Source organism: Carassius carassius, chromosome 7, assembly GCF_963082965.1.
Source record: "Carassius carassius chromosome 7, fCarCar2.1, whole genome shotgun sequence".
NCBI lineage: Eukaryota > Metazoa > Chordata > Actinopteri > Cypriniformes > Cyprinidae > Carassius > Carassius carassius.
Genome location: NC_081761.1, coordinates 2,701,904 through 2,953,547, shown reverse-complemented (window position 1 = coordinate 2,953,547; position 251,644 = coordinate 2,701,904). Strand labels below are relative to the sequence as shown.

Here is a 251,644-nt window from a genome sequence, read left to right as displayed (position 1 = left end):
TTAAACGCAGAGCACGAATTCTGAGTATGGGTCACCATACTTGGCTGACTGTCACGTCACTTTGTTAGGGCATTGCTAGGAGGTTAGTTTGTTGCTACAGTGTTCTAAGTTGGTGCTCCAAGAAGTTGTTCCAAGTTCTGATGTTGATAGGGAGTTAGTAGGCAATTTCTACAAAGTCCTGGATAGTTATGCAGGTTCCATTCAGTTGCTAGTACTGTGTAGTAAGTAAGACATTACTAGGAGGTTATTAGGGTAATCTGAATGTTGTAAATTGATCTTGACAATTGGGAGTTACTAGGCAGTTGTTAGGATGTTCTGATGTTGCTAGGGAGTTACTAGGCAATTGCTAGGATGTTCTGAATGGTTGCTATGTAATTTTCTATGCAGTTAGTAGTACTGTGTGGTAGTCCTGGCATTTTAAACATTTAATTTTAACATTTTCTACAAAATATTTGGGGTAGTAGTTATGTGTTGTTCTTAAGAGGTTAATAGGATGCTGTTGCTAGGTAGTTGCTCTAGGCAAAACTTTGAGCTACATATTTGCCTGAAAGTTTCTTAAAGTTACCATGAGGTACGAGGCCCTAATTTCAGGCTATACTCAAAGCAAACTTTGTTTCTAAGAGTTCTCTGTTGCCATATTACTCCAGTGACAACTGAATACCAAATCTACAATCACTTTATAGGGTACACTGCATGCTTTACGGCAGACATAAATGCAGCGTCTGTTATTCAGATCAGAATTGTATGGGTGAAAAGTAAACACGTCTTATCAACTCTAATATGACATCCAGCTAAACACCCAGGATCCCATATTTTGATAAACAAACTCAGGGTAGCCATATCACCCACTGTGCAATCCTTAGCATAAGCTCTTCCTGATGTGGCTGACAGTTCAAAGCACAAGATTCACTTTGGGACGAAGACTGATAGTATTCCTCAGAGGAATGTCAATCTTTCTTTGGGCTGCTGCATGTTTTTTTATGCGACCCAGTGCATGATAGCAAAGCCATGACACTATCTGGCTCCATATATGATTAAGGGATTGAGACACCTACAGGGAGAAGGTGTCATTCCTCCACTGTGACAAGACAAAGACTGACAGTTGGTTTTATGACAAATACATGGGCTGTTCTCTATGTATTTGCCCCATTCGATTATTTCTGCCCTGCGCTTTCTCTTTTTTCGGTATCTTATTCTCCATCCTCCTCCCTCAGCTTGCTATGCATGCATTCAGTCAGTCATGGCTGAAAATAATCGCTCTGCACTAAATTGATTGACACGGTGTGATGGTGAAACTCAACGAACCGACTTGAGGTGACAGAGACCACTAGGGAGCTACAAAGAACAAGACTCCAAATCAATTTGTCTTGGGATGTTTGGTTGAATTTATTAGGAGATGGAGATCTTCAATAATTATTACAACTGGGTGTTTTACAGCTTGTTATAGTACACTTAACTAGATTTTTGTAGAATATATAAGTAAATATAAAAAGCTTGCTAGGATGCAAGGTAATATTTGGGAATTTAGTAGTTCTCTGTGGTCTCTAGGAGGTTGGATGCTTCGAGAGGTTGCTATGGTTTTGCTAAGCAACTAGAGCAATCTGTAAGTTGGCTAATGTATTGCTAGGCAGTTATTACGATGTTACCTTCATTCTTACGCTGATGACACTGTTGTATTTGTCTTTTAAGCAGATTCTTCCAGTGCCTTGGGGCGTCTGTTGGCCTGTGTAGATGAGGTGAATTCTTGGATGTCTGCTAACTTTTTGAGTCTTAATGATTTGAAAACAGAGATCATTATATTTGGTCCCTCTGAAATGAGCTATACGGCTGGAGTTAACTTGGGAACACTAAGCCCTTTTAGGAAAAATCAAGTAAGAAACTTGGGTATGATCTGTGATAGTGCTTTAAAATGTAACTCTCAAATTAGTGAAGTTGTCAAATTTAGCTTCTATCAATTAAGAATGATTAGTAAGCCTTTCTTAGCACGTATAGACTTGGAGAAGCTTAAATCATGTTTTTATTGTTCTGGGCTTTTCTCTAGAGCATTTCTATGATGTTAGGAGAAAAGTCATGATTGTTGCTAGGGTGATTTTCCATTTCCATCATTTATGTCTACAGCATAATACTTATTAACTTAGTGTTAAGGTTTCTATAAATTACTGCTAATATTATCAGTAAGAATAATGATACTTTCCCTAGCACACACCATTAACAGTCTGATATTTGCGGAAATGCATTTCAAAGATGTTACCATCGAATATCCTTTCACACAAATGCTCTACAGGTGGCAGTTCTTCAAATAATCACTGTTGATCTATGTGTAATGGCTAGATTGTGCTAAGTGGATCCCTGTCCAGATCTCTCTGTGAGCTGATGGACTTCTGTGGATCTGCACGTTAAGGGTTATATTAAGGCTTTTGCAGGGAAGCCAAAATCGTTAGAGAGATTGGCAGCTGGTGAAGACAGCCTTTCCAAACATACCCTTAAACCTTTCTCAAGCCCTTCAGTAAACCAAATCAAGACTCTGATCGATTTACTCTGGTCAATTACAAGCAATTAGCAAGACTGCGCCGGTGTCTTTCATATCCACTTTGGTGGCGAAGTAGAAACAGAGGGCAATCCTGGTTTACTAATGCTGTACCTACAAATCAAACATTCAAAGCAGCGAACCTGTCAATCTTGTTGCCCTGAAAAGCTCATTATACACTGAATGGTTTTCAAGTATAGGCCAGATATCTGAGGAGGAAAAGGCACTGCTTGAATCCCCCATTTGCTGTGGTGCACTGATTTGACGGTTATCCTTTCTTCTGTTTAATGATCTTGACACTGAGCCGAAGCATTGTGACCCGTGCCTGGGGCAGAGCGTTACATTTACTGACACAAACCAGATGCACTCGGAGCAAATGCAGTCGTGCAATTGTCCAATCCTAATCGATCGCTGGCTGCACACCTGACGTATCTCTGTTGTCTATGGGGAAAATGCATGCACATTCCTCTGAAAGAGGACGACGAACAGAGAAAAAAAGCATTAGACAACAAAATAAAACCTGTCAGTTCCTGTGTGGCTTTCAAGTGCAATACAAAGTGTGGTGGTGAATACAGCTGGCATCTAATAACAGACCGTTTCCTTCACAACCAATGATTTCTAGCAGTGTGCTGTAACCTTTGATGTTCATCTAATAGTTTACATGCATAGTTAAAATTATGAGTGCAACTGACAATGCGAAAGGCTGTCTGTGTAATTAAACTCAATATTTCACAATTAACATGAAACTACTGAAGTTCATAAGATATTTAAAAATCAAAATCTTTCTTATCAATCTATATCTATACATTTTACATATTGGCTGGCCTTTGAAATGTATTGATATGACCATGAATAGCAATATTTCATTTTGTTTAGAACATTTTATTTATTTCAGTGATGTAAACCTCTAATGGCACTACATCTTGGCCTCAAAGTAAGGAAACATCTTGACAGTAAAAAAGAGTCAGGCCACCTCAAGCTGTACATTTGCTACCAGGAGACAGCTCACTGTAATGTACCACCACTGTCATTGTGCCCTTCAGTACCACAAATAGAGCACTTCCAAGTTTTTTATCCTGTAATACTTCACAATTCTCCACTCACAATTCACCTGCATTGCAATACATATTTAACAGATAGTTAGTTGCAATTACTCTGTGGGGATTTTTGTTCACTCGTTCTGCAGGTTACATCATTATGGCAGTAGGTGGCAACAAATGTGTGAGTTGTTTAACCGATTTACTCAAAAACACTTAGTCCATCATAAATGAATCATGTGATTGTCTTTGAATCATTCAATGAACCAAGTTACTCAATCCAAACAAGTGTCTTTATGTGCGAGTCAATTAATCATTAATTTAATATGTTCATTCAGACACTGCCCATTTCAGGAAAAAAACATGAAAGAGTTAAAAAAAAAAAAAAAAAAAAAAAACACCATTAATGTGTAGTGGTGCTATGCTTTATCTTTGGAATTATTCTTGTAGAGGGAACAAACACAGATAAATTATCTAGAAATATGTGACTAAAATATAACTTACTAAATATTACCTATGTGTTTATTGCTCTGTGCTTTCTTGTTGCTCTAATAACTTTAAATAAATGGCCCAATTTGCTAACATTTTCAAATTAGTAACTGGGACTTTAATGTTAGTTGATATTGTAATAAATATAGAATGAAAAAAAAATCATAAAATCAGTGTTTGCTTCTTAGCTTGCATTTTGTTTTCTTTAAATGATAATAAAAAGTATAAGAAAAAAGTTTTATATATATATATATATATAATGCAATTATTTTTTTTCTCTGCAAAACAATCAGTCAAGCATGAAAAAACAGAATGAAAATAAGGTGTAATCTCATCATTCAGTAAATCAATATTCTGGGTTAAAATAAATTAAGTGCTGCTTAGCACATATCTTGGAATGGGAAAAATGCATTAGAGGATATTTACTTTCACCAATATCATGTCATTCTGAATCTAATTTTCTGTTCTTCTTCTATCTTTGTTTGCTTGTTAGCTTGCTTTTTTCTTTGCATTTTAAACATTACTAGATCCAATAAGAACACTTGAAATGCAAACAGAAGTAAGATTCCGTTTAATAAAACACATCTGCCAGTTGGTGTTGAACATGTTTTATTTATATGCCTATTTATATTGTAATATGTGAACCCGGACCAAAAAAACAACTGAGATGCAACTATTTGAAAAACAGGAATCTAAGGGAGAAAAAAAAAAACTAAAATTGAGAAAGTCACCTTTGAAGTTGTCCAAATGAAGTTCTTAACAATGCATATTACTAATCAAAAATTAGGTATTGATTCATTCACGGTAGGAAATTTACTAAATCTTTGTGGAACATGATCTTTACTTAATATCTTAATGATTTTTGGCATAAAAGGAAAATTTATAATTTTGACCCATACAGCATATTTTTGGCCATTGCTACAAATATACCTGTTACGACTGGTTTTGTGCTCCAAGGTGTTTTTAAAAGCAGTAAAGCAGAACATTTATGGTCAGAACTTTGGATAGGAAGCCAGTTAAAAATGTAGGTCTGAATTTTATATGAAAATGGAATCAAAGTTTCTTGATCAGAAAGAAATATTTATGGCAGGTTTTTTTTTTTTTTTTTTCAAGATAAGGCTAAAAGTTCATTTTGGACCTTAAGCGTAAGCATCTCTTCATGTGAAACGACCACCGCAGAACATTAACACAGTTTGTTTATAACAAACAGTTAATGGAGACGGCACGTTATGGTGCCTGGAAAGAACTTGGCATTGACAAAGGCCAAAACCGTTTGCATCAGCAAGTAATCGGCGCTCACTCTTATAAGCAGGCTGGAGCAACAGTAATTGTTAGCTTAGTGGACAGCTTTTCCTCTCTCTCTTCTCTCAGTGGAGTCTGCCCAGACAAGATAAGTGGGAGTCTCGTAATTGTAAAAAGTCCTCATCTCTCCAAGTCTTTAATAATGGGCTTGTGAAAGCCTTTGCTCATTAAGCAACCCTTGTTTCTCTCTCTCACTCGCTCTCTTTCTCTTTATAGCAATGGGAGATGCTTACATTAAAAGTATTGTCAGAGCCAAAAGCCATTCCATAGACAAAAAAAAAAAAAGAAAAAAAGATTTATCTTTTGTCTTTAAAAAAAAGGGGGGGGAATTAAGAAGAATGACATATGCAAATTCATTGATTAGAGTTGCTTTTAATTTCATAATTGTTCTGGATAATCATAAAAGTCCAAAAATAACCATTAATAATAACCAAAAACCATTTAATTATTTATTATTGATATGTAAAGCCTGAAAATAAAACAATATAAAAGAAATATATTTTTTCTCTACTAATTTGTAGGTTGTCAAACTGGAGAAGCACAATCTGTCATACATGTAAAAAAAAAAAAATGTAATCTCTCATCATTCAAGTAAATAGCCTTCTAGGTTAAAATAAAATTTTGACTCAGAAATTGGTGGTATTTTTCTCAAATTGGCACAGTGAAATATTTTGAAGGAGAAAATCTGAAAAGGTATTTTATTGTTAAATGAATTCTAATAAATCAGTTTTATTTACAACTTAAAAAAAAATATTTTTACAGTGTAGTTGTTCTGAAGTCATATGATGTGTAAACGTGGCTCATTATTTACAGATTATCTTCGCGTGATTAAGACAAGAATAATATATAGGGAAACATTGCTGTATTTTGCATCGTGAATTGTGTTAGATCACAGCAAGATCTATTATAAACCTGCATACAAGAACCCCAAGTGTAGGATGAAGAAAACAAATGCAAGAACGCTAAGGGGAATGATTTATGTGGTGCCATAAGCCATTTGCAGTTTGGCCTAATCCTTCCTGGTTGGAATTTGAAGTTGTCACAAGTCAAAGAGGCTTTGAATACTAAACGCATGGATTACTGCAGGATGTATGAGAAAGGTTGGAATACATGTGCTACGTAATTCGTGTAATACGCCGAGCAAGGCTTTCATCAGCAGGATGACAGCTACAGCCCCGCAGAGTTCTTCCTTTTTCCCCCTAAGAATACATCCTTCATTTCTTACTTTTCTCTTCTCTACTTGATGCTCACTTCCTCCAATTATCTCGCTCTCTTCCCCTTCTCTTTATATAGCTCTCTTAACATCATTCTCAAACCATACAGGAATGTTGCTCTGAAGTAGGAAAGAGAGGTCAAAGCTGCTTCCGTCAGCCAAGATGCTCTTGCTGAGGCTCGAGCATCAATCCCTGGCAAACTAGATTAAAGGCATAACTCATCATTCCTGCTGGCAGGCATATGGACTGAAGAGGCCTAGCCTTCGGATGCACTGCCATCATTTCTCAATCCCGTAGAAGAGAATGACCCCCCTCTCATTTTTCCTCATCTCTGTTTCTTTGAGCCGAGGAAACGTCGCTCCAGTGGCATTTCTTCCTGTGCTCCACGGAAACCTTGTTATGGAGGATTGTGTAAATCCATGGTTATCATGGGAAGGCATAATTTACCAGATTTACCTTCATTATTCATGAGAAAACCTTGGGCTTTAGTGTAAATAGTAATGTTGCTGTCAATGTATGTGCCTGTAAACTTTTATTTATTTATTCATTGTTTTATGACAGTCGTCAGATTATATCACATGCTGCTTGCATACATGTTGAATTATGTATGTTTGCATGTTAAATTGGGTCTGTATGTTTGATTGAGTTTTACTCTATGCTCAAACAGAGTAAACCGCAGTCCAACATACAAGACCCAATTAATTATTCAAACACTTTAGGAATAGTTCACTCAAAATGTTTCTAAAAGTTGTATTCTTTGTGGGAACAGATTTGGAAAAATGTAGCATTCCATCACATGCTCAGCAATGGATGCTCTGTAGTGAATGGGTGCTGTCAGAATGAGAGTCCAAACAGCTGATAAAAACATCACAATAATCCACAAGTAATCAGTTAACATCTTGTGCAATGAAAAGCAGCGTTTGTATAAAATAATAATAATAATAATAATAATAGTAAATAAATAAATAAATGCATTAAAAAATTATTCTAATGCAGTAACATTAAGACATTTTTAAGTGTGACCTAACAGTTCAAATACTTGTGCATCCTGCATGTACGTTGAGTGAACAGCAACCAAAGAAACAAATGTAATTAATGTTGTCATTTCACATTTCTGACCAGTGTGCAGTTTTACCGATTATGTCCATCAAGCACTTGCTACCATCCAAAAGTCTGAGGATTTAATAAATCCTCTCAAATGCCTGGGAGATGAGAAGACTTCTCAGTGTTTCCATCCTGAGGCCTGGCATGAGTCTCTTTCTGTTTTTTTCTCCACAAACGGGTCACCAGTCGTGTAGTAGCCGTCACTCTCCGTGTTTGTGTGTTGAAAGGCATGTGGTAGGTGTTTTTGTTCAATAGGAGGAGATGATGTGAACAAGCTAAGAGCGATCTTTCAAATATGGTGGATGTTTTCCGGGTGAGTAGCAGAAAAATAGGAGGGAAGTGAGAAAAAATGTCAAAATGCATTTCGTGGCCTGTTGCCTGCAGTGAAACTGCACTGACAAGAAGTGACATGAGATGTTGGGGTTTTGGTTTCATAATATTTACTCTCGAAGTGCTGGGAAGTATTTATTTAGAAACTGTTAATTTTTCACATTTAGATCCTTTCTGTCAGGTTCCAAATTATGAGGTGGGAGGAAACACAGGGATGTCTAAAACGAAAGTTTTATTGAGTAAAAGTGGGAAGTGTATTTTCCTATTTAGGGCTTCCAAGTGATACAAAATTAACTGCATATCAGCATGAAGTAAGAGAATTGTATTCATTCATTCGTAAGTAAGCAAGCAAGCATTGAGATTGTTACTGGTCTTTTATTATATGATTTAATTTAATGATTATTTAAATTCATACAGGTGAAATAATAATTAGTAGTAGTAGTTTTAGTAGAATAGTATTAATAATAATAATAATAATAATAATAATAATAATAACAACTATAGCGATAGATAGATAGATAGATAGATAGATAGATAGATAGATAGATAGATAGATAGATAGATAGATAGATAGATAGATGCTTTTCTTCTTCTACTACAAAATGATGTAGAACAGTGAAGAAAAATGCCAAATAGGATGCACCTAGAGTATTATCTTTTATTATTAAAGGCATAATATTAATAATAAAATGCACTGGGCTTTTGAGGTTCAGCTTAAGAGCAAGGGAGTTGCTGAGTTTTGCATTAAAATATGCTTAATTATTCCGTTGTGTGCATCCACATCCTATTTTTACATCAAAACTCACTGCTGTTGCATTTTATGCTCTCCGTCCAGAGCCCCCCAAACACCCAAAGTGTCTTAAAGATGCCGAACCCGTTATGATCTGACAGTGGAGTGTGACGGATGACTTCCTGCGAGCGGCCGGATGGAGACCCACTCGGCGAGGTTAACTGAGCTCAGTTGCAGCCGGATGTTTTAACGGTTTCATCAGTCGTGTCAAAGCTTGGGCCGGGATCAGAGAGACGGATCAGATCTGAGCGCCGCCTGAGTCACATCTCTTCAAAAAGGCCTCAGTGTTCTTTCTTTCCCGCCGTACACACAGACACACACACTTTGTGCTCATACAAGAGGACTAGGACAGTTTGGGTCGGTGTGGGTGCGTTTAAGTCGAGCCGTGTGGGTGTTTAGAGCGGTTGGAGCACTAATGAGGGCACATAACGAAGACGTTTTGCTTGGTTGGAAGGGAGCGGAAGATTTTCAGATAAGAAGAGTGGGTTACTACACCTGCTTGTAGTCGCCCAGCTTCTCTTTTGCACTCTTGTTGGAGGTGAATGTGCCGTCATTCGGCTTTTGAAATCCTCTGTGTGGTCGTAGATCAAATATGGCGATGGCAATTACCATATAATGATAAATGATGTCCATGAGCATCTGAAAGCTCTAAAAGTAAAAAAAAGAATTAAGTGAGCAGAGCATAAAAGGCACTGTGTGATGATGGTGGTGGGTGACACACTTTTATCTCTGCAATGTTCCTGCTTTTTCCCTGATGGTTTGTTGCTTTGTTGTTTTAAGTGATTGAGTAATGTCTAGAAATTCTACAGAAAAAAAAATCATTTATGTGTTCCATGGTTGAAGCTTCAGTTCCATATGATAATACTGGTAACTAGTATTTTACCAATCAAAAGTTTGGGAGCGGTTATTATTATTATTTTTTATTGAATTTTCAGCAAGCGCATAAAGACATAATATCAAAAAGAATGCTGTTCGTTTGAAATTTCTGTTTATCATATGCGAATGATTTCTGAAGGATCGTGTGACACTGAAGACTGAAGTAATGATGCTGAAAATACAGCTTTGATCACAGAAATAAACTAGATGAGTAAAGTTTGTGAACAAACTTTGAAGTTGGCTTGAGAAATCCAAGCCTGAAATGATTAAGCAGCTGTAAAATCTTGAAGTTTAAAAGTTTAGATGATGATAGCGTCTTCCTATCATGATTTAACACATTTGGTGCATCCCTAATTGCATACTTATGCACTATTCTATGACATTTTGTAGCAGTTTGATCACACTAAAAATTCCAGAAAGAAAAGGTACATTTTTAATGCTCAAATGATGCACTTAACCAAGTCTGGAATGTTGAACACTTAACGCACTCAACTGTTGCAGCTTTAATTACATCACAAAGGACGAGGGGCTATCAGACTCCAGTTATTAATGAAAAACTAACTTCATAAAATTCATATACTACATGGTTGAGTACATGGTGCATAGTGTATAGTGCGTCATTTGGGGCGCAGTTATTGTATCATTGTTGATTTAACATGTTGATAGCATGTTTAAGCATGAATAACATGTTGCTACCATGTTGCTAGCATGTTTTAGCATAAGCAAGATTTTTACATCTTTCTAGCATGATTAGCACATTTTTAACATGTTGCTAACATGTTTCTAGAATGATTAGCATGTTGTTGGCAAGTTTCTAGCACGTTTTAGCATTATTAGCATGTTTTATCATAAACAATTTGTTGACATGTTTCTAGAATGATTAGTGTGTTGTTACCATGCTGCTAACATGTTTCTAGGATGATTATCATGTTGTTGGCATGATTCACATTTTCCTTGCATGATTAGAATGTTGGTAGCATTCTGTTAAAATGTTTCTAGTTAATTTTTATTTTTTAACTTAATTTAATTTTTTATTTTGCATGCTGTTAATAATGTTTCTAGCATGATTAGTATGTTTTGTGCATTTTTTAAATAATTAGCATGTTGCTTGCATTTGTTTAACATTATTAGCATGTTTTAGCATGATTAGCATATTGCTAACAGTTTTAGAATGTTGCAAGAATGTGAAAAGTTTTGACCCCTTCAGTGGAATGGAATAGTTGAAAATCGTAACTCCAGTCAGTTAGAAAAGATAAAACAACCTAAGTCAGACTAGTTTGTTGGATGAAGTTTGAAAACTGGAGGAGGAGGGGAGCCAGTCCCAATTTAGTCTAAAATATTTTTATTTCTAAAATATTTTAAAAGAGAATTTCACACTGCATGTTTCTAATTTTTTTATGGAAATAAGAATAAAATATTTTATTAATAATAATTAGATATTTCACACTTAATATTTGTCAATATATGATTATTATTTATACATTTTTATTTTTATTTTCAATATTTTTATATGTTTAAATATATATATATATATATATATATATATTGCGGAATTCTATTAGTATTGTTGCTTTTGTTGTTGTTGCAAATGTTATTATTTAGAAGTATAAAGCCAAATATATGTAATATACAGTTATAAAAGGAATTTTGATTTTAGGTTATCATAATTCTACAAACATTCAGATTTGAATTGGAATTCTGTATTCAGGAAAGTGTTTTTTTTTTTTTGTTGTTTTTTTTTGTATATAATAACAGCTTATTTATAGAACATAAATGCTTTTATGTGCATTGTCATTGCCCCACACAGAGACTCTTGGAGTGTCTGTCCTTCAGAGCAGTGCTGTCCATTATGGATGATGTCAGATAGTAGAGCTAAATGTGCTGGAAGTGTCGGTTCGCATTTGTACGACTGCCGCAGCGTGAACGCCATCATGAACAGTGACCGCAGCAAACTGACTGACTGGAGCAGCAGCTGATGGCTGGGAAATGTGTCCTCAGGGGCCGCTGATGGATCACTCAGCATCAGCGGCCTCTAGACATATAAAGACAAGCTGTCCTGCACTTCCATATAACTGTTTTAACATTCAAAGTTATGCACAGACCTACTCATTCTTTATGATGACCGTTTTCTAATCATAAATTCATAAATAAACATGGGAATGATATAATGATATATATTTAAAAATGTATTTAAAGGTTTGGGGTTGGTAAGTCTCTTCTGCTCAACAAGGCTGCAATTATTTGATTTTTAAAAAAGAAATTCATATTGTGAAATATTACTGCAATTTTAAATATCAAATGTAATTCATTCCTGTGATTAAACCTGAATTTTCAGCATCCTTACTTACAGTCTTGATTTACATGATTACATGATTCTTCAGAAATCATTCTCATATGCTGATTTGCTGTTCAAGGAATACTGATTGATTTTTATCAATGTTAAAAACTGTTTTTGCAAAAAAATAAAAATAAAAAACATTCTTAGAAAGGAGATTTCAAAAGAATGTTTATTTGGAAAGTAATTCATTTATAACAATTATCTTTACTGTCACAATTGCTGACACACACCTAAGATCAGTAAAAATAAACGGGGAACACATGGAGTTAAATTAACACAATGGGGACATAAACAGGAAGAACCAAATATGGGCATGGGAACACATGGGAGAAAAACACACAGAACATGGAACAGAGTCTAACAAATGTGAGAACTTATGAACAAATTATTCATTGTGATTATTTATTTCACATTGGTGTTTTTAATCATTTTGCAATTACCATCACTTTACAAAAACTATATATATATATATATATATATAGAGAGAGAGAGAGAGAGTGTGTGTGTGTGTGTGTGTGTGTGTGTGTGTGTGTGTGTGTGTGTGTGTGTGTGTTCCATTACTAAAGAAGTATCTCAACCTTCCTCTCCTGTCATTCATCTTTCAGTGTATTTCCAGTGCTCCCAAGCCTCTTTCTGATACTATTTCTGAGACTGTTTGAAGATGAGCTTTCAGAGGTTGAGGAACCTCATTTCATTCACATTTTCTTTAGTTTTTCTAAATCCATGTTCAAAAAACAAAATAGTGATTATTTCTTATTTTTATAGCATCAATGAGACAAGAAGAACATAAACACTTTAAGTGTTAAACTTCATTAAAATTAAAAGCATTTTCATTTGCATGCTCAAAAGAGACCCCCTCCGTACTAATGCTACTGATTCACTGCTCTCCTCCCTTCACACACACACACACACACACACACACAGTCTTTCTCTTCAGCAGCCGGTACATGCTCAACTGAGCTGAATTTGCATTTACAAATTGCGGCTGCTGTTTCCTGCCTTCGCTGCATCTCAAACTCCCCTTTTCACTCCCACAAGAGGATTTCCAAACACTCTATATCTTTCGTTCATTCTGGATGAATAAACCCATGTGTAAATATGTCGCTGCTTGAATCCTTAATGCTGAGAACTATTCTTTTTTAAGGTGCAAATCACCCAAAAACATTTATTAGTTTAATTTTATTCTTCCATTGGAGAAATTTAGCTTAATCTCCACAGATTATAAAAAAGCACCATACAATATGTCCATGTGACTGGTGCTATATTCTGTATATGTTTTCTGCACACAAAGATATCATATGGCTTCAGTAATATATCTGAAAAATAGTTGTTTGGATTATTTTTTATACTCTTTAATGGAGCTTTGCCATTTTTGGAGTCTTACAACCCCTTGTCATTGATTCTTTTCAGTGTATAGAAACAAGCATGAAAATTCTGCTAAACATTGCTTTTTGTGTCTGATAAAAAAGGTTTGGGTGATATGATGACTGTGCATTGCTTGTTTCATCATATCAGTTTGTGAAAAAAGTGAAAACAGAACCAGTGCAGAAGTGTCTGACAGAGAATGTTGTGTAAAGGGAGAGAAAAGTTAAGCTCTCCAAGGCTTATCATCAATTTCTGTCAACATAAATCAATTCTAAAGACTTATATCATTATATAATCAACATCAGACATGTGTCATATATAACAGATAACCAAAAGTCTATTTTAGGGTCAACAGCACCTTTGACTTACCAAAATAGTGGCAAAATCCAGCCTAAATTAATTTTATGATGCAAAAATTGACAATTATGAAATTACATGTGTGACCATGGATCACAAAACCGGTCATTAGTAGCACTGGTATTTGTAGCAATAGCCAACAATACATTGTATTGGTAATTTTTTTTCTTCTTTTATGTCAAAAATCTTTAGGATATTAAGTGAAATGACATTCAGCTAAGTATGGTGACCCATACTCAGAATTCGTGCTCTTCATTTAACCCATCCAAAGTGTGTACACACACACACCCGGAGCAGTGGGCAGCCATTTATGCCCGGGGAGCAGTTTTGGGGTTCAGTGCCTTGCTCAAGGGCACCTAAGTCATGGTATTGCCGACCCGAGACTCAAACCACCACCCTAGGATTAGGAGTCAAACTCTCTAACCACTAGGCCACGACTTAAGAAAAAAGCTCATCATCCAAATTATATTTTAAAATTATAAAATGTAATCTTTGATTAGTAATATGCATGCCAAGAACTTCATTAGGACAACTTCAAAGGCAATTTTTCTCAATATTTTGAATTATTATTACAATTTTTTATTTTTTATTTTTTTGCACCCTAAGATTCCTGATTTTCAAATAGTTGTATGTCGCCCAAATATTCTCTTATCCTAACAAACCATACATCAATTGAGGTCTTATTTATTCAGCTTTCAGATGTATAAAACCCTTGTGACTGGTTTTGTGGTCTAGGGTCACATATTGAAATGAGTGAAAAATACAAGGGGTCTAAACCACACTGAACCCCATTGACTTTCAAGATGAAGGCTTTAGGTTGAGCATGAGTGTGAGTAAAAGTTTCATTTTTGGTGAACTATTAATTTAATAACTTGATGAAACTTTAAGAAGATGGACATACTGGTTTCAAATATGACTTTTTTACACCGTTTATTTAAGCAGAACTGGATTCTAATAAACATGCCATCATTTTTTGTTTCATCATTGTCTTGCAGTATCTCTCATTTCCTTACAGCACATTCCATGTCTCTGATTCGCTCTGTCCTTGCTGTCAGTGCTGAAAGCATTTTAACTACTCAGCGGCTCTAATCACTGCAGGCGCGCACACAGACATGAAAGGTGAGCAATGTGAATGCGTCACACAGCGAGACCCATGCTGACGCCCCAAAGTGCACAGCGAAGGCGACTGCCTCCACTTCAAATGGGTCTGGGGGCTTTACTCTCCTGCACCCTCGCATTTCACAGCGAAAAGACATTTCCTATGAATCTAAATTGCTTCTGAACTACTTTAGCTTGAGGTGGAGTTGAATGCAGTGGGAGGTTTCACTGCATGAAGTACTTTAACTCAGAAGTCAGGCGTAGGGGTTTGGCTTCGGGGCGCAGCGGCTGTAAAGACAATACTGACTTTGCCGACACACAGCTAAAGTGGCTCTGACTAAACCACACTGGGTGTTCTCATCGCCTCCCGAAACATGCATGAATGGAAATTAAAGTAGGTGTTTTAACACAAAAGAAGATGTTTTGAAAAATGTCTAAGTGGTGGGTTTTTTCCGTACAATGAAGGTCAGTGGAGTCTGATGTTTTTTGGACTCCAGCATTCTTCAATAACAAAAGTCACACAGCTTTGAAATTGCATGAGGGTGAGTAAATGAAAACAGGATTTTCATTTTTGTTCAAACTATCACTTCAACGGCAGTTTGTATTTCACATTTCAAAAGAACACTTGCTCCTTTATATTAACTCTGATATTTTAGTATATTTAAATTTGTTAAATCACTCCGTAATTAGATGTTGTAGGCAACAGCTGGTGGCAGAGTGAAAACAAGCAATTAGTCTGATTTAGAAAATTCAGAATTTCTGAAAAAAATAAACCAGTGCTTGAAGTGTAGAAAGCAAGTGCTGTAATTTTATAGTGTCTGGTTAGTTAGTTTATGAAGTAGTTAATAAAGTGAATGGGTGGCTGCTAGTGTCTTCTACTCTGAAAAAAAAGGTAAGTGGTTGCAAGGTGGTTTAAAGGTAAGTGGTTGCAACTAATTGTTTAGGAGGTTGTTGAGGTGTTAATTGGTTTCTAGCATGTTCTGCGTAGTTCCTAAGATATTCTAAGTGGTTGTATGGTGCTCTGAGTAGTTTTTATAATCTTCTAAGTGGTTTCTAGGATGTTCTAAGTGGTTTTAGAGTGTTTTAAGTCTAAAAAGCTTGCTTACAGTCACAAGTAAAAGTGTGATATTATATGGTGGCCAAAATTATTAGAACACTAGTGCTGCATCCGAAAACTGAAAAATGCTGCCTTCGGAGGACGCATTCCAAGGTAGGAAGGCACATCCAAATTCAATGTTAGCTTCAGTTCCTGTCTTCTGAGATGCCTTCATCTGGCTGATTTTTGAAGGAAGCACAGATGTATCCATCGCTGCCTTTGATATCCCACAATCCTGTGCGTTCCTTTCTGTGACAGTTAAACTAAAAAATAAAGATGGCATCTGAAAGCTGCTCGATGGTCACACTGTAAAAAATGTATTGTCAAATTAACAGTAACTTACTGGCAACAATTATCCAGTAGATGCTGTATTTCATTCAACAGTACAATTAATGTAATACTAACTACAGTAGTGTTTAGCTTACTGTAATATTGAATACAGCATTTTACTGTATTTTTTACCATTTCAAAGTACAGTATTATACTGTTGATTTTTAATACTGTATAGTATTATACAGTTATGAAATGTTTTTTATTGTTTTTATAGTGCTACTGTATAACGTTTAGAATTTGTAGAAAACCTGTAAAACTGCTATTTAACTGCTGATGGGAAATAGGAAAAAGAACAATTGAAGCTTTAATTGCACAAAACAGTTTATTTAAACATTTTAAACAATACATTAGTAAAAAAAATAATGACAAAAATCTAACTAACAAATTAAGACTAACAATTTATGATAAATCATTAAAATCACAGAACAATACATCAGTAACAATAGTATATAATACAACAATATAATGTTTTTAAAAACAAGACTAACTAACAATTTACAATTTTAAAAAAAACAGAACAATACATTAGTAATAATAATAATAATAATAAAAGCATATAATACGACATTAAAATATGTTTTAAAAACAAGACTAAAGAACAATTTATAATTAAAAATGTAAATAACTGTGACATAATGCAACAATAAAAATCTTTTTTTTAAACATGACTAATTAATTTATAATTAGTAATTAAAATCAGTGAACAATTCATGCAAAAATTAATAGGTAAAATACAAAAAACCTCCATCAAAAACCTTACATTATCAAGACCTTTAAATGATGGGATAGAAGCGGTTTCATCAGCTTCATACTCGTTGGTATCACTCACTGCCATTATAAAATTTGGATTCGTCAGGATATTCATTAATATATCTCAGACCGTGTTTATTTTCAGTTGAAAGTGAACTAATCCGTTAAAAAGTAATTCACATTGTGATGTATCTGGTTGCCAAAACAGAAAGCAATAATGTCAAGCAATTTTACACTTACCTCAGGAAAGACATTTAATGAATATATAAACTGATATGATATGACTGATATGAAACATTTTATCAAGATAATTTTTGTCCATTTCAATCAGCCCTATGAAACACAAATGAGTGTAAACTCCATGAATGAAATGAGCACAGCACACCTGCAAATCAAATAACCCCACTGCTGTTTCGGTGTGTCTTTCAGAAATCAGGTATTGTTTTACTTGTTTAAAGAAATGTTACAATTAGAATTTAAAATAAATATATAAATTCTGTGAGTTATACAAAGCATATTTGTTAAATGAAAACTGTGAAGGGAACAGAATTACATTTTAAAACAGACTTCATTTTTTCACAAACATTTGGTTATTTCTGGCCTTTTGCACCATTTTTAAGATTTTTCTAAATACAAATTCAGACAAATAATTCTGATATTACTACAGATATTGGCTCCTTTCACACCCCTATTATTACTCTTACCTTAATGATTCTGCCAGTCATATTGTGCAAACTCCCTGATGAAAGATGAAACTTGTGGGTTTAAGGCTGTGATTTTCCTCCCAACAATCCCCCCGCTCTTTCTGCTCACCTGGAACTCAGAACTGCATTTCGGATTTTCAAGATTTATCCTGACAAGAAACCTGTAAATACAAAAAAATAAAAAGATTTGTGATCACAATATGTAGCATCATCTCTAATAAGTCATGTCACAATAAGGGATAAGCTCTAAACATTCATTTATGCAAAAGCCCGTTGGTGTTACTAGGGCAGATTAAGATATTTTGGATTAAATCCGATGGCTCAGTGAAGCCTCTATAGACAGCAACGTCATTGAACATTGAACTTGAATCTTTTGTTTCGAATCAGTGATTCGGAGCGCCAAGGTCACGTGATTTCAGCAGTTTGGCATTTTGACACGCGATTCAAATCACTGATTCGAAACAAAAGATTTGAAGCATTGTTTTGAAATCGCCCATCACTAAATATTGTTGAAAAGTCGTTATTGTATTTTTTAGGCGCACAAAAAGATTTATCGTCGCTCTATAATATTAAGATTAAACCACTGAACTCACATGAACTGTTTTAAATATGTTTTTAATACCTTTATGGATCTTGCGAAGTTCAATGACGTTGCCTATAGAGCCCTCACTGAGCCATCGGATTGAATCAAAAATAACGTAATATGTGTTCCGAAGATGATGATATAGAACGGGGTGGCGAGCAGAGTTCAGATCCAATCCTAATTAAAACTCGCCTGTCTGTAGCTTTCTAGAAAAACTCTTCAGGGCTGCGGCTCTCAGGACCGATGTTCGCATGTTCGCATGTCGCAGACTACATTGAAAGAGTACTGTACACATACACTAGTAAAATGTTGAGTATAAACCACTGGTATAAACCTTGAATATCGAAAGGTCAGCTATTCTAAACTAACATTAAATATATTAGCTAGAATTAGCTAGAATGTCTGTATGTATGAAAATATTAATATGTATTACTCACCAGATGAAGCACGTTTCCAGGTCGCAGAGAAGACACGATGTTTCCGACATTACAGGAAAAACTCTTTCAAATGCGTTCTCTTGCAACCCCCACTGACAGAAATTAAGAGTGTTAATGCATAGCACCCAGTCCTGAATGTTTTTTTTTATGTAGGAATAGCAGTTTTACCTGCGAAATTCTGTGTGGTGTTTTTCGCGGTCAGTTTGCACTGCTGTATTTTGATTTACAGTAATTGATAATTTCCTAGAATGCATTGCAATTCTACAGTAACATACTGTCAACCGTGTACACAGTACTCAACTGTTGAGAATACAATATAATACTGTGAAAACAACCAAATCTACAGTAACACACTGTCACAGCTTATACAGCAAGAAACTGTTGAGATCAACAGTATAATACTGTGTAAACAACAGAAATAATTTACAGTGCAGTTTATGTGTAAATGTGGGTCTTTGATTAACGTTTTCCACTTTTGATGTCATTTCTAGCGAGAAATTAATGTTGCAGTAATTACATATTCACTTAGTTATCACCAAAGCTCTCTATATTACACTGCCTCAGAAGTCTGTCCAAAATCTGTTTCATGAGGTGCCTTTGTGCAAAAACGCTGCCTGTAAAGTCATTGCCTCATACGGCAGTGAGGCCGCAAGTCAGCTGCATACGTTTTTGGATGCAGCCTAGTACTTTCAGCATTTAAAAATGGTTTTAAGTCAGTTATCTGTCTTTTGCTGTAGCATGTCAGTAGGAAAAAACTGTTTACATTTCCAAATGTTTGCCATTAATCGTAATAATCCAGTGAGATTTTTGTTTGCACAAGGAGTCTGACAGCAGCCAGTGCTCCAAACAGAGATCTGATCTGATCATCATCATCATCAGTCTGTCTAGAATAACATGAAGAAACAGAACAAACTGAGGCAGACTCAATCCAGAAGAACTGTGGCAATGACTCCAAAATGCTCCAAGAAAACTACCTGCAAAGCTACCTGAAGAACAATGCGCAAGTGCACCTAAGACAAAAGCTGCTTTAAACGCAAAGAATGCTCACACCAAATGTTGATTTCATTTAGTCAATTAGTCATTTAGTCGTCTGATAAAACCATAAGATCAGTCTTTTTAGAAGATGGGCTCTTTATTTTATCTTATTTATTTTAGTTTACTTCTTAAACATTATTTGCCAAAGCAATACATCGAAATATTTAGGTTTTCATCTAATATTTTTTTATATTTTATTTCAACCCCATTTCAGTTTACAGAATCATTTTTAATATTTTTAGTTAAATATTAAAATAACAACACTTCCCATAATAATAACAGCTAATTTTGCCAAACAACATTCATATTTTATTCAGAAGCTGTGATTTTCTTCAGAAAATGCAAATATATAGTTCATATAGTTTTTGTTTGTTTTATCCTGATGCATTCTAACATCTGAAGATAAACAAGGCTTTATGAAATCCTCCGAAGATGTGTGAAGCTTGATGTTCCCAGGGTCCAAATGTGGCTGGAGTATGAAAAGAGCAATGTGAGTTCAGATGTTTTGTTTTTAGCATGATGTATCCTGCGGCTCATTGTGAGCGATTCATTCCACAGCAGAGAGGGATTGTCTCACATTCCGGAATATCATTCTGAAACGTCATGAGGTTTTATCTCACTCTGGCACAGAGTCCAGTGAAACCAGCTGTCTGAAGTATTTGTGTTTTGACGGGTCCAGTTTTGCTGCAGGCAGTACAATCACTGACAAAACAAATTATTGACATCAAAAACAGAAAGTGAAAGAAAAATACCCATAATTCCTGATGCATCCATGGAAAAGAAGAATGATTCTGCTACAACAAACACTGATATGCTGTACAATGAAATATGTCATGGAAGCCATTTCCATCACTAATTGCATATTTTTATTTCACAATTCTAATGTTTTTTGCACAATTCTGATTTTGTTTTCAACAATTCTGGGGAAAAGGCATGATTATGAAATATAAACTGAGAATTCTGAGTTTACTTTTCTTCCCATGGAATGAAATTGTTTTAAAATTTAATTGTGACTTTTTATCTCTGAATTCTGACTCACATTTGAGAGTTTATATATTTTTTTATTTCACAATTCTGAGAAAGAATGCAGAATTCTGACTATCTTTCTTTGCGGTTCTGAGTTAATGTCTTGCAGGGATTTTATATATCACAATTCTGACTTTTTCTCTGAATTCTGAGATTTGTTTTTTTTTTATTATTATTTAAAAAAGGTAATTGCAACTTTCCATTTCAGAATTCATGCTTTTTTTTCCTATTGGAGGTTATATCTTTATCTATATATTTATTTTTTTCTCAAAATATTTAAGAAAAAGTCTCCATATCATACCTCATTTCTGAGAAATAATCGAGATATAAAGTTTCTCCTTCCTTTCAGGATGGCATTTGAAAGTTCTGCCAACTTTTCTCCACTTTTATTGACAGTCTAAGGCTCATGCTTTGGTTCTTCATTGTGCTTTAAAGTTAAAAGACTGTCATTTTGTCACAGTAATTATGAGGACAAACAATTACAGCATCCCGCTGACGAAACAGTGATGCCAATCAAGAGGTACGTGGGCAAAATACCTATTTTTGTGTTTTCCTCTGTTCTGTCTTTATTTGTTTTAGCACCTCCCCATCATCACGATTCTTTCTATGTTACTCAGCGGCGGCTCTTCCAGAAGCAAGTGGGAGCAGAATTCAAATGAGAGAGGAAAACTCATCAGTGAGCAAGAAGGGGAGATCAAATACGCCAATCAAGAGATGAGGGTATGTGCATGAGTTTGCATGTGTGTGCAGTTCTGCTGATAAACAAACTCGGCCATTAAAAACAGGACCTTGTTGTTGCATGTCTGAATTCAAGTACTGCTGCAGTAGAGATAGACATTTTATGTCTCACTCTAAAATCACCTACACTGTACTGAAACACCTACACTGAAAAAAAGAAGAAAAATCACAAAGAAATTCAAAGAAACAGAAATCAACACACCAAAATAAATGTGAAATGCTGAAGTAGAAAGACTAAAATAGTATTTCTTTCTAAATATATTCCAATATTAATTATTTGTTTTTAAGTATTTATTCATTTATTCATTCATTCATTCATTCATTTTCTTCCCTTTTTAGGGGAAAATCTTTTTTCACTGTATGATATCTACTGTCTGTATGGTATTAAAGGAGCCTTGATTGAAGAAAATGCTTTTTAGTGGATTTTTGCCCAAGTTATTCTTGGCATATTTTAAATACAGTATTGTTTAAAAATGTTTTGGAAAAAAATATTTTATGTTCACCAAGGCTGCATTTATTTGATTGGAAATACAGTAAAACATTCATGTTTTGAAAAAAAAAAATTATTTAAAATAATTGTTTCCTGTGTTTTATAATACAAATTATTCCTGTGGTGCAAAGCTGAATTTTCAGCATCATTACCAGTCTTCAGTGTCACATGATCCTCCAGAAATCATTCTAATATGATGAGTTAATGCTCAAGAAACATTTCTGATTATTATCAATGAAAAGATGAAAAGATCTGTGCTGCTTAATATTTTTCTGGAAACCGTGATTCATTTTATTTTTCAGGATTCTTTGATGAATTCAAAAGAACAGCATTTATTTGAAAAACTGTCCTTTTTGATTGATTTCATGCATCCTTGCTGAATGAATATAATAGCAGTGATAGTTATAGATAGATATATCACAGTATTGTCAGTCTGGTGTTTTATATTGTTCAAACAACATTTAAGTGATCTAAAGTCTTGCCAATTCACTTAGTGCCAAATATTTTGGGAGGCTTCCCATTGCTTGCAGATGTGACCCTTGAACTGTGTAAACGCTCTAAATCATGTTTGCTAAAAACTGGAACTATAGCCAAAGAAATTAGGTCAGTTTTTCTATACAGCCTTCTCTATAGTTTAACATCATTTTTTAGTGAACAGGATCTGTTCTTTAAATGCCGGCAAATCAAATCTGAAAATCTGAACCGGCATCAGAAGTTCTAATATTCCTGTTATTTGTCAACTAAGCCATTCGATTCATGGTTTGAGTGACACAGTTTTCCTTTTTTAAGTGATTTTTTTATTCTTTTAAGTGGTGTCATCTGAAGACATTCTCCATCTCTTTGTCTCTTTCAAGACTAAATAGAGCCTCTGGCTGTTTACAAACTCATTTCAAAACAACTGCTATCATGTTCACTTTATTGTTTCTCAGAGCAGGACCATCATCAAGCTTCAATAAAGCATCTGTCATAATATAATAAAAGCTTTGAACATTTATCCACACCACCCTGATCTCTTCATGTCTTGTTTCTTTTCTGCATATACCACTCTGAAGGAAATCTGCTGAGGAAAACACAGTCACCGTTTGAGTTTGTTTGTGTCTGAGAGAGCAGGAGCATCAAATGAAAAGACAATTGCATGATCACCGGCTCTGAATGCACTGGATTACAGGGTTAGAGAGCAAACTCTTGATGTCCATGAACACAAACAGCTTTGTGCAGCATCTTACAATAACATACTGTAGCCGTACCATAGTTCAATCATGGTATCAGATGATAAAGATGGTACTTACCTGTACAACATGGTACACGTCCCCTCAAAAAACATGGTAATATCATGGTATTATTTGATACTTAGTGTTGCATGCATTCAAACTTTTTTCAGTGCTTTGTTTTAGAGACTAAATCAGATATAAATGCACATATATATATATATATATATATATATATATATATATATATATATATATGGTATTGCATACTATATGTCAACATGCTAAAATTAAACCACATTAGCAACTCCACCGCTCACATTGTGCAGTTTGATCGCAGTGTCTCTGCTTGTAGAAATGGTTTTGCACTGCAGAATGTAGCATGGTAATATTATTAGGTGGCAATGGCTTGAAATTAAGGGCGGCATTTAATGTAATGTTTTGTTGTGGATGAAGCAAATAGTGTTTAAACATTATTACAGCAGTGCTGTAGAGAAGAGCTTCATTCCAGTCACATAAACTGTTGAAGGAGAATCTTAAGAGTATTACGTGCTGTAGGCGCTGAGAGCGTTCAGGGAATTGGTTTTAACACACTCGCTGCATATTATGTGTGTTGATAAAAGGTAAACACCACACGTAATGAGACCCCCTAATAAACTCAGCCTCAGCCCACTCAGTCTCACATTGCTCATTTTCCACACTTGTTTACCTCCAAACAACCTTTATCTGTGCTCTTCTCTCCTCCAGGATTAGTCAACGTCTTTTGTGTCTTATCTCAGATGCGATGTTATCAGGGCCCTGGGAAATGCCAAGGGGGTGTTTGGTATCTCTGCGGCGGCTGGCTTGATTTCAGTCTCAAATGGACAGAGTTTCCTCTTTCATTAGGAGTGAGAGCTGATACTGAACAACAACATCAGGGTCCATTGTCACCATATATCAGCCTCACTGAGGGGCCGCTCTCAGAGACCAGATCTTATCCAGCTACATGATTACAAAAATCATCTTCTTGTTATTGACTGTATCAAACAAACAAGATTTTCAGTATAACTGGCAATCTAGTAACTATTTTATTTAGATGAATTACATTACATATTGATTATGTAAGCACCAACATTTACTACAGGATACGTCCTTAAATTGTGTCTGTTTTTTTTATATTTATTTTTATTTTATTTTTTTACGTGGTGGTTGCTAGGGCACTGATAACTGGTTTCTAGGTGATCTAGTGGTTGTTAGGCAGTTGCTTGGATGTAGTAGGTGATGTCTAGGTGTTCCAGGTGGTTGCTAGGGTGATCTAAATGATTCTGGTGGCAAAGAGGTGGTTACAGTAATGTTCTAAGTGGTTTCTAGGGCATTGCTAGGTGGTTTCTAGGTGTCCTTGTTGATTACTAGTTGTTTACTTAGATGTGTTAGATGGTGTTTAGGTGTTCTGGGTGGTTACTATGGTGATATAAATGAATCAGGGTGGTAGCAAAGTGGTTGCAATAATGTTCTAGGAGGTTTGTAATGCCGTGCTACTGTAAGTGGTTGTTTGGTGTTCTGGATTGTTGCTAGGGTGATCTAAATGATTTGGCTGATGGTGAGGTGGCAACAACAATGTACTAGGTGGTTTCTAGGGCAGTGTTAGGTGGTTTCTATGTGCTCTGATTGGTTACTAGGTGGTTACTTAGATGTTATAGGTGGTTGCTATGTTTTCTTGGTGGCTGATTACATGTACTAGGTGGTTTCTAGGTGTTCCGGGTGGTTGCTAGGTTGATCTTAATGATTCTGGGTGACAATGATGTTGTTACAACAATGTTCTATGTGGTTGATATGTGTTCTGGGTGGTTAAAAAAATATTCTAGGTGGTTTCTACTGCGAATAAGGTGTTCTAGGTGGTCACTAGGTGGTCTCCTAGTGTTCTGGGTTGTTGCTATGGTGATCTAATTGATTTTGGTGACAGCAAGGTGGTTACAAACAGTGTTGTAGTTGGTTTCTAAGGCAGTGCTATTGTAAGTTGCAAGGTGTTATTCATGGTAACTAAGTGGTTACTTAGATGTTCTGGGTTGCTAGGTGGTCACTTAGATTTTTTATGTAGTGTTTAGTTGTTCTGAGTGGTTGCCAGGGTTATACAAATGATTTGGGGTGGCAGCAGGGTAGTTACAACAATGTTTTAAGTGGTTTCTAACACACTGTTTCTGTAGCTGGTTGCTAGGTTTTCTGGGTGGTAACTGGGTGGTTACTTGGAGGTTCTGATGGTATCTAGGTGTTCTGGGCTGTTGCTAGGGTAATCTTAATGATTGTGGGTGCAGTGTGTTCAAGGTTTTAACTAGGTTGTTCTGAGTGGTTAGGTTGTTGCTTGGATGATCTAAGTGGCTTCTAGGTGTTCTAGATGTATGCTAGAGTGTTCTGAATGGTTTGCATTATGGGTGGTAGTTACAGTGTTCCGAGCGGTTGCTTGGTGATTGCTTGGATGTTCTAGGAGGTTGCAAGGGTGTTCTAAATGGTTCCTAGAGCATTTGCTAGGTGGTTTCTGTGGTGCTCTGTGTGGTTACTTGAATGTCCTATGTGGTAGAATAGCAAATGTACTTCATGCAATAACAATTTTTTTGTCATAATCCTGTGATATTTTTAGAGCTTATGCAATACAGCTCTAAAGCACAGCATGCATTATGCGTCATAAAAAGAGTGTAACCATCAAAAATCAAGTAGATATTTAGTGTAGATATTACTAACCTGGAAGCCCTGCGATTTTGAGTCTATTTGAGAACTCTGGAAAGCTAGTTTCTCTTATCAGGACTTCTTCAGGAGATTCCCACTGTCAGATTTATTGTAGGGATGCAGTTAAGAAGGTTGAGTGGCTGAGAGCAAACCACTGAGATTAGGTATATGGAAGGCAGTTTGGACTGCTGTTATGGGGTTTGTTTCAAATACAGGTCAAGATACAGTATATGAAGCTTTGCTCTTGCTTTTCACAGATGCCACCACTGCAATATTTCAGTGTGAAGTCATATCCAGTATGCGACTAGTTCTGGACAAGATTTACTTGGACAGAAAGAGAGGTTTGTTTTGTTTTTATGTGTTGTTTATGAATGGGGAAAAATTCATTTAAATAGTTGCACAGTCATGTTGCTCTGAATATGTACTTTGATTCTTCTTATCTGGCAAACTGCATTGAAAAATGTAAAAAAAAAAAAATACCTCTTGCATCAACATGCATCAGACAGACTGGATTGTGGTCATAGCTTCTTGCATCATGTTTATGTTGATTTGATCAAGGAGTACAGATGCACAGGAATGTCTGGTGGATCTAGTGGATGGACTGCTGGAATGAATTTTTTCTGAAAATGTACTCACCCTCAGGCCATCCAAGATGTAGACTAGTTAGTTTCTTTATGGGAACAGATTTGGAAAAATGTTATATTGAATCACTTGCTCACCAATGGATTCACTGCAGTGAATGGGTGCCATCAGAGTCCAAACATCTGATAAAAACATCACTGTGGCGAGTGGGGCGGGGCCGAGGGACGTGGGAACACGAGTGAGGCCGGCAGTGATTGGGCAAATCAGTGGCACCTGCGGCCCACCGCCGGTCTCGAGTCCCACGTAGGAGATGGAAGGATATAAAACTGGAGCGACGACAGTGAAGGACGAGAGAGGACCAGGCCTGGGCTTTTAGTTGTGTTTTGGTTTTTATTTGCGAGCACCAGTCTGTTTTGTGTTTATTTTGCTTTATTAAAATGTTGTTTGATTGTCCGCCGGTTCCCGCCTCCTTCTTCCCGATGATTAGCAAGGTTTAAATTCATTACAATCACAATAACCCACTAGTAATTCACACCACTTTGGTCAGTCAGTTAATGTGTTATGAAGTAAAAGTCTATGTGTTTATGAGAAACAACCCCCCCCCCCCCCCAAAAAAAAAGTTTGTTAAAAAGGTGTTTTCAAATTTAAAGCATTGCTTCAGGCTAAAATACGAGTCCTCTATCCATAATATCACTTTCTCCATTGAAAAAGTAATCTGGTCTGATTCAGGAGAGAAATATGCACAGATCAAGCACCGTTTACAAGCCAAAACAGTCCCAAACAAATCTGGACAAATATGTGGGTTGATTTTTATGTCAGAGGACAACAGTAGATGGAATTTTTCATTGGACAATGTGTTATTATGATTTTTTTTTCTTACAAACTGAGGGTGAGTACATTTTCAGCAAATTTGTATTATACCTTTATAAACTATTCCTTTAAAAACTCTTTAACAGGGTCCTAGGCGGAGTTTCGTTGGGATAAGATAACTCACCGTAGTCATAAGCGAGCGCATTGCATTGCCCACACAATTACTGTAATTACTTTTCTTGGAATGAGAAAAAGGCTATTTGCAAGAGCGCAGTAATGGCTGCCAATTTGCTTGTGATTTGCAAACCATGCATTTCTCTCGAAAACGCCTGCAGTCAACAACGATCGGTCACCTTAATATGCTATACTCATTTAGCCACTTCTTTGCTGAATTGGAGCTTTAGACACCCACTTCAAACAACACAAGGATTTCTGGACAAATGGTTCTTGGTTTTGATGACGCGTTTGGCCATTCAGCATGCGTTTTAAAGACAAATAGGCTCTTTGGTCTTCCACTTGTACCATGCAGAGAGACAAACACCTCTTTGAACTACTTTGCGCTTTATTTGGGTCCTTGGGTCTGACCCCCAAAATGCTGATCACAATTTCAAAAGAGTCTCTTCATCTTGACATTTGCTGCCTCCTCCTTGTAAGGACACATTAATATTGAATTCACTCCCTAATGAGTAAAATCATGCATTAGCCAACAACACTAATTAAACTCCAAGGTTTCCCTCAAAAGAATCCATGAATAAAATCAATAAAGATACTCTGGTTGGTTGAGAACTGATATTTTTAAATACTGTTTGTTTATGCTATGAATTATGTATGACTTACTAGCTGAAGTTCACTTTATAACTTTCAAACATGACAAGTATCTGAAGAAGCACATGTTCATGCTTTTTAAAACACACGTCATAATAAGACAATGATTTCTGCCCACTATTATTGCACAATGCAAGGCCTAGTTAGAAACCGCACATACTATAGGCCTAAGACAGTGATTTTGACATGTTTGATCAGCAGTCATGGTAAACGAACAGGCCTGTTCTGATTTTACAGTGTATAGCATGTATACCGAGCGCAGTATGTGATTGCAGTATGTATGATGTGTGTGTGTGTGTGTGTGTGTGTGTGTTTGTGTGTGTGTGTGTGTGTGTGTGTGTGTGTGTGTGTGTGTGTGTGTGTGTGTGTGTGTGTGTGTGTTTTTGTGTTTTATGTTTAGATATTTATACTGAAAAGCAAGGCAAAAACATGTCCCCCTGAGCAAAGCATCGCTCGATCCAGCTCTCAGTAAATTCCTCCCGCATCTGGCAGATGATTTTAGCCAGAGCTGATGTGCTTTACCCACCATGCCACGCTCTGAAATGTCACCTGTGAAGACCAACCCAAGGTGACACGTCTATAACTCAGCAGGTGTGATTCCTGCACGAGAGCACCTCGCTCTGTGGTGTCGCTGACAGTAAAAAGACAAAATCCCTTGCCGAGGAGAGCTGGCACAAAGCAGGCTGCTCTTAACCTTTTCGCACGTAAGTTCTAAAATAGTCAGACCAGCAGTCTGGCGTGAGTTTTTTTCTGCGACCGTTATTTTGCAATCAGTCGCGTTCTAATTTCCATGGAGACGCATGAACCTTGTCATGTGACATTTCAGTCAAAATGGCGCGCACACAATGGATAACCGTCTGCAGGTGAGTAACGTTAGCTTGGATATTTCGCTTTATTTAATTTTTTTATTCAAAACCTCTCAAATAATTTGTTAGCGTGTACCGACTATGGTTGAAATGGTTCTGTTTGCTGCCCCCCCCCTCCCTCCACTGCTGTGAACTTCGCTTGCACATGGTACTTTGCATCTCCCCCAGAAACGCCGCGTGACAATTGTTGCATCTCCCCCAGAAACGCCGCGTGACAATCGGTGCATCTCCCCCAGAAACGCCGCGTGACAATCGGTGCATCTCCCCCAGAACAGCCGCGTGACAATCGGTGCATCTCCCCCAGAAATGCCGCGTGACAATCGGTGAGTATTAGTATTTAGTTGTTAATTTTATTCTGAAGCATCTAGAATTATTTACAAGCATGCAATAAATATGAATAAAGATTTTATGTCATAAAAATTATCTTGTAAAACGGACTGCTCAAAAATGTGGTCGTTCACGTCATTACGATTTGTTTGTCTATTTTGCATAAGTTATTGCAAAAATGTTCCATAATCCGTGCATTCAGGGGGTAAAGTCAGGGTTCAGTTGAATTGATACGTTATACATAACGTGAATATAACAAAGCACATATTTGACGTTAAATCAATTTTCTTGTTTGTTTTAGTATATTGCTCACCGAGTTTTATATCTCTCAATTGCAAAGCAAATCAAAAGATGCCATGTTAAAGCAGAGTAAAGCTACATGGCATGACATTGTTAAATGATATTTTCCTAGCCTACAAAACATTTGAGTAAGCTAATAAGTGAAGTGTGACCATATAGTCTATACAATTATTATATTAATATATGTTCACACACATTTTTTTTTTGTTGTTGTTTAAAGCGCTATATAAATAAAGGTGACACCTCACTTATCAGCTTGCTCAAATGTTTGTATAGGGAAATATAATTTGATGATGTCATACCATGTAGATTTCATACCATGTAGTGAGAGATATGTATAGCATATGCACAGCTGCACTACTTCCTGAACTTCAGCTAGCTCCTTTGTTTTCTGTCTGCCATTATTGGACAAACTGATTAATCCAGGTGTGCCTGACCTAAGGAATCACAGCAACAATAATCCGACAAACCTGGATTAATCAGTTTGTCCAATAATGACAGACCGGAAACAAAGGAGCTGGCTGAAGTTCAGGAAGTAGTGCAGCTGTGCATATAGCCCAAAAAGAATGTATGTTTTGGGCTTCATGTATGTTTTATTAAAATGTAAGGTAAATGTTTAATACAAACTATTATACAAAAACGTTTATTATTACTATTACAAAACAGAAAACAAATATATTTACAATGACTAACAATTAAAATAGTATCATAAACAAACACAAAATCTGTAAATATACTCTGACTTTTGGTAAATGTTTTTGTTTAAAACAAACTATATTATACATACTGGTACCTTTTATATTTAATAATATTAATTACAATAAATTATAAAGTATCATCATAAATTCATTAATATAGGCTACTCTGACTTTTTACAGGCTTAATAATGCTTCATGAAAACCAGTCATCATATCAGCTTTGTAAACAAATATAAAAACAAATATATGTACAATAAATATTAAACAAAAAACTATAAATATACTGACTTTTAATAAATGGTTTTGTTTAAAGCAAACTATTATACACAATAATATGATTACAATAAATAATAATTAACAATGTATCATCATGAATTAATATACTCGGACTTTTTACAGGCTTAATAATGCTTCAGTGTGTGGTACTCCTCAAAACACGGGACAGCACACAAGGGAGTGTTGCATGGCACACACATGTGCTTGGTGAGGCGCCTCTGCTTGCCCTTGCGTGTGCTGGAGAGGCAGACCTTGCAGTGCCGCCTGGTCTTGCTGCCCTGGGAAGTGGTCTGAGGGACTTCAGATGGGAAATGCCTGGCTGTAAGGCGCAGAGGAGTGTCCAAGGCAGGACGCCCGCCTTTGGTTGGACCTCGCAATGTGCTGTACTCCTCCAGCAGCCCTCTCATCAGGTTGGTCCTGAATTGTAAGGAGGTGATTTCCTTTCCTACTCATAGTAGAGCACATCAATAGGAAGTGAGGAGAAAATAATAGTATGTGACCGTGTGGTCTGTTTATTATTGTGAATTTGTTAACACTTTAAATTACATTAATTAAAAATGTTAGCACTTTTTATCTTGTTTATATTTATTTGTATCCATTTCTCACCAGTAATTTGCCGGTAGACGATGTGGCTGTTGAGTAAAACTGTGTCGAGTACATGAAAAAATACTTTCTTGTACCACTTGGTAGACTTTCTGGTGCATTCATGAAAACCAGTCATCATATCAGCTTTGTCCACTGCACCCATCTTTTTGTTGTACTCCAGCACACAGACTGGCTTCATCATTGGTTGCCCAGTGAGGTGATCCAGCTTGCCTGTGGCTGCCATACCAGTTGGATGGACTGTGGTAAGGACATGAACATCCCTCTTGTCATGCCATTTTACTGCCAACTGTGACCCATTCTCTTCGAATTCCACCTCACCTTTTTTCATCTTGCAGGTGAACTTTGGCATCCCTTTTCTGTTTCCGCGCACAGTCCCACAAGCTCCAGTGCCAAGTGACAAGAGGTGCTGGAAAAGTGTGGGACTACTGTACCAGTTGTCAACATATAGAACATGACATTTGCTTACGTAAGGTGCTAAGAGTGTCATCACAACGGACCCAGAAATCCCAAGTCCTGGGTAATGTTGGATGTCAGTGGAGGATCCGGTGTAAATGATCATGTCCTCCACATAACCAGTTAGCACATCACACAAAACAAAAAACTTGATCCCAAATCTGTGCCGTTTGGATGGAATGAACTGACGAAATGCCAGCCTGCCTTTCCACTTCATCAGAGACTCATCCACACACAGATCCCTGTATGGCACAAAAATGCGACGAAAAGAGGAGGTGAGCGCAGTGAATATGTGTCTAATTTTTTTCAGCGGGTCATTGGAAACTGCTGTCGCATTGTTTGCAAAGTGAAGACAGCGGAGGAGCAGAAGGAAGCGATCCTGTGAGAACAAAGACCCAAAAAATGGGGTCAAGAGCATGGGGTCTGTGCTCCAGTAATCACGAAGTGATGGTTTTTTGATCACACCCATTAAGAGAACTGACACTAAAAATGTGTACATTTCAGGGATATTTGTTGGAACCCATTTAACCAGCTTCCCTTTCATTTCCTTCTCTTGCAAGTCAGAGGCATAGCGGTTTGTTTCCTCCACAATTTCTCCCATGACATCTTCCGTTAGAAACAATTTAAAACAATTTACCTCACTGGGTGATTCTGGTGGATTTTGCACACCACAGTGCTGGTTGTTAAAATTGCCTGGGCCAGGAGGATAAAAAAGGTTGGTTGCCTTCCACAACGAGTTTAACGTTATCTCTTCTGCCTCATTAGGAACTGGTGTCATCTCTTCATCTTCAAAGTTGTCCAGAGCTTCAAGATTTGGGGGAAGATCCTCATCACTGTCACTCTCTGCCTCGCTGTCAAAAATCTCCTCATCAGAATTAAAAAAAATGTCCTCAATTTCCTCATTTGTCAGTTTTCTTCTTTTAAATGTATTATCTGTCATTTTCTCTTATGTTGGTGAGCTGGATTAAAGTTGTGTCTTTAAATTACAACAAAGGCGATTGTGAGGTAACGGTGACGTCAGCTTTACTTCAGTTATCAGCGGGAAAAAAAGACTGCAATCCATGACAGTTAAAATATTTTTATTTTTTATACAAAATATTTACAAACTTGTAGTTATTAACATCGTTAAATATATTTAAGTTAACTCCTAATGTGGTATTAATACTTGGTGAAAAAAAACATCATGTTTGTTGATCGGTAAGTTATCACGTGACGGGCTATTGGCGCCGCCATTATTTGTTTACAACGCTGATGGAGAGTTGGACTTAGAGCCTGCTGGATTTACAACATGCAAGATCATCCATGTTTCCCGGAATAAATGACTGTAACCCCCGCTTCACTGCATCTCACGCGACGCTCCTGCTTGACGCTCACACGCTGCTCCTGGAGTGAATGCACTCATTGATTAACATGCACGCACGTCTGAAAAAATACCCGCTGTTCACGCGTTGCTGACACTTGCGGTGTGAAACAGCTGTTATCTACAAGGTATGTGTTTGACTTGAATAAATATTAATATTACATGTTTAAAATGTTCTTTTACTGTTATAAATATGAGTGTGCAATAACAACCTGTATTTCTGTTATTGTGTAGTGTAATTTAAAGTGAATGAAACATAAAATAAACATTAAAATACACTGAACAGTTGTGATAATAATTGTAGCTGAGCACGTCTGTCTCTGGCTCAGTGCCAGTCAAAGCGGGAAAGCAGTGAAAGCTAAAGTTTGAAATTTTGAATTTAGCAGTTGATCACGTGATTTACTGAACGTTCTAATCACACCGGTGTGATCGTACGCTCCAGGGACCAGCCAAGACTGATCACACCGGTGTGATCGTACGTGTCAAAGGGTTAAATCCAGTCCTTTATGGCCATACTTAGTAATTACTGAACCATGACAAAGTACATTCTTCATTTCTGACCGCTTCTGAATGTCACCGTCTGAGAGAGGGGGATAGGAGATTGGAAACGCTATCAGATACACTTACTTGGCGCTCTCGGCGGGATTCCTGGGCGAAGAAAAGCGGAAGTCGCTAATAATTTTAAACCAGCAAATGTGGAATTGTAAGCCTTTCCCACTGCTATTTATAGGCCTCGCTGACAGAGGGCTGGAGATTTGACACGAAGGGAAATATCTGAAAGCAGCTCGGTGTAATCGCCTCAAATTGAGACTTTTGCACCATTATTTCCAATCAGAATCCCTTGACATGGAGCCAGCCCTCCGCATTAACCCTCGCTCGCTAACCTCCCTCTCCATCCCCTCTCATTTCTCCATGGGATCAATTGTACAATAAATTAAATGAATTCTCTGCCAACCCTTATATTTCCTTGGAGAGGAGTCTACCTACACTATCAGCCAAACATGGGAGCGAGATGGAGGGGATGAACAACAACAACAACAAATATATATATATATATATGATAACAAACAGTGAGTTTCTGCTAAACACTATTTAGTACTGAGCTGTATGTGGTCCTGGCAGAGACACTGGTTCCCAGTGAAACTAAATGAAAGATGGTAACAGGAAATGAAAAGGCCATGGAATAAGATCAGGAAATACAATAAGGGACTGATGTGTAAACAGGCCTCGATGGAAAAAATAGATAATCAAGTCTACAGGATGGCCGTGTATTGAGCTTGGAGGGGCTGTGTTTTTAATGTTGTCTGTTTTTATCATGAGTGAGAAGTATGGAAATTTGTTTCCACCTTAGAGATGAAAATAAGAAATAGTTGCATTTCGAGATACAAATTCAAATTATGATTATTAAGTCGCAAGATTAATCTGCAAATGTGGAATATAAAGGCACAATTAACTCACTTTGTTCTTGATATGTTTTGCTGATCCTTGAACAAAAAGTATATGTATATTTAGGTATGCAAGTATGTATTGATGAATACAAAAACAAATAAATAAATAAATAGATAAATAAAGAAATAAATATTTATGTTTACATATACATTGATTTTTTTGTTCTATATATTATAGCTTATACACACACACACACACACACACACATATATATATATATATATATATATATATATATATATATATATATATATATATATATATATATATATATATATATATATATATATATATATATATACTTGAGAGGCTAAAATGCAGAAGCGATTAAGTGACTGGGTTCGTTTCCATTGAAATCTAGCAGAATTAATTAAATTTAATGAGCTGTAACCTTAAAACAAGAAAAACTACTTGTCAGTGGGGTAAGGAAAATAAAACAAAATGCATAAATATAGTTATATAATTTGCTAAATTATATATTATATTAAAAATAATAAATTAGATATTTTTAAGCATAAACCTCACTTATTTTTGTATGACCATGATGTCATGAGGATTAAACTACTTTTTTCCATTCCACTGACACAACTAGAGTCTTCACTTAATGTTGTTAAATACTTTAAAAATGTTATTGAACTAAACTTTTTATGTGGCAAAAACACTGTGTTAATGTGTCAAGGACCTTGTACAGTGTGATTTGCTATAATTATGCAGTGGCCCTGAAAATTATGTGGACACTTAAAGAGACCGTTCACACACATGTTTTTACCCCCATTGACTTTCATTAAATATAAAAAATTAAAACAGCTCCTTAAAAACATCTTCTTTTATGTTCCACAGAAGAGAAAAGCCATACAGTTTTGGAAAAACATTCCTAAGTTTCATTTCTGCACAACCTTAGTATCTGAAGCCTTCGTAGGGTGTGAGGGTTTCTGTACAAACATGTTTGAGTTTCTAAGGTCCACGAGAAGAGTTTTGCTGACTGATTTTCACTCACTGATTTTAATCCCTGTGAATGATTGGAGGAGTCAGGCTTTGATTCCCCGCTGTGATTCTTTCTTTTCCCCCCATTTTCCTTCCTCAGGATTTCTTTATCGCTCTGTGCTTTGAAGTGCCCTCAAAAACCTCAGGCACATGTGGGTCAAATGAAGCAGATCTCATTTCGTGGAAGGCAGCTTCTCTTCTATCTACACACACACACACGCACGCCTGCGCTCATGATCACCCACGTCTCAATGATTACTCTTACTTTTGACGCCAAGTGTCGTCCCAAAAAAGCCCGAGTCCATCGGCAGGCTTCATCACTATTTCATGGACGGCCTTTCCTCGTTCTGCTGTCAGTCAAAATGCCAAATCCAGACAGAATTTCTGCCGTGACCGAAGTCTTCGGCGGTCAGACAGTCACCCTGCATCGGCATCAGATGCCATCAGCCTTCAAAACAACAGACTCCTGTCCATGATACAAGACACCTGATATCTCCGGTGCCCGTTATCCAAAAAAGCGATCAGAGGAAAAAACGAGAGGGGGATTTAGTGACTGGCTCACTTCATCATGGTTCCTCAGAGGCCTGGAGTTACAGACATATCTACAGACCGGCAGACAGAATACAAATCATACGTCGGCCTTCCGGGTAAAAGGGGTCATTATAAACTGTCGGATATGATGCAGAATTGTTTTCTGTGTATCGCTGGGAGAGGCAGATAATGCATGTAAAGATGCGCGGCTTAGAGAATAAATACAGGTTATCAAATGGGATTGCGGTGTAGCACCAAAGATGTTCGTTTTTCATCATCGCTCTGAGACTATTGGATGCATTTAGCTCTGTTCTAAAACCTGTTCTGAATAGACAGCATCCTAACAGTGAATGAACAGCATTGTGTGCACTTGATGATGAACTCAGACGAGCTCAGTGAAAAACAGCCATCTGAGATCAAGTATGAAGCAAGAGAAAGTAATTTATAAATGTATTTATATTAATACATAATATTTATGTTATGTTACTAAAATAGTATGATTTACTTAAATATATATATACAGGTGTTTTTTTTTTGTTTTTGTGTGTGTTTTTTTTTTACAATATACCTGCATGCTAGATAGGTTAGCAATGTGAACACAAAAACTTTACTGAAATTTGTTTAGTCTCATGTGTTGTTATTTTTATATAATTTATATGATATTACTTTGTATTAATGTTTTAAAATTGCTTTTATTTTTATATTTTCAGATGTACTTTAAGTTAATAATTATTTAATCATAATTTTGCTATGTGTCTATGTCATTTATTTTTAGGTTATAATAATAATTACTTATATTATGTAAATAATAATAATAATAATAAATGATTGTTATTATTTACATAAAACAATATTATTAAACATGAAATAATTTAATAAGTATACATATAATAATATTTTATTATTAATATTATTTATAGATAGATTTCACTTGCAATTCATTCTGGGGTTGCCTTCTTTACAAACTATAGATGCAATTCTGCCTTAGACTGTGACCTAAAGAAAGGATTGTAGCATTAATCTGTAAATAGTTCTTATTGGCTGCTCTGTGCATTATGGCTATGTGTTGTTTTCACTTTCTGGCAGGAGTGGAGCACTGATAAAAAGGGTGTTTTGTGAGCCGTGTGTGAAAAGTCGTCTTCACTGAGATGTTACAGTATGTTACAATGCTTTGACTCTAGGTAAGCAGCTCACTAAGTTTCAGATGTTGAACATGAAGTTAAAACTTTTAAAAAGAAACAGGAAGCATTGTGCTGCAGGGCATCTGATTATTTTAATCTTTAGAAACAGTGCAGTCCCTCTGGGGCAACCTGAGGTTATGTTCCTTACTCGGGCAAGCGATGGTGACAGCTAAACTCAGTAACTCATGCCTTCTGGGGTTTGATCGAAAGGCATTTAGCTTCTCAGCTCGAAAGTTTCAGAGATCCTTTCCTGACCCTTACACTGGCCCAGGAAAACATACACCCAGAGTCATGACTCGACCTTCAGTCCAGACCAAGATCACCACCTCTGGGTTACAGAAATAGCTGGTTACTTTTAACAAACTGAAATTTAAAGCAGCATTCATGTGGATTTGTTTTCAATTTTAGTTCAAATGGTTTTTTTTCTTTTCTTTTTTAATGAAAACAAAAATCATGTTTTTTTTTTTTTAAATGAATAAATTACTATTTTTATTTAACTAGATGAATTAATGTATGTGTATATATATATATATATATATATATATATATATATATATATATATATATATATATATATATATATATATATTTTTTTTTTTTTTTTTTTTTTTTTTAGTTATATGCAACATTATTCAAAAGAAAATCATGAGTTAAATAACTCAATTTTATTTAAATAATTTAATAATATAGCGAAATAATTTAGCTGATCTATTTTTACATTATTAAAAATTATTCAGAAGATAATCGTGAAATAAATCCAAAATCAAATTAATACCTGGAATTAATTTAATAACTCGTTTTTTTTTTTTCATTATTCAAAATAAAATTATAAAATAGATCTGAAATACTATTTTTAATTGGTTGATTTAATAGCTATTTTATTTTCTTTAAATTATTTACAAATGTTGAAAAGAAGATCTGAAATAGTATTTTAATAAACATTTTTTATTATATTATTATTATTATTTTTATTAAACATTATAAAAAAGAATATTAGGCTTAATCAGTCTGAAAGTCATTTTAGTTTATTTAAGAAATTTAAATTGGAATATGAAATGATTTTATTTGAAACAGGGACAATGCACAAATAAACATTAAACTTGTTAAACAAGAGAATATGTCTTGGGCCAGGTTATAGCAACAATTGCTAATTTCCAGCTGTAGTCCCTGGGCAGGTATGACAAATTTTAAAAAATAACAATTTTAAAATAGAAATTTCACAGAATTATGGATAAAATGAAGTCCATTGAGATTACAGATAAACAAGTTTGCAAAAAACAGAACCAGGGAGGCCATCAACCCATTTACTCTCTGTCTCCTCTCTCTCCAGCAAACACACTTAAACAGTTCAGTAGCATCTTAAGCACACACCCACATACCCACACACACAGGTATACTATCTCAAAGATGTGTGCAAGCTTGCATACTTAGCAACCAACTCTTTGTCAGGCATGAGAAAGTGTGAGAATCTGTGCACAAGATATGTTCCGTGGGAAGGGTATTCCACTGCCTCATGGCCACACATGAGAAGGAGGAGCTTCCAAATTGGGTTTTACGTTGTGGGAAGCTACACTCCCCCCTTGTGACACTTCTAGTTGTTCGCACTGTTTTTTCGGAGCAGAGTGTCACAAACTTTTTCAGAGGGGGAGCAGTAGCACTATATATGATTTTATGTAGCAAAGACACATTTGAGTGTTTTATTAGATTATCAAAGCTAAGTATATCATATTTGACAAGTATTTAACAGTGATGATAATAACGTGTTTTTTTATCATGGATCTTGAGACAGTTTTTATACAAAGATTCTAAAGGTTGTATGACTGTTTCACATGCCTGAGACTAGGATGTAATGCAGTACAAAAAGTGGGGGATGATCATTGCATTTAAATAAGTACTGGATGCTTCAGTGGTGAGAGAGTTTCTTATATATCTAAAATTTACTAAATTAAATTTCAATTTTATTACACAATTTCTTAACATGACCTTTAAAACTAAGCGTGGAATCTAGAATTACCCCCAAATATTTAAATTTATCTACATGTTTTATAAGTTGGCCGTTTACTAAAATTTCCGGATAAGTTTTAAGTATAAACCGGTTTGTAAAAAACATAGCTACAGTTTTTTCAACATTTAATGTGAGACATGAGTCATGTAAAAAGTGGCTAACCTTGCTCATGACACTTGATAATTTTTTGGCTACGTCTGTTGCACTTCTCCCATGGGCATATAATACTGTGTCATCAGCATACTTAACAATATTTATGCCCTTGCAGACCGAAGGCAGGTCATTAATATATAAGCAAAACAACAGTGGCCCTAGAATTGACCCCTGTGGTACTCCCATAGTAGAGACAAGAGACGTAGACAATGTGCCATTTATTTGCACACATTGTTTTCGATTTATCAAGTATGATTTTATCCAATTTTGGACATTTGTAGAAATGTCGTATTTGGCCAATTTGTGTATCAGTACCTCATGGTTAACTATATCAAAGTCTTTGTGTAAATCTAAGAAGACAGCTCCCACCACTCCTCCTTGATCTAAGCTAGTTTTAATCTCCTCAAGGAAGTAGCAACATGGAGTTTCAGTGGAATGTTTTTTTTTTTAAACCAAATTGCATAGGATGGAAAAAGGACTTAGAGTCTAGATGTGCTATAAGTTGTTCTGCCACAACCTTTTCGATTACCTTTGATGCAGCTGGGAGAATACTGATGGGTCGATAATTAGACACCACTTGAGTATCCCCAGATTTATGAACAGGGGTGACAATGGCAGGCTTAAATACACTGGGAAAAATATTTTCGTTAAAGAACTTGTTTATAATCATCACTAGAGGTATCATAATAGATGTCTTGTGTTGTTTTAGAAAAGCTGTATCACAACCATAAATATCTTTAGCTTTACTATTAGATAGAAGTGAAATTACATTTTCAACTTTCTCTGTGTTGATTAGGGAAAACTTAAAAGCAGAATCATTACAGGTTAAAGCTTGTGTGAGTTGAATTTTTGGTGAACTTAGACTCATTTCTTGTACCGAATTTATAAAATAATCATTAAAACATTCCGCAATAATCTTATCATCATCATCATCCTGGATACAGCCATCCACCATGAGTTTTAAATGTTTATTTGCTGATTTTTCCCTTCCAAGTAATTTGTCAATGCTCTTCCATAACTTTTTAGAGTTTCCTTTTGCTTCACTAATAACATTGAGGAAGAAATTTGCTCTAGCCTTTCTAAGTTGTTGTGTGACTTTATTTCTTAAACTTTTAAAAATTAGATGATCAGTATTTAATTTTGATTTTAAAAACTTTTTCAAAGAAGCATCCCGTTTTTTCATTAACTCCCCGAGATTTATGTTAAACCAGGGTAGATTTTATTTTTTATTTGTTTTCTTGCCCCTTTTCCTGGTGTACTTTAATATAATGCCATTAATGGTCGACATTAAATTAGCACAGGCTGGCTCACAGGGCAAACTACCAATGGTGTCATGCCAGTTTATTTGCTTTATTTCATTTTCAATGAGGGCCATGTCCTTTGAAGCGATAAAAGGCACGGATTTCCCCTTCATTGAGTTCTGAGTTTTTAAAACGTGTTTTTGATAATTTTCTGGAGACCAGAGTAAGATTATGATCTGATAACCCAGTGATGAGGTTATAAATCTTTCTAATTCTGTCTGGTTTATTTGTGAAAATGAAGTCTAAAAGCGTTTGAGAAGACTTAGTTATTCTTGTGGGCTTATGTATCATCTGTGTCATCTGAAAAGTTTTGGCAATATCTTTAAGCTTTTTCCTAAGTGTTTTATCTTGCCAGTTTAAGTTAAAATCACCCATAAGAATAACTTCCATCTTTCCAAATAAGAAATTTTAATTCTAAAATTCTAAAGAAAACCATGAAATGAATCTGAAACATGATGACAATTTTTAATTGACTACATTCCTTTTTATTTAAAATATTCAAAGAAAATTCTGAAGAAGAAAAAATGAATACATTACTATTTTTATTTAATTAAATTTAATAACTATTTTTATTTGATTTGTATTTAAGCTACTCTAAATGACTCCAGTGTTCCAAAACATTATGCATCTGCATTATGTATTTCAGAGCTTTTTGTATAAGCGAACAATACAGTCAGCATTCTGGTGATGCAGAACCTGTCACAAAAAAAAACATGTAATGCATTCTCTTACCGTGCCCACACACGGGACGCTCTGTTAAAGACACATAAATTGGGTGAACCTCACTTCAGCCCAGTCTGAGGGAGAAAGTCTTTGGTGTATAAAATAGGAAAGATGTCTTCACAGTGAAACATCTGTGACAGCCGGAAAGATAAAAAGAGTGAGCCTCGAAGCATCAAGTGTTTTCCACAGTCAAGCGTGCACATTGTTTTGCATGGCAGTTCCTCAGCCAGAGTCCTAAATAGAGCAGCTTTCATCCCAGACAGACAGACAGAGAGTCGTGTGTCTCCACTGCCCTCTGCTGATCGAGCTCTCCAACGACATCCAGCATCACATCCAGAGCAGAACCTTGCCAGAGCAGATCATTTTATCTCAGGGAGCAATCGGGTGTGTGTGGAAGAAGGGGAATTTATTATTATATCAAATCAATATGTAATTCCAGCCTAAGGGGGATTTTATTTGGGCTGGGGTGAATGTGAGATGGCTTTCTTTTGTCGGGAGATAAATGAGCTGTCTCTTGGTCACTCCTTCAAACCTGGGGACAGATCCCTGAAGACAGCGGAGGGAAGGAAGATCTGTGCATCGATGGCGTCCTGATTAAAGCTGCATGCAGGATCACAGTAAATGCTGTGAGGATTTGGTGCAACTGCAACAATTCATTTTTAAAGGAGGGTGTGTTTGAGAATCAGCACTGAATGCAGAGGATGTCGCAGCTCTTCATCCTGTTGATAATGTTTTGTTTGGTTTAGGAAAAGGAAATGGAAATCATGTCAGACGGGAAAACTTGTGTGCACAAGAGCACCAAAAAGTATGCAGATGGTTCAAATATCTTGCAAAAGTTGCATTTGCAAGAACAAACAAACAAACATTTTCATTCATTAATCTGTTTTTTATTCCATTCAAGAAATAAATATGAAATAAAAGTAATATTTTAATCAATTTGATAACTTTTTTATTTAAATAATTCAAAAGAAAAGCTAATTAAAAATTTTAAAATTATTAATTTTAATTATTTAAAAGACCATCAAGACATATTAAATAAAATTAAACATTTTACTGAATAACTTTTTTATTATTTTTTTTATTTTATTTAAATTATTCAAAGTATTTATTCATTTTAAACCATTCAAAAGAAAAACAAGAAATAAATCCAAATTAAATTACTATTTTAATGATCTATTTCTTTTTTTATAAATAACCCTAAAAAACAATTCCTATTTTTAATTAGTTAAAAGAAAATCAAGAAATATATCATAAAAATGCTATTTAATTAATTTTATGTAACAACTTTTTTTTTATTCTTTTATTCTAATTTTTTTATTCAGTACAATTAAATACTTTACTAATTTAATTTAGTATTTTTTTATTATTATTCAAAATAGTCATGAAATCACTTAAAAAAATCTAAAAACTGTTTACTTCAACAACTATTTTATTTAATTTCATTTTATTTTATTTTATTTCATTTTATTTTATTTTATATGACATCAGTACATCATGGATACACCATAAATACGTCAGTGCTATTCGCGCACACACACACACACACACACACACACACACACATCTAACCCAGCAATTTTGAGGGCCGTGTTGATTTGAGACTGCAAATAATATGTTCAAATTCTATTTCAGGTCTTATTTTGAAATTCATCATCTTGCAGTTGATTCACAAATCGACTGACTGACAGAGAAGATTACAGATTCATATTACTAGCAAAAATATACATTTTTCAATACCATAAACATAAATGTATGTTTATAAACTTGTTGAAAGTTGTCACATATACATACATATCCACACAATTATTTCCATAATAAGACTACATTTATTTTTAATACTATATATGTGTAGATATAAATATATAAGGGAAGGAGCATTGTTGAGTAACTCTTGGCAGCCATCATCATCTGTTAATTTGTTGCTTTATTATTTCACATAACACACACTTGCTGCTTTCCTCGAATGACTCTCAAGTACGAAGCCCTTCAACATGGCAGTGCAATGAATTATTTCATAACACTCGGATTCCTGTAATACAAATCCCATTCATTTCCTCCACAGAGAAACAATCTGTAACCCTTTCCAGCCAAACCTACCATGAGGCTGTTAGGTGATGAAATATGCTTCTGTAGAAGTCTTCTGTGTGATTGTAACATCATTTATTGTGTTTAATTACAAACTTCCCAATGATGAACACAGCTACAATCCTGAGGAGAGATCGCTGCTACCATGGAAACCAATGACGTAATGAGTCTCTACAGAATGACTATACATCCATGTTTGTTTATTTATTTATTTATTTATTTATTTGTTTGTTTGTTTGTTTGTTTGTTTGTGTATCAATATATATATATATATATATTTAACATTATAATTAATAAATCTCTTTTTATATTATTTTGTATTATTTTATGCTTTTATACACTCTCAGACTACACTCTCAATTTTTTTTATGTTATATTATATTATATAAAAATATATTATATTATATTATATTATATTATATTGTATTTTTATATTATATTTGTTTGTTGTTGTTATTATTATTATTATTATTATTATTATTATAAATTACATAATACTGTTTTAAGCAAAGTTTTAAAAAAATAGAAACATATAAATCCAAAAAAAAAAATTACTGCATAGTTTTTGATCATTTTTTGTGCATTAACTTTTTTTTATGCTGAAATACTACTTAAAATAAATATCAGTGTTTGGCATTACATTATCATTTCCAGTTATTCTTAAAACTGCCAATATAACTGATTCACTGAAAAGACGTGATTGATAAGAATTATTCGGTAGGTTGCATGGACTATTCACACGTAAGATGCTTTCTATTATTTTTAGATCTTTTTATTCATCAATCCATTGCAGTAGTTGCATGAAAAAGAGCGAGCAGTACATTTTTTGTCCCATTGTGTTCCACAGAAGAAAGAAAGTCATACAGGGTGAAATGAATCAGTTTATAATTTGCTAGGCTGAACTATTCCTTGAAGAACAAGAGTTGAATAAGTGAGTAAAATGAGCCTGCAGAAGTCAGAGAATCCCTTGTTCCTAGTTTCTGGGTTTTTTTCTTTCTCTCGCAGGGCTGTAAATTGCAAGCCCGGTGAAATAGGCTCTCGATTGGGAGACGCAAGTGCATCGTGGCTGCTTCTCAATTACATTCACCCAGTCAAGGGTAACAAAAAGTGTTTTGGATGCAGAGGAGATGGTGTAGCGCTGAGGGGAAGAAGCATCATTCGTCTTGCGTCTGCCAGTGTGGAAGACACATCCTGTCGCTCTGAAGGGGGTAGATGGGGAAGACAGATGTGATTATTGCACTGAGAGACAGAGCGTCTCACGCTCTCCAACAAATGAGCGCAAACCGAGGCTCTGCCAGAAATCTTAATGCTCTTTAAAAGTGAAGCCCGGCGCAGACAAACTTATTTGAAGCTATTAATGTGTGTTTGCATTGAGATGCTCAAACTGACTCAGTCTTCAGAGGAGCGAGTGATCTTTGTTGACAGTAGTTTCCTTTACATTGGCACACGGATTTAATGAAAACGTCATTCTAAAGAGATTTGAAAGGATAGTTCAGCCAGAAATCAAAATTCTGTTTGCGTTCGCTCAACCTCAATTTGTTTCAATTTGTGTGAGTTTCTTTCAGCTGTTGAACACAAGAGAAGATATATGGTAACCTAACAGTTGACGGTAGCCATTGAATTCCAAAACACACACACACACACACATATATATATATATATATATATATTTTTTTTTTTTTTTTTACCCAAACAGTCTTGTACATCCAACAAAATAACTTTTAATTCTGTATATAATTAAAATATTATTATAGAATATAAAATATCAAAAATAAAATATATGTTTATACAACCTTATTATAAAGTACTTAATCTTTACATTATTTGTAACCATTGCTAGGGTATTCTGTGTGGTTTCTAGGTCGCAATTCTCTCTATATGATGTTGTCTGACATGCAGATGCATTGTCAATACAGCAGATAGCACATGCATCTAAATAATAAATAATGCAATGTATTTTTCCAGCACAAAGCCTGTAAATTTTGGCAGATGGCATCACCGTAAGCGCCACTGACCTTCAGTTTTGCGCTCTTTTAAAGCGAACGGCTCCTGACTGTTGTCCATGCAGGTGATATAGCCAGGAAGGTTGCAGACTCTTGCATCATGCTCACAGTAGAAAGGCAGACTAAATTGCAAAGTTGCTCTTCCTCAGAAATTCCTGCAGAGAAATCCCAGTTTAAACGACAGAGTCAGTTTGAAGGGTAATTGATTACAATGACATGAGTGTTGCATTAATAGGAAAAGATTAATGTTCCAAAACTTAGCGAGTGTCCTACATAGGTAGCATTTTAAGGCATCATACAGTAGGTGTGTTCCCTATGACGCCCAAAGTCCTTCACAGGGATGGAAATCCCACAATACATCTGAAATGGAAACACATCACACAATTGTTGATTAGAAATAATCAATGACTTTTTATTGCAAGCTTGTACTTGAAGCTTGCCAAATCTGAACAGACTGGTGATGTTGAAACTCTACAAGAAAACTGTGAAATTACTGTAATAATAATAATAATATGATTATTATATATTATTATTATTATTATTATTATTATCATGCCCTTTTTGTCAGATAGATTCTCAGAGTCACTTCCTCCGACGGCACATTTCCAATCATGCCGTTTAACATTCACATTCTCCTTTAATTCACCAGTCGTCTGCCCCCATTAAGCACTTTAATTGGCTCCAGTATGCGACCAGATCAATCACAGACCCCATTTTGCATGCACTAAAATCAGAACGCACCTAATCACCTGTACGAATTATTAAGCAGGCGGCAAACACATTTGATTGAAAATTGAAGCGAAACTTCAAGGGACACAAAGACGCAGTACAGAGCAGATGAGTCGCCTGAAAAGAGACGGAAAAGCCATTTAACTTTTGCGGTGGAGACATTGTCAAGATGAAAGCACTTACATGAAGAGATTCATTTGGATGGACCTCATTATTCCCTCAGTCAAATGAATAAAACATCTAATGCAGAAATTAGTGGCAGACCTTTTGAGGTGATTTGTTCATGATCAAATCTAGCATGCAGCATCCAGTTCTCAACCTGGACATGAATCCGAAAGAGAGGCCCGGACTTCTGCTTATCAAAGCTTGCCATTTTATACTTGAATAAGTGCACTATATATCTTTGCAGCTGGATTGAACTGGATTTAAACGTGCTAGCAAACAGAATTTTGACTTCTGTTCAGTCTGACCTGTTTATTTCAGTATTTTATGTCCAAGAGAAGATGCATATTTAGATTTAGCTTATAGCTTTAAAAACTATGCTTAACAAATCCTTAATGAATAAATTATCATTAAACATCATAAAATCTCAACTCTAAGACTCTGCTCAAGGCTGAGGAGGATGTGTAATTTTCATTGTTCAGCACTAATGTACCTGAGTTCAGATATGAAAATGTCACATCTGATTTGATGTAAATGACGTTTCGCAATCAATAAAGAAGCAGCATGTTTCACAGCTATATTAAAAAAAGAATTTTTTTACCAAGAAACAATTTTTACTCATTAATTGCTAGTATCTGAAAGTATGAATCTGAAAAGTAACAGACATAATTAAACATGAGATATGAAAGTAGAAAGAGTATTGCAACATGCCCTTTTATTTATTTATTTTATTTTTATAAACCTTTATTTTGGATGCGATTAAATAACGATTAATCGATTTGACAGCACTATATATATATATATATATATATATATATATATATATATATATATATATATATATATATATATATATATATATATCAAGCATTTTGTAAAACAAAAGAAAAAGTCATGCATCTTAGAACATTACAAGGATGAATAAATGATGACAGAATTTACATTTTTTAATGTAATATTCATTTTAAACCTACATTATTTGCTCATAAATATATGCAAACAATTTAAAAGTTGATGCACTTTCAATTGCAATTCATTTTACCATTTTTAATATTAGTTATTATTGTTGTTGTTGTTGTTGTTTCCATATTGTCCCATTGCAACACATGCATTTGATGATATCATGTCATATTGGGACAAATGCATTAGACTGTGATAAGGATATCCATGCACTCAATATATATACCTATCATTATTGATTAATTCCACATGTAATGGTCGACTGTACACACTGTATTTTCTGTCTCCTTACCCTAACCCTAAACTTGCCCTTACAGAAACTTTCTGCTATTTCAGATTTTCAAAACATTTGTTCCGTATGATTTAGAAGCTTGTTTTGTTTCCTCATAGGGACCAAAAATGTCCCCACAAGGTCAAAATGTATACTTGTCAGGATATTCGGTGCTCATAGTGTTGGGAATACCAGGTACATATACATACATATGTTGGTATGAATCAGCACAGAAATCTAATAACACACAGCTGGACTGCTGAAAGAGTCTTCTGATGGACTTAAAAGAGGACACTTGAAGGCACTCGAAGATATCAGGATATCTGATGAGGAATATGTGATAATAATCAAATACCTATTGTTACACGTGTTACCAACCTGCTATCTGAATTGTCAAAGATACCCATTATCTTGAGTTTTTCATGTGCTCTTTAGAGAACAAATAATAATAATAATAATAATGTATGCAGTGGGCACTTTCAAAGTCAAAATCGACAAGAATCAGTTTTCTCTCTCAGAAAAAAAAAAGATATTTATTTCATATACATTAATGCATTTGGCAGTGCTTTTATCCAAAGTGATTTACAATGCATTCAAAGTACACATTTAAATAGTTAATGCATTCCTCAAGAATCAAACCCCATGACTTTGCTAATGTACCATTGCACTAAAAAAAAAAAAATAGTACTGTGTTTTTTGGAGAGGTACCATTTACCCCTACCTTGGGGTCACAGGTAAATGCTGCTCTTTTATTGTCTGAGGATACTTTACCATAGTACCAGTGACAAGTAAACCTGCAAGACTGATGATCATTGGAGAAATAGCTGAGTTGAGGTTTACAAGATGCAAAGTGTCTGTCACCCTACAGCTGCTACAGTCCTCCTGTGAGGAAAACCTCTAGTTTGTGAGATGATAGATATTGATTTAGATGCTGGTATAGCAGCATGCTATGGTAAATCTGTCTAAATGAAATAAATTGAGGCAAATAAGCCAAAGCTCCAGACAATTTGTCATTCTTTTTCCCTTATGCCAAGTCCTCCATCTCGCTTATTAAGGCTGCCGCTGCTGAAACAGGCGTCTAACATGAACAGTGCATAAGTTAAAAATCATTTACAAGCTAAGTTTAAAGTCATAGTCGAAGATAGTGTGTATAAACCCTCCACAGCACATGAAACATGGCAGAACAGCTATATACAGTAAATACTCTTTATATGCACTCAAATGTTTGGACTTTCCACAGTTTGCTATAGCCAGTCATATTTTCATGGTGAATGTTCATAAAAGATAAATAATTCAAGGTTGTGATTACTGGGACATGATAATAATTGGTAAATAATGCAATAACAAAGAAAGAAAAAAAGAAATGATGGGTGACAATCTTTAAGAAAGGCAACTGTAATTTTTTAGACTTCAGTAGCCAATAATGACCAGAAGAGGGAGCCATTCATTCCCACAGTGATCAGAGGGATTGCACATTATTTTCTCATATATCAGCAGCACCATTTTAGCCGAGCTTGATCATTTTGAGTCTTAAGTTCATAATTTATTGGGGTATTATATTGCTTGGAGATTGATTTCTTAGTTCATGCATTCAGAGAGGTTTTAGGAGCAGGTTTCTGATTGTTAACGAAGCATTATGACACACTACTAAGTCAATAGTTCTTTGATACAATTTCAAAGCTTGAAAATGTGTGCGAGCTGTATTTGCATGCACAGTAGTATGCACATGTTGTTGCTAAAGTGTGTTCGTGAGTGTAATTAAATTAAATTAAATTGATTAATCAGTGCTCAATTATTTGAAATCCAGCCAAAACATTTTCCAGCTGACGTTAGCACAGAGCTGCTTCATTTGTATGATTTTACAATCATTTATAAAGCAAAATAAAAGCGGTTTTATGGATTAACGGGAAGATATTAAACAGAATTTACTCAAATGTAGAGTCTAAAATGTGCAATAGCTGTTTTCTGTCTGTTGATTTGACACGCCTGGTTCAAGACAGTCTTGGATTTGGACATTTTTGTAAATGTTGTCCTCCAAACTAAATTGTCAGTACTATAATATAAGTTTTATTTTTTCAGATTTTAACTTAAATGTTTAATTCTCTTGTTAGGACAAGGATCTTTGGCAGGTATGGGTTTATTACAATTTATTAGCTGTTCTTTCTCTGTATAATTTAAGCTAAATATATGCAAGTTAAAAAATAATAATAATAATACTATTTTATTTAGTACAGATCTGTTATGTAATGCTTTGTTGTTTGTTTTTTATTCTGGATTGCATTTTAAAGGATAAAAACTATGACTATAAAAAAAATTATTTTTTTATCAATAATTTCTATGTTGTCTGTGAATATATGTGTGTGTGTATATATATATATATATATATATATATATATAAAGAAAAAGGTTTTTTAGTCAAGATTTTAAGCTTTGATATAGACAGTGAAGAAACATTCAGTGTGACAACTAACCCCAGTTTTCTGTATTGTAAATCTTACTGGAAGATTTAATTTAATATGACAGTCGCTTCCTAACTACTAATTTGGAATGGACTAATAAAGGTGATAATGAGAAAATGGGTTTTCTTTAGCTTTGAGTGTTATTCTCATGTTCTGTTGATGTCCTAAAGACTTACATGCCATGTAAAAAATTATGATGGTGATTTCATAATTTCTCTTTAAATTGTTTAATGTCCCTCTGACCAAAATCAAAATAGATATTGAAAGATATTGAAGCTTTAACCGTTTTATTGTCGATCAACTACAGTCTAGTCAAGAAGACTTAGCATGTGAAAGTCAATGCAATTTTTTAAGTAATGCTTCATACCTGTCGTTTGACGCACGAGATTCTCTTTGTTTGTTTATGATGCTCTGATAGATTGTTCATGAGTGGTTTTTGTGTTATGTGATAATTAGCCTCCTTCTTTGAGGTTAAGTTTGATCTTAAAAGTGGTTTGTGGGAGAATCATTGGATCAGTCCAGAGTTGCACTTCTGGAAAGTGCTCAGTTCCTTGAAACTTTAGAAGAAATATTTAAATCATGATAATAATTGAAATGATAATAATAAAAATAATCTTTTTTTAGTATAATATTTCAATATCAATGTCTTTCAAAAATTGTTTGTAATATGTGTGTGTGTGTGTGTGTGTGTGTGTTTGGAAAAAAGTTTTGAGAATTACATAAATATTAGTTTTCAAAAAGTTTGCTGCTAAACTGCTTTTAGATCTTTGTTTCAGTTGTTTCTGTGATGTACTGAAATATAATTACAAGCACTTCATACGTTTCAAAGTCTTTTATCGACAATTACATGACATTTATGCAAAGAGTCAGTATTTGCAGTGTTGGCCCTTCTTTTTCAGGACCTCTGCAATTCGACTGGGCATGCTCTCAATCAACTTCTGGGCCAAATCCTGACTGATAGCAACCCATTCTTTCATAATCACTTCTTGGAGTTTGTCAGAATTAGTGGGTTTTTGTTTGTCCACCCGCCTCTTGGGGATTGACCACAAGTTCTCAATGGATTAAGATCTGGGGAGGAGACGATCCTGGCGCTTGCTGGACTTTGAAGCCTTCTTTACAAGGATTGAACCTCTTTCCTTGAAGTTCTTGATGATCCTATAAATTGTTGATTTAGGTGCAATCTTAGTAGCCACAATATCCTTGCCTGTGAAGCCATTTTTATGCAACGCAATGATGGCTGCACGCGTTTCTTTGCAGGTCACCATGGTTAACAATGGAAGAACAATGATTTCAAGCATCACCCTCCTTTTAACATGTCAAGTCTGCCATTCTAACCCAATCAGCCTGACATAATGATCTCCAGCCTTGTGCTCGGCAACATTCTCACCTGAGTTAACAAAACGATTACTGAAATGATCTCAGCAGGTCCTTTAATGACAGCAATGAAATGCAGTGGAAAGGTTTTTTTGGGATTAAGTTAATTTTCATGGCAAAGAAGGACTATGCAATTCATCTGATCACTCTTCATAACATTCTGGAGTATATGCAAATTGCTATTATAAAAACTTAAGCAGCAACTTTTCCAATTTCCAATATTTATGTAATTCTCAAAACTTTTGGCCACGACTGTATATATATATATATATATATATATATATATATATATATATATAATCTTGGATTCTATCTGTGTCGTTTTCTTTCAATTAGCACAGTATTTTGTTTTGGAACTGGCTGATCATTTGTCTCGTTGATTTGTGCTTATAAACCTTTTTAAAAGAAAGAAAGAAAGAAAGAAAGAAAGAAAGGTAAGCTTTTATCAATAATTAATCAGTTTCAAAGGCAGGTTTAAGTTTAGGCAGGTTTTTTTTTTTTGACCAACAATGCCTCAAGTATAACAATGTAGGGGAAATCCCCAATAGTATAAAAATAATTAATTTGTTTTTGATAAGTTGTTGTGTGAGAAAAGAGATTTTGTTATAAAGATTTTATTTCCCGAACATGCTGAAGAAAAACAACAGAATTACAGTTTGACATCCCTGGAAACAAGTTCAAACTGGAAAACTTCTTTCACCCTCTTACAAAAACAACATCAGTGGTTAGAACACAACAATTCACTGCAGCCAGTAGAAAATACAATAGAAAAGATTGCACAGCGGCAGCTCAAAAGAACAAACATTTACAATTTCCCTTTAGTTGCTGTAACTCAATGTTGTCAGTATATGATTAATTATAAAACAATAGTTTTGATTCAAATAAAAACGGTTAATGCAGATGTTACAACATGACATACTTGTTTGGTTACCTGACAACAACGAATTAAGGTTTTGTTTCACATATAAATTAAACTTAATTGTATGACCTTACATATTTTACTGAGGAATATGAGGTAATATACATTATTCACAGTAAATGGTTAAATCAATAAATAATGGTGAGCAAATGAAATAAATACATTATGAAATCTCTGTTTATGGAAAACACATTGTAATAAAATAAGGGACCATCAAGAAATGTAGTGTTTAAAAAGCTGTGCATGTTTGTGCTTTAGGTAAAAAACTGTAAGATAATACAAAATGTAACAGAAACAATACAATTAGAAGACATAAAAAGTCTCTACAAAAATACATAAAAAGTAGCACCAGTAATTTAAACCAGATTCCATTCACAAAATGTTGTGAATTGACTCAATAAAATATAAACATAAAGAAAAGAATCATATTTTGTGAACACTGACAGCGGAAACATCACTGCCATGTATTTATAACTACTCACAAAATGTATTTGAAGTGGTTTGGCAGAGACGTTTAAGACCAATGAAATGCTCTATAATTTAGCTGTTTTTCCATGTTCATCTGGAAGAATCCAGTTTTTTTTTTAGTGTCAGTTCAGTGCTTCTCCAGCCAGCAGTACTTGAATAAGAAAATTATTATTTCAGTCTTGAATAGTTTAAGTTTTATAAAAGGAGCTTCACTTAATGCTAAGATGAATTAGTTCCTACACTTTTTTTCCTAATATATAAATAAACTATGCAATGCAATGCAAGATTAAAAATTGAGGTAAAACAGGTAAACCATTAAAAAATAAATACAGTACATTGTGCCCTATTTTTACAGATTTTTTTTGGAGTTTACTTCATTCTCTCTTCTCAAAAATGTCACATTTAATTCAACGTTACTTGCTGTTTCTTTGCCAAATTTACTAGCAATTTCTAAATTAAAACTATTTCAAAGTAAATCCTTCACCATTTTTTTCAGAGTAAATATTTAAAATGAAAATAGATATATGATGCAATAATACATTGTATTGTTACCAATATGCACTTCTATAAGTACAGAATCTATATCACTATTAAGCAAAATTGTAAATAAAACCACATGAAGAACATCTGCCAAAATAAATAAATAATATCGAAATAAACTTTTCAGCAGCCTTTTACAGTTCATATACCCATTGTAAATTATTTTAAAAATTGTTGATTTAATTTCTTGTAGAGAGAAGCGAGTCTGCTTGACCCTGGGGCACCAACAGTGACAATTCCTGGCCTTGCTTTTTCAAGACAAACAAAAAAGATTTGCCTGGCCCCCTAAAGTGGGAGGAGTCTGCTGCCATTTTAAGAGAGGAAGAGACACAGAGAGGGAGAGAGAGAGAGAGAGAGAGAGAGAGAGAGAGAGAGAGAGAGAGAGAGAGAGAGAGAGAGAGAGAGAGAGAGAGAGAGAGATAATGAAGAAGGTACAGTGAGAGAGAAAAAGCAAAGAAACAGGATGGTTCCTCTTCCTGCTTGTCCGCCATTCTTCATTCTTAAAGAATGAACTTCCTTCTTCTTCCTCCTCCTTTTTCTTTCTCTTAGATGCAAATTGTTTGAAATTATTTACAATTCTCCCTCTACTTGTATATTTTTTTCCCATCTCTGTATCAGTTCTCAGAACTATTTTTTTTCTCTTCTCTTTTCTCTAGGTCTCATCCTATCCTCCCTCCCTCCTTCCCTCCATCCTTTGTCCGGAGACACAGGGAACGGGGTGTTGACCAAGAGGCAGCCTTAAGCCTAATGTGACCCCTACGTCCATGTGAGGCCTGAAATCTGCCCCCATTGAGCAAAAGAGCCTGCTCTCAAAGTCCTGAATTGGAATGGGGGTTGGGAAGGTTACAGGCCAGCGATCAAGCACAAGACCTGGCAGTAGCTTGCTCCAACTCCAACTGAAGACTTTCTGAGGAACAAAGAGGAAAACATGCACATCTTCTCCTTTAGTAAAAGGAATTCCACCTAGTTAACAGCATGGACACATTATGTTTAAACAATACAGCGCTAGATGCACATCATGTAGTTTGCTTATTCTTTCTCTCTTTGCATGTGTCATTGCAAACCCTTCCATGTTTACAATTAAGACATGGTGGTACAAACCAACAACAACAACAATCATGTAGGATTGAAAATATATACCAAATATTATGCTTACATTTTGTGCCTATGCAAACTGTATATTTTATAACAATTTCCTCACGTCGAGCACAGATGCTTTCTACTTTTATGCTATGAATGCATTTTTTTTCATCAACTGAAAATAAAAGGGGTATAAAAGGAAGAGGAAGAATGTTTTATCTTTTTATGATTCACTTCTGGTGTTAATTGTAAAAAACATAAAATACACATAAAAACTTGTATTGTTTAACCAATTTCCTCACTGTTTGAAAATTATGCCATACTCGAATGCATTGCACACAGCAAAATTATTTTTATTTATAAAACAAAACAAAAATGTTGTACAAAATTATTGGAGTATTTTTTTACGACAAAATATCACATTTTATTCAATATATTTTTGCTTCTACAGCAATTTGTTATTTCTAATAAATAATATATTTCTAATAACACACAGTCTGTATGTTACACACAAAAAACTTTTTTAGATTTTTAAATTAAAGCGTTTCAGTTAAACTGCAACTGCAGCGTCACTTTTTCGCTTTTCAGGGTTGACATTATTATTATTATTATTATTATTTACTGCACGACTAATAAGGACGTCTAAGCATCCATGCCTTTTCGCTCCTTTTTCCCCTTCTTTTCGATTGGTTGGAGGGCTAAAGATCGGAAGTAGTTTATTTATGCTAATGAACGAGTTGGGGGTTGTAGATATTTACGTTCATCGGGAGCCGCCCTTCATTCACCCACATGGTTCAAGGCAGGTCGCGTTCGCGCCACTTTTGCAATTTTGCTCTGATTAAGAAAGTCGTTTTGGCAGAAGTTTCACTTCGCTTTGGACGCGCGGCGCGTTCATTTCATTCGCTCGTGGTCTACTTTTAAGTTTAGGCACCAGTTTGGTCCAGAGCAGTGGCAGTAAACGGCAAGTGAGTGAAGATGGTGGATTTCACTGGTGAGTGTCTTACTGTGCGTTATTGACCGGGAACCTGTTGTTAATATTTTTTTCTGGCTTCTAGTCTCACAAACTCGATTTTGCGCTTAAACACATAGGATATTATTTCCTCGCAGGATTTCTTAACTCCGCTATTGGAAGCACAACGACGGCGATCCAAACAATGTAGTAAGTGGCGCATGGTGTCCTCTCCTCCTCCATAGTTGTGGAGAATGTGGGAGATTTGAAAAGCGTGCTCGCTACAATGTAACCATCAACTGTTCTATTTCACCGCGCGCCCGTGAAGGGCGCCTTAATTCGCCTTGTACACGCGCGTTCGCGGAGTCGAATGCGAATTAAGTGGTTTTTAGACTTTGAGAGTGATGTTTTCTCGCTCTGTTGAGCGTGCGAGTTAAAGTGCCTCCAGAACAAAGCAGTAGCACATGGGAGACGCGTAGGCCGCGCGCGCTAGCTTAGCAACATCGCGCTAGATAAAAACATCCCCGTTTTTTCCAACCAATGGCTTTCAGTTTTAGGTTTTCGAGGATGTGTGTGGAATGTTGTTAAAATTATTAAAGTTGACTAGCCACACAACAGCTCGTTGGTTTTTATCAAAAGTTATTTTTAATGGGGGAATGGCTGGAGCTAACGTGAGCTCGCACTAACTTAGCCGTTGAAGTTCAACCATTAACCGGCTGGTTTCACTCAAGAAACGCTTCGTGTAGGTCCCACGAGCGCCTTATTTGTTGGCGTCAAGAAACTTCGTTTTTTTTTTATATTTTAAGGGCATGTTTAAGCCACACTCCTGGCCAGTTAGCTTAGCATTAGCGGCTAACACTGCCCTCAACATCGCCAGAACGCGAAAGCAACAACGCGCCACTTTATTTCCCAGACCTCTTTTATTGTTTCTACCGGTTTGACACATTGAAGTTATTAGTTGTTGTTTAATATAGTAGTTTTGAGCTAAGATTGATCCGGTTCGTGAATTCAACGGCGCCATGTTAGTGCGGATTGTTTCGGGTTTGGGGGAGGGGTGACGGGGGCGCGCCTCACTGCGCATGCGCCACACAGACGGACGGCGCGGTCCGCAGGCTGCGCAATTCACTCACTCACGCGCTCAACTCTAGTTTTCATAACTTGGAAATTGATAGTGAAATGCACCTTCAAAACGGAGGGAGTGAAGTAGGTAAAGATGGTTTGGTGGAGTTAGCTTTATTTTTTTTAAAGAGCGATAGTCTACACAAAGTGAAGTATGAATAGTACCGCATGTGCTTTGCCATGAGGCCCTCGCTTTTGTATTATACAAAGTCAATCACATTTGTCTTTTTCTCCTTTTGAGTTGTAATGTAGGCAATGAACTAACTCGAATATTTCTCCCCTTCCCCTCAGAAACCTCAAGAAAGATGGGAGTAGTTGTCCACAAGCTCTTTGGTGGCATCCATCCACTCTTGATGGTGTGGACGTCAGTGTATTGTCAAAGTGCTTACAGTGCAGGTAGTATTATGGAATATCTACTGCAGTGGAGGCACTTCTAGCAATACACTTGACCATTGCCTTTTCCCTCTGCCTAAAGCATCCTTCACCGAGACCCAGTACCCAACGGCTTTGTGCTAAGGTGCATCTAGTGCAGATAGTGAAGTAGACTAGCACCTACTGCCCTAAGTGCTCCTTCTGGCACGAGGGACTGTAACTTTCACCCATATATATGTGAATTAAATGTTTTTCCTTTTATTTATTTTTTGTTGCAGTTCTCTGCTAGTTTTGCATAGTTGCACTACAAGAAAACTGGAGTTGTGCAAATCTATGCAAAACTGATGGTGGCCTGCTGCTTCTCCACGTTTCCCAGATTTTGATTTGAAATCTGAAAAGCAGTGGCTCTGTTTATTTATCCTTACCTCTCTTTTATTTTAAATATACCTGGCAGTGTTGGAGTTTCAGCAGTGCTAAAGTGCTTATAGTGCAGGTAGTGTTTCTGTCATCTACTGCAGTGTGAGCACTTGAAGTACTTCTAGCTAAACGCATCTGGGATCTCTTGTGAACGCTCCTGAGGTCTCTCCACACCGTTCTGTGACCTTGCTGGACCCCGGTCAGTTTTGCTGGTTTGCATTCAGCTTTTAAGACTGCGCTGTGCAAATCCATGCAAAACTGACAGTGGCAGCTCGCACCTGAGAACCGCTTCTGGAGCCGTTTGGTCCCTTTCTGCACAGGTTGGGATTGGTAGCAATGCTGTGTGTTTTGGAAGGTATTGCACTTGTCCCGGCCTGTAGAGGATTGTGGAGATTGTACCCAAAAAGTAGGGCTTTTTTTGAAAGTTCCCAATTCTTGGTTTTCATTATTGCATTTGTGTATTTTCATTGAAATGCTGAATTTATGTAATAAAAAATGTTTGCTATCAAATGATGTAATTTTTAAATGCAAAGTCTTTCAATAAAAGATTAAAAGGTGCATTGTTTTTTGTGTTAATTCTGTAATGTTCTCTAACTTTTGTCACTCTTACAGCATGCAGACATCTGGGCTGGTAATTGTTAACCACAAAGAGATTGGGTAGTAGTAACGGTTCAGGAAATGTTACTTTTTCTAGGGTGACTCTGTCCATTTTGTACCATTCATGGCTTTATAACTAAACCAACTTGAACTGGTTTAAATTCAAAGCTGTATGTCAGCTGTCCAATTAAATCCAATTATAAAAATGCTGAGCGAGTCAAGTTATCTAGTATCCCTCTTAGTGAACGTGGTTAATGCAGAGGGGTGGTCTTAATCTTTTATATGTATACATATATGATAACTTGTCATGTCTTGTGGGGTGGGTAAAATACTCAATTCTAAATAGTGTATTTCCATCTAAAGTTCTTTCTAATGGAGCATTACCATGGTGTCCAGTTACTGTGCAGTGGACTTTAGTGAGGTTCTGTGTAGCCCACTGTAAATAGAAGCAGCTTGTTTATTTTCAAGAGAATACGTTTTCTCAATGTTTTGAGTTTAAACTGGTTTTATAGGTTTATCCATAGGGAAGCACAGCATATGATTATTCAGCGCCTTTCAACCTGTCTGATCAGTTTCTCACGAATGTTGTGTATGTTTTATACTCTTTGCACATAGCTACTTATCAAAATGGAATAAAGGGATTAATTATGGGTCCTATTCTTGTACGTGACGTGTGGATGACGACCTCTTCGTGTTAAAGTAATTTAGGAAATATGAACACCTGAGAATCTGTGCAAATGTGGGTTTTATGATTTTAAGATGCTAACGGGATGTCAAAATCAATTAATTTAGTCTCGGACATTCGAGTGTTGTGATGCACGTCGTTTCATTATTTTTCCAATAGATGGCTCCATTGCAACTTGTTTGAGGAACTCCATGTGCTCGCAATTCCCGGAAGAAAGTTTCCCTTTTTTCAGTTATGTTCTAATTCCAGTCTGTGGTTTGCATTACGCTTTTTGACTAAGCCTTTTCAACATTCACTAGCTTTACCCATGTTTAAAACTTTTTTTATTATTTTTTTTTTTTACAAATAAGCCAATATAGACAGACTTTTGGGGCATGGTGCAGGGGTGGATCAACTTAATAAATCGGTGTTTATTTATTTCGTACGCGCCTAGCGCAGTAACTGTTACGTTGTCTATTTAATATGTAACTATTACAGTAACTTCAATCGAACCGCTGTTGCTATGGTTACCATATCAAGCAACAGCGAATTCTGTTAGCGCGCGCATACATTTAGCTCCTGCTGACTAATCGCAATATTTAACGTAAAGGAATACGTGCCTGTATATGCATATATAAAGTTTTAAAGCTCCTAGACTTTTGTCTTAGCCTTTTATGGTTCAAAACGCTCCCTTAATTAGTAAAATGATGTAATTAAGCTGTCGATATGAGTCCGCTTCGTGTAGATGGTGTGTTAGAGGCTCTTCTTTTTGAGGATTCCGCCCATTCTCTCTTGACAGCTCCGTCTTTCTTAACATACTCACTGCGCTCTTTCTGAAGCTCCTGCGCGAAACCCTTCCTCAGGCGCGTGAGTGTGACACGCACAATCTCTTGAAAATATTTTTCTTCACCTAAAATCACTGCTGTTTGAGTTTTGAGACGTAGCCTATACGACACCACCGCTTTTCTAGTTTATTTACTCGGAAGGGTAAACGCCTCTGGAAATGGGGATGCGTGGAGTTTTGGTTTATGCGATTTTTGCGGTTTTCATCGATCCATGTCGGGGGACTTTAATGAACTGCAATGAAGTGCGTAAAGTTTTCCAGTCGAAGGAAATCGGACCTGTAAAATCAATACCTGAAACCCCGAGAACAGGTAAGATCTATTGAGTTTGACATGTCAGAGATGCACTGTCTCCAACACATTCTGATTTTGTGCCACAGTTAGTAACCTATTCATATTTTGTTCCTTTTCCCACAACAGATGTAAAGATGGTCATTTAATATATAAACTATCTAACAGATGCCAGGTTTTTTAAATAGTAAAGATTTAGTACACAGTTTGGAGTTTTAGTCATAAATCTTTCTCAATTCATTCTTGATGCGGAAACGCTTAGCTAATGTAAATAAGTAAGCTGAAATTCAGCTCGAAAGCTGTTAAACCTGTTGTCATTTCAGTTAGAAAACCTTTAACGTGTTCACTTCCCACGCTTCAAAGATGTACAAGATTTGAAAAGTTTTATTAACTGCGTGAAATTCACCCCAAATATTTAATCGCTTGATATGCTATATGACGCTTTCAAGACGCTTTGCTCATTTCCTCGCCGTGGGGCGCGTTTACCGGCTTTAGAAGTTTGAGGTAATAATCGTCGACTCAAAGACAGTCTGTTGGGACTGAAGGGCATTACTTTTCAAATAAACTCTGGTAATGAATGGTGTCTCATGCTGTTGTTTCGCTTCACTCGAAAGACTTAAGACCAAATATTTTCAGTTGACTTTCAAGAAAAGCACATTCAGGCTACTAAAAGTGGAAGTAGAACATCTGAAGTTGGCTGGAAGATTCTGCGTACTGCGTGCTTTGAAGTTTATAGGATTCGTACACGACTTATCTTCCACAGGGAATTGCTATAATATAAATAGGCTATGCTTGTGTTTGTATATGTGTATATATATGTATGTGTAATCTTTTCCTTTTTTGGTGTTCAGAAGGGTTCCAGCATCTAGCAAAAACAAATCGGTTTGCAAAAAAATATGAATTTGGGTCGATACTGAACATATCCCAGTTTTTCATCAAACCCTGCAGTTCAAAGTGGTTTACTTGTTATTCAGCCTCAAGCTGAGATTTAAAACCAGTTTGCTGTTTTCTCAAATCACTTTTCGAGATCAAGTACACAGGTTAAAAACTAACTAGTGTCACTTGACTGCAAAATACAGCTGTAATTAGTCAGGAGAAGATGCTCTGTTTGGTTTAAACAGCTGTCATGTACATTATCTCCGAGGACTGTTTGGTTTGTGATCTCTGAGCCTCTGAAACGCTCTTTGTCAGGTTGTTTAGATAATCTTTCCAGTTTGCTCTTGAGATCTGAAACTAGTTTTTTGGCCTCCCAAATAATGGTTATTGATAGTTTCTAGATGCTTCTATCAGAGGAGGAAGGCAACCTCTAACCAGTTTGACAAACTTTGCTGTGTTAATGGATGCTAAGTGTCTTGAGGAGAACAGCGTGTACACGGTTTCCCACCGAGGTCATCAAATGGAGCGCACTTCAAAGTGCTGCTTGGAAGAAGTTTGTTTTTGAGTTTTACAGGAATTTAGAGCTAGGGGTTGTGTGGTTTGCTGGTAAAGTTGTAATGCAAGGTGTTTGTATTCATTGCTCATCCTGAACTCCAGAGATTTTGGTCGGGATACTGGGAACTGTTAAAATTTACAGCTTTGTGATTTAGTTTTATGAAACATTTTTAAAATACAGACCAGGTAATTAACTTTAGTTATAGTAATTGACTTGGAATCAGATCATACGGTTATATTTTGTACTGCACATTTAACAGCCTCTCCTAAAGATGATGTCTTGACAAGGGCAACCAAGTGCCATTTTGATTAAAAATGTCTATTTCTGTAGTGATTGTTTGTTTGTTTTTTTGTCACATTTTCTGCTGTCCTCTTTTGGACGGGTCTAGAGAAAACATTATTAGGCTTATGTGTGTAAGTTATGTGCATCTGTAAAAACAAGTGCATGATGTCATGCTTTCTCTCTTAAGCTTATGATATATGTGCAGAGACTTATGTACTGTAAATAATTACAGATCAAGTTTGACCTTGTTGAAGATATTCATTAATACATTTTTATTCGACTCTATCAACAGCATCTTGAGAGATTTGCATTGAGAGCTTCTTCTGTTTTGCTCTCACTCCCACCCCATCTTTCAGGTTTTATTTTACAAAGAAATATTCAAAGCTTTCCTGACTCTTTGGTTTTATTAAAATGTTGAGGAGCAAACAAGGCATTGGGATGGAAGTTATCTTGAAGGACAGACTTTCATTGCTGTTTTCTCTATGCTGCTCTGATTTTCTTCTCTCTGCTTCCAATCTTGGATGTTAGGAGCAAAGCAAACTGTTTGATGTCCAGCGATTTTCAGGCCAATTATATCCCCCACCACATGACCCGTGTGAGAGCTTAGGTCCTAAAACATCAAATAATAAACTGACCACCATAGTTAGTGGGTGGGTAAATAAAATACTTAAAAATAGTCATGTTGACATTTAAACGGTTCCTCAAAGGTGTTTATTTCTGTAAGTTCCCATTAATGTAGCATTGACGTGTGTGCCAGACATTTTTCTTGTCCGAGAAGCTTGTAAAATGCACCGTCTTTTCCAAATCACACTTTTCATTGCTTCGTTCGTACAGACCCCTGAAACAGCATGTCGCTGCTAGCAAAATAAAAACCCTAGCCTCACATTACATTTGTTTTTATTTGATCAAACTTGGGCATTTGTGGTAATTTCTTCATAGTGCCTTCATGTAAAACACTTATCAAAGTGCATATTTGTAAACTAATGCATTTTGACATTTGAATCACATGACCAGCTTCATGTGTGTGGCTTTTCTGATGAAGTAAACTTGCTCGGTAGCTCACCTGGTGCAGTAAAACTGCTCCGGTCAGAGTCCTGTGAAACAGGAATAGCACTAAGAGTTTAAAGACTTGTTGAAGCCAGCTAAAATGCCATGGTTGCTTCAGCAAATTCATTTTTATTTCGCATTTGCTTTTTAACACTATAGGTTAGGTTTACTGTCGGTGGTAAATTATTAGACACTTGCTGTACAATTAATTTATGCACTGCCACAATATATAGCATATATAAACCAATGTAAAAAAATAAAATAAAAAAACCTTTCAGAATTAAGTCCAGCTGTTTTGGATAAATCTGAATGCTACTCATGGGCATTTTACTTTGAAAATAGCTATGTTTCCATCCAAAGATATGAATTAAACTTGTGTTCTAAACTGGAATATTGCATTAAACATTGTGAATGTAGCACGATTTCTATCCAGTGAGTACAAAACGTAAAAGCAGCAACGTGTCATCAAGGAGGTCTGTGGGATGACTGACGAGGAGTCCCTTCTTCAGTCGTCTTCAACAGTTCCCAAATCTCTCAGCCTGTTGAATCATGTGAAACCGGGGCAAAAAGGGAGGGTGGAAAGTTCACAGTTGGGTGGATTTATTCTCTCAGGTGATTACACTGAAAAGTCTAACGGGTTGTGAGTGAGAAATAAACACTTCCTGGGGTGATTTCATTTCGTTCTAGCGAGACCGAGATGAATTCCTTTCCTCAAGCCATCTCCTTTGCATCTTGCTCAGGAACTCGAAACATTGTGTGGTGGTGTGGTGATAGTATCTTTAGCAAAACTTGGCTTGTCCTGACGTGTCCCGTGCTGTTCTCCTAGAGCTAAAGCCCCCTTAGGTGCTGTCATTCGCACTGACCTTTTTTTGAGGGGGGTTTGTAGTGATGGAAAGTTTTTGTCGGATCTCAGTGGGATAAGAATTTTGATGGCTAGAGACATCAGCCCTTTTATCTCCTCCACCCTACCAGCCTGCTGCAGCTTGCACAAACGTGGAGTTTCATGACCAGCCGGTGGTGGTATGAGTCTGATAATGGTCCATAACAAAAGTGGATCTCTAAATGTAAAGATACTGTGAAAAAATAAATAAAATGAGCTGTGTCTGCCACAATGCTATTTTTACCGATTGCCATGCAGTTGCTAGGCTGCTCTGGGGTGGTTGTTAGGATGTTGATATGTTGTGTCTAGGTGATATAATATACATAATTAATAAAACAATAATAGACTAGTTAATGCATTTTTAATTTCATTTTATATAATTTTTTGATGAATAATAATAATAATAATAATTATAAGTATTTTTGTATTTAATATAAAAATGTAGAATTTTTTTCCTAGATAAACTTATGTTTTTTTTTTTTTTTTTTTTTTGTGATTTAGAAAAACATTTTCCTATACGCAGAAATTTGGTGAGAACATGATTAATTAATTATAATAATAAAAAATAATGTATAATGTATCTATTTATATGATTGTTTAGGTGAAGAAAAACTGTCACTGTTGACAGAAAACATACTTTCTCCTAGATGCAGAAGTACATATCCACCTTGGTTAACAATCCCAACCTTCATCTCAACAGGTTCAGATCTTCAGGTTTGTTTGTCAAAGAATCTAACGTGCTGCACCAAGAAGATGGAGGAGCGTTACCAGGTGGCAGCGCGACGGGACATCCAGAACCTCCTCCAAACAACCAGCTCTAGTCTGAAGTTCCTCATCTCACGCAACGTGGCTGCTTTTCAAGGTTAGTTAATTGGTTTTGGAGACTAGTACTGGTTAATTGTCTGCAATGCTTAGCAGATGATTCCTCAGTTCTCTTACCACAAAATGTGTTTTTACTCTGTTTTAAAGCTCATCAGAAGTTTGAAAAATCAACAGTTTATTTAAAACTTGAGCACTTTTTGGTTTTCTTGTTTGGTATGATGTCAGTTTGTTTCCAGACATTTTACATGGTGTACAGTAAAGTATTGTCAGTGTATACTTTTCCCCGAGACCCACAATATGTGATTTAGTTCCAAGGGCTGTCTTTTCAGTATTTCAGGTCGACCAGTGTTCGTTTAAGGTTTGTGAATTAATGGCTTCCTTGATGAGGTGTACACCAAGATGCTTGTTTTGAGGTCTTAATTGAACCCTTCACAGCTTCATAATATGAGGTCATAGGAGCCTACGCACCTTTGAGGAGGAGGGTATCCTTCATCTGAACCAAATGACAAACCTGGATAACCTGTAATCTCCCATAAGTGCTGATGCAAGAAGATGCACCGCTCCTGACAAAAACCTCTCTGTGCACTACCGCGGATTCTCAGAAGAGGCTCGGGTTCAGGTTCCACAAAGGTGGTTAGTCAGTGTGTAGTGGCTCATGATGGGCCGGTTCACTGTGAGTGCAGTGAGATTTTGGATTGCTGTAAATGTGCCAGAAGAGTGAAGATTAAGAGTCTCCATTACATCAAGAGCGAACTGTCACTTTTTATTCTGACTTTGAAAGTGAGTGAAGTGATGCTGCATTACATGTCTGTTTATACACTTTGCCAATACTGATAGTCAGACATTATTTTTGAAAATGGTCACTATTATAAATCTATACTGACTTACAAAAAGCAAATGCATTAAAAATGGCAACATTGGAGCAGAGAAAAAGCTTTTGACTGTATTTTGATTTATATGATAATTTTCACACTGTTTGAAAATAGCAATAAAGTTAATATATACTATGAATATATAGAAAATCAAAATGTATATATATATATATATATATATATATATGCATACAAAGCTGAAGATTGAGTATTTGCCGATATCAGCATGGTTACTGATTTACTGCGCATCTCTTTCTCTCATAGAGTGTGTACAGCTGTTGGCTTCATCTCTTGTTTTCACATCTGCTGTAAGACAGCAGTGTTCAGTTTCAGTAAACAGCACAGCTTCACAGTGGTAAAAATGATCCTGTTGTTTTCCTCTCTTTTGCATTGCACTTGCATTTCTGAGTTGTGACTGACTGACAGTCCCATGCAGGTGTAGACACGCTTCTGTTTACTGCCTACACTGGAAGACAACATTAGTGTGAGAGTTTCCCCACAGTCCAGACTGTGTCATTAAACCAAACCTCTTGGGTTATTTCTCTTGTGGTTTAGGGCCCTTTTTATCTCAGTTCAAGACCTGTTATATCACATCATTTGGAAAAGTGGTATTCAGGTGGCAGTTACCATAGTACTTAAAAACATTTTGCACATTTTGTTGGGCGTAGACTCAGGGAGAGCCCTGATGGTGTTTAATCACAAGACTCATTTTATGAGATTAACCCCATATTACAGAGCCCAATCTCAGCCTCCTGGTGTCTAACTAGCTATTACCTTTTTCTATATGATACCCAACGCTCTACTGAACAGATATGAAAACAATGAATGAAACCCTACATATCCTGTGAGAAACCTGGTTCATAATATATTGTGCATCCCTATTGATACTGATAAATATATATTTTTTTAGCATTGGTTGGATAGGGATAATAATGACATTATTTTCAACAAATTTTAAAATGGACATATTAACATTAAATTTTTTTATGTATATGTATTTTTCAATAAGAGTATTGTATTGCATTTTATTGTAAGTTTAAAAGTTTAAAAATGATTGGCTTTCAGCATCTGCCGATAAAATCAGTACATCTAAAACTCAAGCTTCCCAATCCTTCCCATCCTGTCACTTTTCCCATGTGTTTTACTGTCTTTAAACAATGCATGCAGTTTCTGTCATTTGGGGCGTTTGGAGAAATCACTGCAACATCTTGTTTTACTTGCTTTGATTTCGGTGGTCGAGTGAAATGTGGGTTTGCTACCATTTTTATGAGGTTAGATCGAACCCAAATTATAATGCGGTTTGTCTTTAAGAAACGTGAATAGTTTTGTCTTTGAAACAAATCTGCACCTTTTCCTAATTAAACTTCAGCTTCAGTTGGAGATGTGTACAGTGTAGATGCTGGGAAGATTAGATTGCTAGGAATTGCTTTTGAACCACTGCATACTGTGAGAATTCAACCACAAGGTGATGGTCTGCTTGCCTACAAGACTTGTTTGCATTTTAGACTGTTCTACTTCCCCACTGTAAATCATGCAGTCATGTGTGTATTGTGAGGACCGTATATTTGCGCAGTTGGACTGTAGCTGTGTAAAGTTTCCTGAAGGTGCACTGTTGGTCCCTGCTTGTGTGCTAGATATTAATATATCACCACCACTTAAATATACGTCTTCTGATAATTTATCTATTTTTTAATATTTGCATGTTGACGTGAAATGCAGTTTTTTAATATTAGCATGGTGATATTAAATGTTTATTTATTTATATATATATATATATATATATATATATATATATATATATATATATTACACACATTCAAAATTTTCAATATATAAATATGTAAAATCAAAATGTATTGTAAATAAATATAACAATTTTTTTTCAATGATCAGGTATTTAGATTCAATTAATTTTCATTTTATAACCTACGTAATTTATTTAATACATTTTTTAAAATGTATAAAAATTGTATATATCTAAAGTTCGATTTCATATATATATTCACATAACTTTTTAGTTATATTTTTTTAAACTTGCTTAAATTTCATAAAGTCACAATGCAAATTCGTTGACACTAAGGCTTATTTTCTAAATGCAAAACATTTTTTCTTTCTTTTTATATTGATGGTGATTTCTTGTACTTTATTCTTTGTTGCCTTTTGAATTTCTGGTTGCAGATTTTTGGTCGGTGGATTATTCCTAGCCAGTAAGATTAATAGTTGTGGTTGCCATGGCATGATGGCAAACCTCTCTTAGAGTGAAAGAAAGAGAGTTGACCGGCGTCTCTCTCAGTGGGCAGCAGCATATTTGCACATTTGACGCAAAGACTCTTTACGGCCCCAGGTTAAAGACAAACATGCTCCTGTGGAGCTGGAGTCGCGGCCTCTCAGTTGGCTGAAGGTTGCTTGTTGAAAAGGCCATCGGCTAAACTTATTACACCTTTTATTTTCTCCTTATTTATTTTTTTTTGCTTCCCCAACATTGCCAAATGACATCAAAGTGAGCTCTGCTTCAGTGGAGAGCTGATATCGTGAAATGCCCAAGCAGATGATGCAGAAAACGGCAATCTGTTCCGAGACGGAGGCTGGGATAAGAGGGCGAGATGTTTTCTTAAGAGCGCCTCACTGGTGAGAGCAAAATTGCACTGTTGAGTGAGCAAAATACCTGGAAGTCACTTGTTGAAAGTATTTGAGTAGGCATACTTTTTAAAGGAAAATGGAAGGAAAATTAGCAGAATCTGTGCAGAGGCCTCTGGCTTTTTGTTCGATTCACAGTGAATCACTTTGAAAGTGTGTGAATCATCATTTCAGGTGTTATGAACATTTTCTGCCAGCGTTACTGCAAATATCTTGATGTTTTGTGGTTTACTAGTCTAGCAACCTGCTGAATTGTGAAAAACGAGTGAAATGGTATTATAAATGAGAGCTTTTTATTACAGAATTTTCCCTCCTAGAAAGCAAAAGATTGTATGGAAACTTATTGGGGAGAAGTTCACCCAAAAACTATGACCCTTTACATCTCTTGCTCACCAATGCAGTGAATGGGTGCCGTCAGAATGGAAAGCTGATAAAAACATCACCATAATCCACAAGTAATCCATACCCCTACAGTCCATCAGTTAACATCTTGTAAAGAGAAAAGCTGTGTTTGTAAGAAAAAAAAAAACGTCAAACAATTGCTTCCAGCTAAAATACGAGTCCATAATAATGCTTCCTCCAGTGAAAAAGTCGTCTGGTCTGAATCAGGAGAGAAATGTGCACAAATCAAGCACCGTTTACCAGCCCAAAACCGTCCAAAATAGCTCTAAACAAATGCGTTTGTGTGATTTTGATGTAAGAGGACAACAGGAGATGGACTTTTTCCACTGAAGGAAGATGTTAAGATGTCAAGAAGATGTTAACTGATGGCCTGGAGTGGTGTGGACTACTTTTGGGATATTGTGATGTTTTTTTCAGCTGTTTGGACTCTCATTCTGACGGCACCAATTCACTGCAGATGATCAATTGGTGAACAAGTGATGTAATGCTACGTTTCTCCAGTGATTATGAAGTTCCACCAATCGTGGACTGATAACAAATTGTCATGCACCAATGCAAAGCTTAAAAAAACTCCCTCTGCATATTTCACAGCGATAGGCTAAGCTATCAGATGCAGAAGTCTGTGTACCGTAATGATGATGACAGGAACAATGAAAGACAAGACGGGTCCATTGCAAGTCCACTGACCCCAGATGATCTGCAGTCCTAATTTAATCACCAATAGCTCATGCAGACAGTGTTCACGTCACACCAGGGAGAGCAAGATGAAATTAAGGACTAATGTTCCCATTTGTTACACACAAGCCCATTAATTATGTATTTCTATTTGATACAGATGGAGACAAGGCAGTGATTCATCACCCTTGCCATGACAGTGAAGAAAATTAAACCTTTAACAGGCACAAAACAACAAAACAGACTCACTGTGTACAGATAATAGTCTATTGTGCAGAAAAGGGAGACTTAAAGAAACATCTACACCAATAAAAACTAACCACAGCACAATTGAATTGTTCATATGTTGCTTTTTTGGCTCAAGACTAAATAGAGCTTGCAGTTGTTTAATTAGTGGCGTAAGGCTTTTTTTTCATGCTTGGCAGTCGTACATTCATTTATCGATTTTATTATTAAACCACATGCATGTATGGTATCTCAAAATACATAATATTTTGTCTACATGCTGAAAATCATACAGGTATTTTATTTTTTTAAATATTAACTTGTGTTTAAAAAATGGTAATGGAAAAACAAATCACTACATTTATTTTGTTGAAAAAAAAAAACAAGAACACCCAAAAATTATGCCAGCAACTGTCTAATTAATTAATTATTTGTTGTTTGTTTACTTATTTTTTATATTTATTTGCCAATTTTTTCCCTTTCTTTCTTTCTTTCTTTCTTTCTTCCCTCCCTCCCTCCTTCCTTCCTTCCTTCCTTCCTTCCTTCCTTTCTTTCTTTCTTTCTTTCTTTCTTTCTTTCTTTCTTTCTTTCTCTCAATTTCTTTAATGTCACTTTAATTTAAATTCAGGTTTTAAGTAGATTTTAAACACAACTGCTTGAAAAGAACTTGATATTAAACCAAAAGCCTTTCCTTCTAAATTTCGCATCTGTGGTTCTTGGACAACAGGATGAAAGATGCAAAGCCTTGTCAATTTATTCAACTGTCACCGGCCACTTTGAGCCCATAAAACACGTTATATGCATGACTTGTATTTCCGAATGTCTCCCTGTTAACTTGCATTGCGGTCCCTTAATTCCTCTTTGTGATTCAGGAAGACGTCTTGGCAGGATCGAACGTCCCTCCGTGCTTTCCATGCTTATGTGGCCATAAGCATTTTCAGTGTGGAAAGTGGGACGTTTTGACTGATTGTTCTCAATAGCAGGAAGATACAATGCCATGTGGGTGGTAGCGTACGCTGTGATGGGCTGAATTTAGACCGTTTATGTCACAGATTGACATTCCCTGGAGACAGTGGAGGATGTGGTCGGAATCTCTTTATTCGACGTTTAGAGTAACAAATGATTTGGCGTGTGTGATTGGAAGACCTTACTATTGCTATCTTGCTTTACTGCCAGTCCCTTATGCTTAAATAGTCTGCAAAAAATTGTTAAGTAAAATTGTAAAGTAAAATTGTTAAATATTGTTACAATTCAAAATATCTATTTTCTATTTGAATATAACTCCATATATAATATATTTCTATAACGCAAAGCTGGATTTTCAGTAGCCATCTTGAGTCATAAGATACTTGAGAAATAAGTAGCAAACTTGCAATACTGATCATTTTTAGACTTTTAGACTTAATATTTTTGTTAAAACCATAATGCCAAATGTTCAAACTGTAGTGTAAGAAAATAAATTAATACTTCTATTCAGCAAGGACATATAAAACAGTTTTCAAAGTGACATTAAAGAATGAATAATTATTTTTATTTAATAAGAATTAACAATTATATATATATATATATATATATATATATATATATATATATATATATATATATATATATATATATATTCATCAAAGATTATTAAGCACAAAAAAAAAAAATATTTTTCAGCATTTATAAGAAGAACAATTATTGAGTACCATCATTACTAATTAATCGAGTACCAATAATTAATGCTGAAAGCTTGCGCTGTAGCCTGTATCCTTTTATATCAAAGCATGAAATGAACTATGTGCATGCAGTGTCGTGGTCAGTTAAGTCATGGAGTTACCAAAAAGGTGATTAAAGCTGCCTGAAAACTGCATGCATGTAATATATTATATATGTCTCTGAAATCAGCTCTGCACTAACACACCCGATTCAGCTTGTCAGCTCGTGTTTATTTAAGCACTTCTGTCAGTGAATATGCAGTAGGGCTGCACGATGTGTCGTTTAAGCATCGATATTGCGATGTACGAATCCACGATAGTCACATCGCAGGATGTGCGATGTAGGCTGTAGTAGTTGATCCGTTATTCATTAACCGTATGGGATAGCTGCTCCCCGTGTAAAAATAATTAGATTAGATTTCATATCGCAATATATATCGCAGAAAAATAAAATATCGCAATGTCATTTTTTCCCAATATCGTGCAGCCCTAATACGCAGACTGCAAAACACTCAAATGAATATGAAAGAAATAATAGTTAAACAAAGTAGCCTAAATAAGAAAGTTAAATACACCGTCTAACGGACGCGAGCGGCGTGGCGAGACAGAATACTCATTATAATCAGTGATGCTACACTGGATGCAGCACAACACGACATGACAAATCCAAGACAGTAAACTGCCTCGTCCTATTTATGATGTACTGACACAGAGTTTAAATGTCCTGTAGACACTAGACAGACAAAACCTGTTGCGCTGTGTTTGAGGTAATTTGTGAATTACCATAGACTTATAGTCTAAATAAAACTATTTGCAACTATTACTGTTATTACACTTGTATACAAAACTTCATATTATGCTTGCTATAGAGTGTGTCACGTCACGTGCACGTGTCACGGCAACCATCACAGCCCTACTCATTAGCATTAATTTTATATGCTTTTCCCATACATATGTTCTCGATTTCCTAACAGGACTCCAGTGGCATCTTTGCATTTAGAGCACAGTCCACACTGTTCCTCTCACATGAACCTGCCTGTGCTTTAATGTAGACTTCAGGCTAATGACCTAGACCAACCTCTCCGTCCCCAGCCGCTCACTAATCAGAACCTGTCGCTGGAGCGGGTAACAAAGGCAGCTTAATGAAAACAGAATGGCTCTGTTTGAGACAGCTTCCTGGTAAAAGACTCTGGTTGGAGGGCAAAGTCATGCTTTTGTCCCTTTTGCGCTGCTGTGTGGTCTTCTGTGCATTTTTTCCTGCTTTAACTCGTGAATCAGAGGTTGATGCTGCACCGGGCCGAGTGGCCCTCATGCCCTGCTGAAGTGCCATTCACCATCCATTCAGCTTACCATCTCTAGTGTGCTTTGCACAGAGCTAGCCGGGGTTTGGGTGGTTGAGACATTCTGTGTTCACTTAAGGATCTTAAACTGCTAATATTTGGCAAGTAAACAAACACTGGAGATGAGCAGATGCATGTGTATGGATGTCTTTCTGTTTGTCCACAACTTCTGAATTTGATTCACTCCAATCTGTTAGCTAGGAAATCTGCTCAAGAGCTCTTTTCATGAGATTAAAATCCTCAAGTTGTCATTAATATTCTGGATAAAGAGCATCCAGTCTGCTTCTGTTTTTTGATCTGGTTCTTTTCATCATACAATTGATGTTATTTTCTTTTGCAGTATTCATGCAAGTATTTATATCAGAGCATTGTGATTTAACTAATAAATATATTAGTATTTTGCAAAGGTCTGAAAGTTTAAGGAAATGCATAATGGGTTATAGTCATAAACACAGTGTATCATGACTTATTTGGAAATGGAAAGTGAACACACTGTAACTCAGGAAGTGATCCATCATGTAATTATCACTGCAGATTCTTTCAAAGATAAGCCTTATTATGATTACATTATTTTCTCATTTGCTCTATTTATATACACTACCGTTCTAAAGTTTGCAGCTGTTTTTCAGTCTCTTCTGCTCCTCAAGGCTGCATTTATTTGATTAAAAATACAGTAAAAACTGTGATATTGTGTAATATTATTATTATTCAAAATAAAGTTTTCTATGTTAATATATAGTAAAATAGAATTTATTCTGTTGGTGCAAAGCTGAGTTTTTAGTCTTTTGTGTCTTATGTGTCTTATGATTTGATAGAAACAGATGATTGATTCTTATAGGAAGTTGCACATTAACATTAGCATGTTCTTGGCAAATCTCAGAACAAGATATCTTTAATCATCTAACATTTAAATTAGTTTGTTTCTTAAGAATAGTTGACTGTGTTCAAATGTTTAAAAATATACATACTTCAGCTTCCCCTCAAGCGAGCGTAAGCAGCTTCTATTTGCAAAGCAAATCAGCATGTCTGAGGATATTAGCTAAGGATATTAATAGTACACTTCAAGGAAATAAATGCTTTTGTTTATTCAATTTATTTTGGCAGGTTTCCAATAACTCCTTATCAGCACTGATCCATCAACAAAGCATTAAATCAGCTGGCCACTAGAAAGCAGCACCGTTTTCACACAGTAACGTCAGTGTGTTCGTAGAGCCCCTAATAACACTCTTGTGTTTGTGTGTTTGACTCGCACCCCTTTCAGAGCCTCTTCTAATAGCCCTGTTTAAGTGTGGCTCACTCATTACTGCCACTGTTTGACCACAAACCAGACCTCTAGTGTGAGACGCAAACGAGAAAGCGCATGGCTTTTGACACACATTGACCTTTTGGGGGGAGGTGGGTGTTAGAAAACACGCAACGACAGTTTTTAGTGTTTTTTTTCTTTCAATCTCTATTCCGAAATGGCACACAAACTGCATTGCAATAATTTACGAGTAAAAGTGTGTTGAAATATTACGAAGTCTGCAAGCAGGATGTTAACAGAGACGCTGAAGACAGACGCAAAGAGGAGAAAATACTGGTAGAGAAATCCATGAAATATTGGAAGAAAATCCTAAATATTGATTTAGGGGTTTGTATGAATGGTATTATTTGATGGTATTTTCTTTTCATCTTGCCTCTGTATAATGTATGTTAAAGTAGGGTTTATAAGCGCAACACTGCTTTGTTTACATCAGTATCGGCCAATTTGCTTTTAAATGATATGGAGTCGGCCATGAACAATCCTGATTGGTGCATTGCTATGTGATTTCCTGTGTGCTCGGAGTCATTAAGGTGTTTCTAGTTGGTTGCTGTGGTGGTCTTGGTTAGATAGACATGTTCTAAGAGTCATGCTGAGATTTGTGTATTTTCCTGTCTGGGTATTTCACTGTCTTGAAATGAAAGCTTTTCCATAGATTTTGAGGCCGTAGACACAGATGGGGTGAAAGATCCCAAACAGTTTTCAGCAGCCGCGCAGTAAATGACAGGTTTCAGCAAAGACTGCATTCTTTTCCATTGAGAGAGAGAGAAACTGACACTGAGAGAGAAGTCATTCTTTGACATGTTCAGTTCAGTAACTTTATTGTCCACGTTGTGGAAATTTTGTCTCTCAATTATTTCTTATTTAATTTTTCCTCTTACAGAAGGCCCACTCCGAAATGTCACATTACAAATAAAAACTGTTGCAAAGTAGTGTTGCCACTCATGATAATGAACTTTCTAAAATTGATACTGATAAAAATACTGATATTCGATACCATTTTCGATACTGATTTTTACTGAAAGATAAATATTGAAATATAACTAGACTACAACATGACAATATATATATATATATATATATATATATATATATATGTTTTTTTTTACATTATTGAAAGCTTCGTTAAGAATAACTTTCATTTTTCGCAAACAAAATAAATGAATATTGCCATGACAAAAGAAAATAACCATCTCTTGCAGAAAAAATAAATAAATAAATAAATAAATACTGTCATGCGAAAAGAAGAAAATAACATTCATCCATTGTAAATTACTGTTATTTTAAATGATGAAATGTGGAAAGTAGAAAATTGTGTGAAAAATTTGAAAATTAGGTTAGTTTGGGTTTCTGAATTTTCAGGTTTGATTTCTTTTCGATTAATCATCCAGCTGTAACTCAACTGACGTTATAAGTTGAGTTTGGAGACCAAATATGTTGTTAAAAAAGTGTTTTGTTGAACAACAGGTTTATAAATGTTTGTGACGAGTGGGGCGGGGCCGAGGGACATGGGAGCGAGGCCGGTGGAGTGATTGGAGATGAACTACACCTGTTCGACCCGCCGGTCTCGAGGCCCACGGAGGAGATGGAAGGATATAAAAATGGAGCGACGACAGTGAAGGACGAGAGAGGACCAGGCCTGGGCTTTTAGTTGTGTTTTGGTTTTATTTTGTGCGCATCAGTCGTCCGTGAGGGGCTGGTGCGCTGTTTTGTGTTTATTTTGAATAATTGAATGTTATTTGATTGTCCGCCGGTTCCCACCTCCTTCTTGCCGACGATTACAAAGGGTTTAATTCATTACAGTGGTGCCGAAACCTGGGAGAAGGAGGGATGCGCTGCTGAAGATCCCTCGCCGCTGTGGTGAATCCGCGGTGCCAACGAGCTGACGAGGAGTGTGCCGCCATGGACGCTCGAGGTGGTGGACTGGAGCGAGTTGCCGGGGACGGGCGAGCTCGCTACCGGCCGCCCGCTATCTGGAGGGGCGGCTGCCGTCCGTGAGGGAGCGGAGGAGTCGGCGCCGTTCGCCAGGTGGCCGGAGCCTGCTGCCATCCGCCGGAACGGGGAGGAGCAGGGAACGGGGGACTCCTGCCGGCTGCCCAAAACCGGAGGAGCCGTCGCCGTCCACCGGGCGGCGGAGGAGTGTCGTGCCGTCCGCCGAGGGCCGTCCAGTGCCACCGCCAGGCACCGCGGAGGAGATCGCCCAGCTGGTGGAGGGCCGAGCAGCGGTGCGTCTGGGAACAGGATTTTTTTTTTTTTTTCTCCTCTCTCCCCTCTCTCGTCTCTGTCGCTCCTCCTTCCATCTCCTTTTCTCTCGCCTCGCCTGTCCTACCCCCAGGTTCCCGCAGGTCCCCGTGAGCGGCCCCCCCGGAGGGAGGGAGGGGGGGGGGGGGGTAGAGCGCAGTCTCAGGAGTACCCCCCGGCCTGCGAGGGGCGATGGGGGTATGTGACGAGTGGGGCGGGGCCGAGTGACGTGGGAGCGAGGTCGGTGGAGTGATTGGAGATGAACTACACCTGTTCGACCCGCCGGTCTCGAGGCCCACGGAGGAGATGGAAGGATATAAAACTGGAGCGACGACAGTGAAGGACGAGAGAGGACCAGGCCTGGGCTTTTAGTTGTGTTTTGGTTTTATTTTGTGCGCATCAGTCGTCCGTGAGGGGCTGGTGCGCTGTTTTGTGTTTATTTTGAATTATTAAATGTCGTTTGATTGTCCGCCGGTTCCCGCCTCCTTCTTGCCGACGATTACAAAGGGTTTAATTCATTACAATGTTCTTATTAGACCGCGGTCTAATGCTCTCTTAGATATTTCATTATTTAAGTATCGAAAAATCTTTGACCACACTATTGCGATTTCAGTTACCATCGCTGTCTCAGAAAACAATTGAGATGTTAATGAGATCTCATCCATGACTCCTTTGTTTCCTATGTGTCAGGAATTCCCTGTCTTGACTTCTTTCTTCTCTTCATGAATGGCTGCTTCAGGATTTTGCTCTCAAATAAATTCCCAACTGGGATGGCAGGCATAAATAGCAACACAGCGTTACTCCTGTGGTTTTATGTCTGAATGTGTCTGGCTTTAACATCTTCAAAAGCAGGATATGGTTTGTGCAACTATCCAACCTCTTAGTTCCTCAATGTCCCCAAAGGCATTTGGCATAATGACCCCATAATTATACCACAGGCAAACAAAAGAGACAAACTCGGTGGCTGATTGCTTGCAAACATGGGAAGTGTTAGTAATTTCTGAAATGTGAGCTGTAGTTTTCATGTGAATAAGAAAATAACAGCTTTCTTGGTTTGTCGTACTGCTCTGTATAAAATGTAAACTATTGAAGGACTAAGTTACAAACAATGAAGTTCAAAATCCTAAATCAGTTTTTTTTTTCTTTTTTGGGCCCAGAGAGAGGTGTTTTGAATCTGAGAGAGTTCATTGAGTCTTTTTACTGTATTTTTAAACAAAGAAATGCAGCTTTGGTGAGACTTTTTGGTTGAGTTTTTTCTTGCTACATGTTGGAAAACAGTTTGCTACTGAAGACACTTGAAGCTGCTGTTATGCTCCTGAGAAAATGTAGTTTGGTTTGCTACTTTTTAGTTAGTTTCTCCACTAATCTGACCTCATGTTGCTCCTGCATCTCTCCTTGGCCTGATTTTCTTATTTTTGCCACCGATGAACTATGTTTTGCTGTCTCTTTCCAAGCTCTGTTTTGCTGAATGTTTATTTTACAGTGAAGTCTGCCATGAGAATGAAGTTCTGTCCTGGCACACATCCATAAAACATCCATGATTTTTTTAGCTTTTTATATTTGCAGTGAAATAAAGTCTAGGAAAGTTGAAATCAAACATTGGAGTTTTGTTGATTTATGCATGAAGCACATTTCTATGCAGGCTGAGGTCAATGACGCACTGCATGCGCATGCTAGCATTGAATTGCATTGAACATAAAGCACTTCAAGAGGTTGATCATTGAAGAAGTGATCTGACCAGACACTCATGAACCTGCTGCTTCCAACTTCATTCTCCGCGTCTACTTTTGGCTAAGTGAATTCTCATTAATCAAGCCCTCTGTCATTTATCCTCTTCAGTTTCTGGGGTTTCCCAGACAGTATTGTAGTTAGCTATAAAATGTGTCAGTTTAAAGAGAGAGAAACCATCATTTTAGGTCTGTTATTGTTCCCTTACTAACAGGGAAGCGCCTTTATGGCTTGTCTGCCTGGCTATAGCATTTTATGTGGGTATTTTATTGTCATTATATAAGGTCATCCCTCGCTCAGAGTCATCGTTTACTCACGCTCATGTCATTTTAAACCCATATAGTTTGCTTTTGTTTGGATGAAACTTTCCTTTTTTTTGCAATGGTATGATAATCTATAAATAAACTCTCCTCTTGTTGACCTCTCTCTCCAAACATGGAGTGCCAAAAGAGGTCAAAGGCTGTAAAGACAAGGTGTGAGAATGGTTACTCGAAAGGGACAGCAAATTATAATTAAAGAAACCTTAAGGCAATCCTCGTGCTTCACTGCGTTCCTCCTCTTTCCCATTGTTGCTCCGGCTCCTGCCTCTGAAAGCTGTAAGAAGTTTGAGTCTTTTTAATCATTTATCAAGATTCTCTTTGAACCTATAAGCCTTTGCTTTGGCTCATGAACAAGACTTGGGTTTTATCAGACTAAATCAGCCTTGCTCTGCCTTTTTCTGACTTTAGGGTAGATCTGTTTACAAATACAGCACACATGGTTCACGCTTTATCACGCCGCACATGACCCTCTCCGGGAACAATACAGTGCATCAGCTTAATGCACAGAACAAGCATCCTGCATCTCGCCACGAAGCTTTGAAGTTCACATGCCGAACAGATTGTGCTGTAGACAGTGCTGGGCTATTGTCCCACACGGTGAAATATGAGGTTGTAAGGGGTTTAGAAAGGAAAGATAACATCTTCTGTTCACGTGTTTTTCATCAGAGCATTATTCAGGAGAGCAGGAGCACTGCTGGCCTGCTGCTGTTTGTTTCTTTATTTAAAGCCATGCAATAGTGACGTTTCCCTGCGCACGTAATACCGAAATAGGTTTTGTAGAAACTTGTTTCAGAGGATTCTGTGATGCAGTGTCTGTCTGGATGTCATGACCAATCAGACGTATTTTTTTATTTATTTAATTTTATCGTTTTCAATGTATTTTATTGAATAAAACAATACAATAAAATATTAAGTATTTATTTTTTATTTTGTTTTTATGTATATTTTTTATTGTTTTATTCAATTTATTTTATTTCATTTTCTATTATTCTATTATTATTATTATCTATTATTTGTATTTTTTTTTAAACTTCTGTTTATGTGTTTGGATTTATCGTGCTTGAATTTATGCTAACATAATGCAACAAGTCAACATAATATATGCAATTAAAGGCCTTGATGTAAAACAATTAAACCGTTAAATATTAACTATTAACCATTTTGTTAGTGTTGTGGTTAACACAATGCTCTGAAATTGAGTGTTAGCTTATACTTTTTTTGGGAAACACACAATTGAATCCAGTTTGATATTACATGGTGGGTTTTAGCAAAGAATACAGCAAAGACTAGTTAACAAGCTTATTCTAGAGCCACACCAGCATTATAAAACCATCTTGGATTTGAAGTTAGTCCAAGCGATGTAAGATTATTCTTGTATTTAGTTCTTTGGTAAACTCACTAGCTAATCCAGAGCCAAAGTATTAACATTAGCACTTTTTGATGTTGTTTATTTTCTGCTTTTCTTTGGTATTAAAAAATACAAGCTGTTCACAATCATTGGTAGGAGGGCGAGAGTCTGATCCAGCGCACAGATGATAGGGTTTTATCTGTGATCTGAGCAGCATACCTGTGCGTTTGAGTTTGTTTACAGTGGCCTGCTGAAGTCAAACACTGTGGAAGCGTTGAAAGCTCTCGAGAGGTTTGTTAGAGGCTTTAGTGTTTTTCTGTACTCGCTGGAGTCTGGGCTGATTTACTGTGGTGCTGGAATTGTTGATGTGCATCCAATCGAAGAAACACTGACCAGTAGCATTATAAATGCCCACACAGACTGTGTGGTTTGTCTTTTTTTCTTATGTAACTCTGTTTGTCTTTGTTTGATATCCCCACTCTTCATTAAAGTCAACATGAAGTCAAATTTACTTTATTAACTTGACTGCACATTCAGTTCTGATTAAAAGATAAAAATATAAAATTGCATATTTGTAAGCATTAGAACATTTCTCCTTTGACCTAAATGCTGTTTGACTGTAGAAAACATTCCTAGATAAGGATTTGGACTCCAAACAAACAACATGGGCAACTCGGGAAAATAATTAGCAAACTAGCAGCATTTCTTTTTTGAAGTCTGAAAAAATGTATGAAAATATGCTGTTTCAGTTACATGAACTTTCATTTCTAAACAAAAGTAAAGTCTTTTCCTGTGTGACTGTCAGGAAGCCAATATGATTTGATTTAGACCTGTTTTTCATTGCTTTTATAATAATCTATTATTGCCTTTTAAAATATTGACCAGAGAATGAATAATTCACATAAGCCCAGGAATGTGTCTTTGAGGAATAGTTTATACAAAATTTTGTCCTCAAATGTATTTTCATCATTTACCTACCTGATTTATTTTATTTTATTTTATTTTATAGGACAGTTTCACATTACTAGTATGCTTTAGTTGTTTTATTAATTTAGTTTTTATTTAACTTTTTTGTACAGTACTTTATTTTTATTTAATGTTTTATGTATTACTTTATTTATAATTTTATTTTTGTTTGCTTAGATTTTTTGTATAATGATTTTTTTTTTATCTACTTTTTAAAATGTATATTTTTTACCATTAAGATTTACCAAATTACTAGACTTAAAAGTTGTAAATAAAAGCATAGGCAGATAAATGTGTTGTTAATGTAGTTGTTAACATGCATGTTTTTGACATTTTGAGTTGTGCACTTTTTTTGGGGCGACACATTTCAACATATAAAAAAATATATAAATATGAAACCCCTAGTATAAAACTTTCAGTCAAAATTGCAGTGCACAACACCCTCTTACCTCTCTTTCCTCACCTGATTTTACCATCTTTATGCTGGTGAGGTGAAATACGTCTACAAGTAACAAAAAGGCATTTTGTTTGACTGCCCTCTCTTTGACTAAACAGGGAGTCATTCAGACAGAGCTTCAGGAGGGCCACTGAGACACATTCATACACAGATATGAGAGCCCAGGGAGTCAGTCTGATGGTGGTGCTGAGTGTATTTCACAACCATCCCCACCAGATCAGCCTCGCCAAGCCCACACATCACAAGACACCTCACACTCCAGTGAGGTTGTTTTTGCACTTTTTTTTTCCTTGTCCGTTGCCTAAGGTAAAGCGGAAACTCTATTGATTACCAATCTGTACCTTAACTGCATCTGGCAGCCAGAAAGTGAATGTTTGTGTTTATGTACAACCATACTTGCCAACCTTGAGACCTCAGAATTAGGGAGATATTAAAAAGGACCGAGGGGGGGGGGGGGTTGTGTGTCGTCATATATATCACATACACAAACGATGTGTCGTCATATATAATATCACATACACAAACGCAAAGAAAAATGTAATTCATTTATTTGACAAATTCAATTCCTTAAGGCCTCTCCTCAGGAGGTTAGACCCTAATTTGTTAGCTACTGTAAATGAAGAGATATGAAATAGCTAGATCTTATCAATAAACATTTATTAATTCATAGCCTAATGCAACAATTACATAAGTAAACTCTCAAAACATTATAATTATGACATTTCATTTTTAAATTTTCATGTAACAGTCTAAAGCTAAATAAATAGCTGTTCTTGCCTTTCATTTCAGACGTCTGCTTCTAGGGGCCGTTCACATATCGCATCTTTTTCGCGCTCAAGGTCGTTATTTCAACCGTAGGTGCGCGGCCGCGGTGAGCACGCTCATAATGGAAGCAACGTGGTGCGCTACTTTTTCCAGGCGGGTTTTTCCTTCTCATCTCCAGAAATATTTGCTGATACTTCTTCGTCGTCATCATGGAGAGCGCAGTTTGGTTGCATAGCAACGACAGACGCCATGGGAGCGCAAGCGTTTGGTCTAAAACGGCGCCCAGTGACGGATGGTGTAGCAATATTGTTGTCCGGGTGGAAATCGGGAGAAATTCGGGAGAAAGGTCGGTCCGGGAGATTTTCGGGAGGGGCTTTGAAATTCGGGAGTCTCCCGGAAAATTTGGGAGGGTTGGCATGTATGTGTACAACTTTTGTAACATTTGTTTGCACTCTTTGTATTGCTATAGACTTGAGTGGGCATGCATCATATGTTGATAATGTCTGCACATTTGACATTTTAAGGTTTTTTTTTGTTTGTTTATAACACTGCAAAATATATTTTTCTTGTATGAAAAAAAAAAATCTATCTTCACATATGTGCGTGTTTTATAAATATAAGATAAAATAAAGCAATAATCCCCAAGAAGCCGTGGTTTACTGTGAGTTTATAACAGCCAAGGGGCGTTCTTAGGCACGATGCGAAGTGAAGGGGCTTCACGAGGCTTATTGCTTTCATAAAACGGTTATTTCATAAACATAGTAAGGTTTTTACAAAATAAAATAGAGCAAATAAAGTGTAATGATATTAATAAAAACCGTATTCATCTACCAAACAATGTAGTTCCTCAGAAACAGTTGTGGTTCCAAAAAAAGTGGTTACCGAGCAACACACAAATGTAAACAAAGGTGTATGTTTGTAATGTAATTTAGAACAGCTTCAAACGAAGCTCAGTCAATCAGAATCAAGGACCGGAACTATCCATTTTACAATGTTTGTGTGTGTGTGTATATATATATATATATATATATATGTGTTTGTATATATGTGTATCCATTTTACAATGTTTATATGTGTGTGTGTATATATGTACATATGTATGTATATATGTGTATATGTGTATATATTAGGGGTGTAACGGTTCACAAAATTCACTGTTCGATACGATACACTGGTGTCACGGTTCGGTATGGTTCGGTACGTTTTAGATACAGCAAAAAGAATAAATGGCAGATAAATTTCCTTGATTTTTTTAAAAACGTTTTATTTATTAAAACTAACAAAGTATGATTTTTTTTTTTTTTACATTGAACAATGATGGAGCTATTCTTTACCCATCTTCTATGGTGTTTTCTTAGCAGCGGACTGTATAAAACCAAAACAGCTCCTTATAAAAAAAAAAAATGAAAATGTTATATTGTTGTAGTAGTTATGAACAAATACAAAGATGTAACTCTTTTTATATGGAACGTCTCGGTTACGTACGTAACCCTCGTTCCCTGATGGAGGGAACGGAGACGTTATGTCGAACGACATATGGGGTCTCACTTGGGAGGCCAATCATCTCTGAATTTAAGAGAAAACGCCAATGAAAATTGGCTAGTGGATTAACACACCTGAGCCACTCCCTGTGCCACGGGTATAAATAGGGCGACAGGTGCATCCACTCATAAGGTTTTACGCTGAGGAGCCGAGAACATGTCCCGGCAACAGCGAACAGTTCAAGGTTGTGGCATGGGGACATAACGTCTCCGTTCCCTCCATCAGGGAACGAGGGTTATGTACGTAACCGAGACGTTCCCTATCTGTCAGTCACTACGAGTTATGTCGAACGACATATGGGTTCCTATGGAAAACGCCACAACCTGAACACCGTCACAACCCTGTGGCGCTGCAATTGTCGACAAGCCCTGGCGTGCCACAAAAGCTACGCTTAAGGTCGTAACCTTCCCAAAGCCCCAGCGCAAATTCACTGACCTTGGTACCGAAGGGGCCAAAGGGTGAGTACATCGCTGCTGGAGAAGGCCACGCTGCTGTTCCGCCCACATAAAGTTAATGGAAGGAATTTTAACCTTCAGAGAAAGATTGCTTCAAATCTTCCCTATTTGTTCTTTCAGCTGGCAAGACAATGGGGAAGCGAGCCTAGGAAAAGGTCGCTACGGAGACCACATCCTACCCGTAGGGAGGTGACATGTGGATATACCGATATGGACTGACCCAGGGGGCAGTACTACATATGGAAGGGGTCTCTGAGGCAGGTCCTACCTTGGAGTAGGGATGGAACGGCTGCCAGAAGAGACTGACAGAACGGGTCTGCCGAGGGAAGACACGGGTTTGCCAAGAGGGAAACCTTACCGTGGAAGAATACACATATGGGATTACCCGTAGGGAACCAAGCCATATGAACACCTAGCCCAGTACAGGGGCTGACCGGAACTCCGGGCATGCTAACGCCAGTACTGGGCCTGGCGACAGACTGCTTCGCCAAGTCTGACTGCCGAGGGTGCTGGAAGATGCTCGACCAGGGTACGCCAACCAGGGAACTCTACTGGGAAAAGAAAGGCGCTCACATCCCCGTGTTAGGGGGAATGGCGCAGCAAGCGTGACACCCAGCCAGCCCTTCCCGCCAATTACCTGTTACCCAACACACGGGAAGAAACTGGCTCCACACGGAGGTTGTAAAACCTCGCAAAGGTGTTAGGTGTCGCCCAGCCCGCAGCTCGACAGATGTCTGCCAGAGAGGCGCCGTGCGCCAGTGCATAGGAGGAGGCCACACTCCATGTGGAGTGGGCCCTCACCCCCAGGGGGCACGGCTCGCCTTGGGAATGGTAAGCCAAGGCGATGGCATCCACTATCCAGTGGGCCAACCTCTGCTTAGAGACAGCCTTCCCCTTCTGCTGACCTCCAAAGCAGACCAGGAGCTGCTCAGAGCTTCTGAAGCTCTGGGTGCGGTCCACGTATATGCGAAGCGCTCTTACGGGACACAGCGACGTCAAGGCTGGATCTGCCTCCTCCAGGGGCAGCGCTTGCAGGTTCACCACCTGGTCTCAGAAGGGAGTGGTGGGAACCTTGGGCACGTATCCAGGCCGGGGTCTCAGGACAACGTGAGAGTAGGCCGGCCCGAACACAAGGCACTCTTCACTTACCGAAAATGCTTGGAGGTCCCCGACCCTCTTGATGGAAGTGAGCGCGATCAGGAGCACTGTCTTGAGAGACAGCAACTTAAGCTCGACTGAATCCAGCGGCTCAAAGGGACCCCTCTGAAGTCCCGCGAGGACAATAGAGAGGTCCCAGGAGGGAATCAGGGGTGTCCTAGGAGGATGTAACCTTCTGGCACCCCTCAGGAACCTAACGATCAGGTCATGCCTCCCCAGAGACCGACCGTCCACTGCATCGTGATGGGCTGCAATGGCAGCCACATACACTTTCAGGGTGGAGGGTGACAGCCCACGCTAAGAGCATAGGCCTGCCTCGTAGAAGGGGCTCTAGCCTGAGTGATAGTGTCTACCACTGCTGGGGGCAGATCACTTAGGTCTGCCGCGTCCCATCCAGAAGCCACACGTGGAGGTTCCAGAGATCTGGACGCGGGTGCCAAATGGTGCCAAGCCCCTGAGAGAGAAGGTCTCTCCTCAGGGGGATGCACCAGGGAGGGGCTGTCACAAGGAGCATGAGTTCCGAAAACCAGGTCCGGGTGGGCCAATAAGGCGCAACCAACGGGACCTGTTCCTCGTCCTCCCTGACCTTGCACAGTGTCTGTGCGAGCAGGCTCACTGGGGGAAACGCATACTTGCGTAAAGCCCGAGGCCAGCTGTGTGCCAGTGCATCTGTGCCCAGGGGGGCCTGGGACAGGGAATAGTACAGCTGGCAGTGGGAGGACTCGTGGGAAGCAAACAGGTCTACCTGGGCTTCCCCGAATCGACTCCAGATCAGCTGGACCGTCTGGGGATGGAGTCGCCATTCCCCGGGGAAAGTGAGCTGTCGTGAGAGCGTGTCGGCTGCACGATTGAGCTCCCCGGGATGTGGATAGCGCGCAGCGACTTGAGCCACGTCTGACTCCAGAGGAGGAGATGGCGGGCGAGTTGAGACATGCGACGTGATCGTAGACCGCCCTGTCGGTTGATGTACGAAACAGCCGCATTGTTGTCCGTGCGGACCAACACGTGCTTATCCAGCAACAGCGGACGAAACCGTCGTAAAGCTAGATGCACTGCCAGCAACTCCAGACAGTTGATGTGCCAAAGCAGTCGAGGTCCTGATCTTCTGCAATGGCATCTGATCTTCGGGCGGCGCACCGACAGACACGCTGGGACTGCCGTGAGATGGCCCAGCAGAATCAATCGGCAGCTGCACGGGACAGGCGCTGCGGGAGGAGTGAGAGGTCCGTGGGGCGTGGCCAGGCGGAGAAGCTCTCATTTTAACCCTCAGATCTCCCAGAGCGCCAGCCGGCGGTCCTCTGCTCGAGCCAGAGAAACCGGGACGGGTGGAGACAGAGGGGTCTGCTGCACACCCCTTGAGGAGTGAGAGACGCGATCGCAGCGCTGCCATGTTCATACGCCCACAGTAGACGCATGAATCATCCACGAGCGCAGCCTCAGCGTGTTGGACGCCCAGACACTGCAGACAACGCTCGTGACCGTCCACCGAAACGACCGCATCCAGAAGGACATGGACGAAACGGCATCTTGAAAAAGACGCGAATCGCCCGTGATTTGCTCTTTTAGAAAACTGTCTCTTTTAGCCGAAGCGCCCAGGGGAATCGCCGTCACAGGGACACCGCTGTACCGCGCCGTCACACCGACCAGGAACAGCTTCTTTAAAACAAAGATGAATGGCTTTGTAGTGACTGCTCTCATCGACTACCCTGCTCCGAAGCAAAAATCTAATGAGTGGATGCACCTGTCGCCCTATTTATACCCGTGGCTCGGGGAGTGGCTCAGGTGTGTTAATCCACTAGCCAATTTTCATTGGCGTTTTCTCTTAAATTCAGAGATGATTGGCCTCCCAAGTGAGACCCCATATGTCGTTCGACATAACTCGTAGTGACCGACAGATAGGGAACTCTATAACTCTTTATATTGAGTGTGTTTTTACTCAATTGGTTCTCTATTTGGGCTTATATTTTTTGGAACAAAGCAGGAATTACGGTCTGTGCTTAAAACCTGCGTTTTCCACTACAGAGTAAGGTCTCATATCCGCGGCTATAACGTAAATGTACCAATCGCCGCGGTGATGTATTTTACCCTGTTTGAATCCGTTGGAAATGTCTGTCTAAATGCTGCGAGGATAGTTTGTTGCGTGTATGTTTCTCCTTTTTTTTTCTTGTTCCAGATACTGACACACTAGGGTGATGTCGGCGTAAATGAGTTGACATGTTTGAAGTATTCCCCCTGGTTTACCCTATTGTCATGTAGCAGATGCGACATACCATTGTTTTTTTATCCACCACTCTCTTGCCATCACCATTATAGCTTACAGGGAATCCAAAGTGCACCCAAACACCTGACCTGTTGGTTATTGGAGGATCTTCTATTTCTGGTCTGTTAAACACATTAGCCATTTTGCAACGCGCCTTCAGCGCGTACTGAGTGAGCGAGCGCCTGACTGAGTAGCCTAACATAAACATACAAGTTGGTGTTTTTTTCTTCGGGGGTGTCAGGGGCGTTGCCTGTTACGTCGTTTGGGTTATTGGGCTACCTTGTTGAACGCATAGCATTATATTTCACACACTTTTTTTATTTTCCAAATGTAATTAATTAGTCCAACGAACCGTTCGGTACATAATGCGTACCGCGTACCGAACCGAAAGCCTCGTACCGAACGGTTCAATACGAATACGCGTATCGTTACACCCCTAGTATATATATATATGTATGTATGTATGTATGTGTGTATGTATGTGTATATACATACATACATGTGTATATATATGTATAGATAGTACTTCAAATATTATATATTAATAAATTAATTATTAATATTAAGAATTTACACTACATATTTTTATAACATTTATGGCACCTAAAAAATAAAATCCCCCACTGCTGTTTCTTATTGGAATGACTTAGAAACCAGAGACTTACTATTATTGTAGTAGAATTTTATATCATTTTAATTGATCTATAATAAAAACCGTGCAGAAGCATTGCTGTTCAGCATGTAACTAGTCTTTTGCCGTTTGCTTCATATACTTCATAGCTGAATTCATATGGTTTTTCAAGCAATCGATGTATGATTTCTTCTTGGCGGGTGATAAAAGTGCCATAACATTTATCAGATGTGTCTGTCCTCTGTTGGTCCCAGTGTGTTTGAGATGGAGTCCGGGTCACTGCGGTCACAGCTGCTGGTATGGCTGGTATTTGCGTTCGGTCATGTTCTGGCCAGCGCTGGCAGGACCGCTGTGTTTTGGTTGGACGGCAGGAGCAGCTTCTCTAAAGCGGGTGATAATGGAGATATTTGCTTAGGCTTCCCTCTTTTTCTGCTAAGCCATCTCCAAAACCAACATAACCCTGAAAAAATATACTAAGCACTCACTAGCAACAATACCACACCCTCTCGGAGGAAATGGGCGTTTGGTGAATGGTTTGGAAAGCTGCACTTGTAGTGGAGACCTCGAGGGGCTTGTTTTTTGGGTGAGAAGGGTCCTCAAATGTCCGGCCAGATCTGTGTGGGGTCTCAACCCTACCGTCTTAAATTAGCAAGGATGAATGAGGATGAGGTGAAAGTGCAAAAACATTTTACTTCCACAGTATGACAGTTTAAAATGACATTATTTGTTATGTTTTGATAGGAGCTGGGCTGTTAGAGGCCAAAGGTCAAGTTCAACTTGGGTTTTTCTTACTATAATAGTATAATAGTATAATTAGTATAATATAAAGAGTCAATTTTGATTTCAGTTATTTTGTTTTTGTTTTTTGTTGTTTATTTTATTTTAGATTATTTGTTATTTGTTTTATTTTATTTTGATTCATATTTTATATTAATTTCTTGGTTTATTTATTTTTTAATTTAATTTTTTATAATTAAACAATTTTATTTAGTTTTATAACATTTTAATATTTTTTTTTTTTTTTTTAACTATTTTATTTTTGTTTATATTTGTTTTATTGTATTTAAGATTTTAATTTTATTTATTTTTTCATACACAGGAGACATTTTCATATTACTACTATTTTTGTAGTATTTTACTATTTTTGTCAACAGAAGAAAGAAAAGGCAACAGTGTTGAAACGACATGAGTTTTACTAAATGAAAGTAGAACAATTGGGTCACTTTGATTTCATGTTGACTTTAAAACCTTGATTTGTTTGGAGAACCTTTTTTAAGGACCAAAAGAACCATTTTAAGGATCTAGAAAAATTTCAGCTGTTACTTTGAAGAACCAAGGGGTGCTTTCTTTTTTTTGATAGTTGATGCCTATAACATCATACTGATCTGAAAAACTGATGATGGAATTGTTTTTAATCTGCAGTGAACCATATACAGCCAAAACTGTTTTTTGATAAGAGGTGTATTCTTTGCGTTGAGCTTTATTTCCCATTCATTCGCCGACCACGCTGTCATTTATCTGGAACGAGACCCTCACATTCAGACCGTCTGCATTGCCTGTAAATAGTTTATCTCCCCTCGTCTGTTTCTCTTCTCAGCTTAAGTGGGTTAGGCTAATTTAATTCTCCTCGACTACTGCTGTCAGATTGTTGTACGTCCTTATTTTGTCCTTGTGAGCGTTGGTATGCTGTGTTTGGAGTCATGTATAACATTGATGAAGTGAGCTAATGACTTCTTACCTGAAAGATACCTGTAATCACATTTGTCTGATTCTCTTCACAGCGGCTCATGAGTGTCAGGGCTCTTTTATACAGATGTGACCTCATTGGGTTCTTTAAGAGCGCCTGGATTGTGTCATTAATCATGTTTCCACACAGGCCATGCAAATAATAGCTTATTACTTCTATTACGCAGAGTAATTTTTTTATTTACATTTTTTTTTTACTTGTAGAACACCTTTACTAGTTTCATCAACAGATTTTTTAAATAAATGTTTTTCATATAGAACATTTTTACATTTAGTTTCAACAGCATTTTATGTTTTTAAAAGCATATTTAAAAAATATATATCTATATAATTTGTATTATTCTTTATTTTATATAGAATAGTCACATTTAAAATAAATGTGCTTTAAAATATAAAATATAATTATATACTGTAACGATATTTTAAATATTTAGCCAATATATATATTTTTTTATTTTATATATATTTTTTTACCTTAAGAACACATTTACATTACTCGTTTCATCAACATTTTAGTTTGTAAATAAAAAAAAAAAAAAATATATATATATATATATATATATATGTTTGTGTGTGTATGTGTGTATATATATATATATATATATATATATATATATATATATATATATATATATTTATATATATATATATATATATAACCCCATATATATATTTATGTGTATATATATATATATATATATATGTATGTGTGTGTGTGTGTGTGTGTGTGTATATATATATATATATACATATACATATATATATGTATATATTTTTTTATGTATATATGTGTATATATATGTATAAATTTTATTTACAAACTATATGTGTGTATATGTGTATATGTATATATGTGTATATGTGTGTGTGTATATATATATATATACTGGTTTCCACAACATAAATTTTTTTTTTGCGTACTTGTGTACAGTCTGTTTCACTCTCTACTGTGGTTTGAGAGTCAGAATACAGTTCCATCTCATCTCTGGCTCTCTCACGATCTCATGTCAGCACTGGCTTTTCTTGTGGTCTGAGGTCATTCAGATGAACTGAGTCAGGTCTGTAAGAGTCATCTTTACGTTTCTCGACATCAGAGATGGCCAGGTGGCACAAGAAGCGCTTTGAACTCTGTCTAAACACAGTAACAATGAGGGGCCTCCCTCTGCGTTCGGACCCTTTCAGTGCGGATTAGGCCGTCCCGGGACGAGCGGCGAATCACATGACAACATTGAGATTGGCAAGACCGAAGTGGCATGTCTGCTCTCACAGTGAGCCGAAGAGAAGGAGAGAAAGATAATAGAAACTATTGTCTCCTCGCTCTTCTATTGCCTTTTGTGGGCTGCTGTTTTAGGGGAGAGGAAAGGAAGGGAGCTGCAGGCTTTGGGAAGGTGACACTAAAGCTACAGCATGTCTGGGCACAGCGCTCTTTGTTTGCCCATCTGTGTGAGTCAGAAACGCACCATATTTTTCTGTTTGTATCATATACTTGTGTACCACAACATCGTATATTTGAGCGTCTGGTTTGTATGAGTCACAAAGTGAGTCACGGTTTTGGTACTTTAATACTCGGAAAGTTTCAGAGTCAAATGTCGCATTAACTTATGCTCTAGTTTTGATACATTGGCATACTTTTAAGTCATGTCAGTACACAGCGGGTTATTTGTTTTTATTCACTGGCAATCTAACATGAACCAATGATGACATCATATCATGTCATATTTTTATTACATACATGATAAATATTATCGGGTTTTGACATATGCCCCAAATACTGTGTTGCTTATACTATACCATGATTATAGCATTTACTTTTTACATTGATTTTCAAGTACTGTACATGTACTGTAGGGATGGACGATTTGACCCAAATGTTATATGACCATTAATAATTATATTATATTATTTTAATTATAATATTTTCAGTATATTAGTTCTAAATTATTAATATGAACATATATTTGTTACATATTTATGCATATTGTAGGAGAACCTGGTAAGTAAAATTCTTAAAATGAATAATTATACTATGATATACATCTTTGTATAAAATATATTATACTGTATTGCATTATGTGATCTTATTTTAATATGTTTTTGAAAAATCATAATTTCAATAATTTTATATATTTTTGTTGGAGAAATATGTATTATATGCAATATAATAAAAGTAAATATTTAAATCATTAGATTATAATGTTTTTAATTATATTACAATGTTTTTATTATTTTTTATATTTTGGTGTGGTGAATTAAATACTAAATATTATAATATATTCCATCATATTTATATGGTTCTGTAAAGTACAGCAAGTAGAGGTGCGTGATATATTGCGGAAATCAGCTTTATTTTTTATTATATTGCAAAAGTAATTGTTATTTTTAAATTTTTATTGCAAAAGTAATATTTATTATTTTTGGCAGAATCTGGTGAATGGTTAATGCTTGAAATCAAGGTGCTCCATCTTATTTGAACTTGATGGATGTAAACCAAGTGGTTCGATTGGACCATCTTCATACTGTCGTATTGCTGAGAGCATGCCATGTAATGCCCAAAAAGCATGGCATTCCCATGGTACTGCAGTGATGTAATGTACACACACACTCCTCCAGCTGTAGATCACACACATCCACGCCTGCAGATTTATGGATCTGACTGTGCTTTGATTAGAATGAGCAATGAGCTTCATATGGAGGAGCTTTTCAACTTCATTTTTCAAACATGTTTTGACAATACTTCCACAGTACGGTTATTTTTCTAGCAATCCCACTGTAAGCAGTTGTTGTCAGAAATTAAGCTGTCGCACGAGGCCCATCTCGCTTATCGAATTTCACAGCAGCATCACCGCACAATCACGCCATTGATAGCTGTGAATTCCCCTCCCATCAGATGTCAAACCAAACAAGTATGAGACTAATTCACTCGTTTAACTCTTTTTGCTCCCTTTGTTCATTAGAACATGTTCTGCTTGGTTTCTAAAAAGAGCCTGAGGTTTGAGATCTGTAGCAAAGAAGCACCACAGACTGTTTTAGGAGGAAATTCAGGAGAAACATCCGAGACGATAGTGATAGTTCATGGAAAAATGAAAACACTCCCACAGGCTGTTTATGATATTGGTGACTTTCCTCTTGAGTAAAACAGTAAAGAAGATTTTTGGCTGAAACCATGGTCTTAGTGATTCATAAAATGAAAGTCAGTTGCTGTCGTCTCTATGAGAGTGAAAAAAGCATATACAGGGAACACAAAATGAATACTTGTGGCCCCTGATGATATATTGAGGTCTTATGAAGCGAAACAATCGATCTGTGCAAGAAACTGAACATCATTTACAACTTTATATGCCTCAGGCAAATGGGGAAATATGATTATTTTCCATGAACTGGTTGTTTCTGTGAACTGGTTCAATTTACTAGTTTGTTTACATAATCATGTGATGATGTAACATACTGTATATGCAAATATATTATTAAAACACCCAATAATGATGTGAGAAACAGATGTTTTACATGTCTAAAGCATATAAAGTGAATAAACTTTCACTTTTCAGTCTTTATCAGCTCACCTTTTTACATAAACTATGAGAAGCCATAAAAGTGTGTTGGAGGAACTCCGGATCAGATACACCAGCATCTAACTTGTGCCCCGCATGACTTTTATATATCCTGTTTCGTGAACCTAGGAGAGGAGGTCATTCTGACTTTGCTATAACAATCTGGTGCTTCTGAATCAGCTCCTTGAAGTATGTTTTCTTATTAGTTTAAGTATTTGCTATTGAATGTTCAAATGCTGAGTTTTGGGCATCGCGTTTGTGTGTGCGCGTACGTGAGAGAGAGAGAGAGAGAGAGAGAGAGAGAGAGAGAGAGACGGTCACATAGTGGAAACCGCTGTCTTAACTGTCAGTGGCTTGTGTACTGCAAACACATACGAGCTTCATCACTGTGTCTGTCACCACTGGGCCAAACAATCACTTTTCCCTTGGCCCAAGTACCACCAAGAATGACAGCCCTGAAGTGGCCCAGAACTGGATTAGTGACTAGGGCCACACATGGGCCAAATCCGACCCAAATCTCAGCCAGTTAAACACTCTTAACTGGCCCTGAACTGGGCCAAAAGAGGTTTTATTATTGGTACCAATTCTCAGCCATAAGTAAACCAGAATCCCTCAATCTGAGCCACACCTGAGCTTTATATAGCCCAGACCCAACCCAGACAGCAAGCAGTTGTGGGCCACATGTGGGCCAGATCTGGGAAAACACTGCTTGCTGTCTGGGAATGTACACACAAACTATGCCAATAAAGTACATTTAACTGAATAGAAAATCAGAATTAAAACCCACACATAATGTAACTGTGCAATAAAAAATAAAAAAAATTGGTTTTTCTATTTATTTTTATAAAGAACAAATCAATCAATAAAGAGTGAGTGTATAAAGTAAGTTATACCATCTATACGAGAAATATAACAGATAGACACATGTAACTTAATCATAATAATTTATTGCAGATGTTTCAAAGAGCAGTACCACAGTAATCCAAATGACGATGCATTGCAGTTGCAGTCCTCTCAGGCAGAATATAATAGAATCGTGAGGCACAGGGAATAATTTAAATTGTTAAAACGCTGAAAATACTATCCCGATCCACTCCAAGGCGCGCGTTTTTCATTCAAAACACGCATCACCAGAAACACGGCATATCGCAATCTATGACGAAACCGGCGAGAGGCAATGAGCGTATGATATCACTGCCGTAAAACTTGTAGTAAAACTTCTTAACGGCACATTTTTAAATAGTTACTATAGCTACAGAGGAAGGAGATACATATCGCCGATGAATGCGGTTTGAATTTGGATCTGTTCTTCACACCAAGCATCACATGGATACAGGATTTAAATAAAAATAAAATACTTTCATGATCATTTTATTTAATGCTTTTGCATGACAGCATACTAATAAAAATGATGTGCCCCATGGTAAACCAAATAAATATTACATGGTAATGATTAAATGATGTCTCTCTCTCTCTCTCTCTCTCTCTCTCTCTCTCCATGTAAGGATTCTAAGATTATTTGTACCAAGAATAATATTACATTTTATAAAATTATAATTAAGTGCAGTTTAATGCACTTGACTGATTTGCTTAATTTTGAAATGATAATGTTTCATGCTGTTTTGACTTGCCATTTCAAAGACTTAATTTTAACAGTACTACACTTCATTAAAATGTATGTGATCATTTAACTATTATCATGCAATATTGTATTTGTCTTGTTTATCATGGGTCACATAATATGCTGCCCGATCTTAGCCTGATTTGGGCCACACTCCTCCCACCAACGATCAGCCCTCATGTTGTTTGCCGGATCCCCGCCGTGCCGTCATTGCCATGGCCCAGCTCTGGCTGAAAGGGTACATGCCATTGCCGACATTACACCATCAGTGCCAGCTTGAGGCCACATTTGGGCCAAGTCCGTTTGCTATGTGGGTTATTAACTGTCTTTACATTTATTTTGAAAGATGAAGCTCACGATTATGGAAAGGGGCGTTACATTTCCGACAAGTGCTTGCAGTGATCGGCCAATCACAATGCACTGTTTCAGTTGGCCAATCAGAGCAGAGAAAAGTCATCTATATCTTGAATGTCCTAAAAAGTATGAGTAAATTAACATTAAATTTTATTTTTGGCTGAACTGTCCCTTTAAACGAAAGGCTTTCTAAATGGAAACACTCAAGTCTCCTGAGCACAGAAAGAGCAACTTCTGAGCGATCAAATGCTGGTTAGGTGTGTGGTTGTGTTGTTGATGGCTCGGTGCCAGGTTTTGCTGGTGGGTGAGAGCAGCAGTTAGTTGTGACCTCATAACACGACACTCACTGGCCGCTAATTGGTGCCACACCGCTGATGTGTTATAATGGGAGAAAATCAATACAGACAATGATTTGATTCGTTCGTGTGTGGGCGGACTTGACTTAGAAGAGCTTCTTTCTCACTCAGAATGGCTTTTCGGTGTCTGTGATGAATCTTAGAGATCCTGTATACCCAAAAATGAAAACTGTCATCATTCACTTCATCTCATGCCATTCAAAACCCTTATGAAACATCCGGGCTTTATTTCAAGTCTTTGTTTGACAAAAGTACTTCTTTTGTCTTGAAAAGCTTCAAGGAGAGTAAATGATGACAGAATTTTAGCTTTTGTGCAATTCTTTAAAATGCATTTGTGTTTCTGTTTTAGAACTTTTGTCATTCTGTCTTGAAATACTGGCCTTTAAAGTAGAAAGAGTCGGTGCTGTGTGGACAAAATATAGAATAATTCTTGTAAACACTGTTGGAACAAAACCCAGTTGCAGTTGAAAACACAACTTAACATTAATATTCATTAGAAATGCAAGCACATGCAACTCCCCCTGGTGGACAGATGTTTAGTTCCAATATTTTAATATATGAAATATAGATTTAGAAATATAGTAAAATAATTTAAATATAAAATATTTTAAATATATTTTAAAATTACTTTTTTACATATATAAGCAAATAAATATTTTTTTTCTTCTGTTTTGCGATTCATTGAGTATTTTTGCATATTCAATTTTTTTAAACTAGACTCCGTAACTAACATATCATTCTATATGCGATTTGAATAATTTGCTTTGCCGTTTTATTTAAATTTTCAATCTATAATTAATTTATATTAGGATTTTTTTTTTTATAAAAAATGTATTAATTTTACTTTTCTAAGATATTTAGGGTGAAAATATTTACGTCAAAAAATAAGTAATGATTATATATATATATATATATTCTTTTTTTTATTTTTTTTTTTTTTTTTTAGGTGCCAATATCAAAAACGTTATTAATTGTGAATTTTTGTTTAATTCAAATGTTTAATGTTATTGTTTTCTATTTATGCTTTGCTTAATATTTTTTTTTTATTATTTAAAAAAATTCACATATTTTTTCTCTTTTCTTTTTTTACATAACATAACACCCCCCCCCCCCCACCCCCTTTATTTTTTCTATTTTTACTGTTTGTTATATTTAATTCTTTTTTCTTTCGTTTTTTTCTCCATACTGGACCGTTTTGGAGACCTGAACTCTTTAACACTGACATGTGATCCTACCAGGGCTTGAATCATTTGCTTTGCCCACAGCTTCACTTATTGCAATGCATGCCCTCATATAAATCAGACACTGATGTAACACGGCTTATGAAAGCTTCTGTCCCAGACGTAACCCCGTCCCCTATAAAAGCGCCAACATGTACACCATCCGCTGCACTTAATAGGGGTGAAAGGTACCAGCATTTCACCATCAGACGCATGTGGGGTTTTCACTGCAGTCCAAAAAAAAACCTATAGCACCTTTCTGCTATCCCCTCCTTTTTTGCACTTCGTTTAGGATGGCGTATTTGTAGCCATGCTTGCAGAGGTTGTGAAGGAAACTCCGTGCCAAAAGCTTCTCCTCGGCAGTCGAACCCTTGTGAGAGAAGCAAACAGAAGCGCTGCCAGCGAGCAAGTGTTGATCCAACTCAAACAAACGTAGCAGGCGAGCCGTACAAAGCTGCTTCTTTCTTCACACTAGAGCTCTGGTTTCAGGTCGGGCGATTACAGAAGCACCTTCAGTGACTCCTCGTTAATCAGAGCCTCGTCAAGCTCACTCGTGTTTGTCTTATAAGCTTGGCTCTGCCAGAACCGGCCGAAGAGCAGAGTTAATATAAGCACTATTACAACTATTGTAGTTGTAAAGAATACGTTTAAAGTCCAATTTGGCTATATAAAAAACTATATAAAAGTATGGATTTAAGGTATTTGTGATTTTTTTTTTCTTCCTATTTAGGCTTTGCTTAATCCATTTATATTAAATTTAACTATAAAATATGTAAAATATATTCACCTTTTTGTATTTAAATGTTTTTTATGGTTTATATGCAATTTATTAGAGATGAATTGTGAATGTTTGGCCTGTCTAATTTGAGCCATTGACACTTTAACTTCCCCTCTTTAATGAATATGTTATGAAAAGGTAAAAATATTTACATCAGAAAGATTTTTTAGTTTTTTAGATATCATTTCCAAACAGCTTAGTAATTTTACCATTTTTATTCCATGTATGCTTTGCTTAAATTTAATTTTGCCTTTACCAGGATGTAGAAAATATGAAAATTATTGACAAACACCAGATACACTCATCAATATTAATTAGGTAATGTAAACTTTTTACTGTAGTTAACCCTAAATATTTAGTACATTTAAATGTTGTAAATTAAATTAAATGTATTTATTGTACATATTGTTAGGGATTCTCATAAAATTGGATGTTCGTAGCATTTCTGTTTCATTTTACCAGCAGAACTCAGGACCACCTCAGAAACCTATAGTCCTGCGAGCCGAGCTGTGCCATGCTTCATAGCTGAATTAAATAATATGCTGTCATGGCTAAGTGGATTACTTAGCATTATTGAAAATGAGTAATGCTGCAATTATAGGTCGAGGGATGAGAACGGGGTCTGGGAAAGGCTTTTAGCAGCCGAGCAGATTCATATGAGAGGGAGGAGCTGCAGCAAATAGGATGAAATGCATTCCTGATTGTGCCACGATGGACAAAGATGTCAGACGAAACAGCTGCCAGAACAATGCGTCTCGGATGAGGCTGTCCGTCACTGCGGCTAATTGAATGTTGCAGGATGTGGACGCGTACGTGAAAGTGGTTGACTCGAGTTATTTATATCAAGAGTTGTAAAACAAGTTATCGTTAAGAGAAAAGCCGCAACAAGGCCCGTCTGTCTGTAATGTTTACTTAACTCGAAATTAAAGTCAACCAATCAGAATTTACCCTCTTTACTTTCCTAATGCACATTATTTGTCGTATTGTGAACAATTTGTTGTGCACAGTTATTCAAAAGAAAATTATTGTACTTTGTAGCTTTTTAACCTTTTTTTATTTTTTTATATTAATAATAATAATAATAATAATAATAATAATAATCTTTTTTTTTTTTGGCAGATTTTTCTAAAACTTTATTTTTTATTTAAAATCTTTGTTGCATAGTTTTTAACCAAATTAATAATAATAATAAAAATTGCAATAATCGTAATATTATTTGTATGCCATCTTTCATAGAAAAAATGTATCCCAAAGTGTTGTAAAATAAAATGCATTACAATAAGCACTGAATTCTAATAACTCTTAATAAGAGAACAAGTAAAAATATCTCAAATTAACTATAAATTTTTTTATATATTTATATATATATATATATATATAAACTAAAGCAACAAAAAATAAGCAAGCAAATAAATAAAAAAATGGCTGGCAAAAAAAAAGTATGTGTGTGTGTATTTATATATTTATTTATTTATATTTAATTTGGCTCTATTTAGACGACTCCTATATTGTTCAAATGTAAATGCATCAGATTACTGAAGTAAAATAAGTTACTTTAGTGAATTGTGTTGACTCAAATGTTGTCAGACAAGTTGTCAAGCAAAGGAAAAAAAACAATAACCTTGCTTGTCTCACTTGTAATGTTTTTTTTTTTTCCTTTGACATTCAAACCACAGGCCTGCAAAGTCAACAGTTTTTTTTTAAGAGCTCACATGATGTTTGCAAATAAAAAATCAAGTTTCCACTTTGTGGTATTTACAAAATCTCTATGTCCTCTGAAGGACCTCATCATAGTAGCATTTACCTACTGGGTCACGAGACCTTACATCGCATCAGCTGTCTGTAGGAGAGCTCGAAGTAAAGATCTTTGGTGTCTTTTGTTGTGGTTGTGCCCTTTATCTGATGAACAATGCATTAGGGCCGCTCATGCTGTATTCATGCGCCAGTCTGAGCATTGATGCATTGTTCTTCTACTAAAGGCCACCTGTAAAGATCAGTCCTGTTTGGGACGTGCACAGCACTTGACAAAATGTAGTATTAAGAGGCAGAACTACAAGAGCCCAGGCACATAATTAATGCAATGTTAGTGCAAAAGCATGTTAATGCAAATGCTTACTATGCTGAGCTTGATTTCATGCATTATTTTTTATTTATTTAAAGGAATAGTTCACCTAAAAATAAAAAAATGTTTTTCATCAGATTTAGAGGAATGTAGCATGTAGCATTACATCACTGTCTCACCAGTGCACTCTGCAGTGAATGGGTGCCGTCAGAATGAGAGTCCAGACAGCTGATAAACACATCATAATAATCAACAAGTAATCCACACCACTGCAGTCCATCAGTTAATGTCTTGTGAAGCTAAAAGCCAAGTGTTTGTAAGAAACAAAACTATCAATAAGGTGTTTTTAACTTCAAACCATCTCTTCCAGATAAAATATGAGTCCATAATCCATAATAACACTTCTCCAGTGAAAAAGTTCAACCCCTGTGGTTTCTCACATCAAAATCCATTGGCATGTCTATTTATAACTGTTTTATGCTGTTTTTACAGTGTTTCATGTGTGCATATTTCTCTCCTGATTCAGACAAAACTATTTTTTACTGGAGAAAGCAACATGAAGGATAGAGGACACTTATTTTAGCCAGAAGCAGTTAACGGTTTAAATTTAAAAAGTGTCTTGATGGATTTGTTTTTTATAAACACAGTTTTTGTCCAGTCCAGTTAAGATGTTAACTGATGGACTGGAGTGCTGTGGATTAATGTGATGTTTTTATCAGCTATTTGGACTCTCGTTCTGATGGCACCCATTCACTGCAGAGCATCCATTGGTGAGCAAGTGATGTAATGCTACATTTCTCCAAATCTGATGAAGAAACAAACTCTACATCTCAGCAAATCTTTTTGATATTTTACATATTTTTGGCTGGACTATTTCTTTAAGTAGTTAGGTATGTCAGCAGTTTCTAACTGTAACTGACTTGCTTAGAAGATTCTCTTCAAACCAGTACATTAATGACAGCATTCTCAATATATCTTGTCCTGTCCTGTCCTGTTTTATATCTTAATTTGAAATGAATGTTTCCCAGCTCAAAACACGCAGGATGTTTCCTCCTCCCCTCCTTTCAGTCATGGCACAGCACACATGGTGAAGTTAAACTCACACACAGTCATGCCATTCTTCTCAATGATGACCCAATGTGTGGCTTGAAATATGTATAACTGCAGGTGCTTGTTAGAAAACATCAAGGGGCTTTTAATGACCCTTGAAACCTCGGTGAATGAGTGTGTTGTGTAAAGCCCCTGATCTTTGTTAGAGCTTGAATTGTATGAATCATATATTAAAATTGTCAGTGAGAGTCAGAAAAACTGGGATGATTGAAGTTCTGCTAATAAAAAAATGATTGCTGCTGAGTAACATTCTTCCTAGGATAATATTAATAATAATAAAAGATATATATCGTGTGTGTGTGTGTGTATATATATATATATATATATATATATATATATATATATATATATATTTAATATATGAACAACACATTATTTTTCATAAATATATGCATGCATGTGTTTGTATTTATATATACATAATAAATACAGTACACACACATAAATGTTACGGATATAAACTATACCCATGCCTGTTGTCAGCTTTAGTACACTTGTACATAAATGTCCTTATGTTAGAATAGAATATATATAATAAATGTTCTAAAACTTACATTTTTATTTCATTGGGTCTTTAAATAAATCTCCAGATTCTTATTTAACAGTTAAAAGTTGGCAAACTTTAATTTCACAGTTGGGATCATCGGTGATGCCAACTCTTAATTTGGCCCTGATTTATATCGAACCACGCAGAAAGAATAAAAATGCTGTTTAGTAAATAGTTGTGGTGTTTTCTACGGCTCCCAGCGGATAGCTAATGAAAAATAGCCCTGTGATATTCACGCTTGAGATGCTTCCTGCTGAAGTTGCTGAAACTCAGCGTAGCATAGCCGTCCTTGAGTCTTTCTCATGGGCTTTTCTTTCCTAGCGTCCTGCTATGAAGCACTCATATGGTTCCAATCTGAGGTGACACAAATCTCCTCTCCCTCCTGCCTTTCCTGTCCTCCTCATGCTCCGAATGAAGGAAATGCCAGGGTTTTACCCGTCATGAATCGCAGGTGTGCTCTCCACGCTCTCTTCGTCTCAGTTCTGATAAGTTAGCACTTTTGTCACGATGTGGTTTGATCTCTCCTGTAACTCTTTGGGGGGTTTCCTGAGGCGTCCCCTCGTGGAGACATCAGCAGAAAATTTTGGAGCCATCGGCCAGGCTTCAGGGCAAATGCTCAAGGTCTCTCAGTCTTGGTGATCCTGCTGTCATGTTAATAGTTGGCCTCGGGAAAGCGAACGTGTAACATGAAGGCAAAGGAATGGATGGAGTCAATGGTGTTGATTAGGAATACATCCTGTTATGTTGATTGTTTATCTAATAATATATATATATATATATATATATATATATATATATGTATGTATGTATGTATATTAGGGGTGTAACGGTACGCAAAAATCATGGTTCGGTAGGTACCTTGGTTTTAAAGTCACGGTTCGGTTCATTTTCGGTACAGTAAGGAAAAGAAAGGCAAACATTAAACTGCAGGTTATTACTATACACTTTTTTTTAAATACTTTTTAATAATATATATATATATATATATATATATAAAATAAAAAAAGAATAAGAAATAAAATACTGCGGCAAAGTTCTCCACTAAATAAAATACTCTCAGTCTCAAACCAATATCATATAATAAAATATAATGAAAAATATAAATAAATAACTATCATTACAGTGCATCATTACCATTCCCAGCTTGTAGGCCTGCTTCACCAGAACCGTGCCTGATGCAGCTCTGACGCGGCGCTGGCGCCCTGCTGCTGTAGATGACAGGGAGACCGCCGACAGACCAGGCTCTTGTCTTCATGACAACTAGTGTTTTCACGGTACCAAAAAATTCAGTATTCGGTACCGATACCAGTGAAAATCCACGGTTCTCGGTATCAATTTCGGTACCAAAGCAAAACACAAAAATATGCTAATTAAAAATAAAAATAACTTTTTAGCACTAAAAATAAAACCAATGCCATTCTTTATACTTATTTAAAACTGTGTTTAAAGTTTTTCTACAAGTTATATAATTATGAAAAACAGTAAACAAGTTTCACCCAAATTTAATTTGTCTTTTATTTTTTTTTAATTTAAACACATTTTATTTTTGGTAAATAAAGGGGATTTGCTATTAAAATTAAAACATGGAAGAAATATTGTGATTTATTTCTTTAAAAAATAAAGTATTATAATTTTTTTCAACAGTAGTAGCAGTATCACATACATTTTACTAAATAATAGTAATATTTCTAGCACAATGCCTTGATGTAAAAATTAACTTTTAGGCCCAGCTAATGAATGCATATTTGTCATTTTAACTGAACTTAAGACTGGTGGTGATGCTTAAGATATTTTTGGTCATTGAGGGTTTCTGTAAAAAAATAGTAATAGATCATATTAATTATTATTAAAAGACAATACTACTACTAATTCTACTATCATACCAATGTATAGACGGTTTCATCGGGCGCACGCGCCTGGACATAAATTAACTTCCGGTCTGTGTTGTGTATATCGGTCTGGCTGCGGTGCCTTCTACAAACGCAGTTAAAGTCAATGTGATGAGTAGACTGAAGTTGGGGTCAGGTGGTTGTGCTGCGGGATGTGTTTCCCATACATTTATTTATTTTTGGAGAATCGCCACAATTTTAAAACTGATCGATTTTCAAAAAGGCTTCGTTGAATAAACATGAGTAAGGGTATGTACTGCACGTTTAATAATAATAATTCCTTACATTTATATGTTTAAATATCAAAACGAGGCACAGGTGTTTTTATATAACTGTATTTCTGAAGGAAGACTTGCATGTTATATGCCTGATAAAGCAGCGTGTGAGCGTACCAGCTCTGCTTTGTTTACAGCTGTTACTGGGGAAACCTCTATTTCTCGCCCTTTATGTCTATGCTTTAAAACATCTCCTGCTGGCAAATAATGAATTTGCATTTTCATTAAGTCCGCCTGATCCACGCGGCAAACATATTTTGTTTGTTTATCAAAAAATATCTACTCTAGAGGGACTTGGCTGTTGTTATTGATTCTATTTGGAAGTCTACCGGAAGTTAAGTTAGGTCCACAAAAGCGCGCATGCAAAGTAACGTTTGTTTATGTTGTTGCCGTTGAAACCGTCTATATACAATGCACTATGAATTGATGAGCTGCTGGGTTCATGAATATTAATCACGTTGTCTGCGTTCGGTCAAAATAATTTGCTGAAATCAAAACAGGGACGGTAAGAAATCAGCGCCAGCCAATGAAATTGCCATTTGCGCATTAGCTCCGCCCACTTAAAGAAACCTGGTACCGTCACATAATTTTTTTTTTTAGTACCGACTTGGTACCGAAGTACCGGGTCTTTTGACAACACTAATGACAACAATATCTATACTTCATGTTGAGCATAAATATAAAGCCTTCTGATAAAGGACACTGTCAACAGTATTGACGGCAAAATAGACGATGTTTGACAGGTGCAATATTTGAAAATCGATAATTATTAATTTATTTTTTAAATTACATTTATATCCGAATTTTTCAACCTATAGACTTTCAAACATCAAAGTGTCATGGATTAATATGTATTTGTGTACAAAATGACATATAAACATATTTTCCTATTATATTTTGCCTGGAAACGCTTCCAACACGCTTGCGTGTCGCATGAAAAATAGGCGTCTGTTCTATTTCTAGCATGCACGCGTTTTCCGCGCGGCGCGTCTCACGCAGGCAGTCTGCAAGCTCTACCCTTTTTACATGGGAGCCGGATAAAAAACGGACACGTCACGCAGCTGAGACGCTTGCGCCACGCATTCAGTGTGTCGCCGGCCTTAGAATCAGCTGCAGGGCGGGATTTGCGCTGAACGCGGAGACTTCCGCCACTTAATATGTTCTTTTGGAAACACGAAAGATACCTTTTTTCGACATGTACCAGGTTTCCTGTGGTAATAGAAAACCTGAAGATAATGGGGTTTTGAAACCCCCAAAAGTCAATTAAATTAACAAAATAGAATTGAAACCCATCTTCAGTTTTGAAGTTGCTAATTTCTCAAATATTAACTATAAAATACTGTTACTGTTAATGGCAAAACAAAAATAAATAAATATATATATATATGTAAAATAATGCCTACTCTAAAATAATGCCTATACTCTAAATGTAGATCTTATAAAAGTTAAGATATTACTTCTAGATCAAATTCTTTATTTTTTTTATATAATTTGTAAAAACCTGTAAATATAACCTGAATTTTTGTTTTGTTTAGTTTTTTGTTTTTTTTACAATAGTTAAATTTTCCTTTTGCAAATAGTACCCCAATGATAGATCTTATTAAAAATATTTAGATATATATTCAATTTGTTTCTGCACAAAATAATAATATAAGTTATGTATTATTTATTTTTGAAGTATACATTTATTTTTTTATTCAAGAACAAACTTTCTCTTTCTTTCTTTCTTTCTTTCTTTCTTTCTTTCTTTCTTTCTTTCTTTCTTTCTTTCTTTCTTTCTTTCTTTCAACTCCATGTGACTGGAATCGTGTAAAATGACCCAAAAACTCACAGAAACTCATCGGCCAAAGAGTGTGGGAAACCATGGCACCTTTTAAAGGGTGGTCGCTTGAGGTTTTGACTCTGGATTAACCACGAGTGCAATGAATTTCTTGGAAATAGCCTCTCAGCGTGTCCTGCGAGTTTTGTTCTCCTTGACTACAGCGCGTAACGAGCCGCTAAATGAGACAAATAGCCACGGAGCATATAATATGTTCTACTCTAGTCACTTCCAGTCAGTGAACTCACTAATCTTCCCGTTTAGCTCCTGAAGACGTCAATCTTTATACACACACATGCTCAGACACACCGTCTTTCTGCGGTCTAGTAAGGAGGATTCATTAACGCACGGTGGTAAACAATCTTCGGTAACCTCCCTCAGTCGGCCAGCTCTTAATCAGCTGTGTCTAATCCCTGTGAACCCTCAGTAGTCGACCAAGACCAAACGTATAGAATGTGTCCAATCCTCTCACACAAATCAATGCCAGACACTTTCACATTTCTGCTCTTTTTGTCTTTGCCACCACAAGGATAATAGTTTAGAGTAATGCATTCTTGAATTAAAGTTAATTTGTTAAATTTTAGTTGCATGCTGTATAAGACTGTTATATATATACTATAAATGTTTACACATTTGGCTTTCAGACAGACAGACACAGACAACAAAACATTGGAAAAATTCCCCCACTAATAATGCTCTTCTGATTATTTGTTTAGCTATTAAAACAATACACTTTGTTCCATAATAGTCTTATAACAGGGAGGTGGGGCGCTTACAAAGAGGTTATGGTATGATGAGAGGAAGCCTTGGGAGAAACAGAGACTCATTTTACAGTATTTCCACTTAGATGAATTGTTCGGGCATTAACGAGGAGACACAGGAGGTCGTTCTGTACTTCAGGTATTTTTCAGGGCTCATAAAAAGCGCAGCGAGGATATTGCTAACTTTGCAAGTCATACTTCACTCACAGACAGAAAGACTTCAGGAAATTGGACGTCCTGCTGTGCTGATCCTGCAACCTGCATCAGGTTATTTCTGCTTATCTGGCCTGGATTTAGTCTTCCTCGTCCTTCACGGTCCAGGCCTGTGATTGTAGAAATATCATCCCACTGGTCCTCAGATTGTAAAATGTGTTTATTTTACTTTATTGGATGACATCAAAGATGAAGGATGTAATCCAAAAATATTGCTGGCCATAATTAAAGAAGTTTGAAATCTCTTCTGGCAATATTTATATATATATATATATATATAAACTGCCATTCAAAAGTTTGGGGTCAGTAAGATTTGTGTCTCTTCTGCTCATTAAGGCTGCATTTATTTGCTGAAAAAATATAATAAAAACAGTAATATGGTGAAATATTATTACAGTTTAAAATAACTGGTTTCTATGTGCATATATTATAAATTATGCAATTATGAAATTTATTCCTGTGGTTCAAAGCTGTATTTTCAGCATCATTCCTCCAGTCTTCTGTGTCACATGATCTTCAGAAATCATTCTAATATACTGATTTGTTGATCATGAAACATTTCTGATTATTAACAGTATTGAAAACAGTTTGTTTTTTGATAAATAGATCTTTTAAAACTATAAAGTTTAGAATAACTGCATTTATTTGAAATAATAATTTTTTCGGAATAATATAAAAGTCCTGATCAATTGAATACATACCTTGCTGAATAAAATAATTAATTTGTTTACTTTTTTATTTGTTTATTACTTCATAATTTCACCAAAAATAAATAAATAGAATAAAAAAAAGTTTTCTAAGAGAATATCTTAAAACCCCTGGAGTTTTTTTTTTTTTTTTTTTTTTTTTACATAAGTTATTTTACAGAACATAGTTTTTCAGAGATTTAGTTTTTTGAATATAATTTATAAAACGTTGCATTAAATTGTGTTAATGGGTATATATTCACAAAATAAATTTCTTTTTTTTTTTTTTTAAGAAACCGCAAACAGAATTAAAACCGATGGAAGAAAGGCCATTAAAACTACAATAACTATGAGTCATTTCCAGCATAATGAGTTATTGTTGTTTATACATCACATAGAATTAGCGCTGAGTGTTTGGAGAATGTGCACAAAGATGATTTTGGGCATCATATATAGAGATAATAGGGAATAATAAAAAAGACAGATGATCTTTCAATGCGCTCTTTAAATGCAGAGATATGGAGAGCGCTTCAAGGCATTATTGCACCAGTGTATCTTCAAGCTCTCTGCGTTTGTTATCCACTTTTTTTTTTATTTCTCTCCCTCTCTCTGGACTGAGTAAGCTCTTTAGATCTCGTTGCACACAGATAAAAAAGCATTTCATACTGGGTTCGCCTGCAGGAAGAGCCATTCTCTGCTCCGCCGCTTTCAAAGGGCCTGGGACTCGTTTCTGTGGTGTGGGCTTTTACATGCTCAAAGCACTAACTAGAGAGAATATTGCAAGAATGCCACTAGTTTTATGACATTTTTATGCAAATGTTAAAGGGAGTCTATAGTGTTCAAAAGTTTGGGACTTTTGAATACTTTTGAAAGACTTTTCTTTTGCTCATCAAGGCTGCATTTATTTGATCAAAAATACAGTAAAACCAGTAAAAATGCAAAAAATTATTTCAACTTAAAATAACGGTTTGCTATCTGATTATATCTTAAGATGTAATTTATTCTTGTGTATTTTCAGCATCATTATTCCAGTCTTCAGTATCACATGATTCTTCAGAGATCATTCTTATACTATGCTGGTGCTTTGAAAAACATCCATGACTTTTGAAACATGTCTAGTCTTCCTGCTCTGTTTTGTATGGTTTACTAATAATAAATATACATTTGAATAAATCATCCATGTTTGTCCATGCCCATGTTGATTAAACTATTAAAAACTTAAAGTATCAATTTAAGGTACATTTAGAACAGATAAAAATGTGACTGAGTTGAGATTAATCACAAGTTAATTCATAAAAGTGCAATTAATAGTGATAAAATATTTGAATTGATCGACAGCTCTTATTATATTATATTATATATTATATTATATTATAAAGTTATATTATAACTCTAGAGGGCCCACATTTTTTTTTATCAATTTAATGCATCTTTGCGGCATAGGAGTATTATTATCTTTAAAAAACAGCCCAAAATGTTTAAATGTAGTGTATATTAAATAGTTATATAACATGTGAACATTTCTGTTTTTATTCATTTCTAAGCATTGAATGTGAAAAAAAATTGTAACAGGACTGTTTCTAAATGTCCCTAAGCTTACTGAGAATGATTTGTGATGTCATTCCGAAAAAAAAAACATATTTTGAACACCATGACTTTGCTTTGAAATGTCTCTCTTCTTTTCTGTCTTCCAGAAACCGTGGACTCCCTGGTGCGTCAGGCGGAGAATCACACTCACGCCGTCCTCCTGCACACGTACCGTGATCTGGCCGGTCCGGCGGCGGCTCCCATCGGGGAATTTTTCACGGACGTGGGTCTCTTTGTCTTGGGCTCCGAGCTTAGCCTGGAAGAAGCTTCGCATCGCTTCTTCGACGCCCTTTTCCCCCTGGTTTACGAGCGGTTGGTGGAGCCGGATCTGTCACGCTTGTCTCCGTCGTACTCAGAATGCGTCCGTGCCTCCTGTCGGGATCTGGGGCCGTACGGTGGAGCCCCGGGTCGCCTCGCCGCGCTCATCTCCCGTGCCTCGCTTCCCAGCCGGGTGTTCCTCCAGGCGCTACACTTGGGCGTGGAGGTCATCAACACAACCGACCATATTCAGCTCAGCCGCGAGTGTAGACGCGGCCTACTGAGGATGAGTTACTGCCCGCACTGCCAGGGTCTGACCTCCAGCAAGCCCTGCATGGGCTACTGTCTCAATGTGATGCGAGGCTGTCTCGCCAGCCTGGCCGAAGTGGACGTCCACTGGAGGGAGTTTGTGCGCTCGTTAGAGACGCTCTCCACCCGCATGCACGGGGGGCAGGATCTGGAGCAAGTGCTTCTGGAAGTTCACGGGCTGGTGAGGGACGCTGTGGCCCATGCTCAGAGGAACACGCCACGACTTTCTGCACAGGTACATAAAAGAACATTTTGAAATTAGGTAACCTTTTTTCATGCTAAGGTTAATTTCAAAGCTATCATGTTAGTACGGAAGTTCTAAGCAGCCATGCATTATAATTTTTTTCCTTCTTGTTTTCTCGTTATAACTTAATTTTCTCATCTCGACATAACGAAAGTCGTTTTCTCGTTATAACGACTTAATTGTCTCGTTATCTCGACATAACGAAAGTCATTTTCTTGTTATAATGACTTAATTTTCTCTAATAAGTTACAAAACTGCGCCAGCAGGTGGCACTATAGACCTGAATATAACTGATGGGGTGTTGTACACTGTTCACTTCACTGTACGTGGACCTTCCTCGTGATCGCTATAATTTGTGCAGTCTTGTTCATTACTGACATTTAATTAATTCATCAATGTCAAATGCTTGAATCAATATGATTATTTTGTGTATTAAGTTCTTGCTAGATGCATGAGTTTCACCAACGCGTTCTGTGTCATAAAATAACTGCTTATCAAAACCAAGGTTGACGTCACTGTATTCTGTTTGCGCCTATATCTTTATTTGTGCTTCTTTTAGGCACATGATTAGGTAGTTAATAAGCGGAGATGTTCTGTTTATCTACAGTAGGGATTTAACGATAGGCTATTTGTGATGTGCTTCTCTTCCTTATTATTCCTTATATTGATGAGAAATGTGATGTATATGTAAAGTGCATAGGCTAATTTAATTCAGTTTTGTTCTATAATGTTGTAATAGTTTTTTTCTGCACACACGTAGCCTACACATGAACGCTCTTTTCAAACAGAAGCTTGTAACGCACATGATATTTGCCACAGCATATAATGACTACTAAAAATGACACATTATATATAATTTTATTTCAAATAAAGGGAAAATGAAAAGTAAGTTTAATCCAAGCAGCTCTAAAAGATCTTAGAATAGTTCTGCGCTCAGCCTGTGTTTGCGGTGTTGCCATTTAAACATGTTAATTATGTTAAACATGTACAGTATTGTAGACGTTACTACCTATAGGCGAAGCAAAATTAGCTGAAATATATGCTACAGTAAGAGCGCCTGAATGGCTGTCCATCAGATGCCTGTCAATGTTGAGTTTGTTACTATAGCAACAGTAAAACTGTCATGTCGTTATAACGAGAAAACGGCTTTCGTTATGTCGAGATAACGAGAAAATTAAGTCCTTATAACGAGAAAACGGCTTTCATTATGTCGAGATAACGAGAAAACAATAAATAAAAAAATATATAATGCATGGCCGCTTAGAACTTCCGTATGTTAGGTATTTTAAGTAAGAAGTATTTATTTAATACCGTACTGACCCGAATATAAGACTATGTTTATCTCTTGGAAATACATCTGAAAAAACACGTTCGTCTTATATTCAGGGTCTATATGGTAATAAATATGGTAATCCCACTGTGTGGGATCCCCTCTTCTTTTTATAACACTCTGCAAACGTCTGGGGACTGAGGAGACAAGTTGCTCAAGTTCAGGAACAGGAATGTTGTCCCATTCTTGTCTAATACAGGCTTCTAGTTGCTCAACTGTCTTAGGTCTTCTTTGTCGCATCTTCCTCTTTATGATGCACCAAATGTTTTCTATGGGTGAAAGATCTGGACTGCAGGCTGGCCATTTCAGTACCCGGATCCTCCTTCTACGCAGCCATGATGTTGTAATTGATGCAGTATGTGGTCTGGTATTGTCATGTTGGAAAATGCAAGGTCTTCCCTGAAAGAGACTATGTCTGAATGGGAGCATATGTTGTTCTAGAACTTGGATATACATTTCAGCATTGATGGTGCCTTTCCAGATGTGTAAGCTGCCCATGCCACACGCACTCATGCAACCCCATACCATCAGAGATGCAGGCTTCTGAACTGAGCGCTGATAACAACTTGGGTTGTCCTTGTCCTCTTTAGTCCGGATGACATGGCGTCCCAGTTTTCCAAAAAGAACTTCAAATTTTGATTCGTCTGACCACAGAACAGTTTTCCACTTTGCCCCAGTCCATTTTAAATGAACCTTGGCCCAGAGAAATGTTTAGATATGGCTTCTTTTTTGACCTATAGAGTTTTAGCCGGCAACGGCGAATGGCACGGTGGATTGTGTCCACGACAATGTTTTCTTGTAGTATTCCTGAGCTCATGTTGTGATTTCCATTACAGTAGCATTCCTGTATGTGATGCAGAGCCGTCTAAGGGCCCGAAGATCACGGGCATCCAGTGTGGTTTTCCTGCCTTGACCCTAACACACAGAGATTGTTCCAGATTCTCTGAATCTTTGGATGATATTATGTACTGTAGATGATGATAACTTCAAACTCTTTGCAATTTTTCTCTGAGAAACTCCTTTCCGATAATGCTCCACTATTTTTTGCCGCAGCATTAGGGGAATTGGTGATCCTCTGCCCATCTTGACTTCTGAGAGACACTGACACTCTGAGAGGCTCTTTTTATACCCAATCATGTTGCCAATTGACCTAGTAAGTTGCAAATTGGTCCTCCAGCTGTTCCTTATATATACATTTAACTTGGTGGCTGACTTGGTGGCAGCATTTGATATGTGAGATTTTTTAATTTATTTTAGTTTTAAAATCCTGAAGGCTAAAAATTCACAAATAGGTGAACATTTTTCTTCAAACCCAAACACTGGCCTTAGCATTTTTGTAATTTTCATCAATGAGATTTTGGTGTTAAAGCCGTGGTGTAACTACTGTTTGAATGGTGTGGAATGCGCTATGGCCTGAACATTAGTTGCTCACAGTCACAAATGCCATGCTGCAGCCAGAGAGCCAAGAACATTCCCAAAATACTCTCTGTGTGGGCAGCTGCAGCGGGTCGGCCGGGCACGCTCATGTGTGCTGGACGCCTGCAGCCATACTGGGCTTCTGTGGGATCCTGTACGCATGTTCAGATAGTGTTGTTGTGGTAATGCTGTTGAAATCTGAAGATTTGCAGACGGAGCGTCTCTGTGTGCATGTGTGTGGGTAAGCAGAAATAACCCTTCAAACCGCAGGGATTTGTCAGCGATCGAGTGACACTTGATCTGTGGGGGTCAGGAGTGGATCAGAATCAAGTCTCTAATAAGATATTGTCACTGGCTGAGGGTAACAGTAAAAACTGTGTAAATTAAGTCCAAATCATCCCAAGTGTTGTGGAGGAATGATGATCCTCATTAAACTCGATAAGTGTCTAGAGTGTCTGGCATCTTTATATACAGGTGTATATATTTATATATATATGTAACGATACATGTATTCGTATTGAACTTTTCGGAATGAGGCTTTAGAATTATCGGAAATAACTTATAAAACACCAAAATTCATCAAACAAATAAATAAGAAATGAATGTTAAAAAAAGCTTCCAGAATCATTACATTTGCATTACATTTTTTGGCTCATTAAAAATTAATCTTGCTGCCGCGTTCTGGGTTAATTGTAAAGGTTTGATAGAACTGGCTGGAAGAGAGCATTGCAATAGTCCAGCCTGGACAGAACAAGAGCTTGAACAAGGAGTTGTGCAGCATGTTCCGAAAGAAAGGGCATGATCTTCTTAATGTTGAATAAAGCAAATCTGCAGGACTGGACAGTTTTAGCATTGTGGTCTGAGAAAATCAGCTGATCATCAATCATAACTCCAAGGATTCTGGCTGTTTCTGAAGGAGTTATGGTTGATGTGCCTAACTTGATGGTGAAATTATGATGAAACGATGGGTTTGCTGGGACCACAAGGAGTTCTGTCTTGGCAAGGTTGAGTTGAAGGTGATGGTCCATCATACAACAATAAATGTCTGTTAGACAAGCTGAGATGCGAGCAGCTACCGTCAGATCATCAGGATGGAATGATAGGTAGAGTTGTGTGTCATCAGCATAGCAGTGGTATGAAAAGCCATGTTTCTGAATGACAGAACCTAATGATGCCATGTAGACAGAGAAGAAAAGTGGTCCAAGAACTGAGCCCTGAGGCACCCCAGTAGTTAGATGTTCGACTTGGACACCTCAACTCTCCAAGATACTTTGAAGGACCTATCTGATAGGTAAGACTCAAACCATTGAAGTGTGGTTCCTGAGATGCCATTTGCCAGTAGGGTTGATAGGAGGATCTGGTGGTTAACCATGTCAAAAGCAGCGGACAGATCAAGCAGGATAAGTACTGAAGATTTGGATTCCACTCTTGTCAGTTTTAGGGCTTCAACAACTGAAAGCAAGGCAGTCTCAGTTGAATGTCCACTTCTAAAGCCAGATTGGTTGCTGTCAAGGAGGCTGTTCTGTGTGATAACTGCAGAGACTTGGTTGAACACAGCTTGTTCAAGTGTTTTTGCAATGAAAGGAAGAAGGGAAACTGGTCTGTAGTTCTCTAAAAGATATGGGTTGAGGGTGGGTTTCTTAAGAAGTGGAGTTATAAGAGCCTGTCTAAATGATGAGGGAAAAACACCAGTGTGGAGGGAAGTGTTGATGATGTGAGTGAGTGCAGGTACAACTGCAGGAGAAATTGCTTGAAGGAGATTAGATGGAATAGGATCAAGCGGGCAAGTAGTAGGGTGATTAGAAAGGATGAGTTTTGAGACTTCTGCCTCAGAGAGTGAAGATAAGGATGTAAATGAGTGTAAATAAGTGAATCATCTTCGATAAACATCAAAAGGACCTCCAAAGTCTGAAATATATTTAAAGCATGGCGCTTATGTATTTCGTTTTGAAACTAAATATATCGTCAACTTCCTGTGTTACTCACCTCACACATCAGCTCAACTCCAGCTACTGATCTGAGTGACTGTTGTTCGTTGCACTGCATTGTTAAAAAAAAATATTTAATATATTTATTTTATAAAAAAAAAAAACATTATTCAGTAATGAATATAGCAGATGTTTAAATTCTGAAAACTATTTAGAAGAGATGTTAACACAATCTGTGACCTCCGAACCCTCTCTCTCTCTCTGTGTGTGTGTGTGTGTGTGTGTGTGAGTGTGTGTGCATCAGTTAAAGCAGTGCATTAATACAGAGCTGTGATTAAACTGACTTGAACCTACTTGTAAATTAAAAGGTTTAAATGCATACCTTAGTTCCAGCCAGTCAGAATCCAGTATTCAGACAAAACCATGGTAAAAAAAAAATATATAAAGAGATTTTAAATTCTGAAAACTGTGTTGGAGAAAAGTCAGATTGGACCCGGTGGTTTCAGAGTCTGTGAACAATCCATGGATATGCCATCTGACGCTGAGACGACTGATGGAGCAAATGAGTCAATATATCCAGTAAACACTGAATGAGTCAGTCACTTACAACATATTAATGTGCTCTTACCACCTCTTTCCTATAAAAGCTCACTTTCCGGTAGTTGTGTACAAACAATCGCTCTCTATTTCTCTAAACTTACTTCACAGTCTTGTGGATGCTGTTTCTGCATTAGATAATAAGCAGCATCACCTAGTGTGTGATCGTGTTACTGCAGGCACATCGACCCATTGTGACCTGCACAAGTGCAAGTGTCACCGCCCTGAGCTTTGCCACAGTTGAATATCTTGTTAGTGTGTGATAAGCTGGTAATGGTGTGTGATGTGTGCAGGTGCACAGGTTGTGCGGTCACCCCGTCAGACAGCAGCCGGAGCAGGTGAGCAGCGGTCAGCACGGCAGCGCAGGACGAGACTCTATTCCTCTGAAAGCAGTGGTCAGAAATGCAGACGACACGCTGAGCAACAGGAGGAAGTAAGTCTGCTAACATCAACACAAGCAACACATGTAGACTGCAGCCAACGCTCTGGAGGCATCCGTTTACACCGTTTAGAATCATGACGTCATCGATGCTATGAACTATAACAGGGATATGTCATGTTAAATGTTTCACAATTAACATTGGATTTTAAAATCCAAATATATTTTAATATTAATACATTTAATATTTAATATTATGTATAAATATATAGTATTTAGAAAACAGCATGCTTTAATGTTAATGAAATTACTATTGTACATTATTAATATTATTAATGCTTATATGAAGATTTGTTTTGGTCAATTTATAGTATTTATCTTTTTTGCACATATAATTAAGAATAATATAAAGGAAAAATATATTTAACAAAATGAATGCATTATAAATTTGTGCATAAATAATTATAAGTAACATTTGATATATTATGGTATATTTGTATTATAAGTTAATAATTAAAATGTTGTATATAATAGTATTTTGAAAATATATCTTAATAATAATAACATGAATACTGGAATAACCTAAACATTAATTTGTTTGTCTCATTGAAAAAAATACTTATTTTTTATAACATATATTTACAGTATAAATTTGGACTTATATGATATATTTGATTAATTAATATCAATTTTAATCAATAATATTTAACATTTAACAAGGTGATACAAGGTCCGCTAAATATTTGGGGTCTTAAACAACAAATAAACTTCTGTTTTAAGACACAACGGTTGTTAGTGCTGAGAAATGTTGCTTATGTCTATATTAAAATTTTATTATTATTAATGATAATAACTACATAAATATTATGTAGTATTAATAATGTATAATACTATTTAGAAAACAGCAAGTCATAATAATGACATTAAAATGTTATTATTCATATTACATATTAATATTATATCATAAAAATTACATATTATTTTTGTCTCACATGCGTTTTAATATAAATACAGTATAAATTGATCTTTTGCATATATAATTAATAATACAAAGTAAAATATATTTAACAAAATACTGTATAAATATTTGTATTTGTACATAAATAATACGATTTTACATATTAATGTGATACTTTTAATGAATTCAAACATTTTGTATAATAGTATTTAAAAACATGTTTTAATATTATAATAACATATTAATACAATATATAAATACAATATTAAAATTTGTTTTGGTCTCATACAGAAAAAAAAAACTTTATTTTTATAAAATAGCAGTACAAGTATATAATAGATTTCATATAATAGATTTTACAAGTTAATATTAAAATGTTAATCAATAATATTTAAAATTTAACACAAGATATACAAAATATACTGTAAATTAAAAAATAGTTGGGGTAGCCACTGAAGTGAATCGTTGGTTATATTAATCATTCATTTATGCACATATACATTAATTAGATATGAACTGCTGGTTGTTACAACAGTATGTCCCTGACAGCTGCAGTAGTTTGAAGAGTTTGTTTTAATAAAAGCAGCTGAAGCTGCAGGTGTTTCCAGAGCTGTGTTAGCGCTCCCTCTGCTGGACAGACAGTGAAACGCTCCTCTGTGTGTCTGCAGAGAGTTCCTCAGCAGTCTGCGTCTGCACCGTGCCTTCTACGGCGGCCTGGCCGACCAGCTGTGTGTGAGCGAGCTGGCCTCTGAAGACGGGACGGCCTGCTGGAACGGGGCTGGTGTGGCCAGGTAGACATCTCACATCTTCTGCACATCTTCTGCCTCTAGCTGCAATTATTCATCATCATGTCCACAAGCGTGGCATAAATCATAAAGCTTTCTTTCTTTCTGTCAGCTTCTTCAGGTGTGAATAATGGCAAAGAATTTTTCTCAGAAGGAGTTGCTTTTACGCGTGTCTGTACTTGCTGTTTTTTTTTTTTTTTTTTTAAGATTATCATAGATCAATGCATCTCTATTTATCTAACATCTAAATCACTCTGTTAAATCACAATCCGTCTTTTTTTTTTTCTTTGGGTGGGGGGGAGAAAAGTAAAAAGGGCAAAATATATTGAGTTTAAGTTGCATTTTAGAAACAACCCTTTCTTTGTAGAGAACTGAATCTGATGGTTAAATGAAACGGGAGTGTGTGGTGTATGGAGACGATAGACTCGTGTGAGGTTCCCGCCTGTGTAATTAATGAGTTTATATGCTGTTGGTCTCTGCTGGCGTTTTTCCGGCTCACCATAAACCGCTTTATAAGTGACAGGCCAGCTGTTCATGGATCCGCAGCATCCTCTCCTCCAGTCCATCTCACCTGGCCTGTCAGCGCCCCATCACTCCCATAAATTCATCGCCGGTGGTGTTTCCTCCCCGCTGTCAGGTGGGAGCATGATTCAAGAGGAGAGGTCCAGTAAACGCTGAGATGGATAAAAAAGAGCGGATTTAAAAGACGGATTTAAAAGAGCTAAAAACAACAGAAACGCAGTAAACAGGCAGCTAATAGCTAAAAGTTTGCTTCAGAATAACTAAACTAAAACAATGCACTAGAAGGGAGTCACTTGCGCTTCAGCCTGGTTGGTGCTCACGGAACAGGACACAAAATTAAAGAGAGGAAAACCAAGGTCTAGCTCGGACCAAGGAAACAGAACCGGAGCACACAACGTTTAATAATTTATTAATAAAAACTGACTAACGTTTCGACATACAAGTACCTACTACAAAGAGAGGCGTTCTGGATTTTCACTCTTAACACAGTGGAACCTAATGGTCTGAATGAGGAACTGGGTCTCTCATGCTTTTTGTAATTCACACTGGTGTACACCTGAGTGCCTAATTATGATTAATTAATTGATGTACCACACCCATCTAGGCTTGTGGCCAATGATTTGAACTTCAATGCTATAAAATCTGTATGTTGCCATTCATTGTTTGACTCTCAAGAAGACGCATGAGCGTCGAAACGTTAATCAGTTTTTATTAATAAATTATTAAACGTTGTGTGCTCTGGTCCTGTTTCCTTGGTCCGAGCTAGACCTTGGTTTTCCTCTCTTTAAAACAATGCACTGTCAAATAATTATAACAATGATTAAACTGATATTAATTTTGACTTAAGTTGGTAGTGTATATATATAAAAAAAGATCAGCTGTTTTCAACCTAACAATAATAATTATAATAATAATAATATATTTTTAAGCAGCAAATCAGCATATTAGAATGATTTCTGAAGGATCAGCTTTGAAATCACAGGAATAAATTACATTTTAAAATATATTCAAATAGAAAGCAGTTATTTTAAGCACTAAAACTATTTGATACTGCTTTTGCTGTACTTTGGATCAAATAAATACAGGTTTGGTGAGAAAAGGCTTCTTTAAAAAAAAATCTTACTGTAAAAAAAAAAGTTTTGACTGATAATTATATGTAAATATTTTTGCACAATACTTTTTTATATAGTAAAAAAGAAAACAGAAATAAATTAATGTACAATGTAAAATACAAAAAATATATATTTTTTAAATTAAATAAAAATGTATGTTAAAATTTTATTATAAAATTACAGTTTAAATAATTAAACAAATTATTAACAATACTAAAAAAAAGATGCTTTTGTTTTTAACCTGGTTTATTAATTATGTTAATAGTTTGCTTCAAAAGAATGAACACGAAAGGATGAAGGCCAGGGAAGTGTGCGAGATATGATGTTTTTAATCCAATTATCATGCTTTTCAAACATAGCCCCTACCATAGTATTCTTTGAAGTAAATTGGTGCATTGAGGTAATAATTCAGTACCACATGATATGTTTCAAAGTTACTGAAATTGTGAAATAAAATACTAACATCACTATACCATGGTGTTATCATGTTTAAGGGTAAACCTGGAATCAAATACATAATGAATGAGGTCAGATATGTTCTGTAACTCTATAGTACTTTCTCTGATGAATCTGGTGTCTTTAAGACTACGGAGGAAGACAGCAGTCCTTGTTTTCTGGGATAGATGGTCCACAGCGGTCTACTTATGTATTGCAGCCTCGTCCTCCATCGCACCTCAGGGCACTGCTTTTAGCGTTTGACCCTTCGGAGGTAACGGTGATAAATCAGCACGCAGCCCCAGCACACAGGGGTAAAAAGGACAAATAAAGCAGGACGGAGGGCGACAGACTGATTTAGCAAGGCCATTCGGGCCTGAAACGAGCGGATTGGGCCCTGGTCACTCTGAAAGGGCCACGGTGCATATTCAAGAGCGGGGCCAAACAACCACCTGCAATTAGCCTTGATAAATAAGAGCAGACGCAGAAGGAAAGGTGAAAGTGTGACATTCAGGTTATTGAAGGAAAGTTCATTCATTAGGAATGTAATGAAAACAGAAGGCTGAGTTTTTGCTCTTCTGTTTATGAAAGCAGTTACCATGAAATCATGCCTGGGTCATATTTCACCTCAGACTGGGGTCAAATATGCTATTTATTCAATTGTATGTATTTTTTTAATGCCTTTCGAGCATTTTGTGTGGTATAGTGTACTTGTTGTGATTATAATTCATATTATAATTCATAGCGCTTCATCAGCAGCCCATTTATCACTACGAGCTCAGAATAAAAGCATTTTTATATTTTTTAAGAGCTTCCAAAAATAATATCACAGCGAATGCAATAATCCACCCATTAGAACACAACAATAGCAGATTTCAGGTGTTTTTGAGCTGTTTATGTGTGCAAAATGAAATATAATTTGACAGCGTGATACAGCTTATGAATACTGGAAGGAAAAAAAGTCACGACAGCCTTTTTAAACCCTCTGGAGTCGATTAACGCGGATACGCGTTTTGAGTCATTTTCTCCTGATATACCCGAAAATTACTTAAATTACACCTTCAGTTTTAATCGTACAGATAAGAACAATAGATCAATCGAATCTGTAAAGGGTCTACTTTTTTTTGGATACAAACATAATAACAAAACGTTGTGCACTTATAAAATAAAGATTACAAACAAGGTGTGCTGTCTGCAGCCTTTGTCTGCGCTGATCTTCATTTACAAACACGTCATTAAAATGAATACTCAACAAAGAGACATGAGAGATATATCTATAGAAAGCTTGACATGTCTACTTTTAAACTAAACAAGTGCAGCCGAACAAATATTCTGTGATAAAGTAATCCATATCAAAACAACGCGATGTCCTTTTTTCACGTCTCGCTTCATTATATCTAATGTGTATGGAAGGCCAAGAGGGTCAAATACACGTTAATTTTAACGAGTCAACAACACGTTAAATTCGTGTATTTCACGCGTAGACAACACGTATTTAACGAGTTAAATAAGTGTTGTTTACACGCGAAAAATCAGCGCGTATTTAACGTGTATTTCACATGTTAAATACACGTGAAATACACGTTAAAAATCAGTTTGGACGGGTCAATGTCATTGGCTGCTGAGGACTTGGGTCAAACCACTTCTGTGAGCTTAGAGGGGTGTACCATTCATAGACAGGCAACCACCATTTAACATGCTATAGATCAGCTTATTCAGCCTTATTATTTAGTCTTTTTTCTTTTCTTTTTTGTATAGCCTATATAAATAATATATTTAAGTTTCAGTATTATGAAATATTTATTTTTAAATAAATATAAATTAAAATTTTGTGGTGATAGTATAAAGTTTATAAAAGGTACAGTATTTTTTAATGAAACAGGACTTTTTGTTTAGCTCTTGACTCGCCGAAGTATACTATATATAGTGTCCCTTCTTTAATTTTTCAGTACTGTGTGATAACTTAAAATATGTTGTCAGTACTATTAAAATAAGATCAAATTGAATGGTATTTAGGAGATTATAGTTTTTGCATGACTTATTTCGCATTCAGCTAAACAACCCTGTCCTAGCTGTTATCATAGCCTAGGCTTTTTATTAAAAAGGAAAACAGCAAGGGACCATGGAAAAGGACTGTTGCAGGTGTTTTTTTTATTGTATTATTTATTTATTTTTTTTTGCTGCGGGGCAACTCAAGAATGTTGGGCACACAAGTACTGTGGCTCTTTTGCCCCATGGCCAAGATGGCCAAGCCAACATCAAAGTTAGTTCACTAACTTTTAATTCTAGTTGTTACTGCAATCTCTAAATGCTAATTTGAACTATTAGTGGAGTTATTACATGGAGTGATTAAGTGAAATTTGGAATCGTAAACATTAAATACATTAAATCCCTTATGATTTTTATTCCTGATGTTGAGTTCTGCTGAGTTGTTCCATGTTTAGCCGTGCTCAGTAGTGAAGTCTCAGACTGTTTGTTTGTGGCTTGTTTGCAGCCGGAGACGTTTGTGTTTGATGAGCGAAATTATAATTCCTGCCCAGACGATCCACAAACACTCTCACACACAAAATCAACAAGAACGCCATGTTTTATTCATGATGATTACACACAGTGCTGCAATCCCCCTTCCCGCCCATCTTCCGCAGTCGTTTGGTTTTCCCTAAATGTTTATTTATAAATTAGGCCATTTTTTGTCAAACAGCTACATTCATGTGTTAGGTTAAAAAGCTGTCTGACCTTGAGATCGATGTGCGTTTGAAGCACATTTGGATCTTCTGTCGGAGCGCTGGCATTTCATTTGTCTTTGCACTTTTAATAAATAAACATCTTATTGAAGAAGTTTGGTTAAAAAACTAATGTTATGCATCATTACGCTACTATTTCGATGGACATATTGACTGTTTTAACCAGTTTTGCACACTATAAAGATGACAGGGCTGTGCTGAACTCCAGTCTGACAAACTGGATGAAAAAGAAAGCTGAATCCATTCTTCTGGAAACATCCGCCGCCAGTCAACACGTCGATCACTTCCCTCGTCTCAGTTCGCCTGCGGCCCTCGTGATGTTTCATTTCAGCCCAGAAGCTGAAATTGAATTTCCTGTGGTGAAATACACATCCACACGGTCTGTCTGTCTGTCTGTCTCTCTGTCTATCTGTCTGCGTCTATCTCTCTGTCCATCTATCTGTCTATTTGTCTGTCTGTCTCTGTCTGTCTGTCTATTTCTGTCTGTCTGTCTGTCTCTCTGTCCATCTAGCTGAAAGCTGAAATTGAATTTCCTGTGGTGAAATACACATCCACACGGTCTGTCTGTCTGTCTGTCTCTCTGTCTATCTGTCTGCGTCTATCTCTCTGTCCATCTATCTGTCTATTTGTCTGTCTCTCTGTCTGTCTATTTCTGTCTGTCTGTCTGTCTGTCTCTCTGTCCATCTATCTGTCTATTTGTCTGTCTCTCTGTCTATCTGTCTCTCTCTGCGTCTATCTATCTGTCTATCTGTCTCTTTGCCTATCTTTCTCTGTCTGTCTGTCTCTCTGTATGTCTGTCTGTCTCTGTCTTTATGACTGCGTCTATCTCTCTGTCCATCTATCCGTCTATTTGTCTATCTATCTATCTATCTATCTATCTATCTATCTATCTATCTATCTATCTATCTATCTATCTATCTATCTATCTATCTATCTATCTATCTATCTATCTATCTATCTATCTATCTATAATGCACTCTTGAACAAGTCATCTGAATCTAATTTAATTATTAATGAATGTTTAATATTTTATCATGAAATATTAGACGCATTATTTTTTCTAATACCTTTTCCAAAGAAAAGTCATAAATTATCAACCTTACAGTTCAATAATAATAATTATTATTTATTTATTTTTTAAATATCTTCAAAGAAAGGAATCTGATACTTCTCTATAATATGCATTATTTCTTCCTCTTCCTCTTACATTAAGTTTTTTTTATTTTTTATTTTTTGGTTTACAATCTTGCCTCCCGCTGTGACTCAAGTTTAAACTGCAGTTAGTGCAACGATTAGAAGGTGAGTAAACGATGACAACATTTCCGTTTAATGTCATCTGTCCCTTTAAGGCATCTCAAATCACCCCCATAAAATAAAAATGAGCACACATAACCTTTTACTTCATATTTTGAAGGCTTTATTTTGTAACACAAAAGGCATTGTTAATGAGTGTGACCTCTGCTACGCCGTCCCATTTCTCCTCTTCACTCTGCTTAGCATAAATGATCACCGCTAGCATGTGGCCGACCACATCCACTTCCAGGATTAATGACTCACTCTCCCACCAACACCGCACTCCAGCGCCCGGCTCTCCCTCGGCTCCCTGAGATCCCGTTTCCTCAGGGCGGAGCGGAGTGCTGCGGTGGGACGATGGGGAGTGCCTTTACCCCCGATTACCTTTCCCAGGCCTCATCGACCCATTTACTCTGACGAGGGATACCATAGTACCATATTTGCCCATGAAGGCTAAATGCATGTTATATTTTGCACGTAAGATGAATGCATTGCAAACTAACATTTGAAAACAGATTGCTTTTCTATTAGTAGATTTTGGACACTAGGTGGCGCTAATGTGTTGTGTAATCTGTCATGTAGGCGTTATTGTTTATAATTATCAACCTTTTTAGGAGTTGTAAACATTTATAACTCACAGTCTGTTTTCTCGGAAAATGATCCAAGAATGTTGATGATTCATATCAAGGGCGTATGCAGAGTTTTATTCAATTGTGTAGAAATAGTATGTGCCTCCTCCAATTACTTTCTGCCTTTAACTGGAAATAGAAAGTAGCTAAATATATTTTTGCCAGGCAGGGACATAAACTAAAGTTTAACATTTTTGTAAAAACAACATTAAAAATCTTTTTTTTTTTTTTTTTTATGATCTTCTGCTCACCAAGGTGGAGTTTGATCAAAAATACAGTTAAAAAATAAATTATTTAAATATATTATTACAGTTTAAAATCATTGTTTTCTGTGAATCTATAACAAAATGTAATTTATTTCTGTGAACAAATCTGTATTTTCAGCATCATTCCTCCAGTCTTCAGTGTCACATGGTCTTCAGAGATCATTCTAATATGATAATTTGCTGCTCAAGAAACATTTCTGATTATTATTAATAATGAATATAGTTGTGCTGACTAATATTTCTGTGTAAACCGTGGCATGTTTTATTTTTCAGGATTATTTGATGTATATAAAGTTCAATAAAAACAACATTTATTTAAATTAGAAATCTTTTGTAACACTATGAATGTCTTTACTGACACAGTTGATCAATTTAAGGCATTCCTGATAAAAAAAATACACAGATTAAATAACTATAATTATTATTATGATTATCATATTTTTTTTTTTATCTCTAGTTAATGTTTCGTTGTAGTGCTGAGTCTTAGCCAGAAGGGGGAGCTGTGTTCATTTCATGATTTCATTCTGCCATCTCTCTCTCTCTCTCTCTCTCTCTCTCTCTCCCTCTATCTCTCTGTGCATTCAACACGTTCCCAGCTCCAAATGATGCGTTAAAACAGGCCTTATTATCCGACCAAACAGGAGACTAGTTACAGAAGCCAGCACAGGGGGCTCTATCAGCAGAAACGATTCACCAACATTCATTCACAGGTGAGAGTTTCTTCAGAAACAGCGACCTGAGGCGGGATTCCAAATGGGAAATGTTTAAGGTCAAGTAATTCACATTGTTTCACGTATCTGTGACTCTGCTGCTCTCAGTCCTCACACGTCTGTGTGTAAAGATGGTTGGACGTTCAACAGACGTGACCTCATGTTTCTCGGTTCCAGACTAGGAATGTCACCATTAAATCTTAGTTTGACATGGAGACGCCATGGCCGAGGGCAAAAGCTTGGGTTTGTCCTTAAACGCTAACTGAAGGGCCATATTGAACAAGCCTAAGCACAATACACAGTAGCTGGTCATCAGTTATTGGACTATTAAAGATACAGTACATCCGTGCAGTCTGCTGAATACAGATATTAATTGCATATTTTGATCCGAGCATTTTCTTCTGTGAAATTCGACATAAATACCATCTGCCGGCATGCAGAAAAGCAGATGGTGAAATCAGGTGCGGAGATACTGCGGTAAAACACTGCATCACCTCAGTGTGAGAGTGGATAGAGGACAAAGCAAACACGCTCCTTAAACCCAGTCTAAATGAACACTGTAAGGCAAAGGCTGTGGAAATTGCCTTTGTGAGTAATTCTGGATCATGATAAATGATTTCAATTACAATGAGCGCCTTTACATGCAAATTAATACTGTTAACTATAAAAATAAATAAATAAAAGCTCTTTATGAAAATCAGTCAAGTATTTGAAAATACCATACGTCAGATATTAAAATTTTATATAAATAACATCAAACCCAGTTTTTGGAAACATGAATTGTTGTTTTTCTTCACTATGCAGATGTTAGAGAAAGTGTTATGGTTCTCTGTCAGAATATTTTGAGAACTTTAATAAAGACGAACAGACATTCTATTAATGTTACATAAAGAACGTTCATTCATAACATGAGGAAACATTGATAGAACGTTCTGTTATCTGTAAGTTCCCTTTAAGTTTTTATTTTTATTAAATGTAATTCATAGTAGTATACTACCAAAACAAACATTTGGTTAGCAAATCATGAAGGGTCCTAAAGGGTGTTTTTGGATATGTACCATAGTAAAATCATGGTACTCTCTGAAGTATCTTGATGTACATGCTTATGTCAGGCACCGATGGTCAGAAATTCACACTCAGTAAATGTCAAATTTCCGAACTATATAAGCAAAAGCAGAGGTTTTTTTCAACAGCTCTTATCACAATATCAGCACACTAATAGTCAAAATATAAAGCAGTTAAATTATTAACTTTAATAATAATGAATGTTTTTTAAGCAGCAAATCAGCATATTAGAGTGATTTCTGAAGGATCACGTGACACTGAGATCATGAGAATAAATTTTAACATATTTACATAGTAAACATATTTTAAATGGCAATATTATTTCACATTATTGCTGTTTTACTGTATTCTGTTTTTGATCAAATAAATGCAGCCTTATATGCAGCCAAATAAAACCAACCCCAAACTTATGGATGGCAATATATATGCAGTAACCGTATAACTGAATGTGTATCTTGATAGTAGTCGCAGATACACAATCTTGGTCACTAGATTGACAGATGTGATGATGAGTTTTTACAGTGCTGCTCTCAGGAAAAGACACCCTGTTTTTAGATTGCCCACCTTCATTAAAGTGGGTTAATTCAGTCCAGTGGTCCAGATGAAGAACTGCTGCTCCTGCTGATCTCTCTCTCTCTCTCTTTCTCTCTCTCTCTCTTTCTCTCTCTCTCTCTCTCTCTCTCTCTCTCGCTCTCTCTCTCTCCCTCTCTCTCTCTCTCACCCCCCCTCTCTCTCTCTCCCTCTCTCTCTCACCCCCCCCCCCCCTCTCTCTCTCTGTGTGTGTGGTTGTGTTTGATTTAGAGCAGCTCAAACACTGTCACGCAAGGCCAAATGAAGCCACAGGTGATCCGAGCTGCGATCGATCCGCACACAGATGTGAAAAGCAGATTGACTGATGCTCTGACCGAGGTGCAGCTGTGTTGATGAAAGAATGAGAGGACCCGGAAAGCACTCGTCATGCTTTATCTTCTTGGGGTGGAGGAAAAGAGCGTTTGTTGTGTTTTGGACAGGTCCTTTCGAGCGCCAGTGCTGAACCAGTTCTTGTGTGTTTAGAGTCAGGATGGAAATAACTCCTTCCTGGCATTTAGCAGTTTCTTTTGTATTTTTAAGCAACCACTATCTAACTAACTACATTTATTATTATTTTTCTAAAAAGTCATAGTTCCTGGTTCATTTAAATTATGATATAACAAAATATAAATCTTGTGGTCAGTGAGTGATTCAAACGTTCATTTGGTAACCATTTTGAGTGATTCAGTGAAGTGAGTCATTTTGAATTGGATCATAAGACTCATTCATTCATGGATACGACTACACTGGTGAATGTTGAGTAACCAATAGAAAGGCATGTTGTCTATTTATTGTCTTTTATTTTTGATCCAGGCTGCAAACCACTGCAAACTTTAAAAAAAAAAAGTTTGTTTTGGCGTGGAGCTGTAGATTGAGTGGTAAAGGACACTGTTGGAGGTCCCGTGTTGTTCTTAGAAACATTAATGGATTGCCATCATTCATTACAGTATTTTTTTTATACAACAAGCAGCAGTTTTTGATTCTTGATTGCTGTGAGAATGTGTGGGATTTAGTTTGTTTCTGTGTCCACGCTAAGCTACCGTCTCCTTAGACTCAAGTAATAGAAAGTCTGCTCTCAATATATGACCGAGGACCTAGTGACCCGTCGACTCTGACCTACAACTGTGGGTTCATTTCACTCAGCACTGCATGGTCAGACCGAACGCTGCGGATCACACCCACATTCCCAGAGATACAATGAACAGTGATGGTTCCACTGCCCTTTCTCCAAAATAAAGAAACATGACACTGTTTTTGAGGAGGAAATATGGAGACCTAACGTTATCAGCTGCTCATCTACACCCAAAACCTCAGCAGAATGACCACAACGACGTAATATATATGTACTGCATTGCTTTTTCTGAAATAGTTAGTAGTCAAGAGGAATGTTGTGATCTTTTGTTCATATATATATTAATTGTTCATATATATATATATATATAATGTTTGGCGAATCTAAATTATCAGCGTTGTGTGTTTCCGTGCAGGGTTCAGGTCCATGAAAATCATTGCAGATGCAGATGGACTCCAGTTGAAGCGCTGCCCGTTAATTTAACTCTGATTAAAGAAATGGACACACTTTTGGATGGATTTTATCTGATCTGTGTGGGAGTAGCATCAAAAGCGCAGCTTAGTGTCATTTGTCTCGAGACCTCGCAGCCATTACATCACATTGAATAACACTGCTGCGTCATTTTTCATCGAGCCAATTGTGCGATTATGTATTCAACCCCGGGCTTCAACAGTCTGAGGGCACTGAAGATGAATAACCTCTTAGTAATTAACTGCAGCATCCGTAAGACCATGTGTTATGTGTCCCGTCACACGAGCGCTGCAGTCATCTAATTAAAAGCTCAGGCGTAAATCAAGCATTAAACATAGTGCCATCACCTTTAAACTCGCAGCATCCACCAGGACCACAGCTCCTTTTGAGGCCTGCTTGTTTAGACTTTTTATTTAAAAGAAATGCATTGAATAAATTCATAAAACTGCTAGTTTGGAGCGTCTGCCCTTGGCTATCATAATGTACACATCATTGCTCTGACGGCAATGTGCTTTTATTGTGCAGCTTTCATTAACTGCAGAATGAGACTAAAATGTGTCCTTCAATTATTAGAGTATCGCCCCGAGTTAAACAGATTCAGTGAACAGTAAACAATGAAAACTCATATTCAGACATCTGCACACAGCATTTCCTAACTTTGAATGTTGAGTTATATTGCAGTATGAGAGGTTAAATGAATACCCCGTGAAAAAATACAAGCTGACATGCTGTTAATTATCAGTGAAAAAAAGATCCTCTGTAAGTTAATGTACTGTAAGCACAGTAATGCAGTCAGAGGCCATTGCAGAAGAGTAAATGGTAAACAAAATAGAAACTTTTGAAATTATCAGTTTTATTTTAGAGTTTATACTCTAAATCTTTCATGAATATTTTGTTAATACTAATGTTAAATTCCTTAAATGTTACCTTTCAGTATGTAAAACAGGCTTCAGAATAACCTGTATTTTCAAGAATTTGAAGGAGTTTTTTCATGAACATTAAATAAACTTTATTTCTTTAGCTACAAAATAGGAATAGCAAATAGTACTTAGAGATATTTTATCATAGTTTTTATATATTGCTTATTTTGAATTAGCTTTTTATGTTTTAAGTTTTAATTTTATTTTAGTATATTTAAAACAAATATTTGCTATTGTAATTATTTATTTTTTTGTAAGTATTTAGGTTTAATTATTTTTAATTTTTTTGTTTCCTAATTTTGGTTATTATTATTATTATTATTATTATTATTTAGATTTGAACATTTAGAAGTCTTTTCAATAGTGTAAAATATTATTTACTTCTTAAATTGGAAAATAAGAAGAAAATTGTGTGTAGCTTTTTAAAATAATAATAATAATAATAATAATAAAAAAAAAAATATATATATATATATATATATATATATATATATATATATATATATATTTGTATTTTAGTTTGATGTTTGTTTCAGTTAGTTGGAAAGGTAGCATGTCTGATTTTTATTTAATTGCTTTGTCCAATATTTATATTTTATTTTATTTAATCTTTTAGATGAACAAAACTCTGAATAGTTTTAGTTAGCAGTAAAAGCCCTGGTAAGTGTAGATATATATTTAGAAAAGTGTATATAGTTTATATAGTTTGTAAAGGACTAAATTGTTGCTAAGGTGTTTGTGATGTGGTAATGGGTGTTGCTAGGTGGAAGCAGGATGTTTTGAATGGACTGTAACATCAAAAACTTACAGTAATTATCAATGTGTCACAGATGCTGTTGACTGATTTTGTTTTGAATCCAGAACATTCCTTTAAATCATGCATTTTTATTTACTTGTTGTGCATTTGATTGTTCAAAGTATGACAGTTTTAAAAATTTAATAATGACTCGTTTTCTTTGCTTGCCGATGACAAGCATTCTCCAGTGTATCACAGACACAACCCAACAATGCAAGTACATAGTCAAGAACAGCTTTTTTCTCGTATTTGTCAAGCTTGTATCTAAAAGGAAATGATTAAATGTGCATGAAGAGTTTGTGTGTCTGTATGCACGTTAGGCTTGCTGTACGTCACTTTCAGAGAAGTTGTGTGTGGTCTTGAAGACAGCAGGCTTTTTTAATAAGTTGGGAGAAAGAGAGAGAACGTTTCACCTTTTTGTCCGTTGCCCTTTACCTGACAGCCAAGATAAACGAGCCGCTGCGCAGAGAGGTACGAGAGCGCAAACACGTGTTTCTGTTTGCCAAGCCGTGCAGACTGACGGCCACGATCCTTAGTTATTGGCCAGCATAATACAGCCTTTCTGAAGCAGAGCCTTGACACATTACAGAGGAAAATAAGCTATAGAAACTGAGACAAAAATGCACATGGATTGAATCTGCTGATGGGCTGAAGACTGTGGGAGTTTTATGAGCTTTTAAAAGAGTGGAGAATAAAAGAAAACTTTGTTAAACCTTGAAGTCAGAGGGATATTTAGACCTGTAGTTTGAATACTTGAGCATGTATGGCTGAAAGGCAGTTTCAGGTGTTGCTAAGGTGTTTTAAAACAGTGGCAAACTTGTGCATGTGTTTTGACTGGTTGCTATAGTGTTGTTAAGGTATTAAAGGGTTAGTTCATCCAAAAATAAAAAATATGCCATTAATGACTCACCCTCGTGTCGTTCCAAACGCGTTTACGATATTTTAGATTTAGTCCGAGAGCTCTCAGTCCCTCCACTGAAGCTGTGTACGGTCTACTGTCCATGTCCAGAAAGGTAAGAAAAACATCTTCAAAGTAGTCCATGTGACATCAGAGGGTCAGTTAGAATTTTCTGAAGCATCGAAAATACATTTTGGTCCAAAAATAACAAAAATGACGACTTTATTCAGCATTGTCTTCTCTTCCGGGTCTGTTGTGAGTGCGTTCACCACGCTGCAGTGACGCTGCTGACATGTTTTCTTTGTTATTATGCACAGAATTCTCTATTTAAACTCTATTTACTGTAGTCTGACTGCTGTCGAGATGAAAAAGATGCGTTATTAAAGGAATCTCTTTGGTGATTGTTCTTCTCCCTGAGGTATGTTAACTACCTGTTTATCCTCGTAGTATCTGTTTTTTTTAGATAGCATGGTTATCTGCTATGCATTTGTCTTGCTCTTTTCTTCTTGTTTCTAGCTCTCCAGCTTCCAGTAATCTCTCCCTGATCTCAAGATAAGAGGAGAACTTCTTTTTGTGCTCTTTTTCTCTGACAGCCTCTCTGAAGAAGGCCGCACATATTGTCTATGTTCAGCATACAGTGCTGGAAAACTGCTTGATTCGGTTGCCAGTTCACCTTTTTCTGCCTAATCCTGTTCTGTACACAGTTCGTTTATGGGAATGAAAACTGCATTCTACAACCAAACTGACTTTGGAAAAATGCAGGGTTGCCAGATCTTAGAAAAAAAAACAATTAGAACAATCCAACTAAAAGGGGTTATTTTACAGATCGAGAATATGATTGTCGGCCGATACTGATCTGCGGTTGATCGATTGTAGCATCCCTACAAATGTGTTACCTCGGAAATAAGTTGAATACCAAAATATTGGACCTTCCTATACTGCATAGACTTTATAGCTTTATAAGCTGAGCCCAAATAACAACCTCAGAGATGCTTAATCAGTGTCACTTAAAAGAGTATGCTCCGCGAAACTCTGTTGACGATGGTTTATTTAAAATTGCTGAATATAACCGTCCGAGTTTGGTCAAAATACAAATACAGTGCATAGTATATGTACTGCATACCCGTAAAATGTTAATATGCTACTATAAACCGTGGGAGTTACCCTTGAGAAGCTCTGAGTTCGGTCAAGACACAAACACCTCGTTGTTTGATTCATTAACTTCGTGACTTCTCTCACTGGAAAATGACATTCAGTATCAGTGGACAAATCCAGAATGCTAATTCATTTGCTTCTCCCTGTGTGAGGAAGAGTTGTACACCATTCTGTGATCGTTGAATAACCCTTGTCTTCTGCTCGATTGACTTGACTTTCCTATGTTCAGGGTCCCAGAGATCCTGATGTTGCACATTTAAAAATATTAGTACTTTTGAAATTAACTTCTTTTTTATTTATTTATTGATTTATTTTGTTTTTATATGAAACCAGTATGCTGATGTAATTGAAATTATAAACTGGGTTTTCCAGAGTAAAGAGCTAATTTAATACTAATATTTGCAAATTATTATTGCATTTTTACTTTTAATAAATAAAAAATGCAGCAAAATAAGAACACACAGACACACATATAAATATATTTATATATATATATTTAATTCATAATTTGTTGATACATTAAAGATATTTAAATATTAGTATTGTGATATTTTACCAAATATGTGTTTTATGTATTTGCAGACTTTATTGCAGCAAAATCTTTATTGCTCAAAGTACATAATTTTTTTTTATTTTATTTAAAATAATGTGTTATTTAATTAGTAATCATTTATTATTATTATTTATTTTATTTTGCAAGCAATTATTGCAGCATTTTGTATTGTTAAAATTACATGATAAAGTATTTTTTGTATTTTTATATTTATAATGTTTTTGTAATTTATGTATTTTAGATTTTATGTATTTCAATTTTCTTTTTCTTTTAATTAATTTTAATTTTCCATTTTAATTTGTTTATATATATATATATATATTTTTTTTTTTTTTGTTTGTTTGTTTTTTTGAGATATTCATTTTGTTTCTTTATTGCAGATAATATCAGAAAACAATTAAGATTTTAGTGTCAAATCAAATAAAATCCTCAAGCCAAGGAAAAAGAACTCTACCACAAACACAATGCGATGAAAAAATTTGCGTGTATCAATTCTGCAGTCTTACTCCTACAATCTGTTACACTCTACGGGATTTCACTTTTGTTATCTTCAATATTTAATGTGCCTTTCATTGTTGAAAAAAAAAATGGCTCAAGAGATGTTCTCATCCATATGCATGTTTTGATAAAACGGATAGACATCACTGCCAAAATATCCCGTGTCCCTGCTGATTGTTCCACGTCAATCAGTGGCCATCAGAATAACACACAGCGAAGAAAAGCACCTGCATCTGTTCCCTGGTGGCTCGGACTGAAGAAAGAGCATCAGATAACCTTAAATTGGGATGACGCCATACTGTTTCCCGAAACCAAGCATTTTTCTCATTCTTTTTCTCATTTTTCCTCCCTGTTTTTGTCATTCCTCTCCGAGTCCGAGGTTCTATCTGATGCCGAAGTAATTTAACTGAAGTAGATAAAGTGGAGTGGAGCAATCCACTGTGATTCTAGTTTGAGACGCTGTCCTCTCAGACCAGCCGTATAAATTGGATCAAACAGAATGCAGATGCAGATCTGGAGATGTTGTGTGCTACTGATGTTTGGTGTGGCATAACAAATTTGGTCCAGCTCTATAATTGTCTTAACTGGTTTTGGCACAAGCTGAAAGTTGGTTATTAAAATAGATCTTTCCAATAAGATGGTTTTATTGAGATTGATCGCAAATATCTAAATGTAATAATAATAATATTATTTATTTTGGGGAAAATAACATTGCAGCGATTTTTATTACATAAAGTATTACAGTTAAAATAACATTATAGTCTAATATCCTATATGATAATGTTATTTTTTTATTTTTATTTTTTTATACTCTATTATATTGTGTTCTTTTAAATGTGCTTTTATGTTTTTATTTTCAGTATTCATTTTAATTTAATGCTCTTTTTTCCATTTTTATCAGTCTGTTTTTTTATTTGTATGTAGCTTTCATGTATTTATTTATTTTATTTATTTATTAATTTTTTGTAATTTTACTACTATAATTTTTTTATTTCAGTTGGTTGCCAAGTTTAATTAAAAAAAATAAATAAAAAAAAAAATAAATAAATAAATAAATATATATATATATATATATATATATATATATATATATATATATATATATATATATATTAATAAATGTTTTTAATATTTTTTAATTTAAAATTTTTATATGAAATGATTTGTACAAAAAAAAAACAACAACATGCAATTAACATGCAATTAATTTAATGCAATTATAAAAAACACTATATCCATCTGAAACTGGTTACGTTGCTCATGCAAAACTCATAGTTGCTACAGAGTTGTGAGTGGTTACTAGGGTATTTTATGGTTGCTAGGGTGTTCTGTGCAGTTGCTATGTGGTTTCTTACAGATCTGAGTCAAAATAGTTTCAAATCTCAAATCCAGAATTAGCTCAGGTCCCTCTTTAGATGAAGTCTAACATATTTTTAGCTTGTTTTATTGCCTGCTGGTCCAAAATTGTAAGTCTGATTGCTTCGAAAAGTAATAGCAAATGTAATTTTCCACCTTTTTTTCTGTCTCACACCGTCTCACACTGGTAGTCGCAGTCCTCAGAGGAAACTTGCGGATGGTGGTTGGACTAGTTTTCTAGGAACTGTCTGGGTTTACTGTGGATTCCCAGGACTGTCATTGACTGTCTGGCGCTGCTGCAGGTCTGAAAGCCTGAAAGGGTCAGAGACAGAGCGTCCTCTTCCACAGAGACGGGCCACCGCTGAGGGACCCTCAGATGATACTGAAGCATCTTAAATGAAGACAAGACAGCCCTTGATTCATATCAGAGACTGAACATGAGCGCCCAAGGCCATCTGCGGCTGCATGAGTGAATGAGACCATACAGAAGTAAACAGAGAACTATTTGAGATTGATTTTATGATATGAAACACAAGAACACAATCTGCACCAAAGCCGTCTTGGGTTATGTGAACCGTATGGAAATATTTCTGATAGTTTCATGTCATATTTGGGACTGATCATTAAATGAATTAATGTTTAGCTCTATTGACTGCATTTAAGACAGTAATTAGACAAGAAATTAATGCAGATACTTTAAAAATACACTACTGTTCAAAGGTTCAGATTCTTTTGCAAGACATTTTCTTCTGCAAGGATGCATTCAATTGATCAAAAGTGACAGTGATGGCATAATGTTACAAAAACAAATCTGTTTTGAAAAGATTCAGTTAAAAACAAAAAAAAAAACAAAAAAAATTTCTATTCCTCTAAAAATCCCCCAAAAATTAAATGTATCATAGCAGCACAACTCTTTTGAAAATTGTTAGAATAAATACATCAAAATGTCTCTAGAGCATCAGCATGATTTCTTAAATATCATGTGACACTGAAGAATAGAGTAATGATGCTGAAAATACAACTTTACATTAAGGGAATTAATTATGTTTTACACTATATCCAAATTGAAACCACTTATTTTAAATTGTAGAAATATTTCAAAATATTACTGTTGTATTTTTAATCAAATAAATTCAGCCAAGGTTAGCTTAAAATTGTCTTGAAGGGTCATGTGACACTGAAGACTGGAGTAATGATGCTGAAAACTTTATAGGACTATAAACTGCATTTTAAAATATATTCACAATTAGTTTATTGTAATACTATTTTACAATATTGCTGTTTTTTTTTTGTATTTGCAGCCTTGGTGAGCATAAAAGAGCAATATCCAGACTCAGCCAAGCAAAGTAAAGAAATGAAGGTGCAAAAATGTGAAAGAAAAAAGCAGAAAACATTTTTTCTTTTCTTTTTTATTTGACAAGTAACAAAGAGGAAAGAAAGGATCAGGGGTGATTGTACATTTCTCTTGTGGTAATCAACATTGTACCGCAGATGTCTTTGAAAAATCGTTCGCCAGGCAAGAATCAGACGCGATCCTCTGTGTCTAATGATGCCATGAAGATGTTTATCCAGGTCCGGAAATCTCCCCGCTTGCCGTTTTGAATAAACATTGTTGTGTCACAAATTCAATGCATAAGTAAGTAGTGAGTACATTCCTCCCGAGCCACCGGCGTCTAATGAAGAGCACTTGTGCGAGAGTGTTTGTCCACGTGAAAATGACTCCGTCGAGATGCCATGTGGAAACATAAATACGGACAGCAGACAGGGCGAACCAGGCAGTCCAGCCCCGAGACCACTGGACTATAAAATTGACTTGGAGTCAATACGTGAAGTGCAATTCTGGGAGCAGGGAAAGAGATGTGTGATCGTGGCATAAAATCAAAACGGAGAACATAACGGGCGAATCGTGAGGGGCCGAGCGATAGAGTCAGAGTGTGATGTCTCTTATATCTGCTTGATAGCGGATAGCTTTCCAGGAGAGAGCTCATGTGGCGTGACAATCTTATTTGAGCTCAATCCGTAGATAGCTTCCTTTAAAACGCGACGTCAGTCAGGATCCACTCGCCCTCGAAACCCGAAACACTCATTACTCACGGCGTGAGTCTCACGCACGCTCAAACAGTAGGCGTTTCTTCACCACGGGACGCTTTTGACACCTGGTAGATTGTCTGTGGTTCCTGTAGACTTGTATTGTGATGATTGGCACTCCTAAGTCACCTTTTACCCTTGCACACACCACGGAGGGTCTCATTTGCTCGTCAGTTTGCCGCTTCTGTTGGAAAAGCTGGAGAAGAGATCAGGGAAGTTCACATCCTGCCAGGCCTAAAGCAAGCAGTCTGTTCAGAGAGACAGGAAACAGAACGAGGGTCGGCCAAAGCAGACTGAGAAAACATTTCTGACAGTGCTAACCGAGGGTCAGAAAAACGACACCATTGACAAAGATGAGAAGAAACGGAGGACAGAGAAGCGCAATCACTTGTGTTTGCATTGATTTCTGTCAGATGAATGGTATTGCTTCTCAGAACAAACTGCTTGATATGTACAGTATCTGGTGTTATTAGTGTCTGCTAAGGAGAGTGTCACTATTACTTCTGCTCACTTTTGCGGTTCGGAAATTGAACAAAGTATGTATCAGCACATAATTCATAGAAAATATAACAACAGATATAGGTAGATTAATAGTTTTGTTTAGTCTTATCATACAGTGCTTTGGAACAAATTGGTTAAGTGAATGACTCGTATAATCATAAAATACTGTATATATTTTATACAAATATAAATATACAAAACATCAAGGAAGTATGATTACAAACAGAAACATCACAAAAGAATAAATATAATACAAGAATATGCACAGATACCGATGTGTTACCAGGCTTCTCGCTGATTTTCTCCTTCACACTTTTTTTTTGTTCCTGAATGAATCACTTATTTGAACAAATCATTTGAGTGAGTGAATCATTTACTGATGATTCGCATATAGATTTGTTCTTGAATGAATTGATGTTTTTTGTTTGTTTGTTTGTTTGTTTTTTTTAATCTTTTGAGATAATTTTTTTGTTTTTATTTTATTTTTTCACAAACGCTTGTTTTTTATTTAAATGAAGCACTGTTTTGAGTGAGCGATTCATTGTTTTGTCATATAGATTAACTCCTGAACGAATCAGTGCTTTTGAAGAGATCTTTAAGCAAATGACTCATTGATTTTCTCATGAAGATTTATTACTGAATGAATCAGTATTTTTGAAGTAATCGTTTGAGCTAATTGCTTTTTTGATTTTCTGATATATATGCTTGCTTTGTTCCTGATCGAATAACTGTTTAAGTCTTTTAAGTGAGTGATTCATTGATTTTCTCCTATATATTTGTTCCTGGATGAGTTCATCAGTGTTTTATACACTTGTGTTGTTCTTGAATTAATTAGTTTTTTGAACAAATCATGTGTGTTTGTGAATCTTTGATTTTCTCATTTAGTCACTTGATTCCTTCCTGAATTAATCCGTCATTGTTATTGAATGAATCGTTTGAGTGAATGATTCAGTGATTCACTTGTAAAGACGGTCACTTGTCGCCACCTATTGGCATAACAATGAAATGTGCAGAAAGAATGACTGAAAAATCCACCATCACAAAGCAGTTTGATTTTAACCAGTTTTATAATGGCATAGCCATGGTCTATTTGTTCACCAAATCCATTTTTTATTCATATTTGTCTCTTGTTGACTTAATTTTGAACTATGCATATTGCTATTTTAATAAAGCATGATGTACTGTAGCTCTGTTCTAGATAATTAAATAAAAGTTATTTATGAGAATGCATGTGGTTAAAGAAGTGTAGACTCAATTTCAGATCTTGACTTTGCACAAAAGAGGAATGAATCTGTGACTTGATTAATTCGCTTTAAAAAGGCAGAGTCGCCAATACAAATTATGAAGGCTAGAACTTGGAGCCTAAATATTCTGGGCTTTGTAATGATAAAGCAGCTTTCATATCGTGATGGAGAAGTTTTTAAATTTTACCCAGTCAAGCTCTTAAGAGGGTTATTAATCTACATGCTTTTCCACCACAGCTTGGGGTTTTTGATGGCTGTGCTGTGCTGCTATATTTCAGCTTCATGTAATTGTACTGGGAAATGGCCAAGGAGACGGCGCTGATAGCTCAACATCAATAAAAAGAGTTTTTCCTGAGCTGAACGGACATGTACCAGCAGAGAAATCAGATGATATCTGTGTCTTTGTATTCTTACAAGTAAAAGCTAAGACCTAGTGATTTGTGGGGGATCAACTGATGGTAAACTGCAATATGCTGTTACTGAGAAAATACGCACACACTTATATTGCATTACTTTTAAGCATGTACAGGACCTCGGACGATTGGTTTTCTGTTGAGTTTCTGTAATAAAACAAAGTTAGAGGTGGACGTTATTCATTCATTTTATATCACAAATACAATTAATTGCATGAGGTTTTTAATAGTTTATTTTAATTATTAGGTAAAATAATAACTTTTAATTAAGTATACTGTTTATATTTGGCTGGAAATTTAACAAAAAGTAGTTTATACTGTTTGTTTTCTATGGAAGCGAGCAAACAAAAAATATGTAATGGATGATAAGTCTCGCATTCATGTTGAAATTAGTTTTATATCACTGTTACGATAAATTGCATGATAAGGAACTTTTTAATTATATATTTGTAATTAATTTTAAGTATTTAGTATTTATATTTTGCAAAAATTCACCAATTAAATTTTTTATGCTTTTATTTTCAATAATTTTAAATTAAACTTTAGTAAAAAAAAAGAAAAAAAAAAGAAGTTTAATTAATGAATGATAAGTCTCACATACATGGTGGAATTAAATTGATATCACAGCTACATTATATTGCACGCTAAAGTATTTAAATACTTTTTTTGAATAAGTATTTTTTGTTTATATTTTTCCTCAAAATAAAAAAAAAACTGTTTATATTCATTTTCATTTTCAAAATAAACAAATACATTATATATGTTTCAAAATATATATATTTTTTTTCATAAAAATCTATTTTAAAAAGTATGAAAAAATAAACTGAGTATTCATCCGATAATATTGGATGAGATACATTTAAAGTCGTAGTAAAAAAGCTGTAAACTGAAATTCATTAAATAAATTAGGATATTTGTTGTCTTTAACATGCTAACAAATTTGTCTTTAATTTTAGCATTAGACTGCATTTGTTCCACTGTTCTCACTTGTAAACAGTGTAAAGCAGTCATAATAGATATTATATATTGTTAGGAAAGGCGTTTATCCTCCCTTCAGCTCTGTCTGTGGTTGTGTTGTGCTTCTCGCAGCAGGTAACGATGTTGAAGCAGCAGCTGAGGAGTAAAGAGCCAAGTAAGGATTATACACCAAAGATATTGACCTTTTCAAAAACACAGAATGCCCAGAAAGCCTTGCCTGCCTGGATGCCCGCGCCTGTTGGCTAATGCCACACTTTGCCCCGGGCACAGATCGATGGGTGTTTAGGGCTCGGGGGGTTTCATTGATTGGAACGCAGGAGCTGCAGTTTAATGGACGACTGCACGGCTTTGTTCAGGGCTCGCTCTAATTGTACTGCAAAAACATTAACATTAACTTTATTTTTTTGTTATTTCAAAAACTGTTTTTTTGTTTTTTTAAGTGAGATCAATTATAAAGAAAAAATGCATAAAACTTCAGATAAATGAGTCTTAAAAATAGTTTTCGTTCTTGTTGTTTCTGCTATTTTTAGTATACATTAAAGTAAAATTAATGAGGATAAAATAGGACAGAAATAACTGCAGTAAATAAATGCAAAGAGAAATAAACTCAATTCAAGATACTTGTGAAGACAAATTGTTTACGATTTCTAAAAGCTTCAAGATAAATATACTTGTGAAGACCATTTTTGCATAAGATATTCAGAGTTCAAGTGTTTTTTTTTCTCTTTCTTTTTTGTTGTTGCATAAATTCTTGTACATTTGATATAAAAAACAAGAGTTATTTGGAATGCAAAGCGCAGTGCACCAAAGAGTCGCTGTAATTATGTATTTAATCATCATATTCATGTTTGCTTGGATGTTGGCACTGAGCTGCGGGGTGGCAGTCATGCTCCAAGACGGAGGAGACACGTTTTGAGGCATTTGTGCGCCGCATGCGATGTCTGTCTTCCAAACTCCTCGTCCCATTTCCTTTCACAGCAATTGCATTCAATCTCAGCCGTTATTTCTTTTAATTAACACCACCGTCTCGTTGAATTTACGCCGAAGAACACGGATACATTTAGCTGGTTGTATTTCCTGAGGAGACCCGGGGGGCTCTCGAAACGTTACAGACGAGGAGAGATGATGAGGAAACAGCTGCTGGAGTGATTCACTTGATTTCTCTCTCAATTCTGCAATCACACCAGAACGGGCACAAATCATTATTCCTTCATCTTCATTCTCTCCAATCACAGTCTGATGTGATTCTGAGCGCTTATGAGCAGAGATTGTGCTTCACAGGTGGTTTGTTGGGCGTATTAGTCCTGTTGGCCTACGCAGTGCACAGATTTCATTCATGTGTTGGCGTATTGCTCACTGAAACTGGAAGTTGAGACATAATGATTTGTGTTTTTGATATGAGTTGGTTTTAGCTAAACCAAGATTTGATTCTTAGGCTAGTCAGCGTCAGGTGTTTTATGGAGAGAGACATTAGATAATTTCTACAAAGTAAAAATAAATAAATCGTAATTACTAAAAAAAAAAATAATAATAATAATACCACCATCTTTTCTGAGTTTTAGTTTAAGAATACTTTTTGACATTTTTTTATAACTTTAATACATTTTAATAATTATTTCATTTCATTTGATCCCAGTTTTTATTTTAGAGTTGTAACTTCCAAGACTCTAAATTGTAACTTTTTACAAATTAACTTTAATACATTTTAAATTTAACATTCATATAAATGAATAAATAAATACATGTAATTTTATTTGAGCTTTTCAGAGTGTTAGTTTTAGACTTGGAAGAAAAAGGCTCTTAATTGTGATATTTTTCATTAATCCATTTTCATTGTTAATTTTAAAATTTACAAATTTGTAAAAATTATTTTACATTTAAATTAATTAATAATAAAAATAATAATAATAAGTATTATTATTTTTCATACATTATATTTTATTTTTTATTATTTTATTTTATTTATTTATTTTTGCTTTTTATAGTGCACTATCATGACCTGAAAGCTAAAAAGCTAGTATAAGTAACTAACCTTTATTTTGATCGGCTAACCTCTGTATGAAGGCATAGATTGGGTTATTTGTCAGGAACAAAAGTTCAAGAGAAAGAGCCCCTGTTTTTACTCTTAACATTATGATTTTATAACTGATCGTCAGATATGCAATATATAGAGTAGTGATTGTACGTTTATATTTCATAAATTACCAACTCTACACTGAAATTCTGTTGATATGAATAGGCGAATGATTTGAGTCCCTGTATTGCAGAGACATTATGTTTCCAAAAATGAAAAACAATTTCCCTTCATTTGGACGCAATTGCCTCTTTATTCTCTTGTAACTTTGAGCCATTATGATAACTACCACAATTTCAGTAAAAAAAAAAAAAAGGTTCATTATTCAGTGCGTGACTCTGAAGGACAGCAGTGAAAGTGAAATCTACAAACCATAGGAAGGTTGTTAGGGATGAAATAAAATCAATGCATCAGTTAAAATAAAATTGTTATAAAATGATTGCATCCACTTATCGGTCAGTGAAAGCTTCTAGACCCAGTTGAGAAAAGCTCAGCGTGAATAAAGAGGAGAGTCAGGGCCCAACCATCAAAATGGAGTGAAGCTTCCCTATTTCAAGCTCCACACAACACTGTCTTTTATCGTAGGTAGGCAGTTACAGTATATAAAATAATATTTGAAAACACGTCTGGAGTGTCCAAAATCTATAATAGTGGCACAGCTGTGAAAGGAAAAGTAGCTGCAGATGGAGCAGAGTCTCCTGCTAAAGCCTTCACTTCCTGAATCACAGCGCTGATTGAATTCTTCTACAACTCTGCAATTATAGAGCAATTACAGAGCTTCTGTGTGGATCTCTCACCACTGCTGGCCTCGTGTGTAATACACTGTTAAAGAAATGAGCCATTGCGTCTGAGGGATATGTCTCGCAGAACATGATTGTGCTCAAATCAGTGTAACACACGCTTTCTTCATGGAAACCATCTAAAACATCTCAGCATTGTGATGCTTTTTTTTTATACAACAACATTAATAAATATGTTTTGTAGACTGCTTATGTTTACCAATAAACTATATTAGTTATAATTATTTTTGTTGTTGTTATTTATAAAACTTATTACAAGTAACAATACATTTTCAACAAATAATTTCTATTTTTGTATGTTTTCCAATGAACTTTGCTAAATCTAGATTTCACACACATTTATAATTAATGTGAGTTATGAGATTTACATATATTGGCTGTTTTAATTCATGCAAACTCTGCAATGTCTGTCTTGGTCATAAGAGCGTATAGCTTGTGTTTTATTTGAGTCAAATTAAGTGATTTTGATTGTGATATACCTCTTATGTCAGCCACAGTTACATTTCTCTTTACGCCGATCGTTTGGTGGGTGGTTTGTCGAGCAGTAACATGCGTAATGATCCGCTGTGCGCCACTGCAGTGTAAATTTGTAAAGTTTTATGATTGATGTCTTTTAAAAAGACAATGCTGCTCATATATATGCACACCCACACTATCCCATCATTCATAGGCAGTGAATAAAAACACTTTCTTTAAATTATCAATCTTTGGCGCTGAAGGATCCGTGCACACCAAAAGAGCGATTGAAGAGCGTTGTGATTGAGCGAGTTTGCTGGAAGAACCTCAGAGTGCTGTCTGTCAGTCCTTACCAGATAAATGCTATCTCTGATCTATTTTCTCTTTAGCAAAACTGAGTGTTTTCACAGTCAGCGGATGGCATGTGCATGTATGGAGGAGCCTTGTGCATGTTAGTAGTTTTTTATCAGTCGACACCTATAAAAAAAAACAGCTCCGTATTTCACGAAAGCGTGTTGCCCTGTGAGAGTCTTCCGTGAGTGTGTTGTGAAATATTAGTGAAGCGTCTGCAGAGTAGCCCGTGGCACAGTGAAAGATGGCTTTTAAATGGAGCAAGTGAGTGCGGAGTGTCTTTTTTTAAAACTCTGTTTTAATGGTTGGAAACTGAAATACTGTGTATTTATTTTTTTCTGCTAAATATATTCTGGTAAAAAAAAACAAAAAAAAAAAAACAAACAAAAAAAATTATATATATATATATATATATATATATATATATAATACGTTTGGTAAATATCCAGTTTACTTGTATCGATAATAATTTTATTAGTAGTAGTAGTAGTACTATCATTACTAATATTTTTGTCACAGTTTCTTTAAGTTAAACCAAACTTTTATGTTGACGGGTTGCTGTGAAAATCATCTCAGTTACATATGCTACTCTCAGGGAACGGAGACGTCACATCAAGACCAACGAATTGGGATCTTGCTTCGAGAACAATCTACTTCAAGTTTAAACTAAATGAGCCAATGCACATTGGCATGCGATAATTGCATCCAGCTGCTGCTTGTCATGGCACGAGCATAAGTAAGCAGCAGGTGCAACTCATATTCAGGTTTTTTGCTGAGCATGACATGACGTCTCCGTTCCCTCCTTCAGGGAACGAGGGTTGCATATGTAGCCGAGCCGTTCTCTTTCATTGGGTCAATATGAGTCACGTCGTGACTGACGAATTTGGATCCCTATGAAAGCACCACAGATACTGCACCCCTAGTAAGCCACCTGGTCCCCCTGTGGCAACTTGGGCGAAAGATAGGAAGGGCTTACGTGGAGAGAGTCTATTACTGTTGCTCTACTTGACCTATACAGTAAGACTTGTTGGATAACACTGGGAAAGCGTACCCTTTCTATGGACACTGTGAAATCCAGGGAGCACCTCCCGCATGTGGAGATTGCACATATGGGCATTAAAGGCAGTACAACATATGAAATGTATCTGAGGTGGCTCCAGACCAGTTAGGAGGGAGGCAACACCAGCACGGATGGCAGAGCAGAGCCTGCTCATAAAGTGACTCTCTCTAGAGCAGTTCTAGAGATCATGTTCATGTGTTCATGTGCTCATATTTAGGCAGCAGAGGCTAAAAACACAGTGAGCGTCACACACTTCAGTATGTGTGTAGTTAATAAAACTGCAGATATGTGCCATTCATTCACACCGAGATGCGCAGAGCATGCAGGATTCATGTTTAAATGGTATTTTTGCTCCTTATTCCATATCACATTTTGATTCAAGTGTGCTGACCTTCGTTTGATTAATTCATCCCAATTTTGACAAATTCTGTGGCATTCTGCCTTACAGAGTAAATTAAATTTTTAAGACTGGATTCTGCGATTCTGTCTGCATTTTCCACATTGCAGAAATCATAGGCCCATGGTGTGTTTATTTATTTATTTATTTCGAAAAATACCACAAAACAGTATAGTATATCTGACAAAAGAATACTGTGGTGCTATTATTATTTTTTAAAGGTGTTTATTTATTTATTTTTTTAGATCTTTTGGCAGGGATTTCATTACATTGCTATACAATTGTAATGTGGTTTTAGTACAATCACTGTAATTTTAAGCTGATGATGAGCTGTAAGCTGACATTGTTTTTATATCTTTATGAAGACGGTGGTTTTTCAAAGGAAAGATTGAGAAGACAGTATTTCGTATGTGTTGTTTTATCCCAGTCCTGAATTTTTCCATTCGAACCCCTTAAATCAATTTGTCTCCAAGCCTCAAGAGCACAAAAACCCACAGCGAGACTTAACGTTGTATTTCTGGAGCATTTGCATTCCACTGAAGTGCGCGTCTTTCTCTTGAGCGCCGCCGCGGGTTCGAGCCGTATTCAGATGAGTGTGTGGAAAGAGACGGCGCTGAGCGAGGGAACACACACCTCTGATGCCTTCAGCTGGAATCAAAGCAGAAGAGAGACGCTCCGAGCTTTTGTCTCACATCAACCCGCTCAGACACACGCCGAGGTAAAACTACATGCTCGTGACGATCCGCGGTTGAGACTTCAGGCTTAACGTGACATCAGATGCATGTTTTTATTTGTGTTCTCTTACAAAACAGCTACTAACAGGTTTCATGGTACTTTGATATTGGCTACTGAATTAAATTATATCATATTCATAAAACAATAGCATTTAGATGGTGCTCAAAGGAATGTGTATATTTCAAGGAGTATCATAGTATTACCACGGAACAGTTTTTATTGGTGCTCTCAGGTTTCGATCAAACTATATTTAATTATGTAAATAAAACATAATTATGTCATTTATAATCTAAATAATAATCATCAAAATTGACACTACAAATAAAAAATGTTCACTTTATAAGCTTCAGTATGCTTATTTAAAAAGCCCAGTTCCAGTTTCATAGGATTCGTGAAGAGTTGTTGTCTATTGCCTGTAAATAAAGTCGATTACCGTAACCCGCTGCTCCTTTTCCTACTCGTTCATATATATTTCCCTCACTGTTTGAAGACTTTACTTTTTACATGTCCTTCTCAAGGTGAGTCTCAACAGTACGGGCTGATTTTACCATTGGTGTAAAACGAATTCACCCATAAAGAATTGTAATATTTCTTGTCATTTGTCAGCAGCGCTTTCTCTGCACTAGTGCGTCTTATCTGTGGCCCATCACAGCACACATCCATTCTGGCCCACATAAACCCCAATCTGTCTCTCAGCCTGGAGTCCTATCGCTTTTTAGTGTGGCTTGAGTTATTCGTCCCATTTCAGGCCCTTGTGGGTTTTTCAGGGATTCTTGACGCCTCTTTCTTTGTTGTGCTGATAAATGTAGTCGGTTCATGTAAGGCCTTCCTCATCAAGCCAACAACAAAGCTTCAATCCCCTTTGTGCTGAAAATTGGAAAGGAATCCAAAGAAACAACACCCACTCACCACGAACAACCGTCTCTCATTCTTCACCCTTTTTTGTCTCTACAGCTACACTCTCCGAGTGGTTGGCAACGGCATTAAAGCCCAGGCTGAAAACCCAGAAGTCAAAGTGAAGGAGGCCGACCCGGTGATCAGTCAAGTCATTGATAAACTGAAGCACATCAATCAGGTGAGGAAGGGCAGAAAAATACTGTCGAATGAAACAATGTAACAAGCTCTTTGATGTCCCACGCACTGCTGTGTTTGCATGCCAGCAGATCAGAGCAGATCTCATTAGCTCTGCTCATTCGTGTATGAAACTGTGCCCTGTGTGTTTAAAACCTGTTAGCATGGTTGTAGTAATGTGATAGAGACATTTTTTGCTGTTGAGAATGACTCGAGGTTCTAAGAGTATTGAAAATATTTGTAAATTGTGGTTTCCAGAACTACAAAGTCATGGACACATAAAATTATGTTTCTGTGTGTGTGTGTGTGTATATATATTTCTGTGTGTGTATGTGTGTGTGTGTGTGTGTGTATATATATATATATATATATATATATATATATATATATATATATATATATATATATATATATATATATATATTATATCTAAGAAATAATTTAAAATACATTAATTAATAATAAAAAAACTCAAAAAAAAAAAATTAAGCAATTGAATATCCAGTAATTCCTAGAGATTGGAAAACTCATAGAAATTCAGTGGCCATTGTGTTATTTTATTGTCATTAATATACTTATTATAGTTTTTGTTAATATTTTACATTTATTTAATTTTTATATTTTCTATATATTTTTTTATATTTTGGTAAAATGGTAAATGGACTGCATTTATATAGCGCTTTCAACAGACCACATGGCCATCCAAAGCGCTTTACAATTTTGCCTCACATTCACCCATTCACACACTCATTCATACACCGACTGCGGTGTCAGCCATTCAAGGCGCCATCCAGCTCGTCAGGAGCAGCTGGGGTTAGGTGTCTTGCTCAAGGACACCTCGACACTTGGTCAGGTGGAGCCGGGGATTGAACCACCAACCTTCCGGTTTGTAGACAACCTACATGAACCACTGAGCCACTGCCGCCCCAATATATTTTCTATATTTGTTTTAAAAAAATATTTGTTTTCATCTTTCATTTTATTGAAAGTCTTAGAATATTTGTAATCATTTAAATAATTCACTTTTTTCTGTGTATTTTTTAGTTTTTAGTTTTAATTAATTTATTTTTAGTTATTTTAGTACCTCAGCTAAAAAAAAATATATATATATATATGTATATATATATATATATATATATATATATATATATATATATATATATATATGTGTGTGTGTGTGTGTGTCTTGGAAACTAGTTGAAATTCTATTATTTATTTTAAAAAATATAAACGGTTTTTAAAAGGTTGTATTTTTTATTGTATTTCAATTATTTAATGTCTCCTGTTTTATGGTTTTAGTTAATGATAATAACCTCAGTCATGCGATGTCTGTTTTGGTTTCACATCTAAACATCCATAACCAATTCTTCTCTTATATCCAAATTCTTTAATCATTGGCTACACTTACATGCAGCTGTATAATGTGATCAGGGCTGTACTGTGATGAAACTGGAGCTCATGTAAACAGAATACCATGATTGTTAATGTCATCATGCTCATAATAAGCACAGTAACCATAATCACAGTGAAATATGTGTACTGTGGTTTTAATCACGCTATTGGTGTTTTAATCGTATTTCTTCAACACAAGTTCTGCAGATGGATGGTGTGCTGCTCATGGCGGGAGTAACACACATGCCGCGTTGCATTATGAACGATTTATGTAGCTGTTTATTTTAGAAATGTCATCCCTTGTATTACCTATTACTGTAATCTGTCAAAGGTTTTCATAGCAGCCTGTTTCATGAGATGACAAAGACGTCAGACTAGAGAACTTGGACCAAACATCGTTCACATTTGTTTTAAGCATATTTTAAGCACTTAATGTTGATGCATTTTTTTTTCAGATATAATATAATTTTGCTTCTCTAGTGAAAGGAATAGTTCACCCAAAGATGAAAATTTACTGAAAATTAATCACCATCTGGGCATCCAAAATGTAGATGAGTTTGTTTCTTCATCAGATTTGGAGAAATGTAGCATTGAATCACGTGTTCACCAGTGGATGCTCTGCAGTGAATGGGTGCCATCAGAATGAGAGTCCAAACAGCTGATAAAAACATCACAATAATCCAAACCACATTTGGCAGATGCTCTCATTCAAAGTAACCCACATTAGTTCAGTTCATGCATTCAGTGGGAATCAACCCCGTCACCATAGTGTTGCTAGCTTCAGCAACACCAAGGTCATGGATTTGATTCCTGGAAACTGCATGTTCTGATAAATTATACACCTTGAATACAATGCAAATTGCTGGATACCAGCATCTGCCAAATGCATAAATAATTTTTTGCGTTCAGTGTTTTTCTGCATGTGATAATTTCTTAAAAGCTGTAAATGGAAAACTCCATTTTTGTAGGGATGAATAAATGTCACCGTCTAACCTTGAGAGAAGTACTCACGTTCCCTGAACAAACAAACGTCTTTGTTGACTTGATTTTTATTGTCATCGCTCTCAGTTTGGAGGACGGTAAAAGCTCAAACGCTGACTCACGCTTGAATGCTTTTCTTTAATTAATACGATTTAAGGCAAATTAGTTTATGCTTCTTTTCATATCCCTCCATTTTGCAAAATAACGCATCACAGCGGAACACTTGGAGACCAGAAAATCAATGAATACATATTTAAAAATCCATTTTCAGCCTTAACACCTTCGTGTTTATTCTATCCCTGTTCCACCCGGTGGCCAAATCAATGATGTTTTACCATCCTGAAGCAGCAGCTGCTGCCGCTGTCCTGCCTGCTGGAGTAGATTGTGTTTCTTCACTTCCTGTGGATGTGCTTCAAGACTAAATACAGTTGATCTGGATCTATCAGAAGAAGTTCAGCATGTTCTGATCTTGAGAAACATTTTGTGAAATGTGTTATCACCTTCTTTGCTTTTCATGCGTTTTTCGGGAACAGAAGTTCATACAGTACATTTCAAAAACCTCTGTACGCTTCAGGAGGATTCCACCAGCCCAAAAATGATTGCTTATGAATCTAAATTTAGGATTTGGGTTGCATATAACATTTCTGGATTGCACATAAAATCTAATAAACTATACACAATACATATATTTTATACATTAATCTTCAATAAATCCAATTTAGATCATATGTATTTTTAACTAATTAAATACTTTGCCGCAGTTTTTGTTTCATTTATGTATGATTGAGTTACAAATCTGTGTAATCCAGTGTTATGTTTTTAGTATATTAACTTTTAATAGTTTGAGTTTGGATAATGTGTGATTGTCTGTGTAACTGGCACACACACACACACACACACATAGTATACATTAATGGATGGCAATTCATATACATACATTTACATTTAGAGTGTAATAGTCAAATGTTTTTCATTTAAAGTCGTCACATTAAACTGGAATAAAGTTAAAGTATTTTAACACTGAACAATTGCAAATCCTCTAAGGAATTAGATCGAAATTGCATAAGCTTTAAGGATCAGCTCTTTCTTGTCTCTTGAAATATCCATCTTGAAGTCCATCTCACCGAATCTTGATGGTAGCGAGGTGCTGATGGAGGAAAAGGAGGTAGAGAGATTGAAAGAGACCTATAGAGAAGGCCTTCAGACGTCTCCTCGCTGCAGGTTCTCTTCAGTCTTTCTGTGTGGAATCTCAGTGTTTTCGTGGCCCGGGGGGCCGTGGCATCTCTGATAACACGACAAAGTGTACTCCTTAATGATGATAACTGGAACACGGAGAGGACATTTGCTGGGACTCTCAGCATGAAGCCACTGGTCCTCTGACAGATCCAGCGGGACTCGATGTCCAAAGCAATTTGGCCCTTGATGAGGGAGTCAGAGAAACATCCTCCTGTTGTGGAAATGGACCGATCGGGGGATGACGCAATGACTTTTTTAAACGTGATATCCAATTACAGGTCAGCAGTACATTTTGATCGGGTGTTAGAAATTAAATTGGACACTTACAGACTCGTACTAGAATTTGTGGCTTTGACTGGAAGAAAAACTCATTCAGGAGAGCAGCGTGAGTCGTCCTCAGCAGATCAGACATATACTGGTGTGGAAAGAGTAAGGTTCTATGGTTCTACTTACAGTCAAATTAAAACTAATAAATTAAATGTATAAAAATATAAACAAAAATATAAAAACAATTAAGTTGCCAAAGCAACATTCTCATTTTCATTTACTGTAGTCGATGTACTAAAATAACTAAAGCTAACACTGAATTTTTTTTACATTAATTGACATAAAAAAGATTAAATAAACAATAAAATATATAAACATTTTTTTATTTAAATACTGTTCTAATATATATATATATATATATATATATATATATATATATATATATATATATATATATATATATATATATATATATACATATATAAATATATTAACAAATATTAATTAATGCACGATAAAACTATTCAAATGTTGATTTTAATTGAACTAAAATGAAAATGATGAATCTAAAAATGGAAACCGTGTAAAACTACAGTATTATAGTAACTTGATAACACTGGTACTACGATATACAGTGAGTACGGAAAGTATTCAGACCCCCTTAAATTTTCCACTCTTTGTTATATTGGATATATAAAATCATTTAAGTTCATTATTTTTCCTCATTAATGTACACACAGCACCCCATATTGAGAGAAAAACACAGATTTTTTTTTAAAATTTTTGCAGATTTATTAAAAAAGAAAAACTGAAGTATCACATGGTCCTAAGTATTCAGACCCTTTGCTGAGACACTTATATATTTAACTCAGGTGCTGTCCATTTCTTCTGATCATCCTTGAGATGGATCTACACCTTCATTTGAGTCCAGCTGTGTTTGATTATACTGATTAGACTTGATTAGGAAAGCCACACACCTGTCTATATAAGACCTTATAGCTCACAGTGCATGTCAGAGCAAATGAGAATCATGAGGTCAAAGGAACTGCCTGAAGAGCTCAGAGACAGAATTGTGGCAAGGCACAGATCTGGCCAAGGTTACAAAAACACAGTGGCCTCAATAATCCTTAAATGGAAGACGTTGGGGACGACCAGAACCCTTCCTAGAGCTGGCCGCCCAGCCGAACTGAGCTATCGGGGGAGAAGAGCCTTGGTGAGAGAGGTAAAGAAGAACCCAAAGATCATTGTGGCTGAGCTCCAGAGATGCAGTCGGGAGGCGGGAGAAAGTTGTAAAAAGTCAAGCATCACTGCAGCCCTCCACCAGTCGGGACTTTATGGCAGAGTGACCCGACGGAAGCCTCTCCTCAGTGAAAGACACATGAAAGCCCCCATGGAGTTTGCTAAAAAACACCTGAAGATAGAACTTTTTGGCCTTAATTCTAAGCGAAAACCTTCTCCAGAGTGCTCAGGACCTCAGACCAACAGTTCACCTTCCAACAAGACAATGAACCTAAGCACACAGCTAAAATAATGGAGTGGCTTCACAACGACTCTGTGACTGTTCTTGAATGGTCCAGCCAGAGCCCTGACTTAAAGGGTTAGTTCACCCAGATAGCAAAATTATGTAATTAATAACTTACCCTCATGTTGTTTCAAACCCGTAAGATCTCTGTTTATCTTTGGAACACAGTTTAAGATATTTTAGATTTAGTCCGAGAGCTCTCAGTCCCTCCATTGAAGCTGTGTGTACGGTATACTGTCCATGTCCAGAAAGCTAATAAAAACATCATCAAAGTAGTCCATGTGACATCAGAGGGTCAGTTAGAATTTTTTGAAGCATCGAAAATACATTTTGGTCCAAAAATAGCAAAAACAACGACTTTATTCAGCATTGTCTTCTCTTCCGTGTATGTTGTGTGAGAGAGTTCAAAACAAAGCAGTCTGGATATCCGGTTCGCGAACGAATCATTCAGTTCACCAAATCGAACTGAATCGTTTTAAACGGTTCGCATCTTTAATACGCATTAATCCACAAATGACTTAAGCTGTTAATTTTTTTAATGTGGCTGACACTCCCTCTGAGTTCAAACAAACCAATATCTTGGAGTAATGCATGCACTCAAACAGTACACTGACTGAACTGCTGTGAAGAGAGAACTGAAGATGAACACCCTTTAAATCCAATTGAGCATCTCTGGAGAGACCTTAAAAAATGGCTGTCCACCAACGTTTACCATCCAACCTGACAGAACTGGAGAGGATCTGCAAGGAGGAATGGCCGAGGATCCCCAAATCCAGGTGTGAAAAACTTGTTGCATCTTTTCCAAAAAGACTCATGGCTGTATTAGATCAAAAGGGTGCTTTTACTAAATACTGAGCAAAGGGTCTGAATACTTAGGACCATGTGATATTTTTCTTTTTTTTATATAAATGTGCAAAAATTTCAACAATTCTGTGTTTTTCTGTCAATATGGGGTGCTGTGTGTACATTAAAGAGGAAAAAATGAACTTAAATGATTTTAGCAAATGCTGCAATATAACAAAGAGTAAGAAATTTAAGGGAGTCTGAATACTTTCCATACCCACTGTATTATTAAAGGTCCCGATCTTCGTGATCCCATGTTTTAAACTTTAGTTAGTGTGTAATGTTGTTGTTAGAGTATAAATAATATCTGTAAAATTCTAAAGCTCAAAGTTCAATGCCAAGCGAGATACATCCCTCTAGTTCCTTTAGTAATGACGTCACTTTTTTGACTAACCTCCACCCACATGAATACACAAAAAAGGGGGCGTGGCCTTGTTTGCGCTCCAAAGGAGAAAAGGAAGAGCTGCGTTTGTGTTTGTCGCCATGTCGTCGAAACCCTGTTATTTTCATGACTGTTATCTGTTATTTGGTGAGTCCAGTCACCTTTGTTTGGGCTTTCCAGGGACGCTGTACTTGGAAATTAATGTTTGTAATTTATGTTTAACTCGGTTCCCGAAAATTATAATCCACATGTAAAACAATGTGCAGCACATTTTGCTGAGGACAGAGAGCTTCCTCAATCAGTTTAATGCCGGATTCGCACAAAGATTATTCTTGAAAGATGGAGCAGTTCCCTCTTTGTCTGGAGAAGGCGTTGTTTATGGACCACAACTGGTAAGTGTATTTTATTATTTAAGTTGGTGCATTTAACAGTTTCTGTAACTTATTACACAAAGGGCAACGCTGTTTAGCTTTGTTAACTAGATGTTAGGGCTGTGCAAAAAAATCAAATGCGATTTTCATGCGCATCTCGTCAGTAAAAACGCTCCTGTGATTATAAATACATCTCCAGCACGTGCGTTCTTTTACTGTCTATGGTTCAGATCAGGATTGGCAGGTTTCTAAAACTAGCCCAATCGCGCGTTTCCAGGATGGCAGCGTACTCTAAGCTGGTGTCGAATCACAACACAGGAACCGCTGGCACAATCAGAACTCGTTACGTATTTCTGAAGGAGGGGCTTCATAGAACAAGGAAGTCATCAGCCCGTTTTTATGACAGTGAAAACAGCAGTATAAAGATTGTGTGAAAAAGACTTTGTTTTTTTACACGCGAAACATGAACACATGTTAAATTGCACACTGTTAACACAATCAAAGCTTCAAAAAAGCACGAAAAATGGGACCTTTAATACTCTTGTTTTTTACATATAAATATTATAGTACATGAGTTCAGTACCATGATATTACCACAATCCTTTTGTAAGTGTTCTACCATGTTTTTTTTTTTTTTTTCTTATTTATTTATTTATTTTTGGATATAAGTGTTGGATATTGTTTTTTGATAAATACATCAAAGTAGAATACCTATTAATAAAACACCATGTCAGTACAATTGTAAATAAATGTACCATAATATTCACATGCCATCACTGTACAACAAAAGGGATAATAATACTCAAAGTACCAAATAAATACCATGGTACCACCTTGGTATTTTGGACATATACCATAGTTAGTAGTACATATACATATCATAGTAATTATGTACCATGGTAAATATCAAAAGTACATTAGGATTAGTATGTTTTGTAAAGGAAATATGACACTTACTAAGTACTGTGGTACTGTTACTGTATTTTATAAATAATATGGCATATGAATTTCAGTATCATGGTAGATATTTAAGTAGTGTGGTATTACCATAACATTACTGTATCATTGATATTATCTTATTAACAAGTAACAACACTTTTATTTTTTGGGAAAACAACACTTACTAAAGCATACCATCTTACTCCCACGTATTTTATTTTGAAAAATACCATGGTAAAAAAACATTTCAGTATCATGGCATATTTTAAAGTATCATATTATAACAATCACTGTACCACTGTATTATTTAATATTCAGAATATTGTGGTATTACCATAGTACATCTCCAAAGGACCATAAAATTACTATAGTATGGTTAAAAAACAAAACAAACAAGAAAAACTTGTATTATACTTCAATATGATTCAGGGAGAATCACAGAGACTCAATGAGTGCATGCAGTGGGATAATGGTGTCAATATTCTAGGCTAACCATTACCCATGATACCAAGCGGCCCAAGACCAACAAAAGCTTTCAATACAACTTGCCTGTGGCAGAAAGCCACCCTGCAGCTTCAGTTTGCCCAGAACTTCAGGCTAATGAGCTTCTCTCCTTCAGCTCAGCCCGCAGACTTAGGAAAAGAAGCCCATGGTCTCTTTTTCAAGCCATGAAGCCTTCAGAAATGTTCTTGTAATGCTGGGCTTTAGCTCTGGCCCATGAGGGGTCAGTTCAGCACAAATGCTTTGCTTTCTTTGTTCAGAAATTACTTTCCCGTTTCAGGTCCAGCCTCTTTCTTAAAGGTGAGGCATGCAATTGCTTTTTTAGGAAAAGACTACAAGACTACTTGTTGTTGCTTTTTTTCATGCATCAGCCAGTTTTGAGATTAGGCCTATTTGGCTTTTCATAAAGTCAAAATGAGACAGAAAACATGCAAAATACAGTTTTAAGCAATTATTTTATTGCACAGATGTCTATTTGCATCTGTGGATTTCAATTAAAATATGTATCTTGTAGGCTGTATTTTTCTCCACTTTAGTAGCACTTGCATACACCGTACCATTTCATATTTATACTGTCTATAATCTGAAGATTTTACAGATGGGTTAGTTCATATATCATTTGTACGAAAGCTTGTTTCTGCTACAGGATATAATAATAATAATACTAATAATCAATAGTAATTGTTACCTTTTATTTAAAAATTCTGACTTTTTGCAAATTTTAAGGAACAAATTTGTGCATATTCAAGTGGTTATTTAGCATTTTTAAAAGTAACATTTCAGAAAAGCTGTAATACAAAATAAATATATATTTATATTTGCATATCTTAATGTAATCATCAATGTTTTTGTTATATTCACTTGGGGATGCATTTACATTTAACTTTACATTAACATTCAAAGTGAAACAGGGTGTTCAACATAATAATGGTGGAATTGATTGGAAACCTGTTTGGTGTATATTTTTATTTATTTTATTTGTGTTTTTTTCACTGCAGTTTTCTTTTGCACCACTGGTTGTGCAGAAATGACACCTTTAAAACATATTTTTGCGCTGTGGTTTTGTTGTAACTTTTGAATTTTGCAGTGAATTACGATGCAAGTCATACCCTCTCTGTCTGTATAAGTCCGTATTTCTTCTCGCCTGTCTGCATCTCGTTCTTTGTGTCTCGGTTCCTTTTTGAGACAGTCTCGCTCTCTCTCATGCTCTGCCTCTTATTCTCTCTCAAACCCTTTCATTTATAAAACGGGAAAACCGTATGCATGCATATAGGAGTTGCTCGTTCCTTGGAGGGCTTGAACACATCGAGTCTGATCTGCATCTTTTAACGCGTCTTAATTTAGCATCTTGGAGCTCATCTGCGGCTCAGACTTCCCAGCAGGCTGAGCAGAGGCTGAGGTCGTCTAGTTGACCTGCGCAGCCTGATCCTCACAATCTGTGATGTGTCACTGGAGCAGATCCATTGAGCTCTGTGTCAGTTAGATATGTGCATCTGATACATGCATGCTGAAGCGTGTTTGCTGCCGTATGGCTGTAGCTCATACTGTGCCGTGAGGGACCTAACGATGACGTGTGAGATGTCAGCTGCGCTTCTGTGTGGATCTGATTGCATATATCTCATTCATGAGGAGCAGTAATTATTCAGCAGTTATCAGTTCCTCTATCTCTGTGTTTATTTAGAAGTTGTATTAGATGACCCACAGCTGTAATTTTACGAACGAAATATAACTTGGGCAGATGTAAACAATAGCATAGAAGTACAGTTGCATATGTTCCTGAAGCTGAATTGGTTGAGCATGATGCTAGAAACATCAAGATCATGCATTTTGATAGTGTTTTTCAGTCCCACTATTGCAACTAATCTTATTTTTATGTGCAGTAAATAAAACAAAACAATAATAATAATAATAATTTAAATATGTAAATGATAAATATCTGGGAACAGTATTTTAAAATTAGTCAGAGACCGTAAATAACAATATTACAATAAACTGGAAAATCTGACATTTATTTTAGCTTATATAATACAGGGTGTTGCACAACAAATTTTGTTTTAATAAAAGTGTCTCAATTGCATATATTTAAGTATTGCAATATTTATCTGTTCTCATTCGTATTTTAATATATGTATATAATATAAATGGTATATGTTTAATAATATAAATCACATTAGTTATGCATGTCAGTGGCAACAAAGGAGTGAGTCACTGAATAATTCATTGAATCATTTCAAAAGAATCTCTTGTGTTTGATGATTCAGTTGAATTACTCCCTTAAAACAGTCTCTCCACTTTTGCTGAATTTGGAACAACTTGCTAGCATACTTATATTACTTTTTTGAACATATCTTTCTGTGGCAGGAATAGTAATAGTATGCTAGTATGCAATATTTAACTTTTGCCTTTGAATGAATCATATGAATGAATGAATCAGTGACTCATAAAGGAGTTTATTTTTTGCAACCGACTAGGAAGAATGCCTGAAAAATCTCCCCCACTAATGTACAGATATTGTATATTTGTATAATTTTATATTATAAAATTTTAAAAACCTATTACTCAGAGGCAATGCAAAAAAAATCCTAATACAACAATTTGGGAAATCTGACAGTGTTTCATTAGTTAATTTTTTTTGTATGTGGTTTGACAAAGAAGTCATTAATACACATTATGCTCTTTCTCTTGAAATACAAACAAGAGTAAATGTCAGAATAATCATATTACATCTAAAAAAGATGAAGTCTGTCAGGTAAATCATGAGCTCATTGTTGTAATCTAGTCGTACTGTCATTATACTCCAACATTATTCCTGGTCAGAAGCTTCCATAATTATTTAGCTTCTATGTAATTCTGCTTTCAGTACTTCTGTGCAAACACTGAATATTGTAGACCTAAGAAGCAAACCATTTTCACATTCCTTGAAACCAAATGGAAAGTTTGCCCAGCTTCCCAGTGTAATTTCCCGCATAATAACTGGCTAATTTATTATTTCGTGCGTGTATCATGGTTTCTCTTCTGGACTGGAGACTGTCCAAAAAATGAGTTCAACAAAGTTAGAGCTGTCAGGAAATTCAGACAAGTGGACGCGCTGATAACTGCTCTCATTTGTATGTAAATGGAAATGGTAACCAATCAATTTCTCTCATTTGAATGAGTCAGACTCTTGCCCCTGTGTGGAACCCTCGATTTAACTCCAGGCCTGGTCAAAGACGCCTCCTGAGGACTAGTAGCTCCATAAAGACATTCACCTTGGCTAAGTGGCGTCAACATGAGGTCACATGATCCGTTTGCAGTACACAGACCTTAGTCTTCAAGTCTGACTTCACTTGTGGCTATGTTTCTGTTCATGCACAGTTTAATATGCAGTCAAATAAGTTCCAAAAGACATAATTTTGTTTTCTTAAGGCTGTGGAAAGCACCACATGACTTATGCCCTGATTTACGGTCAGACAACTTGACACTAGTAATCTAAAGTCAGAGTCAGTCTTCTCATTTGAGTTGACAGATATGACAGACTTATTTATTTATTTATTTATTTATTTATTGATTTATTATTATTTACTTCAGACTATGAATCCATACAGTCATACCTGTACATACAATATAATAACAATAACAATAATGAAAAAATAACACCTCCTGTTTCCTTTCATCGAATGGATCAGCTCTTTCCCGCCAGTGTTTCTGCATTGCAATACCTCACCATCAACCTCCCATCACCCACTGGTTGAATTATTTACCGTTCATTGACATGCAGCCTCGCCAGCCTGTTTGTTGGTGAATTATTGATACCTGCTCGTTCCTGCTCGTTTCCCCGTTCAAAGACCTGAACGGTAAAAACACGTCCACAGTCACTCCACGCAAATCCAAACAAATCATTTGCGCTATGTCTCACACACTTCAATGCACACACAGAAAGCAATTAAGATGTCACAGCACGTAAGACTGGAAGTGCGAGATTGGGCTTGATGCATCAAACTTGTTAGCAGAGAAGCCTATAGGAGTACTTCCTATGGCCGGGGTCAAAGGTCATGTGAGGGTCCTTAAGTCTGCGTTGAACGAGGTACTTGTGGATGTTTGAGTGATCGTTGCAGGTTTAACGAGGTCAGCCTCCAATCAAATTAATTGAGAGTTATTTTCAGAGCTCGGACTCTTGATTTTGCCCCTGTGAGAGCCCAGCAGCTTCTTTGTTTGCTGTGTGTTGGTTTCCATGGAAATGCAGTGCAGTCTGTTCATTCTGTTGTTCTTTACACCGTTTGTTTTGTTGCAAACAATCCAACATTCAAATTAATATTGACAAACTTTGCAATTGCATATATTTACACTTTCAACACTTTTATATATATAGTATATTCCGTGAATTAAATTTTATTTAATTTTTAATGACCCTAAATTAAACTTATATTCTAATTAATGTCCAGTTACTTTAGTTTGCAATAACCTGATGGAAAGCATCCTGGTCCTTCTGTGCTGTTTTTTTATTTATTTTTTATATGTATAAGTACGAGAGATTAATTAATGCAGTTTGTCAGGTTGTGTCAGGTATGATGTGATTAAAAAAAATATTTAAAAAAGTTTGACCAAAACCCAAGTTTCTGTTAACGTGATCGTTCTCTTAAAGATATAATACACAAAGAAACAGGTTATAATTTCTGCCTTTATATTTGAATATTTACTGCATATTGAGTTGCTATGCACTAAACTATTTATAGGTAATAACTATAGTTGGATTTTAACTACAAAACAACACAATTGTAAGAAATTTAGGCTTTAAAATCCGAAAAGGTCTGAAATCCTAGTCGGACTGAAAAGCCCATGGTCACACCACAATAAACACTGCGACTGATTCTGTGCTCACATTCTGATTCTGTGCTCACATTTGACCTTTTAAATGTGACCTGTATTAGGAATGTGCAAAACTAGCCAACTAACCGGAAGCCCAGTATAATTAGACTGCTTTTGGGTTCGTCTGACCCCGATTGGGTGGTTTTCTCACGGGGCGTTTGTGTAAGATGTGTTCCTGTGTTCAAAACAGATATAAGGAGCACAAAGAAATGCAGGGACTGTTTTTAACCTCTGCTTCGCGCCTGGGTTTATTTTTCGATAATGAGCTGCTTGCTGTGTTTTATATCCTTTAGTTTCTGTGTGTGTGACAGAGCATATGCCTCTGTTTTGAAAAGAGAAAAATAAATCAAAAACAAAGAAGGTGAAGAAGAGACTACAAGTAGTTTAGAAAGAGTTTCTGAAAAAAAAAGGATAGATGTGGCAGGTCACAGGTGAGCGGAGTGAGCGATCTTTCTCTGGCTGCTTACCCCTGTTCATTTATTCTGAATCAATTTTATTGAGTTTCATCAAGTGAGCGCCGGGCTTGCCAGAGACGATGGCTTGGCACGGCCGGCTGGATGGCAGATGCTGGATTCTGATTGGCAGCTGGGCCGTTCCAGCGATGTCCATGCTGACAGAAGTTTGGCTTCGGTTCGGGAGAGCGGCATCCAGAGTCGTGCAACTGAAGCAGAGATAACTAGGTCTGTACGGACCACGAACACTTTTCACAGCTCAAGTGAGGACAGACCAGGATACACACACACACACACACACACACACACACACACACACACACACACACACACACACACACAAACAAACATGATGAAACCTGAGAAACTTGACTCTTAAAGTATGTGGTACCATAGTATTATCTCAGCATGATCTTTAATGGTATACCATGGTTTCCTTCGAAGTACCTTACCCTTTGAAATAAATGAAACATTCCACTAAACGATATTTTGAATCTGAATATGCCCAGTTTAACTGAATTTAGTCAATATGGTTTATCAGCAATCCATTAATTGTTTTGAAATAAAATGAAATTAAGTTATGCAAAAGGCCTGTTATTTAGTGAAAGACATAAATTACTTTGTACGTTTTTAATAGTAATAATACAATCGCTTCTGTTATTATATAATATTGTAACATTTTATTAATGTAAATGTTGTTTATTATCATAAAAATAATAATATTAAATCCATGTATAAAATAAATATTATGAATATAAATTATGATTATACATATTATTATACTTATTATTATCATATATTACATTAATGTAATGTAAATATAAATGTGTGTATGTGTGTGTGTTTGTGTGCATTATGATAGAAATTATATATATATATATATATATATATATATATATATATATATATATATATATATGGTTTATTATAAATATTAAACTTTTGCATGTAGGTGTGTGGATATGTGTACCAACCTCACATGCCATCATGTTCGTGTGAGCTAGTTTAAATTAATTATGAATTAATTGCAGGATATAAGTGCAATCACACAAGGGCCTGCACATAATTATGAAAACACTCATGAATGACCTCAGCGTCTGAATTTATCGCTCTTCACATTGGGATTCATGTGGCTGTGTGAATGTTTATGTGCTTATTAGACTGCTGATGGTGATTTGTACACACCGTGGACATATTGACGGTCAGTATGACCTTTTCTCTCAGGACTAGTGCTGATGATGACTCTTATGAGCCAAGAAAGTGAAAGTCTGTGTGTTTGTGTCCTGCGAGGTAAATAAGGGCCAGACAGCTGTCTTCAGTCAATCAGCTCTACATGACCTTGTTTTTAGGACAATGGGAAGACCATCTGGAGTCCCGCGTGCCTCTAAACAACAAGATCCTTCAGGACAATAAGGAGAATTAGCCTCACCTCATGTCAGCATAACTTGCATTACGATCTTTCCTCAGATAAACACAAACGAGCAAATAGCTTCAATAAAAGTATCATACAAAAAAATTATAAATACTCCATATTGCGTTAAATTCCAAATCAAATTAATATGATGAGAAACAGTTTGAAATTTCACATCCAGTCATCTGTTGACTGCTGTGACCGAATCACTGAATCGCTTGAGAACAGGAGCAATTTGATTTGTGAGCAAATCATTCAGGTCTTAAAACTTGATTCAAAACAATGATTCATTTAAGAATCAAACATCGCTAGTCGAGCAGATCAAGGTTTTTAGAGAATAACTTCTTAAATGATCAGTATGTGCCTTCAGAAGACTTGGATTATAGCACAGGAATCATGGCGTTTTCTTGTTATTTATCATTAATTTAAACCAGGAGTGAAATCGATGCTCTTATTTACTCACCCTCATGTCGGTATAACTTCTGTTACTTTCTTTCCAAAAAAGGAAATCGCTTTAATAAGGACACATAAAAGTATCATACAAAAATACTCCATATTGATTTATATTATAGCTACATTTCACAAATAGTCTTCTTCACATCCAGTCAGCTGTTGACTGTTGTGACCGAATCATTGAATTGTTTGAGAACAGGACCAATTTGATTTATGAATGAATCATTCGGGTCTTTGAGCTGATTCGAAACAATGACTCTGGAATCAAACATCGCTAGACTGGAAGATCGTGCAAGCGAACAAATGCTTAAATTATCGGCATGTTCCTTACAAAAAGCCATCATGTGACTTCAGAAGACTTGGATTATAGAGCAAAAATTTTACAGAATACTTTAATGATGGTGTTTTCTTGTTATTTTCGACTAATTTAAGGTGCAGTGAGTCTGTTGTGCACAAAAGGCTTGACATTTGGAGATTTGATGATTGGATTGATGTAATAAAATACAAAGCAAATATTAAGCAGGATGTGAAATTGATGTTCGTAAAGTTCCTTAAATAGTTCCTTAAAGTTTCTTAATTAGCCCCGCCCACCGTGAGATCTCATTGGTCTAAAACCTCTCCACTTGAGAACATTTCCGTGCTGCTATTGGCTGTGATTGTCTCACATTTTTATGTTGCTAGTTCAGCATTAATATGATTTACACCCATTCATACTCTTCTAATGAACAAACACGACAAGCTTTGCGTCTGGTTTTACGTCATCCGCTTTAATCCTGTGTCTGTATGACTTTGATAAGACACGTTGATTCACGCATCATTTAGTCTGACTGCAGTAAACGGTTTGTTAATGAACTTTTATGCAGTCAAAAGCACCTGAGGAAAAGCAAACGACAGTCGCTTCGTCAAATATGGTTTCAGTCTAAACAAATCAGGCTCAATATAACACACAGCCATCACATTTAGAGAACATTTACCATTCCTGCGAGGTATTTCCAAATATGACTGCATTCGTCTTGTTAGCAAAGCTGCTTTAAAGACATCTGCGCATCTGAAAATGTCTCAGCTATTTATTTGTGTACCAGGACGCTTTTATGGTGTTTACCTCCTCTGTTGCCATTTAGATTTAGTGGGGCCATTTTTTACAAATCATAAATGTTTAATGACACATTTACGGGAGCAGGGAAAGCTTACCGACTGTGACATTAATCTGATTTTTTTTTATCAATTGGGGCTCATATCCAGTAAAAGCTTTCCCCCTCACTTTTATTTATGTATTTTTTTGTACCTTGATGCTGAACTTGCCATTTTTGTGTATTTCTAACTCATTTTAAGTAGATTGATGATGTCAGTAGTGTCAAACATAAGACCACAAGATTTAATCAAATGCATGTTAACAATATTATGTATATTTCCCATGAAATTGCATTATTTTAATTAAAAAGTTCACTAATTATTATTATTATTATTATTATTATTATTAATCATACTATAGAAACAATTTCCACCACGGAATAATAATAAAAAAATAAAAATAAAATAAAAACATTAAATATATTGAATTCATGACTTTTTGTAACTACTAGATTTAACATGTTCTAAACATTATATAATATTAAAATTGTTTGTAACAATGAAAACAATTTTGTTTTCATTTTAATACTTAGATACCTACCAATAATTTTTATTGTACAGATTCTACAAAAATACACTTTGTAAACTTTATATATCTGTGAAAGTACTAATAATTTTCAGTCCCACATGTGCAGAATCTATTCGTTTGTTTCTGGATTCCTCATTCCTCCTTCCACAGCTGTTTAATTCGTACACCTCCAAAAAAAAAAACACACCCCAGAAAAAGTCCCTGATCCCTCACATCCCAGAGCGGCCATCAGTTTCATGCACTGTCAGCCCTGTTACCTGAAACGACGGTGGCCTATATTTGCATTTGCGCTGTGTTGCGAGGTCACGCCTTGCTTCCCTGGAGGTGAGTCTACTTCCTTTACAAATCAGCCTAATCCTAGAGGCGTCCCGTTCGGCCTGCATTTGCCCCAAAGAGCCACTAGATAAGCAGCCAGGAGTCCCAGGCTTCCACGTTGTTAATTACACAAGAGAAATCAGCCAGATCTCATGAGATATGCAGAAAATAGAGGGGCAGCGATGTGGCTTTAAAGTGTCTCTCCAGCTGTAGTTTGCTGTCAAAGGGGGGGCTGGACATGACCGATAGCGCCTCCCGAGACCCTGAGTGATTTAGGAGATATGTGACTGTGTTTTACACACCAGAAAGGCCCTGTGTGCTTGCATTAGCGCTTATGTAAAGGGCACCTCTGTCTCACGCTTATCTATCTGTGATTGGAGACCTGGTTTAATGCATCATGGGTGCATGAAAGCTCATGGAGATGTGATAATGCACAAATCATGACTCAAATGCTATGATTTACTATGCTATGGTTCTTTTTATATTATTCTAACATGCATGGACGTAAATACAGATAGATAAGCACACCCATAGTAAAAAATAATGCTCCAGCAGCACTTGGAGAACTACCAAAACATCACTTAGTGGCACATGTGAGATTTTAGACTGCCACTAATTGATTTACATGACATTTAACAATATCTACACTTTCAAAAATTGGGATTTATTTATTTATTTAGAAATTAATACTTTTATTTAGCAAGGATACATTAAATTGTCCAATACTGACACTAAAGTATATATATATATATATATATATATATATATATATATATATATATATAGAGAGAGAGAGAGAGAGAGAGAGAGAGAGAGAGAGAGAGAGATCATGTGATTATGTGCCACTGAAGACTGGAGTAATGATGCTGAAAATACAGCTTTGATCACAGGAATAAATTACATTTTACAATATCTTCAAATAGAAAATAAAAAAATAGTTAATGTAAATGTTAATACTATTCCTGATTTCACTTACTATTTTTATCAAATAAATGCAGAGGAGACAAAAAAAAAAACTTACCAACTCCAATTTTTTGAACACTAGTGTATATTTCCAATATAGTATTAAATATTTATATTTTATTATTAATATTTTAATTACTAAATGTTTTACTCTGTACTCTGCACACTGTTTGCATATGATAATTATAAAAGTGTGCTTTACAGACAAAAAAAATTTAGATAATGGCCAATGTTATTGAAGTATAGTAAACGTCCTAATCATGAATAAAAATCCTAATCATGAAAATTTGCTGGTCAGAAAATATTGAAACCCTATTAACTGTTGCGTTGAAGCAAATGTGAATTTAGAATGGTGTTACTAACAATTTACATATTTCACAAATGTAATAAATCTGCATTAAAACAATGAAAAGTGTAGGATTACTCATTTTGTTAATCTTATTTATATGCAAGCAAACATCTAGTTGCTGATAGCGGCATGCAACCTATATTGCAAGGTTTGTTGATGCATCAGTAGATGAACTCTTCAAACTCTTCGTAAGACGTCTTGTAAAAGGTAAGACCTTGACAATAAGATAGAGCGATCCATGTTTTGTCCATTTATTCAACCTCCTCGAGGGAATCCCATGCAACTGCAGTGGGAATTTTAATTGGCCAGTTGCATTGCAACCGTCTCAGCCCATGTCCTACCGGAATCGTCATATGTGCACACGGCGAGGTGCACGTCCTCTTCGGAGAGCTCTTTGGCTTAGCTAATGGGGTTATTGATCATTTTGACACAGCCGACATTTCTATAAGCCCTGTGAAAGGCCTGCTCAAAGTGTAGCGCATCACAAGAGGAATGCATTTAGATTACTTCATTGCAGCTCCGAGCGGCCAGTGCCTTCAGAAGATAGCATTCTCAAATGTCCCATCATTTCTGGCCTTTAAAGGACACTTTTTAAAATATTTGTCACAAAACTCTTTATGCTGCTTCTCTTTTTCCTCTTCCCCAGCCGTGCTGCCAGATTGCCGTCAGCTCTGGCTTCAGGTGCAGAAAAATCCCATTGGCCGACCTGATGAGGTGCCGGCGACGAAATTCAAGCTCTTTTGAGAATAAATGAAGCAATCTGAATGTCATCTCTATATTGGCTTTAGAGGTTATGGAGAACTGTCCTACAGAAAGCCACTGGCAAGAGTATAGTGTAGAGTTCGCTGGAGTTGATTTGCAGTTTGGTAAATCTAATTAGATAGTGGTAATAAAAGCCTAGTGATATTTTTTTTCACTTTGATATTGAATACTGATTTATTCCTTCATTGATCCATTGATATTATTGGGTTGTTTGCTGGTTGTGTGGTTTATCCAGCCATGTTTTTGTTTGACTCATCCATTTATTTGGTTGTTTGGATGGATACTGTAGAGGGTTATTTGTGCATACGGATTGTTGGTTGGTTGGTTGGTTGATTGATTCATTGATTGGTTATTTTGAGAGGACGGAAGAATGCTCAATTCATTCAATCGAATGGATTGGATGATTGTTTGATGCATTGGTTCATTAATTTGGATAATTGGATAATTGTTCAGTTCAGTCAACTGATTGGATGGTTGTTTGATTAATTTATTCAAATTATTGATTAATTCATTTAGATAGTTGGATATTTGTTCAGTTGATTGTTTCATTGATTATTTGATATTTTGTTCATTAGATTCATAGATTCATTCATTTGGGTAGTGTAAACGTATTGTTCAATTCCTTCCGTCAAATTATTGGATGGTGGTTCGATTCAATGATTCATTAATTTGGAAGGTTGGATAGTTATTTAATCCATTCATTTAATGGACCGGATGAGAAGGATTACTGTATAGTTCATTCTTTCATATGCATTGGATGTTGTTTGATTCATAGATTTCTTAATTTAGATAGCTGGATGATTGTTCAGTTGATTCATTCTGATGGATTGGATGGTTATTTGATCTGTGAATCAATTATTTTTATTTAGTTTTATTTAGTATTTTTTTTGTCATAGTCTGAATACAGACTTTTTAACTGTTAACATTTTCTTTTGTAACAGTTTTTTTCCTTCTGTTTTTAAATGCCATTCAAGTTGTGAAGTTCCTATGGTGTTGTAGAAATTGTGTCAGAATTGTGTGCAATGTGAACAAAGCCTAATTCAAGCTAAACCTCTTTTGACTAAGAACCATGATGATGGTTTGAAATCTAGTTTCTGGAGACTTGTTTCTGTTTGATCATGTAAGCACCCTTCTGCACAACACCGTAAAGCCATAATGCACATAAGAAGACAACAAATGTCCAGCTTTCTGTCAGCTTTCTCAATTTCATAGAGGAAAAGTCACTTGGCAGTGTGCATGAATATGCACCATTACTACAGCAACCATCAAATGAGAACACACAATCTGATTGGATCTCTCCGTGTGGACAGTCAGTCCAAAAGACTGGATTTGGAAAAAAAAATGAATTGTCTGTAGAGTAAAGATTTGCTCTAGTATTGAGCAATACTCAGTGTTTCTCACTCAGTTCCAAGTTAATAAGTAAAATGATCACGACGTCACAAATCAGCCAACAGCACTTCTGAATATGAGCAGTACTGTGCTCTGTATAGTAAATTATATATATATATATATATATATATATATATATATATATATATATATATATGTAATATAGCATTTAATATATTAAAGATATTCAATATAAAAAAATATTTTTCAACTAAATTTCATCACATAAGTACATAATTTACAGTCAAATGTTCATTATTCTTATATTATTCAGCTGCAGGATCTAATTTAAAAAAATGAATGCATGGTCATTACATGTAATGAAATGCTATTTTGATTATAAAGTTGAATGCTGAATGCTGTGATTAACCAATAAGAATAAAGTATTCCTGAGAGCCATGCAAAATAACATATATGAAGTATGCTAATTTTTGTTATTAATATTTCTATGTAAAATATTAATAATAAAAAAGTATGCTAATTGTAATAAAATAGACAACATTATTTTTAATGATTTAATGATCGCAAAATATTATTAAAATATGTTATATGTAATTTTGAATTATTAATAATGACGAGATAATGACGATTGAAGTCCGTTGACTAAGTTAATTGGTGTCAAATTAAAGAGTTAATCTGAACAGCCCCTTCATGTTCAAGAGTTTTTTTTTGACAGTATTTTATTTCACTTATAGTCAATATTTTCCAATATTGTAGTCACATATATTATTCAATATCTGTATTTGAATCAAAGGTAGCAGCTGACCTGTAGTTTGTATTGTGTTCGGATCATTCTGAACTCTCTTCACCCTGTAGAACAAATCAATGTACTTGTGGCCAGCATTATAATCAAGGCTCTGACGAAGTTCTTTCATTTACAGACGCAGGGCTAATAGGCTTGTCAGACTGTACCATAAATCAGCCATCAGCCACGTCAGACTCGAGCGCTTTCCCAAAGCTGCTCGCCGCAATCAACCTCTGTCAAATAAAAGCCGCTTTGTTTCGTGCCTCGGGGAAACGGGTGGAGATTAGGTCTTTGATTGACACGCGCTGGGTCAAAAGGTGCTCTCGTGTTGTTGGATTGCAAAAACAATTATATATCATCTCATCCGATCTGTGCTCTTACTTATTAAACGCAAAGTCTGGTTGAGATGTTCATGCTGATATACAGCCACCAAAGACAAAAGTTTTTCATAATGCGCTTCTAATTTATTGCACTGAAATAAGACAAACATTTATGCAATCTCCCATAGCTGGTTTGCCAAACATTTATTAGTGCAGCTGTGTTTAGTTTTAGTCTGTTCTCATGAAGAATAAAGACTGATAAATAAAGCCATCGTGTGGAATTTAAATCAAATTTTGGATGCCAGATAAATATTTAGCAATGAAAGTTCAGTTTAACTGAAGAAGAAACTGACTATCCTGTCATAAGATGGTTTGCAGAACATGAAAAGAGCAACCTGTCAGTGCTTATAGACAAATTGCCTTCATTTGGTTTGTTTAATGCCTTAAAAAAGTTGCTTTTTCATGACTTCAGTTATGCTTTTCTTTTTGTGTCAGATATTTCTTGAAAAAAAAAAATAGAAAAATGGCAGGTCAGATCATTTGGTTACAAAAGAATTGAGATCTCTGACTTTTGGTTGCAGACGTTGTTAGTTGAGACAATGTTGAGATCCTTTCTGAGATATCTGGTGTCTTTTTCTCTGAGAAATCAATCTGAGAAGCAGAAGACTTGCAAAAAGTCTCAATTTACTCTCTAGGAAACATTTATAAGGTATTAAAGGGATCTGACATGATTTTTAAGTGTTATGGGTCTATGGGGGAGTTTACAAAACACTGTTTTTATTCATTTTGGCCATTCATTTACACAACAACAAAGGTTTTATTATTATTATCTATATTCAATTCAATTCAATTCAAGTTTATTTGTATAGCGCTTTTTACAATACAAATCGTTACAAAGCAACTTTACAGAAAATTATGTTTCTACAATATTTAGTAGTAGCTAGTAGTTTGTGCACGTTTGACGTATTGAAAAATAAAAAATAATAATAATAATACAAGACGTAGTCAGCTAGACGATGAACTATCAATATTATTAATTAATAGTTATCATATGATGCAGTCACACATGTAGCAATAATTATTTAGTTCTGTTGTTGATTCAAGGTTAGGATCATCTGGGGTCCTCTGAGGGTCAGCATCATCTCTTCTCAGGTGTTCTGGATCCAGACTGGAGCTTGTGTAAATCCTAGTTACCACGGGATGTAAATCCCGTGGCAAAACATAGAAACAAAATAGAGACATCATTAGCATAGCTGATGTTCCAACAAAGTAAAATTAGTTTAACACAAGCTAAAGAATAAAATTGCACATTTGATCAGATGCAACTACACTCACAATTTAAAAGATACATTTTTCATATGCTTGGCGAAAGAGATGTGTTTTTAATCTAGATTTAAACAGAGAGAGTGTGTCTGAACCCCGAACATTATCAGGAAGGCTATTCCAGAGTTTGGGAGCCAAATGTGAAAAAGCTCTACCTCCTTTAGTGGACTTTGCTATCCTAGGAACTACCAAAAGTCCAGCATTTTGTGACCTTAGGGCGCGTGATGGGTTGTAACGTGGTAGAAGGCTAGTTAGGTACGCAGGAGCTAAACTATTTAGGGCCTTATAGGTAAGTAATGATAATTTGTAACTGATTCTGAACTTAATAGGTAGCCAGTGCAGAGACTGTAAAATTGGGGTAATATGATCATATTTTCTTGACCTGGTAAGGACTCTAGCTGCTGCATTTTGGACTACCTGTAGCTTGTTTATTGAAGATGCAGGACAACCACCTAGAAGTGCATTACAATAGTCCAGTCTAGAGGTCATGAATGCATGAACTAGCTTTTCTGCATCAGAAACAGATAACATGTTTCGTAGCTTGGCAATGTTTCTAAGATGGAAGAATGCGGTTTTTGTAACATTGGAAATATGATTTTCAAAAGACAAATTGCTGTCTAATATAACACCCAGATTTCTGACTGTAGAGGAAGTAACAGTACATCCGTCTAGTTGCAGATTGTAATCTACAAGATTCTGTGTGGTGTTTTTTGGTCCAATAATTAATATCTCTGTCTTATCCGAATTTAATTGGAGAAAATTATTTGTCATCCAATCTTTTACATTTTTAACACACTCTGTTAGCTTAGATAATTGGGAAGTTTCATCTGGTCTCGTTGAGATATATAGCTGAGTATCATCAGCATAACAGTGGAAGCTAATTCCGTATTTTCTAATAATATTACCAAGGGGCAACATGTATATTGAAAATAGAAGGGGACCTAGAACGGATCCTTGTGGCACTCCATATTTTACTGATGATAAATGAGATGACACCCCATTTAAGTAAACAAAAAAAAAACCATCTTAGAGCCTGCCCTTGAATACCTGTATAGTTTTGTAATCGATCTATGAGTATGTCATGATCTATGGTGTCGAACGCAGCACTAAGATCAAGTAAGACTAGAAATGAGATGCAGCCTTGATCTGACGCAAGGAGCAGGTCATTTGTAATTTTAACAAGTGCAGTTTCTGTGCTATGGTGGGGCCTAAAACCTGACTGAAATTCTTCATACAGATCATTTTTATGCAGGAAGGTGCTCAATTGAGACATAAATGGAAGATTTGAAATAGGCCTATAATTTGCCAGTACACTAGGATCTAGTTTTGGTTCCTTAATAAGAGGCTTGATAACCGCCAGCTTGAATGGTTTTGGGACGTGACCTAAAGATAACGACGAGTTAATGATATTGAGAAGCGGTTCTTCGGCTACAGGTAACAGCTCTTTTAGTAATTTAGTGGGTACAGGATCTAATAAACATGTTGTTGGTTTAGATACAGTGATAAGTTTATTTAGCTCTTCCTGTCCTATATTTGTAAAGCACTGCAGTTTATCTTTGGGTGCGATGGATGAAACTGAAGTGTTAGACGCTGTAGAATCTACATTCGCTATTGTATTTCTAATGTTATCTATTTTATCAGTGAAGAAATTCATAAAGTCATTACTATTTAACGTTGGTGGAATATTTGAATCAGGTGGCGTCTGGTAATTTGTTAACTTAGCCACTGTGCTAAATAAAAACCTTGGATTGTTTTGGTTATTTTCTATGAGTTTGTGGATATGCTCTGCCCTAGCAGTTTTTAGAGCCTGTCTATAGCTGGACATACTGTTTTTCCATGCAATTCTAAAAACTTCCAAGACTACGAGTTACTTTCTTGAGAGAGTGAGTATTACTGTAATACCATGGCACGGTAGGTTTTTCTCTAACCTTTTTCAATTTGATGGGGGCAACAGCTTCTAATGTATTAGAGAAAATAGTGCCCATGTTGTCAGTAATTTCGTCTAATTCATGTGTATTTATGGGTACAAATAGCAGTTGAGATAGATCAGGCAGGTTATTTGCGAATCTTTCTTTGGTGGCTGGAACAATAGTTCTGCCCAGACGGTATCGCTGAGACATATAGTTAATATCAGTTATACGCAGCATGCACGATACAAGAAAATGGTCTGTAATATCATCACTTTGGGGTACAATATCTATAGCAGTAAGATCGATTCCATGCGATATAATTAAATCTAGTGTATGATTAAAACGATGAGTGGGCCCGGTGACATTTTGCTTGACTCCAAAGGAGTTTATTAGGTCAGTAAACGCAAGTCCTAATGTATCATTTGCATTATCAACGTGAATATTAAAATCTCCCATGATTAGCGCCTTATGTAAACAATAAAACACATTTGTGTAAACTGACGTAATATGCATGCATATTTCGTGTTCAGTACATAGGCATGTGCAAGTTTCTTTACTAAGTATCTCCAGCTACTTGCCACAATACAGCATTTTAGTCATTTTGCAAATCTGTGTGAACGAGGATGATCTGTACACAAAACGTAATGAAAATTGTTAAACATTTCAAACCAAGGCATTAATGCACGTTTGTCAGTGAAAGATACTCATGGTAATATTAGCAGGTTGTGGAAACAGTTGCAAATTTGAGGTATTATTCGCCAACGTGCCCTTCATGACTTACATTCAATGGTGGGCTGTCGTCATTTTCAGTCTGTTATTAAGGCTACAAAGAGCATCCTGTGCTTCACCCTCTAATAGCAGCTTTAGTGACAGTAAATGTCAAACGAAGGCCTACAAAATGTATGTTAGGGCACATGGTCAAGGCCAAGGCAGTAGAAATATGTAGACCTTAACTTGTTTACAAGCCCAGTAATACTAGAGGGCCTGTAAGGTTTATTAAGTAAAATGTCACTCTATTTTTTCAGAATATTATTGGGTAGTACTTAAAGTGATGCTGCTTTTTTAAATAGATGTTGTCCTTATTATTTATATCTGCAAGGATTCTTAGTTCAGCACCGTCCACCATCTTTATCTTCAAATGAAGATACAAATAGCTTTTTTCAATCGAACTAGATGTAGATCTAATGCCTCATTATTAATTTATTAAAGTATAATTATTCTGCTGAAGAAAAGAAGCTAGCATCTCAGTTAATAGCTTATTTGTTTTTACAATATTTATATTAGGATTTTTTTTTTTTAATTGTGCTTTGTTGATGTTTATTCGGCAAACAACATTTGATTTAGAATTTAAAATATTATGTTATTTTAATATGTATTATTAATTAAAATAATATTGAATTATTGTTTTACTTTATTTGTTTTAATTATAATAATAATTAAATTGATCTGATATTTAAAATCTCAATTCTCACTGTTATCTAACTATTAACTGTAACTTTTAAGTCAATAAACTCCTAATTTGCTGCTAATAAATAGTTAGTAAGGCAGTTGTAAATTAGAGATAAGGAATTTAAAACATGATCATGCAGAATAATTCATTAATATGTGCTTTAAGTACTAATACAAGCCAAAATGCTAGTAAGGTTCATGTTAATAAGAAACTAGTTAATAGTAAGAATTGGTCCCTAAACTTAAGTGTTAACAAGTATTTATTTATTCATTCCAACCAACTCTAACAAATAGAACCATGGTTTTGTTTTCTGGACATTTACTACCATGTTTTTTTACAAGTAGCTCCATGCAAATGCCATGATGCATTCATTTCAGTGTCTCAGAAGTATCATAGTAATACCATGTGATCCCATCACTGTACCATGGTACTACCACAGTACTTTATTGTAAGGCAGGCCGTATGGTTGTGCAGTGCTTGCATTAGTGCACCGCTCAATACTACACAATAGGCTGTACAAGAATCCTGAATTATAGAACACACATATAGAGCCCTTCTGAGCATTTCATGATGTGCAGTTCTGTTTTTATAAAGATCTGAGTCAGGCGTCTAACCTGAAAATAAATTTAAGCCCTGCCTCAAGAGCTAAGACAAGCCGAATAGGATTTTTGCGTTGTTATGAGTTCTTCTTGAGAAAAGAGAGAGAAAATTACTTTTACTTTTGTTTGAATCTCAATTCAGTGTCTCAACTAGTTCTTCCACTGTCCTTCACTCTCTCTGTATTATTCTTGGGTGCTTTAGCTCAAATAAAGATAATAATATTAATATTAAATATTAAATAATAATATTCTCCATCAGCTTTCCTTTGTAGAGCAACAGTTTAAAATCAATGTCCTGTGTGTTTATGTAATTGCTGGTCATTTATATTATTTGAGGGTCATGTACATTTATGCATGAACTGATAGATTAGTCAGACTGATACATTGCTGTTTGACAAGGATATCAAACTTTGTGTTCTCCTGTCCATAAAACAGTGCTTGCAACCCATTTCACTTCCAGTGACAATTTTATTTTATTTATGTGAATCTGATTTGATTGTAAAAAGATTTTGCAGTTAAAATTTCACACTTTTTGAAATTTGAAAAGAAAACAAAATCAAGACTCATAAAGATGACAGTCTTTAAGCGGTGCTTCTCTTGAGATGTAATTTCACTTTCAGGTCTTCAAATCATTCCTAGTCGTTTTAACAAGTTCTTCAGAAACTCAAAAAGTCATCGCAAAGTCGAATGGAATGGAAGATTTTCAAAGCATGAACGTCAGCGACGGCGATGTTTTGGTTACTAATAAACATGAGAATTCGTTTCATTCCTGATATTTATGGAGATGGTTACAGATGATTACTGTGTTTAAATAAACTCAATGACCAGCATGCCTGTCATACCTACCGCATTAGACAAAGTCATGCTCTGCAGTGAACCCTAATGAGAAAATGAGATTTTAGAGGTTTTCAAGCCTCTTGCAAGCTGAAAGTGTAAATCCTACTAATGGTAGTGGCTTTTAACTATGGTCTTTCAATCAGTTAGCACTACCTCGGATCACATAATTAATATTCATGAGCCAAGCTGATAAGTGCTACATTATGCTCACTTTTCAGATGATTTCTATGCCTCGGGTCAGAAACGGTAATGAATTGGAGCGGTTTTCCCAGTAGCTAAATAGATGCATTCAGATTAAGATGTTTGTTTTACTACGGCTGGTCATTTTCCTCTTTTTCTACCATGCTTTGTGTTTGAAAAGTTGCATGGTAGCTGGGTTTTGAAGTTTCGTCCACTGCTGGTATCCGACTAACCTCAGGCAGTCAGTCTAACCGTGGAGGAACATTGAGGATTCCTCGAGGAACAATGCACCTCACCCTTAGAGGAGAACGTGGTCATTCTACAGATAAGAGACGGAACATTTTTTACCTCAGCGAGATAGAGGCCTTCGGTGCTTCAGGCTTTTTTGGTTACGGTCGGAAAGAAAATTACAGAATGGCAACATATATTTGCTACAGGCCTTACTGAAAGTAATTTATGCATTTGAAGCATGCTGCTGTTTTTTGTATTATTTCTTTTTCTGTCTGTGTGCCTTGGGAGAAACATTCAATACTTTTTATAGAAAAGGACATATACTATACAAAAGGAATAGACCGAGGTCGTGGTGAAGAAACCATATTATTAAAGTGGAATGGAAGTACATAAATTATATATATATATATATATATATATATATATATATATATATATATATATATATATATATATATATATATATATATATATATATATATATATAATAAACTGGTTCGCATAAAACAACCATTTTAAATCAAACATTGTTTTATTCGTTGACTGTGTTTAGAATGGAATAGAACCATATACTAATGTTACTTGTTTTTTTTTATAGTCTGCATTATGCAATAATAAATGTTTTAATCATCAGTATATTATATTTATGTATCATGATTTCAATATGTTGCATGATTAATTCAGCAAGTGCCATCCAGATATCATGCCTTTTGCTTTTTTAATTCAATTTTGTAAAAGAAAATTCGTTTTTGGCAGTCTGATTAAATAAACTGAGGAAATTGTGATTAATATCACTTTTGAATGACATGCAGCTATTATTTCAGAAATAAATATGGTTATTTAGCATTTTTAAGCTAATGTAAAAAGGAATATAACTTTTGGCAGTCAAATAAAAAAAAAAAATTACAAACCTGATGCAAACTACTTTCTAATGTCAGATCAGAGTCAATCAAAATAAAGTTCTGTAACATGATCTCAATATGTTGCATTTTTAATTCAGTAAGTAGCATCCAACTATCATGTCTTTTGCATTTTTAAGTTTTCAAATTTAGTTTAAAATGCTGTCATTTTTCAGCAGTCTGTTTTTAAGCCGATTTTTGTAAAAACTGGAATTATGAAGTTGAATACATTGAGCGTGTTGCCAAATGTAGTTGTTCAATCATGCATGCGAAGTATGCCGTTGTAAATCATAGTCATCCATCCGCCAATAGTTTCAGTTTTGATTGTAGTTTTCCATGTCGATTCGAGGTGACCTCTAAGTGTGTGAGTCACAGTCACTCATCCATCATGCCTCTGCTAATCCATTAGTTCAGCCACTTAATCGGCAGATATTGAGCCACTACAGCTGCTAATTACCACAGACAATTGCAACAGCCCAATGCTCTCTACCTGTTAAATACAAAGTGCTTTCAATATCTGAGAGACTATCTTGCATTTCAATGAGATAATTAAATGTCCCTGCACCCTGAGCGGATATTGCTCAAGTGCACTCAGTGTTTGTAATCAATGCTAACCTGTCCTAGCTCTGCAAAAGTTAGTTTTGAGGGGTAATTGAAGGATATCATTTCCTGGTACAGGGATGGAGTTGTTCCTGTCGTTATTGTGTGAATGCCAAATATACCCGCAATTGATGCTACAACAAATTGTTCTATTTGCAAATGTTTTCTTGAAAAGCTTTATACAATGTGGAAATGCATGCTTGTTTGATTTATTTTTATTTTTTATTATTATTATTATTTTGGTGTATAACTCAAGTCTGTTTAGTTGTTTGTGGTGTGAACAACAAAAGAAACACATTAATCTAAATCTAAATAAAAACTGAAATACGAACTTCTGGGGTTCAAACGTATCTTGTATGTGTTCAAGCTGTTGCAGGGCAAGTCAATCCCAAAGTTGGGCACACTGGACCAAATCGAGACCGGAAGTGGAGACGGATACAGCGGAGACTGTGATGATGAGGATGGATGCTGGGGATCAGGGAACGGAGCAGCTGAGAGGAGAGGAATTGGAACTAAATGTAAGTAATAATCTTAAGGACTTCCAAGGAAGTTTTACACAGGTAATGGTAAATGCATACTTCACACATAAATTAAAATTTTAGATTTACTCACCTTTAGGCCATCCATAATGTAGATGAGTTTGTTTCAGATTTAGAGAAATAAAGTATTTCATCACTTGCTCACCAGTGGATGCTCTGCAGTGAATGGGTGCCGTCAGAATGAGAGTCAAAACAGCTGATAAAAACATCACAATAATCCACAAGTAATTCACACCACTCAACTCCAGTCCATCAGTTGACATCTTGTGAAGCCAAAAACTGCGTGTTTGCAAGATGGATTTGCTTCCATTTGATGGACTGGATTGGTGTAGATTACTTATGGAGGTTACACTTTATTTCGATAGTCCACTTTAGACATTCTACTAACTATAAGTAACTTTGTAACTACATGTCAACTACATGTCTACTAACTTTCAGAGTAGACTGTTAGGGTATAGGTTTAGGGTTAGTATAAGTTGACAATGAGTTGACAAAGTGTATTAATCAGACAGTCTACTAATACTCTACTAACTGCTAGTTGACATGTTGTTGCAAAGTTACTTACTGTTAGTAGAATGTCTAAAGTGGACTATCTAAATAAAGTGTAACCCTTATGGATTATTGTGATGTTTTATCAGCTGTTTGGCACCCATTCACTGCAGAAGATCCATTGATGATCAAGTGATGGAATGCTACATTTATCACCATGTTTTGGATGGTATGAAGGTGAGTACATTTTCAGCAATTTCAATTATTTTAGTGAAATATTCCTTTTACGCAGTAAAAATTTCCTTTTGTTAACTGTAGACCTGTCATAAATGAGTTGCTTTGTTCCTGTGTACGTCATCATTTGACAATCATAAGTCAGAGATAAAAAGCAGTAAGTACACATTCATCGTTCAAATGGAAGGCGGAAATAGATCAGACTTTCATTGACGCTTGATATCAGAGTGTAATTAAGAGGTGGAATTAGGGTCAAGCGTATAGAAACATTTTTCCAGACATTTCTCCCTCCTACAAATTAATTATGCAACCAAGAATAACGTGGCTGTAAAAAAGTGGAACAAATCAAAGTGGCCATCTGGTAATTACTTCATCTTCCGGAGGGGATTGGATCTCTGACCCGTGGCCCCGCTAAATCCCCACTTGCTTCCCTCTCCAAACCTCTTCTATCTCCCGTATACTCATCTGATTAATCATCCCACACTTTTTGTCTGGATGGGGCGTTCCGGGTCATCTAAATGCACCGTCACATCTCGCCGGTGTTTCCTTTTCCTCCTGTCAATCTGCCGTGATGTGTCAGCGCCGCCTCATGCACCACTCATTTTTCATTGGACGCTGTGACGATGTGCTCGTTTATCACCGTCTCTCCCACTCATCCGCTGTACGGTGCTCCGTCCAAAACAACGTCACACTGTCGATGTGCTGCCCATTACGACCATCGATAAGTCACGCAGATGGGGCTCACAGTCAGCAGTCACGCTGTGTTTGGATCTAGATACGGAAGCAAAACGACAACCGCTTACGTGATAAACTGAGGGGAGACGTCGCTGTCTTCATACTCACATTCATTTCTGTGTGACATACTGCTTGTGCATTCTCCTGCAATAGATCACTTTCTTAATCAGTGTCTTCATCTTGATTTCTAGTAAATATATGTGCATTGAATGTTATTAAAATAAGATACTGTTACATTTAGAAGCAATATTGTAAAGCATATTTTTGTTTTTAGGAAATGCATGAGGAAATTGTGTTGCTTGCCTATGCAAAACTCACTGTCATGGTACTTGGCTGCTAGGACATGGCAAAGTGGTTTCTAGGTGGTTGCTTTGGTGTTTTGGGTGGTTCCTATGATTTTCTGGTTGGTTGTTAGAATACTTAAAAGTGGTAGCTTGGAATTTGTTTGCTATGTGGTTGCTATGACATTGTAAAATGGTTGCCAGGTAGTATCTAGGCATTCCTACATGGTTGCTTTGGTGTTTTGGGTGGTTGCTAGGGTTTTCCATTTAAAAGCATTTACTTGCAAACTGTTTGCTAAAGTAGGTGTTTTGGGTGGTTTGTTTTCTGTAAAACTCAGTCTTGTCTTCCAGTTCAGATATGACAGACAAAGACAGTGTGACGTACATTTGATCACTTTATCAGGACACTGTTGTGGTGCAGTTGTTTAGCAGGGGTTGCTGAAGTATTGAAATATTCAGAAGTTTATGGTCTGCTTCGATCTCTCAAAGCCTAAAGCTGATGAGGAGAAACACAGTATCTCACCGATACTCACCTGTCACTTAAAACCATTGGCTAGCAATTCACAAAAGCCACCAGATTCGAATGACTCATTTTACCGTGAACGTTTGATTAGTATTGAGCTCCTGCCTCCCTCAAGAGTGCTGTCACCCTGAAACACAGCTGTGAGCGCTGGGACTGAGCTTCAGCGGGTCGCGCAGGGGGAGAATAAATAAAGAAATACAACAGAAACAAACATCATTGTTGTCTTCCCTCAGCGTGAGAGTAATAAATAAAATTGTGATTCTGGCTCGGTGCGCCAGAGTCTTCGCACAAAAGGATGCATCGCCCGGCTCCTTGTCAATGTCACCTGCGCACACTCTCGTGTTTGGCAGCAAATCCAGACACTGCGTACTTGGTATGAGAAACAAAAGGAGTCAGCGAGACGTATCGGCAGGGAGTTGCATCGATCTCCAGTAAGGAGACACAATGAGAGGAAGTGCAGGCTGGTCCCTTCAGTGAGCACTTGTTAATTAATAGCCTGTCTCAGGACGGGATTACATGATACCGCCCCCAGGCTCTTCATCCACAGCTATCGCTTGAAGGTGATCTTTCGCACCTGATGAGTTGTAATGATCCTGTTGTATTTAAATGGGTCCTTTAATGGACCGGGGTGCTTTTGGGGCACTTCAGTGGCTAATTAAGGCCTTGGAAGCTCATGATAGGCTGCTCATCACTGGTTATGTGGCATGAGAGCTTCAGTAGCACCGATTGCTTGACCAAAAGCAACAGGCAATGTCGGTGGGATGGGAATTGTTGTGTGGTGGTTTTAAAGAAGCATCCATTGGCAATAATAAGCTGTAACTTTATAGCCTACTAAACAACAATGCTAAACAAAAACAATACTATTTGGCCGGCTCTTTGAAATGAAATGGCATTTATTGCAACCAAACTGAAGTTGTGACTGGTATCTTTAACATTTTTTCAGGGTTTCTAGGATTGAGTCTATATTGAATCTTTTTTTTAATCATACTGTCTATCCATTGGTCGTTCTATCATTCATTCATTCTATTGTAATTTTTTTCTATTATATCTGTCTTCTATTTGATTTGATTCCATTGATTGTTCTATTGTTCATTCTGTCATTTGTTTTGTTGTTCAGTCTCTTTATTTATTGTTCTGTCTTTGTCTGTCATTTTATCAATCCGTCATTTGTTCTATCATCCGTTCTATCATTCATGTTGTTGTTTTGTCTTTCATTATCTATCCATTCATTGATTATTTCTTTAATTGTCATTATATCATTCATTCTATCTATCTATCTATCTATCTATCTATCTATCTATCTATCTATCTATCTATCTATCTATCTATCTATCTATCTATCTATCTATCTATCTATCTATCTATCTGTCTGTCTGTCTGTCTGTCTGTCTGTATGTCTATCTATCTATCAATCAGTCTGTCTGTTGTGCTGTCCTTCAGACTATCATTCTATTTTTCCATTCTGTCATTAATGTGATCTGTCTTTCGGTCTGTCTGTTGTTAGTTTTTGTTTATTCTAACATTCATTCAGTCTGTTGCTCTGTCCATATTTCAGTTTTTCTATCTTTCAGTATATCATTCTGTTCATTCTATCTTTTATTCTACTGTTCATTCTATCATTTGTTCCATCTGTTGATCTATCTGTCATTATGTCTTTATTATCTCATTGTAAACTTTAAAAAAAGACTAGCTTACATTACAATTTTGCCTTGACAAACTTTCCATTTCTTGTCAATGAAACTTTTTGCAGGCATCTGAATTTTTATTTATTTATTATTATTCTTTTTTATTCAAATTTGATTCAAATTGGGTAACTGGACTGAAATGTAAAAAATTCTCATTTCAATTCTGAAAAGTGCATAACACTAATAAATTAAATGCCATGTCTGAATTGGCAAATGAGTCATAAACATAAACAGCATGTTAATTAATTCCATTACAGTATTTTAAAGACTTTTTTGTTCCTCATCCAAGTGGAGTTAATAAGCAGGTCTAATTGGAATTCTGCAGAAATAAAAAAAATTAATGCATTATTCACTGTGACTGCATAGATGCTCTTTTGTTAACGGTGCCCCTCAAAACCAGATATGACCAAAAGCAGAGCATTAAAAGTTTTATCTGCCTGCTAATGAATCAAAAAGAGGCCAAGCGGTCCAGACGACACGTGGATCGTCTAAATTAGGCTTTGTGGTGAAAACCTGCTAGCTGTGTGACATCAAGAAGCTCTGAATATTACTGCAGTCGTCGGTGGTCACAGCTGGCAGGGAGAGGGAATCTTAACCAATGCAGAAATTAAAATAACATTCACATCCAGTCGTCTGATAATGAGGGGGACGTACAGATGAAGCACCGCCATTGTGCTTGTTTAACTAATGCTCCGCTCTGAAGAGGCCCGCCGAAAATGACCCGCTGTGTCACAGGATGATGAAAATGAACGATAATGATCCTCGTCGGAGCGCCCTGATGCTCAGTGACTCATAGTGGGGGAGCTCCTCACAGGACCAGTCTGTCATCAACAAAGTATCGCATATAGATACTTCAAATCAAGCAGGATCTGGAGGTGGGCGCATCCTTATGCATCACTGATGCGATGTTCGAGAGACGCTCTCAGATTATTCACTACAGCTGTCAGAGCTGCTCTGTTCTGCTCTATTAACCAACTAAAAGTAGTGACAGTACTAGGTTAACTACATTTTCAAGGCTTTTAACAAAATATCAGGGGAGGTTTTCTTTGAAATTTCATTTCTGCATTATTTCTGAGTCAAAATAAAATGATCTTGTGGCCCTTTGTAAACATGATTAGATTGGACTGCTTTTTACAGAAATAATGCTGGAGAACATGATCATAAAGTTTAATTCAGGGAAGAAACAAATAATAAGACTTTTTTTAATGTGGGTAATTCACACTCGTTACTGTAATGATAAAAAATTGTAATTACAACTTCTGGCATTAAATAATAACAATAAAAAAAAGAATGTTCAACGAGAATAAATTTAGCTTGACAAACTGTTGCGCTGATGTGATGTTTTTATGTCACATTATATTATGCATGCAGCCTTGCAAACAAGCGAGCTGAAGTTTGAATAATCAAACACGCTCTACTAGTGCTCACATTCTCCCTCTTGTTCACTATCGCCGTTAATTGTTTCTTTTCTAATATGGATAGAAGTCTCTCTAATAATCAGATAGAACAAATAGAATACAAAAAGTATTATAACGATTGCTTTTATATTATAAGTAATAGACAAACATTATAATACTTTCTCGTTTGCCGTCAGCATTAAGCAAATATGCATTTATTTCATTTTAACAAATCTTTGAATGACTAATGAACATTTAATTTCACAAACCTTGCAAACTTAGTCGAATCCAGCTGAGATCTTGTGAAGTGTGCAGTTTTATCCAGCATGATCTCGTGTTCTCTATGTGAGGGTCAGTCCATGTGAATTGAATGCATTAAACTTGTGATTTCAAATTATGCTGCGCTATATGCATTTGTCCGTTGTCATATTCATGTCATTTTCTCTGTGTGCTATATGTAAAATGAGGGATACCCTGGCTTTATTTGAAAAACATGATTCCTAATGCACACAAACTTCCCAGAATACTGACTGCTGTGTTGGTTACAGCGCTTAATTCCTTTTTTTTAATTATATTTTTATTAAATATTTGTTTATTTGTGAAAAATACTTTGTCATCTAAAGTATAAGTATGTTTATTTTACTCTCATATATTTTTTTAATCCATTGTCAAATGTTTTCAAATTTCTTAAATATTAATGAAAGTTTCTTTAATATGATATCGTCTTTATATCGGCTATCGGCCCCTGGTTTCCAGATATCGGCATTGGCTGTCAAAAAAAAAAAAAAACAATATCGGTCGACCACTACAATTTATTATTAATCTCAAATGAAATCTTTTAAATCAATTATAGTATCTCAGCTATTGAAAGCTAACAGCTGGGAACCTGCCAAAGTTCAGCTCCATAAATATGAATGAGTGAGACTCTACGGGTGAGCAAACTCGCTCACAGCTGTTGCAAAGCCCAAATAATGCCACAAGCTCCAGCTTAATGCCACTCTGAGCAATTAAACCACAATTTCCTCCTTCAAACGTACTTTTAAAGGGTAAATTACTTTGAGTTACTTTCAAAACCCTGTCAAACATGAAATCGGTGTTGAGTGTCTAAATGCTCTCTTATTTACTCTTGACTTGTCCAGGATACAAACACAGATACAGCAGCCATTAGTGCGGCCCTTTGCAGATATTAGAGCTCTGAGTTTGTCATGAGTTATAGCATCCTGCAGAAAAATAAAGTGCTGCATGTGTGGAACCCAAATGCTGATGCTATCTCTGTGTGCCACTGCTGCTGAGAAATTATACTTGTACCCCTCTTTTATACAAGATAAATTTAATCCGATATTTAAAATATTTGAATCGTTTTTCAAGCAAAATTCGGTATATCACAGGTTGCTGCTTTAAGTTATGTTAAGTGTTATGTTAAATTATGCATTTTAATGGCTGACTGTGAAGGAAATGCTTTTTGTCTCCAGAATGGCATAGTTACAGCATCTACCAGCTAACCAACCCATGCTAACCCAGTATCAAATGTGGCTTTCCAAAGATGCATTGTGCAATGTTGTGTATCATAATTAAGTATCCCATGCCACAATTGTTGCATATCTGTGGTTTATGAAATACTGCATGATATTCTTCGGCATTCGTTCATAACAGTTCTTCATCACACTCTCTGTTCTCTTAAACACCCTGTCCAGTTTAAAACCTCAAACTGATTACATGTTGATTTCCACAATAGTTGTGGTCACTCTATATCCATGTAATTTAGCAGCAGATGCCTGCAGCAGGCTGTTGGAAAATGAAGATATGTCGACATGAGATGTGTCAATGCATCTAAATGTTGTAAATGAAAGAGGAATATTAAATCGTATCTCATTCACTCAGACGTGATCTCTATAAATGAAAATAGCAGAGAAATTGACTGAAATGTGAAATATTGAAAATAGTTTATTATAAATACTCACCTGCCATATGTAATTTATTCCAATATTGCACTTCTAAATATGCTCACGTTTCAGTAAGACATCATTTATTTTAAGATGGAAAAAATAAAAAAGAGTAAACTTTGTATGTGTTGTATTACTCTATACTACTTATCTACTAAATACACCTTTAAATTACCATACTATTTACTCTCTTTAAAAACATTCACTACTCATTACCAATTGCTTTTGTAAATCCCATATTAACCTCGACCAGTTGAACAATACAATGATAGAAATGAAACTTCTCTTTCAATTCTTTCTAAGTAATATAAAATTGCTTTAATTATTCTTAACCTGACCAAAGTATTTAAAGGGAGAAGGTTACATAAAAAAAAACATTTGAACATTCTGATGTTTAATCCACTATTGTTTCATATAGAATTGTTCTATAGTCGATACAGTATTTAATGCAATTACATCAGAAGTAACTAATTAAATTAAAAGTCACCCCTTACTTTCAAAGGAAAAGTAATTCAATTACAGTAATTATTTAGTGATGCATTACACCCAACACTGGTGTAATAAGATTTTCAAAACATAGTGCTTAAGCAATGACTGATGTCTTTTCGATATCTGGCTTCATGAAAACAGCAGCGTTTCCACCTGAAGCAATGCAGATAAATGCGAAAGGACTCCATTTCAAATGATGACAGTTCATTAATCCTGTAGAAAAGAGAACGGTGACTTTCTGAGATTGAATTTCATTCAAAGTATATATGAAGATAATTCACATTAAATGTTCGTTCTTTGGCATTTGAATGCAGGTAGATATTGAATGTATTATCCAGTTTTGAAAGGTTTCTTTAGAAACCATAGCATACATGAATGGAACTAAAATTATTCACAATTCAATGCTACGTATTTGTTCGCACACTTTGTCAACAACATTTCTTACACTGCATCAGTTATTTGTTCTCTAACTATCTTTTAGCTGTTACTTCTGATTTACTTTCATGTACTAATACAGCACAAAGCAAAACAACCCAATTTATAATAAATGACAGAAACTGAAATCCTGTTGTTTTTATTCTTTTGATTTATACTGACATCATTGATTGGATGTGTTCAGACAATATAATAGTCAAATGTTCTGTCCTGATCTCTTTTCTGTGCTGGACGTCTCAGGTGCTTCATCTTTGGCTCAGAACATTCAATCTTAGGGTTATTTTAATACACAAGCAGCTTATTGATCTGTTATGTTCAGTTTACCTGACGCTTCCCAGCTGCTAATGGAGGTTTTATCCTGGAGAGCTGTCAGTTGAGGTTATCACTTTGAACCGCTGTAAACTTTATGAAAGCCGGCGTTAACATCCATCTATTAGGATAACGAGGAGCGGTTTTTAGCTCACCACGTCAAAGATGTCAGACTTACTTACTTTGACGATTGTCGTTTTGGTCATTTACATATAGTTAAAATGTCAGTGAATTATGTTGTTTACAAAGTGGTTAATGGAAATGTAAAATTATGAAAGTTATGTATATAAGTATAGATGTATGGATCTAGATGTAAGCATAGATATTAGGGGTAAAAGACTGAACCATCTTTTATCTGTGTGTAGATTTGGGTGGTTTGTTAAAGATTTCATGTGTGGTTGATAGGGTATTCTGAGTGGCTGCTAAGGGATTGTTTTTGTTTTATTTTTTATGTTAAATCATCTGCCAAGAAAAAATGGTAAGTTTGATCTCTGCGAAAAGCAGGAGAGCCTCTCCTTAGAGGTTTGTTCTGATCTCTAACCCCACGTATGAGTTTGCATCAATAAATAAGCATGTAAATAGCTGCAGACGTTCCTGAACCATATTCTTCTGCTCTGTTATTAATGGCCGGCTCTGTGGTTTCTCCCAGACTTTGCATTCAACATTATTCCCCTCACTGACTTAATGAGCTGCGGCATGCATGTGGCAGGTTGCCTGATTTTGTTAATGAAGCATGAAAAGGCCAAGCACACATCATTCTGCTGAGCGCTTCTATAATCAGCCGCAGTGACGGCGATACGTCAGCCCCTCTGCCAGGAGCCAAAGAAGTCAATTCCCAGAGCGACTCCGGGTCCCATTAAGATCTAATACGCCCACACCTGTCCTTCCCTCCCAGTGGTCAGTGCGGCAGGCCTCTGATTGATCAACACACATGCCTTTAGACATCTCTGTAAACTCACAAAGGAAGAAGTGGACATTCCTGATGGCTAATTTGCTTCACTATAGGCTTTTACTGTGATAAGACCATCATTCAAACATGAATAATTAAATAATTGTGCATATATCCATAGTGTTCCTGTAGCTCAAGTGGTAGAGCATTGCTTTATCAAGCGCAGGGTTGGGGGTTCGATTCCCCGGGATCACATGATAGGTAAAAATTGATAGCCTGAATGCACTGTAAGTCACTTTGGATAAAAGCGTCTGCAAAATGCATTAATTTAATTTAAATATATATATATATATATATATATATATATATATATATATATATATATATATATATATATATATATATATATATATATATATATATATATATATATATATATATATCCACATATATACACACTCTCTCACACACACACACACACACACACACACATTTATTGTCAACACCTTTTAATGATTGTTTATTTCTTTGTCCAAGACTAAGATGTCATCTTGGAGAATTGCTAGAGTCGGGTCCTGAGCTATCAGCGGCTGTTGGTCGATGCTTTATGTCTGTGTTTGGTGAACTCTCACTTCACTTATCTAACTTCAGTTTGCCCTTGAATGTGCAGCGACTCAATAGCTGAACCCAAATGACAGTCTCTGTCGTCGCTCGGCTCTCCCTGCCACACCAGGCATAAAATCTCACATCCAGCGACTGTGCCGGGAAAAAGCAGTCAGCTCAGTAACGACACGCCGGCTGCGCTTCCTCAGGCCGGGACCCTGTTATCCCTCCGGACCCTTACAGTAAACAACTTATCACCTCCTTGTCCTCTGTGAGACAGTGGAGATAATGGAATGGGAAGGTCAACTATGGCCTGCTTCTGGCTGAGTTTTAATTTGTGAAGTTTGACGGGGGTCAGAAGAAAGCTCTCGTGAAAATAACATTTATCAGCACTTATTCCTGCTTTTTTCTTGTTTTTCTCGAGATGAAACAATTACGTATTGGCTTGAAGTAGACATTCAGAGTTACTCTATGTTTTTGTGCTAGGCCTGCAGAATGGAATGAAAATGGATTTTTTTGTTTATTGTGTTTATTGTCATTTAATGTTTATTTCATTTACTTATTTTTAAGTAATTTAAATGTTGTATTTATTTTTTTTTAATTTTATTTAATTTTACTTATTTCATTTTATTAATTTATATGAGATCTAAATATATACAATGCAAATGCTGTAAAATACAGCATGAATCGACAACCAGGTTTTCTTATACTACAATTAAATGTTTAGTGTTTCTAAAATTTAAAAATGCAATAATTAATAAATAAGAAATATTTATAAATTTAGTACATTTAGGAAGTTAATACATTTCAACACTTATATTTTATTTTATTTTATTTTATTTTATTTTATTTTATTTTATTGACATGAATGATACTGCTAAGATTAGTTATTTAAATACTTTTTCTTACATTTTAGTAAATTAAACTGTCAAAATGAGAAATGTTGGCTTGGCTACAAGCTGAAATAAAAGAGGTTTATATTTATTATTATTATTACAGCTTTTCTTGTTTTGCATCACCGCTTGCAGTCAAAGCTGTTTAAGAAACCCCTCAGATTAATTTAAAAGCAGTGTGATTTACTGCACAGTGTGACTGAAATAAAATGTTTTGGATTGGAGACTCAGAATAACATAGAGTCATTCTGTTCATCCAAATCCCATTATAAATAATTAAATATACTGTACTAAAAGCAGTAAGTACATTTATTAAAAAATGAAAAAAAAAAAAACCCGTTATTTCTCCGGAAAGACTGTCAGCAGTTTGCTTTCAGACTCTTTGTGTGACAGGATTATGTTACTCAGGGACATCATCTCTCACGTGTGACTCGCAGTGGATAAAGTGTCCATAATCCGACGCTCATTTTGTGCCAAAAATGCTAGGAAGAAGATTTCATCATGATATTTCCCTTCATCGAATCTGCTCAGCATGCATAATGATGCCGTGATTCATCCGTTCCAAACCGTCAAGACTAATGAGTATTTAGAAATGCGATCATACGCACTGGCCCATTTAGCGAGGTGGCCCTTTCTCAATCTTAACATGCTAATTGAGTTTAAATCGCATTCATTGTTTGCCACAGCGTAATCTGGAGAGATGCACATACAATTGCAAATATTTAGTTCATTTTTTTTGCTCGGGAGGTAATATAAATGCTCAGTGCCAGGCCTCACGGGAATGCATCTAGCGTTATGCGTAAAGAGATTTGTTTAATCTGCCGGTCTATTCATAACGGTCTCCTCATAACGCAGGGCTACGGCTGGAGGAGGAACATGGAAATTCTGCTTCGATAGCCAAATCCTGTGAATAAAACTGTGGGAAGCTACTGTACATGAGCTGAATGTTGATATCGCTCTCTGGATTCCTCTCCAGCTTAACTCTCTCAGCTGGAAAACAAAAAGCTTTCCAGGGCCGTCAGAGGCCCTTGACGGTGATATGAGACGGTTTAGAGACGCATTTGTATGCATGGACACCTTTCATGTTTTCATGCACCAATCAAATGCATTTGAGACACTTAAAATCGCTGAATGTCATTGCATTAGATAACAGCATTAATAAAATATTGCACAAGCATGGTTTACAAGCCGAACATTTGACAAAAAGAACATCCTTTTGTTTCAAATGACAGAAAATAAAGTCTGCTGGTATTATGGTGTATTTTGCACCTAATGCAAAGATATTCAGACAGTTTTTGTGTCCATTTGAGGGAATCTGAAGTGTGCATGTTTCCTCTTCTGCAGTTTAACATGACAGTCTGAACCCACTTGTCAAAAGGTCTCTTTTTCTATCCACTCTTCCAGACATTGAGAAGGTTTGCGTGTTTACCGTCAATGTCTAGGACCTTTAACCGGCTCTTGGCTTTGTGACCTTATGGCATGTTCAGGTTGGAGTGATTTTCTCGCTCTGGTGTGAGATGGATTCATGTGCACTTTACCTCGTGAAGACTGCATCAGCCATTTAGACTTGCATGTAAGCTTTGCATTCAGTGCATAATGTGTTGACAAATTAAATTTAGGAAGTCTTTAATGACAGTTTGCAAAACAATGCAGGTTTTATTTATTTAAAAAAATGTATCTAAATAAATAAATGCTAATGAAATATATTTATATTTATGTTTCAATTAAGAAAGGTTTTCATGCATTTTTTTCTCTGTTGAATGACAGCAAACTTACTATAGATGTGCAAACTACACCAAAACAAAGTAGTTTTATTTTTATTTTATTAAAAAAAAAAATAGAAGAAGAAAAAGTACATTTTTATATATTGAAATAAAATTAATTTATTTTGTTTCAATTAAGAGGGGTTTTAATGCATTTTTCTTTTCTTTTTTGAATGGCAGCTGTATTGCTACAGGTGTATCATCATAAAATCTAGACTTTATTTGACTATTAGAAATGTGGAATTATTTTTTTGCCAATTAAAACATGCAGATGAACTCTTCTAAGTGCATGATTGTTAATGTACAAAAATATAATTCCTGAGGTCCTAAGGCTGATGGACCAAAACAACAAAGTCAGTTCTGGTCTGTTACAGTAACGCGAGGAAATAGTTTTAGTATTCATCCAGTGATAGTCAAACTTTGGTGCTTGACAGGTTCCTGATGCAGCCTCTTAAGTTATTTATTTATTCATTTTCTCTTTTCTGAGGAACTTGGGATAAAATGGCAAAATATAAAGTAAGTTGTCAGTACCAGCAGTGAGATTTTGATGAGGTCTCATGCTGTGCTTTTCTCAAACGAGAGCGTGAGACTCGCCACATCATTATTCTGCTTTCTCTCACTGTTGTGGCTTTATGTTTCTGTAAAAGTTGACTTCAGTTCATTTTTTAATGAAATAATTACGTATTTATTTATTTTTGTTTTTTACCTAACTTTGATGTGTCTGTTTTGAAGTTTTACGCCTGACTGAAACTCAACCACTTAGTTTGGTTAGTCGTTACGTTACTGATAGAATAAATGCTAAATTGAGAATTGAGAGTCAACCACACACACGTTCAGCTTTCTGAATCACGCCACACAACTTAAACTCTTAAACAGGTCATAGGATGCTACATGCACTTTTACAAGTTGTTATAATGAACATAGCAGTCGTCATTTACTCCTGACATCTGAGGACGCGGTGGAATACATGTTGACACACTATGTTGACACAAATCATTCCTGGTCCAGCTTCACTAACAGAACAAGTGAGTGTAAGGTTTTTTTATGAATCGCCTTTTCTAATAATGTGCTAATTCGTTAGTTTCAAGATTAAAGTACACAGTCCCTCAGAGAGCGGCTTGGAAGAAAGGGGCGGAGTCAACAGAGCTCATTAACATTTAAAGGAAAATGCTACAAAACTGCTTGTTCTGAAAAGAGCTGATTTTTACACTTCCATTGAGAAATTTAAACTAAACAATGTTACGGACTTTTCATTAAGACCCTAAAGAATATTTTCAACTTGTGGAAAAAGGGCATCTGATGGCCCCTTTAAACAACAGTTTAACACGATGTGCATCACGGTGTCTGTCTCTCAGCGTGTTTCCATGGTGAGTTTTATCCAGACGAGCGTCTAGACTTCCCTGTGTCCTCTTGTTAGAAAGCTGTCAGAGCAGCAACATTCAGCAGCGCTCATCAGTTCGGCCTGCAGCTGTCAGTCACCCGGGCCGCTGCGTCTGTATTATCATCACCAACCAACCTCTTAATCTAACCTGCGCTTTTAAAGAGCTGCCGTCTGCAGCAGAGGCTCCTCACACCAAGGTGTAGCCGGAGGGATGATGGTGTGTATTTCACACCTCTCATAAAAGCTAAATAATGAAAAACCTGTCAGACTACAACAGGATTGTTACGGGGTGAAAATAGAAAGCACGTTTGTTTTGTGAAGATCGCACGGGTTTCTGATCTCCGAATTAGGAGCGTGGAAGCGGATGATATGAATCATGCAAAAATTCACAGGAAAGTTTCACAAGAGAAGCGTGCTTCTAATGAAAGTGACAATATCAGGAAGCCATTGGAAAATTATTTTAATTAACGACGCAACTCTTATTTTTAACTAGTTCATCTAGGTTCAATTTTCATCAAAATTGCTTTAGTAATTTTATCAGTTTTTGCTTTTTTAACATGTATATATGGGATTTTTTTATATATAGTTATTGTAATTTACATTAAACTATACTAAAATGTACATTTATTTCAAGTAACGTCATTTTTAATTGTATGTCAACATCATTTTATAGTGTCCTCTCTTTTTAGATCAACAAATAGGTTTGATTCTTTAAGGTGGCCATGTTACACATATTGCATGCAATTAGTATTAATTATTTATTTTTACCAACGGAGGCTCGAGAGCTCAGAAATGAGTTGTAAATTGTATTAACATTAAATCGCCCTCCTCCCATTTTCACCTCTAAATGTTCGACGAGCCGCCTCTGGTTTCATTCTCAGGGCAGATGCTTTTCTTTCAGTGCTGTTCAGCCATAATTTTTATATGTTTCATGCTGTGACTCCAGCAGGCGCAGAAGCCCAAAATGTGATCCACAAAACAGTGCTAAAACCAGCCCTCGTGTGTCAGCGAAGCCGGTCAGTCCTGCGGTTAAACCAGCAGAAATCCACCGTGCAATTTGAGTTACACGGTTTGTGTGGGAAGCTGAACGTGTAATGTAAAGTACAGAATATGTAAACAGGAATGGAAAGCTGGCCTGATATCAAGTCATATAGATGAGTTAAGGTTGAGCAGATGTCTCCCGTGGGTCATATCAGAGCTATAGGAGAAAGTTTTGTCTTACAGTCAGCGATCGTAAACTCACAATTTCAGTTTAATGGGCCTGACATAAAGGAATTACCACAGGAGAGTGCTTGGAGCCCAATAGTAACAGTTTATCCTCGGAGGAGACGTAATTCAGTGATAGATTCTGTTTATTCCATTCAGATGTCGCATGAGAGCTGGAGAGATGGATCTGTAGCATGAACTGAAGCAGGAGGGCTGTAAAACGTACACTTGAAACAGATGTTTGCTCTGTGCTGAGGCGTTGTGTGCCGTATGAATTGTGTTTTTCTTTGCTGTCAACTTAATGGTGTTGGGTGGGATAGTTGCAAACAAACTCGCAATTGTCTTTAAACTGTTAGTTTAGCAGAGAATGAAGATTCTGTCATTATTTACTCCCACATGTTGCTCCAAGCCTGCTTCTTTACCAATCCCTTGCAGTGAAAGAGGACTGAGGCTTTCAAGCTTCGCAATATGCAAAAAGATGCAAAAAGTAGCTTTAAATATCATAAATTAGTCTATACAACTTCTGCAGTATATTCAGACTCATGTTAAAACATAAAACACATTTTAATGTTATTCACTGATAATTTTCCTCTTCAGAGAGCTGCAAATCTCTGGATCAAGCCAGTTAGTTGCACATGAGAAATCTTTATTTTATTTTATTTTATTTTATTTTATTTTATTTTATTTTATTTTATTTTATTTTATTTTATTTTATTTTATTTTATTTTATTTTATTTTATTTTATTTTATTTTATTTTGATTGGATTAATTTAATTGTAGCATCATTTGCCTTAATTTAACTTAATTTAACTTAATTCAGAATATGAATAGATACTATAATATAGTAATAAAATAGTAAAGGCCAAAGAATCCTACAAATAAATTTAATGAATCCTATAATAAAGGCTATATAAATAATAACTCATTTAATTATTTTTCATTTATAGTTGTAATTGAAATTAAATATTATTTGCCTTTTATTTGTATAGGTTTAATTTTAGGATCGTTTGCTTGTATTTATAGAATAGGACGATGGATTTTAATTTAATACATTGAACTTAATTTAATTTTGTTTTAGGAATTTTCCCCTTTTATTTATAGCATTAATTTCATTTCATATTAACAAGAAAGCAGTGGACTGGGAACATGACAATAATAATGTACTTTCATTTTTGGTGAACTTTCCCTTTAAGATCAGCTGGAAATTCCTTTAATATTGCCAAACTTTTCTGGCTGTCAAACATCTGCCAAGTACTCCGAACACAGCCAAAAGATAATATTAAACAGTTTTTCTCATATGATTGCTCCACAAACAAGGGAGGTTATGCACTGTAAATAAAACGTTCTGTAGTAGTGTTTATTTCAGAGCCAATTCTTGTTAGAATGTAAGATTAGCTGTTTTATGGGATCTGTGAAACAAAGCTCTAATGACTTGACACATATTTATGAATCCATACTCAAACACAACATGCAGGCGTATAACAACATATGGTGAGATTTTCCGATTTCTCAGGAATTCCTGTTAGGAATTTGGCATTAGGGAAATTTAAGATTATAATGATTGTGTTTAAAAGACTTAATAGCTGGATCATCATCATATATATGTTAGTGCTGTCAAATGATTAGTCGCAATTAATTGCATCCAAAATAAAAGTTTTTTGTTTACATAGTTTATGTGTGTGTACTCTGTACATTTATTATGAATATATAAATGCACACACAAAATCATGGATCTTTTTAGTCTTATTTGCAAATGCTTGAACACAGCACCTCAGAAATGAAGACCTAATGTTCCAAACCTTAAATATTATTTATAATATAAAACCTATAATATAGTATAAAGCTTCTACTTCTGCAACACTGTATTGAAAAAAAATATGTATGTATAAAATATTGCAACAACTGATAAGCATTTATAACAGATAATTGACATTTGTGACCCTGGAGCACAAAAGCAGTCTCAAGTCTCTGGGGTATATTTGTAGCAATAGCCAAAAAAACATTGTATGGGTCAAAATTATCCATTTTTCTTTTATGCCAAAAATCATTAGGATATTAAGTAAAGATCATGTTCCATGAAGATATTTTGTACATTTCCTACTGCAAATATATCAAAACTTAGTTTTTGATTAGTAATATACATTGCTAAGATTACATTTGGACAACTTCAAAGGTGATTTTATCAGTATTTTGATTGATTTGTGGAACTTTTGAAAGCTTATTTCTGTCATGGAATATAAAGGGTAAAGGATAATTGTGATTTATTTTTTTTTCTTCTTACAATTCTGATAAAGTCTGAATTGCAAGTTGTATACTCAATTCCAAGAATAGAAGTCCAAATTGGGAGATAAAAAGTTCACAATTACTGTAATGTATTATATTTTCTACTCTGTGGCGGAAACAAGCTTGCATAGTAACTAAAGGCCGTGTATGTTGGATTTTTTGTTGATCCCTGCTACCATGGAGCACCATCCACATCTAACCCCCAACCACTAGAAAGCAAGTTTAATTGAATTTCTGCATAGGGGACCCTATTTTATTATTTTTTTTTCTATTGTACTTTCTATAAAGTAATGACTCATTCAGTTTTAGATAGTATGCTGCCAAGAATGAACACATTCAACATTTACAAATGTAAAATGGCTTTCAGTTGAAGGTAAACTGAAGGCTAAGTTACAAAAAGCAATGGATTTTTATATCGTCTATTATATGCATTTCGAACTGAAACATGACATGTAATGCAGTTTTTGTAAAGCCATCAACTGTTAGTATTTTGAAAGTGTGCTATGATTGACTTTATGTTTGCTGTATACTATATGTATACTGGCAAATGCTTGTTGGCAAATGAATAAAAAAAAAAAGAAAAGAAAAAACTGTAGGATCGTCATAATTATTATGACTTATGGTATTTTAAACTACTAAGACATCTATATGCTAATATATAATTTTAATATTATTTATGTTATTATCCTAAGTCATAATTAGGAAAGTAAGTCATAATTATTATGGCTTTTGGTGTCACGCTATTTTAAACAGCTGAGACATCAATAGCCATGTGTTGGTTTTGGTGTGATTCAACCAAGTTTATATTTAGAACAAGCTTGTGAAATGCACAGAGTTAAAGAACTCCATCATTAAAAGTGTGTTAATTAAAGCACCATCAAATCAAAACACAATCATTGGCATGAGATTTAATCAGACGTATAGAAGTGTGCTTTCTGGCACTCATGCCACTTCTCTTACTCGTACCGATTTAAAGACCTTTGGGGAGTTTGGCACAGACGGCTGTAAGTATTTGAGTTACATCAATATAAATGAGTGAAACTGAAGCAAGTTCTAATTCAGACAGAAAACCTGTTGTTCGCATTCACGGAAAGTGGCCAAGAATTACTTTACTTCTTTGGCTTTTCTTAAAAGGGATGCAAGCAAATTTAGTGGCTGTCAGGATTCATTTAACTGAAAATCCCACAACTTTTGAAGTTAAAATAAGTATAAATGAATAAAGAAGTAAAAGCAGGTGGACATGATTAAACCTGCTCATTATAGCCTGTGTCTCAACACTTACTGAACTGCATATTTAGAATTGTTTTCTCAATATAATGGAAGTCAATGGGAACCAAAATAGTACATAAACTTTAGAAAATTGCATTTTTTTTAAATGTCATATTTTTGTGCACAGGAGTCTGATAAAAGTATTGGAACAGTAACATAAAATATTCAAATAAAATTTAAATATTATCAAAAGACATACTTAAAATGAAATGAATGTTAACTGAAATAAAATATTAAAACCTGAATGAATTGTATTTTATCAAATTGCCAGCAAACATTTCTTTCTTTCTTTTATTTTGTTTAACTTAAAGTGCTTAAATAACTCAAAACTAACTAGAAGAAATATAACTGATAAATACTGCTATAGACTCATTAAGAAAATCTAAAAAATGACAAAAAAACAAAAACTGCTTAAAAAAGCGAAAAGAGAAAACTGAAAAATCAAATCAAAACATAAACAAAGCAATATTATTATATTATTCTCCTAAAACAATACCACATTTTTTATTTAATATTTAAATAATTATTAATTAAAATAACATATTAAAAAACTATATTTATTTCAAGTTGCCAAGCCAACATTTCTCTTTTTCCTTTAGTTTCACTTAAAGTACTAAATTAACTAAAACTAAATTAACTAAAGCCAATAAAATAAGAATAGTAAATACTATGTAGACTATATATACTATACTATATAAAATTAAAAATAATAAAAAAAGCAAGATAATTACTAAAACTTTGACTTAAAAGATGAATAAATATTAACAAAAAACGACAATAGTACCTCAATGATACTAACATATATAACACGTTTGGAGAAAGTTTTACTTTTGCTGCACTTCCAGATTGATGCTTGAAAAGTTGAACATGTCCATTCAAGTTCATTACCGAGCATCTATGCTTCAGTGAAGGATGTGACAAAGGCAGCCATTTACATGATGTCGATCGGAGCGTGGCGTGTCTCTCCATTAAAGTCAATCGAGTATGGTCTTCATTTATCCCTTCCTGTCACCAGATCTTAATTGGAGGTGGTAATTATCTGACCACGCACTATTAAATGTCTCATCCGAGGCTGTGCGGTAGCTGAAAATGAATAGCCATTGATTAGTAGCAGAGCTATTCCACTGCTCTCCTTTCACAGATTGCTCCAGCATTGATCCATGCCAACAATTTCCAGCCTGCCTTCTCCCAATCAGCCGGATTGTAGCGCGCAGCTTGAGTTTGACCCTTCATTATGAGCTCGCAACGGGCGCCGCTGGTGCTCTCACAGACATTAAACAGACGTAGATTAGTGTCACACATCCATTCACTCGTCTATTCATGTGTCTGGCAGGGTCTGCTGTTTGCTCGGGTCTACAGGCAAATTAAACTATGCTATTTTGTGACAATACAACATTTTTGATTAATTATGAAGGTGTGCACTGTGATTGGGTGGATGAATACATAAAGTTAGATTAAATGAAAATGAGACATGCTATCTTGGCAACTATTTTTTTATTTTTTTCATTTTCTTTAAATGAAATACTGTGTATATATATATATATATATATATATATATATATATATATATATATATATATACATACAGTGTAAATACAACTCAAAAAGAGTGACAAATTTAACATTTTTAATTATTCATGCCCCATTGCATGATGGGAAATATGGGATCATAACTTTGATATTTACATTTAGCTGACGCTTTTATCCAAAGCGACTTACAATTGCTATATATATGTCAGAGGTCGCACGCCTTAATCTTATTTTCATTCACTTTTATTTGATCGCTTTGGTGGACACGCTGCCTTAGACTAAATTAAATGCAAAATGTTTCCTTGGCAACTAAAAAACAAAATGTCATATGTAATTAATTCAGTTAATTTATTTATTTACAAAGTAAATTTCATTTTAAGTTTTTATTTAAAAACAAAATGCTCTAATTATAAAAATATTTCAATAAAATTATATTTAAATGTACAAACACATTTTCCTTGGTTTAATCCTTATTTCTCTTTTTAATTAATATAATTCCTTATCTGACAGCACAACCATCCATCAAACTGTAACAAACATTAATGTTATAGTCTAGCAACATTTTGTTAAACTTTGTCAACAGTGCAATAATGAGGTAAACCTTCCCAGCAGTTTCATCAAGCTTTGCCAAATCTATTCTGCCATAAGCTGTTGTCACACATTTGAGTATAATCAGTACCTGCTGATAGCTCATCTATATAAACATACATGTGCTAATAGCAATATCACAAACATGTTTGCATATTATGGCTGTGTGACACATAGCAGGATACTAAAAGTAATTATTTCAGCAAACTTCTGTAATGATATGTTTCATCTTAATACTCAGTAACTCTAGGTTGTCTGAACACATGAAAATATCAGAAGCTTTGAAACTCTGATATCTAAATTCATGAAAATTTGTAAAATCTTTTTTTTTCAGAGCTTTGAACTGATTTTTGTGATCACAGTCTTTAAAATGAACTTTAATAATACTGAACAACTGGTAATTTCTGCAGTTCACATCGATGTGCCAGTAGGTGGCAGCAAAGTGATAGTTTTCAGGAGTGAATCATTCACTCAACTGATTTGTTCAAAACACTGATTCATTTAGAAAAAAAGAGCTATCTTCAGAGTCACTGAGTTTAAACAACTCTTAGAAACACTGATTGATTCAGGTTTTTATGAACGAGTCACCAGCTATGTTTCCATCCAAAGTGGCAAATTTTATTTTTCAGAAATCATACTAATATGCTGATTTATTATCAGTATTGGAAACAGCTGTGCTACTTAATATATTTTTGGAACCTGTGATACTTTCAGGGTTCTTTGATGAAAACAAAAAAAAACAAAAAAAGAACAAGATTTGTTTAAAATAGAAATCTTTTGTAAAAATATACACTACAGTTTGGGGTCAGTATTATTATTTATTTATTATTATTATTATTATTATTATTTATTTATTTTTTTAAAGAAAGAAGTTGATACTTTTATTTTAAAGGATGTGTTAAATTAATAAAAAATAAGTGATAGCAAAGATTTATATTGTTATCAAATATCTGAAAAAAATCCCCTTAAAAATCCATCAATGGCGGAGAAAGAGTTAACACATATACGTATAAAGGTCGGCAGAAACACAGATTCACACACTCTGAAAAAACAATCTTAAACACAAAACTGTGTTCTTACTCTATGAAAACATGTAGGCTCCTTGCACACAGATGTACAGATAATTATGATCCAGCATTACAATATGTGCTCTCTCCTCCTCCTGAATCTCATTCTCTTCATCTATTCTTCTTTTCTTCCACCCACAGCTCTCGCTCTCACATTATTGCTCTGTTTGCATCCCACATTAATTGCATCACCCATTTTTCTGCTCTACGGCCTCCATGTTTTCTTCAGCACTAATGTTGAGCTCTCGTCTTTGACGGTCTTGCCTCTCCTTTGGTCTTTTCATCTGTAATAAATGACCTTTCTGCTGATACCTTGCTGTAATAAGGGTGTTTGAAACATATCTCAGTTGGAGATGTTTACATACGACTCAATCCCAACTTCTGCGACTTTCTGCATATTAGTTAAAGATGTCTGCCCACATTTGAACATCAGAGACGCCCATTTTGATATGAATTGACATTGATTTCAAGCAAAAGAATTGAGCTTAAGTTTCTGTAAGAAAATCACTATTATAAATAATGAACTGTTTCACAGAAACACTCGATTTACTGTCTCTATTGTTTATTATGAGCATCATAACATCTGTAATGGCTCTCTTTTGGGATACAGGTTGATTGGTGACAAATGAAGTGGTGTGACAGCCGTAAGGTGACAAATGCAAATTAATTAGATGCAAAACACATTCAGTCTTTTCGTAGGTGTTCTATAAGTGAGCTTGTTAGCACTTTTCATAAAGTTTGACATGCTTCTCAGAGCTTTATATATGTTCACCTATGATTTTTCTTGTCCGATGTCATGCCGCGCTTGACATCTTCGTGTTTTTTTTTATTTTCTGATGCGCACGCTGCTGCCATGTGATGCGTATCTCATTAGAAACAATTGCATCAGGTCTCTCAAGTTTAACTTTTGTGTGTACCATGTACAGAGTGTAGCAGCTGATTTCATTGCTCATGTTGTTCTCGACGCTCAGAGTCTCTTTTTCATTTCTCTATGCTGATGGTCCTCCCAGACATGTTCTGTGTGCGTGGCGTGGCGGGCGCACTTACTTTAGCTGAGATCCATCATCATAACACAGGTAGGCAGCTTAATAATGGCTTGCTGAGAACACTGGGCCGTTTATTTCATCTAACACAGTCATCAGACGCTGTCATTAAAGCAAACTAGGCACAGAAAAGAAGGAATAATATTAGATCAGTGTGCCATGGATGATTTTCATGCAGTGGAAATATTATTCTAGGCATGTTTTAGAAAAAATGCAAGAACGGACTTCATTATCTCAGCTCACTGCATCTTACTTACCATAGTGTGGCTAAATACAGATTTTATTTATAATAAAACTTACCTTTTGAATATATTTTTGAAAAGCCTTGAGGATATTTTTAAGGTGCAAAACGGTCTATACATTTAAATTATATATGTTTAATGTAATTTATATATATTAAAGTCACATGTTTCTATTATAGTGTGTGTCTGTGTGTCTGTGGTAATTAATTAACTGTTTTTTAATGTTTTTTAAATTAATTTAATTCTCACGCATAATTGTATGTTAATGTTAATAATATGATTATAAATATAAGTAAATATAGGAAAAATTAATATAACTAGAAAATTAATATAAATATAATAACACATTATGTTTATAAAATGTTATATAATTATCAACGAATGCAATTAAAATTAATTTGTTTAAACTAAAATACGAAATGTACTTATTTATCTATACAATATTTTTATATGTAGTTCAGTTTATTCAAAGGCATAGTGTATAATTTATGGTTTTATTATATTATTTATATGTGTAGTTTAATAAGATATGTATTTAATGTTAATGTTTTATAAAAATAATAATAATAATATAATAGCCTTCTAAAATATTAAGATTATATACTGATACAGTACAGTATGAACTCATCTCCTGAACTTCATACTGGTGCCATTAGAAGTGTAACCCACTGAACAGAAGCAGATTTACAGGCCGTGTGATGAGCAGGGATGTATGGGATGCTGGCTCTCTTTAGAGGAGGCTGGATCAGTGGCCAGACCATCACTTAATCACTGCAGCTTCACCCAATCCTATTGACTTCACTGAGCTCCAGATTAAAGGTGCCATTCACTGATGCTTGCTCGCACATCGATCGTCTGCAGGAATATACATGCCAGCCCGCTAAGATGTGACTGTGATTCGTCACTAGCGACCCGCACGACTGTAAGAGATGGAGAGGATAACTAGGTTCTTTGGTAATGCCTATTGATCTGAATTTAAAGTCTGGATTTATTTATGCATGTACTTATTTGGGGCTTTTCCACTTTTTTGTGCATAAAGTCTCCATCCAATCTCATTCTTGTCTTGATGAAACGTTAACATTTCTATGTATATGTAATGTTTATATAACGTTTAACAAAGGTTCACTTTTTTTCCTATGAGCAGTACTGAATCTGCAAAAAGTGAAAATCAAACAATTGGACTCCATTATCTTACCATAAAAATATGTTAAATAATATCAACTGCAATAAAGTCAAATACAGTATAAATAGAATTACATGTATTTTATTTCAGCTCATTTCCAAGGCAACGTTCCCCATTTTGATCTAGTTACTAATAAGTAAAAATAAAGTTGAATAATTAGAGAATAAAACTATCAACAACAAAATTCAACAACACAATATAATAAATAAATTACTTAATCAGAATAATGGCAAAAATAAACTTAAACTTGAATTAAACTTAAATTAAAACTTTCAAATAAAAGTATGTTATATTACAGTATGTATTGCAGCTTAATATATATTAATATTCTGAATATGTTTTCAAAAAGTTTTTATTTTTGTTATTTGGTTGGATTCTTATTGTATAACATTTTAGTTTCAGAATTGTATTTGTGATTTTTGTTTTGTTTTTTCATTTGAGAAGGAATGAATCTGAAAAAATGAAAAAAAAGCAAACACAAGACTTTATTATTATCTCAGTGTATATTATTTAATGCAGTGTGGCTCTCTCTCTCTCTCTCTCTCTCTCTCTCTATATATATATATATATATGTGTATATATGTATATATATATATTAAACATCAGATTTATTGCATGGACTTATTGGTGTTTTTATTTATGCATACATTTAATGCATTTGTTATTTTTATATTTCTTGTTATTATGTTGTGAATACATTTTCCAAATTCCTTCAGAATATTTTGGCATTTTCTGCTGTGAGATGGAATGAATCTGCATAGAGTGTACAGATTCGATATTATCCCATGCCGGACTTACATTAGCAGGCCAGCGCTGAGCAAATATTAGAGCGGTGTTGGACACAAGTGCTGTCCTTGTGCTCTGTTTAGTCTATTAGCAGCAGTTTTATTGCTTCTCAGTGTGTCTACAGGACCAGGCCCTTGTAATCATGACTAGTGCGTTCTGTAATCCACACAAGCTGACCACGGAGACTTCCAGAAGTCCCTGGAGATGACTTAGACCAGATGGTGAAGCACTCGTCCAGTCCATGACACACACACACACACACACACACACACAGACAAATCTTTACCCAGAAGTGTTTATCTTGTAAAACATTCCCATTTATAAATATTTGAAACAGTCTGAACTTTTTACCACTCACAAATCGCAAATAATCAAGGGTGTTGTTGCTTTTTCTATATGGAGAGATGTTCAACATGTCAGATGTAAAGATTACAGCCCCTCATTAGTCACGGTTCAATGCTAAAATTGCATCTTGAGGTATGTTTACCCTTACCCATTTGGTCTTTTTAACCGTATGCATATATGTGCATTGCATAAGCAAATGCGTCCCGCGTTCATCCATACTGAATGAGACTAGCAGAGGAATGAGCTTAACAGTGCTGCATTAATTAAACATCACAAAGCCAGCCTCCCGAAGCTCATTTCATGGCACCTTCTCACTTGTGCTGGGTTGGTAAATGAAAGCATCGTGGTCTAACATAGCTTTGCACCTAAGTGGTCTCGTCAACCCGCTGCCATCTGCCCCGCCGTCTCGTGTCCCTGCATCCGAGACAGGACACTCACTTTTTCCGTGCTGTTTGGGTTTTATGCTTGAAGAAACTGGAATTTACTGACATGCCACTAGAAAAAAAGATTTTTACTTTAGTTACTAAACACTGTAATAAGTCACGTTTGAGTAGCTTCCAATTAGCAGCATGTTTCAGCTGACAGTTTCAGCTTTCCAAACATCATGATGCGAGCTGAAGAAAGTCCAAATAATAGGATGCAAAAACAAAAAGTACTTTAGAAAAAAAACCTATGCAATGAAAAAAAAATCACAGAAATGAACTTTTAAAGTATATTTTAATTTTTACAAAAAAATCATAATTATTAAATGAAAGAATTTCTGGAAGAAAAAAAAAACTTCATAGGGCCCTATTATTGAAATGTATGTATTATAATTTATTTAATAAATTATTAAATTGTTAATGTTTAATGAATTAAATTAATTAAACATGCTTTTAGATTGCTAAAATTTTAAAGCAATGCATAAAGGTGTGAACATCCAAAAGACCATCCAAAATACAATTCAGGTGCAGAATTGAAAAAATAATAATAATAATAATCTAAAATAATAACACAAAAACTTTAGTAAAATAATTGAAGAAATATTTAAATTGGGTTTGAAACAACTTAAGAGTGAATAATCATGACAGAAATTTAATTTTTTTGGTTAACTATACCTTTATTTAACCTGCTGATGTTGTTGTCAACATGTATTACTTTCTATTGTTGAACATAAAAGTTTTCATTGTGCGGACAAAAAACAAATATAACCAACTGAATTAACTAATGGAGGATATATGATTTGATGAATCATCTTATATAGACCGGTTTAAATTTATGGAATTCAAACTTTATTGCAAAATCCTTTAGCAAACTCTGTCTGTTTCCAGCAGATTATCACTGTTGGATATCTGTAATGGTATTGGTCACCGTCCCTTGAGATTTATACGTTTTGGCAATTGTTTTGCGTCATAATAATGGCAGAGGAACGTGAAGAGCAGGTGCATATAGAGCAAACTATTTTCCTTCATAATGTCCCTGTTTTCCTGGTTGTCAGGATGACTTCACACATCTCTCTCAATTGCTTCTGAACATTGCGTGATGATTTCAGCAATATTGTTTGCTCCTTAAAGAAGTTTTTATTCTTAAAGAATGCAATTCTGAAGGATTTCTTGAAGGACTGCGGCTGCTTAAATACCAAACAAGACGTGTTGTTCATCTCTGTAATGGTGTCTAGATTTCTGAATATTTTCTTTTGCGACCCTGTTACCATACAGCATGTCTTTCTTCACTTTTCTTTACAGACCTTTTCCTCTGTGTTCTCCCAAACACAGGCCTGTGTTCCTTCTCTTTGATTCAGTCGAATAATGGAGCAGATTTCCTTGATCTGTGCTCTTTTTATAGCTGGAAAGGATTCTCTCTCTGTCTTTGTCTCATTTTTTCCATCTTTAATCAGGCAGAGGGTGAAGGAGAGTAAAAGATTGGATTTCATTCTTCTGTTCTCCTTATAGATCAGAAATGAAACCCAGATCACGATGGAGTTCCACTAGATGCAGTTTTTGGTGTCAGCGGTGGTGAAATTTTTATTTACTAAAAAATATATTAAAAATAAATAGCAGTCTGTTTATTCAGTTTGGCCCTTTGCTTGTGAAAAACATCTTTGATTTTGTGTTATTTTGTTAAAAGAGGCACTGAATGCATTAATATTAAACAGTCTACAGTTTTAAAAGCAAAATTACTGATTTAGATGCAGGTTTTTTTATTTTATTATTTTATTTTTATTCTGTTTTAACGCCAAATAGATGCAGTCAGTTTAGCATTCAGAGACAAACTAGGTGTTAAAAAGGTTAGTTTGTCTTTTTATGGGGAAATATTTATATCATATATTTTTAAAAAGGAATAGAATACAGTCAAACATTTACGTTAATTAAAAAAAAAATAGAGCATGTTATATTTGTATATAATACTTCTGGTTTGTATGCATCAAATAAAATTAAACCAAATAAAACTATTTCTGATTATTTTTAAGTATATGATATGGCAAATTCAGTTGTTGCTGAAACATTACTTAACATTAAATATTTTAATCTATTTAATGTTTTATATATAGAGAAGCAAACCTATCTAAAGTACTAAAATTAAAGCAAATTAAGTTACATTTACTGAAATTAATATGAACTTTAATCACATTGATATAATTAAAAGTGCATTGGTTACAAACAACTCAGTTAAGTTAAATCAAAGATAAAAGTTTAAATGAATTAAGTTAAAGTCTCTGCCTTTCTCACACAGAACAACCTCCTTGACAGCAACCAAACTGGCTTCGGAAGTGAAAATTCAACCGAGCCTTGATCTCAGTTGTTGAAGCCCTAAGACTGGCAAGAGCGGATTCCAAATCCTCAACACTTATCCTGCTTGATCTGTGCGCTGCTTTTGACGTGGTTGCCCCCAGCTCCTCCTGTCAACTCTATTGGCAAAGGGCATCTCAGGAACCGCACTCCAGTGGTTTGAGTCTTACCTATCAGACAAGTTTTTCAAAGTATCTTGGAGAGGTGAGGTGTCCAAGTCGCAACATCTAACTACTGGGGTGCCTCAGGGCTCAGTACTTGGACCACTTCTCTTCTCTGTCTACATTGCATCATTAGGTTCTGTCATTCAGAAACATGGCTTTTCATACCACTGCTATGCTGATGACACTCAATTCTACCTCTCATTTCATCCTGATGATCCAACGGTAGCTGCTCGCATATTAGCTTGTCTAACAGACATTTCTTGCTGGATGATGGACCATCACCTTCAACTCAACCTTGCCAAGACAGAACTGCTTGTAGCTCCAGCAAATCCATCATTTAATCACAATTTTACCTTGGAATCTTGGAGTTATGACTGATGATCAGCTGACTTTCTCAAACCACATTGCTAAAACTGTCCGGTCCTGCAGATTTGCTTAATTCAACATTACGAAGATTAGGCCCTTACTTTTGGAACATGCTGCACAACTCCTTGTTCAAGCTCTTGTTCTGTTCAGGCTGGACTATTGCAATGCTCTCTTGGCAGGTCTTCCAATCAGTTCTATCAAACATTTACAATTAATCTAGAACGTGGCAGCAATATAAATTTTTTATGAGCCAAAAAGAATACACTTCACACCTCTGTTTATCTGTTTGCATTGGCTAACAATAGCTGCTCACATAAAATTCAAGGCATTGATGTTTGCCTACAAAACTACCACTGGCTCTGCACCCATTTACCTAAATTTGTTACTTTAGACTTATATTGCCTCTAGAAGCTTGCGTACTGCAAGTGAACGTCGCTTGATTGTGCCATCCCAAAGAAGCACAAAGTCACTTTTACGGACTTTTAAATTAAATGTTCCCTCCTGGTGGAATGACCTCCCCAACTTAATCCCAGCAGCTGAGCCATCTTCAAGAATCGTCTTAAAACACATCTCTTCCATTTTTATTTGACCCTCTAACTCTAACTCTCTCTATTCTAAATCTATTCTAAAAAAGAAAAAAACACTTTACTTGCACTCCATTCATTTGCTGCTTGTTTTCTTTAAAAAAAGAACTAGCTTTCTAATCTTTTTGTATTCTAGCTGTTTTATTTTCATTTATTATACAATTAACAAAATCAAACACTAACACTAACTTGTCCTATTTTTTCTATTCTATCTGTTTTCTTTTTATTTATTATATTTTTTTTAAATCCCTTGCTACGTGTACGTACTGTGTTAAGCTAACTGAGACTTTTTATAGCAATTGTATATCATTGCTCTTTTGTTGATTTTGATTGGTTCCACTGTCCTCATTTGTAAGTCGCTTTTGGATAAAAGCTAAATGATTAAATGTAAATGCTACCATGCTAGGTTGGTAGTTGCTTGCATGTATGTCTCCAGATGTGTCTCAGATTATTCTTTCGAATCTGTAGCTCTAACTCTTTTATTCACTGTTACTCCGTGCTCCACTCTCGTGGTTTTAACACTAGTTCTGCTGGATAATAAGCTCTCAGCGCTTCTTGTTCTGGCACTCATGGCCTGATATGGTCAGACTTGAGGGCATGGGATGGATTTTGTATCATATGGAATTCATTTGCTATCTGCGCAGACTTCAAAGCGAGAGCTCTCGGGTCCGGCCCGTACCTTTCTCACACCATAAATGGCCTCTCAAGGAATGTCATGAATCAAATTATGTGCTTCTGAAATTCCCTCTTGTAGGGCAGCGCTACATGAAGATGAGGCTCAACTATTTATAACAGGCAGAGCTCTGGCAGCTATCAGGAACATGGCCTCCTGGATTTTCAGTTTACAAGCTCTCGAAAAACCGTCTGCGGAAAAGAAGCACGTATAAACAAAAATGTCAAGAGGGTTTCTAAGAGTGTGAAAGTAATGGATGATGGTGTGTGTGAGAGAGGCTCTTCAGACTGGGTGGGATGAAATGTGATGGTAGAAATGCGTCAAACGGTAGATAGTTTGGCAAAAGCTTGCGCAGCTTGAAGATACAATATATATATATATATATATGTATATATTATTAATGTAATTATAATAATAAATCCATATAGCTGCTATAGATATATTTCATTTATTTATTTACATTTAACCCTGAAACACAACACAATGCAATTTGCAACGCAAAATACAGGTAAAAACCTGTAACAAATCAATAGGGAAACAAACTTCATGTTAACAAAGTACACTGGACCGTATTTTTAAGAACATTTATATATATGTGTGTGTGTGTGTGTTGTAAATATGTATAAATAAAGACTGCATATCGTTGTGTGCCTAAAGACTTTCTAAACTTTTCTGTAAATCATACATTTCTTTCATCTTTTCATGACTTTAAATAAGTGTTCAAAAAGCAGCAGAGACAATATGAAACATTAATTTCAGCCAATCATATTCTGAGCTGAAGGCTAAAGTGGATTGAAATAAATGAGCTAGACCGTATTTAGTTGTTTTTAGCTGTTTGCACAAGCGTCCTGTTTGTTTCTTTTAAAATAACCCAGCGGAGAGCATTTACGGCCCACCGTCTGATGGGTTCATTACGGACAAGGCAGCCTGGAAATTGCCCGTCATTAAAATTCACAACTTTGTAACTTACGAGGATGAAACAGAATCGCAGGCTTTTGATATTTTACTGTTGCTTGAGATGGAGCGAGGATGAGAGACTACTCGGTGAGAGAAGATAAATAAATCAGTTTCTAGTAAATAAAAAATGACACCGTTTCTCGCACAAAATATAACTTTGCTGGAACTGCAAAGCGTTATGTGTAGTAGTGGCTTGCGCTCATTGAAACCCAATAAATTATCGCTGAGATCTGTGGCACTATAGCTGTTTATGTTTTGATGCTTGATGGAGCGCTTTCCTAAAGACCAAATGTTTTCTGCACGGTTTTTGAGGAAATAAATACAGGCCTTCGGGTCAGTTTTACCCAACAGTTTCCCATCAGTCCAGAGTACATTATACTGAACTTATATAGTTATGTCATTGGTTTTCAGCCTAATGAGGCGAGTAAGAAACCTGCCCTGTTGTTTGATGGATTTGGGACAAGTCTCAGCATGATCTGAGTGCCAAGACTGTTAACAAAAAGGTTAATGAGAGGTTAACAAGAAAAAGAACAGAGTAAATGGGAGAACCTTAATTCATTATGCAAATATGATTTTAGGCAAAAACATCCCACTGAGGCTGATATGCTAATGAGCTGATGAATATCTTTTGGGGTAGAACCACGTTCACTTTTGATGTGAGACCAGAAAAGATTGTAATGAAGTGTTAAAACTGTACTAGACATGTTTGCTCAACTTTGTGCCGCTTTTTAAGAAGTTCAGATGAGCTGTAAGCATCATAAAGGTATCGAAATCAAGAAATAAGAATAAATAAATGGATGAAAATGCTGTCCCAAATACAGGGTTATTATACTTACATACATATATATATATATATATGAAATCAAATTAAATATTATAACATTTCTTTATTTCAGTAGTTGTCAAGTCATCATTTATCATGAACTTGATGGACTAAAATAGCTCAAACTAAAACTGTAATAAGAATTGACAAATAAAGTAAAACAACTACTAAAATTACTGAAACGCAACACAATTGCTCAAATTTTCACAAAAATTAAAATGGAAAATAATATCCTCAATGACACACAAAGTATACTAAAATACACTGTTTCATACTTTCTAAACAAACATATTTTCTGGAGCTCAACATTCTCAACAAAATACCTTCAGAAGAAAGAGATGCGATACAGAACCAACATGAGGTTGAGAAATGATGACAGAATTTCATTTTTCACTCTAGTGCACACTGGGTTTGTAATAGTAATCATGTAGCTGTGCTTGTAGTCAGTTTTTGCTTCATGTTTCACCATCTGGAAAGTCTTAGAAGAACAAAGTAGTGTCTTGCTCGTCTGAAGTTCAGAGATCAGTCCGGTATGAAACACTCGCAGAAGTGCAGAAATTTTGTTGTGAGTTGCACTTTTAATACAGATGTTTCATGTTTCTCATGTGTGTTTCTCAGGCTCTGTGCTGAGAGATACTTAGTTTTACCTTTTGTGTAGTTAGTGGCTTCATCATGTCCAAGAAGCAGAAAACGCAAACACAGTAAAAAAAAATTCTCAAAGTAGTGCAGTACTATGTTTGCCAAAATAAAAAATAAAACAGAATCTGGTAAAAAATAATAATAATAATAATAAATAAATAAATAAAACTGTTTTCATAATGTAATTTAAATTATTTTTTAAATAAACTTTAAATAGCAGTTGTTTGTTTCTTGTTTTAAAATAATTACGCATTGGTAAAAATAAACCAATTTCATAGGTCTCTAAATAATTAGTATTATTATTTTTTATTAACATTAAATAAAAGTACAAATTATTGTGTAGACATGCTTTTAAATGACCAGCATTTTATTTAACTAATACAATTAAATCCAGGAAAAAAATGGAAATGATTAACAATGTAAAGACACGCTCCTTTTCTAGAGCAAACCACAGGTGTAAAAAAAAAAAAAAGAAAAAGAAAAATGCTGTTGGCATGTAGAAAAAAAGTGCAATAGCAATTCATTAGATACGTGCACCGGTGTTTTTATTCCAGCAAATGAATGTGATGTTCCTTTGTTTTGACTTCATCTGAATGAGAGCGCTGGGAGTGCCGATGTGATTTTTGATTAGGAGGGGTTGCCAGCGCCGGTATCACGGGAAGTCAATCTGGTTTGACCTGGATTACTTCTGCCAGGAAGAACATCTCATGAAAGATGCAACGTCTCTGCTTTCCTCTGCCACTCATCCTTCCCGCTCTTCTCCACTTTTGGAGGGTCAGAACCTTTGAAGGTCCTTGTTTTTAGCATGGCCTTCGAACGCGGAGCCTTTCAGATCTGCTTTTTCCTGCTGTCGGGCTTTTAGCCCCCCATGACACTTCAAGTCATGTCAGAATGATTGCATGAGATGAGTGCACTTAAATGTTGCAGTTGGGGAAACCTTTTCTTCAGAGCTGGTATCTGATGTCCTAAAAACATGAATGCATTGATTTGATTTGTGTTCTCAGCATTTGACTGTAGAGCATGAATTGATTGTCATGCATATTTGATGCATCATATACAGATTTGTTTCTTCCAGAATGTTCACTTTCAGCAGCATAAAGCGGCTGCAGGAGCTCTGATCCTCAGTCCCAATAACTCTCACAAATCTGTGTTTTACATTCTTGAAGAAACAAACCTGTATATGATGCATCAAATATGCATGACAATCAATTCATGCTCTACATTCAAATGCTGAGAACAGCTTTTTACTGTAGTTGCTATGTTGTATTTAGTCACTTTATCAAAGAACACTGATAAAAGCATTAATACCTCCACTTTATTGGTATTTAAATAGTACTGTATATGTTTATGTTGAACTTTATTACTGAACAGATGGTGTTGTATTAAGCAGCATAAAAAGTTTCTGTTGCTCATGAAATAATTTCTGAAATGTCTGTTTATTTGACAAATATTGCATTTTATTCACTTCATCTGTGATAGTATGCGAACACCTCTTTCTGGTCCTCGAATCTGATTAGCTGATAAGAGTGACGATATTAGATTGCAACAGAATTCCCACAGCCGTTTCACCATTAGTATCACTCCGCTTGCTGAAGTTGCCGTATTTCTCACAGTGAGTGTCATAGCGGACGCCCAAATCCACTACAATTTTAAAAATTATTCTGTTTTGTGTCACAGAATATAGTTTTAAAAGCATTTCAGGCCAGAATGTACTTGCATGGACTTCAAATATGCCATTTGTTAATAAAGATAACGTCTATTTGAAAATTTGCATCAATGTTTTCGGAGACGCGAGCTCTAGAGCATCAGCGGGTGTTCAGCGCTCATAAATCCGCTTCTGGAATCTGCCACTGACTGTGATGTCTCTATAGTTGTTAAGCATGAGATATATTTAATTTTGGGTAAATATAACGGGTAGACTTTTGTCTCAATAATCTATTATTTGTTCCAGAGCACATAGTTTTGGCAGAATCTCATCATGTTTATGTAACTTCAATGCTGTATATTATAGCGCTGCTTTTGTACTTTTGACTGAATGGTCTAGCAACTATTATGATGGCTGTTGTTGTTTATTAAATATGATCCAAGAAATAATATTTTATATAAATAATATCATTTATTATTGGTAAAATCAACTTTTTTTGTTTAAAAAATATTTTCAAATGTGTTAAAAGCCATTCCTTTAAACATGCAGGTGACAGACTTAGCTAAGACTGCATTACCCATCATGCACTGCGGCTGCATGAGTGAAGCCCATACCTATTGCAAATCATTTGTTTTTCTTTTTTTGTCTTTGTTGAGAAGTGAAAAAGTCAAATCAGCTAAAGTGTTGGTTTTATCGCCACTCAAACTATTTAAATGCGTCATGTTGTAAGTAATATTTTCGCAGGCCGTGTTGTGTTTGTAGTCATTAGCTGTAATTGTGCACTTAAGTCGACTCATAAAACTCACTCTCGCTCTGATGTCCAGCTGAGCAGATGTCTATAATTTCCAAGATTGTCCAATTTCCAAGCAGCAGGTCTCGTCTAATGTTGTTCCAGGGAAAAGGAGGATTTGGACACGACCCGTGTTAAACTGCACTGGCACGAGTGGAGGACCACATGAATGATGTGTGCCTTCAATCATCTATCAAACGCTGGAAGTTCACTCATTTTTCTCATATTCGTCAGCAAGGTCAGGAGTAGCTGTGTGATTGACAGTGATGTAATGGCTCCATGGAGCAGGATGTGTGTCACGTCTCTGGCCTCTGCCTCGTCTGAATAAAAGTGTGTTGCAGCCAGGTATTTATTCAGTCTGCATTGTTGTTGTGTTTTGGGGAAAAGCTCTTGCCTACTTTACTTCCCTAACAGCAGAAAGCCATATTGCTAATGACGCTGTGGCCCTGATGTGGCTCCTGTGACAGATTGTGTCACAGAAAGTGCAGAGATCATATTTGGAATATCAATATTCTGTGATTTGCCTTCGTTTTGCTGCTTAAACTAGACATGAGTGTACCTGGCAACATGCTAGTGACTGACCGCATCATCAACGGCAAATATAGGCGCTTCCATACAGTGTGAAGGTCTAGTGTTGCATGGCAGTTGCATCATTCATTCATCCGGTCTTCATTATATATTTATGCAAGCAGTTTAAACGTGGAAACAGAGGCATTAACATGAAAAATATGGATTCATATAGGAAATGTTTTAGCCGTTGTGTATTTTAGTAGGGATTTCTTGCACATGAACAAGCCGGTTAATGAAAAAATATTGCCTAAACTGTGTACTCGACATGGAATAATTATTTATAATTATTTAAAATAGGAAACTCTTTCCATTTTGCTTATGTAATGTAGATTAAAATAGGATTTTTAATGATTCGTGGCATGATTTTATATATTAGGAAATTTGTAGATAAAATAAGGAAGGAGGGGAGGGTTAAGTGATGTTGTTCCTGGAGGCGGAGCAAGTTATTTAATTGATTTTTCACACATCTTTGTCAGTTTAGTATTTATGCACAAATGTAGTACTTATTAATATTTTGAGTTAGCTTTTATTTTTATCATGTGAGGTTTCAGTTTTTACATTTTCAGTTGTAGGCTTTTTTTAACTTGTATTGATATATTTTGTCTATATTATGTTGTTACGTGTGTTTTTTATTTATTTTTTTTACATTTATAAAAAAATATATTTTAAAATATTCTTGCATTTTTATTTTTGTTTTAGTAATTTTACTACTTAGACTTATTTTATTTCAGTTAGTTGCCATGACAACATTTCACATTTTTATTTCAATTTCAAATTTATTTATTCATTTATTTCCTATCCTTTATATTTTCATATGATATTTATGATTTATTTTATTTTGGGTTAATTTTAATTAATGACATTTTTAAAAAGTGGAAAGGGAGAGGTTAGTGATGCCATTTCATTCACACATTGTTATTTCAGTATTCTTCATATGCTACAATAATATTTATTTATACTCAACTAGCATTTAATTTTGTCTTTCAGTTTTTAATATTCAGTTTTAGTCATTTTGAAATGTATTTTTCTCATTTATATTATGCTTTTATGTTTTTGTTGTTGTCGTTGTTCATTTTTAATATTACTCTTTTTGTCTTTTAGCTTTATTCATGTTTAAAAACATTTTTGTTTCAACTAACAATATCGACACAATCACAAATAGTGCATTTTATGTCAATTTAATGCTATTTTTCCCATCATGTGTCAAACTCTTTAGACAGCTGCTGAAACAAAAGCACTTAAGAAATTAGTCAAAATATTTCTTGAACAGTTTGAGATTTTTTAATTGTGTCAATATATTTCTGTGACAGTTGTTTAAAGATAATTTCCTCCAAATGACATCACTTTTGTTTTATGGTGGCGATATGGTAAAAAGAACTAAAGCAGATGTGTTACAATTACCAAAAAAGAATCGGTTGTTTTTACTGCGATTTAATACAGGTGATAAGAGGATGAATTTATGATGAGTTTAAAAATGGCCACAAGTGGAAAGCATTAGCTATCAGCTGATAGACTGAGAAACAGTAAGTGACAGTTTAAGTGTCTTTTAGTTTGGATACACACTATGCATTAATACACATAATATGGAATCATGAAATGTATTAGCAGACGTGTTTGCTTATAGGTATCTTGTACACATGAACAACACGGTTAATGAGAAAGTTTTGCCTAGACTGTGGATTCTGGACTCTGGACATGGAATAATTTTGAAAAAGGAAATAAAGCAGTTACTAATTACTCTAAGTATGAAACATATCATATTTCCTGCGTTTGTCATGTTTTTCGATGTGATTTTAACGGAAATGGCTAGATGATAAAATGAAGAAGAGGAAGAATTAGTTTTGTAATTTTTGGAGGTGGGGCAAGTTGATAAATTATGGTTTTTCATTGTTATTTTAGTGTTCTTTTTATAATATAATAGTTTTTATAATGTTTTAAAAGAACTTTTATTTTTGTCATTTCGATTTTTAGTAACTTTAAGTTTTAGTACGTCTTTAATTTGCTTGTCAGTTTTTATGTATATATATATATATATATATATATATATATATATATATATATATATATATAATTATTTTAAAATGCTTTTTATTATTAATAATGCTATTTGAGATTACCGTATTTTATTTTTAGTTATTGTATTATTTCAACTTCTATTTCTTATTTTGTTTTTATTAATACACCAAATGTGTTAATTTTGTAATGTGCTTTTGTTAGTTTTATTGTTTTATTTATTTAATTATTTTAAACACTTTAAAAATGTTCTTAAAAATATACATTTTTATATTATTATTTTTTTTGTTTGTTTTATCTTCAGTAATTGTATTTTTCCTATTATGTTAATTGTTTTTAATGTTTTTGATTAGTGCATTTTACGGCATTTTTATTTTAGTTTTACCAATTTTAGTACATATAGTCTTTTTCAAATTTTTAAGCTTTATTTTTTATTCCCGTTTTAAGCTTTTTTAATAATAATTAAAAAAAAATGTTTAAGACTGACAGTATAAATAGGCCTTTTTATGTAGAGTTTAAGAAACAGCCACAAGTGGAAAGCATTAGCTGTCCGTTGAACCTCTGTTCACACCCGTTAGAGTAAACGGTGTATCAACACAGAAGAGTCACAGCACACACAGAACACAGAGCAGAGCGCATCGCTGTGCCGTGATACTCGACCGAGGCGAGGCCGTGCGTGTGAATGAATAGAGCGGGGACTCTGGGGGCCGTGGAGTGGGCTCTCAGGTGGCTTCATCTCCACTCCCTCCTGCAGCGCTCCACTGCTCCGCTCTTCCTCTCTCATTCTGTCTCTCCTCTTGTTTTCTGTCTTCATTAACAAGCCTCTGTCCGCTGAATATATGTTGGCTTGTTGTTTTCCAGCAGCTGATTTGGTTGATGGTAAATATTTAACCTTGTTACATACTTTCTAATTAATAGATGTATAACTGAGCTCTTCTCTGGGGTATACTGGAGTATGGATGAAACTTAGAAAACTTGGCACTTTCTGTGCATGAAAAATGTAGTCTGTCGTGCAGTCTGTTTTGAACATTTTTTTTATTTTCGAGAATTGTATAAGTATTAGCTTACAATTTTCTTTAAAGAAATTAATAAAATAAGATCAAATCAGTAAAAAGTGAATTGTAATTACACGTTTTAAATTTTTTTCAAGGTAATGGGTTTCCTCAATTTAACTAAGTAGATACTTAGTTAATATAAATTAAGTATAATCACACTTTAAAGTAATCACAATTTAATACTTTTAAGTCCAACTTAAAATAAAAAGTAAACAACACATTTTCAAACTGTTATTTGTCAGTGTAACTTATTTATTTTAATTTATTTATTCATTTTTGCATGCAGTTTATATACTTTTAAGTTTTAAGGCAACGGTTTTCCTCGATTTTTTTATTTTCTTCAGTAAAGTCAACAGATGGTAGTGCGATGCTGGGATTGGGCTTTGGGAACCAGTACTGCTGTTCTCTTAAGGTCAGTGGAATCAGCGAAAATAAAGAGAAACACTCACAGCCCTTCCATTCAGACGCCAACACAAAAGCAACCGAACACTATTCAGGGTGAAAAGCTGAAGGTTGATGAGTTTAGTACATGTGCCACTTCACTCTTTGTGACATATAGCTGTCACTCAAACTATGTATGAATTGGTGCAAAAAGGAGTTAAAGTTTTTATTTAATAAGTTATTTACGAGTTTTCAATGGTTTTCATTGTAGATAAAATTTAAAACAGGTTTATTAAAGGGTTTATGAATAAAAAAAAATATTAATAAAATAAATAAATAAGCAAGCAATCATATTTACAATAAATGAGAGTTAAAGATGATTGTTTTTATATACTGTATAATATATATATATATATATATATATATATATATATATTTCTTTTTTTTTTTTTTATTCAAAGTGTCAAATCATAGAATTTTTTTTTTCAGTGGTTTTCATTGTAGATCAAATTCTGCACAGCTTTATAGGTTCTAAATAAATAAATAATATTTTGTTTTGTTTTTTATTGTGACATCAGTTTTCAATTTTTTTTTTTTTTTTTTTTTTTTTTTTTATTGTGACATAAGTTATATCAGGGGTTGGCAACCTACGGCACGCGTACCAACAGTGGCACGCAGAGGGATAATCGCTGGCACGCAAGCAATAAGGAAAACTGTATAATGACGTACAGTTTGATGTAATAACTTCTCATAGTCACACAGCCTGTTAGGAGCTACAAATACTATTAAAGTGTGAGAATTAACTTGCATGGATGCACGTGCAAACACTGCACATACTAGGTGCTTCAGATCAAAGCCTCAGTCTAACAGCACTCGTCAATGTCAAAATGACTGAGATGGCCAATCAGATCAAAGTAGGCGGGGTTTACTGTTCACAGAAGCAGAGCGCGAAGCGTCAGTTTAACGTTAAAGAGAGTGAGGTAAGATGAAGCTGCAAATCAATTAACATTCGTCAACTTTTAATAATACGTTTTACCATAGAAATGTTAAATGACCTAAAGCTATATCCAGTGATGAAAAATTTTCTGAAATATGGCCATTTTGAGAGAAAGAAAGTGGGGGGGGGGGGTAAATTGTCTCTCTCTGCAGACAATGAAGCGATTTTGCCCCTTTGTTGTTGAGAAATATAATGTAGCGATTCAGTATCGATTAATAAAAGTAGCGTGACAACACTCATAGGTTTATGAGCTTCTGAATGCTACTTTTTGCACAGCACGATCTCAGATCTCTGTGTGCGAGTGGTGTGTGTGTGTGTGTCTGTGTGTAAACGTTCATCAATTAAAGCAGTGCATTAACGTTGATTAAACGTTAAAAAAACTTTTTTTTATCGTATAATAAAAAATTGTGTATGTACCGTTTAAATACAGAATTATATCGGGGTGTGGGGGGGGGGGCTGTGCACACTTGGCACAGTGGTTAACCATAAAAATAAAAAATGGCACGTCATGCCGAAAAGGTTGCTGATCCCTGAGTTATATTATAGCCAAAAAAAAATAGCAAGACATATATTGTTTTTAGTATTTTATAATACATTATTTTACTATAAAATGACTATAAATTTCACTATATAATGTATTAATTAAAATTGAATAATTATTTTATTAGTTAATAATATTAGAAAACATTATTATTAATAAATACGAAATAATTATTACATAAATGTATGATTGGTTGTTCATTATGTATGAACATAATTTATGATTTCCCCATGTCATATTCATTAATTATATTACATACTAAATATTTAGTTTTAATAATAAGAGTAATTTAATAATAAAATAATTGTGGTTGTTGCTGTTGTTATTAAATAATTATGTATATACTGTGTGTATATATATATTTAAAATGGACATGCAATTGCATTTTAAACTCAAATTCTTAACACCAAATCTGGATGTCATCACAGCCTTAGAATTAAATGGGTTATAAATGATTTCTCTCTCGACTATGGAGCATGATTTCTGGAAGGATTATGCTGTTTGTGTTTTGTTCGTTTGGCTCTATTATTCCTGCGTATCTAAATGTTCACAGTTGTGGAGTTTCTTTCCGGTTTGTTCTGCATTTCACACTGAATGCATTCCTGGCACATTATTTAATGGAGAACATATGAATAAATTCATCATCAACAAAGAAGTTCTTGGGATTATAGTTGCAGTGCTGGAAACGTTTACATTGCTCCCCATGAAACTGCTGGATGTGTTGCTTTGAGATGACATCTGTGAACGGTTTTGCATGTGTGAATCCAGTAAAAAAACTTGTGAGATGACAAACTTGAGTGCGTTAATGCATTTGCATATTGCATATATGCATAAACTGAAAGGTTTGCATGCATGTTTCTCTGTGTTTAAGAATTGGCATGTAGAGTAAGACACAGCTCACTTCCTGCGTCCCCACCCACGACTGCCTCTTTATTCTGCTCTTTTTCTTCCCGGTGGTTGTGTTATTGATCATTGTTCTCTGAGGTCCGAGAGATTTAACTTGCATTGATTTTACATCAGCCTCCAACTTTGTCTTTGCTGCATTATCTGAGCCTCTTCTGGCGCTAATGCTCGTTTTATGGCATTTGTTTAGGCCGACACCGACACGTGTTTTTATATTTCTGTCCCTGAAGCGGCTGGAGAGAATCAGCTGGGACAAAAAGGACATCAGGTTCACTGTCTAACTATACAAAGAGATGACTGTATCGCTACAGAAGCACAGCAAAACTCCTCTGTTTGCTAACGTACTCATAGTTTCTCATAGTTTCTCAAAAATTGTTTCTGGTCATGTTTAAAGTGAATATGACATGGGAAAATAGACTAGAATTAGTATTGGATTAGTATTTATTTCTGTATTTCTTAATAATCATAATTAATTTCAAATGCAATATGTTTTATATAAAATGTATTAAATATAATAACTTATTTACAATGTAAATCATGTTTATACTGTAAATAATGAAGCGTTATACTTTATTAATAATTAATCATACAATGTTTTTTGTTGGTTTTATTTTCTATTCTTATTCAGAATTATTTTGTATTAATAATACTTATAATAATGACTATTTAATAATTATTTGGTGTTAGTAATCACAAAAAAGTGTTGCTGTTCTTTTTTATAATTATTTAGTATTCATAATAATTAATAAATGTTGCTGTGTTATAATTAAATAATATGATAATATTAATAATTGTATTTGATAATAATTTAATTAATTTAATTGTATTATTTATAATAGTTCATCTTAATATATTTAATCATTATTAATAATTGTAAACATTATTAATATTAACAATTAATAATAAAAAGTTGTTGTGGCATGTTGTTGCAGTTATTAAATATTAATAATGTAATAGTTTAGCTAATCCAACTGCAAAAGTCGTGCTTTGCACTTTAAATACTAAGATTTTCTCATCACTTTGCAATTTTTGAATGTTAATTGTAATTTGTAGTCCATCCAAAGCAGGTCACAAATTGCACTGTGGCCCAATGTGTCTTCAAAACATGCATGTTGTACTTTTAGAATGGACAATTGATTAATGGTTGATTAAAAGCGATCATTTGGCCCATTCCTTTGGACCCCTGAGCTAAATTGTAATTGGAAAGATATTGATTGTGGCCTTTAACCAGCCACTGAGATGCATTTGTCGTTATTGGCTTCTCTGGCCTCATCTGAGCGCGTTTGTCTTTACTCTCGGTCTGATATGCATTCTGTCCATGTCCAGAAAGTAATCAGCAGGAGCTCTCAGATTACGCCTGCCAATCTTCGGTCTTCCTGCACCGCTGTGCTGAGACGGAGGAGAGCAGGGATGCATGGGAGGAGACGGGTCATCACTCTTGTCTTCCTCTCCCTAATGTTGTCTGACACAGGTCCAGAGGGACAGAGGAATCAGGCCAGCACTCGTAATGACCAGCACAGCTGCGCAACAGTCACGCATGCTGCATCAGAGCACCAAATGCAGAGATTGGCTTGAATCTGTGTGATCTTAATTGTTAGACGTCAAGCCAAACATGTTATTAAAGTGGCTCTGGTTTTGCTTTGGACATAAAGCGACATCTCAATGTGGAACTCTAATTGTATGTGTTTGACTTTGAGCAGTTTTTGAGGATGAGAGCATGTCACACACCCTGTCCATCTTGACATCTATCTGATTTAACCGAGTGACAGATTCATTTGCTCAGATATCGCCACGTTTGATTGGACAGACAGTCCTTGACATGAGATGAGTCTTCTCTTCCCTTTGTAAAATATTACATGAATTGTTGCATACATATGTATGTTACATATTGTATTGTTACATATTATTTATATTTACATATTATTATTTATACTGTAAGTACGTGTGTGTGGGGGGGATATATATTTATAATAGATTTCTTGATACACACACACATATATATATATATATATATATATATATATATATATATACAGTATATAGACACTCAAAATGTACATGGTACTACCATAGTATCAATGTATTTATTTATTTAATATATTATTTATAAATATATTATTTATTTTTAAATGCGTTTACATCAATGTTAATTTGCAAGAACAATTATTAACTCTTAACTTTCAGTGATAGGTGAGTTCTAGAATTGATTGTTTATGAACATAAATGACAAAGAAGGCATATTAAAAGTCGACATAAGCATGTGAGGTCGTTGATTGTCAGATCCCATAGTCGGTTTACAAAAAGACATCCTACAATATATCTGCTTTTGTTCTTCTGATGTGAAGAGCTGCCAGAATCAGAGGCTCAGTCCGTTCTGTTCATCTTTGTTTGCTCTGCGTGTTCTCTAAGCTGTGCTAGACTTTGAAGAGCCCCAGGATTTGTGCCTCGACTGCCATCGGATGCGAGCGCTTCTGAAGATGCACGAGGATCGATGTCTTGAGTCGGACCAGCGGGCTGCCAAATATCCCATGTGTGTCTCGGATCAGCCCTTTAAAATGACCGTCTGGGGACATCAGAGCAGAGGATCGATATCTGCTTAATTTTAGTCCACACAGATTTATTTGACAAAAGCTCAACCATGATTTGTGGCTCTTTGAGGGAGACATGTCAATGGTTTTCGGTCACCCTATATGCTCCTTTTATAAGTCCTTTCACTCTTTGAATATGTATAGACCCTTCCGTACTGTGTTATTAATGCATTCTGTTTTGCCAAGCAAATTCAAACATAAATATTCCCAAGCAGTCTAATGCCAAGAAATGTGAGCAGTTCTTGTCTTGAATGATTCTTTGGGGGTTAAAAAAGTATGTGCAACGTCCAAACAAAATGGTAGGAAATATTTAGAGCTCTTTTGTTGAGAGCAGGATCCTGCTGAGGGACGCTTGAAATGTTTGGCTGGTGAAGCTCCTCTGGCAGGAACGCTGGGAAACTATGCATGAGTACTTTGTTATATACTTGACAGCATCCGTTATGTACATCTATTTGATTGAGATTTTAAAGCTCAGATGGATACGCTGAATGTATGTTGAAAACATACACATCCTTTTTGTTGAAAAACTCGCAACTAACCAGTTGCCTGATGTTTTCTATAAGCTATGTTGGAATATGATTATTAATTATTCTTTGCAAGCCAACAATGTCTTTAATTCAATTGGGAAACATTTGAGCCCTAATTTTAAGATATAGGGCATGCATGCATTCAGTTATTTCAAAGGAATAATTCACTCCAAAAGGAAATTGCTGAATATTTACTCACCCATAGGCCATTCGAGATGTAGATGAGTTTGATTCTTCATGGCAACAGATTTGGGGATATGTACTGATTTGCATTCCATCACTTGCTCAACAATGGAGTGAATGGGTGCTGTCAGAATGAGAGTCCAAACAGCTGATGAAAACATCACAATAATCCACAAGCAATCCACACCACTCCACATCCATCAGTTAATGTCTTGTGAAGTGAAAACCTGTGTGTTTGTAAGAAACAAATCCATCACTAAGATGTTTTTAACTTCTAACCATTGCTTCCAACTAAAATGTCAGTCCTCTATCCGTAATAACGCTTCCTCCAGTGATAAAGCCCATCTCTTGTTGTCCTCACATCAAAATCATTTTTTTAGGACTGATTAGGACTGATTGTTTTCTCTTGTGAATTGTGCTTAAGCTGTGCATATTTATCTCTTGATTCAGACAAAATGCCTTTTCTTACTGGAGAAAGTGTGTTATGGATATGGACTCAAATTTTAGCCTGAATTAACAGTTTAATGTTATGTCTTGATGGATTTGTTTCTTACAAAGACATCTTTTCACTTCTCAAGATGTTAACTGATCGACTGGAGTGGTGTGGATTACTTGTGGATTATTGTGATGTTTTTATCAGCTGTTAGGACTCTCATTCTGACGGCACCCATTCACTGCAGAGGATCCATTGGTGAGCAAGTGATGGAATGCAACATTTCTACAAATCTACAAACTATGTACATCAGGTGTGAAAAAAATCATGAGAAATCCAATTTAGTTAAAATCCAATCATGTTGCCTCATAAACCAAATAAATGTTTGTTTTGTGATTTAGGTTTTTTTCTATTCTTCATTAGCAGTTTGTCATGTACGCTTGTTTTTAAAAACATGATTATTTAATCACGACTCAAATGTAGGAACTTCCCAGGAACACTTGATAGTGATGTTGAATTGTTTTTGATCTGGCTATCCTCATTCCTCATCACATTGAAAACACATGCTTTGAATAAACCCATCTGATCAGTTCACTTCTGGTGCAACGACTCACATTTTTCTTTCTTTTCTCTTGCAGGGACACCGGAAAATACCAACAATCACCGATACCATCACCCACAAAGCAAAGGCTTTGATCAGATGAATTCTGGCACAAGAGGAGCACAAACCGTCCCGCTGGCTCTGGTCTCGATATGTGCGTTTGCGCTGTTGTCAGGGTAACAGCAGCCAACTGGGTCTAAACCCCAGTCTCAAGACTGCTTTTCACACTGTTTTTTCAGAAAGAAAAGGAAAACGTGCCAGCTTTTAAAACATTGAGGTTGAAATTCCAGCGAGGAGATGTTCTTGAATGGAAACTGATCGTACAAATTGATGCAATGAGAACTGAAGATGACCTGAGAGTTAAAAATAAGAAAAAAAACTGTCCTTTCAAAAACCTTTTTAATCACAAAGTGTTTCTATCATAAATATAACAGGCTACTAGATATTCTGCCAACACTTTACTGCCTTGAATAATGTCTTTTCTACAGGGTTCAGAGCAACACATTCAGAGAAAAAAATTAATTAAATTCTTTAATGATGTATATTCAAAAAATTGTTGTGAGCTGAAATAAGCACTGCACGTATCAGCATTTTATTTTTTGTTTCTTTGTTTTTGTTTTTTTTATAGAAATGATGCAATATTTCTGATGTCACATACTGCTTTATGAATACGTCTCGGTACCATGTACCTAAATGACCTCCTTTTTTCAGCATTTTTAAATGTACTGTTTTTTTTCTTTTCATCTTAAATGGCGTATGACGCACCTTAACAAAGTGTATAAAGAAGTTTTGAGTTACTATGTATTTATTCTTGGTTACAGAGTGACATTAAACAGATAATGAAACTAAACATCTGCCACGTGAAGTTGAATGCATGGAAAATATGATCACTTTTTTTAAATATAGCAATATTTTATGGTAAGGTTTCATTTGTTAGCATTAACATGAACTAAAGGTGAGTGATACTTTAATCAATCTTAAGCTTAATGTTAATTTCAGCATTTGTTAATAAATATCTTCAAACGGTGCATCAGTTAACATTACTTACTGCACTGTGTACTATTGAGCAATGAACAAATTGTTACCACTGTTATTTACTAGTAATAGTAATATGATTTTTAACTAGTTTTATAAATGAGGGTGTTTTCTAGGGCTGGGTACAAAAAAAATCAAAATCTTGATATTAATCTATTCTTCTTTTTAGGGAAAGATATTGATTCTTAAATACAAGGAATCGTTATGTCTAGGCTGTTTTCAGTTAATGGACTGAATGTTGCCTTCAACGGAACGTCCCATCCAATATATCGCAATAAGTCTCAGATTTAAAATTCTATTCATGGTTTTGCAATATTCAAACAATAAATGCAGTTTTGGTGCTGTTTAATGTGGAGTGACAGATTTCTGAAGCACCTTAGCTCAACAGACCGCACGTGAAATGATCATCTCCTCCACATTAATACCAGTTTCAACACGAAATAAACATGACTAAACATCCGAAGGTAATTTACAAGAAAGAGTACAACTTTACAATCCATATCCTGCAATTGCTCAATCAGTGTTTCAGCTGTGCAAAGACCTCAATAAAATGTCTTGAAAAAGAATGTCACATAATGTCACAGTTACCTCGGAAAAACATATTTGGTGACTATAAACTCATTAGTTTATAGAAAAAAATAAACTATAGAGGGGCATTTTGCTAAATACTGTATATGCACCATACACCATTCATTATACATTTTCTGTTCTTCAGTGTTTAATTTATGTTTGAATAAATCCATCAAGATTTTATGACTGCCACCATTATTGTTATGTAAAAAAATAAAAAATAAAAAAAGTAATTGAAGTAGAAATATTATGTAATTGTAACTTTATTATTTTAAAAACTTAAGTGAAATTTTAACATCAGTTTATTTTAACATTCAATGTTATAGTAATGTAGGCCCAACTGACTCTAATGTATATTTTACAGCATTAGTTGAGAGATTTTTTGTTCTGTACCTGATATATACAGTATATACAGAATAATCATTAATGAATCGAATCGCAAGCTTGTGAATGAGCATCGAACCGTAAAATTCAGGTAAAAATCCAGCCCTAGTGTTTTCTATGATACTTGTTTTTCACTACAGAATAAAAAAATAAGAAAGTTAACTGCGACTTTTATTTCACAATCCTGAGTTTATATTTTACAATTCTGACTTTATTTCTCATAACTGGTCTAGGAATATAAACACAGAACTGCAGAAACACTGGAAAAAGTGAGAATTCTAAGATAAAATGTGCAACTACCTTTGTATTGTTTATTTCATTGCAAAAAAAATAAAAATAAAGATGCAGTTGCGATTTGCAAATTCAAAATTAAAAGGAAAAAAATACGAATTGTTATATGTAAACTTGGAAGTGCGGGGGGGGGGGGGGTCTGAATTGTGAGTTTATATCTTGCAATTCTTACAGTTTCTTTACAGTTTTAGAGTTTGTCTCAGTTCTGAGTTTGTCTTGCTATTCTGAGTTAGTCTCACAATTCTGAATTACTTATAATTCTGAGTTTGTCTCACAATTCTGAGTTTGTCTCACAATTCTGAGTTAGTCTCACAATTCTGAATTTCTCATAATTCTGAGTCTGTCTCACAATTCTGAGTTAGTCTCACAATTCTGAGTTTGTCTTACAATTCTGAGTTTGTCTCATAATTCGAAATTTCTCTAAATTCTGAGTTTGTCTTGCTATTCTGAGTTTGTCTTGCTATTTTGAGTTTGTCTCACAATTCTGAGTTTGTCTCACAATTCTGAGTTAGTTTCACAATTCTGAATTTCTCATAATTATGAGTCTGTCTCACAATTCTGAGTTTGTCTCACAATTCGAAATTTCTCTTAATTCTGAGTTTGTCTTGCTATTCTGAGTTTGTCTCACAATTCTGAGTTTGTCTCACAATTCTGAGTTAGTCTCACAATTCTGAATTTCTCATAATTCTGAGTCTGTCTCACAGTTCTGAGTTAGTCTCACAATTCTGAGTTTGTCTTACAATTCTGAGTTTGTCTCACAGTTCTGAATTTCTCATAATTCTGAGTTTGTCTCACAATTCTGAGTTTGTCTCACAATTCCGAGTTAGTCTCACAATTCTGAATTTCTCATAATTCTGAGTCTGTCTCACAATTCTGAGTTAGTCTCACAATTCTGAGTTTGTCTTTCAATTCTGAGTTTGTCTCACAATTCGAAATTTCTCTTAATTCTGAGTTTGTTTTGCTATTCTGAGTTTGTCTCACAATTCTGAGTTAGTCTCACAATTCTGAATTTCTCATAATTCTGAGTTTATCTCAAAATTCTGAGTTAGTCTCACAATTCTGAATTTCTCATAATTCTGAGTCTGTCTCACAATTCTGAGTTTGTCTTACAATTCTGAGTTTGTCTCACAATTCGAAATTTCTCTTAATTCTGAGTTTGTCTCACAATTCTGAGTTTGTCTTACAATTCTGAGTTTGTCTCAGAATTCTAAATTTCTCTTAATTCTGAATTTGCCTCACAATTCTGAGTTTGTCTCACAAGTTTTTCTTACAATTCTGTTGTACAGCAATAGTAACAAAAAACATTACATTTTAACAGAAGTCATGACCATTGAGAAATGTGGACAAAATAAGGCACAGTATCAGGTCCTGCTCATCATTATTTCTCATTGAATATCAGAAATATGTCACATTATGGAAGTAAATGTGTTGTTTATGTCATTTAATCCTGACTCAACTAGACAAAATGCATCATTTATCTTCAGCACTGAAGGAGCAGGAGAGGATTTGAGACTATTAAATGCACACCTTCCTCTTGTGTACTGCAGTCTCAGAGCTCCAAGAGAAGATAAATACAGTATAATCATTCATTTCATCTCCTGTTCTCTCACAGCTCTTTCTGACAATGGAAACTGTGCCCAAAACGGTCAACTGAACTCATTAATATACTGCCAAATCTCAGGATGCTCAAGTTTTTTTTTTTCTTTTATTGAAGAGCTTCAAAGGGCTCCTCAGAGGACTGTGAAAGATCTTTCCTTCTGAGTTTTTCTACTAGTGTTCAGGATCTTCAAATTACTTATGCACTCTGTGGCACTTCTGATGAAAAAAGCAGAAGACTCGTGACATACATTTTAAACCCTTCCCACTTTTAGCCATTTTAATTTTTGTATTTCTCTTCACGAGGAACATATCCATCTATAGACCTACACATTTACAGAGACTTATCATCTTAAACTGGTGTTTCTCCATGCTTTTTGAAGACATTCGATAACTTCAAAGCGGCACCATTTTTTTTTTTTTACTTTCTTTAAGAGGTACTCAAAGAACAGAATTGTACTTACTTTTAGATCATTGTAAGGTTATGTAAATGCACTGTTGAAAAACAGTACAAATTATATTTCATTTTCATCCATTATATTATATTATATTATATTATATTATATTATATTATATTATATTATATTATATTATATTATATTATATTATGTTATGTTATGTTATATTATATTATATTATATTATATTATATTATATTATATTATATTATATTATGCATAAAATATAATTAATTGTCCAATTTAACCAATGATTAAATCATGGTTTTAATTATTTAAATAAAATTATATTATATTAATATAATATATATATTGTATTATATTATATTATATTATATTATGACATATTATAATATTATATTTACTTTATAAATGTATAATTATAATAAATGTATAATTTTAATTTGAACATATTTTATAACATTTTCATACAGGGATGAAGTGACAATTTACTTTTTTCCGTCTGTTTTGACAGAATTAGAATAGAAGTTGATCTCTCACTTCAACGGCAAGTGTAGTGCATGACTCAACAGAAATGAAGGATTAATTGACATTATGCCTGAAATTTGAGCCAAAGCAGCGGATTTCTGTCCTGTTCTCAGGAATTAAGGTCAGAGTGGAGGAGCTCGAGAGATTTAGACTCTTGCTCTTGTTTACGACAAACAACTGACGCACACTCACACGACCCGAAACATTCAATGGCTGTTTCCACATGAGAAAATCTGCAGTTTAAGTGTGCTTCTAAAATAAAGCTGCTCTCTCATGAATTTCCAGTCATAAGGAGGCAAGCGCTGCTCTCTCGGGACTCTCCAGGGGCCTCAAACTGCAGGGTGGTAACAACCAGCCGACTGCGAGCTTGTTGTGTAATTCCCCATGTGTACGTTTGATACATCTCTTCCCTGTCTGTCACTGATGTATCTGTGGAAAGACACTCAAATCCAGTCTGCCTCCAGACCTCTGGGGCATTGCAGGTCTTTTTCCAGACGTCTCTAGCCCACCTGTTTGTTGAATACATACAGGATTGGTATGAAATGAACAGAATGGATTGGCCTTAACATTTTGCCACTCCTTTTCCAATTATTTTATGCTATTATTTGATGCCGCTAACAAGTTGTTTATTTTTATAGTGACGTTTATTGATGTCACAAACCAGTTGTTTTTCTAGTACTGTTTAGTGATGTTATTAACCAGTTGTTTGCTTTTATAGTGACATTTAGTGATGTCACTAACCAGTTGTTTATTTTTATAGTGATGTTCAGTGATGTTACTAACCAGTTTTATTTTTCTAGGACTGTTTAGTGATGTTATTTACCATTTGTTTGTTTTTATAGTGACGTTTAGTGATACCACCAACGAGTTGTTTGTTTTTATAGTGACGTTTAGTGATGTCACTAACCAGTTGTTTGTTTTTATAGTGATCTTTAGTGATACCACTAACCAGTTGTTTGTTTTATAGTGACGTTTAGTGATGTTATTTACCAGTTGTTTGTTTTTATAGTGACGTTTATTGATACCACTAACCAGTTGTTTGTTTTTATAGTGACGTTTAGTGATGCCACTAACCAGTTGTTTGTTTTTATAGTGACGTTTAGTGATGTCACTAACCAGTTGTGTGTTTTTATAGTGACGTTTAGTGATGTCACTAAACAGTTGTTTGTTTTTATGGTGACGTTTAGTGATGTCACTAAACAGTTGTTTGTTTTTATAGTGACGTTTAGTGATGCCACTAACCAGTTGTTTGTTTTTATTGTGACGTTTAGTGATGTCACTAAACAGTTGTTCGTTTTTATAGTGACGTTTAGTGATGTCACTAACCAGTTGTTTGTTTTTATAGTGACGTTTAGTTATGTCACTGACCGGTTGTTTGTTTTTATAGTGAGGTTTAGTGATGTCACTAACTGGTTGTTTGTTTTTATAGTGACGTTTAGTTATGCCACTAACCGGTTGTTTGTTTTTATTGTGACGTTTAGTTATGCAACTAACAGGTTGTTTGTTTTTATTGTGACGTTTAGTTATGCCACTAATCGGTTGTTTGTTTTTATAGTGACATTTAGTTATGCAACTAACCACTTGATTGTTTTTATTGTGACGTTTAGTTATGCCACTAACCGGTTGTTTGTTTTTATTGTGACGTTTAGTTATGCCACTAACCAGTTTTTGTTTTTATAGTGACGTTTAGTGTTGCCACTAACCAGTTTTTGTTTTTATAGTGACGTTTAGTGTTGCCACTAACCAGTTTTTGTTTTTATAGTGACGTTTAGTGATGCCACTAACCAGTTTTTGTTTTTATAGTGACGTTTAGTGATGCCACTAACCAGTTTTTGTTTTTATAGTGAAGTTTACTGATGCCACTAACCAGTTTTTGTTTGATGTTTAGTGATGTCACTAACCAGTTTTTGTTTTTATAGTGATGTTTAGTGATGTCACTATCCAGTTTTTGTTTTTATAGTGACGTTTAGTGATGTCACTAACCAGTTGTTTGTTTTTATAGTGACGTTTAGTGATGTCACTAACCAGTTGTTTGTTTTTATAGTGAGGTTTAGTTATGCCACTAACCAGTTTTTGTTTTTATAGTGATGTTTAGTGATGCCACTAACCAGTTTTTGTTTTTATAGTGACGTTTAGTGTTGCCACTAACCAGTTTTTGTTTTTATAGTGACGTTTAGTGATGCCACTAACCAGTTTTTGTTTTTATAGTGAAGTTTACTGATGCCACTAACCAGTTTTTGTTTTATAGTGATGTTTAGTGATGTCACTAACCAGTTTTTGTTTTTATAGTGATGTTTAGTGATGTCACTAACCAGTTTTTGTTTTTATAGTGACATTTAGTGATGTCACTAACTGGCTCTCTGAAGATAACCTGCTCTAAAGTAGTATCTGCAAGGACTGGGATTGGGAACCGCTGCACTAACCAGTTGTTTTTGTAATGCTATTTAGAGATGTCACTAACCAGTACTTTATTTTTCTAGTGGCGTATTGTAGTGATGCATTTTTCCAGTCCTTTTTTTGTTATGTTTTCTGGTGCTGTTCAGTGAGGTCACTAACCATATGTTTTTTTTTCTATTGATGTCAATAACCTGTAGTTCCCTTTCAAGGGAACTTCGAACTGCGTCCTCTGAGGGGACACTATGGGGAACACCTCGTCGTGACCCGTGTCTGAAGCATACTTTGAAAAACGCCAACGTGTTGGCCGGCGACAGCCTCTGACGTCACTACCAGCGCGACTATAAATACGCGCCCGTAGGACCCGTCAATATCTTCTTCGTCTTCAGTTGACTGTTTTGTTTGAAGCGTGCATCTGAGAAACGACCAAAACGGTAAGAGCGATCTATTACTGTTTTCATCATGGCTTCCACTAGCAAGGCGTTTAGACAGTGTGTGCATCCGTGTCAGCGTTATCTGACACCCGATGACACGCACACTCTTTGCGTCTCTTGTTTGGGCGAAGAGCACGTGCGCGATGTCCTTGAGGGGGCGGTCTGCGTGCACTGCGAGCGTTTCTCTCTGAGAAAGCTCCACTCTCGTTTGTCTCTCTTTTCGAGGAAAGAGGGACAGCCATCTGGATCCCGCGGCTCAGGTCCCGCCGTTGCCGAGGCACGGAGGAGAATGAGCTCGTGGGGATCACAAATGGATCTCGCTGAGGGGTGTAGAGAGGGACCTTCCTTTTCACACTCTCCGGCGGCGAACGAGAGCGAACTTCGGGAGGCAGATGTGGTATCATTAACCCATTCTGACACTGAAGTTAGTGCTCTGCTGGGTTCTACCCAGGAAGAGCAGGAGATGTCTGAGAGTGGTGAAGAAGCTGAGGCTGAGCCTTCTCAATCCTCCTGTCCCGTGTATGAGGAGCTGTTAGAGGTTATGGATCGCGCCACGGCAAAATTAGATTTGCCATGGAAGCGTGCCAGCAAGGTGGCGCCACGAGGTCGCCTCGCTGAGCGGTACTTGTCTGACCATAGCCCTCCAGCCCAGGTGAGCCTTCCATTCTTGCCTGACTTACATGCAGAAGTCGAAAAGGAATGGAAGAGGCCGTTTTCCTCTCGCATCCACCGGTTTCAGCATACGAGCTATGCTAATATCGAGGGCTTGCATGAGAACGGCTATGAGAGGATGCCCCTTGTAGAAGAGACGCTGGCTTGCTATCTCTCTGTGGGGCAAACATCCTCTCTTAAATCTCCCGCTTTGCCATCTAAGCCCCTCCAAGATACATCCCGCTTAAATGGCAGGTCATACGCGGCAGCCGGTCAGGCTGTGGCTTCACTGCACATGATGGCGGTGCTCCAGGCCTACCAGGCTGACCTGCTGAAGGACCTGGATACAGGTGAGGGCCTTTCACCTGACCAGGTAGCCGAGCTGCGCCGCACCACAGACCTCTCTCTCCGAGCTACCCAGCAGGCCGCCTCCGCCATGGGCAGGTCTATGGCGGCCATGGTGGTGACGGAGAGACATCTGTGGGTGAACCTGGCTGACATCGGGAAGGAAGAAAGGGGGTTTCTTCTCGATGCTCCGGTCTCGCCTTCTGAGCTTTTTGGTACCTCCGTCGAGATGGTGGTCGGGAAGTTCAGGGAGGCAAGGGCGTGCTCAGCGGCCTTTAAATCCTTCATTCCACGAAGGTCCAGGTCCGAGCCCGAGCAACTCAGGGGTCCTGGCCCATCTCGATCTGAGGGTCGTAGAAGGGCGCAGAAGGCTAGTGTTGCGGCTCGCGCTCCTCCCCCGCCTAAGGGCAGGGGCAAGAGGAACCGCGGGTCACGGAGCGGTAAGCAGGGTCTGAGGGACGTGATTCGGACGAGGCAGCGTCCTCGCCGGGTCAGAACGGTAGGATGACCTAGTAGCTCCGGATGTTTTTAACCTCTGTTTTTTGTCCTCCCCTTCCTAATTCCCCTGTAGCCACCAGCTTTCCACCTGATCGAGGTTAGGTGGACGGTCTCTCACATAACAGTCTCCTTTCTGGACCTATGATGTTTTGGTTGGTTCTATGTTCATAGCAACCGCCTTACTGACGGTCCGGACCAGAAGGGGGCGCCCCGCAGCGGGACTCCAGTACAGGAGGGTGGGTGAGTAGGTAACCCTTGCTCTACCTGTTTATGGACGTTATGTTGCTGGTGGTTATATGTCTACTAACAATCTCTGTGAGTTTCCTTTACAGTAGCTAGGTGGCCAAAGAATTGGCACAGCACTGCAGGGAATTCCATAGATGTCCAGCCAGGTCACCCTGAGGGGCCGCCTGGCGCATCCGGGGAGGTGGTGGTTACGGCAAGAAGCTCTGTATTTACTGCCTCAGGTGATGCTCCCCTCGCCTAGAAAAGAGGGTTGGAGCTCACCGCTCCCGTGCGATCCAGCGCCTCTGCGATGCTTGGGAACCTCTCTGTACACACGCTTGCCTGTGTACTTTCTCAAAGCCACATAGTGGTCAGTGTGCACGTTAACGCTTTGCGCACTGTCTGAAATCCACGTAAAGTGGTAAGTGTGCACGCAAGACTCTGCGCACTTTCTGAAATCCACATAAAGTGGTAAGTGTGCACGCATGACTTTGCGCACTTTCTAAAATCCTGTATGGTAGGGGTTACGCGCTTCGCTTCGTTCCCTTTCTTGTGATGATTAGCCCTGGGTTCCATGGGCTTCATTCAACCAGTGTGTATTTGTTATACACCTCAAGCATCGCTTCCCTTAACATGAGGGGCTGGGTGGACTCCCACATATTGTGGTTATCAGGTGGTAGGCTTCATCAGGCCTCCCTGATGGTGAGCTCCCACATACTGTGGTTGCCAGGTAGTAGGCCTCACCAGGCCTCCCTGGAGATTTGGCTCCCACATACGGTGCGTCTCCACTAAATAGCATATTGTGGTTTTCAGATAGTAGGCTTCACCAGGTCTCTCTGAAGGTGAGCTCCCACGTTCGGTGGTCGCCAGGTAGTAGGCCTCACCAGGCCTCCCTGGAGATTTAGCTCCCACATACTATGCGTTTCCACGGAATAGCATGTTGTGGCTTTTTCAGATAGTAGGCTTCACCAGGTCTCTCTGAAGACGAGCTCCCACATACTGTGGTTGCCAGGTAGTAGGCCTCACCAGGCCTCCCTGGAGATTTAGCTCCCACATACTATGCGTTTCCACGGAATAGCATATTGTGGCTTTTTCAGATAGTAGGCTTCACCAGGTCTCTCTGAAGACGAGCTCCCACATACTGTGGTTGCCAGGTAGTAGGCCTCACCAGGCCTCCCTGGAGATTTAGCTCCCACATACTATGCGTTTCTACGGAATAGCACATTGTGGTTTTCAGATAGTAGGCTTCATCAGGTCTCTCTGAAGACGAGCTCCCACATACTGTGGTTGCCAGGTAGTAGGCCTCACCAGGCCTCCCTGGAGATTTAGCTCCCACATATTGTGCGTTCCACTAAATAGCACATTGTGGTTTTCAGATAGTAGGCTTCATCAGGTCTCTCTGAAGACGAGCTCCCACATACTGTGGTTGCCAGGTAGTAGGCCTCACCAGGCCTCCCTGGAGATTTAGCTCCCACATACTGTGCGTTTCCTAAAAAACGAGCTCCCGCGATTTGTGGTTGTCAGGTAGTAGGCCTCACCAGGCCTCCCTGGAGTTGAGTTCCATATTGCTTTCAGTTTCCACTGAGGTGGTTATCTGGTAACAGATAGTAGGCCTCTCTAGGCCTCTCTGTAGGTGAACTCCCACATATTGTGGTTATCAGGTAGCAGGCTTCACAGGCCTCTCTGAATGTGAGCTCCCACATACTGTGGTTGTCAGGTAACCTTTCAGTACACACGCTTGCCTGTGTACTTTCTCAAATCCACATGGTGGTCAGTGTGCACGTTAACGCTTTGTGCACTGTCTGAAATCCACGTAAAGTGGTAAGTGTGCACGCAAGACTCTGCGCACTTTCTGAAATCCACGTAAAGTGGTAAGTGTGCACGCAAGACTCTGCGCACTTTCTAAAATCCTGTATGGTAAGGGTTACGCGCTCCGCTTCGTTCCCTTTCTTGGGATGATTCGCCCCGGTGTTCCTTGGGCTTCATCCAACCAGTGTGTATTTGTTATACACCTCAAGCATCGCTTCCCTTAACATGAGGGGCTGGGTGGACTCCCACATATTGTGGTTGTCAGGTGGTAGGCTTCATCAGGCCTCCCTGATGGTGAGCTCCCACATACTGTGGTTGCCAGGTAGTAGGCCTCACCAGGCCTCCCTGGAGATTTAGCTCCCACATACTGTGCGTTTCCTAAATAGCGAGCTCCCGCGATTTGTGGTTGTCAGGTAGTAGGCCTCACCAGGCCTCCCTGGAGTCGAGTTCCATATTGCTTTCAGTTTCCACTGAGGTGGTTATCTGGTAACAGATAGTAGGCCTCTCTAGGCCTCTCTGTAGGTGAACTCCCACATTTTGTGGTTATCAGGTAGCAGGCTTCACAGGCCTCTCTGAATGTGAGCTCCCACATACTGTGGTTGTCAGGTAACCTTTCAGTACACACGCTTGGCTGTGTACTTTCTCAAATCCACATGGTGGTCAGTGTGCACGTTAACGCTTTGCGCACTGTCTGAAATCCACGTAAAGTGGTAAGTGTGCACGCAAGACTCTGCGCACTTTCTGAAATCCACGTAAAGTGGTAAGTGTGCACGCAAGACTCTGCGCACTTTCTAAAATCCTGTATGGTAAGGGTTACGCGCTCCGCTTTGTTCCCTTTCTCGGGATGATTCGCCCCGGTGTTCCTTGGGCTTCATCCAACCGGTGTGTACTTATTGTACACCCCAAGCCCCCTGAACTTGGGGGGGCTGTGTGGGCAATTCTCGGGTAGTTCAGCAGCGCTCCCCTTTTCTGAAAGGGTCACCTATGAGCATGCTGCTCGGAGCTCGGAGTCTTCCTCTCTTGGGAGACTGATTCCCGGGTCTTCAGAGCGCTCCAGTACCACATACTGTTTGAGACGCTCTGTGAGAGCAGGCATCCTGCTGGGGCAGGGGCTGAGGCCTCCAATTGCTCTGCTCCCGGGCCATTCTTCTACGAGCTGCTCTGACAGAGTCCCACGAGAACCCCTCCTTAGAACAGTATTTTAAATCCATGTTATGGTAAGTGTGCACGGGAGTCTTTGCGCACTTTCTAAAATCCACATTGTGGTAAGTTCGCACGCTAGTCTCTGCGTTCTTTCTAAAATCCCTAGATGGTAAGGGCTTCGCGCTGCTGCTTCGTGCCCTTTCTTGAGTTGGTTTAAGCCCCGTTCATCTTGGGCACCACTCCACCTAGGTATCCTCGGATACCTATCTAGAACAGGGCGCCGCTACTAGAGTGCTGTGGGGACAGCCCTTTCGGCAGGTTTTTGCGAAAGCTAGCAGTAGCCCCCTGTGTGACAGGCAAAGACTTGGTAGAGGAAAGTGCCAGGCTTTTAGCCGTATCCCTTTAAAGGAATCTCTGTGATTCCATGCCTTTAGCTCTACCCCGGGCCAGGGCCCTACAGGATAAGTTGGGTATGTAGTTTAGGCCTTTGGCCGTAAGGGATAATGTCATAAGGCAGCCGTCAGACCGTCCCAGGGGCGACTCCCGGTGAAGAGAAAAGCGGTAGAGTTGGTACTTAGTGTTTGCCATGATTCTGGTCTGCACTCCCCTCAGCATGGCGGCGTGGGTATACTGTTCCCCATAGTGTCCCCTCAGAGGACGCAGTTCGAAGTTCCCTTGAAAGGGAACGTCTCAGGTTACGAATGTAACCATGGTTCCCTGAGAGGGAACGAGACACTGCGTCCTCTAGCTCCCTGCCATGCTTCGGACGCAAGCTTCACGAAGAAGATATTGACGGGTCCTACGGGCGCGTATTTATAGTCGCGCTGGTAGTGACGTCAGAGGCTGTCGCCGGCCAACACGTTGGCGTTTTTCAAAGTATGCTTCAGACACGGGTCACGACGAGGTGTTCCCCATAGTGTCCCCTCAGAGGACGCAGTGTCTCGTTTCCTCTCAGGGAACCATGGTTACATTCGTAACCTGAGACGTTTTTCATTTCTTTTTAAAAAATTTTTTGTCTTTTCTAGTGCTGTCTGGTGATGTCGCTAACTAGTTGTTGTTGTTGTTTTCGAGTGAAATGTAGTGATCTTTCAGCAACAGGTTTTTTGTTTGTTTGTTTAAGGTAGGTATTAAGTCTGGTTTTTGGAGCATGATAGCTGGTTAATGATGGTCTAGCAGCTAATGGAGCGGCAAACACAGGATGCTTGGCTATCAGAGGCAGAGAGTTTGTGTGAGTGTGTGATTGCCCTGCTGTGTGTTGATGAGAGTCAGGGCTGTGAAGCTGCTGTTGGGTCGGTGTGGGAGTCATGTCAGAAATGGCCAGTGCTCACCGCCGGCTGCTCTTTCCACATGCTTTCTTTCCCAGCTAAATTCATCCTTGTCCTCCTGCGGTACCGTAATCTCATGTTCCTCTTTGATCCTCCTCCTCTGGGTTGGGATTTTGTAGAGGTGTTTGCTTTGTTGTGCATTAGTTTCGGTCTGGTGGGTGTTGTATTGTTACACCTTTAAGAAACAAGTCTGCTTTTCCCTTTGTTTCCTGTTCCTGTGCTTTATTTCCACTTCTGTGCCAGAATGACCCGGGGCAGATATAAAGCTAAAAGAAAATTTAATTCAGCCCACAAACAGATGCAAACAAGCTTATTAAACAGCTGTAATATATATATATATATATATATATATATATATATATATATATATATATATATATATATATATATATATATATATATATTTATATATCAAAGGTTTTCAATGAATATGAGACAAAAACAAAAGAAAAAAATATACTTGAGATACTGTAGTTGATAGTCATCACAATTGGTATGTATCATTTTTATATTTAAATATTGTTTATTATATTTTTTTTTAAATAAAAACATGATAAATATGAATATTTTAAAAAAGAAAATATGAAATAAATTATTATTTATTAAATAAATATAAAATAAATTAAATATTATTATTATATTATTATAAATTATTATAAATATTAAATAAATAATAATACAAAATATGTTTTAATACACATAAACGAGAAGAACAAATTAATGTGCTTTTTCTGCATCTCGATGAACGATTTTGTATTTATATTTATGCATTTGGCAGGCGCTTTTATCCAAATTGTGTTTAGCCCAGTCAGAATCTGTGTCCATTTCAATGGTAATCAAAAAAAGTTTTCTTTCTTCTTTTTTTTTCTGGTGATTTTTTCATGGCTTTAGTGGTGTGCTTGCACCCAAATTGGCTGCATTAAAGTTGAACATTTCATCAGAACAAGGCAGTCCAAGTTACTGCTAAAAGCTGCAAACTCAGCATCCTTTAGAATTAAATTTGCTTCTGTTTACCAATTATTAGCCCGAGTCATTCCCTCTCAGCCGGAGTCGCCAGCTGCTTGGTTTCCTCAGGTGTGAGCCAATGAACAACAAGCCCATCAATACTATTTTAGTACTAAAAAAGTACTAAATTACTAAAACTAAATCTGAAATAAAAGTACTTTTTACTAAATACAAATATTTAAAAAGGTGAAATTATGTGTGTGTACATATATACTAAAATAACACTTTTTATTCATTAACTTTTTTGGCTTAATTATTATTATTATTATTATTATTATTATTATTATTATTATTATTATTATCATTATTATTTTATTATTTTTATTTTATTTTATTTTTACCATAATGGCATATTTTTAATGTTTATTATTTTAATCATAAACATCAGAAAATGTTGTGAGATTGAAAAAAAAAAAAAAAAAAAAAAAATCATTGGTAGGAAATAAAGTTTTAAAGTTTAATGTATTACAAAGTTTTTAAATTTCAAGATGTAGAACAAACTAAATGTTGCATAAATTCAGTCCAGGATATTGCAGCGTTGTTTTATTAGTGAGATAAAGTACTATTAAAATTTGTAACAATATTTTCAATATTTAAGAAAAAAAAAAGTTTTAGAATTTATATTTTAATTTTAGAAAAAGTTTTAGTATTTGTTTGAGTGTTTTAATAATCTATTTAATTATTTTTTTAGGGCTCTACAGTTATTATTAATTTGTATTATTATTTTTATTAATTATATTATACATACAGTTAAATGAAAATGAGAAATGTTTCTTTGGCAGCAAATGAAAATATTTTTTATGTTTTTGTTTTTGGTTAACTGCAGTAAGGCTCCTAGGATGCAAAATGGAGCTAGAACAACATAACAGCACCATAAAGTCACAAGCATCACGAGGAAAACGGTAAGCTGGCAGAGCAGAAGCAGCGGTGAGTGGTTGTGATGGTGGATGTGCCTCAGTCCCACATGACAGACACATGAAGAAGGAGAAAAGCAGAGCTAGAGAGAATCATTGGAGTCAAAGCCGCGGTAGATCTGCCATTGATAGAGGCTCCCGGGACTGGAAGAATGGCTTAAACAAATCCCAGGATATCTGGAGTCAGAAAAGTGTGGTCTGAATCTGACCTGCTCGAGCCTGAACGAAAGATCACTGACAAATAGGGTGAGGATAGAGATTTTTTTTACCTTTTATGTTATAAAATTAAATGGTTTATTCACCTTTCTTGCATAAACTGGATTCAATTACTCAAATGCAAAACATTTTGAAGAATAATATTTGGAGAAGTGCATTTTAGATATTTTACAAATATGCAATCAAACATTATAATTTATTAGAATAAAAGTTTTATGTAAAAAAACATTATTTTTTATTTATTAACCTGTTAGCCAGCACCCCCCATTATGTGACTCACAGCTGAAAGTGCTTTAACTAACTTATAATTGTAATAGTTTCCTACTTCAGTGTGTTACAAACATAATTGTGGTGTCTTTAGAAAGAAGACCCTTTGGGCTTCACTTTTTATCAACAAGATTTGATAATGCTCAAAAATATTAAAAGTTATAGACACTAAAGTGCCTTGATTTTTTTTTACCACTCTTAAATATTTTTTTATTTGATATAAAAATACATAAAATAAGTCCTGGAGCAATCTAGAAAAGTAATGGGTTGAAAGCCACATGTCTCATGAATTTCTATTTCAAATCTGAATAAAATATCATGAAAAATGAGACTCCTGCAAATATTTTTCTGAGACTATGTCTACACCCCCCACCCCCCCAAATATAAGATAATATATTTCCCAATAGTATTGAAGGCTTCTACAAACTATTTAGTCAGTAAACATACCACTGCATAGTTTTTTTTCAATTATAAAACACTAGACATAAACTTAGACATCATATAAATGATTTATTTGAGCAGTAGATAAATACAATAAGAATAATTTGAGTAAGAAAAATAAGAATAATAAGAAAAATAAAAAAAGATTTAACATTGTTTGCCAATATAGAACATTCTGAGATTGCTAGAGATGCATATTTTACAATGAATTACGATGCAAATAAGTGCTGATGGCCACTTATACAGATGGTAATAACACAAATGTGCCGAAGTAAATAATCCACTCTCCCTATTCATATAGACGCGTTCACTTTGATAGCCATGACCATTCAGTAATAGCGAGCTGATTTGGGCTGATTTGCACTCAAACATATGGTAATCATGCATATACATTCACATTCAACATAAAACACACTCTCACATATATAAAAACTCTCCAAAATAAAAAGAAAGACAGCAATTTGCGATCGCTGTAAGTTCCGCCTCCATCAGCTGACAGGTGCGTCAGAGCGCGTCACCAGCTCTGAGGAGAGAGCGCCAAATTCAAGTAAACTATTTTCCGCCTATTTTTCATTCATTGTTTTTTTCCGGTGGATCGCTTCATTCTGTTTGTGACACTGTACGCTGCAAAACCGTGCCGTGTTTTTATTACCAAGACGCAGTTTTCTTTCGACCGTGAGTTATTCCATATTGGACGCAAACAATTATCTCGCTGAAGAAATGAAATGTAAACAAAGGAATTATGATCCATATTACAATGTTATTGCTTCGTTGGACTAAACGTGCTTCATGAGATGTCGTTCAGTGGACCCTTACCTTTGTAACTAAACCGGGATTTACAGCTGTGGATGTGTGAACTGCTTACACAAATGTAGCAAATACAGTCTTTATAAGCTTTCCATTGAAAAACAGCGATCTGTCGTCGATGCTTGAGGCTTAGATCTTTATAATGATACATAGTTTGTCAAGATTACATTTGTCCTGTTTCATTTAATCTATTCATAATCACTTGCATGTGCGTGTGGGAGAGGCTTTGAGGACGAGGGCGTCGGGGTGCAGGTTAACCTTAATTTATTTTACTCTCTAACAAATATGAATCATAGTATATGAATTATGAAACTGAAAATAAATCATGATATGAAATAATAATGTATTTCATTAAAATAGAAGATATTTAATAACAAGTATAAAAATGCATAAAATAAAATTTAATAAAATGAAGTTAATTATTGGCCTCAAATAATTGTAAGCATCAAACAAATGTAAAATTTTAAGCTATATCTCATATTATAAATAAATATGAATCAAAATGGTTTCAAATTAAGTTTACTCACTAACAAATATGAATCTGTAATTTTCAAGACAAATTATTTTGAGGGAATTTTTTATTTGTATTTTTATTTCAGGTACATGTCATGAAATTTTCTGATAATAAATACTAAAGATAACATATTTTAATAATAAAAAAATCATAAATCACAATTAAAATCATAACATGTCTCAAGTGATTGAAGGCATCAAACAAATATAAGTGGTTTCTCATAAAATACAAATATAAATCAAAATGATTTCAAATGAAGTTTACTTACAAATAAATATGAATCATATTTTGGATGGGGGAAAAATGTATAAAAATTGCTTTGAGGAGATTTTTATTCGTCATGAAGTGGTACATTTTCTGATGACAAATGCTAAAAAATACACTTTTTAATAATGAGTAGAAAAAAATAAAAAAATAAGATATAGCTGTAATATTTGGTTATAGATGCACAAGAAGAACATTGCTTGTAGGCCTCAGACTAATTTAAGCAAGTGTTGGTGTGACGGCGCGATTCAGCGGTTCATTTGGGTTTCCTGCGACAGCTCCCGTTTTCCCCTGAGAGCTACAACACCTCTGAAAGAGCAAATTTCTTTCACAAAAGAGATACGGGCCGATTTGCATCTTTTTAAAGATGTAATTTCGCCCGTGTGTTTCTGGGTGCGGTCGATACATCGCTCCTCGTGATGGCCATGATCGTTGTATCACGTGTCTGGGCTTCCAGCACGCTGAGACAGCGTTCGTGGATGGCTCATGTTCTCATTGGGGGGACATAACCATCTCAGCGTTGAGATCGAGACTCGATTACCTTAAAAGGTATAAAGTCCCCTCTGCCACACCCCGTTCTAGCTCTTCTTCTCGTAAGAGAGCTACTTCGGCTGGTGGCCAGGGTGATCTGAGGGTTACTGTGTGGGCTTCCCCGACGAGCCAACCTCCTCGGGCCACACCCCCCTCACATACGTCGCAGCCGGTCGAGTTTCCAGATGAGTTTGCTGGACCCTCTCAGGCTCCTGACATCTCATTCGGGGCTCGCGAAGAGGAAAGTATGTCGATCACCGCATCACAAGGCGTGCTTGAGTCCTCGGGAGATGAGGATTCGGCTACGTTGCCTCCCTCGGGAGTGCCAGCGTTGTCCGAGTCCGATCCCGAGCTGACGGCCGTGCTTTCCCGGGCAGCAGAGAGCATCGGGCTTGAGTGGAATCCTCCGCCCTGTCCAGAGGCTGGATGATTGGTTCCTGGGGGCTGCTCATGCGGATCGCCAGCACCCCCCTCTGGTTCCTTTCTTCCCGGAACTGCACCAGGAAGTAACCAGTTCATGGAAGGCACCTTTAACTGCCCGAAACCATTCTGGTACTTCCTCCACCTTCACTGCCCTCGATGGCGGGGCGGCCAAGGGGTATGCTGGGATTCCCCCGGTGGAGCGTTCTGTTGCGATGCAACTGTGTCCACAGAGTGCCTCCGCTTGGCGTGGCAGTCCCAAGCTGCCCTCCAAGGTTCTCATCCAAGCATGTGGCCAAGGCTTACAGAGCTGCGGGCCAGGCCGCTTCTGCTCTGCATGCCATGGCCTCACTTCAGGTCTATCAGGCCCAGCTGCCCTGGCAGCTGCACGAGGGCAGTGCTGACCCAGGGGTTTTGCAAGAGGCGCGCACTGCTACCGACCTCGGCCACAGAAGCAGCCTTCACCCCGGCCACAGCGAGGAGATGGCCGCAGAAGGGTGGTGCAACCCGTCTCTGCCCCTAAGCCTGCCAAACGCCAGGCCAAGCGGCGTTCCTGAGACGGGCGAGCCAGAGTTGGAGACGTCAGCTCATCAGGAGATGGTAGCAGGACCACTCCTTCCCCCGGAGGAGGGCCTGGGGAGAATCCTTTGTTCTTGTTTTCTTTTTGTTCCGCCACTGGCCCTGCGGCCGGTGGTACCCAAACCCAAACCCAAACCTTCACTAAAAGAGCTGTTTCCTCTACCTCCTGGTCCCAAGAGGTCACGAACGACAAGTTGGCGACGTGCTTCCTCGCCGCTCTCGTTCTCTTCTCCCCTTGCCAGTTTCCATGCAAAGCCGGCTCAAGAATGCTTCGCTTTCTCATGCCTTCTTTGCTACTTGGAGTCAGACGAGTGCCCGCACTCTGCCCCCGCTAAGGAACGCTATGCCTCCCATGCCGGGGCTGTCTGCTCCACCACGCTGCCCCACTGTGGGTACGCCTGTAGTCCCCTTGACCCCGCTGGTTCGGTTCCTGGGAGCCTGACTAGAGCTCCCCATGCCTTCCCGCTGGCTCATCCGGACGCTCAGGCTCGGCTACGCGATTCAGTTCACCTGGCGTCCCCCCAGGTTTCGGTGTGTCCATGCGACGATGGTGGGCAAAGATGCCCCTGTCATGCGCGCGGAGGTCGCGACCCTGCTGGCAAAGGGCGCGATAGAGCCGGTCCCTCCAGCCGACATGAAGTCCAGCTTTTACAGCCCTTACTTCATAGTACCCAAAAAGACAGGTGGGTTACGGCCAATCCTGGACCTGCGTGCCTTGAACCGAGCTCTGCACAGACTCCCGTTCAAGATGCTAACGCCCAAGCGCATTTTCAAATGCATTCGTCCGATGGATTGGTTTGCAGCGATCGACCTGAAGGACGTGTACTTTCATGTCTCCATTCTTCCTCGACACAGACCGTTTCTTCGGTTTGCTTTTGAGGGGCAGGCATATCAGTACAAGGTTCTCCCATTCGGGTTGGCCCTGTCTCCCCGCGTCTTTCCGAAGGTTGTGGAGGGGGCTCTGGCTCCTCTCAGGGAACAAGGTGTCCGTATCCTCAACTACCTCGATGACTGGCTGATCCTAGCTCACTCTAGAGAGCGGTTGTGCGAGCACAGGGATCTGGTGCTCAGACACCTTGCCCGACTGGGTCTTCAGGTCAACTGTGAAAAGAGCAAGCTCTCCCCTGTGCAGAGGATCTCTTTTCTCAGTATGGAAATAGACTCGATCGCCATGTTCGCATGGCTTACGAACGAGCGCACGCAGTCACTGCGGAATTGCCTGAGACAATTCGAGGGCAAGAGAGCGGTTCCATTGAAACTGTTTCAGAGGCTCCTGGGGCATATGGAGTCCGCGGTGGCGGTCATACCGCTCGGGCTACTCCATATGAGACCGCTTCAGCACTGGCTTCACGACCGAGTCCCGAGATGGGCATGGCAACAGGGCACGCTCCGAGTGACCATCACTCCGGCCTGCCGCCGATGCTTCAACCCATGGTTGGACCCCTCATTTCTACGGGCTAGCGTGCCCCTAGAACCAGTGTCCAGACATGTTGTTGTGTCAACAGATGCCTCTGCCACGGGCTGGGGTGCCATGTGCAACGGGCATGCTGCATCTGGCTCCTGGACAGGACCCCGACTTCAGTGGCATGTCAATTGCCTCGAGTTGCTAGCAGTATGGCTTGCTCTGCACCGCTTCAGGGCACTGCTGAAGGACAAGCACGTTCTGGTCAGTACGTACAACACTGCGACCGTAGCGTACATCAACCGTCAGGGTGGTCTACGCTCCCGCCGCATGTCGCAACTCGCGCACCATCTCTTCTTGTGGAGTCACGAGCATCTGAGGTCGCTTCATGCCATTCACATTCCGAGCAGGCTAAATCATGCAGCCAACGAGCTCTCACGGCAGCAGTCTCGCCCCGGGGAATGAAGACTCCACCCCCAGTCAGTTCAGCTGATTTGGGAACAATTCGGAGATGCTCAGATAGACCTGTTTGCCTCTCCAGAAAATTCCCACTGCCAGTTGTTTTTCTCCCTGACCGAGGGCACTCTCGGCACGGACGCCCTGGTACACAGCTGGCCGCTGGGCCTGCGCAAGTATGCGTTTCCCCCAGTGAGCCTTCTTGCACAGACGTAGTGCAAGTTTAGGGAGGACGAGGAGCAGGTCCTTATGGTTGCGCCTTTTTGGCTCGGCCGGACCTGTTTCCCCGAACTTGTACTCCTCGCGACAGCCCCTCCCTGGCCAATTCCTCTGAGGAACGACCTTCTTTCTCAGAGACGGGGCACCCTCTGGCACACACGTCCCGATCTGTTGAACCTACATGTGTGGGACCTGGACTGGTCACGGAAGGTTTAGGTACCTTGCCACCACAGGTGGTAGCTACCATCAGTTCAGCTAGAGCCATGTCCACCAGACACGCCTATGCTTTGAAGTGGAACCTCTTCGTCACTTGGTGTTCTTCAGGGCGTGAGGACCCCTGGAAATGTCCGATTGGGTCAGTGCTTTCCTTTCTTCAGGAGGGGTTGGAACGAAGGCTGTCTCCTTCCACCCTCAAGGTCTATGTGGCCGCCATTTCGGCTCACCATGACCCTGTTGAAGGTAAGTCTCTGGGGAGGCACGATCTGATCATCAGGTTCCTGAGAGGAGCAAGGAGGCTCAATCCGCCTCGCCCTCAACAAGTCCCCTCTTGGGACCTCGCAGTGGTTCTATCGACACTGCAGAGGGCTCCCTTCAAACCCTTGATCTCAGTTGAGCTAAAGTTTTTATCTAAAACTGCGCTCCTGACGGCTTTGGCTTCAGTGAAGAGGGTCGGGGACCTGCAGGCATTTTCAGTTGACGAAGCGTACCTGGAATTCGGGCCGGCAAACTCTCACGTTATCTTGAGACCCCGGCCTGGGTACGTGCCCAAAGTTCCCACCACTCCTTTTAGGGATCAGGTGGTGAACTTGCAAGCGCTGCCCCTGGAGGAGGCAGACCCAGCCCTGGCGCTGCTCTGTCCAGTACGTGCGCTCCGCACCTACGTGGACAGAACTCAGTGCCTTAAGACCTCAGACTAGCTCTTTGTCTGTTACGGAGGCCAGCAGAAGGGAAAGGCTGTCTCCAAGCAGAGGTTATCCCACTGGATAGTGGATGCTATTGTCCTGGCTTATCAGGCTCAAGACCTGCCATGCCCCCTAGGGGTGAGAGCTCACTCAACTAGGAGTGTAGCTTCCTCCTGGGTGCTGGCGCATGGCGCCTCGCTAACAGACATCTGTAGAGCTGCGGGCTGGGCGACACATTAGCGAGATTTTATAATCTCCGTGTAGAGCCCATGTCCTCCCGGGTACTCGCCCCTTCGGGCCAGTAAGGACCTGCTCGGTGTCAATCCGCTTGCTGCGCCATTCCACTCCGCGGACTGGATGCGTGCTCTATTCCCCTCAGGTGAGTTCCTCAGTCAGAACCCTGGGTTCCTCCAGCTCTGTTAATGTCCAACTCTTGTGTACATGCCCTTTGGTCAGCCCTGTGTGGGACTAGGAGCCTCCATGTGTTGTGATTCCCCTTTCTGGGCAATCCCACGTGTGTATGTCCACAGTAAGTATCTCCGCAGCATATGTCTTTCCCTTGGCAAGCCCCTTGCCAGCTCTGTCGTTGAAACTTCCACCCTGCGGGCTGGGTACCTCAGAGTTCTTATGTATCACCACCTGGGTGGATACCTGCCTTCTGTAAGTCCTCCCACGGGCAGGCAGCCTGCTAGCATACGTCCAGCTGGAATATGCTAGCCAGTGTATTCTGTGTAAGTTATGAGCCCTCACTCGTGCTGGCCTCGCGACAGGGTGCTATCACTCACACAGGTCGCTGGAAGACAGCCATGTGGCGTTTTGTAAGGGACCCCATTCGTAACGTCGAACGTGACCGACTGAAAGTGAACGTCTTGGTTACGTAGGTAACCCTCGTTCCCTGAAGGAGGGAAGGGAGACGTTACGTCCCCTTGCTACATTGCTGTTCCGCTGAATGGCCGGGTCACTGGCTCGGCTCCTCAGCAAAGACTTGATTGCTAGTTGCTCGCGTTGCTCCTTATATACCCGCTCTGCGGGGCGGAGCTCGCGATGCAAATCCTGCAGACCAAGGTACTTTGTGTACCATTGGCTCGTTTTGTACCACTCAAAGGTGACTGGGCTCTCGGGCGAGATCCCATTCATAACGTCTCCGTTCCCTCCTTCAGGGAACGAGGGTTACCTACGTAACCAAGACGTTTTATTTAGGCAAAAATTATATTAATAATAAGTTATACATTTCCATATTGTTGTTGATTGCACTGCATATTAATATATTGCATTAAATAATTTATTATTATTATAATTGTTATTATTGTTTGTTTAATTTATTGCAATGGATAATAATGCATTATTATTATCATTATTATTAATTGTAATTGATTATATCTTACTTTATTACTTAATAGTTCCTTATACGCTAAGGTTTTTATTTGTATTTTTTTTATTAGACTGAGGTAAGTGGCTGCATGGAAAAAAAAGGGGGAAAGAGTAAAACCACAACAGTGCTTTCCTTTCTCAATTAAAACTCAACAAGTCTTCTTCTATAATTATTCAGCGTCACTGGAGACCTGCTGTACAGTTCCTTTGACATTTTGCTCTACATGAAACATCTATTGTGTTTCTGTGGACACAAATGAATTACCCAGTGGAGTTCACAATTAACCAGGCAGCGGTTTTACCCCAAACTGACTGTCATAACCACAGAACCACAGTGAAGAATAAAACGCACTACAGTGCGTTATTTATCTGAGCCACGCTTTCCACAGGTGCTTTCATACTTTTTTTTTATTTGATAATTCTATTATTATTTTTTTACTGTTGAACTTAAAATAAAAATGCTAAGTTTTACAGAAAGTATTATGTTACAATATTCACAGAAAATAACTTCACACCTTGAGCTTACATGTGTTTACAAGTGATTTGCATTTTAATGAAGTGATGATTTATGTACACAACCTGATAATACATCTGAATATAAAAACACAATAAATCAAACACAATAAATCTACTCTTCCTTTTGCAAGCTGGGAACATGTATATAAACCCATTCTTTAACACCAAAATAAGTGCGTGCACTCCTCCATGTATGCTTAATGCCGGTTCTTTTGTTCCTCAAAAGTAGCAGTTCCTCGTCTGGTGAAATGAGCCAGAGAGAGACCAGAGTTCGCCATGACAGGCCTGTCAGGCTAGAGTTTAATTGCTGTTTCTCAGGCTGAGCGATCGCTGAACCACAGCTTTCAAAGGCCACTCTATATTTAGCAGAATACCTCGATTTGCAGCTGCTGCTGCTGCTTTATAGACTCATTGTTTTAATGCGTCGTGCTTAAGACTTGACCTCTCTTGACCTTTGGCACTTCTCTCAGTAAAGCCTTCACTCGCTGAGTTCAGATTAGGTTGAAGGAAGGATCTGTCCTGCTGGGATAAAAAAATAAATAAATAAATATTTTAGGATAGTTATTTATTTGTTTATTTATGATGATTATCATTTCACATGTTAATCATTGTTTATTATATAAAATGTATAACTATAATATATATTTATCAATACAACCATTCAAATATTTTAATAATTTTAATCATTTAAAGTGTAATAAATAAATGGTAAGGCCTTCTAGAGCAGAATATATAATTCATAGTCTACACCATAATTTATAGCTATATAATTTACATCCTAAATAAAGACAATTAAGTCCTTTTATATGTTATTAAAGATAATATTAAGTTAATACACATACATAAGCCTTCTATCACAAGATTATAATTTATATCTGAAATTACACCAAAATTAATAAAAAAAACAAAATGATTAGTACACTTTCTCCAACCGTTCCCAGTTGTTATATCAGGTTTATTTTGGACGCTGCTTCTCTTTGCGATCAGGTTCTCTGTCGTTGTTTAGTATTCAGTGTCCAGAAGCTCCGTGGGGTTTTCCTGTCTGCTGTGAGGGAGAGGACACACAGAGAGTCTGTCATGGGAACAGGACAGGAATAATGGACGGCATTCAGGAGAACTGGAGGGTCAGCACTGTGAGCGGAGTCAAACATGTTTCACACAGGTGAAAGGAACAGAGGTATGTTTCAGATGTCAACACCGGGACGTCCTGTCTAGAAGGTCAAAGCACCCGCAAATAAAACACACACACAAGGCCTTCTTTTAAAGGGACAGTTACCTCATTTATGAAACTTCTGTCTGTCTAGTTTTATGTATATGTATTAATAATAAAAATATAAAATATTCACATTTTATTATTAGACCACTACTACTAATACTACTACTACTAATAATAATACTATTGCAGAGTTAAATATATTGCATATATTTAACATTATATTTATTTTCAGAAACTATTTTTATTAATTGTTATTACAATTTAGACAGTCATATAGCAAATAAAATACTGCTAATTAATAAACTAGTTTACTCAAATATTAGCTAGCTTGAAAACACACTGCTCATTAAAGCAGAGCAATATCATAGATTTAAATTTAGCTGGAAGTAATGGTTTGAAGTTGAAATCTTCTTAATGATTTTTTTTTTTACAAATACACAGCTTTTGGTTTCACAAGACTGATGGACTTGAGTGGTGTGGATTACTTGTGGATTATTGTGATGATTTACTCAGCTCCACATCCATCGGTGAGCAAGTGATACAGTGCTACATTTCTCCAAATCTGATGAAGAACCAAACTCAACTTGATCTGGGATGGCCTCAGGGTGGGGACATTTTGAACAAATGTTCATTTCTGGGTGAAGTAAAACAATAGCGCACTAGTTATTCACAAGAGTAGATTGAATTGCTCTTTAACTACTTTAAATAAGAAGTTTGTAGTTTGGTAAGTTGCAGCCATATGTGTGGTGGAAGTTTTACTGAGTCGCAAATGAGATTTGACGGCTACCTCGGAGGAGAAAATTACAGCATGAACCACACGGTGCCTTTTTGTCTCTTTTTGGGTTTGACAGCTTCAATCCGCATTCGCTTTCTCTGTAATGGAAAAGTGCTGGTTGGAGATCCCGCTAAAAAGAAAGAAAATCATTTTGAACGTCATGAGTACATGATAGAATTGCTTTTGGGAGCAATATTCCCTTAAGGAAATCACACTTCGGAAAAAAGCTCAACATAATGTCTTCAATTGCTATTCGAGTAGCACTTTCCGAAACAAGAGCGCCTCTCAATTCACAGTCATAGCTGGTTCTTGCATACATATTCAGCCTTCATTCACAGGATGATGATAGCTTTTTTGCCATTGAAGATAAACTTTCTCTCCAAAAAAGTCAGATCTTGCATAGAGAATGTGTTTAAAAGTCAGTCTCTGAGACACCATGGAAGCTTAGTGTCATGTGTGTACCTGCATTCAGAGAGAAACGATTGCTATAGTCATTCTGAGTCCTTAAGCTTCAATGTAAAAGTACAGCTTCTTTGTAACCAGCTAGAAAATATTGATAGATGATGAAAAACTTCAATTAAACTGATATAAAAAGACACAAATGCTATCGATTCACCAATCATTTATTCCTCCCAAGGTTTCCACCTCATCTACTCCAGTTTCTTTCTTTCTCGTCGTCTTTAGCTTGTTCTACATCCTCTAAAAAGATGCGTTGGAAAGATCTGCAAAACACAATCAAATAATCAACTAATTAAAAGCTGAACGCTGAGAGGAAACCTAATGTTTAAAGAACCCGCCATGACATATACTGTAAGAAGAATTTAACTTTGGATTTAATAAATATTTGCTGCAATTCAGGATGATCAAATGAACGGTGCATTAGGCTTTAATTATGTGCTATTTCCGCTGTAAATAGTGTTTGTTTGCTTAAACAAACGCTCACAGCCTGGCAAACATTTTGAACGAGAAAATCTTTTGTTCAGATTATGTTGCATATCATTACACTGCAAACATCCAACAAGGAAAATCTACTTTTAAATAATGTAAAACAGGAGGAGTCAGGATTTATTTTGTTTAAACTAGACTATATTTTAAACATAATAACAAAAATTATATTGTCGACCGTACTCAGTGAAGTATTTATTCATATGCTGATACAACTTTCCAAATAGAGTCATTCGAACTATGTTGTGCACCACAGCTGGCAATTATAGATTTCAATATTATTATTATTACTACTATTATTCAAAAGAAAAATAAAATATTTGCGGGTTTAATTTATGCCACTCTTAGTTAGATGTCATATATTTCAGAGTTAATATTTGTTCTAAAATCTCAAACATGATGATTAACAAATGCTAATTAAGTAACTCATAGGGTTTAATTTGTTAACTAAAGTACATTAGTTAGTCTCAATAATCTTAGTTCATTTTAATTTCAACATTTACTATTTATTTTTTGTATTTTTTTAATGAAACATTTTACCTGTTAGCATTAATGAATGCACAAACAAGGTTCATAAAACTATTTTTGTTAAAATTAACAAGTTTAATAAAATAAAATAAAAAGTTTGTCAATAAAGTTAATAAATGCTGTGAAAATATTTTGCTCATTGTTCATTCATGTCAATAGCAAAAGTTTTTAATGCTTTTTAAGAGGCAAATGATGCAAAGCCCATATAATAATATAAGCTTTGAAACTCAAAGACAGAAATGGAAAAATTTAGTAAGACTGTCTCTTTCTCATTACATGAGCAAAATACTTACATTATCAGAAATGATATGTGAAGATTGTAAGAATATTTATTAGTGTTTTAGAATAGGATATCTAAGGATATTTCTTAGTAAGAATATTTAGTTTTTGTGACTTTTTATTTTTAAATATATAATGCAGTAAAAAGTAAACATCAAAAGCAATAAATTTTTTTAAATACAATAAAATACAATGATACTGCATCAGATGATTCTGCTGTTAGTATTCCACTGGTTTTGGCTTTTGCTCTTTGCAAATGATACAATGTGAATCTCTTCAATTCAATCTGACCTCCACCTTATTTTTCATGTACGATAAAACAAGGCCACGTTTATATGGAACAATCTTCCAGTGGGGAAGCGTCTGCATTTAGATTCCCCTCTCTAACTTATTTTTGAAATTCATTAGCCTGCGTGTGGATTTGAAAACCCATTTAGTTTGTAAACTCTAATGGGACTGGAAAATTGAAAACTCAGATTTAATTTTATTACGCGTTCCTTATTTCCATGGGAATTGCTGCGTCTCCAATATCCCTGTGCTATTAGCTGTAAGTCAGAGGCCATTCCCAATTAGTCTAGAAATGAAGGGCATTATAAAAGCGCACATTCACTTTGTACATTCTGACCTTAATATCCTAAATATTGTGCACTTCCCTTTTTACCGCCCACTATCTCTTAAATAAATGAAGTTGGCATATAAATGAACTGGAATTGGGTCTGTTTTAAAAAAAATGGAAAAGCAGTCTTGGCACGCCATACATGTTAAACCCAGAAAATCATTGAGGGAAAGCAGATTGCAGTCAGAAACACACTGGGAATCATCAAACGAGTGTAAAGCTCCAATGGCTTGCCAAGTATCTGTAACTCCTGATTAAGTCATAGTTATGCTGCCTTACAGCAACAACATAATGCAGCATTTCTACGAGCAATTTATTTTAATGTCTAACAGCCTTTTTGCTGTCAAGAGGGATATTGACTTTCTGTAGACATTATTTCTGTTGTAAAACCAAGCAATCTGCCAACCTGATACCATAGATGCCTATGTAGGGAGCAGGGGCGTCACTAGTGGGGTGAAAAGGGTAACAGAATGCATAGTGCCCAAGTGGGTTGTGGGGCCCACAATCAACCCCCGGCCCCCAACTTAACCAGTGAAAGTGGTTTTGAGGGGGCCCCATAGCAAATGCAGTGCACAGGGCACAGAATTCGTAGTGTCAGCCCTGGTAGGGAGTACAATGCAGTCAACTAAGGGGTTGGATGAAAGTTTATGTGTTCAGAATTTTATTACAAGAGCAAATTATTCAGAGTCATTTGAGGGGTCTGTAAAAAAAAAAAAAAAGGAAATGATGTCATCAATATTTCATAACGGGGTGTTCCAGTGTAATGCTCAGTATATTTCAACTGGAACTCCAATTTATCCTATCAAATATTCAGATCGTCTCTGGCACCTGATGATTTTTATGACCCATGAGGTCATTAGCCAAGCCGTGTGCTGTGAAATAATGAGTTGCGGGTGATGGGGTCATGGATTCATCGGCTTTAGTTGCATTTAACTTCACTTTGAGTTCAATGATACAACTCCAAAAAGGGACCTAATTAGTGATCATTTTGACACTTTCCTTTTATTATGCACAAATGCATTTTCAATAAAAAGTAAAACAATATTATTTAAAGTAACTTTTTAAAGATATTTCAAATGTTCTGGCTTATCTTAGCTCTTAGCTATAATCATATAATAAGTATTGCTATTTATTATTATTATTATTACCATTATTATGAGGTTTTGTGTAATTTATTTATTTATTTATTTCATATAACTGTAAAG

At 36.3% G+C, this 251,644-nt stretch overlaps 1 protein-coding gene and 1 long non-coding RNA gene across 2 annotated transcripts; one reads left to right on the top strand and one right to left on the bottom strand.

The window, feature by feature from the left end:
• The first annotated feature begins 59,270 nt into the window (after positions 1 to 59,270).
• On the top strand, positions 59,271 to 222,504 carry LOC132143366 (glypican-5-like). Its single transcript, XM_059553523.1, has 8 exons — positions 59,271 to 59,679; positions 64,000 to 64,161; positions 107,823 to 108,517; positions 114,091 to 114,230; positions 115,803 to 115,925; positions 145,036 to 145,156; positions 175,647 to 175,797; positions 221,648 to 222,504. The coding sequence occupies exons 1-8, from the start codon at positions 59,529 to 59,531 to the stop codon at positions 221,788 to 221,790; spliced, it is 1,686 nt and encodes a 561-aa protein (XP_059409506.1). The 5' UTR covers positions 59,271 to 59,528; the 3' UTR covers positions 221,791 to 222,504.
• LOC132142980 (uncharacterized) lies at positions 86,476 to 86,989 on the bottom strand. The gene is made up of 2 exons (XR_009434138.1): positions 86,663 to 86,989; positions 86,476 to 86,629 (listed from the first exon to the last, which is right to left on the bottom strand). It is a non-coding gene; the product is annotated as an uncharacterized LOC132142980 (long non-coding RNA).
• Positions 222,505 to 251,644: the final 29,140 nt, after the last annotated feature.

Bases quoted from the DNA above. Each gene is read 5' to 3' on its own strand.
- LOC132143366 (XM_059553523.1), top strand. From the start codon at position 59,529: ATGGGGATGCGTGGAGTTTTGGTTTATGCGATTTTTGCGGTTTTCATC. The intron at 64,162-107,822 runs GTTAGTTAATTG...TCTGTCTTCCAG, and splicing joins CAACGTGGCTGCTTTTCAAG to AAACCGTGGACTCCCTGGTG. The intron at 175,798-221,647 runs GTAAGTAATAAT...TTTCTCTTGCAG, and splicing joins GAGAGGAATTGGAACTAAAT to GGACACCGGAAAATACCAAC.